Source organism: Mchenga conophoros, linkage group LG18 (assembly GCF_057382185.1).
Source record: "Mchenga conophoros isolate Kocher_MC1m ecotype Shallow Benthic linkage group LG18, M_conophoros_male_GT1.1, whole genome shotgun sequence".
Classification (NCBI taxonomy): domain Eukaryota; kingdom Metazoa; phylum Chordata; class Actinopteri; order Cichliformes; family Cichlidae; genus Mchenga; species Mchenga conophoros.
Window position 1 is genome coordinate 22,977,561 of NC_140543.1, and position 263,898 is coordinate 23,241,458.

Below are 263,898 nucleotides of genomic sequence, written 5' to 3' on the forward strand. Positions count from 1 at the left end.
AGAAAGAAAAATATCGCTTACTGTAATTGTGGAAATGTAACTAAAGACTGTTTACAGATCGACGTTAAGTGCCTTTTTCTGGTGAGATGAAATGAGATAAGCAGCTTAAATGTTCTACAGCTGCAAACCTGGAACAATTTAATCTGAAAATACAATAGTAGTAGATTTTAAGTCAGGAGTAACAACTGGCTGTTGGAAAGGAAAAGAGAAACAAATTGAACTGTGATTATTTTTAAATGATGAGTATGTTATGGATTATGTTCACATAAAGAAGGCACAGAGGACTCTGTAAGTGTTGTTGATGTAAAAGTTTCTAACAGAAGGATCTGAGAGCAACTTGAGGTGGGATACCTTGGCTACCTGATCTACCCCATTGTACTGTAGTACTTACACAGCATTGTTCAGTACTGTGTGGGGGATGAGCTGTTTTATAGCCTGGGCCATAGTGCAGTACCTCTATCAGAAGGTTTTTTTTTTGTTTTTTGTTCTTAACTATGAAATCTGTCTCTGTAGGTGAGCATGAAACATCTTGACAAATTTGTAATTAATTATACAATAAATGCAATTTTGAAGCAGAAAAACAACCCCCCCCCCCAAAAAAGCATCAATTGTAAAATAGTACAATGTACCATTTTACAATAAATAATTTTTCCGTATTCATTTTTATGGATGTTTTTTTTCCATATTTTTTAACCAGTCATTGAATTTTACCAATTACAGTTTAGCAATATATCCATAAACTTCCATTTAAAAAAAGAACATATACAAAAAACATATATAATATCACTATAATTTCTCCACAGCACTTTATACTTTCAATCAAATATCTGCAAAATTGATGCCCATCACACTCAGCTGCAGTTTTCTGCCTCATATACTTACACAATACTTTTAAAAGAAACACTGTTGGCATTTCCGTCAAAGCACAGCTGTGCACTCAAATCTGCTTTCAACTCTATAATTTGAATACTTCTTTTTGGTTTATATTTTTACACAGTTGATATTTTTTTTTTGTCTTTGTCGGTGGAGCTGCGTCGTGGAAATGTGGCTTTATCATCTCACTGTTTTTTTTAATCTCCTGGCAGCCGTGCATCGAGCCTTTCTCCCTGAGAGCTCTCGCTGAGCAGAGAATGTGGAATAACCGAAATAAATAAATAAATATTTCTGCAAACCAAGCTCAAAACTACGGGCTCACTATACGCACACAGCGGCTAGGAGTCGGAAATGAATAATTGATGAGGCAGGTTAGGCAGTGTGTTGTAATGATAGAGTTAAAGATGTAGGTGGAAATTCAATCAGGATCTCAGAGCTGAGCAGAGGTGCTGCTACCCGAGGGAGAAAAGAGGTTGCAGGAGGAGAAGATTGCTCAGATAATTTTAGAAGGTTAGGCTGTCCGGATGGGGCTTCATGAACATCTGAGCATAGCTGCAGAATAATTAACCTGCACTCACAAACATGAGCACATAATTCTGACTTAATGATGACAAACATGAAAGCAGATGAGGCTGATTTTGCTCAGCAGCCTGAGCTCCTTCACCCTTTTCAGTGAGTTTGTTCAGTGTCTTTTCTTTAATTCTTATCTCTGCACAACCTTACATACATTTACTGTTTAAACATTAACTGGCTAAATTCTTGGGGCATTTAATATATATTTGATTTTTCTCTCCTTTGAACTAAATTTAATTTAAATTTATTAGCATTTCTTCCACTGCCATCATATTCTTTGCATTGCAGCAGCTCTGAGGACGGCATTTAGAGCGTGAATTCAAATCATCTTCTCCACCAAAGAATGACATTGACGAAACGCCCTCGATCAGGCCAAGAATTTGTATTTGAATAACTGCATGTATTACTAAAGAAGAGCTCATTTTTATAACCGTGTCTGGGCACAAATTTACATTGTAATACAGTCAGTGTAAAGTATTTTCACCTTCGTCAGACAGAAATATTCACCCTTACACATTATCCCTACCAGTGTTGGTCAAGTTACTTGAAAAAAGTAATCAGTAACTAATTACTGATTACTTCCCCCAAAAAGTAATCCCGTTACTTTACTGATTACTTATTTTCAAAAGTAATTAATTACTTAGTTACTTTTAAAAAACATGATTTACAACCTGAATAGGTGATAAAGCGATAGATCGTTCAGCCCAATTCTACTTTTTCTGCATAATCCATCATACAAAATGTAATCAAATGGAAAAGTCTCTTTTTTTTAACTTGTTTTATTAGTTTTAATCTTTTAACTTCATGCATCAAGCAAAAATTTAATTATATGCAACATTCTCTGACTGGAAGAAATTTGTTTAATATTTAAACCTATTTTCTGCACATTCCAGCACATAATTATTTTTTTTGTGTGTGTTTACACTCACTCTTTCAAATAGATGCAAGTAAAACACAGCAGAAAATAAATAACATCAAAGACTCAGCGGTCCTTTTGCTCTATTTTCACCTGTAAAGCAGGAGTAGGGTAGACGGAGGTGTGCTCTGGTGCAGGTGTGCCGCAGCGGTCAGTGGAAGGATACGGCAGCTTCTCTGCGAATTTCCCATTACATGGTAGCACACTCGGTGCTTGTTTAGGGGTTTTTTTTTTCGCTGTAAAAAGAAGTTTTCTTCCCACACACAACGGACACCAATGTTTTTGTCACTTTTTATGGAATCAAACTCAAAATAAGGTCAGTGCTTCCACGCTTTAAACGCTGCACACTCATACTCTCTCCCACAATCGATATATGATCCACTGTTGATCTGCACACAGCTGTTGTCATGAACGTCACACTCACTTACGTCACTGTCATGAGACATTCTTGCAAAAAAATCACGGTTTTAGTAACGCAGTAACGCAGCATTCCTACAGGAAAGTAACAGTAATCTAATTACCGTTTTTGCAATAGTAATCCCTTACTTTACTCGTTACTTGAAAAAAGTAATCAGATTACAGTCTGCCCATCTCTGATCCCTACACACACAAACCAAAGTTTGCCTCAGCTTTACTTGCACTTATTTGGACTATAGTCGAAAACACAAAAGCCCAACAGAGTCAGAATCTCCCCATCCATTTATTTTTAAATGAAAGCTGAATTTTTAAGCATCTTCGAAAGCCTCAGCAGAATGACAACAAGCGGCTTCACGAGGGAGATTTGGTGGGTCAGACTTCAACCACATCTGCATTTCTTTCCATGTCAGCACTGTGTACAAAATATGATTTATTAACATCTGAATTTGTGATTAACTGCTTGTGAAAACAGGAAAAGAAACCAAAAGGAAAGGATACACTTTCTTCCAAATGTCCCAGCTGCTCTTATATTTGCCCCCTTTTACTAAGTTTTAGGAACAAGGATCAGTTATTTAATACCACTTGGAGCAAACTGGTTGAGGTTAAGATGTTGAGATCTCTTCTTTTTAAAGTTACAGACTGTTTTAATATGAAGGTGCTGGAGAAAATGTTTGCTGCACTATGTCTTTTCAAACGCACTCAGTTTAGATCCCAGCGACACACTGTGCGAATACCAACAGTGACCTATAAGACATGCAAATCGCAAGTGCACACACACACACATGCACGCACACAGCTCTTCCACTAACAGCATCAAAAAGACTGAAAGCTTTCTGATTTTCTAATGTTGAAATGAACACTGAAAAACCCTTGAAGGCAAGAAAATCTATAAAAATATGATCAATTTATCTTTAAAAATTAAAGTTAAATCTGGATTACATCAAAAAAGGGTGGGTGCGGGGGTATATGAATGAAGCTCAGCCAAGAGTACTGACATCTGAAACTTGGTTAGTGGGGCATCTGCTTTAATAACGACAATAATATATCAACACTGGGGAGTCCGTGTGTGCACCGACAGAGCGCCATCATGCGGTGAAACGAGAAGCTGGGCGAGTATAAAAGCCTCCAGTGCGAGGATGCTGACAGAAGAGGCAACTGCTTCATGTCAGACTTCGACCTGAACGCGCCAAAGTAGGTGGATGCGGATTAATCAGCTCTTTCTTTTGTTTTTTCAATATCTCAGACATTTCCGACTGGAAACCACAAACAAACAAAAGATTCAAGCAAAAGAAGAAGAAGAAGAAACGCGCATTTTGGAGCTCTGATCTCTTTTAATACTGAATGCATGAGGAGAAAGAGATGGGGATTTTTGAAGCCGCACCTGCGCACCTGCGATCTCGAAGTTATCCCGGTGGAAGAAGTGGATAGTTTTGCGAAGTAGCTCGCCCTCTTTTCCCTTCCCCGCCTGCAGCCGAGTCATGCAGGTCGACAACAGCAGCTCCTCTGGAGCTCTGACAGGGCTGTGCGGAGGGGAAGAGGATGAGCGCAAAATCTCCGAACTGGTCAGCCCTACGGGTGCAGCCTCCTCTTTTAACCTCTCATTAAACTGCTGGCTTCACATACTCTCTCAGGAGTCCTCGTTGGATCTGCACGGAGACAGCGCCAATCTGGCAGTAGGTTTGCTTACCTTCTTGTTTGTTTGTTTTTTGTTTTTTTTCTACAAGTCCAGTTGGATCAGATTAATAAAAAATGAAACGGTAATTGTGCATGAATCTTGGAGATAATGTTGTTTCTTTATTCTGACATTAAAGGTTATACCATTTTTTTAAACAAGTCCCACATCTTCAGAATATGTTTCAGCTTAAAATATCTTACCATTTATTATTGCAGCACTCTGTAGCATAACCTGTATATAAAAGATGACACTGCCACCATGCCACTCATTGGTTTGGTAAGTCTGGAGCCCAATGTTTTCACAAAGTGTCATCTGAGCTTTTTGAAAGGACACCCACCCTAAAGAATGGTGGGTGGACTTGAAATAATTATAAAATAAATATTATTTGCATATAGTGATCTTAAAACTAGCATTTGAGACAAAAAATAGACTCAATAGAAAAGCTTTGCCGAGGGTGTGACTTTCCCCCCATAGACCAGGCATTAGAACATTAGAAAGAATGCAGGTTGAATACACTTCCACGTTTTTTACTCCCAGAAGCTTTAAATTATCAGGTTGGAAAAGTCTCAGATTTTTGTTTTCAGTTATGTTTACTGAAAACACCCTTCAAGCACAAAACATGTATGTGTGTGTGTGTGTGTGTGTGTGACAGGTACGAGTTGTCATTTCCCTGGTTTATCTGGTTGTATGTGTTCTGGGGCTCGTGGGTAACCTCCTGGCACTCTTCTTGCTTCACTCCCGTCGCCGTGGATACCACCACTCCTCCATTGACTGCTTTGTGATGAGCTTGGCTCTCACAGACCTCCAGTTCGTCCTCACCTTGCCCTTCTGGGCCGTGGACACGCTGCTGGACTTCCGCTGGCCCTTTGGGCAGGTCATGTGCAAGATCGTGAGCTCGGTCACCACCATGAACATGTACGCCAGTGTCTTCTTTCTCACCGCCATGAGCGTGACACGCTACCGCTCCCTGGTTACTGCTCTGAAGATGGAGAGCCCAAGGAGCGCCACCGCTCGGGCCAAGTGGGCCAGCTCAGCCATTTGGGTGGTGTCTCTGGTGGCCACACTGCCTCATGCTTTCTACTCCACCACTGTCCAGGTTTGTTGAATCAGTACTCAACAACTAGTCTGCCTACAGTGCATGCTCTGTGTTTTGGATAAGGATCCTCTGATCTCCCTATTTATGTTTCCAGGTTTCTGCAGATGACGAGCTCTGCTTGGTTCGCTTCTCTGACTCCGACTCCGGTCACTGGGACCCCCAAGTCCTGCTGGGACTCTATCAAACACAGAAGGTCCTTCTGGGTTTTGTGGTTCCCCTTATTATCATCTCTGTGTGCTACCTCCTCCTGCTGAGGTTTATCCTGAGCCGGCGCATTGTGTGCAGCATGGTAACCGGGAGTGCCACCGAGAAATCTGAGTGTGAGAGAGGCCGCCACCGCCGCCGATCCAAAGTGACCCGCTCCGTCACTATCGTAGTTCTCTCCTTTTTCATCTGCTGGCTGCCCAACCAGGCCCTCACCTTGTGGGGGGTGCTGATCAAATTTGACTTGGTGCCCTTCAGCAAAGCCTTCTATAACACCCAGGCCTATGCGTTCCCCCTGACTGTGTGCCTGGCTCATGCTAACAGCTGTCTGAACCCAGTGCTTTACTGCCTGATCAGAAAAGAGTACAGAACTGGCCTAAAGGAACTTCTCCTGAGAATTTCTCATGCAGTGCAGCATGTTTTCTCTCTGTCCCTGAGGGGAAGGAGAGTGGAGGAAGCACCGCCCAGCATGGTTATGATACATAAAGACATTAATATGTGATTTATTCAGAGCAAGAGAATAGCCTGACATTTTTGCAAACACAGTTAAATGTATTTTGATTGTGTGTGCTTCAGGGGTGCTGGAAGTTGAATTTGGTCACTTTCTGTGCTAAACCAGTCTAGCTGTTTCCATCTCTCCCCAGTCTTTGTGCTAAGCTAGGCTAAATGGCCGCTGATTGTAGCCTCATAAATAGAACGCACATCATCTAAATGTTAGCAAGAAAGCCACTACGAATATTCTGCCAAATGTTGAATGTTTGCTTTGTAATTCAACTCTGTATGCCATATTTCTTTGGTGTCATGCGTGACATATTAAAAGAAGAAATAAAGTGTTTAAGTAAGGCATAAGGCCACTCTGTTCAAGCGGGAGCTTTGTCATTGATTCTCAAAGTCTCTGGAACATAATCATGAGTACCAACTAATAAATCAGTCTAAAATCTGACTCAAACAGAGACTTGTTAAGCAAATCTTGCAGCAAATTCTGCAACAGCAAAGATTGTAGAAGTATCATTTTTACGGGAAAAAAGGTCTTTAAAACTTTTATGAGCCAAAGTTAGTAAGCCTTTTAACTATTTTAAATAGGTTTCATACTGGTAATTCTATATATGTAGTTCCTGTGCACTGGTAACCATTCAAATTTGAGTTAATTAACTTAGGCTTTAAAAATTATTTCATAATCTTTCTTTGGAGTTGTCTGCTTGAGTCCTTGAACCTGACCATTTTCAGAGGAGTGTTTTTTTGTTTTCTTTAAGCCACTTAACACTGACCTGTGAATCACTCGAGTTTAAAACACATCTAACTCAAGGAATAAATCAATGTTGTGTCTACACCTAACAGACAATTAGCAAAGAACTAGTTTAAATTGTATCTTTAGCACTTTGTTACTAGCATCCTGTTGCAAAAACACATCATGTGTTCCCATTTCTTCAGCTGAAGCAAATAAGATATTCTTAAGAAAGGAAAGCAGCGAGGGAAGGCTGAGGTATGCCAAATTACACAACAAGTGCAACAGGTCTTATGGGGTGATGAATTAATTAATTTAGCCTGTGCTTTCTAATAACTCCCCCCGAAGTGTGTCCAGAGGTGCTTCAAGGTTACAGAGTAGTTAGGCTTGCTTCTCTGAGAGCTTTGGTTGAAATCTAGTGACTGGAAAATTCACAGTGCATGACTCACATCATTTTCATATTCATCTGCAATTTTGGTGGGGCCCTGTCAACCTTGAAGATAGCACAACCTTGTTTAACAAAAGAATAAAGGTGTATAATCCTTACTGGCTGCAAGTGGGAGCAGTGGGCCAAATTGCCCCCCATAGCATCACAGAGCCAACCAGTTCCTTTTACTGCAGGAGTGAAGGGCTCATGTCTTTCCTCTAATGCAGCACCCGTGTGTATGTTTTATTTTTGTTATGCACTTCTGTGAAAAAAACTATTTGCAAAAATACTACAAGAGACTTTGGGCGTTATGTCCATTGTTAAACTGTTCAATCAGCCTGTGGCCTGTTTCTTTTTCACTGCTGTTTGATGTTTGAATAGATGATCTGCAAAATGATTTGTTTGTAATTTGCGTCTTAATTCCCCACAGAGACCATTATGAGGACTTGTTACAGTTTCATCAGGATTAACGTGTGAAATATTTTCTTGTGTTATTGCTGCTAATTAATCCACCGCGCAGGAATCTGCCGGAGAAACTCGTCTCCAGGACATTTTGGCATTCACATTCAATGTTTGATGCTCGCCTCTGTGTCTGATTTCCTGTCCTGCTGTGAATTGTTTTGTGAATACACGTGTGTGCTGTGACATTAAATAAAACAGGAGAACAAGAGTTTGGTGACATCTCGGGAAAGTTAATCTCTCCTGCGGCATCACGAAGACAAGGTAAACGAGTCAGCCACACAAAGGCTCTTGCACGTTTTTGCCCTTTAGCAACCTTTAAATTTTGAACGGAAAACTATCTTCAGCCACTCGCAGACAGTTCCTGACATACAAATACCACACACACACACATACACATGAGCTCCACCACACCGTTTTCATTGTGCGCCACTGTGGTTGTAATTATTTCCCAGCCCTGCTTCTTACATCAATAATTACTTGCCTGATTCATTCAGCAGGCTCTCTGTGAGCTATGATGTTGCTGTCGGGTCACCAAGGGAGCCTGCATCTTCCAGCTGAGAACAGCAACAATCACAAGTGCTATCTACTCGAGATCCTTACTCAGACTATGCACTGTTATTAAGCACAAAAAAGTCTTCTGTTATTTGAAAGGCTCCTTTAGAAGAACTCACTTCACAACTCATCGAGAGCAAAACAACAGCCACAGCAGCTACAGTTCATCCACTCAGACCCTGGTGGGACTTTCTATTTCAGAGCCAGTTCACAGAAAAACATCTAAAACAACAGGGTACAAAGCACGCGTGCTCGGCTATTCATCTTCAAGTGCTGTACGGAGAGGAATTTCACAGTCCTGCTGATGAAAACCACTCGAGGAAGTGTCATCCGTAAGTGTCCACATATGGCCTTCTTGGATTACTGATTTATAACAAGTGACAAGTTTATTTCCCAGGTGGACACAAACATTAACACAGCTTATGTGCTGCAGAAGAAAGCTACAAGGATCGTAACACCATCAGATATGAAGCGAGCAGCATGCTTAAAAAAAAAGAGGATTTAGATAATGTCAAAAGAATAATGTGCAAAGTAGAAAATAATGGACTCCATAGCTGGATTCAGTGGTTGTTTGAAATCACAGAGACACAGTTTGAGCTCAGAGGAACCATAATGCTTAAAAATGCAAACGTAAGGACAAATATTAATCATAGATTTATATGTGTTGCATGGGAAACAGATTTCACCATCAATTTTTCAGAAATCTAAAGCTGATGTTAACTTAACCTGAAAATGTGTTCATCAACTTTTTATCATCATCATGATGAAGAATCTGATCCTGCTGAACGCTCCAGTTTCAAGGTCAAGTGCAGTACAGTGTAAAAGTCTTGAGCCACCTGATTTCTTTGTACTTCCAGACTTACTTAATTCTTTAAAGTGGTCTTGAGTAATAATTCTCCAAACTTTCCGAAGAGCTTTCAAAGCTGTTCCCATTTCTTTTCTCTGACGGGCATAAAATAATATTTTTGCGCCAACAAGGTGACTCCCAAAGACCATGGCACCATGGTGTGCACCGTATCCTTAAAACATTGGAGGAAATTGGACAAGACGAGGACAAAAGAAGAACTTGAAGATAGACTTCATCTACAGCAGATGATCAGTATCTGAAAGTCACCTCCTTAACAAATAGGGGGGGAAATCCAGCAAAGACCTGACACAGCACTGGAGAGACTCATCTGATGGAGATCTTGTCAAAATTAATGTAATTATGAATGCAGAAAAGCCTCCTCAGATTTTCATCAGTCTTGTAATACCATCTGGAAAGCTATGACTGGCAACAGCTTCAAAACACACACACAAAAGTGCAACATCAGTAATGGATTGGCTTCCCCAGATCCCAGAACATTAGAACTGTGCAAACTCTGTTTTTGCTTTATAAACTGTATTTCCAGGCATGTTTGCGTATATTCAAATAAATTGCTGCACATACTTCTCATGGGTGGCCCAAGACTTTTGCACAGTACCGTATATCTCACACAGTCAACCTCAGGGGACACGCAGTGGCCTTCTAGAGCTTTCAACCTCATGTCACAGGTATCACCATGTTTGAAAGTCCAGCTTCTAATCATGGTCCTCATCATGGAGAGATTTCATCACTGAAAGCTTTTGAAACACCATTAAGTGGAAACATTTCTTAAGTATCAGTTGTGGAGCTTGTTTACCTGTAAAAATTCTTAATTAATAACGTTATCTGATACATTATATCTACATGACCTTCAAAATCCTTCAACTAGAACATTTTATTCGTATCCAGGAATGATTCTCAAAAGAAATGGTGACTAACTGCCCAACAGAAGGCCACAAACATGGTTGGTTTACATGTTTTTCTCTTTTTCATGTCAATTCACCATCTGTTTATTTAACTCGTGCAGATTTTTTTGAAACTGATTTCACTAAATTCTGATCAGCCTCACTGTAAAAAAAAAGAAGAAGTACGTTTTTAATTTGTTACAGTTTGCTGGACAAAGACACATCTGTACATCACCACAATCACCTGATTTTAAATCCGACAAATGAATATATAACCTTTCAACTTTAACTCGAGGAGTTTTACAAAGAAAATTGCGTTAACATTTTAGAAATTACAGTTATTTTTATACAGAGCTCTCCATTTTCAGAGGCTTAAAAACAGTTGGAGAATTGGCTGATGAGCAGTTTCATGACCCGGTGAAGCCATGACAAAGAATTTGTATAGTTTTTCACTGTAATTCTAAATGTGAGGACCAAAGAGATGACAGTGCAAGTGAAGTTCATCATTAGGTTGAAAAACCCCAATAACATTTTCAGACAAACAGCAGAAACTTTTTGAGTGACCAAATCAACAGTGTGGTTCATCCTGAAAAAGGAGAAATGCACTGGTCAGCTGATCAGACAGAGCTTCACCGTGCAAAAGTATAATGACCAAAAACAAACTGCAAAAGCAATCAAAGAGTTTCTCAAAGCAATGGGATATTTCTCAATGGCCAAGCCGAGATCTCAGTCCAACAGAGTGACGTTTTCAGTTCCTGAAGAGGCAGAGAGAGACTCACAAACAAGCAAACTGAAAGTCTGGCAGGCAGAGAATCTCAAGGGAGGAAACAGAGCATTTGGTGACTTCCATGGATTTTAAATTTCAGAAAGTCATTGACTGCAAATTATTTTTCATCTAAGTATTAAAAACAATCCTTACGTTTAAAATTATCTTAGTTTATCTAGTTAATGCTAAGCCTCTGAAAATGGAGAACTGCAAATAAAAATGTCTGTAATTCCTGAACATTCAATTCCAAATTTGTGTTAAGCTCCTTGAATTAAAGATGAAAGTCTGCACTTCAATCACATCTTGATTGTTTGATGTAAACCCCACTGCAGTGGTGCACACAGGCAAAACTTCACAAACAGCTCGGGATTATGTTTGCACTGATTATTTAGCAATCTAATCTTCAGTGTTATTCTCTGTCTGCGAAAGCATCATCTGTAATAGCACTTTTAAGACCATAGTTATCTCCACCAATGTGCCGCTTTATGGGCCATGACGGTAAATTAAATTTGCAGTTATCTTTGATATTATGCGAGGAACACTGTGTTCCAGCGTAAGCAGGAAAAAACAAGAACAGCCCTCTCAGGGGAGTGATCCTCCAGGAGCCGTAATAACGAATCCGTATGCAGCAGTGAGAGACGTGACTCAATTATTTTATAATTAAAAGGCGACTTCCTAAAATGGTTTTCAACAAAGTCCTTTTCCTCTGTCTCCCACACAAGTGTCTGAAATTGTTTATGAAATAATGACATCAAATAAATCCAATGTGAGGATAAAAGGGTCATCAAGCCTTTAATTGGTGCCAACTGCAACTTCAATCAGGACACAGAACAAAAAAAAAAATCTCCACTGATGGACTGAAACATCAATTTAGTGCCTTATAAAATTCCCTATCCTTTTTCAGTTTGGCATAAGATAAATGTTTTTGTGAATTCATGGATAAATGCCTCCAACTGAGAAAAAGTTGATTAATTTCTTCATCGGAGAGGATGCCATGATGCAGAAAGAGGGAAGCTGGGCCTGAAAATGGATAAAAGGAAGCTTTATGACGCATGACGGTACGTTATCAGGCTTTGTCAACAGATAAAGCTTCTGATAAACTCGTGACTGTTGAGGCTCTGATGAAATAACATATTTGCAGTAGTGAAACCTGTCTAAGCACATCCTGCTCAAAGTCAGCGGTACTTCAGGCTTTAAAGAATTTCCAGTGTCTCAATCACATTTAGTTTCTGTCTTTCTTGATGTCATTCTCAGTAACAATGGTTACAGCTTCTCCGTTCTTCCTCTGAGACTCACCTGAGCTCGGTTATACTGAACGTGGAGCTTCTCTAAAGCAGCTGCAGACTCTGGTTCCACGATTTGCTTGCCTGCTTTTGTGTGACAAGCACAAGAGAGCATGAACTCCCTGACTGTATATATATTTTTGAAAGTCTGTAGCAGGGTTTTCTGACTTTTGCTGTCATTATTGGTTGCTCTCACTTTCCTTAAAAGCACTTTCCCAGTAACTACCAGTGAAATGCTTCCTCACAGCATGAAGCTACCACCCCTGATGGTGTGCCTGCTCTCTTCTAAATGAAGCACTTTGAATTACAATGGAAAAGTGTTCTTCAGACTTCATTATATCAACATTTTTAATGTGGTATTTTGCTGCCTTTGCCCTGGGTACAAATCGTCACATCAGGGCTCCGATTCTCTGACCAGCATCCCTGTCGCTGAAATCAAGAGGATGAAAAGCTGCTGCTGAAAAAACAACAACTTTCCACTTCCTACCAAACACCAAGGAAACTCTTCACAAGTTTTTTCCTGTTTTGAAGATAACTTCCTGTGTCCCTTCTGTCAGGTCTAACACACCTTCGAAAAGAGGTATCATCATGAAGTTCTGGGAATCCATAAATCAGACTCCACCTAGCTGAGCTCATCTAAGCAAGATCTGTTATTCCTGGTTTAGAAACGCAGGTTTTATTGAACATTAGACCACTTCAACTTGAGTGAAACCAAACTGTCAAGCAAGGTGTGGCTACAAGGTGGATTTGGGTAAATTTAAGTTTTATTGGATTGTATTACTGCCTCTCAGAATATTCCTATGCAAACCAGTGAAGTTCCTGACAAACTAAAAAACGTGTGATTAAATTCAGTCCCTTCATGGTTTCAACGTTTTGATTTTTAAGTGGAATCCTGGACCTTTTTGAATGCTTCTCGTTTGCTTTGGTTAAAAAGCTTTTTTAATGTATTTTTTTGCCCTTTGAACTATAAAAATTAAATTTCACTTTCACAGCAAAAAAGGATATTGATTTCATGACACAGGTTACACATGCTCACTAAATTGGACAATGAAAAATTGGAGAAATGTTGCCTGTTGCACTGGTCTCTTAAACATGAGTGAGTTTACTATACCTTGTTGAATCTAAGCCACAGGCAGTTCTGAAGGTAAAAAGAGGTCATGTGGACATCTCTCGAGTAGACATGATTAAAACACATTTAAATAGAGGTAGACAGTAAAGGCATTAGGTGTGTCTAATGATCCGTTCACATTCAGGCAGTTTAAGTGTATGCCATTGTGTCTGCAGCTGTTGTGTTTTTAGCTTTAACATTTGTTGCTTCTGTGTGTGTCAGATCAAGTGCCTTAATGGACTGAAACAGCCAAGCAGCCACGCGTCTGCCGCAGTAATTATCTACCTTTGCAAACACCTGTGACCCATTACACAAAATGGATATTCTGGCTTCATAAAATAGAGAAGGTAAGTGCAATCCAGATGCAGCACCAATTTGACTTAGGTGGGGGTGGGAAAAAAAAACAGATGTTCTTCTCTCCTTTCGTCACTGAGGTCATTTCTGCCATAGACCTTATAACAGCATTCATTCATAAAGCAGCGATACACAATTAGAGAGAATCTGAACATTACTAAAGTGTTGAAATGTTGACCTCAGAGGTGTAAAATCACAGCAAACACAATTAGTCACACACTATCCCAGCACAGCACAGCTTAGTCCAGGTTCTCTCAAATGCTGATCTCCACTAAGCAACACTGTATACAGATTGTTCCACAGATTTTTTGGTGTTTATTGTCAAAACATATACAAACTGTATGAAACAAACAAACAAACTGAGAGCACAGTACTTTTATCCTGAGTTATAAATATTTTCCTAAAAATATACAGCATGATTATGAATCAAAACTGAAATTTCCCTCAACTCAAAGTAGATACTTGTTATTCATATTTTCTAAATGCTTGCTTGCTTTCTCCTTTTCATTATCTACTGAACTAAAGAGTCTTTAGAGACAAGGTCTCCAGGGATGAGATCTGGAGCACATGGCTATGAATAAAGCTTTAATATGGTGCAGCTATCTTACAAACCTGATTAAAACTATATTTGTCATGAAGTGTTCCAGATCTCATCTCATTATCCCACCTGCAACAGCCCTGCTCTCCAACTAAAGCAAAACACCTTGTTGCCCGAGATGCCCCATACTGTGGCAGGAGGAACTTTTACATCCTCTCTATAACTCAAGAGTTCGTTCAGGCTCGAGCTGCATCAGTTTCACATCGCCGCTTAACATGACAGCAAGGGGAGTGTCAGAAATCTCTGATTAAAAAACCCACTACAGCACTAGAAAAGTCTTTGCTCCAGATGAGAAGAAGCTCTGACCTCCGTGAAACAGCTCAAATCACCTTCGGCTGTGAGGTTCTGTTGTGGACGGGTTTGTGGCGTGCTTTTCAGAAAGAGCACCTGAGGCTATTTCTCTTCATTTATCTCCACTGGGAGGTCCGCTCTCTCCCTCTTTACTGAAACTGTCTCCTCCTTAACGCTTCCATCGTCCGTTAGCTGTGAAGCTTCTCTTTTCCTCTCCTCCTTAACAAAGTTCTTTTCCACCTTTTCCTTCGCAGTAACTCCACGCGGTGGTTTGACATCGGCGGTGGTCTCAGTGGTAGCTGTGGAGCTCTCGCAGACAGTTGGTCCATCCCACTTTGGGATTTCCAGTCCCAGCAGCTCCATCAGCTGTTTCATGACGTCGTCCACATAACCATGGATACGCAGGTGTGCATGCTTGTCCTGCACTCACAGAAAATTGCAGCCATTGAGGTAATGGTTGATAATAATCAGTGTTTTTTCCAGCATTTACACAAATCACTCAACACTTCAAAGGTAAATAATTACACGTGCATGCGTTTGTATGTGTTGGTGTTGCATACATGACACTCACGTGTTTGGTCGGCTGCAGGTTGACAATAACCAGTTTGCCACCCTTGCGCTTGGTGAGGAGTGGGAGGTCTCCACTGGGTTTGATCTGCAGGGACGTGCCCAGAGTCAGAGCCAGGTCCGCTCGTCTAAAGAGGACGACGCCACACACAAACCAGTTCTTCATCATTCGTACATAATTGATGCAATCTATATATCCAATAGATTATCTTACAGTGTTAAATTGCATTATTCATTTATTTAGGTGTCATTTCTTGCAGTGGCACCACCTGACTTTTACTTTATGCTCTCCCTGTGCCGGGGCTAATTCTCTCCAACTACTCCAGATTCCTCCCACAGTCCACAGACATGCAAGTTAGTGGGGTTAGGTTACTGGTGATTCTAAATGGGCCATAAGTGTGAATACGAGTGTGAATAGTTGTCTGTATCTCCGTGTCAGCCTTGCAAACTGTCCAGGGTGTACCCCAGCTCGCAGCTGGGATAGGCTCCAGCTGTCCCGCAACCCCGAATTGGATAACCAGAAGAAGACGGATGGCTGAAAACCGCTCCACAGTTTTTTACTTTAAATTTATTATCATTTGAACAGCATTTTTAGTCGTCCAAATCTGTTCATTCAACAGGCAGCTAAGGCACCTGACATTGTTAAAGAATATATATTTGAATGCAATGAAAATCTATTCAATTAAAAATAAGTTTTATAGAATAAACTCCACAATGTCATAAAATGAATGAACAGAAACTATACACCTCGATAAAATGTCACGTCTTTGGCCCGTGTATATATACGTTTGTATCTGTCAGTAAAAAGGCAGTTAAAGCTCATTTATCCTGGCTGAAACTGAATGAATGGCAAGGTCAGCTTCAAGGCACTTTCTATGTCATCCAGTCAAGGTACAGCGCGTGAGTTACTCTTCAGACTACAGCTTTTGCAATTTGATTCTATAACATACTTGTGCTGTTTGTTGTTATGAATTCTAATCAGTTTGTTCTAACTTTGAAGAAATCCGCTCAAGGCTGTCAAGAGATATTGTGTTCATATGTGAGAAGCAGTCCAAACCAAACACACAGTCCCTCCCTCTGGCCTCGGCTGTTACAGTCACAAAGGCAAAAATGGCAAACAAATAAATAAAACAGATACTAAAACAGATACTTAGTGTATGCAGCTCCAATCCTAAACCACAAATAAAATAAACACAACTAAAGCCAGAAATCAAATTTCAGTATATACAGTCTGATCACACGCAACACTTCCAGCTGTGCAATGAACACATGCTGAACTCCTGCACTGTGCTGTCCCCTGCTCGCTTGAGCTCAGACAAATTTGGTCGTTTTCATCTTCAAACCGGTGCAACGGACGGATTCCCAGGTCTGCGCCCGGACAAATCCACTGCATGAACTGCAGCTAAACCTCACATTGATTACAGCTCGGTAATTTTTCACCTTTTTCCGCTGCCATGAACACATAATTCAGAGTTCAATGGTCAGAGCTCCAAATCTCCCCTTTGTACTTTAGTTAGTAATAATACATCCATTACAAACGGCGCATCAAGGTGACACATAAGCAATAAGAGGGTTTTTTTGTTGCAGAGGGAAAGAATGCAAATGTTCACACTCCAGAGGAAAATGGGGACATCAAAGCGCACTGCAATGCATATATAATCCCTAAAAAGGTTTTCAAATAAGGTCTTCTTTGCATGTCAGGAGCAATAGCAGAGCCACAGAAGGCTAAAGCAAATCATCAAACAGTTTCCACATTTTTCAGTTCACAGGATGTGTTTGAACTACTGCTTTCGCTTTATATTGAGAAAAAAAACCCAGACATGTCAGAGGAACTCTGACAGAAAAGAGCATACATTTTCTGTTTCCGCCTTATCAAAGCAGATGGTTAAACAAAGAACATCTACAATATAAAGTAAAAAAAGGAGTTTAAACTACTGCACCTCTCACCTGCTTGCGTCATCTGCTTTGTTCAGGTCTCTGTCAGGAAGAGCATCCTCCCAGTCAAGTATAGTGCTGATCAGCTTCCCTCTTTAGTATTAAGGAAACACAAAGGAAATAATAAATCAACAATGACTCACTTTTCGAGTCTTTAAAATGCACAAGCCTACGCATGTGTCACCTGCACGCTCTGAGCCCCCTGGATCGTACCACCTCACAGTAGCGTCCTGTCGGTTTCAGGCCCATCACACCGATCACCTTTTCTCGGACGTACTGCCTGGAAAACCAACAAGAATTCCATTTAATTCTCAGTGCGTCCACAGCAGCTTTACATGAATTACAAGAAAGAAGATCAAGCTGCTCCCAAGGCATCAAAGCAAGGTCTAATTTTACACAAAGCCTGACACTCAGTGGCTACTTCAAACCACACGTCTTTTAGACCTAAACGGTGGACTTTCCAAAAAGGTTCTCTAAAGATTTCAGGGATTTAACCACATCATGAAACTCTCGCAGACCTGTTTAAACATGCATTAATTCTCAAGCCCCTTTTTTTCCACCTAATCCCGGCGGTAATCTAACAACTTTGAAGGTCACTGGAACAAAGTAAAGTCACTGCAATGTTACTGAGAGCATTTGGAGATAGTGAGTGTGGATTAAGCTGCTGCGGTCCTGCTCTTTCCAGATTCATTTCACATTAGGATCCCTTACGTGTGCAGGGGGAACCACTCCTTACATTTACGTCTTTGAGTGTTGCCAGTTTTTGTTTTTACCTGCTGGAAGTGGAAACCAGCATGGGGTTTCTACTGCTGCGGGGCATCTGCTTCAGGGCTCTTCTGAGCAACTATCTGTGTACTTATGGAACTCCTCTGAATACATAAAGAGGAATACTACCACGGCATGTTTTGATCAACACATTACCCATGTAGATTGTGTGCAAATTCCAGGAGGGAGATGGTAGAAAGTCCATTGTGACCGTAGGAAATGTAAGGTGCAGGACTCCTTGGATACGTGCATTCTTAAGCAGTAAACATAAACAGATCCTCTTATTTGCATGCTTTACGCACTATGTGGCAGCCTTGTGCTTTGCTGCTGGTACTGCCAAACAAGCGCCTAATGAAATGTGAATTCAATGTAAGACAAGCTGTTTTTATCAAAATGTAACTTTTTGTGTTTGTGTGCATGCACATACCTGCCACACTTCTCACACTCCTCCACAAACATGTTCCCATGAAGCTCTGATAACAAATCCCTGACAGAGAGAGGCAGATGATATTCGTGTTATTCACCGTCGCCAACGCAGATATAACTTTTTGGTGCCAGAACTGAAACTAAATAACCACCAATGTTATAAAATACTTTTTAAAGTAGATTCGTTAACTGAGGTTTCACTGCCTCTACACCCATATGAACCTGAGCGACATCCTGGCTTCAACTCTTCCAGGAAGGCTTTCCACGAGGTTTAAGAGTGCTTATGGAAATTTTTTGGCATTTTTCCTAAAGTGCATTTGTGAGGTCAGACACTGATGTTGGAAGAGAAGGCCTGGCTTGCAGTCTCCGCTCTAATTCATCCAAGGGTGTCCTATTGGTTTGACGTCAGGACTCTGTGTAGGTGGGTCAAATTTTTCCACACCAAACTCGCTCATGTGGGCCCCCCCCACACCATGATGCATGCTGGGTGCTGTTTTTTTATACACCTGTGGCAATGGATTAAATGATTTGAATGGCTGAGTAAATGCTTCTGCCAATATAGTGTAATAAAAACCTGTGAATATTTCAGCCAAATACCACTGATTCATGGCCTGTTACCGTACATAACATCCAACAAAGGCTATTTCGACCCAGGAAAAACCCTGTAATGTGAGGACACTACAGCTCAACTTTTTCTCTATCCTTCTTTTCAACTTGGACTCTTATAAATATTCTGAGCACTCATATTAGTTTCTGAGCATCACCTGGCACCTGTGCCGATTAGGCCCAACTGGTTTCCTTCGCCAGCTTAATTATTTCCTCAGAGAACCACCGCTACGCTTCCTGGTCTCATTTAAAAAACCTGACCGAGGGTGGAGGAAGGCTTAGAAAAAACCCCCGAAAAAACCCCCCGGCTTCCAGGGAAAGCAACCCTTCCAATATGCATAAAGGCTGGATGTATGTGCTGAATTAAAAATAGGACTCCTGGCCTTGGGTTAGTCCAACATGGCTGTGTAACCCAGACTCAGACCAAACATTTTCCATTGCACTGAAAATTATTTCAAGCTATTCACCGCAGCTGTTATCACACAGCAGCAGCTTCAAAATTTACACAATGAGTCACATGTGGGAATGAATTGATATGATTGGGGGAAAACAACAGTAATGTGGTTGCTGCATGCATTTCATAAACAAGTCAGGCTGAAAGCTAAAGAGCTACTTTACACCTCCTCCATTCATTCTGCTTCAGCTCCAAAGCATTCATCGTGAAAGTTAGTGATATTCTTAAGATCTGACATATACTGTATAGTCGCATATAGAGAATAGCAATGTCTCTACGATTTAAATTACCTGGGGAAGCCTGATCGCACATGCAGGCCATCCACATTCTGGCTGATGAGATATTTGAGGTACCCTGCCCTCTGCAGTCCCAGGAGAGCCATGTGAGTGAAGCTTGGGCGAGCATCTTCAAATGTAGTATCAAAATGAGGTGACTCACCCTTTTCTTCAAGAGTCCACACACCCTTGGGACCCCTGAAAGAAAATAAAGATTAGAAATACATGGAGTGAGCATAAATGGGACTGGACAGGTTGTAATATAGTGGACTAGAGGCTTTACATCAGGTGTGTGTAACAATAAACCCATGGGAAAGGTTTCTGTAGAGAAGCTCCATAGAATATTTGTATGAAATTGACATTATTGTTAGTCCAAGACCAATAAAACCACTGCAAATATATATAAAGTAAGAAAAAAAAATCAGAGCGATCATTTTAAACAACAACAAAAATAAATCCTCACAGTCTAATGTGAGAGGAAAACTTTTGTTGACTATGTGGATGATGTTCAATGTGAAATTGTTCCGTTTCTGCTCCTGTGATTATCTGTCAGTTGTGGATGTCTGAATGGTTGGATGAACACAGTGGTACACTCGCTGCTGGAGCTGTCTAACACCGTGACAGTTGCCAAGTTACTCTGAGGGCATGCAACTTATCATTAAGCATCAGACGATAGAGCGCATCCTACAAATCCAAAAATACAACCACATGTCTCATCTTTTGCTCTCAGCTTGGACTTTAAAAACCCCGTCTTTCAGCCGACCGGCTCAAAGCCTCATCGGCAGTGAGGGAGTGATGCGTGCATCGCATACAACACCCTAATCACCCCGTGAACGATGCTGCGTGACATTAGTCTGTGAAGCTGTTACATTTACGTATTAAGGTGTCAGTAACAGTAACTTAATGAGCTGAATTTCTTCTGATCTGGAGTACGTGTGTTTATGTGTGTCTGAGCAGCAGAGGGAACACAGTTTGCATTTGTGAGCTTTATGTGTATGTTTTAATCTTGGCTCTAATGATAAACCCTCCAAGGTCAACTCCACCTGGCTGACAGGCGAAGCAATGAAATATTAATTTGCCTTCACATCCGAGTATTTATGCGTTTGTGTGAATTCACATAATCTATAGTACAACTGAATGACTACAATGAAGACCTCTATCCGCTCCACATCTCTGCATTCGGGAGGCAAACATTTGCCACAGTACCAAAGACAATCTAAGTAGACAATAGAAGTATTTTCCATTATATTTTCAGTGCGTGTTACACAGTGCTAGACCTTATGTGAAGTAAGCAAGCACCACCCTCCTCTGCTCAAATCACGGTACTACAAGAGAAACAGGAGAATAAGCCGAGAGGTGCTTGTTACATCTCCCAAAATACCAAAAAGATATCAGAAATGCTCAGCTCACAGTGAATAGATTGATTCTTATATAGCGCTTTCTATTCTCCCAACATGCCTCATTTACACAAGCACTTTTTTCCCCTTATGCTTAAGCGCTTACTTACATTGGAGACCAATTTGGGGTTAGGATCTTGCCAAAGAATATTTGGCATGCAGACTGGAGCGGCCACGGATCGAACCACCAACCTACTAATTGGTAGATGACCTTCTCTATCTCCTGACCTCTCCGACTTTCAAGAACAAGGTTCAAAGACAATCAAATATTGTCGTAGTCCTGACTTAATTGGACTCAACACAGGAAACCTCACCCGGCCCAGACATGGAAGGGATTGACAGCTTGATAGCTATTTCTGGATCCTGTGGGTGGTGGTGCATGGCTGTTCTTAGTTGGTGGAGCTCATGACTGCACAACACAGCTTTTCTGCACACAGTAACAATTTCTGTAGCTATGATATTTGATGATGCTAATATGTGCTAATCATAAGAGAACAATTAAACAAATTAAAAACAAACAAACAATCAGAATCATTCATTTGTGCTGCCTATTAAATTTCATGACTTCACTCTTTAAGGTCAATTAAAGCATAAAATTTCCATCTGAAAAATATTCAGTGCCAAAACCGTGAAGCAACACTGGCCAACTTCGGGCTCAAAGGATAAAACACACTTGGAAGATTTTATCATTAAGCAACAGTGAGGTTTTACTGCCAGTTTTAATCACTGCTGATCAAAACTCTAAATTAACAGCATTATAATAATCGGAATGAATCGGTAACACTGACTTTTTTTAAACTGATAAAATTTCTTAACTGCAACTCAGATTTCATAAAATCAAAACAATCAGATGCTACATATATTTTAATTAACAACTAGGCGGCATCTTCTGTGGATACTGCATCTATCACAATGGCATAGATTCACAGTAGAAGAGTCTTGGTGGAAAAACATCTGAAAAACATCTGGTGCATCATTAAAATCAAAGCATGTGACTGCAAATTTTTTGATTTGCTCTGCTGCCATTAAATTCAAAATTAGCTAATATTTTACACGAAGTAGTAAAATGTCTGAATTTAAACACTTTAACTGTTTCCTTTTCTGTTGTGAAAAAAATGTGGGTTTATGAGATTTGCAAATAATTAGACTGTGTTTTTAATTCACATTTTACTCAGTGTCCCAACTGTATCATCTGCCAAGGTGATGATGGTGATGATTTTGACCTGCTGTAAGAAAAGAACTTCCCAAATCTGAGATAAATTAAGTATGTCTTGTGTTTTCTTTTCTTAAGATTTGGGCTCCAGAAAACAAACATAATATTTGTTTTTGTTGGAACTGTATTTCCTTCTTTGCACTTCTAAAAGAAAATGTAACTTGGCCTAGAGGTGCACAATCTATGCAAAAAACTGCACGTCAACATAAAAAAACAACAACAAAAAAACACTTTTGTTCTTGTCTCACCTGAAGTCGGGGATACCTGCCGAGGTGCTGATCCCAGCTCCCGAGTGGACAACCAAGTACTGAGATTCTTTAATCAGCTGAGCTAGAGTTTCCACCTTGGCCTTCAGCTCCTCAGGATTATCAAAGTGCTGCAGCAGAAGAGAAAAACGCGACTTCAAGAGCTGACCGAGAGCCACATTCAAATCAAATTACAATGAATAAGTCTGTTTGACAAAAGGTACAAGCACACAGCTGTAACACAGTTTATTACAGCTCAGCACTGATTTAAAAGAAACACTGACAGTTTTGAAGTACTGGTATTTGTGACTCCTCTAACCCCCTCCCCTTGTAGCTTTCAGATCTATACGTGTGTGCTGAAGATAGTATCAGTATACGATCTGTGCACTTCCTAATAAAATACGTATAACTAATGTGATATTACTCGTGGATTATTATCCGATGCTTGGAGACAAACAGAAGCTCTTCGTGTTACTTTCGGATGTTGCCGTTTTTAAAGACCAAGCTCTCCAAACGTACTATGCGACAAACGTCCGCGGCTAACCTGCTAGCTACCTGCTCTTAAAGCTTCAATTACCTCAGGAAGTCCGCAGACACCTTTGTTTGCGTACGGCGTGAGTCCAGCTGCATAATTCACAGACATGGCTGCAGACGGTAGTGTACTTTTGTTTTTTTTCTTTAATAAAATTAGTCGTGTTTTGTCCGGGCGGCGAAAATTTACCAAGCGATAGTTACGATGACGACATCAAAAAGCGACTGGGTGATGCTGCATTCAAGGACTTTGGGAAATTAAGACTTCACCTCTGTGTTCAGAAGACGTTCCACATTGAACCTCCAAGTTGTTACATATATACCAACGGATGCTAAAGGTCTCTTAATAAATTAAAGTTAATAAACAAAATGATGGATATCTTAAGAAATAAACAAATTTTTTGTAATAAATTATCTTGAGTTAACATTATTATTTGAAAATCATTTTAATAGCACTACATTGTGAATGAAGACTGTTTTATAGATACAATTCCCCGTCACTTTATTAGGCGCGCCACAGAGCTCCTTAATGGAAAGATCTAAGCAGCCAATTATATGGCAGTAGCTCAGTCCATTTATTTGTGCAGACATGGTCAAGACAACCTCCTGAAGTTCATACTGAGGATCAGAATGAGAAAGAAAAGTGATTTAGGGACTCTGAACGTAACAGTTGTTGGTTCTAGATGAGCTGGTCCTGGGATTTTACCCCACAACCATCTCTACAGTTTATAGAGTATAGTCAGAAAAAGAGAAAATATCAAGTGAGGCAACAGTAACTAACTTTAAAAAAAAAAAAAAAAAAAAAAGCAATGTGAATGCAGAAAATGTGAAGATTTTGCCTGAAATGCTTAAAAATATTTGAAATATTCAAAGCAGTTTCTGATTGGTGTCAGCTTGTGTGCCTGCTTGTTTCTATACCACTCAGTCTGCTTATATCACTGTGTTTTACAGTCATGTCTAAATCTGCTGAGTTTGATTCCCACCAATCAGGCAAATAGATGAAAGTTACAAAAAAGAAAAGCATAAGCATACGTCTCCAGAAAAAGTTTTGGTACTATAACTGTTTCTGTAGCACAAAGTACGCAGAAGTGCACAAAATAAGAATAACATAATAAACTAGAAATAAATAAAAATATATCTTCACATTGAGAGCTGCTGCACACAGCTTGTGAAGCAAACGGTGCAGTTTATTGTGAAATCAGTGGATAATAATGGAAATAACATGACAGTCAGACCCACATGCTCCAACATGAAACCTGTAAATGGTAAATGGCCTGTATTTGTATAGCGCTTTACTAGTCCCTAAGGACCCCAAAGTGCTTTACACGTTCAGTAATCCACCCATTCACACACATTCACACACTGGTGATGGCAAGCTACATTGTAGCCACAGCCACCCTGGGGCGCACTGACAGAGGAGAGGTTGCCGGACACTGGCGCCACTGGGCCCTCTGACCACCACCAAGAGTCTTGCCCAAGGACACAACAACCGAGACTGTCCAAGCCGGGGCTCGAACCAGCAACCTTCTGATTACAAGGTGAACTCCCAACTCTTGAGCCACAATCGCCCCAATTATGTATTAAGGAATCAAGAAGAAAAAGCAGCCTTTACCTTATAGTAACCTTTTTTACAAATAGCTATGCAGCTTTGCTAATAATAAAACCAAAATATCAAAAATTCTTAAAATACAAAAAGTAACCCGCTTAAATGCAGGCATACAAATCAAGTGAAACAGAAGAAAAAGCTCTGTGGGTCTTTTTTTCTTCCAAATAAATCTTTATTTTTTCAGTTTTTAAATAGCTGAAAAATAAAAAAAAAATACACAGGTGAATAAAACAACATAGTAATCATTCATACAGCTATATGTGCATATCTGTCACGGTTCCTGTTAAAGATGCAAACCAACACTGAAGACCACCGAAAGAGGAAAATAGTTACTTTTTCTCAATTGTTGTGTCACATGTAATTCATTATCCTGAGAAATTCAGTATGACTTCCCAATTTAATTAAAACAATCAATATTGCTGATGAAAAGGTTCACACAGAGCACACCCACACACACACAGAAGAAAAAGAAAAAAGTCCAATCTCAACTAAGACAGAATAGCAATGGAAGAATAAAACATGATGGTCTTGTTCACTTCCAAGGACTGGCAGGAGAAAAAAAGAAAAGAAAAGAAAGAACCTTGTTGAGAAGTGTGGGATCATAGATTATGAGACAATACCTACAATTGTTTCTGTCAATCAAACCTAATAATCTCGTCATCACATAACTCATTCTCAAGCAAAAAACAAAAAAAAACAAAACACAGGCATAACATCTATCTGAAGAAAACAGTAAAATGAAAACAAGCTTGCAAGAGAGAACACAAAGAGCAAACAGAGTGCGACAAACAGTTACCAAATGTTTTGGGCTTTCTTTAAAACACACTTCTTTTGGTCTTTGGGTCAAGTGGGGCCCATCAGCGAGTGACCTCCCCCGAGGAGAAATGCAATTCTGATCAATAATTAGCTCCGCCCCAACAACTCCCTGGTGATCATCCTACACAACTCTTAATCTGAACTACTTCAAATAACACAACCCTACACTTAAAATGACAGGAGAAATACATCCAACAGTAACCAGAAGAAAACACGGCAAAGATCAACTTCATGTTAGGAAAAAAAAACAGAAAAAAAAAGTTCACGTGAGGATTTGACCTTCCGATTGAGCCAGCCGGTCCTCCGGGCAGAGAGTCCTTGTTGTTGAAGTCTTTGTCATCACACGGATCATGACGTAGATAAACGGTCCACCAGTAAAAGAGACAAAAAGCTTTGAAAAGAAGTTCCGGCATGCACAGGAACTTTGAAAACATCGTCATGTGACAATTAAGGTCTTGTCCTATCAAAGCGGATCAGACTGTGACACTTGGAGAGGGGAGAAAAAAGACAAACAAACCCAAAAACAAAACAAAAAACAGAATATTTGCAGCACACCAAACGTGCTGTTTGAAGTCCTCAATCTTCTGTTCATCACTGTGACCAACTAGCAGTGAGCAATAACCAGTTACAATTAGGGAAAGAAAGATATGCAAAAGACAGGCTGAGAAATGTTTGGAAGTGTTTGCACCAGTGCAAATGTTGCTATTGTTGACAGTTGGGTTTTTTGTTTGTTTTTTTTAACCCCACAACACCTTACACTATACATGGGACTGAGAAACTCGGCAGGGTATGTGAGAGTTATGTTTTTTTATTTTCTTTAAAGTAAGGATTTAGGTGATGATAAAAACTGAAGAAACTGGTGACTTTTGTGCTGGTGCAAATCTTACCAGGTCAGAGCCTTCCTCAGCAAGGCATCAATTTCAACCTCCAAGACGCATTCAGAGGCGAGAGGAAAAAAAGCTCTGTGTTGGTTTAGAGGAGGGAAGCTTCCAATCTTTCCTGGTTGTAAACCTAGAATATCTGGCAACCCGGGCAGAGAGAGGAAGGGTAGCACACGTCAGCTAAGATCGGGGTGCCGGAAAAAAGCGTGTCAGGACTCCTCATTGCCTGAGTCGTCTTCGTCATAGCAACAGTCGCCATCCTCGCCTTCCACGTCGTCTTCGTCGTAGCAATAGTCATAGAAGAGGTCGGAGCCTTCGTCGGGGGCTGGGGCGCGTGTGCGGACGCAGTACTCCGCCAGCGTAGTGGGCACTTTCACGCCATCGCGCTCAGCTTCAGCCTTGGTAGCCAACACTTGTTTTCTGAGGGGAGATCGAGTGGCGTCATTACAAACAGCTGGAGATTTACTATCATTTTCTGTCTTTCCATAAAAGATCAAAGAAATCTGAAGAAAAGTTCCCACCTTATCCGCCAACAGTCAGCTGATCTTTTGCTACATGAATGAAGCTGTGCAAAATTTTACCTTTATGCTATCAATATTTTACAAGTACAGAGTCCACACACCCACAACAGTCATCTGGTTAGGTCGCCTCCGAGGTACTTCCCTCTGGAGGTTTTTTTTTGGAGTGAACTCCAGCTTTGAACATTCAAGATTTTTATTTTCTGAACACATTTATTCCCAGAAGAATGGCGGTTCACCAAGTTTTAATAATGCACTGGACAGTTTTAGCTGTTTCAACAATCACTACATCTGTATTTCTCTGCTTGATGCAAGGCATTAGTTTGACCCTCTGAATCAGTAAAATCTTCTCTACAACTACAGGATACATCTGACATGAAATGACTTTTGTTTTGCACAGCGAGTGAGTTTACACCATTTCTTTTAACTGTGAATCATGCAAACTGTTTACCTGATGATCTCCACATACTCCCGGTCTTTGCCTTTGCTGTCTCTCCATTTGCGGTACATGACAGACGCGTCCACATTGGCAGGAGAAAAGGTGTTGGGTTCATTCAGCAGTGAGATCACACTCAGCAGAATGGTCCTGGAAGCAAACACAAAGGTGGCAGTCAGCGTGGCATCTACTGCAGGACACGAACACACAAGTTATGGGAATTAAAACAAAAAGAAAAAAAAAAAAGGAACTAATTTCTACTTTCTCCCTTATGTTAATTTTTTAAAACACATTTTATTTTAGAATTGGGTGAATTTAGAAATTTGGATAAAGAGTCTCCAATTATGGATATAATGCTAATTATTCTGGCAGATAGATTATTTTAAACTTTTCAAAAATGCTGTAAATGACAGTGAGGTAACTTGCACTGGATAAAACAATGAGCAACTAGAACACTGGACTGTTTTGATTAAAACAGACCTCTCTACGCCTTTGTAAATCTTATTAAAACAAGGTTGAGGAGGATTGTTGTCCTAAGACAGGGATCAGCAATCTTTAACACCAAAAGAGCCATTTGGACCCGGTTTCCACGCAAAAGAAAACACTGGGAGCCACAAATACTTTTTGACATCTAAAATGAAGATAACACTGTATATATTGTTTTTTACCTTTATACTTTGTGTGAACAACTAAGGTGTGTTGCTTATGAAATCCATGAAGTGCTACAGCAAAAACTAAATTTTATTTATGTAATTAACACATTTTGAACTCTTAAAGAAATATAACAAAAGGAAAGACACCCAGCTGAACTAAAATGATCCATGTAGCAAACAAAAACTGTAAGCCGCCACCCTTATATCGCCTTTGGGTTTTTTGAGCCTTGACCTGACTTTTAAAAAAAAATTATTGGGAAAAAAAGCACTATGTTGCTAAAAAAAAGAAAGAAATAGATATTTACAATATTCTGCCTAAATATGTATTTTACCTGGTTAATGTGTGTGGCGGGGCGTGGTCTGCAGCGCCGCTGCAGGGGAGGCGGACGCACCTGAGCGGCACCCGCAATCACGCCTCGCCGATTTAACGTCTGTGCTCTCTATGCTGTTGTTGGTGTGTGTCGAACTGTGAGCTGAAAAGCTGCAGCCATCTGTGTGCGTACAGCAACCATGTGTGAAAAGTGGTCAATAAAGAGATGCTGAAAAGCATGTTCATGCAAACATCGTCAGGTCTGTCGTGGTATGTTTACAATGGGACTTCTGCTCCTGAACCTCTGCGCACAGCGTCTGCAAATCGGGGCTGTACGAAGTCACTTTCATCTTTACGCAAGACTGTAAGCTGTCATCTGTGAGGCGTGAGCGGAGTTTGTTTTAACATAGTTCACGGTGGAGAATAGCTGCTGACATAATGTGGATCCGAAGATCCATAATTGGCCTATCTGGGGTTGAAAGTCTCGATAAATGCACGGCGTTTCTGCGGGTATACCGGCTTCCGCGAGTGTGACGCTTATTTTGAGCGATGAAGAAATAATAGAATATAATTTTATTTTTATATTTCAATATCACAATAATCTAACAATTTAGAACTACACGTTAAAAAAACAAAAAACAAAAAAACAAAAAAAAACTAACATAAATAAAATACACTTCAGCCAAATACTTCAAATTTATTTTCCCAAACCACGCAGTGCCGCACTATAAGGACTAAAGAACCGCATGTGGCTCCGGAGCCGCAGGTTGCCGACCCCTGTCCGAAGACAACAACGTAAAACAACACTAAGATTGTCACTGAATGTTCAGCATGTTCAGAAATGGTGACTTTTGTATTTTTGTGTAATAACTTGTGCTCTGAAAGCAATGCATGATAATGTACTTCTACTATAATAAAACAGTATAAAGGAGGATATCTTCCTCTTCCTACTGAATGATAATGCCTCCATACTGCAAAAAACAACAGGCGACTCAAACTGCTTTAACTAGCAAGGTGTATAATACATTGAATGCCCACATATGGATTCAGTTTCTAGATACAAGTAAAAAGAAGCCAATGAAGATGAATGTCATGTGATAAGACTCTGACTCAGGTAAATTATTGAAGTGGCTGACACAGAACAAAGACGGGAGGTACCCAAGAAAGGAGAGACATGAGAGATAATGAGGGAGTGCTAACCGGACGTTCTGGGTGGGATTCCATCTCTCTGAAGGCAGCTCTCCACTCTGTGGGTCGTCCACTGGAGGGTGCAGTATAGAAATACACACATCTCCATTCTAAACGACACAGAGGGGAAAGAAAGCTCCTTCAAATGTGATTAAGTCAAGTTTTAGTTATAGAGCACTTTTTTAAAAAACAAGAATCTGATAAAGTCCTGTATAAAAATACTAAACACACCACACAAAATATAAATAATTAAAAAAAAAAAAAAAAAAAGCCAATCCCCCGCTACGGAGAGATTATGGAGATTGACTGCCTGATGTTTTCAGCTGGGTTGAACACCTTAAGGTTGCTGGCAGTCAATCAATTAACTGCCAGCAACCTTAAGGGAACATGTGTCAGCAGCTCAGATATGTATGGTGGCGCTGATCCATTAAAGGCTTCAAAAACAAACAAACACATTTTTTTAATGGGTCTAATGGGCCCCATGATGCAAGTGGTATTTGATCATATGAATCATGAGGCAAGCCTAGGACAGCTGCTCCCATCACAAACAGCAGTGGGAGGGCATTCAAGTATGTCAAGTTGTTACCTCATAGATGTTGGGGTGCCACATCTTGGTGAGGAAGCGGAAAGCCGGAGGGGAGTAAGGGTAGTCTAGAGGAAACTTGATTCGAGCCTAGGACAAAAAGAGACCTTTGGGGCTTGAATTGTGTGGCAATCTTTATTCATTCAGTAAAGCCTGTGTATTGTATTACATTAAGTGAAGTAATCACACCACTTTGGCTTTCTTACCTTAAAATATCCCCCTTCATAGTGAGTGTTTGGTGGTCCAAAAATGGCCACTTCCCAGTTGTATAAATCAGCCTCGTCCACCAGTGTTATTTTGAATCCCTCCACGGGCTCCTCCTGAAGGCTCTTCAGTTCCAGCATGAGTGCTTTCTGTGAACTGGCTACATGAGGGGCGTCGGGTTGCGCCATAATGTTGTTGTTGGTGGTGGTCTGGGTGGCTGTCGGGATATTCTGGAGTGAACAGCGGACAGTTTCCTTCTGTCCACGCGAACACGGCAAAGTTAGCCTAATAAGCCAAGCAGCCTACCCTGAAAACAACAACAGTACCGAGACAATAAAACAGGCCAAACGTGTCAGGCTGTGCTCGAGCCAAACAAAGGTGGCGTTGATCTGTCCCCGAAACAGAGAAATTATTTACCAATGTCAACACTCAGAGAAATCTGCAACTGACCAACCATTGTGTCAGACCCGCGCCTCCAGCTTTAGCTGATCTACCTGGCAGAACAGCCGCGGATATAAGCCGTAAATCTACTGATAGCTGTAGGCTAATGGGAGCTAGCTAACAAGCCCTACCTCACCAACCAGATCGAACCGATCCTAGCACGGCGCGAATACTTCCTAACCGCATACAAGAGCCAGGCTAGGACAGAAAACACACCTATATACCCAAACCCATGAATTCTTTACGGCAACAGCCGGAAAATATAGCTCATACGGCCATAAGAGAAGACAGGATAGAGAAGAATGTTGCTGAAAGGAGTCCCCTTTCCTCTACAAACAGGCAATGGCGCCCTGTGATATGCGGGATTTGTAGTCCAATTTCCACCTGTCAACATTATTTTTCCCCTTTAGAGCAGCAAAGAAGGCGTGCCGTGACGCATTCAACTGTCTTATTACATAAGTTTATATAAAATTAAATTTACCCAGAAAAAATAATAGCTTTTAGAGCAATAATTCTTTAACATTTTATTTGAGAGGGAATTTAGGGAACTGCATTTGCCACTTTCTGACGTCACAAAAACGCCAAATATTGTTCGTGCTTCTGAGCTGTTTTCACCCTGAAATTATTTCAACACACTGACGGTTCTCAGTTGTATTCAGATGGTACTCCGAGGAGGGGTGCGGATTTCATAAATCAACAGTTAATAAACAGCGGGCCATTTGTTTCTAGTTTATTTTTCTCAAGGTTCTCGTGACGTAAATAATACGCGCCATTTCACAGAAAGCCCCTTCGAGGGGGGCTTTTTGCTGCCCCGTTAACTAGTTAAATATGTAACGGTTTTATTTTATTTATTTATTTTTTTAATATGACCTAAAAATGTGAAATATTGACATTATTTGCTTTTTAATCGTTCCAGTGCCGTTTAACCAGGTACGAACAGAATATGTCTTAAAAAGGCCCGTTTGTTACATCTTATTTATGCGACAAACTGGTGTTGGGACCCCCTATTGAGAGAAAGTTCGCAATGAGTTCCAAGTCTCGACGTCGGGCTCGCTCCAAGTCCAGAAGTCGGAGCCGAGATCGGCCGAACAAGTCTAGAGGAAACAAGTCTAGATCCCCAGATGAGAGGAGAGACCACAGTCGGTCTGCCGACGGGAAAACGGCCGCTCGTGGTAGGGGAAGATCCTGCAGTCAGGACTCCAGCGATGGCTCTACGGCCCGACGTCGGCCTCAGCACAGGGGCCGCTCTGGTTCCAGCAGCGGCTCGGAGAGCGACCGGAGGCGAGAGAGTCAGAGGAACAGGTCGAAGGGTCGGTCATCAAGGTAATCGCTTTGCGAAGCGGAGTTGGCTGCTTACTTGGGATTTTATATATTATGATGGTAGTAGCAGGCCTCATTTGAACACATCGAGTGACTCCGTAAACGTAACGTTTTTCTGTCCGAATTGCGACAGCGAAAGGACATCAACAAAAACTATTCTTTTTGGGGGGAATTCCAGGAATCAGCATGCATCTATGCTTTTGCTTAGGCGCTAAATATAATTTGATGTTGACTTGCAGAACTGAGCAAGGCCTTACATTTAAAAAAGGAAGAAAAAAGATGTGTCTGTTGTTTTATTATTTGAAGAACTCATACCACCAGTGCGTGTGGCGCAGTATTGCTTACTGCAACATGCCTTTGAGACCTTCGTAGATATTCTGTCTATCCATCAATCAATCATCCGAAGGTTGTAGTGGCAGCAGGCTAAGCAGGGTATTCCAGACACCCATCTCCCAAGCAACACTTTCCAGTCCTTGCTGGGAGATACTGAGGCATTTCCAGGCAAAGTGAGATGCATAATCTCTTCAGTGGGTTCTGGGTCTAGCTCGGGGTCCCCTCCCCAAGGAGAAGGCATCTTATTACCGTAGATCACCAGGGTTTTTTTCCCCCAATATCAGCTTTTTAAAAATGTATTGCCGGAATTAAATTTAAATTAACCCTTCTTTTTTGAAAAGCAAATTGCATTTCTGAATTGAATCTTTTGTTGTTCTGTATGGTTTTTAATTGGATGTAGGTAGGGTTTAAATCATTGTACAGCATAAGGTTTGTTGTCACTGCATAAAATATACATAAAAGAGATGTGTGCACAGTATATTGCTGTATCGATGTTTGTCCCATCCTTGGTTGAGTGCCAGGCTGCTGCACAGTAATCCAATCAACTGATAGCAATGCTGATTTTCAGTGACGTTAGTGTTAGTCTTTATGTGAATGAAAAGACCTTCTGTAGATATAATCCCTATATCAACTTGTTATGGTAACTCCATTGCATGTAATAATAATAATAATAATAATAATAATAATAATAATAATAATAATAATAATAATAATAAAAAATATGTTTTTAACTGTATTCAACGGGACCTCAGAGTTTCCTGTTATGTGGTTTTTCTGTAGTTAATATTGTATTCCTGCATTTACTGTATTAAATCACACTTTCTGTCTCAGTCCTGATTCAGATAATACAAAAATGAGGAGGAGAAAGGAACAGGAGAGTCATAGAACAACATCCCGAGAGAGGAGAAAGGGAAGATCCCAGTCCAGTTCTGACTCCCATGATGGAAGCGGCGACAGAGAAAGGAGAAGAAGAAGGAGTCCTGAGAGAGGGAGTCCACCGAGAGACAGACAGAGGAGGGAGTGGGACAGAGAGAAAGAGAGGTACAAGAACAGTGGCAGAGACAGCGACAAAAGTCGAGAGCGAAGGAAGAAAAGTGAAGACAGGGAGCGCGGGAGGAGTAACAGAAGCCAAGAGAAGTCTGACCGGGGCAGAGGCAAGCAGCGCTTCAGTTCGAGTGAGTCATCTGAGAGCTCAGAGTCTGATTGCGAGAGAGGCGCACTCAAGGAAAAGGAGGAGAGGAACAAACAGAAGGAGATGATGAAAGCTCTTGAGACACCAGAGGAGAAGAGGGCCAGAAGGTTGGCAAAGAAGGAAGCAAAGGAGAAGAAAAGGAGAGAGAAGATGGGCTGGAGTGAGGAGTACCTGGGATACACCAATGCAGACAATCCTTTTGGGGACAACAACTTATTGGGGACATTTAAATGGCAAAAGGTGAGTTCCTGACTGCAAAAGTTTGGATATTTGCCTGTCATAACCTGCTTTTGAGACCTTGTATCCCATCCACGGTTCTTTTTGCTTCCTCAGGCGTTGGATAAGAAAGGTATCGGTCATCTCGGAGAGAAAGAGCTCAAAGAAAGGAACAAGTGTATTCAGGAGGAGAACCGTAGAGAGCTGCAGAAGGTAAGAACTGTGGGATAAAAATCTTCCACATTAGTGCTCACACAGTGCCTGACTTTTTATACAAATGCTTAAAAAAAGGATGGGATTTCACTTCCCAGGCAAAACATGGAGGATCAGTTTTAAGTTTAGAGATTGGGAGCGACATATTTATACACCAACTTTATGTTGATGTAGGTGAAGCAGCTGCGTCTGGAGCGGGAGCGAGAGAAGGCCATGAGAGAGCAGGAGCTGGAAATGCTGCAGAGAGAGAAAGAGGCAGAATATTTCAAGACCTGGGCTGAACAGGAAGACAACTTCCATCTGCATCAGGCCAAACTAAGGTTAGTGTGGCTCTTACTCCACTATGATTGGATCAGTTTGTTTAAACCTCCACCTTCTACATCTGTTTATCTAATTAACCCTGCTTCACACCCTTGTTCTTTGTCTCTGCAGGTCTAAGATTAGAATCCGTGACGGCCGCGCGAAGCCGATCGACCTTTTGGCGAAGTACATCAGTGCAGAAGATGATGATTTGGCAGTGGAAATGCACGAACCATACACGTTCCTCAATGGGCTCACGGTCACTGACATGGACGACTTGCTAGAGGACATAAAGGTTTGTAGATGTGCTTAAATAAAGTGTAAAAGTTCTGTTTATGAAAGGACTGATTTTAATACAGTGTTTCATAATATGCCCATACAGATACAATATTAAAAACCCCGCTCAATTTGTTGTGTCAAGTTTAGACTGTATGTAAAACATAACATTACTCACTACGTTATGAGCTACTGCTATGAAATCTCATGTTATAGTACTGTGCAAAATTCTTAAACTATCCCGTTTCTTTATATTTTGCTTCCTGATGTTAGATGTTATTGACATTTTTTAAGTGCTCTTGAACAATAGTTCTCCTGGCTTCCTGAAGGCTCTTCTTTGATCACTGGCATCTATTTTGCTTATTTTCAGTCCAGTCCTTGTACCTGACCTTTCTCAGAGGAATCGTTGTTTGTTAAGCCACCATGAATCATTCGAGCATAAAAAGAGACCTTACCTTACGCAAGGGATGGATCTGTGCCATGTTTATCATCGACAGACAACTTGGCAAATAACCAATTTGAAATTGAATCTTCAGGCACTTTGTTACTCCACAGCATATTTCTTTACTTCAGTCAAGAACTGTCTCAGTGGAAGGGTGGCAGGAAGGAAGGAAGAAAGGGAAACAGGGAGGAGCGGGTTAGGTATACCAAATTACACAAGAGCTGGACTGAATCTGTTCAAAAGGTCTTGTAAAGTAATGAATCCAAATTTGAAGTTTTTCACTCAAATTGTCATTAACATGTACAGAGGAGGTCTAAAACTCAGTGTCCACAACATTCTGTAAAACATGGTGGGCTCGCTGTCATAGTTTGGGGCTGCTTTTCAACCAGTGGTGTTGGACAGGAAGTCAGAATTGACGGAATTATCAACACAGGAAAAGAAAATGCTGGAAGGCATCTGATTGGCAACGGCTTCATGACAGTGATCCCAAACACACTATCAATTGGCCTTCCCAGTTTAACATTATTGAAGCAGTGTGGGATCATCTTGATAGAGAATTGAACAAAAGGCAGCAAATATCCAAAGAAGGACTTTGAATTTCCTTCAAGAAGCCTCGAGAACTATTCCTGGAGACTACTTATTACAAGTCTTATTATTATGTATTATAAGAAAGCTGTCTAAGAGAGTTGGTCATACAAAATACTGACTTTCAAGCTTGCTGGAATTGTATATTTTTTGCCTTTTATATACTGAATTTCTATGTACGTTTGCACCAATCTTCCATTTCTAATAATGTCATTAATGATATAAAGATAAGGGGTGGGTCAAGACTTCTGCACAGCACTGTAGATAATATTAAGTCCTAACTTGAATATTGACTTTTACTTTGTAAAATACCTGAGCACAGATTAGTGTAAGTATCCACACAGCAGATGGTGTTAATTGGTAATTGCTTTAAAATTCTCCATTTGTCAGAATCACTTCAAACATGGTGGCGAAGTCCAATTCAGGGACTCAGATTAGCTGACCTCATGCTTAGCAGGCTACCACCTAGTATGGCCACCTAGGAAGCGACCATCTCTCACACTTCAAGTCTTAATAATATAAATGTCACAGAATAAAGGAGGCAAATCAGCTGTAGGTTGTTTAGTGTAAATCTATATTTATACATATTTACTGTAAAAATGTCAAAAGATGCATGTTAACATGTACTGATCTTAAAGTGCAGCATAATTAAAACATTACTGCATGCACAATGTTCTGGTAGGTGTACATGGAGTTGGAACAGGGCAAGAACGTGGACTTCTGGAGAGACATGACCACCATCACTGAGGATGAGATCAGCAAACTGAGAAAACTGGAGGCCTCTGGAAAAGGGCCTGGTAGGACACCCGTCACATTGTTCCTCTCTAATGGCTTTTCTCCTGATATGATTCTCTCTCTTTTTTTTTTTTTTTTTAAATTACTGTAATGAAAGTGGAACCCCGGCTTGCGAATACCCCGTTTCACAAAAAGTTCAAGTTACGAAGGCACTGAACGGCAATATTTTTGCCCGTGTTACGGCAAAATGCCCGCGTAACGAAATCCGCTAGCTCTGATTGGCTGAGCCTACAAACCCCACGACGCCTTCTGAATCATGTGACAACCCCTTGGCTTCCGTACTTGCGCTTCGCTGTTCCACTTGAACAACACAGCAATTAGCCTATAGCCTGTCATTCATCCAAAATGAGGCCTGCAAGTGATGCGAGTGAAAAGAGGAAGCGTAAAGTGCTCTCGATGAAAACAAAGAGAGAAATTATTGATAAATATGAGCGAGGTGTGAAACTTGGTGCTATTGCATGTGAGTATGGCCAAAATCCTTCGACCATAGGAACAATTCTAAAAACAAAAAGAAGTCCTCAAAGCAGGTAAACCTTCAATGGGCACCACCATCATGTCCAAAAGGAAGGACCCCCATACACGACAAGATGGAAAGTCTTCTCCTTGTTTGGATTAAAGACAAGGGAAAGACTGGCAATACCCTCACAGAGACGATCATTTGCGAGAAGGCGTCTTCAATTTATAATGATTCAGTAAGTAAGGCAGCTTCCAATGAGCAGCCAACGGCATCAAGGTCCTCGCAGGAGGCACCCCCAACCTCCCCAGAGTTCAGTGCATCGCATCGGTGGTTTGATCTGTTCAAGAAGAGGACTGGCATCCACTCCGTTGTGCATCACGGTGAGGCAGCAAGTTCCGATCACAAGGCTGTCGAAGAATTTGTTAAAAAATTTGAGGAACTTATCAATCAAGAAGGCTACATCCCCACAGGTATTCAACTGTGACGAGACCGGCCTCTTCTGGAAAAAAATGCCGCCGCGTACGTATATCATCGCGGAGGAAATAAAGATGCCAGGCCACAAGCCCATGAAGGACCGTCTTACCCTCGCCCTGTGTGCTAATGCCAGTGGGGACTGTAAGGTCAAGCCACTCCTAGTGTACCACTCACAAAATCTGTGTGCCTTCAAGAAACACAAAATTTTAAAGGATAGGGTCGAGGTTATGTGGAGGTCCAACCCCAAGGCCTGGGTGACCTGACAGTTCTTTGTCGAATGGGTCAACTTGGTCTTTGGCCCTGCTGTCAAGAAGTTCCTTGAGGAGGATGATCTCCCCATGAAGTGCCTGCTGATCATCAATAACGCCCACGCCCACCCCTCTGGCCTCGAGGATGACATCCTGGAGTTCTCGTTCATCAAGGTTCTCTTCCTCCCTCCTAACACGACCCTTCTCCTCCAGCCAATGGACCAGCAAGTGATCTCTAATTTTAAGAAACTGTACACGAAACACATGTTCAAACGGTGTTCTGACATAACAGACAGTACGCAGCTCACCCTCAGGGAGTTTTGGAAAAGTCATTTCGACATCGTTGCATGCCTCCAGTTGATTTCTTTGGCATGGCGGGAGGTGAGCCGTCGAACGCTGAATTCTGCCTGGAGGAAGCTGTGGCCTGATGCTGTTGCCCCTCGAGATTTTGAAGGCTTTGAGGGAGAGGAGGGGGAACCTCAACCTGATGTCGAGGTTGAGGAGATCGTAAATCTTGGCACCACCCTGGGACTGGAGGTTGACGAGGAGGATATAAACGGCCTTGTGCATAAACATCAAGAGGAGCTGTCAACGGCAGAGCTGCAAGAGTTAGAGGCGATGCAACACTCATCAGTACAGCAACAATTCAGCGAGGAGGAGGAGGAGGCCGTCATACCATCGGACGATATCAAGTGCAATCTCTGCACTTTTTAGAGGGTGGCCGATTTGTCAAAAAAAAAAAATCACCCTGAAAAGAACTTTACCGCTCGGGCTATTGAGCGTTTTGGTGACGTCTGACTGTCCCACTTCAGATCCATTTTGAAAAGTAGAGAGAAACAGATGTCGTTGGATAGATTTTTCACAAAGAGGCCGACAACAAGTCAACCTTCAGGTGCAAGTGTGCCTTAGAAGGCGAAAAGCGATGAAAGTGGCAGAAGTGATTAGTTAAAAAACATAAAAATGCACAAAAAATATAACATAAAAAAACAAAGGATAAAATAGAAAATTAGAATTTTTTTTTAAAAGTTTAAAAAATATGTAAATTTTAGTTTTAATGTTTAGAATGTTATGTACACACAGTATATGCATGCATATGCATATGCATATATATATATATATATATATATGTGTATATATGTGTATATATGTATATATATGTGTATATATGTATATATATGTGTATATATGTGTATATATGTGTATATATATATATATATATATGTATATATATATATATATATATATATATACATATATATATATATGTGTCCCGCTCAGGGACACGGGGGGGGACAGAGGAGGTGGCTGATATCCAGAAATCCTACCAGTGGCTGGACAAAGCTGGACTGAAAGACAGCACAGAGGCACTAATCATGGCAGCACAAGAACAAGCTCTGAGCACAAGATCCATAGAGGCTGGGGTCTATCACACCAGGCAAGACCCCAGGTGCAGGCTGTGTAAAGATGCCCCAGAGACAATCCAGCACATAACAGCAGGGTGCAAGATGCTAGCAGGCAAGGCATACATGGAACGCCATAACCAAGTGGCCGGCATAGTGTACAGGAACATCTGTGCGGAGTATAACCTGGAAGTCCCGAGGTCAAAATGGGAGATGCCCCCAAGGGTGGTGGAGAATGACCGAGCTAAGATCCTGTGGGACTTCCAGATACAGACGGACAAAATGGTGGTGGCTAACCAACCGGACATAGTGGTGGTAGACAAACAGAAGAAGACGGCCGTAGTGATCGATGTAGCGGTTCCGAATGACAGCAATATCAGGAAGAAGGAACACGAGAAGCTGGAGAAATACCAAGGGCTCAGAGAAGAGCTCGAGAGGATGTGGAGGGTGAAGGTAACGGTGGTCCCCGTGGTAATCGGAGCACTAGGTGCGGTGACTCCCAAGATAGGCGAGTGGCTCCAGCAGATCCCGGGAACAACATCGGAGATCTCTGTCCAGAAGAGCGCAGTCCTGGGAACAGCTAAGATACTGCGCAGGACCCTCAAGCTCCCAGGCCTCTGGTAGAGGATCCGAGCTTGAAGGATAAACCGCCCGCAGGGGCGTGCTGGGTGTTTTTTTGTTTTGTGTATATATGTATGTGTGTATATGTATATATATGTATATATGTGTATATATGTATGTGTGTATATGTATATATATGTATATATGTGTATATATGTATGTGTGTATATGTATATATATGTATATATGTGTATATATGTATGTGTGTATATGTATGTATGTGTGTGTGTGTGTGTGTGTGTGTGTGTGTGTGTGTGTGTGTGTGTGTGTATGTATATATACATATATACACACACACACACTTATTCCTCTAATTTTGATTTATTGGTAATATTTTTACCCAAATGCGATACTTCTTAAAATACAAGCAGACATTACAAAGAAAGTTGAAGTGTTAATAATTGTGTAAAAATGTCTGAATGAATACATTGTTTTTGTTGCCTTTTTTCTGTACTTGTAGTGTTTTTAGATGGCAGGGCTGTTGGTGGATTAAAACTTTTTGTTAATAAAATAGTTTTCTTTGGTCTTTAACGTGCACTTCAGTGTCTGTTGCACTACCTCCTTATGTTTAAAACCTGATTAATCTTTGAATTAAAAAAAATTAAGAACTTTACACCCTAATGTTATGCCAGTTTGCCCCGTGGTGGTGCTGTATGTATCCATGCATACGTATGCTTTCTTCAGCCTCCACTACCAAGAACTTCGTCTCCAGCCAGCATCGTCTCAGTCAAAAGGCACGATGGGTGCTTCGACTTATGAAAGACCGTCAGAAACGGATTAATTTCGTAAGTCGAGGTTCCACTGTATTAATTTATCAGTTTATTTCTCAGGTGATCGTCGTGAGGGCATCAATACAGCTGTGAGCACAGATGTTCAGTCTGTGTTCAAAGGAAAGACATACAGTCAGCTGCAAGCACTGCACCAAAACATTGAGGCAAAGATTCGGGCTGGAGGATCCAATCTTGATATCGGTTATTGGGAGAGTCTGTTGCAGCAGGTCAAAGTCTACATGGCCAGAGCAAGGTATGACAGTGATGTGGCAATGCCCACTGTTTTTGGCTGGCTTAATAAAGTTAAGTCCCATCTTTATGCAACTTAATATCACACTGCTGTCTTTTTTTGGCCAGGGCACTCTTATAGAAGAGATTTGTAATCTCAAGAGTCTGATTGTTTAAAACTAAATCTAACTTTTTATGCTGTAGGCTGAGAGAACGACACCAGGAGGTGTTGCGTCAGAAGTTGTTCAAACTGAAACAGGAACAGGGAGTAGAGAGTGAACCTTTGTTTCCCATCATCAAAGAGGAGCCTAGGAGTGAGGAAGATGAGTAAGTTAAAATGTACAGACCTGAGTTGCAAATTCCTCTTTGCACTATTGCAAGAGGTGCACTGTAAAATCTAAACCAACATTTCCTTATTCCAGTGAGAGAGGAGGGCAAACTAGAGAGAAAAAGAGAAACACTGAAACAGAGCCAGAGGAGGGTCCGTCCACATCTACAGCAGGAAACCAAGATGAGGAAGGTGGCGAAAAGGGTGACAAGAAGGATGGAGAGGAAAAGGATGAGGTTGTGGAGGCTGTTCTGACGGAGGAGGACCTGATCCAGCAGAGCCAAGCGGAGTATGACTCGGGTCGCTACAGCCCAACGTTGCTCATGCAGTCTGAGCTGCCGCTGGACACCCACACGATCACCCCAGAGGAAGACGCACACCGGCTGCAGTTAGCACGCAGACAGCTCCAAGTCACAGGTATGAGATGACAGCAAAGCATTCTCACTGCAGAAATGTATAACCATGCATATTGGGAACTGTAGCCTCACTGTTTTCCCACTTTCTGTCTGTCAGGTGATGCCAGCGAAAGTGCAGAGGACGCCTTTGTGCGACGGGCCAAGGAAGGCATGGGCAACGATGAGGCCCAGTTCAGCGTTGAGTTTCCGGTCACTGGGAAAATGTACCTGTGGGCAGACAAATACCGCCCCAGGAAACCACGCTTCTTCAACAGGGTCCACACAGGCTTCGAGTGGAACAAGTACAACCAGACACATTACGACTTCGACAACCCTCCCCCTAAGATAGTCCAAGGTTACAAGTTCAACATCTTCTATCCAGATTTGATTGACAAGCGATCCACGCCGCAGTACTTCCTCGAGCCCAGTCCCGACAACAAGGACTTTGGGATTTTAAGGTTCCACGCGGGCCCGCCATATGAGGACATTGCTTTTAAGATCGTAAACAGGGAGTGGGAGTACTCGCACCGACACGGCTTTCGCTGTCAGTTCGCCAATGGGATCTTCCAGCTTTGGTTCCACTTCAAGAGGTATCGCTACAGGAGATAAATGCCACAGATCAGTACGGACCAAAGCCGCCAGTGACTGGGTTTTACACATGCTGTACAGTAAAGGTGCTTTGTTGTTTTTGTTTTAGCTGCTCTCTTAGAAAAGCAGTATTAAAGCTTCAAATCACTGTACTGATGTCTAAGAAAGCAGAACTGTAATTTAGTCAAAAAGTTACACATTAAAGATTTTTTTTCCCCCATTCTCCTTTTGGCCACTGGTTAATGGGTTTCATACAAACTTCACGTTAGAGATGAAACAGTAAGCATTTTAAACTCGCTGAAACAACTTAAAGAACATATAGAAATTGTTTAATTACAATAAAACAAAGTCTTGGTAGCTAGTGGTTACAGAATAAGTGGCTCGATTTCAATTACTGTACATTCCCTGTTTAACAAAAAAAAAAAAAAAAATCAAACCAGTCATTGCAACATATTCCAATCTGTGGTACTTAAAACAATTAGTAGGAATTTGAGCACAAACCTGCATATAAAACAAAAAGGCAGGAATTCAAGTACATCATATTTGTACCAAAAATAACTTAGTTTTATCAGTTTTGTTTATCAAAACAAGCATTTGAAATGTTTTTACATCCAAGTTTCTATGCAAATATTACCGCTGAACCCCTATTCTCATTAGTTCAGGGCAGAAATGAAACTGTTTCTGTCCCCCCGCATTGATTTGACTCTAAAGTCTATCTTTGTTAATGTCATGCGCTTCAGCTTTGTGACTCTCAGTGTTGGTTGTTGTTACTGTTGCTGCTGATGACCACAGACTTTTCCTCTCTGGGTGCAGCTTGGTAGCTCACACCAGAGTGTAAAGCCTCCTGGTTCTGGCTCTCCTGAGATTGCTCTTCACTTTTACTCTTAAAGCAACTCCAAGGCATACACAGATGGCCTTTGTAAAAGTTCCAGGCCAAAAGGGCAAAAAAAGCAAGCCCCAAAAGAGCACATGCAACCTGCAGTCCTGTAACTGATGCACAATCAGTCTGAGCTTGGGTATCCAGTGTCCTATCACCTGAGTCTGATAGGTCAATTGTGACCAGATGCTCAATTACAGTTATGCTGTGCTTTTTAGCTCTGGAGTGCTCCACAGACAAGCAGCGGTAATGACCGGCATCGCTTAATGAAACATTCTGGATCAGAAGTCCGTCTTGTAGCTGAAGTGCAGCTGAAGGCGTCAGATCAATATTGTTCTTCTGCCACATGATTTTTCCCAAGCTGGAAAGGGGTAGACAGCTGAGCTTCAGGTCCTCACCTTCCCGGACGGACAAATTCAGAGGCTTGATAGGGTCTGAAATTTCAACAGACACCCATAAATCCATTTTCAGTTTGACAACTGCAACAGATCACATGCAGAAACGTGCAAACGCCAGAAGATTCAGTTTCATGAATAAACTCACCAGCATCAGGGCAGAGGGAAGCATCTCCAACTTTCAAACTTTGAATTATTTCACTACAAAAAAAAGAGCAAGTAAATGGAAAATTAGTTTGCATATACAACATCAATATCACTTGGTCCTTGTCTTTAAAGTGATGCCTACCGGTGTGATTTAGAAATGAAAACGCATTTCCCCAGAGCACTGTTCCAGCCACAGTACGGGTCTCTGGCTAGAACACAGTCCATACAGGATGAGGACCTCTCACAGGTGGCCAGTGGTATCTGGGCTACTCCAGTGTCTGAGCCTGCATAGAGCTGACCATGTACATCTTGGATCTATGACAGAAACACAGAGCACCGATGATGCTGATGTACATTGACACCAAACATATTGAACCTGTTTATTCTTTCTGAGAAGACTCTTTATAAATAACTTAAATATGTGTTTTTTCACATTCTTGATGAATCCCGTCTTGCTGAAGGATAAAAAATAAATAAATAAAAATGTAATGGAATTCCTGAAACAATATCACTACTGAGGCATCAGCTGTGATATAAACTTTTTTAAATGAATGGTTATCTCAAATTACCGTGATATTTGAGAATTTAAGAATCTTGATTGGCTGACGGGGGTGGAAGATTTGTACTTCCTCTATGATGAACATCTCTCCGTCGTAGTTCACAGCTTTCAGCACTGTGCCTTTGTCTTTTGTATAAAAACAAGAAAACATATTTACATGCATAAAGTCCAGTATGCTTACCACTGTTAAGTCATCAAAAACAGCAAAATGGACAATAAACAGGAAGTGACAGAATGATGTACTGATGCAAACCTGTGCCTATAAACATCACGGGGTACTTGTTGCCATCTGCAGCTTTCATTTGGTTTACTATGATTTGTGTGAATGTAGCTCCTCTGCGCACCAATAGAGGTTTATCTCCTATTGGCTGGATAACCTGGTCCATGAGGGGCTTGTCCTTGACAAACTGAAGGGTTCGGTCTGGTAGATCCAAAGTTTTATGTATGCCCGCTTTACGAGCTGCATTATTTATACACTAGCAAAGGATCAACAAAAAGGAAAGAGAGCAGGGTGCAAAAAGGAATCAGCTTCCTGCTAGGGTTTTCTTTAAAAAAATAAAATAAAATAAAATAAAATGCACAAGGGAATTTTGGGAAGACTTACAGCTCCAGGCCGAGGGATGGGCACTTCTCCGCTATACATCACCCACTTAACAAAGGAGGTTTCTACGGGGACTGGGGTCTTGTACTTCCCCTCTGCAAACACTCGGCTTATGTCTGACACGCGGTACGCACACACTGCAGACAAGTCTGATGTGTCCCTTAAATAAACACACACACCAAACATGCAGGACATCTTAGCCAACTGGTGTCCTAAAGACATAAAAGAGGAAGTTAGCCTTTTCCTTCTTACACAAACATGTCCAAACTTACAACTGTGCTGTGAAGACGGTGTAAAAAATACAGCTCTTCCAATCCTTCTCGGGGTCACACCAGCGGTATGCGTCCCGGATAATGTACGGCAGCTGGGACTCCAGCACCGGACAGTCTATTCTAGCTTTCAAGAAGGTTGTCCACTTTTTCTGCAAAGTCCTTAGACCGCCAAGATCCCCCTGTGAACACAGAAATTCATAACAGGAGGAAAAATACACATAGCAACGAAACAACAGAAAGGGCTGCAGGAGCACAAATGGAGGAAGTGCCATTTATGTGCCATTGTCATTGGAAGTGCATGCAATGTAAAACCTTTTATCACCTTGCAGACGCGGGCCACGCGGGACACCACCAGTTTGTTGTAGCAGTCACACTCCACAGCGGTCTCACTAAAGAACAGGTAAACTTTGTCGTCATCTCCGCTTTCACTTTCCTTGCTCTCTTGCATCTGAGCCATGGAAACAAAGGTGGGCTCTGGCACAAGAAGAAAAGAAATCTTTAACTTTGACTCAACTAATAGGTTTAAAAAAAAAATTTTTTTTAATATCTTACCATTAAGCCAGGAGCTTTTAAACTCAGTCCGTATGTTACCAGACGAGCGTATTAGGACGGGTTCAGAGCCGAGGAAGTTCATTGACGTGGCTGAGTAAAGATCATCACCTAACGAGACCAGAGAGCAAAAGAAAATCTGTTTGCTCTGCTAATCTTTTCAACAGGTTTCTTAGTGTAGTTGGCAAATTTCTACCTACCTGCCATGATTGAAGCGTATCTCTGGAAAGGATCAAATGGACACTTCCCTTTGCCATCCTCCATCTCCTTCTCAAAAGTCAATGCATCACCTGAAAAGGACTGCACCGGCAAACACCGTTTTATCTTTGGAATTATTCTGCACTTATTGTGAAGCTGATGAAAAGCCACAAAAACCATCTATTCAATCAGTTAGTGAATTTATCTCACCACGTATTTGCACTCGGGATCAAAAGCATTGGTTCCACACACATACATTCTGTCATCTCCCACCTCATGCAGGATCCTGATATAGTTCAAGCACTCCGTCTGTGAAAGGAATTCAAGAACCAGTGACTGCCTCTGCTTAATGTAAATTGACCTTTACAAAACTACAATTAACCAACCTCTGCATTTTTTCCTTTGTTTTTACATTCTGTCTTTTTTGCTGGAGTTGCTTCCCATGCAGCCTAAAAAATAAAAAACACAATTTTGGTCACACTTCAAAAAAATTAATAGAAGTTCTGTTGAATAGGGTAAAGTTTGGGCCTGTCATAATAACTGATTGATGACAAACGTTATGACAAGTCCACAACTCTGACATTGCTTTCATTACTGGTCACACTACTCTGTGTGGTAGGAGAACATGTTTCTCAGGGCTAACAGGTTTTCTGCTGTACAGAACAATACTTCCAACGTTTACATTTTTTTAAAGGAAGCACAGCTGCTGTTAAGATGGTTAAACTGTGAAGATGTGGCTAAAATTGTTGCTGAACAGGAAGTGTTGCGGCTCAAATGAGATGATCTGCTTTAGTATGTCTGCTAGCTTTGTTTACACTGTGTTAAGAATCAACGGTCAAATACGCCATGATACTTGCCATTTTTTGACTGTAGCTGATCATTAATAAGGTGCAATCTGAGGTGAAAACAGGATAAATTCATGTGAAGGAAGAGTAATTTAAGGACAAAGTTTTAAACAGGTTTTTTTCCCATCTTTGAAAAATGTGTCAAAACTCTGGTATTGAGACTTCCTGTTAAGCTGGTGGTATGGTATGGTATGGTATGGGAAATGGTCTTATCGGCTATGTTGGGCACTTGCCCTGGATTGGTGAAAGAGATTGCTTTAAAAGGAATAAAGTGGGTGCTGCCTGTTAAAAAAAAAAAAACAAACAAAAAAAACGGTGTTCTTACTGAAGCACGTTTCTGGGAGATGTTATAGAGGTCAAGTGCGTACACTTTTTCCCTAGCACCAAGCATGAGCACGCCTTTATCTTCTATCAACAGCATGGTGGAGTAGTTATAGACATCATTCTCACTAAAAAAACGAGCATTGTCCCCTAAGGGAAAAAAAAGAGACAGCAGACAAATGATTAACTCGGCAACCACCAGTGATTAAATCCCATTTCCTTTTGAGTCAGTCCAAATTATATGAGCTAACACAAGCTGACGCACTGTAAGTCAAGTTGCAAGTTACACAAGACAAAAGAGCAGCGCTTACTGTGATAAGGCACAGATCTGCGGGGGATGCAGTTCAGTGGTAAGTTTTCCTTGGCCATCAAGGCCAGAGGCAGCAGGCAGAAGACAGTGAGGGACAGCAGCAGATTCATGGCTCCTTTTGCTCAAGCTCAGAGGATTTTTGGCTTTATTGTTTCCTCAACAGTCAGTCATAGAGCGGTAAAGGCGGCAGGGTGGCATCTATGACGTGATGTGGTCTGTGGTGTTTGAAGGGTAGCAGCCCCTTTACTGGCCCCGCTCTGCAGGCTGTCCATGGGGAGATGGATGGCACGGACCAAAGACACAAAGGCGATGGGGGCTGAAAAATACAAGGGTGTACAAGATATTAAAAACGGTTCATGAGTAAAGAAGGAAAAGTATAGAACCTTAATGGATGTACAGCACAACACCAGGACAATAGCTGACAGGGGTAAACATTAAAGTGCATCAAAACAAAGTGTAAGAAACTTAGCCAAAAAAAAGGGGGGGGGGAAAGAAAGAAAAGAAAAAGTAAAGGAATCGCCAGAAAGGACAGAGTGAGCTAAAGTCAGCACTGCAGTAATTCTGTCAGTGCCATAGTGATGTTAATGCAGGGCCATGAAAAGCATTCAGCAGGGTGCAGGGATGTCAACCTCAGCTCTCCTGCAGCACCAAGCACCGAAACAATGAAAGATTCACACAGAGTGCCAAATTCTGGGCTCGATTAGAGACGAGCTCTTGCACAAAGTTGGCTGCAAGGAAGTTAGATGCAAGAGTGGTTTCACTGCACAGAGCAAGAAACTGAGGTGACCTTTAATTAGGTCGTTGTTACAAAAGGAGCATCTGTTTTCATTACTCTCACAGTAATCAAATTTGAAGTAATGATGTGTGTGTTACCTGATGAGCCACAACATGTCAGAGAATGCACCCCGATAAGATTATTTAGCCTTGAGGGCCAATCCCAGCTTCACTCTACACCCACACGCAGGCGCACACGCACACACTCACAGCACAATGCCTCTCATGTTTACGTTCAACTGAATCTGGACAGTAGAACAAACCCGATAAGTGTGTGAAAATCAATGTAGAAACAAAAATCCATAAAATAAATGAGAATTTAACAGTACGCTACTTAGCTAAACTAGTTATAATAATAGTAATAAAGTACGTTACCCCATGTAGTGAAGCTTTAACGTGAAATTCACCCTGAAGCTGTTAATAAAGTAGCTCTTGCAGGTTAGCTAAGAGTGAGCAAACACTCGAATCACAAGTTAATGTCTTACCTGCGCACGGACACACCCCAAGGTTTCCTCTAAGAAAAAAAAAATAGTCCCAGCACCTGTTTACGACATATTTCACCACCGCTTCACGGATAGTTTGATAGTTTAAAAAACAAAAACAAATAAACAAGGCAAAATCAAAAACTCCCACATACCTTTAGCAAACACTCAATAAAAGTGTGAACAACTGAGACTAACGTCTAACGTACCCCAGAGGTGTCAGACGTTGGCCGTAGCCAGCAGCTTCACTGAGATTTATTATCTGCAAGCTTGCGTCTAAAAATCAGCGACCGCACAAAAAATTAAAAAGGAAAGGCGCTCAAGCAACGGCTCAGCAGCCCGTCAGCCTCCAGTGAGTGTTTCTAAAGACACAGCGGTGCTTCGTTTCTGTCCACAGCCTCTCTCAGCGGTCATATCCCTCGGTCGGTGAAAGGATCTGAATGGCCGGGGCTCCTACTCCGGACAGCCGCGCAGGGTTTTTTTTTTTTTTTTTTTTAAACTAGTCCCCCACACCCCTTCAGAGTGTGGCGGAAGGCGCTGACCTCCGGTCTGATTAAGTGTTCGTTATAGTACTACTACTGTCGGTAGAAGGCACAGCTGACTCCAGCTGGGCGGATCAGGTAAACCGTAAAAACACCTGGCAGCGTGTCCAAACAGGAGTGATGAAGCAATGCAACATAGCAGGGCGGCGTGTTGTTATCTGCCCTCCACGATGGAAACGATGTATTTACATTAATGCCACCATCATCTCCCTGCATGTGCAATATTCTGGCACTATAATAATCCTGCACATGCACAGAAATATGAAAAGCGCAGAGAACTGATGCATATTTGTTATGATCTTATAGTTACATTTGATTGAGACGCCACAAATCAAGAGAAAGGTTGTAGAGAAAGGGGAGATAGAGGGTTAGCCACTTTGTTATTAAACAAAGAAGCATGTTTGACAAGGTAAATAGATTGATTTTTCTTCTAACTTAGCAAAACCTCAGACTTTAAAAATATTCTCCTTGCTTCCAATTGAAACCAAATGTCTAGCCGTATTTCTGGCAAGACATTTCTAACCGTTTAAATGTGTAGAAACTGTCGATTACATATTAACATTTATTTCTGATAGTTGTCGAGATCGTGGAAGGACTAAAATCGCAATAATCCCCATGTTAATACCTTAACTTTTAACCTAAAAGATTTTTTTAAAGGAAAAACAGGGCACCAATAGTCTTTCTAATCATCAACTGATAACAGTGGAATTTATCAATACTATCTCGATAACAAGAGGCCTTAACTCACAACGGATCCATGCAAAAACACATTTAATTCTTCAGATATCCAACTACCTTTGATAATAATAAAGTAGACGAGACAATCATGTACCAACATACAAGAAACTGTTCACTGCAAGACATTTAAGAGTCATTTGACACTGATCTGTAAACGTTTTTTACACGTAGAGTTACTTGTCGTTGTTTGAGCACCTTCAGACCTATAATCAGTTAACTGTAGTGCAGCTGGAAAAAAAAAACTATAACAAAAGTTTCAGGTTTACTCTGCAAAGTAAAGGGGTTGACCTATTGAAAGTGATTGTGCTCATTAGGGTTATGGGACAGACGTACCACAAGAGGGCGCCCTCACTTATGACTACACTAGACTGATTTTTTTTCTTTTTCCCTTTTTCTTACAGAGGAACAGAAATCATCTAGAGTTACATACAGTCTGTGGTTTCCAGGCAGGTCTGGTCAATCATAGCACCATACAATAGCACGTACACAAGAGAAGAGAATAAGGAAACACGCACAACACAGTTAAAGTTGAGCTGTAAATGAGCTACATTGTGTCAACAGCAGTGTTAATGGTTGCTTATCAGTCAGATGTAGGACTCGGAGCAGGCAGGCAGAGAGTGTGCAGCTAAGTTGTATTGTTATTATTCCAGTCATGCTACATGTAGTGATGTGAATGAGGTGACTCAAGGAGCTGAGCATGCCTGGATTTGTCTCATGTCAGAGTTTGTTGCATTGGAGTTGATCATGGCAGTCTACATGTTGTTTTTTAAGTGGTTTCCAGTGTTGTAGCAGCAGTTTAGCACCCAGTATTTTTTCATTTATTTGTTTGTTTTTTTGGCTCAAACAGGAAAACATGAGGCTCAACTGGAGGTCCGATATGTGCCAGTCCTTCTGTGAGTGATTCATAGTTCTTGTGGACTGTATTTTTGCTCGGAGGCAGGTTGTAAACAATATTATGCAACTGGACAACGCGCAAGTGGGTCATCAGCCAACCAGGGCGGGCAGCATTTTGAGAGATTGCATGAAAGTAATCTGTGATAACCAGTCGGTCTTGCTCTTAGGGAGCTAGCCAGAGTCAGTTAACTCATGTCAAATCTAACAACATAAATACTGAAACAAACATACACAGTTTTAAGGTTCCCCAAGAGAAAGTAGTGGTTCTGTAGTCCCTTGTCTTCCACATTGAAGGCACAGGATGAGCACGTAGCTGCAGTGAGAGTAGGTTTGGCACCGAAGATTGTGTATGCTGTGACAGGAAGTCCCTCCCAATCAGTAAAAGTCACTCCTGACTCGCTCGTCTCTTCTCCAGCTTCATTTTCAGCTCCTCATTGAGCGCTGTGGACAACCAGGGATAAACAATTTGGGATTAAAGGACTGCAGATAAACTGCCGCCAATGAAATCAGCACATCTTGTACTCACTCTGTGTGAGAGGTGAAGGGGAGAGGATGAGTCGTCTCATCGGGTTGCTGGGCGAGGCCGGGACTGGTGAGGTCAGAATGCGACGGTCTGGGGCGGGGGACCTGGACAGGGGACTGCTGGAGGACCAACGATCTGCACCAGAATGGGAGCAGTGATCACGATATACTCTCTGCCTCTCATTGCACATGGTTTATATGACCGGCACAAACCTTGTTTTGGAGGAAGGACAGGGGCCCTAGGCAGGGGGCTTGAGGGGGCAGTGTGGAGGATCCTCTCTCCATTCTCATCATTGGCAGAAACATATGCTGATGACATAAACTTAACAAAATTAGTATTAAGAATTTGTTTAAAAAGGTGGGTGAGAAATGTTTAGTAATGCCTCACTTATATTCTCCTCATAAGGCTCCTCGAGTAGGAAAGGCTGAAGAGTTCCTGCTGTTTTCTCTACTAGTGCATCAATGACCTCATGAAGAGTGGCACAGGGGATCTGCAAGAAGATACCTCTGTGTTATAATAATAATAACAATAAAAACAATAACATTAACTTAAAACACACAGCTACAGTGTGTTTCATAGTTTGGATAAGCTTTACATTAAAAATAAGTATACATAATCTAGCATACAGACAAATAGTCAATCATATGTTATTGACATACTCACCTCCATATACTCATTAGATCTAAACTACGGCTAAAAAAATAATGGGAGAAAGATGAAGGGAAAGATAATCTATAAAAAATTAGTTTTCAGCAGTTGTTAAAAACAAAACACAGATTCACCCGACCTGATAGGCTGAGGGAAGCTGTTCTAAAGTTTGGGCACTCCAACTTCAAAAGCATCTCAATATCAGCTCAGGCTTAAAAGTAAAAACGTGGAACAGTTCAAAGAACCTGTTCAGATAAACTGACAGGCTGAGCAGCAAGAATAGAGGTGCCTCATCAGGGCCAGTGACTTTTTAATAGCAATCTTAAAGTTGTAAATTATGAAATGACAGCGACCGATTTTTGCAGCGTTTTTTTAAATGAAAGAATCAAGTCTGGATTCCCTTGGAGGTGTATTTCAAATTTCAGTTGCAGGTCAAAAATAATACCAAGGTTTTTAGAAGATCTGATATTGGTGGAGATGGGGAACAATGTAATTGGCTGGCCTCCCTGGAGAAATTGTCAGGGCTGAACACAAGTGCCTCAGTTTTACCAGTGTTGAGATGGAGAAAATGTAAATGCATGCAAATATTAATGGCAGTGAAGCATTTGCTGAGGTAGGAGAGGGCCCTGAGGTTGTTGGGCCTAACAGAAAAGTATAGCCGTGTATCATCAGCATAGCAAAGTAGCTGTTAAGCAGAAGACCGAGGGGTACTGCATATAAACAAACAAAAACCGGTCCAAAGATTGAGCCTTGGGGACTCCACATACAAGAAGCACAAATGAGGACATATAAGTGTTAATATGAAGTATAGCCCTGATTCTCCTGCTTTCTTCAATCTCTCTACTCAAATTTAGAATTTATGTCTTACAGTTCTATTTTCAAATAATGTTTTTAAGGCCTGTGTGCCAAAATATCCACAAAAATCCTCAAAACCTGAAAACTCAAAAAGCTTTAAAGGATTAATGTGAGGACAGAGCTATATTTGATTTGGACCAGCTGTCAGTACAGAGAAAATAACAGCTCTGAAGAGATCTGAAACATCAAGTTTGTATCTGACATCCTGCATAAAAGCTCTTTATTTAAAAAAAAAATTTATCCAACATAGAGCATCATGGTTAAGTAGCTGTGATTCACAATAAAAGAGGTGAACTGAGACCCGTGTTTTTAATAATCTCATGCATCAGTCTGATCAGTTGGATTTAAGCGGTTTGATGTTTGCAAAAATAAACAAACAACAACACACATTTCTTCAATAAAAACACAGCCATGATGTAATGTTAAAATTCTGAATCTATAACAGTAAGGTCTATAAGTTTTTGATCAGGCCACAATTTTGTGAATTTTGGCTCTGTGCACCACCACGATTGATTTGAAATGATGCAAATAAACTCTTTGACTCTTAACTTTGATTCAAGACAAAAATAAATAGCATTGCCCATACAGAAACTACATCATTTTTTTATATAAAAACTTAAACATTGTTTTCAGAGGGATTATTTTCAGTGCTTGAATGCAATCCTTTGCATACAAGGATTCTCTGTTGTCTGGAACTCATGGATATCACCAAACAATGTGGTTCCTTCTCTGTGATGCTCTGCCAGGCCCTTATGTGCAGCTGCTTTTGGTTGCTGCTTGTTAGTGGATTTCTGGGTTTTTTTTCCCTTGCACAGGTGAAAAGCATGCTCATTTGAACGGAGATCCTGAGACTCACTCAACCACTTTCATTTCACTTCTCTGGCTTATCAAGCTCCTGGGTTACTTTTGCTATAACCTTTTCAAACTGTACCTTTTTTACTCAAAATGTATACATCCATTTCAAAGTTCACCCACTTACTTCTATGAGCAGTCATATCATCAGTAAACACTGGTGGACTTTGTTCCACTGGCAGCCATGCATGCACATGCTATAACGCTAATTCTGGTGTATTTTACAGCCGGTGTGATCTACTTTGGATCGTGTGCTGTTATTTTCCTTCTGCCCACTCTTCCCATTCTTGAGATAAAAGTTCATCTTGGTTTAATTTTAGCAAAGAATCTTATTGCACAATAATATATTGCTTTCTGTTTCCAAGCAAAGTCTAATCTGATCTTATTGTTCTTAAACGTAAACAGTGGTTTTTGTGTCTTGCCGTAAACCGTCTGCACATTCGTGAAGGCGTCTCTTGATTGCAGGCTTTGACAATGATACACTTACAGTGCCTCCTCGAGTGCTCTTAACTGGCTAGATGTTGTGAAGGGGTTTTTAATCAGTTAATTCCACAATCATCCACTTTACTTGTCTGTTATAGTCTTTAACATCTTTTAGTGTTGCTGAGCTGGAGAATGAAAGTATTTTTAGAAGCAGGTTTCGCCATTTGAAAGCCATAGTGATGACACTTGTGGCAGTTATTTATATGTGTCATCTGACCTAACTTTGATGGTCACTGAGATATAAAAGAATCCGCAGTCAAATCTGATAAACATTTTAAAAATGTGCTGACTTAACACCAAAATAAGATTTAAAATCACTGCTTTGTTACAAGTCTTGTATCTTGTGTCTCCTAAATGAAAAAAGGCACCCATGTCCACAATGTGTAATTACTTTTGAGCCTGTGAAAATGCTGTAGTTTCTAAATGGCTGATGCAATAATTGTTAAAATCCTTCCTTTTCTTTGTGTTTATGTCAGTCACACCATTCCTGATCCACTGTGGTGTACACTAGAAAAATTAAACCTCTTCTCCTTTTCCTAATACTCATGAATCTGAAAGTAGGTCAGTTATACTAACATGTTTTACATTCCTCTTATGAAATGTTGTAAAACTGTAACTGATGACACTTGTGCACTTACAGGATTTTCAACATCAATGACATAACCACCTTGGTCCCTCTGTGTGACTCTGTAATGTCTGAAAACTGACCTGGAGCCACAAAAAAGAAAAAGACAGCATGTAATGATATTCTAGTTAACCTTTGATGTTTGTGATTTTGTAACTGCGGTTTTCAGATATTCAGAATGTGTTTACCCGTTGAGATCCTGTCGAGTAGTAACGGCCAACGAGCATCCGTCTCTGCCTGGACGAAGCAACATGTTGCCACAGTCTGGGTGTCTCTCTAAAAGGACTTCAGCCTCCGTCCGGGACACAGGCCGAAAACATCTGCAGATGAAACACACAGTATTACAGGTAATGTGGTGATATACCAAAGCCACTTTAGCTGCAGTGCATCTTCTCTATGTAGCACAGAGGAGCGCTCACGGTGGGATCTCTCCTACTAAAGGAACGGAGAGAGGCGAAGGAGGAGCTCGTGCAGGATTGCGACTTCTCCGCCTGGCTCTTTCTTTGTCCACCACCTCCTGTAGCATTTGTAGCTGCCCCGGCAGCAGTGTGAGATAGGATGGTACATTCAGCTGTAATTGGACAGGAAAAACATGTGAGAGGCAGGCTGGTACAGGGATGCAGGTACAGCAGCTGTGTAAAAGATTACCACCTACATCTATAACAGAGTAGAGGAATCCTTTCCACAGCTCCCGTGATTCCAAGTTTGGTGCCTGGAAAAGACAGCAGCAGCATTTTCTGTCTCAGCAAAGATTTGTTAATTTTAGCATCTTTGCGTCTGAGTGTGTGAGCCAAGTGGCTTACTGTGAGTTTGGTCTCTCCATCCTTCATTTGGAGGATGAGCCTAGCTGCCTCTAGGTTTCTGTCCCGGCTGCAGTCGTCCTTCAGGGACACAAAGCCGCTGAGGTCCAGCTTCTCCACATACTGTTGCACACATAATTATATTTTAGTGCCAGCACACTATTATATGAAAAAAGACACACAAGATGCTATATAATCTGGAACTTACATGAGTGTCCTTGGCGTTGTTGAAGAAATACAAAGAATTCCCACACAGGCACGTCCACAGCCGCCTGGATGCCTGTCACATACAGATGGACACACAGACCTGAACTAAAAATGTTAAACCAAAAAGGGCCAGTGCTGTCTTCCCTGTCAGTGTAATGGATATTTTCCTTTTATCACCCCCACATTTCCTGTCCCTGGAGATGGCTGTAGTGAGTGAGCCTCAGCTGCTGTCAGTCTGTGGCAATGGATCACTGCGACACCCTGCACCTGAGCCATGCTCACATTACATGTCCACATTGCATTAAAAAGGAGCCTAATCAGAGAGGGGTAGGACACCTGGGGAGTGTCTTCTTTATCGTCTTCCCTATAAATAAAGCTAATACGTGAAAGTATCCTTGGGCAAAACTGCCAATTTCTCTGTGTAACTTTATTTGAAATCTAGGATATGTATTTCAGAGATCAGACTGGCGGATCAATAATTCAAAAGATTGAGTGTCTGTGAGTCAGCTAATGGATTCTGAGTGGAAACACTTGGCTGGGGTACCGTTTGTGACAATCAGATGCCCCGTTATCAATAAAATACAGTCCTGTTCGGTTCATGTGGCAATAACATGTAATGTTCGACAGCAGTCGTGATTTCTGTCATTCAGACGCTGTGATTAGATGCTACATCGTTGCATGCTTTGCCTCCAATATGCTTCACCGCTGTGTGAATTAAATAAATCCCCGCCAGCAGCAGCAGTGCAGTTTCGCCTCACCCATTCTCGCACAATAAGGAAGTTGACAGCTCTCTGGGAATGGTGGCTCAGCCGGTGTGCGGTCCATACACACATATACACACACACCGACTTCCAGCATCTACAGGACGCGCCGAAACCAAAATACGGCAATTGATGTGCACCGGGTGAGCCTACCTTTTCTTTCGGTCCTCGCTTCTCCAGGTACCCTTCGTAGTAACAGGGCGGGAGCTGTGCCCGCTGCCCCCCTGGTCCGGAGCGCTGCCTGACGGGTGCAGCCGCCATGAGTGTCGCTGGCTGGCCACCGAACGAGGACAAAGGGGCGCTGAGTAATTCGGGGACTGACACGCCTTCCCCGATGAGATAGTGCCGTGGCAATAATCCAACAGCTGGCTGATGCAGCCTGCTGTGTCTGGGGGTCATGCAGACGGGTGGTTATAGAGATTAAAAATAGGATGACTGGGGGATGAAGTCCCAAGTATTGAGATGAAAAAAAAGAGCATTTGTCGAAACGTCAAAATATGTATTGTGTGATAATCAACGAAAAAAAAAAAAAAAAAATCAAAACAAAAACTGTAGCAGTTTAGTTTTACACAGACACACGGGACAAATTACTTAACATTTATTTAAAGAAGCAAATGGACAGCATTCATTCATACACCACATTAATTATACAATACACAAGATTACATTTAGCATAGAGGTAATTCATACATCCTAAAGATAATCCAGGATAATCCCACTTTTAGTCTCAACATTTCTCCCTATTGTGTCACAGTTACAAAAAATGAGGCATTGCATATGGCAAAAGCTAGAATAAAAAAAACATACAAAAAGTTAGGCTACTTTCACAGAAAATTCAAAAGCGTGCATGATGGGGGGGAAAAGAAATAAAAGCTTTATTTCCACAGTAAGAGCAGCAGCTGACAAAAGCTGATCTTAGCCCTTTGTTCTTCATGAATATTATACAAGCTACAGAACAGCTCAACCTGAGCCCCTGAGTCCCTGACCCTCCTCCTCTCCTAAACTTGGGAAGGGGGCTTTTGATTAGGTGTAATGAGGCATGTAAACCCACACCTGAACCACAATTATTAGTCTGCTATGCCAAACCCCCGGTGCAATGCATACCACTAATAACAGAGCACAGATGCAAGCAAAACATTAAGAGGTATCTACTGTGATAGCAATGATGGTATTATGGACTGGGAGACTGAGCCTCAGAGGCACCGTGGGCTTGGGATGGGGTAGATAATGAGAAAGGGGGTAGGGGCACAGGGGCAGGTGGTGAATAACGCATAGTGGGGGAGGGCATAATCCAGTGCTGTGTGCCCTTGCCTGCTGAAAAGACCTGTCTGTTCCACTCTCAGTTTAAATGGAGATGGGAGAGATGAGTGGGGCAGGGGGCGGTCTAACAAGGGGATCATGACAAGAGGAGAAAGTTGGCATTCTAGTGAACAGCACAGACCATGACAGTTCATAGTTTGCTTGTAATAGGCTTAATTGGAACTGAAACCAGCCATTGTGCAAAGGTCCTTCCTTATTATTTGTAAATTCAGTACACAGTCACTGGAAGATAGTAACCCCCATCAGGTCTGATGCAGTTTCGGCCTGAAAACTGAGGCAGGTACAAAAAACACCAAACACACATCAGATTAAATTCCACGCATCAAATTGGAGGTTAGAATAATAAGGCCAAGCTCACCCGAGCACTGACGTGGAAAATGCACCAGTGACAGAAAGTTCATGAAACAAACAGCTGAATTAAAAAAAACAAAAAAAAAAAACAAAAAAAAAAAAAACACCCCACAGAACATTATGAGTGACACTGCCAGCAGTATCAATAGAGCCTGAGAAAACAGGAACTAAAAGAACATGGTTTTGGCTTTGGTGTAACGTTGCACAACATGAACGGTGGGATGCTGCATGTAATCATCTGAAATATCAACACAATTGTGCACACGAACAGCCCTTTGCATTTTGGAAATTAAAAAAAAATAAAAATTCTTTGGCATCCATGTTGAATAAAATGAGGGCAGTATGATCTAGGTTGTAAGTAACCTGCGTTACATAATGTTAAATTGTAATTTTTAGAGTTTAACTGCAATTCTTTTTGTTAATGCTAAAACTACCAATGTTTAGAAAAAAATACATCTATTGACTCACTCACGCTGTTTCAACATCTGCAAACTAAAACTTAGGACAAACTACCCAACATAGATTTGGTAAGAAACAGCCAACAAACATCACAGAATAGTGTTGCTGAATAAGGAGCTAAGAAGAAACTCTGTGACCACTAGAGGGCGGCAGAGACTAAACATTGATAAAGGGTAGCCAGTCCTCCATGTTGGCGCACAGTACTAAGGCCTTAAGGTACAGAGATTAAAAATGGGAGTGTATGAATAGTGTTTAGAGGAACGCATGCATGTGTGTAGTACCAATATGAACAATGCATAGAACGAAACGTAATATTCTGAGTATAAAAACAGGATAAGAAAAATAAAGTTGTTGCACTTAGGAGTTTGTAGACCATTTCTTCCCCAAACACCATTCTCTCTCAGCATTTCTTAATCAGTCCTGGTGATAGAGGTGTAGTGTAAAAAGTGCACAGGTGCATAGAGAATGGCTATAAAACTCAGGATATGACAGAAGCACCCAAATATTACGATATAATTTGGCTCATCGAACATTCCTCTGCCCTTGATGTTTTTACAAATCTGTGTGTACTCTTTAACCTTGAGATACAAAATAATATTGGTCATTGTCTTGATATTTACTCTTTATATAATCTTTGTTATCAAGAGATCTGGTAATCCTTTATCCTCCACTCTTCATAATCTTAACCCCTGCTGTTTTCAGTGTGGCAGAGGGACCATCACTTCAACATAGTTGGTGGGGAAGTATCCTGATTTTCCACGGAGGCTTCCTTCATACCAGTTCTCATCGATTTGAGAGACCAATTTAATGATGTCACCCTCCTGGAAGCCCAGCTCTCCGTCATTCTCTGGCTCAAAGTCATACATGGCCTTACAGCAAGGCTCAGCTGAAGAAAGAGACAGAGGCACAGAGATGGAGAAAGGGAGAAAAACAAAACAAAAAACAAATACAGTTATTCCATGGAAACAATTTCCCTTCAACGAGGTTAGTATATTCTCCTTTGAAAGGTTTTCATTATAGGGAATTTAACACCAATGTTTTCCAGTCCACTCTGTAGCCATGAAGTCCAAGTCATAAAAACTGGAAACATAAAGACTTTTAAGTTAGTCACCAGTGTGCTTAAGGAGAATCCTTCTGAACCTCAAGAAATCAATGCAGGAGTACAAATCAGGCTACATATTTTCCCCATTATTTTCTTCTCTTTTGTCTGAGAATTGATTCAGACTTTAAACTGCAAATTAAATATTTGGGTACATCACGATTGTTTTTTTTTCTTCTTGAGATTCAGAAGATTCAGTCATCAGTGCACTAAGCTGTCAGATACATACAACTTCATACATAATACCATACTCAATGGTTATTTAAGATGTGTTTTTGTTTGCCAATGAATGAATGTATGTATCTGCAGCCTTGGTTATTAATTGACCCACCAATCACAGTGTAGCAAAGCTAGTGAGACACTTCACACTAATGCATAAACTTTTCTGCTACAAAGATGTGCAACAGGCTGAGTAGTAGTAGTAGTAATAGTTTTAAGTTCAGTGCAAGTGACACATTTTCTTCCTCTGTCCACTCACGCCGTCTGTTCTTGATGGACGGTCTTTGGAAGGATGGCCCTTGATACTGTGCTGTGTTTGCTTAATGTTGCAGAAGGAAAGACACATCAGTCATATGAATGAGACGCACGCACGCACGCACGCACGCACGCACGCACGCACGCACGCACACAATATGAAGAGGGAAAAAACAGAATGAAAGAAGTGTACCAGAAGAGTAAGCTGGAGGGCTTGAAGCGGATGAAGAGCATCCTCCGTTTGAGTGTTCTACTTCTCCAAAATCAAAGGCTGGTTTGGGTTTGGGTGTGTACTCTTGTCTTGGGCGAGACTGAGCATCATTTACCCTGCAAACAATCAGAATCACAAACCATTACCTCTTTGAGCTCACAAGTAGAAGATGTGCCAATACAAATACAGACATGCTAACAAAGAGTTGGCCGATCTTATTTTGGGCTTTAATCCAATCACAAAAACTAGACACATTTTATTAAAAGAAAACAAAATGATCTAAAGTTCTAAACTAAACTGATATTTTGTTTCTCTAACAGAAAAACAAAAAACTAAACATATTTTGCAGCTTGGTATTCATTGGATGTAATCAGATGGATAAAAGATACGGCTGAATCATCCTGTCATGAGCCAGAGGACGAAGCCTCAACATACAAAAGGCATGCCACTTTCCAAAAATAGTCTGGTGCTGACCTTTCTCTCAGTTTGTCAGAAAGCTCCTCCATGATCTGTGTGGCCTGTCTGTGATACTGCAGCAGAGACTCCACAAAAGACGACAGCTGACTCACCTGCTCCACCTACAAAGGCAGAAACATGATGAGTATTTAAAAAACAGAAAAAAGAAACGAAACATGGTGACAGCAAATACCACACCAAACAGGTTTGACGGGTTTCGCGTAACTCCACAGCACATTGGAAAAAAAACAAGGCAAGTCAGGTGATACGTACTGCCCTTAAATACTTGTGTGTTTTGATGTTGGAGAACCTGTGAGCTGCCAACTACATGCATTTCCAAAACATGCAACAGTGAAACAGTTGGGCAATGTAATTTCACATGGTTCTCATGTTCGCTACGTAGTTTCTTATGTGACTTGCCACTCTTTTCTCAGTTTAGTGCTACTGTATTAATGCACCATTACAGACTTTAACAAGTAATCCATCAGCATACCTTGCATTATAATACATTTCCTCCTAGACTTAGATCTGCAAGTACTGGTACACAGATAGCTTGGCAGCCACAAAATCTGCCCTAAATCATTATTCTTGCTAAAATGATTAAAGATGACTATAGACTAAATAACCATGTTTGTTGACACTGAACTAGGTTAACAATTGGTCAAAATTAAAAGCTACTGCTGCTTTTAAACTCATTGGGGATCTCTTGTCACAATACATTCAGTCTCTATCAAAGTATTTTTCATTATGCATAATGCTGATAGTGCTGTAGAATAACAAAGAGTGTCTCACTGGCACTCCTGCAGATATATAATCTAAGTTTATACAGTCTTCCTACAAGTTAATCCTTTTGGTCTTACACAGAGCCACAAATGTGGCATTAATCACATCAATACTTTTGTTACATCAGACTCATTAAACAATGTCAGGTTTTCTTACAACTATCTGTTGAAGGAACTTGGCGCAGCAGTTCTAAAAGCCACATTGTACTACTTAATACTCACATCTGTCTCCAGGAGGTTGTGCATTGAGCGCTCAGCCAGTTCTTTGGACTCGTGGAACTTTTCCAGGGCCTGCCTGATCTCTTCATCTTGGATTTTACCTTGACGTTTCTTTTTATAGTCATAGTCTAGACGGCGGCCCTCCAACTTCTTCAGGTGGAACTGCAAAGTGGGGGTGGGAGATTAGTGTTACAATTAGGAGGATGAAATTTCACAGAATATATACTATCATACAAACATCAAAAGATTTTCACTTGTTCATAACTGCTTTGACAAATGTTCTTTGTCATTAGTGTAATTCAATGTCAGCTTGGATTCTGAATACTTTTTTATAACATTGTAACTCACATGCAGACTGTAGAGCTCATTAGTGAATGCCTAGGCCTGTATGCGCAAAATCTTTTGAGTCTACCTGAATGTCTTTGATGTCCTTTTCAGCGATTCCCTGCAGTGGGTCAATAAAGTTCTGCTTCACATCAATATCCAGCGCATCCTTGACCTCAGCCAACCTCTTCATTGACTCTCCTGCATCTATAAGAGCCCCACCTGTGGAAAATGCACACACAATTAGCATGAGCATGCCTAAGATAATATGAGTCATGTAATTAGCAACAATCAAACACAACAAAGCCCCCAAATTAACAATGTCTGTCGGCAACCCCCTCACAAATGCACACAACTCCCCTATCATACTGTCCACATTCTTGTGTCTTTTCCTAATTTAAAGCATATGCTATCAAGTATAACATGCCTCTTCTACCTTATATCTTTTCCTGCTATTAACTGCTGTTCTTACCAAAGTTGCTACTCTCGCCGATTTCATGTCCATATTTAGTCATACACTCCCCCAGCAGGCCCTCAGCCTGGGGGTAGCCTGGACTGTTGACCTGCCCACGGATTTTGGAAACAGTGGAGAGCATGCTAAGCTTAGCTCTCGTTGCTGGATTAGGCTGGATGTACTCTGTTGTTTTATTGAGGACTTCCACTACTGCTTTGCTAGTAATATCAGCTTTCTGGTGGCACACAAGAAATGAAAAAAATTTAATGCAAGTTGAATGCCATTAGGGCCACTTATGTAAATCAAAGGAAGCTGGAAGAAATTATTTCAACAAGCTAATACAACTTAAACACATGAGCTGTAAGTATTATGTGGAATGCAATAAATACCCTTTCAAGGTCCTTGAAGTCTTCATCCAGTTTGGTTCCCTCTGCACCTCCAACCTTCTCACTCATCAACTGTGAACCCAGAGCAAACAGAAAAATACAACTGACTGAAATTAACATTCTGACTGGCCTTCACGGAGGATTACGAAGACTGAAAAAGAAAAATATTTCATATAAAATTTCTATTGATATCCCTGTGAATGTTTCTGAAAACTGTAAGCCACTTTTTCTACAAATGTTGTAAACATTTGAGCTTGACAAATTCTGGCTTCTCTAAATAATCTCCAGAGAATCTAAAATGCTGGTTGTCTGCGCCAACACAAAATGCCTAACCCTTTGCATACAACTCTATCCACTTCCAGATCCAAGGACACCTGTGCTTTTAGAATAGAATAGAATTCAACTTTATTGTCATTGCACATGTCACAAGTACAAGGCAACAAAATGCAGTTTGTTTCCATCCAGAAGTGCTTTAGCCATGATACAGATATATTACAAATATATGTTAGCAATAATATAGATATGTGAGTATATTACAGAAATGGGTCTATTATGGTATGTTATAATGTACACGGTATGAAGTATGTTATGAATATGCTATAACTATAAGTATGTACAGGCTGTAGTGAGTACAGGCTATGAACAGGATATAAATATGAAAAACTATACAGAATATGAAATTTAAAAAAACTATACAGAAATATGAGATATACAGTTATACAGAAATGTGAACTATGCAGTTTATAAACAGTTGTAGAATTAAAAATTATCGAATTGTACAGAATGATTATTTACAGAGAATTATACATTAATGCAGTTAAGATAAGTGAAATATGTGGATAATTTCTACAGAGGCTATAGTGCTAGTGGTTGAGAGTGGTGGCTCAGTCCATGTTATTATTGTGTGTATGAGGGTACAGTTGTCCATTGTGTGTGTAGGTGGTTGTGGATGTGTGTATGTCCATGTGTTAACGTGGGTCAGATGTCAGGAGGCAGAGTTCAGGAGTCTGACAGCTGTGGGGAAGAAGCTGTTCCGGTACCTGATGGTCTTAGTCCGGAGGCTCCTGTAGCGCCTCCCAGAGGGCAGGAAGGTGAAGAGTCCATGTGATGGGTGACAGGGGTCTTTGATGATTTTCCCAGCCCTTTTCAGACACCGCTTCCTGTAGATGTCCTTTATGGCAGGAAGTGGTCCTCCGGCGATGCGTTGGGCAGTTTTCACAACCCTCTGCAACGCCTTTGCTTTTGTTGCTTTTAAAACTTTGTTGTTTATCTTTCAAGATTTTGTTTTAATTAACTCCCAAGTTCCAATACTTGTCCATTTTCCATGGGGGAAGCAACCTCCTCAGCTCTGTGTGAGGGACTGAGTTCTTTCCTCTTTACTTAGAACCATAATTCCATAAGGAATTATACTAGAAGTTTTCCTTTTTTCCATTAGGCCAGCACAGACTTTTAGCAGAGTTTCCTACACTACAGCCACATCCATGGATAATTTTAATAATCACAGATGCAGGCTTCATCTTTCTTCCACTAGGTCTCCTGGCAAGCCAAACAGAGGCTCATTGTGTGTGCGCGCTCTTATTTCAGTTCAGTTCAGTCCAGTGCAGCTGTCAGCAACACACTACACATAAAACTCTATGAACAGATGGATCGATCAATCTCTCCAGTTTATTGTACACAGGCCTGGCAATGTTTTTTTCTAACCTTCAATGACTCTGAAATTCGCCCTAAGCACCTATCACCAAAGGGTTCATGGGAAATAGATTAGCCCTGGATGTTTCCCTATTTAGAAACTGAAATCAAAGAATCTCTTTGTACCAGATGAGAAGTTGTTATGCACAGTGGGAAGTCAAAACTTAGCTCATTGCAGCTCTGTGGTTTTCTGCCCTTATAACAAATCTGATCTGATCTGAAACTAATCAAAGGCTTGAGTTAAAAATACAACTATTTTTCTGTGCTTTATTGAACACAGACAAACACACATTCCCATTGCAGGAGGGAAAACAGTGAGTGAACATTTGGCTTTAATAACTCACCAAACCTCCAGCAATGACCTCAAACAAGCAATTAGGTGCAGATCTGACCTTGCAATGTTAGCTTAGCCATCTTCTATTGAGCACCACACGAGACAGTGGCAGGTTTAATTCAGCTTAGTCCAAGAAATGTCTTTGGCCAACAAGAAAAGTAAAACCAATTCAGCTCCTGTGAAAGGGTTTGGCTTCAGTATACTAAGGAGCAGAAATTACCACTTTAAAATCAAATTCATTTCCAAGTTCAAAATGGGCTAATTATAATGAATTATAATGTCAAATGGGGCCCAGCAGGCCCCATTTGAGCTGACATATTTTCTGTAAAAATATGTTGGATGATCCATATGACACCATGACACAGTCTGACAAGATGACTGGCAGTCTCCAAAAACTGGCAAAAAGGGAATACTGTAGCCAAAAGATGCAAAGCACAATGCCAAAACACTACACACTTCCTCCCTTTCAGAATCAGAATCAGAATCAGAATACTTTATTCATCCCGAGGGAAATTAGGGGTTACAGCAGGCAGCACGCTAATGGCGCATGCGCACTCACAAAGGATGATCTCCCTCCATCTCACCCTATCCCTAACATTCTCTTTTTTCACACCAACACTGAGGATCTCTTCCACCACTAGCTCCATGAATCTCCTCTGTGGTCTTCCTCTGTTCCTCTGGCATGGCAGCTCTATATTATTGGTAAAAACACAAAACTCTGACCTGGGCCTGCACGTCTGGGGTAGGGCTGGGCCATATTATACCGTTCACGGTAATACCGGTATAATGTTAGGCAACGATAGGAAAATGAAATATCGCGATAGAATGGGAGTAAAACGCGCATGCGCAGTGCCTTTGTTTTCATACGCACATGGCCGATTGTTGAGTGAAACAGAATTGGTTTGTAAAAATGGTGCAACTTCCGTGATGTGGAACTGGTTTGGTGTTTGTCTGTCAGATACACAACAAAGCACATTTTTTTGCAGAACATGCAAGCGGCCGTTGTTATTGTCATATTTGTCGGACTAAGATGCTCTTAAATCTGGGAGTAATCTGGGTCCTAAACTCCGTATGCTTCAGGTCAAACAACACTGCAGCATCACTTAGAGTTAAAAACTGTCTAAATTCTTTCATCTTTAATAAAACGATCAGCATTGCTGCTTTACCAGGTGTAACTATAAAGTTTAACTTCCAGGCATCCATGAAAACAAAAGTTATTACATTTAACAGAGTTAGAAGTTAGCAGGAAGCTAGCGGAAGTTAGCTCGCTAGTTTCGCTAGTTACCTAAGCATGATATAGCATGTTCTGACTGAGAGATTTCTGAAAAAAATCAAAAGTACAGCTCTGCTATCACTTCCAACATAAATGAAGACAGGAAACTAAACAGCAGTGACGTTTGTAGGGTTACTGAAGTTGGGCTAGCTGGTATATAATGATGTGCTACGTGATCGCTAGCGACACAGCTATGTTAGCATAACATAAACAGTGAAGCTGGAGGACGAACACTAACACTTTTCCACTTATAAAAGTTAACGTGAAGGTTCTTCATGGTTAGCGACAAATGCAATCGCATGGCAGGGTGCTGTAAACGGACCAAACTTCAGTCAGGAGAACAACTGAGATAATCCATCCACAATACGAGGTTAGTCATTAATATACTGCAACAACATGGGAATAGAGAAGCTGCCAGAGAATTCAACATTAATGAATCAATGGTACAGAAGTGGAGGAAGCAAGAAGAATGAGTTTAATAAAGTTTGATTTATCTGACTGCTTTGTTTCGCTTAATGTGCCTTATAATCCCGTGCACCTTATGGTCCGAAAAATGCGTACTGCACACTGCAGTTTAATGTTGCAAAGCACCTCTTTTTAACTTCAGTGGATATTATATATGGTTATGCTCAGGATATGTCAGCCCATTTCTACTGGAAATGCCTTTTGGTTAAACTTTCAGCAAGGAATTTGCATTTGCACTGTTACATTTTTATAAAGCTTTAATGTACATAAAAACCAGCTTCTTGTTTAAGTGAAAATAAATGGAAGGTTGTCTTTTTGCGCTAGTAATGTTGTGGAGTTGTATTTTGTCTCGCATCAATTATATCGTCGGTTATATCATTATCACAAATTTTCAAATATATATCGTGATAAATATTTTTGGCCATATCGCCCTGCTCTAGTCTGGGGTATTTGTTTGGGATATTTTAATAAGATAAAGGGTAAAGCAACACAAAGTCCTTCTAATAAGGAGCAAATTAAAAATGGCCTCTGAAGAATGGCAGAAATTTGTGCAACACTGGTGGCCACATGCCGAGGAGAGATTAGTCTGTCAAACATAAAGGAAGTCTTAATAATCTGAGTAATTAAAGGTGCACTGATTTTTTTGATACGGTTATGAACCATTCAGCATTTATGTGATATTGCACAGGGATTTGGCACTTCACTTATAAACTGTAAAACATGCTGAAGGGCTTGTTTATTTAGTTGTTTCCTGCAACAGTGGCTATAGGAAATAAAAATTGTGGGGGGTTTTGTGTGGGCAAAGTACTAAAAACAGTAATTTGAAAAATCGCACATTTTATTTAAGATTTAACTTTAAAATGTAAATGTAGAATCTATATGTAATTAATATCTAGGCCATATGACGTAAGTCTGTTAGGCAATTACCTTACACAACTAATAATCTCCACCCCATTTTTTTCTTTTAAAACCTGAATGACTAGATGCTTAGCTGTGCTGGGCCAGGTAGTACAACTCAGATAAAAAAAACACTCAGTATAAATCTTGTGTGTTTGCAGCCATAGCATATTAAATAATTCTTGATTTTTCTATGACAGGAACTGGTCACTGTTCTGTATAGTTAGCAAACCACTTGTGCAGCTAGTTTAGCAAGAACTGGTTTCTGTGGATTCACCTATCCGTTGTTACAGTACTAACATAACAACTAGATCTGTGTTATTACCTGTGAGTTTGAAGCTGGCTTGGGCAGTATCCACATTACTAGGATTCCATTACTTACAATGGAGGACGCACACACCCACCGACGTAAGCGCAATCCCTTTTATATCACATGATGTTAGCAAAGCTGGTACAGGGACAACGCAGGTCATGGGCAGGTTTTGCATTTACATCAAAGGGCAGCTATTTATGTTTCTCTGATAACAAGCATTACTGTTAATGGATAAGTGGAAGCTGGAGACAAACCCAGTACAATAAATTCATGATGTAACAAGAATGCACAGACTTAAATTTGTGTAATCATCTGAATCTAAGCTTTCAAATCCCTCAGCTGTCTATGTTAACGTGTGCTGCTTCAGTTTTTACATGCTTGTTATGTGACATAGGAGATGCTCAGCAATGAGAAAAGCTAATGTTTAAAACACAGCACTGAACTCTTAAGCTTAGAGTTTTATACTTCCTTATTGAAGATGGAAAAAAAAAAAAAAAGAACATTACACCAGGTGACTGATGAACAGAATATCTAAGAAATAATGACAGATCATTTTACACAGCTGGGAAACATATGAAACTTAAACACTTAAAATTAGTTTACTTTTAACTGTTATCATCTTAACAGGACAGCTCATCTGTCTCGGGGTTGTTGCGATACACCAAGAAACAGATAAGGAACCTTAGTTTTGAACAAGACTGGCTAACTGCCCTGCTATGGAAAACAACAACAACAACAACAACAACAACAACAAAACACTGAAAAGATACGAAGAAACTCCACCCAACGTACGAGGTCTCTGTTTGGGAGACGGAAAAGAAACCTCCGATTGTCTGCTGCTCTTTTAACATCAATTTAACAAGAGCACAAGCCAAGTAGTACAAAACTTTGGTAGAAGCTCGGTACAAATACTGTTCCCAGGTCTCACTTTCTTAGGGGAAAAAGTAATTTATCAGAAAACAGTGGGTGCATAAATACAAATCGTTAGACTTGAGGAAAACAAAACTTTTATAGAAAGATTAACAGCTGGGTTAACCAGTGCTGTGTCAATGTTTCGCTAATTAGCATTAGCTAAGATAAAGTCAACTATTAACTTTTACGTTAGCCGTTACGTTAGCAACACATTTGTCATATTCTGAAATGTTTAACAAAAACATAGCCTATGGTATATGCAGCAAGCTGGAGGTGTTTAATTGTTTGTTGTTAAAGTTTTCCGTTGTGCTTAACCAGGTAGTCAGAATGCTACATGGCTAACTAAACGACAGGCTAATGTTTAACTGTCGCGCGCTTACCTGAGTGGCTTTGTAAATCTGTTTTTTAAATCCTGCGACGGACATCTTTGCAGGTTTCAGCGTTGCCACCTGGACCTCAAAGAAGGGGGGAAACGTAAGGAAAGCAGTTGCTCTGAGTTCACAGCACAAACAGCGACTGAGCAACACGTCTCCAAACTTTGGATCGTGGATGAGAAGTTTGCTAAGCAACCACAGTTTCCTGGCTTCAGGTTCGTGTGGGAGGCTCCATCCGGGTGGATAAAGTAGACCAAAGCACTTCGTGTAGACTAATAAATAAAAATACTAATAAACTGCCCACCTTAAGGTATCGTTACTCCATATTAAAACTGCAAGTACTGAAGCCTAAAGGTTGTTTCTCTATTCTAATAAGTAACTGGTCATTCGTTTTTCCACACGATTTCCACTACTGATTCACCTATTATATTTTCAAATAATATTTTATAGCTGAATATAAAAGATTAAAATGCATTTTAAAAAGTAAAAAAAAAATCTAAACCTTAATTTGAGGTGTTAAATTAATTTACTGAGGACAAAACGAGTTTGTAGGAAGAAAGTCACAGTCAGCTAAAGTGATTTCCTGAACTAATTCTAGCAAATCGATTTTTGTTGTAGATCTATGGTTAATGGCATGTGGAAACTTTAGAGTGTACAGTGTACAAGATCAAGTACAACAATGCACTTGGCTTTTCACGTTTGGTTTTAGCCCACACCGAACGGTAACCATATGCAAGAACTTTTTTCATGCAGCACTGTGAATTTTCTTTAGGTTCTAGTCAGAATGTATTTATCAATTATAGTGCATGAATTATTTTTTTTAAGTGGCAAATTACACTTTTTTTTATATACGCAAATTAACCTTACACCAGCACATTCTTGCATCTTGGTGAGCTCACCATGACTCTTCTGTGGATTTAGGCTGTCTGGATTGCTTCTTTACATTCACGTAATCCCAGTCTGTCTCCATTATATGGTGATCAAGGGTCTGTGGGGATCAGACCATCTGCTGCAACACTCCTAACTCTTCCAGCGGCTGAAGATAGCGCTTCACAACTCCCACTGTCTGGCATTGGGAGGGAAGGTTCACAGAAGCATGAATTTGGGACCAGTCTGAAGCCTCCCTGATAATGCTGTACAGTGGAAAACCGCCTATACATTTGCCTATATTCTTGTGCATTGACCTGTATAAATTGACACAAAAGCAAATAAATTACACAAACACTTCAAAAGAAAAAGAAACAATTTATTACATTCTTAAAACCACATATAATGTATCCCATTGGACAACAATATACTGTATATCGAGCTGTGTGACTCTTGGACTAGTAATATACCTCTTGTACATTTTGTCATACAGGGAAAGAGAAGGGAGACAAACATTTTTTTGTTTGAAGTTTTCCTTCTTCAATTAAAAAAAAATAGATCACTGACTTTACAAGACGAAAGTGGAGACACGTAAAGAAAAAAAAATGTGGAGAACAGACAAATAAATGAAAATCACAGCAAAAGAAACATTAAACCCAATAACGAAATTCATCCTGAACTCTAACTTATTTACTTTATTTATTTTTTGTAATCCTATGCATCTTAAATTTAAAGTTACAATATTAGGACAAACGGGAAGGGCTTTGACACTTTGTGAGTAACATTCACAAAAATAACTTACGTCCACAGTGATTATGGTTATGCGTTTCATCTTAGGTGCAAAGGTGTGAGGAGTACAAGGCTAAAAGACGACACTGGTAATAAAGGGACAGGAGATCACAGCTAGCTCCCTGAGCAGCAGGCAGCAGGTCCTTGGACTCTGCTCGACAACCATCGCCCATCGTAAGACATTTATCCCCATCTCTATGCTAAAATAGAACCTTTAGAACGTGTGTTATTTATGTACATCAAAAAATGTAAACAGTTATGGGTGACTTTTGTGTGACGGGCTTCTAACAAAAGATACAAATAGCTCAACAGATTAAATGAAGTCTTAACTGGCATTGAAGCCCAACTCAGGGGGGCAGCTGGTAGCTCTGTCTGGCCTTAGACTAGTGTCCAATGAGAACGAGGAAAAGTATAAGTGCTTCGTAATAAGACAAGTGTCGGGTTTGGGACTACAGGAGGAGAGAGGAACAGCAAATGTACAAAATAATACAGTTGCACCAACCAGCAAAGAAGGTTAATGATACATATTATGGACCATCGTTATCCCGGCCTTTAACCACCTGAAACACTGTGAGTGAAGACAGTTTAGCTGTGTACTGACTGCTGGTTAGAAACAGGTGGGCAGTCCTGGTCTGTCCGCTTGTGTTATGCAGTTCCTGAAGTCGTCAGTTGCCTTTTTGCATTCTCGTTTCCTTACTGTTTATCCTCTTGTCTTTTTAGGCAGAGGGGAGGGCGGAGGGACGGGACGCCACAGTGCAAACCGAAAGCTGACAGTTCAAATTCAAAACAATGTTTGTTTCGTTAAGTTCGAGAACACCGGCTCCGCTGCTGTGTTGCATCTGCAGCAAATGTCCAAACCGTCGCTTGGGGTGACGGCCGCGCCTTTGCCCGGTTGGGGTTGTTGGTTGCCGTGCAAACCTGAGAGTATTGTCAGGAGAGGAAAAATCATCCAGGCAAAAAAAATAAAATAAAAAAATTCCAGTCCAAATATCAGTTCTCCTCACGTATCCATCCGTTAAAAAAAAAAAAAAATCCTCCTCTCACGTCTTGCTATCCTCTTCTCTCTCCCTCTCATGCCAAACGGAACTCACACATTCTAACTCTCTCCATACACTTATATACTATTATCTATTTACATTCTTATTTAAAATATTTCTTTTATAAATGTGTATATAAATTAAAGATAATTTCATCATGTCCTGTCACTAAGTGGCATTTACAAGGAAGGGGGTGCGTGGGACTGAGGTTTGTCATTGCATTACAAGAGCCTACAAAAAGGCAGCACCAAACACTGTCTAAATAAGTGAGTGAAACTGGTACTTAGCTTTTTGAGTTCAGCCGAAGTTGTGAGTCATGGAGAAAAAACCCCACAAATTTTGACTCATGATCTTGGTCCCTAAGTGATGGTCAGTACAAGGATGCTGTCTGTATGAATACGCGGACGTACCATACTGAGATGCATGAATATCGACTAAGAGCTGCAAGAACAGGGAGACTTGTTACTTGATGCAACTTTATACAAACGCTATTTGTAAAACTCTGTCTCGAAAGTGGCAGGGTTGTACATTCTCTGTTGTTTGTTTCTCGCTTGTGCACTGGTGCTTATTGATTTTTTTTTTTTTTTTTTTTTTTTTTGTGCTTATTGATGAGGTACATTCATAAATGGTTGGGTGATCCGCAGTGGATCACATGCTGAACATGTGTTAGAGCTTGCAGCTGTTACATGCTTAGTGGGCTGCTGTGGTATTATTATCATTATTATTATTACTACTACACCCATATGTGTGTTGTCAATGCTACAATATGCAGAGGACCGTGAGCATGTGTGGTCTGTAGTGTAAGGTGCTTTTGCCTGCTGGGAAAGTGGAGGACTACTTTGGGATCATGGGAGACGGAAAATTTAAAGTCCTGGATTGTCTCTTAACTGCTGGTTGTGGATCTTAAAAATCCTTACCCTTCTCTGTCTCTCTCTCTTTTTTTTTTTTGCTACCCTACATCTTAATGCACTTTCTCTCTCTTTCTCTCTGTCTTTTGCCTAACTGCCTGTCTAGCTGTCAGTGGAGTCCGGCAGAGATATCTCGCTGCCAAACACTTCCCGGTACAGTGGTGGGAAACTGTAGGCTGTCTCTGGGTGGACCAAACGGAAAAACTCCAGTTTATCAATGTGGAGGTTACAGATGGACTTCATTACAGGCAGCCTGGACAGCATCTGTGGGGATGAAAAAAATACAAGGGTAAACATGTGAATGCGTAACTGTGCGTGTTTAAAAAGGGCAACGTTTGCTTAACCTTACATTGTCCAGTTTCTCGTCAGATGCGCCACTCTTTTGTAGACTGTGCTGCAGAGCCAGATAGACTTTCTCCTGGAGTTTCTGAACCTTCTGCCCTTCTGTCAGCCAGGGTCGGTCTACAGAGATGACATTTAGATATTAGCCACCTACAGTGTAGGTTCTAAAGATGAGATTTTAAACGAAAGCCTTGATAGAGATGTGAGGGCTAGCTGACACCATCCAATCGAATAGAAACATCAAGTGTCAGGATTTCTACACCTTCTCTCCCAGCCTGATACTGTATATATCCCCAGGAAACGATAAATAAGGTAGATTAAAGCTTCATTTATGCAATTATGTCATGAAACTGATCTACGCTTTTGTCATCCGAGCAACCCACAAATGTGATGCTGAAGCTGATACACGGATGCATGAAACCAAATTAAGGTTTTTTACTGCAAGTTAGCTTAATAATCAGTATTGCATTTAGAATAAACATCTAAAGCAAAACTAATACATGAATGTAAGTGTAACCTGTTTTCTGATTATCACTATTATTTTGCAGTCAAATGTGTAGCTCTTCTCAAGCTTGTTTGCTTTTATAAGTGTGTATGAGCGACAAGGAGATGTGCATGAAAGATAATCACCCGGCGTTAGAAGGACAGCAGCGCTAAAGAGAGCCATCTCGTCGTCGGACAGCTGTAGACGGCAGAGTCCTTTCCCCAGGTCAAACACTGCACTGACGAGATCATCACAGCCTGCACACATGCATTGTGTTTGATAAGTTAATTGTCAGAAATAATAATCATAAAGGTAGCACTGCTTAGAGAAACAGGACATGCATAGAGATTGAAGATCTCGGTCTCTCTTCCTGATTTGGAAATTTCATAACAGTTAAATGAGCTGCTTTCTTACTCAGATTACTGTGTATCTGATTTCTTAGAAGTATTTAAGAAAAGGGAAAATCCTTCCCCACTGACCAATCGGTCTTTTAAAATGAGACCTGAGCAGCATTCCTTTAAATGAGTTTAAATGTTTTTAAAGCTGATTTTTCTTCTGTTAGAGCGCACCGGTGATATCGCAGAGGCAAAAATGAGGCAAAAACTGGAAAATCCATCTGCAGGGTTTCAATTAGCCCTAATTAACGTTAATATCTGTTCTCGTTGTGACGAACTGCTGCTGATAAGAATAAAAGAGAAATAACTATCTTAGAGAAAAAGCATTACAGTGACATTTATGACTGTTATGTCATTTATAATAATGATTTGTGTTGATCAATGTAGGGTTTAGGTAACAGGTATAGAGGTGTTGGCTGTATTTCTTACAGTGGGATCACTGGCAGTTTTGAATGCACTAATGGTAGATTTGCATATTGCATTTAGAACAGATGTTTGATTATAAACCTTGCATAAAGAAAAAGAAATGTGATATTTACGACATTTATTGTATTGTTTTTAATGCTCTGATACTCACCTAGTGCTTTGAAGAACTGAGCTGAAGCAAATTTTCCATTGAAGAAAATGGTGTTGTTGCTGCTGTTGAACGCTTGGCACATACGTATAAGGAGGACCTCCAGGCAACCTAAAAACGGAGCCACAGATAGAGCAAAAAAGATGGAGACAGAAGAAAGAAGGAGGGGAGGATAGAAAAAGCCCAAGATACTCCAACACGTACAAAACAAACAACAAGATGTAAGCAATTTTGACCCAGATTGAAGGACGGCATATATAAGACATTTTTGAACAGTTTTAAAGTGTTTTAAAAAGTTCAAAACATTTACAGAAATGCATTGTCAGATATATGCAGGTATTCAGGTAACATAAAATTATGTTTTGGGTTTTTTTCCCACCAGGATTGCACAATTTGATGTGTCCGGTACAGTGTTCAGATCAGGAGCGTATAGTTTATTCAAACAAACGAACGGGTAGTTAAAACAAAAGGCAAAGGTAGAGTTGGAGACAAAAAAAAACAAAGCAGAAGGAATCACAGTTAGCAAGTTTCAGCCTTTGTTTACTTACGAAGAACAAACTCAGTGAACAGAGTATTTGCGCTTTCATAGACTGTGCACTAACCTGCTTTCAGCAAAATGATCTGATCGTTCTGACACAGATCCATGAAGCCTGCAATACGTTTGGCAAACTCCACAACGTATTGGATTGCGTTGGTAATGTGGTGTGCACACTGCTGCCACATCCACTCAGCAGACTGAAAAGCAAAGTGTGCAAGAAAGAAGAGATTTAAGTTCTAAAAGTTCATCAATGTCACAATGATAATGTGATGGACAGCATCCTGATGCCTAGCCTCCCATTAAAAAGAAATACGATCATTGATGCCCAAATATTAATATAGATGTAAATAGTTTTGTTTTTCTGTTAAGTATAGAAAAACTTGCATATTACAGTACATCTTATGGACACATGTGTCTTTCTAATTTTCCGACTGACTCAAAAAACCACAATATGGATGTTCATGGTTAAGAACATGCCAAGCAATAGTGTGGCTTACTGTGAGTTTTAGATGAGGACTGGAGGTGTATGCCACTGAAGAATAAGCTCCATCATGCTTTGACTATATAACCCATGCTCACTAATAGGATCAGTCTTTTTGGTTTAGGTCTTTTTTTCCTTTTCCTTATGATCCTCAGGAGGGCACGTGCGGATTATTTACCTTGTTCTGAAAAGTACGCATTTCTTCAGGTGTATATTGTACATAGTTGAATCTCTTCATATCTTCGGCGCTGTACTGACACGTTTCCAAGTGCGACTTAACAATACTCTGAGTGATGTGCTCTGTAAGACAAAACAGGTATATACACACACAATCAGTGCTGTTTATTTGCGGTAGCACCGATTTTGCGCTTTGGAAAGACAGCATTGAGCTCAGCAGAGTTACAGTGTAACACTGGTATTGTTTACACATCTACAGACCATGGCCATGTGACCTTGAATTACTAGATGCTTTGCACCACTCTGCTGTTACTGCTGACTGACCCTGACAGGAGTGTTAATGGCTCATTTCCTCACCTTATTTCCACAGCCGTTTGTCATTTTACCACCTCCTGCATTTATTATTCACAAGTGGTTTTTTTGGTTGATTTAAAAGTTCAAAAACCAAAACCCCATTCAATTCCTCACAGTCTGTTGTTGCAACACCTGTAAAGTGAAATGTGTTCACGCTCAAGATCTCCAGAGACCCGAAACACACCCATCCCTTCATCTGTTGCCGTTTTTGGAGAGATGATGTACTATATAGTTTGACTATTATTATTTTTTTGTGTTCTTTATAAAACTTGCCAACGTTCTTTGCTTTTAGATTTAGCATGTATGACTCAGATTCCTTTTATTAAATCAACCTTTTGATGAACCATGTCCTTGTCCTTGAATTGAATATGATTTCTTTTTTTGCTGTTAACTCTTTTTTCATGTAGTATATTATACTTATTGCTCAACCCTTTTGCTTGTTGACAAAGAAATACTTTTAGCATTTCACTGTAAATTCTCAAAGCAAAGCCTGCATATTTTACTTGAAATAATGATTCAGACTGACTCTGCTTTGCTTAACCAGAATCAGTCATAAGCTTCACGAACCATTAAGAGTGACTATGTCAAACAGCTGAAAGAAATATTAACGTTGCATGAAAAGCATGCACTAGGAAAATACGGACTTCTAAATCACTCTTCTCTTTTATTATATCCTGTCAAATAAAGTCCTGTTACACATCAGCCACCGCTATTTGACATTTTGAGGTACTCCTGTACACACGGGTTTACGGGTGAAGAACAAGAACTTTTTTTTTTGTTGTTTATTATATTAAGCACTCACCAAGGTCTGTTATTGAGCAGTCATCAGGCAGCTGGTCCAGCAGTGCATGTGTGTGTCCCAGAAGCGAATGTGTGTGAGAGTGCAGGAGCTGGATGCCATTACTGTCCGCGCCATCCAGCATGGTCTGCTGTGGGGAATTCTGATTGGACATAGACGAGGAAGTGGAAGAAGAAGACGATGAGTTAGAGGTGTTCCCGGCACTGGCTCCTCCGCCTCCGAGCAGCTCCAGGCTGCAGTATTCGCTGGCCTCCTCGGGTGTCAACGGCAGGTCAAACAGATCAGGCAGCGCGGCGATGTCATCCAGGTCACTGAGGGTGGAGCTGGAGCCGCCGCTGCTGTAGGACCTGCTCAAACCCTCTTCGCCATCTTCCCCACCGCTGCCACAGACTCCATCTTCCCTGGGTAAGGACAGAGTGGCAGAGCCCCCGCTTCCAGACCCCACACACTCTTGGGACTTCTGGTGCTTCTGAACCTCAGCGTAGAGGCTGTCGCGCTGCTTCTTTGACATACGGCCAAACTTCACCGCTGCAAAACAGAAATACTTTCATTATAGTAGACAAACAAATACATTTTATTTATTAAATGTACAGTATGTGATTGACTGTCACGTTTAAGCTAAGATACAGATAAAGATTATTTTATGTTGCTGCACAGTGAAAATGGAGTTCAACCCATTCATTCCACAGAATAAAATAAGTATAATATAAAATAGCAAATATAAAAGCTTAAATAAAGTTCTGCTGAAAAGATAAAAGGATATTGCACTTTCAAATTTTTTTTTAGGTTAATTCAAGAGCTTGTGTAAACATTTCTTCCTCAGTCTAATTGTAGGATATCTTACCTCACTTTGAATCCCCTATTTCTATATATGAGCACTGTATTACCCAGCCCTGGGTAGCAGACACATAATATTTGTCTTCTTTCTGCAGCCCACAGAACAGGTCTATATGTGACCAACCCTCTTACAACAGCTGATCTCGATCTTTACTGGTGAGGTCTTCAAATTCCTCTGGCATCAGCTTTGAAACCGATGACACCCACACGCCTTACGTGTCACTGAATACACACATATCTCTTTACTTCCCTTATTTAAGCAAGTCTCAGATTAACCAAATAGGTTGTGATAACTGTTAAAAGTTTAAAGACTGAGGAAGTTGGTAAGGTGGATAAAGTGCATGGTTTTTGCGTGTATTTTGTTTTTTACCATCTCGGCTCATGCCCAAAGCCAGACATTTCTGTAGGCGGCAGTGCTGGCAGCGGTTACGGTTGGTTCGGTCAATCAGGCAGTTCCTCTGACGGGAACAAGAGTACATGGCATTGTTCTGCTGGCTGCGACGGAAGAAACCCTAAACACACACAAGAAGACAAAATACAGACACTGCGAATGAGATGCAAACGTTCGATAAAACAGCTCGGTTAAAGTGAGATTTGATACCAAGGCGTTACTCTGGGCTCACCTTGCAGCCTTCACAGGTGATGACTCCGTAGTGGATTCCTGAGGACTTGTCCCCGCAGATCTTACAGGGGATGACCTCGATCTGAGCTGCATTGATGAAAAGAAACATGGAGGAGAGGTCAGAAAACTGCTCCTTAATGTGTCTCAAAATTAAGAGGAAAGCCGTGCTTCACATTAGGCTTTCAGACTACATATTCAGTCATACTTTGGCTTTAACATCCAAACACACAACACAAAAACAGGAAGAAAAATATTTAGTAAGACTTGCAAAAATAGTTTCATACAAGTCCATATTTGGCAAAGAAATGCTGTTTTGCGCTGGCTTTCCTTTCTCCTAAATAAGGAGTCCAACATCTGTTGTCCACACAGCCCTACAACTGTTCAAAATCTGGAAAAGTTTTAGTTTCACTCCCAAATTCAATCAGCTTAATACAATTAAAGCTATTCCTACATCTCTGTTCCCTGAGCCAGGCACAAATTTAGCCTTTAGACCACGCTATCCCGATTTCTCTCCCAAACGCACCACTTTTACGCCTTCTGATCTCTGAACTTCTTTGTGTTGTAAACTGCTCGGTACACCATATGATTAACTGAAAACAATGCACCTCAGGCCTTTTCATTGGTATTGGTAAGAAATTATTACCGTATTTTGACGTTGACCCAGACCACTCAAAAACACATCTTGTAATTAGTCCACTGAGTGATCTCCACTATGTAGCACTGGCATCGATTATTTGTTTAATGTCAACAACCCCATAAACAAACCGTCCCGCAATTAGCACACAGTGTATATGAGAACTTGCCATAAACTGTGTTTGTCTGCGCCCTGTAAATGGCCCCCATGAGGCAACAGAGTTCACAACCACATATGAAATCACATGACACTTGCACATATGACACATACACAAAGACTCGTTCTCTTTAGGTCGCGGTAGAGACGACAAGCTCTATATCATATGATAGTTACAGCAGAGGTTTTCTGCCTGTACTATCCTAGATTGATTTACAAAATCACCCTTTGTGCCGCGAGGATCACGTATGGAAAAGCACTTAGGGATTGAGAAGGAATTGTTGCACTCTTAGGTACTGGAAAACACAACTTTCCACTTCTTTTTCTAATGACACAGTCGGCTGTCTCTTCTCTAAAACTGTTGACTGAAATACTCCAACTGATCAAGGCAGCTGCAGACATGCAATGGAAAAATATCACCCTCCCTCCCTCCCTTCCTTCTTCTCTTTCTCTCAGGTTCCCCTCCACCCCTCCCTCATCTCACGATTATATAACTCCTGTCTGTGAGCATTCCTAACAACACTCATTCAGCACGCTCACTCTAGCAACACTGACAACCCGCCCTGCTCAGCCTCTCTTTCTCCCACTGGCTGAGCTGCATTAGCAGCTTCTTGGTATTGGCTGAGTCATACGTCACTCGGGCGATGTAGCCTGTCAGCCCATGTGGACGGTCTGTCCTACTGACACACTTTCCCACTGCAGGGGGAGAGGGAGGCGAGCGCGATCCCGGCGCTGCGGAGCAGTTTTAAGGTGGAGCTGAACAATGCTCAGACTTCACCATAAAACATTTCCCTGAAGGCTTGTGGCCTGCATTAGCAAACTGGCTTGGTTACATAACAGCCAAATTTAACAAGAAAGGCAACGATAGCAGGCCTAGACAAACTGCACATTACCTAATATCCAACACAGGCCTTCACAGTTTTCTCCTACTTCTGTATAGATTAATTAGGGCTTCACCTTGCTTTTATATTAAAGATAAACTACATTTGCTAGAACTGTGACTGCCCTCTCTTCCTGTCCCTGGCTGCTGTCCATGCAAACCATACCATTTCTGAACTTGAATGTCAGTTATTCAGCCCCCACTCCTCTCCCAGGTCTTTGACATTGAGCTTCTGCTTCTATTCCTGTCCTGTGCTGAGAGCCAGAATAACACAGATGCCCAGCCAGCCACCCCTGTTGCTACAACCACACATACATACTTTCATGGGCCTCTTTTCTGAATCTGTGCAGACATCCAAGAAAAACCAGAGACAGAAACAGATGCATCTACTCTGTTCCCCTGTTTTAAAGTCGCTCTGAATAAGGAACAGCCATGCAGTTAAACTGATTAGATAGAAAACAAAATCTATACAGAAAATTAAGAGGTATGCCTTAAAAAAGAAGCAGTCAGTGGCAAAATAGATTTTCAAATAGCAGCTATTTTAATTACCGGTTAACTTTCTTCTGATTGGCTGGTTAATGTTTGACGTAAAAACACCACTAGTGATAGGATGGTGAAAAATGCCCCTTCAAATTGACGCATTTAGATTTTGGACCAACACTGTAAAAGTATTATTTTAACCATTATTAAAGACTATGAAGCCCATGCATGTATTAGAAGCCATTTTGTCCTAATTTTTGCAGACTTTTGTGCCTTTAGTGATTAAGGGATATTCAGATGTCAGATATTTGGCTAATCTTTACAGAATTATTGCTGTTAGCTAACTACCTGATAAAAATTCAGCTGCTTGAAATGCTGATAGCGACACAGCAACAGTGGCCACACTAAACTGCAAAAAAACCCAAACATGTACCTTTAACCCTGAAAACTAGTCTGAAGTATGTGACCTTTAGCACTCTTCAGACAGCCAGCTCTCCAAAAGGATCAAGGTAGTTCTTCTTCTCGCTAACATAGCTCATATATCCTGTAGCTTTATTACTGGGTGACACATTAACTTAGTAACAAATGATGAGAAATGACGCAAATGGCAAACGCAGAGTATTGTTTGAGTACGGCAGGTGTTTCGTCTGTAGGACTTTGGCGCACCCAAACCTTTTGCACAAAATAAACAGGGAACAGGCTCTTTAACGGTTCAGGCAAACACGTTGGCCTCACAGTGTTTATCAGGCAGCTAAATGTGTAACCTTGTTATCTCTAAAGAGGCTAATTCACTAGGGGTGGGGTATGGAGAGGCAAAGACAGAAACAGGAAATAAAATCACTGACTTTGAGCTTCCAGCAGTTCACTTCTCTGCATCTAACGAGGAACAAACAGTCAGTAATTCACCCAGGAGCCACCTGCCTTATGGGTCAAATGGTCAGTATGTCAGTGTGTCAGTAGCTTAATAAAAGAGAAAGCTGAATTTTTACCTTCCACATGTTCCCTGAGACATACGTGCAAGAACACACGCACACATGCCACTTCTCGATGATATAATCATAAAAACTAAATTATAAGGAGGACAATTTGTTTGTGTCAGTTTATTAAAAGGGTTAAAATAACAAGTGATACACTAAGATTGATCCTAGTCTTTATAAAAGGCGGCGTGCCTTTAATTCTTTGCTACCTACTCATAATGACTGGCAGAAAATACCTTCAACAAAAGGTGGAGGCCTTGTGCTGGAGCTCTATACTGTACATACTGGAAACACTGAAGTGCTTGTTGTATCATGCTTTCTAATTGGGTGTAGGCTTACAGTGTTTCACAGAGCTGTATAACAACAGTCCACTGTGACTGTTCCTTGTTGCATTGGAACTACATTACATTGGAACCGTCTTAAACAACCTATGTGCTCAATTATATCTCTGATATATATTTATATTTATTAACTCTCTTAGAATAATACAACTTAAAACACAAGAACTTGAGACTGCAGCATGCATTAAATTAACATATACAATCTGGCCACCCGTGCATTTAGCTTACTTTATTTAAAAAGATGCAAAAACAAGCAAGTGGAGGCCCAAGTTGAGGCCCCACTTGGGAGAGATTAGAACAGAGCTAAGAAAGTCACGGACTTCCTACACTGGCTGTCAGCTTATGACACGAGTCTTGTGATCTTTCACTGTCTGCTAGGTTATAAATAAGTGGAACACATTTTGTAGAAGTGCTGTCTAGTGCAGCAAACGAGGGGAAGTGTCAGAAGCCCAGACATCACAACAGGCCAGAGCCCATCTGCATGCCTAAACATTTGGAATGACTCAACACTCTGAAATCAAAACGATTCAAGATGGGATAAAATAGCAAAAAATGCTGATGTGCTTTTCCAGTGAGGACACGACAGGTTGTGTGACTAAACTACATTTTGAGTGCAGCCAACTAAGAAAGGGCTGTGGATTGTTTACATTTGAATATCCTGCCAGAAAGGGAAACTCCCTCCACCAGATACCCCCCTTCCCTACCTCCCCACCTCTCTATCTTTTAAGTACAAGAGAAAAAAAAACGATCTTTCTTCCCCTGCCAAAAAACCCCCAAACTCCTTGCAGGTAATCTCCTTTCCTGTACATGATAGATAGTAATCCTTGCTCTGGCCAAAACTCCCAAATTGCCAAACAAACAGATCCAACCATCAGAACACTATCAGCCTCTTTAAAACCGCTGTAATTGGAGGGGGTTGTCTTATATGCTGCCTCTTTCCAACAAGTAAAAAGATTTCATATGAAAGTGATTTGCATTTTTTGCAAATCTGAGGACTAGTTTGATTTCATGTGAAATCGTATCTATCTTTAGTATTTCATTATAAAAGCCCCTTCCCTTTATCACTTGGAGCTGCCCTCTTCCCAGGCCAAGTTCAAGTTCAGCCTGTGTCAGGGAGCGACACCGTGAACATCGAGCCTGTAATCGCACATGAAGCCGCACGTCCGGGCGGCACGACGCTTCCCGGAGCCGCTTCCCCTCCTTCCGCTGTGTGTGCTGTATAACGTTGGGTGACATAACTAGGTCAGTGGAACAGCCAGGTCCGTCTCCCTCTGTAGACTCACACAGTCGGCCATGCTGACACAGCCACCGCATCACAACAATAACACAACTACACAAACTGCTGCTCAGATCCGTGTTGTAACATCAGCTGCAAAAAAAAAACAAAAAAAAACCCCCCACGAAAACACGCGCATTTGAAGGGCTCTTTTATTTTTCAAATATATGGAAATATTAACAAAATATATGGTTATAAGTTTACAAATTCAAGATTATGTCTTAATTTATAATTATTATGATGTTCGATTGCGTGATTATTGCTAAATGTGGCCTATTTAAGCTTTAGTTTAGCCGATTAGACACCTGATAAGGTCAAATAACATCTCGATTACATAATTCTAGTTTTGGTTAACAACATCCTCCTTCCACGCCCCTCCCTCTCCTCATTGCATAACCCCAACATGGACGCCCTGGCAAAATTTACAGGAGTCTCAGGTGAGATCGCGCTCACACTTCTAAGTTTTCTTATTTATTTATTTAAAAAGGTAGGTTTGTAAGGTCTGTCACTGCACAAGTTACAAAGCACAAATGCGCATGTGTGCATTTAGGACTTGGTCTGATGTTATCATAATAAGCAGATGCATAGGAAAAAAGAAAGAAAGAAAAGTAAACATGTATAACATTTAGCATTTGTCACGAGTGAACGCCATGCCTCCAGCGCTGCGTCCTTTAGCGTTTGGCGTGCAGCTCTGTGCGCCTATAATCCAGTCATGAGGGATTAACGCGAACTGAGAGGAAAACAGGCGCACTCCTAAATCCCTGTGTGCACACATGTGGCTGTTCCAGCCCGTACATAACCACAAAATACAAAGTTCACCCCCAAAAAACACACGCATTTATTGTGACATTTAAAAAAAAAAAGTAAACTTACCTCTCATTTTGGTGTTTTCTTATTTCTGGAAAGAACGACGAAGACTGGACTACATGGGTTTACTGTAAGTGACAGTGGGGAGAGAGGGGAATACGGCGCTGGAGCCAGAGTCAATTTACTCTGTAAATATTAACTTCGTCCCAGCTGCAGGCAGCTTTCGCAAACCACGGCAGGGGAAAGAAAAAAAAGCTATCCGAAACTCTTCTTTTTTATCGCTCGGTAAAGTCCGGGGAAAATAAAAGAGTGTACGAAGTCGCTTTGGTTCGCATCGTAACTGTCTCCGCGCACTGGTGAATAGATTTGGATCAACTTTTTTTTTTTTCCTCCTTCTTCTTGACAGAATAGTCCCACGGTGGAAGAGCGGTGCTCGGACCCCCCCTTTTTGCCTCTGTGACTTCTCCGCCTGCTTTCCTCTCAGTCTACCCTGCTAACCTACTTTCTCCAAGCGTGGACTCTCACATGATCTCACTGCCGACAGCTCCTCTCTCAGCTCTCGCGGGGACGCGCAGTCGGGAGCGCGTTTAAGGTGGCTTGGCGTTTGATTCACTAGTTGTTTCCCCCCCCCACCCCGACTCCTGACAGCACACAGTTATAGTGTGAGAAATAAATATTATTACCATCCAGCAGGGAAAAGGAAGGCAATTAAACCTGCAGTCAGTTCTGCTTTAACACACTGTTTCCCCTCATTTAAGACATAATTTACTGTAACAGCACAGGTTGGGACCTATAAATCAATGTAAATTTAATACCTGTCTAATCAGGCTCTTGCTGAAGATGTAAACAAGCGTCATGATGCTATCAAAAGGCTGTTGTTTACCAGAGAGTACTCCCCCCCTACACACACACACCATTTGTTGCATATTTTCCAGATTTGCATTAATGGTGTATGGAAATGTGGCCTCAATGAAATGCAAAAATGAAAGGCTCAAAATGAATATTTCTCCTGGAAACAAGCTTGACATTCAAGCTGATAAACTAATAATCAGTTGGGTGCTCATTGAAGAATAAAGTAAGTGACTCCAGCTCCTCAAATATTGGTTTCACGGTTTAAAGCATGAATAAAATCGCGCTATTTCTCCACTGACTCAACTTTTCCTAATTGTACAATGCCTCTTCTATTCAGCCTCTGTGCTTATGTCACCTTTTGCAGTTCTCGTCCCATTCCTGAACATTTATGAGCGACCTTTCTCCTCAAAGAGAGGGGGGGAGAGGGGGGGGGGGGGGGGACAGAGGGGTAAAGTGGATTTAGATTATTGTGACAAGGACTGATAGACTTTGTGGGTCTGTAAAGTATTTATTTCAGCTTGTGCACTCAGATGAGCTTTGTTCCTCAGTGGTGTTCATCTGGATTTGGAAGAATAGATGGGAAAATATTCCTGGCTGTTTTCCCGGTGATTGCTCACCATCTCTCAGTGTATTCTCGGTGGAACTGAGCAAAGTTTAGACTCAGTAACCTCAGGTTTGCTTTGCAAAAGTCTGGTTCCTGTTTCGTGTTCATATTTCTGCACTGCACATGCAAGGGCATGCAATAGAAACCCTGTTATCGCATTTGCGTCTCATTTATTTAATCTCACTATCATGTCTCAACATCGCAACAATTTTTGTTGCAGATGCATGTGTTATTCTGTTGCTCTTGTGAATTGTTTGTTTTCATGGATTCTTTGTGTGGTTGTTATAGCAAATCTCTGTCTTTAACTGATTAATAACAATAAAAGGGATTTGAACTCTGATGAATATGTGTGCTTGGGAAAGTATGAGCCTGTGGGTGTTAATGAGGATCTGGGAGGGTAGAGGGGCAGGAGGAGTGTGTGTGTGTTTTGCTGTAGCGGGTGGCCTTATGATGCAATGCGCTGGCATCACTGTTATGAAACAGCATGAAGGCAGAGATTACTCAAACTAGGTTAGTGGAGCAGCTGAGCACAGAACACCTACAGCAACAGATTTTTTTTATTTTGTTTCCTTGCTTTCCTCTATACACAGACACACACACACAAACACACACATACAGATGTCCAGAGTCATTTATTTTTTCCTCCAGAGATCCTTTTCCTCTTCCCCTTCCTTGTTTTTCGTATGTTATCTTTTTTATTTATACACTTCCTTGTACTCATCGGTATCAGCCAGCGTGAAATAAATTCAAACTCCTCAGTATTTTTAATCCTTCACTCACGATAAATATCCTCTTCTTTGTGGCACAGTTTTTCTTTTTTCGTGTTTTTCATCGTGCGTGCATCTCCTCCGAAGCCCCCCTGTTCTGTGTTTCCCTTGACAACCGCAGCAACACTTTGACCTTAGCTCTTACGTAACGGCTGTGCTGCTCAGTTAGACAGCAGAGGAAGCAGAAAGAGAGACAAAAAGAGGGAGAGAGAGGGAGTTAGTGGGAGGCGAAGGGGGGCTTCGGCATTGGCTCTTATGTGGCAGACATTTTGTTGATAAAGTAAGAGGTGAAGAGGGAAGAGGCACGGAAGAAGAAGAAGAGCTTAGAGCTGGAGAAGACTTTGGAAGGTTGCCAGGAGAAGCATAACAGGATGAGGGAGCAGATGGGGAGGCCGGCAGAAGTCATATATAAATGGATGGATATTTATATCAGAGAGGTATAGAAAGGAGGTATGCAGAAAAATTGGCTCTCTGAGATGAAACAGGCTGTGAAAGAGCCCTTTGAATAATGTGTATAAGAACGTGTAGGATGGGGAACTGTAGCTAAACACATGGAAAAGCACAGTGTAGCTGCTTTTAGTTCAGAATAATTGATTTTTCACATTTTTCCACCACCTACTGAATCTGCGCTTGCCACTGAATCTTTGAATCTCAGGCAAGCAAGCCTTTTTTGTCATACACAAGGTCTTGTTGTGAGGAATGGAATAAGGTTTCTCCTGACTGCCATCAAAGCCGGTATAACCTCGTGCCTGCCCAGGGTTGAATTTAAAGTCCTCTCACATCAAAGAGTCTTTGTAGGGACGAGGGACCAACTGTAACTGATTGGCTGCACATGGTTTCAATGGGGCCCCATGGGCGATCTCGCTCTCTTTCTCTCTCCTTGTGTTAGCGGCATCACCTCCCGTCGTTCGCGTCTAGCTCCTCATACACATTTATATGCAAACAGGGGTCAGTTTAACCAACATTTTTCATGCACCACATTCACCGTTTCATGCCCTTTCATTTCCTAATTTGTACAGAAATGCTTTCACCCTCAAGAAGGTTGAAATTTAAACACACACACATGCACACACTCAGTGTGTGCTGGGCTGTGCCAGTCAGTTGGCTGGGATTATTTCAGGTTCTGAGCTGTAATCCCTACTTCCCTCATTCAGTTAAGCTCCCTGTTTTCTTCTGTTTCGAGGCTCCGTTAATCCCCCCTCCCCTCCGCTCTAAAAAGCCACGGCTCTGTAATCTGGACTGTGAGCTTTGCTGCGTCACTAGGTCAATGTGTCAGAGAGAGTGCAAGCGCTGTTCTCTCCTGTCACAATCTACTTTTTTCTCCATGTTTCATACATATCATTCTCAGTTCTTTTTTTTCATCCTTTCAGCTCCTGTTACAGCTTTACACGTGTGCACCTGCTTCATTTCGCTCCTAGTTTCCCCTTATCGTTTTCATTTTTCATGTACTGCACAACTTCACAGTTTGATAAAGGCTGAGGGATGAATAGTGCGAGTTCAATCATGGGTCACAAGGTACAGATTATCTCACCGAGCACTTCCTCAGCACTCCCTGGACTTGCATGCATCGTAATAGGAGCTCAGGCATGCTGTTTATAGTAGTGTTTTTGGCCTGTATAATAATCAGTTACAATAAAAAAAAAATTCAGTATCTGATTTGAAGGTCTAGCATCAACGGCACAAGGCTTGTAGCATACAAAGCCGCATTTGAAAACCAAAACGTGACAACATATCTCCAGTGACATTTTGATGCATATTGATGCAGCAGAATGTTCGGTTTTGATCATATTGTCACGTTACGCTTGATAGACCAAGATAATGGATGGGTAGGCTGGTGGTCTGCTTTGGCGTAGCTTTCTCTTCATATCTGTCTGTGGCTGGTTCTAAGTAGAGGCCCTCTTCGCTGCACTTTCCTGTGGTGTGCTGCAAGGTTTACTGTTTCTGTTATGTCTGTCCCCCCTTCAAAACATTTTGAGCCCTTTTAATGCCATTTCATGCCATCTTATTTGCAGATGACATTCCGTTATATATATATATATATATATATATCTATCTATCTATCTATCTATCTATCTATCTATCTATCTATCTATCTATCTATCTATCTATCTATCTATCTATCTATCTATCTATCTATCTATCTATCTAGCTATCTATCTATCTATCTATCTATCTATCTATCTAGCTATGTATGTCTTGTAAGCTGTCTTGTAAGCATCAGGATGTTTCAGAGTTAAAGATCTTGTGTGTGTGAGACTCTAATAAACGTTAATAATGAAAACACAGAAGTCTTTGTTCATGCCCTCGATAAATTTGTCGCTTGCGTAATAGAAACTCGAGCCTTTTGCTAAATCCACCATCACCTCGGGGTAACTTTCGATTCAGCTTTTACTTTGGATGCTCATGGTTAATCTCTGGTTTATTCTTCTTTTTAATCATTTACGAAATATTGCCAAACTGAGTTTCACTGTGTCACATAGTGAAGTGGAAATTGTTATTCATGCTTCAAGCTTCTTCTTGCTGGTAATTTGATCAGTTGATGCTTTTTTTGTGTGCCTTCATAATTATTCATAAAATAAAGAAAAGACCAAGAAAAACCAAAGTGTTTTACTTGAAGCATTCATGCAACAAGTGTGGAGTAAGGGGGCACAGTGGTGCAGTGGTTAGCAGCACTGGTTTGAGTGCAGCAGCTGGGTGCGGCCTTTCTGTATGGAGTCTGTATCTATATCCATGTTGGTCCTTTCCAGGTACTCCGGCTTACGCCAGAGTCCAAAGGCCTGCGTGTTAGGTAAACTGGTGATTTGCTTGTGTAAATGGTTATCTGTCTATCTGTGTTAGGCCTGTAATAAACTGGAGACCTGAACAGGGTGAACCTAGCCCCTCACCAGATGACAGCTGTGATAGACTCCAGCCTATCCAAGAAAGGCTCCAAGAAAATCGATGGATGGATGAACAGACATTTGCAATACATTATGATCTCATTTGTTGGAACATTTGGTCACTTCCAATGAAACGTGCTGTCACCTAGAGGGGAAAAAAAGCAGACTTAATATAGAAGAGATTAGATGAGGTTATGCCGAGTATATTTCCTCAAGAAAAACAAACAAATAACAACAACATAATAGCCTAGCTTATTTAGTTGTAAATATCTTATGTTCTAATATTAAATTGCATTTCCTGGTGACTCTAAACAAGCAAATCCAAACTTGTTTACTGTACTTTCACAGGCATTTGTCTTATTTTCCACATATCTATTCAGTTACTGGATTTCTAGATATTGTCCCAGCAGTTTTCATCTTTCTAAAAAAAAACATCCTGAGATTTTCTCAGTGGATCAGAATTTCATTATTGACCCACATAAACACTCACCAGCAAACGTGGCATGTGCAGCATACCAGCGTGTTTGCTAAACAGGACGCGTCTTTCTTTCGTGTTGCTAAATTCAGACATGTCTTCATGGAGAGGTTCTCTATCGTTATTTGAGTTTGTAAACGATTTAACCACACACGCACACACACGCGCGCACAAGCCTATGTTTAAATTTCTCCAGTATGTCTGAACTTGTCTTGACAAACACAATCAGCAGCAAAGCTCTCGTTCTGTCACTCACTGCCTTTTCCTCCACCCTTCCACGTTTCTCTCCTCTTTGTTCTTCACGTCCACACCCACGAATGCTTGAATAGAGCGAGAACTCTGTGGTGTTGACGCACTCGGACTACTCATGGAACCTCTGATTTAGAGAAGACATCATCCAAACAGTCGACAGCCGTGATTGATTGCATTCGTTCAGAGCCACAACTGATAACAGTGGGATTTGGTGGGACGTCACACACTGTCCTGAATCTGTAGCTTGTGTATGTGTTAACAATACAGCTGAGATCTGATGCAAATACAAATGTATAGCATGCAAAGTTGTGGGAAGAGGGAAGACATGTTACTATGGCAACAAGGTTGTGTTTATCTCCAGCATGAAACAACGTGCTTTGCCATGTGAACTTGACCCAGTTACACCCAGCTCATTGTGACTGCGCACACACTGAGACACACACCAAATGCACCTGGATTAGCACATGTAATAGCACATGGACGCTGACAACAGTGTGATATTTCCACCCATGCTAATTAAGGCCAGGGAGTTCAGTGAATAGAAAGAAGCTACTTCTTTTCTCTTCTCTGTTTCCTTTTCCACCTCACAGTGATGTGTTTCCTCAATCACCGATGACCTAAATCTGCTGTGTGCCAACAGGCAGGGCACTACTGGACAACCGCACTCTGCTGCTTTATCTCAGTGTTGTCCTCCCATTTTCTTTCATCATCCCATACTCCCATCAGGTCCTTGCTTCCTTTTCTCTTAAATCCAGCTTCTCTAAGCGCCTCAAATGATCTAATCAGGGGAGAGCGATGCTTTTGTCACTCCATATTATGGCTAAAAAAAAATCTGTGAATTAATCTTTTTTTTTATTTTGCAGCTCATTTATGGTTGTTGGCTGGAGTTTGTGATATTTTCTTGCTTGTGAGATCAGCTCTACACCTACAGATAGCAGGATCTATTTCCTGGTTGTTGTTTACCAAAATACATTTAGGAATCAGGCATGAGTGACATTGATAATTCAGTTCATATATAACCTCCCAGATGACTCATCGCAGCACAGCAAGCAGAAACGGAGACATCCAGTGTCGGGATTGTGCCATAACAGGCTGGACTTATGTAACACATGGAGTTAGCACTTGTGCTTATTTTGTGATTTCCAGTCCAAACTGTTCGAAGAACGTGTCAGACACATCGCAAGTAACAGGCCGAATATGTTATGGGTTTCACAAGTTGCAGATAAATGCATTCATTTCTATCTGCTATATCACTGGTGTGCACCAGCTGACTTTCTATAAGAGGATGTTGTTCCCAAAGCAAACAACCCTTTATGGCGGCCGCACTGTTCCTCCAAATGTGCAAAAGGCTGATCACAGATTGACAACCCCCACAAACATTATGCAATGCCAGACCATTATGTAATCTGTAATCACAACAAGAAGCCGGGCGAAATCATTGAAACTTTGGCCGATTAGAAGGTCCACATGGTGCAGCTGATTCATCTTGCCCGGGTTGGCATCTATGAAAGTTGTTTTTTGCGTGGCTGTTTTGTTGGATGTGTCAGTCAGTTAATGAAATGGAAGACTGTGCTGTGTTTTTCAGCTTCGGGAGGTTTGCAGAAAGTCTGCATTGCGTCACAGCAGGGAACAGAGGAAAAAGGAAAGGAGACAAGCAGGAGGGGGAGAGGAACAGGGGCACAGCCAGGGTAGAAAGGGGTGTGTCTTCATTGACCTAGTTAGAGCTGTGGAAACCCCCACCTCCCTGCACCACCCGCCTCACTACTGACGTGTAAAGGGCACTTTCAAACAGTACCAGACAGACAGAAACGAATGCAGGGAGTCAGAGCGAGAGAGACAGGTAGGAGCGGATCAACAGACAGGCCCGTGTGAGTCAAGCAAAATGAGACTAGTGGAGCAAATATATCCACAAAATATATCAGATCAAAGTAGATCTGGGAAATATCTTTGTGAAAACAGGATAGGCCTTAAAGGGATTTCAAACGAATTAATGTGAACAACAGACAGCATCTGAAATATCAAACCCCTTCATATCCTGTGCAATATTAGATTTCTCCCGTTGTTCTAGAGAATAATATCTTTAAGGCATAAAGTAGCTTTTAATAAAATCACAAGATTGCCCCCTCCCCCCAAAAAATGTAATAACTGCAAAATGCATACTGTAATTACTGATAAACTACATCTAATCCGACATTTCCTCCGCTTTATAGAGTTCCTCATCTTGTTATGAATGTTAAAGGGTGTTATAATGGGAAATCGTGTGGCTGCACTACATTGATTTGCAGGTATTTTACTTACTTAAGCCACTCTATTTAAAAGAGAGGCCCACAGTCAATGCTCATTTAATTCTGACCTTCAGGCTTTCCCCTAGGATCACAGTTTAGTTCACAGAGGACCCAGACGGATGGAGCCGATTACTCTTTTTTTTTTTTAAAGCGACTGTAAAACTTTCCTGAAACCAAGCTGCAGGGCCTAAAATAGCTTTAACTAGTAAAAGGACAAGCTCACACTTTGAGCCTCTCTGCTCTGTCATCTGTTTTCTCATTATTTCCATTAAGCCCGTCAAAAAAACCCCTTTCCAGATTACATTTTCAGTCACTCCATATAAAATCAGTTGATCGCTTTCAGTAGTTTTCGTCAGTAATTCCCTTACGTTGGATGAACTTTCAGCCCGCTCCAACTTTTTTTTGTGGAAGTCCAAGTCTAACGCAAAAAATCTAACATTCTTCTAGTTCTAGTTTTTTAGTATTTCGTGCTTTGTCATCATAGTCCCTGAAAAATCATTGACAGGAAGTATAAGCTTAAAACCCACATTATGAATCAGTCACTCACACCATGACGGTTTTGTATAAAATGTTGCCAGGAGCCAGAATGACTAACATCCTGGCTCTTGCGTGTGTTGCCTGCTGCTAACTAGCACTTCACTGCCCATCGCTGTCTGGGCTTGTGCACTAAAACTTGAACTCACTGTGGGACCACAGCTGTATAAAGAATTATAATGATGATTATTACATGCATTATTATGGTTACGGTGACAAAAACACAAACACAAGCACACATATTCTGTGACCAATCTGTGGCCCTGTCTAGTTAAATTCCCATTGACTGTGCGGAGTCTGGCTTACATGAGTGTCACCCTCAGAAACATGTCCTCATCATAGAAACACTTTGATGAGGACGTGTTAACAAAATAACTCATGAGCCTGAAGCTGTTTCATCAGGCAGAATAAAGGTAGAAAAAGTCCCGCAGATGTCTTGGTGAGCTCTCAGTCTGTTTCAATGATCTGTGCATGCTCATAAACAGATGTTGAATCCTGGAGTCTTCGGCTGTTGTGCTGTGACTGTCTGCTTTTGACAGCATTTGGAGAAATCATAGGTGGTTTCTGGTTCATCTGCTGACAACAGAAAATGACTTAAACATTTTCACAATCAGGGCTGACACACTGACACATATTTTCCAAGGGTCGTCGCTTTCCTGTTTGCGCTTGGTGAAATTTGCTGCCTCCTCTGGTGCATTTTATCTTTACAATCTACTGTCAAGTGAAAAGGAAAGTTTACACCCCGTGATTCAATAGCTTGTAGAAACACTACTAGCAGCAATAATGGGAATTAACTTTTTTCTGTATGATTTCATCACTCTTCTCTAAAATGTTGCTACAGTTCATTGAGGTTTGTGGGTATTTGTTTATGCAGAGCTTTCTCAAGGTCTTGACACAGCATTTCGGCGGAGTTGAAGTCTTGACTTTTACCAGGTAATTGCAACACTCCAAGTTTTTTCTTTTTCAGGCATTCTTTGTTAAATTTGCTGCTGTGCTTTGGATATTTTTTGGGTTGCACAACCCAGTTTATCTGTCAGACAGATGGTCTCACATTTGACTCTAGAATACTTCAGTATACAGAGGATTTCACTACCAGTTCAATTACTGCAAAACAAGCCCAAATCATCAACCCTCCTGTCATGAACTTTTAACATGCTGACTGAGGCCTGGACAGTTCTCTTTGAGAAATGAGCGGTTTGACCTTGGGGTGAAATTGTTCACACGTCCACTTCTGGGAAGATTGGACACTGTTTTAAATGTTTTCAAGTTGTGATTAATTTCTCACGCTGCAGTCAAGAGAGTGGAATACTGAGTCGGGACTTTAAAGTAGGGAATATAACTGGCGAAGAGAGCGAGCTTTCTGAAATAATGCACAAAATGAAGGTAGATTTATCATTTTTGCAGGAGACAAGGTGGAAGGGGAGCAAGAGCTCAGCATTAGAGGGGGATTCAGTGTGTTCTACCATCGTGTAGATGGGGAGAGAAATGGAGTAAAGATAATTTTGAAGGAAAAGCATGTAAATAGTGTTGTGGAGGTGCAGAAAGTCTCATACCGTATCATGAGTTTGAAACTGGAAATTGAAGGGGTGATTTTAAATGTCTGTAGGGCATATACCCCACAGCCTGGATGTCAGGCAGAAGACAAAGAGGAATTTTGGAATAAACTGGAATAGAGTGTTCTCAGGGGAGAGCGACCAGTGATTGGAACATTTTGAGTTCAGTGGACACACTGGTGAAGCGAACAGAGGTCTTGAGGAGGTGTTGGTAGATGTGGTGTTAAGAAGGGAAATGCAGAAGGACAGATGGTAGTGGATTTGGGGGAAAAAAGGATGGAAGTAGCCATAGCCATCAAGATATATTTCACAAGGTGACATAGTATTGGGTGGACTACATCGTATCCAGGAAGTGCAACCGGAAAGAGAAAGGAGATGTCAGGGGAGAATGTAGTTAGGTAGCACTGGATGGTAGTATGTATGATTTTAGAAATCAAGAAGAGAAAGCCAGTGAAGTAGGCGCTAGGACAAAATGGTGGAAGTTGAAGTAGGACGAATGTTGCACAGAGTTCAGGGAGGGGTTGAGACAATCTCTGAAAGCTGAAGTGGAAAGGAAAACGGCCAAGAAGGTTTTTGGTTTATCCTCCAGACAGAGGAAAAAGGAGACTTGATGGCTAGGTGTACAGCTAGAAAGAGAGGTTACAAAAGCAAATGCAAAGGCTTATAGTGAGCTGTATGTGAGGCTAAACACTAAGGTGGAGAACAGGAGTTGTGTTGATTAGCTAGTTAAACAGACAAACTGAGGTGGAGTGGACGTGCAGTAGTGTGGGGTGATTAAGGATAGATATGAAAATGTGCTAATATGTAAAGAGAGTGAGTTGAGAAGTTGAAAGGAGCCCTTTAAGGAGCTCATGCTTAAAGAAAATGAGTGAGAGAGGAGGATGGGTGGAGGGCAGTTAGTGAATCAGGAAGTGGAGAGGAAGTGAGGGCAGCCAAGAAGAGAATGAAAGCATGCTGGTCCTTAGGCTGCTACCCCTGCGACCTGGCCCCACATAAGCAGAAGAGGATGGATGGATGGATGGATGTTTAACACAATCTTGTAGAGTGAGAGGATGCTTGAGGAATGATTAAGAAGCGTGTTGTTACAGAACAGAACTACGGAGGGATGAAGTTCATCAGCTATACCATGAAGATATGGAAAAGGGCTGTTAAAGCTAGGAGCCCTACAGATGCAATGTCTGTGTGAAGAGTGTTGATGGAGAAGGTCAGAAGAAGTTGACCTGTAGATGTAGAGAAAGCATATAAAGGTGGAACTATGGTGCTGTACGACAGGAGTGGCAGAGAAGTATGTGAAGGTGATGCAGAACATGCATGACAGGAAGACAGTGGTGAGGTTTGCAGTAGGAGTGACTGAGGATGGGGGTAGCATTACATCAGGGATCAGCTCTGAGCCTCTTCTTGTTTGCAATCATGATGAATGGGTTGATAGATGAGGTCTGGCAAGTCTCTGTGAAGTTTGCAGACGACATTGCTATCTGTAGTGAGAATAGGCAGCAAATGGAAAAGTGCTTGGAAAGGTGGAGGTATGCTCTGGAGAGAAACCTGTAGAAACAAGACAGAATATGTGTGTGGATGGATGGGAGGCAGGTGTAGCAGTGAAAGTGCAAGGTGTAGTGGCAGTTAAAGTAGATGATTTTGAATTCCTGTGGTCAACCATTTAAAGTAAAAGATGGCGCAAAAGAAAGTTGAAGAAGAGAGTGAAGAGAGGATAGCAGAAAGAGCCATGCAGGAGGAGAACAAAAGACCACAATGAGGGAGGAGATGCAGACGGTTGGTGTGACAGAGGATTATAGCAGAAATAGGATGAGACAGAAGCAAATGATCTACAACGGTGATCCCTAAAGAGAGCAGTTGAAAGAAGAAGACTGTGGAATAATGGACTTATAATCTTTGCCCAGACTGATCAGCAGCAATAATTGCTTAAGTAAGATCAGTGCCGATGTCTTTTATCCACTGCTTTGTGTTAACACACACCAGCAAACTGGAAAAACTTCTACATAACTAGAACTCCTGCACAAGGACAAAACTACACCTTTTTAAAAATGTCTTTGAAATGTTACTATACTGCCCTGACTTGGTTCTCTGGTTCCAACCTGTTTTAGATCTTTCTTGGATTGCAATGTATTGATTAAAAAATGTAAGAACTTTACAAACATTTTCTCGTATTGCATGCGAACAGCAAGTACTACAGATTCAAAGTGTAGTCATAAAAATCTGCACCAGTTTCATTTTCTCACCACACATCTTTCTGTGTGGCAGGTAGTCTGAAAATAGATACTGTTAGCCTGCCATGAAACCGCCATGATGTGGTGTATCACCATATAGCTCGTGGCTCGTGCTGCTGGACGTTTCTCGTGAAATTTATAAACCGAAATGAACAAAGAAGGAAATGAGGCAACCTAACAGCAGATTTGAATTCCGGGCGTTTGTTACTGACACAGAAACATGCTGGTGCAGCAGTACGATAAATCACTTCAGCGAGCTTTATGAAGAAGAGTGCATCTCAGCCGGTGAGTTTTGGTTTCTGATGGTTGACTTTAATCAGGAACTCAAAGTTTATCAGATTTTTCTTCTAGTTTTGACAAATTTCAGCGCTATCAGGAAGTCAGACACGTTACTTTGTTACAGTTACTGTTTCTCACAGTTTTTCTTAGCTGATACTTTACTGGCTGATGTCACTTGGCTGTGAATTGAGTTTCCCTCTTGGGGATGAAGAAGACAGACAGAAGCTCGTGTTGCATGTTTGGAAATGATTAGCTGAAAAGGCAGACTTAATTTCATTTTTTTGTTCTGTTGAACACAATATTGTGAGGCAGTCCTGTAGTTATTGGTGTGCAATAGTTGTCTTTGTTATGTATTGCCTGCTTGATAGTTTATACACTTGTTTCACTGTTTAAAAAGGGGAAGATTTTGAATAATGGTTACATCTGATTTTATTTATATACGACCATTTCACTGGAATTTATATTGCAAGGTATTTATATTTAGTCTTACCAGACAGTTATTTTCAAATAATGATGAAACTTGTTAACTGCTGCGCTAATATTTCTGAGTACATATGCAGAGGACATGACTGTAGCAACTCTAAGCAAAGTCAAGCGAGTGCCTTCTACGTTTTCACTTCTTCTAATCACTTCACTGTTTCCCACACTTGCTGAACTCCAGGGTAGATACAGTAACACGTGAGGACCTTTTGTGCTAAAAAGTAAGAGTTAACAGTTACTCCAAGGCAGCATTGTACACTTTAATGTACATATGTCATGAAAATATTCCCTGAAGAGTTGAAAATATATACAGTACACACGCTTTAATGAGTAACATGTGGATTATTATGACTGATTTGCTCGCTTATCTAGACAAGTAATTAACGTATTACTCTGTTTGATTCTAACGCAGGGCCGCAGATACTGAACAATATGTCTGCAAATGAGACCGTTTGCAACATTACCACCAACTGTGCCACGAATTGCACAGTGGATTATCTTCAGGGTCTGGGTTATGCAACTTTGTTTCTTCTGGGTTTCCTGATAAATGCTGCTGCTCTGTATGCCTTCATTACCGTACGGCGCTCGTGGACAGACACGCACATCTATATGTTGAACCTGAACATTTCAGATTTTTCCCTCATCCTTTTCCTGAGCTTCAGGATTTACGATGCCTTCTCCTGCCTGCCTGTAACTTACTTTTGTACCTTTCTCATGTATGTACATTATATCAACATGTATGCCAGCATCTTCACAACAGCAGCCATCAGTGTCCAACGCTACCTGAGTATAAGATTCCCACTGCGTGCCAGATCGTGGAGATGGAAGAAACAGATAGCTTTTGCAGTGTGTTTGGTCATTTGGGTAGTTGTGATAACAGCATGCATTATAGTCCGCAAGGACAACTATCCTGAAAAACTCTGGACATGTTTTGAACGATGTAAAAATATTCCACATCGTACATGGAGTATGACGTCAGTGATATTTATAGGTTTTCTCATCCCACTCCTGATCATCGTTTTCTGCTCCACTCGGATCATCCGTATGTTTTTAAAGGAGGCCGACAAGTCAGAGGAGAAGAAAAACATTGTTGGCATAGTCACAGCCAATATGATTGTGTTTATCGTCTGTTACACGCCGATCCATATCGCCTTTGTTGCTGGCCTCTTTGACGAGCCACAGGAAGACTGGATATGCAAAAGCACTACTGTGCACAAGTATTTACTCTGGTCTGAATGGATTGCTGGCACAAATTGCTGTTTCGATTCCATCAGCTATTGTTTTTTATTGAAAGGCTTTTATTCAAAAGCACGTAACTCTTAAGGCAGCATTTGAGTGTGTTATTTAAAGAGGCAAAATACCGTAAAGTTCAGTTATATTTGAAGTCAAAAGTTAAACTAGAAGAAGATCTTAAAGCCTGAGGCTTTGATAAATATGTAGAACACATGGGCAAAAATACAGGTCAAATGACCACAATGAGTCAGAGCTGCTGTTTAACTTAGGTAAATGTTTGTTCAGTCACAGATATCAGACAACAAGATGTATGCTAACTTAAATGTATTTCATTTAGGTGCTGTTTTGTCATCTCCACACACATTTTTAAGAAAATCTAATAGACCATAAAAACAAGAAAAGACAAATACTTTAGAAATCTGTCAAAAACATCCATCCCTCATGCATAATTTAAGTGAATAATCTGTGACTCGTATGGATGATTTTTTCTGACAGCTTAGATATATCTGACTGTTCCCTTGGTTGCCACGAACTGTTTGTAGTCTGCAACAGCAAAAGCTGATTACCATGCCTACCAATGCTTAACAAAACCAATCTAAGGACTTAAAGAATATTAACGTAAAACTCACATTTACTGCACATGTAGGCATGCTGGGAGTGGGTGTCCCATTCTCCACACTGATGGCACAATGCATGAAGGGGCTTTCTAGTAAATTTCACCTGCTCTGATTGACATTTGCTGAAGACAAGTACCTGAAATCTCTGAGAATTAAAGTGAAGAAGCTGTGGTACACTGTGAGAATCACAGGAATCCACTTGATACATTTGGTTTTCACAAAAAGTTGGAATACCGCTGCTACTCTTTGACCATTTTAAAAATGTCTCTTGCTCTCTCAAGACATTTTTTGACTTTTGAAACATTGGTTCCATTTGAGTTACTTAGCAATGGAGCAGCTGATTGACTTATTGCATTAAAATAAATATTTGACTGTTTTTTGTGATTTGTTCTTTTTTATGTATTATGACATATGATTCCTTTTTCGCAGAGGCAATTTTATAGTCTATGAAGTACACAAATATTCCTGGTTAGCTATGGAAATTTGTATTAGTTGCACAGCAAGATTAGTAGTGTTGACGCAAAGCAAGAAGGTCCTGGGTTTGAATCAACTGTCTGTGTGGAGTTTGCATGTTGTCTGTGGGTACTCTGGCTTCCTTCCTTCTAGTCCATGGTGATTTAAATTGCCCATAAGTGTGAATGGTTGTCTGTTTCTCTTTTAGGCCTGTGACAGGTTGTTGGCCTGTCCAGGCAGCTCATATGGTAAATGGCATCAACCCCTGTAAACCTGAATTGGATAAGTGGAAGAGAATGGATTTCTTTTTTTCCTTTTTTTTATTATCTGTGTTTATTTCCCAGTGACTCATTGGTATATATCAGTTGTCTTTAACACCTGGCTTGGACTGACTCAATAAATTGCTGTATTAAGTCTTAGTTAATGTGTGTTATGTATGTTTTATATTTGTCTTAAGCTATAAATATCTGTATTTTTTTAAAACCCATTATGTCTTCTGTGCTGTCTGTGTGATGTTCATAGCAAAACAGGAAAGGAGATAACAAAGGCTTTGCTTTGCCAGCTTTGCTACACACCTCTCATCAAAACATCAGTCTGTCTCAGGCGTATAGCAGCACAGACAGACAATGTGCACTTAACAGAAGCGGGCCCATGGGAGTTTGTGTCCTTCACTCCTTCCTGTGTGAAACCCAGGAGCACATGAATGCAGGCCAGTGTCCAGCTCCCTCTAGTGGCAAGAAAAGCACATGCTTGAAAGATTTTCCACTTCCTCTGCTCTGAATCTGTCTGCTCTGAAGCCTAAAGCTGCCAGTTTCGAGACAAATATGTCTCATTTAAAGAAAATAAACTGCGATAATGATATACACATCACTCTAGACGGCAGTGAAGCAATCATGCTGCATTAGTGACTGTGCATTTGTGTGTGCACTGTGTGCGTGGGCACGTGTATAATGACATGCATTTATTTTAATGAGTGCATTCAAAACCACACGCGACAACATTAGCAGTCAATTATATAATGCCATTTAATAGCAGTACTCCAAAGATTGATGATTATTATATCAGCAGTGGCTTAGCGACTGCAAAACTTGGCAGGCATCAGTCAAATGAGACGGCTCAGCTCAGACTGAGGTCAGGCCTGCGACTCTACTCTAACGACAGGAAGGAAACTGCTGAAGTCTGCGTTCAGCCAATAGTCACGTAAATACTGTACATACGTCTTATTCACAGTATCGTCACCGAAAAAATAGCCTCGCACTTCAGCAACCGCGCTGCCTTAGAAGAGCACGGATCCCCCCCTCCCAATTTCCACACCCCCATCCCTGAAACCACACAGGTACACAATACATTCAGGATGGTTATTTACATTATTCACAAATGTTATAGAGAACAGCTCCCTTTTAGAAAGAAAAGGAAAGAAACCCCCACACAGTTTGTGCTTTTCCTTATTTCTGCACATTGTAATGGTGCCAAACAAAAGTGATTACATTCATTCACTCGGGATGCTGACGAGCGGTTTTCAAGATCCTCCAGTATGGCAGTTGGTTGACGATGACAGACAGACAATCACCAGACTACAGACTACACAACGAAACGTCCATAATCAGGAAATGAGCTACACAGTGTTCCCTCAATGCACTTCAGTCCATTTGAGGGTTTGCTTATGAACTACTTATAAAACATTATTATTATTGTTAGATATCTGCTATTCAGTTCATGTCACGGCACCAGCGAAAACATTAATAGTGTTGAAAGGGCATGACAGAGTATGTAATGTATGCTTACATATGTACAGTATATGGCGTGATGTATTAAACCTAAGATCAGGGTTTTTTTTTTCCCGGTCTGCTGCGCTTTCTATCTAAAACGTGTTGGAGATACATCAGTTGTAGAAAAGTCAGCCTTCTCTTGAATATAATGGAAGCACATTGCAGTTGCCTTGTGGCGCACAAAGTGCTGAAACACTACATTTGAAAGATTCAGCTGCAATATTTCTACAAAAAGTGTTACTTGGATAAAAAAAAAAAACAGCCCACAAACCTTGATGTAGGCAGTTTCATGGAGGAACCAAACTACATCAGCCACATATGTCACTATGCAGAAGGAAGCATCAGGCTCCTTCTCACCAATGATTAAACGTTACGGAGAAAATAGTTCCAATGACAAGCTGCTTACAGCAAGCTTTGTTGTTTTTCCGGGTTTTTTTGAGCAACTGCATCATGATGTGTGGAAAGGGACAAAACTGCTGAGTTTTTATTTTTATTTTTGAAAAGCACAAGGAAATGGTCATCTCTTTCCATTATATTCAAGAGCGGACAAGTATTTCTACAGCTGATGTCTCTAAAGGAGCAACTCACACTATGGATAAAATAAAATAAAGCAAAGCAGACCAGAGGAAGAATACATACATTTCATTTCAGAGGTGAACCGTCCCTTTAAGTAAAAGTAATTTACAAACAGACCCTCAAATAGTGTTTTTAACATTCAGCATCAGGAGCGTCACATGAAGAGAGCTGAAAAAAGTGTATTTTAACAGCAGTACAAGTCGGCATCTCAATGAAAAAAAGAAGAAACATTCATCGCGTTACGTCAAAGGCAGAATTATAAGAAGTATACTGCAATAAGTGAGTTCTTCAACACCACAGTACGTGAGGAAGGTGCACTGCTGACCTAAACTATGTTTTCATGGCACTTTTAAAGTTTCTCCCACTCTTTTTTTTTTGCTTCATTAATCAGGCATCAGTAAATCATTCTTCATTTGGGTTTGGCACATTGAAGTAAAGAAAAGAAAAAAAAAGACACCGGCGATGCGTAGTGTCTTGGACATTTCCATCTTGGAGCAGGTCACTGTGAGAATTTTCCACGTTACTCTTATAATGAGACAGTAAAATGCATATTTTTGTTTCCAAGCTGATGCCTGTCTATATTTTTTCTAAGTTACTGTTTGTCTAACATTATGGTCTCACCTAAATTAAAGTTTACTATGTACATATAAACCATATATTGCTGCTCGCTTCGGATTCAGCGCAAACCAGCGTTCATTTGTCGTCTAGTAGACCGGAGGGTTGACCGTCAAGTCACCCAGTCAGCTGTAACAGATTCTCATTGTTTCCCACAGTAGTTTTAGTTCTTGCACCTTCATATGATCGTGTTTTTATTTCCTTTTTTCCATCTGCCCTCTTTATCTGGTCTCTGTTTTACTGCTGCAACACGTTTAAACCGTGTTGTGTTGATCTAAAGGCCGACCATTTCGTGGCACCGCGGACACTTTGATGGGCTGAATATATAGTCCCATTTGCCAGCTGAGAACATTTCCCCTCACCCCTGTTGGCTCTAAGATGAGCCAGAGGTTTCAATCATCCCCACTGTAACTGCCACTGTGCTCTGTATTACATCTGTGGGACCTTGACCCACTGTGAGCCTAAGGGGAAATCTTCCCCCGTAAAACTGGACTGCGTTCTATAATGCAGACCTAATGAATGTGTGTGTGTGTGTGTGTGTGTGTAAGCAGAAAAAACCATAAGGTGACAGTGAAGGACAAGGTGTTCTTACACTGCAGTTCTTGTACGTTATATTCTCCATAACGCCTCCTGCCTTTCTGTCTATCTTTCTGTCATTTGTGATTTTTCTGTCAGTCCAGTGCTGTGGTACAATCCCACCTGATGTCCTTGTGGAATTATTGGTTGTTAAAGAGTACATAGAGTGGAAGCAAGAAACGAATTGAGTGATGGACAGCTGAGATGCCGTCATTACAGAGAGCATGCATTTGGCAGGAATAGTGCTGACGTTCCAGTCCTGCGCCCTGCACTCCAAAGACGTGAGTTATGGTCCCATATCCCCACGAGACAGGTTAGAGGCATCTGGCACACAAGTCATGCTCCTTCGTATACACAGAATACTAAATACCCACCTGTACAAATACATGTACTTGTATGTGTGCAGCAAGGAGAAAGAGTGGGGAAAAAACTGAAGGACTTATAGGTTCAATATCTGTCTTGAGAGAATGACCATTTTTTTTTCACCTGGAGCTTCAGATACTTTAAAGATGTTCAGAATTTCCAATTTCACTTCAAGTACCCAGTTGGCAATCACACCAACAGGTAATGCAGTGGGGAACAGATGGCTAGCAGTCTTGTTAATGCTATCCATGAAGGGAAAAGCATCCCACTATTGCAGGAGCATTCGACTGGCTCTGCAGTCAATCTGCACAGTGAACGCAGTATCTAAGTGCCACGTCCATTTTCATCCTCGTCCTCTCTGCTGCCCCCCTTCTGCTCTCTTTCCATCTTCTTTGCTCCCCTCTAGTCTCTCTCTCTCTCCCTGCTGCCACTAAGATCAGGAGAGGGAGGCAACTCTGCAATGCAGACACAGCAACAACCTCAGTCCATCTGACCAATTAATGTGAGCCAGGATATGAGCGGCAGACCCAGCAGCCAGTCATAAGGAGAGGCTCATCACGGGGTGAAAGAGGGGTTGCCCGAGAGACTGACAGAGAAGATTATGGAGTGGGGTAGTGGGCCGAAATGACAATGAAATAAAGATGTGGGGAAAAGAGAAGGGAGAGAGTGACAGGCAGAATAAAGAGTAAGGACATTTATGTAAACAAAACAAAGAGCCCTGGAAACAGAATTGGTTTCCTCCACAGTCACTGGCCAGCCTGAGTCCTGTCACTGCAGTTCTTCTTACCCATCAGCTGGCTGAGATCCACCAGCTCACCCAGCTCCCCTCGCTCCAGGGCCCCTCTCAGGAGAGCCCTGCTCAGCCCGGGGGTGTGTTGCTGGGACACATAAGCTTGGCTGCTGGGAGCGGGCATTGATGGGGGAGGCAGGGGGACGGGAACCATCCCGTGGCTGCTGAGGATGTATCCTTCCTGGGCTGGCCAACGCAAAGGCAGTGGCTCGCTGTACTCCATTGGTGCGCTGGGTGCTGAGACCACCCTCCGACGCTCAGGTGAGTCCTGGGGGGTCATGGGGTAAACATATTCTACTGCAGACTTCCTGAGGGGGGCTTTGGGCGTCCCCTTCGCTTTTTCTTGCTTGCTCAGACAGACATAGTGCTGGCGTGGCGTGTCATTCCCTCGGCTGTCGCCGCTGTGTCTTCCACCTCCGCCTTGCTGGAAGAGTCTGGTGGTCAGGTAAACAGAGGGGGGCATGCGACAGGGTGAACCCAGACCTACAGAACCTCCCCCGAGGTAGGTCTGACTTGTGTCCCACCCTCCAGAGTTGGAGTCGGACAGCCGCAGGCCTCTGCGTTTCTGCTGGGGTGTGTGCTCCGGAGTGGGCAGGAAACCGGGGTCTAGCTCTCCCGACTTCACCCAGCCGTTGGGCATGACAAACAAGGTCTCCCCGCCCTGAGAGCAGGGGCGCTCCCCTCCTCCCTGCCGTGTCACGCTCAACACAGAGCCTTCCATCCCTCCGCCGCTACTCAGCAGGCCTCTTTCACGCCGCTGGATGGAGGCCTGGGAAGTGGTGCCATGGCGACGGTTTGCAGGCTTGTGGGCCATGATCCAACACACAGCAAGGCCCGAGAGCGCCGCCCCTATGGTGAATGCAGAGACTGCAGATGCCACGAGCAGGTTGAGCGAGACCAGGCTCTCCGGTTCAATGAGCAAACTCTGTTGGAGAATTCCTGAAGATTAAAAGACACAGTTACAAAGATGACATTCAGTAGAACTCTCCAATGACCGTCCTGTCTCAATGTGTGACCGGAGGCTGTAGTTTAAAATGATTATTATTACATATAGTCCTATTCTGTTACTTAGCACTTTCCCGTCTCGTATCATGATAGATCAAAAACTACAATACACTCCTAAGTGGTGATCATCATCTGCAGCATTATAGGATTTTCTTTCTGTGATGATTATGTTTCAGAGTAACTTCTCTCCAGTTTGGCCTTGAGGCTCCACGAGCTCTGTTTCAGAGAGGCCTGCACTTGTCATCAGCACAGCTAAGACTACAGCAGCTCCCTTTCTCCCTCTCCTCACACTTTCCATCCTGCTGCCTGGCCAGAGAGTTGCCCCTTTGCAGCAAGGCCTTACCTCAGTGTTTCCACCCAGCTCTAATAGCTCCCATCTGCAGACACAGCACCACATGCCTGTCTCTGGCTCAGCCTCTCCGACGTTTTCACCGCTTGGATTACAGTCTGACAGATGTGCAGCTGGGTATCACTGACTTCCGGTGCTATCTGTTGTCATATGTTATTTCAAGACAAATGAGTGTGGTGAGGGCTTGGAATGTGCTGCGTATCCCTTTTCTGTTGTTTTGTTGGAAATTCCGAACCAGCTAAATGGATTTTATGATGCTGAATCTGGGTTACAGCAAACGGAACACCTCGTAAAAAAAGAAAATGCTGTAGAGGAAATGCCTTTTTTTGGTGTTTTCCACTGACTCTGTGGATTTCAAAGCACGGTTCAAAGAGGGCCTCTGTGGTACTGCTGCAGTGACATCTGAGCCTCTCAACAGAAGCGGGATGTAGTGACATTATGCTCAGCCGTTTCCTGCTCGCGTACCAGCCGAACCCATTCCTCGCTATCAGATATATGACAAAACAAAACCTCATATGCTGAATGATAGTGCATTTCCAGTATTATCTACACACAGTTGCACAACTTTCACAACTTTCACAACCTCCCTAATTAAAATGTCACTCTGGGATATGTTTTGACCTGAAGGAAGTGAGACCGAAACCAGAATCTCACTTCTTCTTCTTCCAGCTCTCACAAAAATACTAAAGTATTCAGTTTCCATGCTGAATGGATCTTGCTGAGCTGCGGAGTAAATCACGTTACATCCTTGATAATTAAAATTATCTTAATTCCAGAAATGACTGTCTGTACTCTCTCACTTGGTACTATCAGAACATAATGTTCAGTGACAAATAGGCAGGTGTAATGAGCGATTGAGCCACTAGGTGGAGCCTGCCCTCACTCGACTGCACACAACCAGCAGCATCCATGTCATAGTGCTGCAACCTACCATCACAGTCTCCGAGGTGGGAGGTGGTGTTTCCATACTCCACATCTTGCTGAAAAGGGAGTCTACGAGACAGAGAGATCACAGACAAAATAATCAGAGATTTGTTTTTAATAAAGACAGCACACAGCAGGAAACATGTTTCCTTAATTGTTATATAGACATGAATACTCATGGAAGAGCGCATTGAATGAATTTTGATGCCTGACTTCACAAATAAATCATTTACAGCTAATCAATGAAAATCCGACCCTTTTCATGCTCACTTTTGTGCAGAAAGTTGTTTGTGAATGATGATGTTTGTTAGTGGGGATCAATAAAAACTGATATTGCACATATGGATCTAAGATTCGGTGTTATGACATTTTTGATCCCTTTATGGATTTTCTTTCTTTTTCTTTTCCACCCCTAAGAGGATCAAAGGGTGGGGAGCGTGTGTTGTGATTTACAAGCTGGTGGAAAAAGAGGGGAGAGGGGGAGGGGGGTCGTAACGTGTCCTAATAGCAGTGCTGGACCTCCATATGCTGTCAGAACAGCTTTGATGCCTCTTGGTATTGATTCTACTAGAGAAGACCATCATTCTCCCAAAAGATGCTCCCTAACTTAGTGTTTTGATTATGACGGTGGAGGCTGCTGCCTAACAGTATCTCCTATAGATATTTATTTAGGTCAGGCATACGATCTTCATCATCATCAAACTGTTCGGTGACCCCGGTTACCCTATGGATTGAGACATTGTTACGCTGGAAGTGGTCACTGACATCAGGATAGAAATGTTTCACCATATAATAAAGGTAATCGTACTTCGTATTGATTTGCTGGGTCCCATCCCTCTAGCGGGAGGAGTGGACCCAAACTATGTTGGCAAAATGACCCCCATAGTGTAATAAAGCCAATGGAGTCCCTCTGATCACGGGTTTCAAAGACTTCATCAGTCTGCAGGTTCTGCATTTGATTCAGACACCTGTATTTTTAGTAAGAAATAATAAAAAATAAGCACTGTCTACTGGTCATTACAAAGAAATAACAAAATTAACTTAAACATTTAGAAAGGAAAGCAAACTGTTCACTGGTTTTCCTTTATCAACATGTGTATTGGCACAAACTTGCTAAGGGGTGACAGCCCAGACTTGGAGGTGGGGACAGCGGTTAGCACTGCTGCCTCACAGGAAGTAGGTTTTGGGTTCAAATCTGGGCTGTGGGCCTCTTTCTGTGGAATTTGCATGTTTTCCCTTCCATTTGTGTTAATGGTTGCATCTCCTAGTTTCAGTTGTGTGACCCACTGGTGGTTTATTCATGCTAACATATATATACACACATACATATACATACATAGAGAGAGAGAGAGACCATTTAGGTCAAGTAGCCTGTGTAGCTCATACTGATTTTGCAATTACATCATCTTCATTTGGAGGAAGTAAACATTCAGTGTTGTGTGCATGTTTGTTGTCCTCACCGTGTACCGGGTCTTAGAAAGGAGCAAGTGCTGCCTCTGGTCCAGCCACAGTATGGATCCCTGGAGGCCAGACAGCTTCTACTCACACAACAAGCAAACAATCAAAACAACATCATTAAACATCATTAAAATCCTCAAATGTGAAACGTGTCTGTTTTGAAATATGCGGACAACTACTGAGATAATAAATCCTTGCGAGGGATTCATTTTTATACGCCGCAGACACACATATTCTATCAAATGGTTGCTTGTTCACACTATCTAAGTGTGATTTATCTGCTGTGGGAATCAGGTCCATGGCACAGTGTTCAAAACACCTTCCTCATATAGACAGATAAAATACAGGTGCCTCCTTTGTTTTCACAGTCAATCAGCCTCTTGTGTCAATGTAAATATCATTTGCTAGCAAAACAAATTTTCTCAAAATAAATATTAAACCAAAGTAGCCAGCTGTGACATGCATATCCAAAATACAAACATGCAAAAAATGAAAATAGAACTGTACATTTTAATTGGATGATAGCAGTACCAGGAAGTGAGAAAGCAGAGGAGAAATAAAAGTTGGCCAGAAAATAAAGCCTTGGCATATGGCAGCTGCTAAAGTGACCTAATTATTGGCCAAAGAAAGATTGAAGAAAAGGAAAATACTCTGAAAGGCAAAAGTGCCACTCACTTCATGCAGCGTGAGTGAAGGTGGCAGCGAGATGTGGGGACTCGGACCAGGCACGAGGGAAAGGCCAGCAGCAGAGTGTGGCTTGTTCGGTCCAGCGACAGAGACAGGAGCTGACGGGCCTGAGGAGAGTCCTCACCACATCTGGACACAGGGACAGAAAGTCAAGTCAGATGTAACACCTCTGCACTCCTCTTTTGGCTTCACATACAGTGGGATGCAAAAGTTTGGGCAACCTTGTTAATCGCCGTTATTTTCCTGTATAAATCGTTGGTTGTTACAATAAAAAATGTCAGTTAAAAATATCATATAGGAGACACACACAGTGTTATTTGAGAAGTGAAATGAAGTTTATTGGATTTACAGAAAGTGTGCAATAATTGTTTAAATAAAATCAGGCAGGTGCATAAATTTGGGCACCACAAAAAAAGAAATGAAATCAATATTTAGTAGATCCGCCTTTTGCAGAAATTACAGCCTCTAAACGCTTCCTGTAGGTTCCAATGAGAGTCTGGATTGTGGTTGAAGGTATTTTGGACCATTCCTCTTTACAAAACATCTCTAGTTCATTCAGGTTTGATGGCTTCCGAGCATGGACAGCTCTCTTTAACTCACACCACAGATTTCAATAATATTCAGGTCTGGGGACTGAGATGGCCGTTCCAGAACGTTGTACTTGTTCCTCTGCATGAATGCCTTAGTGGATTTTGAGCAGTGTTTCGGGCCGTTGTCTTGTTGAAAGATCCAGCACGGCGCAGCTTCAGCTTTGTCACTGATTCCTGGACATTGAGTGGAATCCATGTGTCCCTCAACTTTGACAAGATTCCCAGTCCCTGCACTGGCCACACAGCCCCACAGCATGATGGAACCACCATATTTTACTGTAGGTAGCAGGTGTTTTTCTTGGAATGCTGTGTTCTTTTTCCTCCATGCATAACGCCCCTTGTTATGCCCAAATAACTCAATTTTAGTTTCATCAGTCCACAGCACCTTATTCCAGAATGAAGCTGGCTTGTCCAAATGTGTTTTAGCAAACCTCAAGCAGCTCTGTTTGTGCTGTGGGCGGAGAAAAGGCTTCCTCTGCATCACTCTCACATACAGCATCTCCTTGTGTAAAGTGCACCGAATGGTTGAACAGTGACTCCATCTGCGGCAAGATGATGTTGTAGGTCTTTGGTGCTGGTCTGTGGGTTGACTCTGACTCTTCTCACCATTCGTCGCTTCTGTCTGTCTGAGATTATTGTTCGTCTGCCACTTCGAGCCTTAACTTGAACTGAGCCTGTGGTCTTCCATTTTCTCAATATGTTCCTAACTGTGGAAACAGACAGCTTAAATCTCTGAGACAGCTTTCTGTATCCTTCCCCTAAACAATGATGGTGAACAATCTTTGACTTCAGGTCATTTGAGAGTTGTTTTGAGACCCCCATGTTGCTACTCTTCAGAGAAATTTAAAAGAGGAGGGAAACTTACAATTGACCCCCTTAAATACTCTTTCTCATTATTGGATTCACCTGTGTATGTAGGTCAGGGGTCACTGAGCTTACCGAGCCAATTTGAGTTCCAATAATTAGTTCTAAAGGTTTTGGAATCAATAAAATGACAACAGTGCCCAAATTTATGCACCTGCCTGATTTTGTTTAAACAATTATTGCACACTTTCTGTAAATCCAATAAGCTTCATTTCACTTCTCAAATATCACTGTGTGTGTCTCCTATATGATATATTTAACTGACATTTTTTATTGTAACAGCCAACGATTTATACAGGAAAAACAAGGTTACCCAAACTTTTGCATCCCACTGTAAACACTTAACTATAAAGCTCTGTGCCCTTGCCATCATATAAAGGGTCTCAGCCGAATTTTGCTGTCAACATGAAACAATAGTTAATTTGATTATTTTGGTGCTTCCAAAACAGAACTGGCACATGCACTCACCTGCCACTTTGAGATTCTCATCACGGACCTGCAGCCAACATAACTGCAGCAACCGTGTGATACCATCATGTCAAAATGGACTGAAATCTCTGAGGAATGTCTCAGGCACCTTGTTGAATCTATGCCATGAGTAATTACTGCAGCCGTGAAGGCAAAAGTAGATCCACCCTGAGACCAGCAAGGTGTACCTAATAAAGTGGCCAGTGAGTGTACCTATAAATCACTGGTTCAGCAACGAAACATCATAACATCAAATATCCCTGATACGTTTGGCTGAATGATTTGTTGCTGTCAACCATTTCCATTGTTATTTTTTAATAATAATTTGAAGGTGCAAAAAAAATGTTTTTTTTAATTAACATGTCATATTGGGCATTTTACACAATGCACCAACATTTTTTGGGACAACTAAAACTTAACTGATTAATCGATTGAATAACCTGCAAATCACCTGAAGTCTGTCCTAAATAAACAAATAAACAAACAGTTGAATATTAGATACCTAGGCAATAAAAGTTTTGGCAGCTGAAAACATTTTCTAGTCACCAACTCCCTGTTGCAGCTACATTTTCACACGTAACTGCTGTTTTCAGTCACAGTAATCAGATTAACCAGGTGCTGAGTTGACATGCGTGGACAGTGAGATTATTGGTTTGTTGCATGAGAGATTGATAGGCTGTGTTCCAGTATCCTTCAGCCCAACCGAATTTAATGAGCTGGCGTTGTGAAAGTACCACGGCTAAGACTGCTGTCACTGCTGCTAAGAAAAAAAATGTCACCACACTGCTTTAATTATATAGTCTATATGACTATACCTGTGATAGATACGGTCAAAGGCATGAAAGAATAGGCTTTTACTGTGAAATGGACTTCAGAAATGTAGAAAATCTAATATTTAATTAAGTATAAATGATGAAAGTTATTGGGTGAAAAGCACTGCTGCTCTGCAGTTATCAGCCAGAAGCAGTTACAGTGACTCGATATATGCCAAGGACAAAGATATCCTGCCTCATACTCACTTATCTGGGTTGAATCCCTCCACCTCCTCCAGAAAGACGCTGCTATGAGAGACAGAATCTCCACTGGGAATCATTAGGAACTTGAGAATGGTCCCACGGGTTGAACCCAGGAACAAGACTGTACGGTTCTTATGGGGGCCAGCTTCTGTGTCCACCACCATAGACGTCAACTGGTACCTAGAAACAGAGATCATTAAAAAGAAAAAAGGTGAATCGACTACATTTCCTATCCTATCCTGGCTGTTATTTTTCAGTTTATCCTTCCCTTTTTTTTTTTTTTAGTTCTATAGAGCTACATGGATGCTGTTAAACAACTGAGTCACTCTGTGTACCGTCCCATAGTCTTGACCACCCAGGGTCTATGTCCCAGCAGCGGAACTGTCTCATCCATGAGCGGGTGGGTCTTGACAAAATTCAGCACCTCATCTGGCAGTGTGGTCGAGGAGCTAAATCTGGATCCCTGCACTGCACATCCTCCTGGCCTGCAGACAGAGGGAGAAGTTGAAAAGCAGTCCGAGAGAAAAGCCAGAGGAGATTCTTTTTTTTTCATTTTCTGGAGGCAGTATTAGAATATTTGGTGAATAGTTGTGAAATAGAAGTAAAACTGACAGTTGGAGCTTATAGGAGGACTTTACTGAATGTGAGACAGATGCTTAGACAGCAGCACTGCAGTACTCTGCTTACAAGTCCTGCTTACATACATTTTGCATAATAATACCTTGGTTTAGGCACTGCTTCATCTGGTACAGGTGTCCAAATAGACTCGGGGGATTTTTGCTCCTTAAAGCGTCCCTCAAAGACATGAGCGAGCTGCTGCATGTCAAACACACACACCGCAGATCCCGGGATGCTACCAAACACAGGGGGAGAGGACGGTGATGAGAAAACAAGAGCAACATTACATTTATTTGGGTATTATGTGTCCCGTGGTACCTGTTGGGTGGCGTGGAGAAGAGACCCAGAATGACATCTCGTCCCTGCATGCGGATGATGCCACTCGTGGCGTGCAGGAGGTTGAAGTAAAAGTGCGAGTCTCCGGGGACGGAGCAGTTGAGCCGCGCCTTTAGAAACGTGGTCCACTGTTTCTCCAGGACGCGCTGGGAGCCACCCAGGTCTGATTTACACACACGGGCCACGCGGGACACCATCACCTAGAATAAGAAGGGAAAGTTTAACAAAAACCCTTCAGACTAAGCAAGAAGAAGGAAGGAGAAAAAGGGAAGGAGAGCACCTTCTCCAGATGATGAAACTCCATGGCCATCTCTCTGAAGAAGAAGTAAATATGAGGCCCCCACTCCATGGCACTCACAAAGTAGGGCTCTGAGAAATTCAAATGAGAAAAACACCACAATCACAGTTACAGCACAGTCCCTGGAGTCAAACAAGGCTCCGCAACCCCTGATATGGGGCTGCAGTGAGAGTCGCATCAACATGGACCGCTGCTGTCCACCAGCCTCACTCATTAAATATACATGTCCTCTTTAATTTATCGTTGTGGGTTAAGATTATACACATTACCTATCATTTATTCATCCAGCACTGTGCCAGCTTTGACCTGCCCCGGCTTGTTTTCTTCTCCATGGAAAACAGGCGCTTCGCTGCTTGGTCCAAGGCTTGTTAAAACCTCGAATCTGTGGAGTCTGACTAACCTCAATACATCACTCTGCCCGGACATGTTCCACTTATGATAAAAATCGATAAAACGAGAGCCTAATCGTGTCTGGTTTTGCCAAATTTAGCTTGCTATTTAACTCGCCCAAACTGTCTTGTGCACCTGCGAGCCACTTACAAAAAGATAGCAATGACAGTTTTTCAATTCTCTCTTATTTGTTTTGTGATTGTCTCTTTGTCTGGCTCTGGAGGGACATTTTCAATATGTCTGTTTCTAAAAGTACCTCGGAACCATTTGGAGTCGTGCTTGACTGTGCGGAGGGCAGGGCTGTCGCCGAGGCTGCGATAGATCACTGCGTCGATGGCCAGGAAGTCTGTCACGGTGCCGGTAAAGAGACTTCCATCTGACGGAGAAACGCAGGGAGAGAGAGAAGGAGGAGAAGAAGAAAAGAAGGTGAAGATACAGATAGAGCGATAGCACAAGGTCGGGAAGATTAAAACCAAACAAGCAATGCAGCGAGAGGTCTGACTATAAATCATTTGCAAAGGTAAACACAAGGGCACAGACGTTTCACTGTCTGGAGCTGGAAACTGAGTCTGATGTCGGCAACAAAAGCGACATTTTTCATCTTTACAGAGCAAAGCCGAGATGCTACCTGCAAATAAAGCCACATTGGCATGTCGTGGATCATATGGGCACCGTGCCATCCCACTGATAGGCTCTCCCACCATTTCTAGACTGTCTCTCTGCAGGAGGAATAAAAAAAAAAAAGATAAACCAACTGGCAGATACACAAAGAAAGGGTGGATGACAGATAGACGGATACTAACAGTGTAGTTGGCACACAGAGGGTTGAAGGCATTTGTTCCGCATACAAACAGTCCACCGTCCTGCTTGAGTAAAACCTTGATGAAATTACGACACTCTCCCTGTAGAAAAAACAAACAGACCAAACAAAAGGAAATTATTATTACAGAAGGAAGGGGGGTAAACCTACAGGGCACTCAAGGTGACAAAGAGGGTTTTGAACAAAGCCGCTACAAGACTGTCAGCGTGAAGTATGAAGAATGCAGCTTAAAAACAGCCCTGAGAGGAAATAACACTCTCAACCCCACTCCATCTGGAAGAACAACAGGATGGGCACTTTATAGTAGTCTTCAAAGTGGAGGCTGCTGATTGAAGTTTAAAGATGCTACCAGAGAGTCGGAAACTTGATGATCCTTTCCTCCCTCTGTGATAGTATTTCACCACAATGTCTGATGGCGTGAACTTGAAAACACAGAAAAAATACCTGTGCAGGTAGATGATTAACACTTGTGCTTTTCGGCAGCTCCGTATTTATTCGTCAGATTGGAAATAATTGACAGGATCGCTTCCCTTGAAATCACTTTCTTGTCAAGAGTCTCATGCCAGCTACATTGGATTGGATTGGCTTAAAGACTGAGAACAGGAGAGCACAGCTATTCCAGCACTGTCCAAGATCAGTTGCATCCACCTACCACCACCACCTCTATAACACCGTTCATATACCTCATTTGCTTAATCTCAAAACTCAGAACTACCAGAGATAGATAGATAGATAGATAGATAGATAGATAGATAGATAGATAGATAGATAGATAGATAGATAGATAGATAGATAGATAGATAGATAGATAGATAGATAGATAGATAGATAGATAGATAGATAGATAGATAGATAGATAGATAGATAGATAGATGTTTCAGTGAATTGTTGAGGCTTTTACCCATTTTCCTAGAAAATACAAAGAAATGAAAGTTGGCACAAGAGTTTTACACAAGCCCGTAAAAAGAAAAAAAAGAAGCTTTATCCAGAAAATGATTTAATTCCTTCTTTTGTAATTACAAAAATATTACCAGGAGCAAACTACAGTAATTGCTGTTAAATTGTCCATAAAGATTATGTGTGTGTCACAAATTATAGCTAATCTGCAAGGATGCATTTGTGTGTAAGATAGGAAGAGGACAGATGGTAATGAATTATTTAAATTAAACTTCTAAAGGGAAAGGAGAGAAGTTTAATACTTATCAAGAGCTACCCCTTTATATAAATAGAAACAAAAAATACAACCTAAACTTTATACAGGCTGTCTACATTGGCATAGCTGTAGATATGTGTACAAAACAATGATAAAGGAAAATAGCTGCACCCAGACAACCCGAGTGAGTCAAGAAAACAGAAAAGCCTAAGCCACTTATTTACTGAGCCAATTTTTTCTCACATTCACATCGTTTCTTGTTTTTATACAGCCGTGTGAACTTCTGCAGTGACAAACAGGCTTTCATTGCCTCTGTGCAGTTATTCCACAGCGTTACTCCCTTGACTGTAATTCTGTGATATTTACTCTTGGTTCTTATTGCCGGTTTATTAAACATATAGCTCCTCTCAGTGCATGATGTTTTTGTCTTCCTTCAAACAAATATTCGAAAGACTTGGGGATAATGTATGTTGTCTTGCTTGCTTTGTACATAATTTGGACTCAAGCTTAAGCTCAGCTGGGCAATTACATTTCTGTGAAAACTGCTGGCATAATGCAAATGAATGTAAAGTCCAAAACGTCAAACTGGTTCTTTTAATACAGCTGCTTCATTAGTGCCTGCTTACTATTAATGTTCAAAGAGCATTGAAGGTTTTATTAAATGTAATGAAAGTGGGGCAATGCTGCACACTTACCTACTGCTTCAGTGTTGATGGGGGTTTAAAATCCAATCTTATAACATGAATTAAAGAATTTTAATTAACGCAGTTCACTTGTCTGTCCTTTGTCTCACATTCTCACCACTCTCCAGTGTTTATCCTCTTGACTTTCTTTGTTTCTCCTTTTATCACAGCGTTACTTCTTGTTTTTTTTTTCTCACTCCTACATCATCTCCTCTTTCATCTGTGGTGTTTGAAGCAACACCTTTTCCCTTTTCTCATCCCTCCACCTCATTCTTACTACCTGGTGGCTGCACTGTGCTCCTAATGTCTTTCCTCCTCAGTTCTCCTCCACCTACATGCGTCCCATTGCCATCTATACATGCCTTCCTCAACTCATTTCAATTACCGTTTCCTCCCTGAGGCTGTGTCACTCTCCCTGCTCACTTTGCTCACTGCCTTTTTGGCTTAGATTGTATTTTGCTGGTGGCATTGCTACATTTATACAGTGTACCCCCCCCCCCCCCCCCCCCCATCAGATACTTATCCTAAATTTGATCAGGTTCCCTTCATACTTCACAGAACTGTCACCTTTCACTTTATATATACACTTAAAATTGTCCCACTTTCTCTGTCTTACCCCACAGGCTGAAAATGATATATGACTAGAAAACTAGCACAATGCAGATGCTGAAGAAAAAAAAAACCCCAACAGCTTTGAAGCTCCATGAACATCTCTTGGCCCGGGTAATGTGTCACCGAGCTTGTGTGATTAAGCGATGTGCTGATTCTGTATCAACAAGATCAAATTTGTGTAAATACCGTATGCAGGTGCGCCCAAAGGGAATAAGGTTTCTGTAACAGCTGTTGTGTCTGTCCATGCGTGTGATGGTGTAGATAGCGCTGGTGCGTGCACTAGTGGATCTCAAAGTCAGTCAAAGTGCTGTGAGCGATTATTTTACCTCGTGCTTGCCCTTCATCCGACACACTCGAATATCGTTCTTATTGGATTCCCAAGTCCTTTTCTGGAAGGGGATAAACCACAGTCAGACCTCCCTGCACGCTTGTTATGTGTGTATGCGCACATGATTATGTTTTTTTGTTTTAGTGCATGTGTGAGTCTTACCTTGCTGTAAAACATCTCATCGCCTGCCATGTTATCCAGCTCCACTCTGTACAAGTCATCTCTGGAAACACACAGCAAGACAATCGAAAGCATCAGTTAAGCAATATGATGCAAATTGACACAGTGAACCCGCGTTTTTTTTTCTTCAACAGATTTGAAATCATTTTCAGTTCGCTTAGGAAACTGTGAGTCTTCCCGTGCTCCGTTGTCTCATGGAGTACCACAGGGTTCCATTCTGGGCCCTATCCTGTTTTCACTTTATTTACTTCCATTGGGCTCAATTCTTAGAAAGCACAGACTCTCTTTTCACTGTTATGCAAATGACTGCCAGATTTATGTTCCTCTTAAAAAGAAAGATGGGTCATCTGTAAATTGTTTGCAAACATGTCTGGAGGACGTCAAGTCGTGGTTGGCGCTAAACTTTCTTTGTTTTAATGATTCTAAAACTGAAATAATGGTGTTTAGACCTGCCTCCACTGCTGTTCCGTGTGTTGATCTGCAATCCCTGAAATCATTCTGTAAACCAGAGATTGTTAATCTGGGTTTTAAAATGGATCCTGAACTTAAGCTTGAAAGCCACATCGGGTTGGTTGTAAGGTCTAGTTTCTTTCATCTGAGGCAACTGGCCAAAATTAAGCACTTTCTTACGAGACAGCAATTTGAAACAGTAATCCACGCTTTTGTAACCGTTCGGCTGGATTACTGTAATTCTCTTTATTATGGGGTGAGTCGATCTTCTGTTTTTCGACTGCAGCTAGTCCAGAATGCTGCTGCACGCCTTTTAACTGGCACTCGTAGATACGAGCACATCACCCCAGTTTTATATTCACTTCATTGGCTGCCCGTGCATTTTAGGATCCATTTTAAACTGCTTTTATTTGTTTTTAAATGTTTGTCCAATGCTGCCCCTCTGTACCTCTCTGAGCTTCTTCATCCATACATACCTTCCTGGTCCCTCAGGTCGGCAGACCAGCTCCTCCTGAGTGTGCCCAGGACTAATCGTAAGCTCAGAGGGGATCAGGTGTTTGCTGTGGCAGCACCAAAATTGTGGAATGAGTTGCCTTTACATGTTAGACAGGCACCTTCCTTATCTGTTTTTAAATCGCGTCTTAAAACATATTTATTTACCTTGGCTTTTAGCACAGCAGGACTTGTTGATGTCTCTTAATATATTTTCTTATTAATTATATTATTTTTAATTTTAAGATATTTTATATGTAATTTAAACTGTTTCCTCTCTGTTTTATATTTGTAGCACTTTGGTCAACATTGTTGGATGTAAAGTGCGTTATAAATAAAGATGCTATGCTATGCTAATTCATGATTGTTAATCAATACGCCGATGGTGGGTCAAAGCACTGATGCATTCAGAGTGAGAAGTGTTTGGACTGCCGCTGGAATAAGGCGATTCATATTTTTCCATCTGTAAGTGTAATGTGAATGAGCAGCTTTTCACTTGACATTTAACAGCAAAGCTGAATACATCGCCACTCCAGCAAACTGCTGAAAACGTCCTCCACAAAGTGACAGCAGATGGAAGCCGTGGCATCAAAGCGAAAGCAGAAAAACATATCAGTGCGAACGCATCAGTAACGCACAGTCGGAGGTGGTTGCTGTTGGTTACCTGGCTCCTATGTACAGCGTGCGGTTGACTTGGAGGACCGTCTGGATGTGCAGCTCCTGTCTTTGTGCTGAACGATGAGCTCGGCCCAGGAACACTGGATACCTCCTCACCACTGGCGTGAACGCACAGACAAAAAGACACAGACTAAAAAACTGAGAATTAAAATCCTTGCTCAATGATTCTCTGACAGCTGAGGACAGAGTGGCTACTTTTCCCATCTATATATACCCAAAGTACTCAGGCAAGCCATCAAACAGCTTCTCTAACCTTCACTTTAATAGTGTCCTCACTCATTCTTGATGTTTTTGTTTCCAAAAACAAAGATAATGGGCAGAGACGAATTATGCAGCGGTTCAAGCGTGCTGAAACGCTGTTATCCTCTAAGTGGGGTTTTTTGTGCTTTTTTGCGCTGTTGTTGATGCGTGCAGCTCCACAATGAGAAAAACTGTGTTTAATCACTCTTGCTGTTATTTTATGATGATAAAAGGCGCTTCTTCCCTGTCTCCTCTTACCTTTGAGACAAATGAGGGAGTAAAAGATGAGGTTGAGAGAGAAGGTGGGAGTATCAGGCTACAAGAAAGTTTGGGAGAGGAGGTCTCCATAGGGAGCCCTCATCATCAGGAGACAGATTGGGAAAGCGCGTCTCTCGCTGTCCTTGACTGCAGGGGAGGGAAAGAGGACGTAGCGATCCATCTCCACCTGTCTCCTCCCCCTCTCTCCCATCTACATCACCTCATCCAATCCAACTACCCCCCCACCTTTTCATCTTTCTCCACCTTTCAAGCTCTATTATGATCATTTCTCACACGCCACTGTGTTTATTTCGTGCCCTCTCTCATGCTTATTAATCTATTGCTGCCATGGAAAGATGAGGTGAGGCTTCTTTGTATTTGTATGCCTGGGTAGTTCGAAAGTAGCTTCACGCCAAGGCTTTGACCCTTGACCTCCAATTTCCACATCCACCGCAGAGCCATTCATCAGTGCTGCACATATACTGGTGCACAACACGTACACAAAGGCGAAGGACACGTACCCTCCACAGGGACGTAGCTGAGTGGACTGGGTTCCTCTGGGAATGAGCCATCAGCCAGTTGAAGCAGCAGGAGAAGAAATGCGAGGGGTGGAGCCACAGTTGCCATGGCAGCAACACAGATGCACTGTTAACAAAGCGAAAAGGAGAGAGAAAAATTTCATTGCGCACTGTCTGTGTGTGTGTGTTCATGGCTGGGAGTGCACACGGGTATGCGTATTGGTATTCTGACAATATTTCTCAGTGCAGAGGAACAGGTGTGTGTGTGTGTGTGTGTGTGTGTGTGTGTGTGTGTGTGTGTGTGTGTGTGTGTGTGTGTGTGTGTGTGTGAGACAGGGTCAGAAGTGCAGCGGGGTGACTGCTGCTGCAAACCTGGATTCAGCAGGGAGCAAATGTGTTTCTATTGTCTGCCTTAGAGGTGTAACAGGGACCTATTGTCAGAAATGTCACTCCATTGTCGAAGAGTCTGAATGGAAGGGGATTCTCACAAAACGTTCACACAGAGACAAAACACTCTTGGGTGGCAATGCTTTTCTGACTAATTGTGTTTCTCTATGTACATATAAAGGCAATAAAATGGGTAATTAGCCACAAAACAGAAAAGACTAGATGGCCTTTAGAAGTAGAATGAAGAGAGCAGAAGGTAGCGACCAGGGTAAGCTGGACATTGTCTTTCTGGTTGAAAAGACGCCCTAAATCAAAGTGGAGGAAACAGATTTTGGCCTTTAAAAAGTTAAGAGGCCACATAAGGATCACACTGGTGCTAGATGCATGAAATACAGATGCAAAAATTAGTGACCAGCTTACTGCTTTAGCATGTTAGCTTTCAAACATTTGTTGATTTGCTGAGAAGAAAGTGCAGATCTTCTGCAGGAATTTGGTCACCAGATCATATAAACTCTGACCTGTTTATGTCTCTATAACATCTCGGGCTGTTCATCATCTGTGAATTAACCAGTTGGTTCATTAAATGTGAGCGTCTTCAGAACAGACCAGGACTTAAGGTACTAAAGGGAAAGAGGAATATTAAGAATTAAATTGTTTATCGTGCTATGGTTTTACTGGTCTGGCCCACTTAAGACCCACTTCAGAGTAATGTGGATGTCTCTAATCAGATTTCAGGACAATTCATTTATTATTATTGAGAGATTTCACATGCAACCATACCAGTAAATGCTAACCTCCCGGCACCCGAGGTAGCATCAGGAGATCACTAAAATTGTTAGCATTCATCCCTTTGGGTCCAGAAATGACTGCTTAAAGTTTAATTTCCATTAAATACTTGGATATTTTAATTTGAATGGCAACAATGGACCAACAGACACACTGGAATTTATACAGCCTGAAGGGTGGATTACAACAAAGAGTTCAAACTCTTGCAGAGACAGTGGAACAATACTGCTGCACATAAAATGTTAGGGATAAAATGTGGTAGCCAAACCATCCAGCACATGTTTGAATTCAAAAGCTTTATTAGTACGCCTTTACTCAAAATGTCTATGGCTCACACTGTTAAAAAAAACATCTTAAAAAAACGGTAATATTCCGGCAGCTTGGGCACCAACATACTACCTTAAAATAACAGAAAATAACTTCCTCATAAAAATACTGTTATTTCCAGTAATGACAATACAGTTTGTTGCGCTAATTTTACATGGGATTCTGCCTTTTCCAAGTGCTTTTAAACGTTAAATTAGAAACATTTTAACGTGATCAAACAATGAAATTAACGATAAACAAGGTGAATGTGGCAATATGAATCGTAATACGTAAATATGCAGTTAACAGTTGGTTAACAATCGATTGCATGCCCTGGGACAGACTGACAAAGGTGAGGCTGCCATATCGCACCATCGGCCCCTCTGGCCATCACTAGTAGCTGAAGACACGGACACAATACCGAGAGTGTCCGAGCCGGGGCTCGAACCGGCAACCCTCTGATCACAAGGCGAACTGCCAACTCTTGAGCCAAGATCGCCCTAAATAGCAATGATAATAATACTTATGTGATGTAACCAGAGATGGGCATCCGATTACTTTTTTCAAGTAACGAGTAAAGTAAGGGATTACTATTGCAAAAACGGTCATTAGATTACCGTTACTTTCCTGTAGGAATGCTGCGTTACTGCGTTACTAAAACCGTGATTTTTTTTGTGAGAATGTCTCATGACAGTGACGTTCGTGACAACAGCTGTCTGCAGATCAACAGTGCATCATATATCGAGTGTGGGAGAGAGTATGAGCGTGCAGCGTTTAAAGCGTGGAAGTACTGACCTTACTTTGAGTTTGATTCCATAAAAAGTGACAAAAACATTAGTGTCCGTTCTTACAGCGAAAACCCCCCCCCTAAACTTCCAAGCAAGCACCAAGTGCGCTATGACGTAATGGGAAACTCACAGAGAAACTCGCAGATTCTTCCACTGACCGCAGCGGCACATCTGCACCAGAGCAAACCTCCGCCTACCCCACTCCTGCTTTACAGGTGAAAATAGAGCAACAGGGCCGCTAGTCTTTGACTTTATTTATTTTCTGCTGTGTTTTACTTGCATCTATTTGAAAGAGTGAGTGTAAACACCCACAAAAAAAAAAAAAAAAAAAAAAGTGCTGGAATGTGCAGAAAATAGGTTTAAATATTAAACAAATTTCTTCCAGTCAGAGAATGTTGCATATAATAAAATTTTTGCTTGATGCATAAAGTTAAAAGATTAAAACTAATAAAACAAGTTTTAAAAAGGGATCTTTCCATTTGATTATATTTTGTATGATGGATTATGTAGAAAAAGTAGAATTGGGCTGAAAGATCTATCGCTTTATCACCTATTCGGGTTGTAAATCGTGTTTTTAAAAAGTAACTAAGTAATTAATTACTTTTGAAAATAAGTAATCAGTAAAGTAACGGGATTACTTTTTGGGGAAGTAATCAGTAACTAGTTACTGATTACTTTTTTCAAGTAACTTGACCAACACTAGACAAAGGAGCTTGCAAAGAAAACACTAGATGTAACACAAGCTTATAGAATAGAATAGAATAGAATAGAATAGAATTCAACTTTATTGTCATTGCACATGCACATGCACAGGGCAACGAAATGCAGTTTGCATCCATCCAGAATTGCTTTAGTGATATAGATATATTACAATAAATATTAGCAATAATATAGATATGTAAATATATTACAGAAATGGGTCTATTATGGTATGTTATAATGTACACGGTATGAAGTATGTTGTGAATATTCTATAACTATAGGTATGTACAGGCTGTAGTGAGTACAAGCTATGTACAGGCTATGAACAGGATATAAATATGAAAAACTATACAGAATATGAAATAAATAAATTTACAGAATCTGAGATATACAGCTATACAGAAATGGGAACTGTGCAAGTTGTAAACAGTTGTAGGGTTAAAAATTATCGTATGTACAGAATGATTATTACAGAGCTATACAGTAGTGCAGTTAAGATAAGTGAGATATGTGGATAATTCTACAGAGGCTATATAAAGTGCTGGTGGTTGTGGTGGTTATAGGAATCATGTTATATGCTTTTCCATAGCATTACATTTGAATTCAACAGTTTGATCTTTCAAATAACGGACAGATATTTGTGAAATCATGATGCATTTGTGAATGTATTTTAACAATCTAAATATGCATGTGTACAGACAGATACATTTAATAATCATGAAAATTATGTTTTATTACATTACAGTGATTTAACGTTCATTTACATTTGAAATGTCTATCACAGTCTATTTACGTAACGTTAATGATATTCTCGAAGAACAGAACAAAACTGTAAAATGCAGTAAAATACTTTTATATTAGGATTTTTTCCTACAGTGCAGCCATACCCGCAACCTTGTGGTTGTTAGTTCACATTCATTGGCCGATGCTTAGCGTCATGTTATTATGTCTCCCAACATCCAATGGCATGTCACATTGTTTTCATGGCCACACCCCAGGTGCAGAGACCTATTTCTGTTCAGGAATGTTGTGAATACTTCGAGATTTATATTAATTGCAATTCCTACCTCTACATTTATTTTTTAAAATATATAATTAGCACAACGTGGCCGTGCAATGTTTTATATGGGGTTTTTTTGTTTTTATTCCTATTAATTATATTTTTACTTGTTACCTCTGAATTATTGAGTCAGACCTAGATGACATGAAATTTTCAGCAAAATTATAATTCAAATACTCCTTTAATTATTGATTATTCTCATTAATTTTCAATCATTTTATATACTTTTCCATAGTATTACATTTAAATTTAACAGATCATTCTCTCACATAACAGACAAATATTTGTGAGATTATGATACATTTCTGAATGTATTTTTACAATCTAAATATGCACATGTACAAAAAAATATATTTAAAAAACAAGTAAATTGTGTTTTACTATATTTACAGTGATGTTATGTTATTTTACCTTTGACATGTAAAATCACAGTCTACTTATGTAAATGTAATGATATTCTAGAAAGACAGTACAAAACTGTAAAATATACAGTAAGATACTTTGACTTTACTATTTTTTGGAACAGTGCAGCTGTAGCCGCCTGCGAGGTAGCACAAACTGTCTTTGATGTGGAAAATACTTTGAAAGAGGAGAGGCGATATAACGAGGAGAGAAGAAAAAAGACAAACTGGGGAGAGCATAAAGGGCGGAGTACTTGGGCTTTGTCTTGGGTTTCTAACAGAGCTGCTGTAATACTGGGAAATGTGAAGAATGACACAATGTAAATGAAAAGAGAGGTTGGAAACGGAAGAAGAGATCTGAGCAATATCAATGCTGCTCCCATCAAATCAACCCGAATACCATGTTCCATGTTTCCCCAACCCCGAGCCGCTTATTTCCTTTCTTCCTCCATCTCTCTTCCTCCATTGCACACCACCTCCCTTCGTTTCTCTACCTCTCATCTAGTCTGTACCCACTTAAAAAAAACCTCTTACAGTTGTTTTCGGTGATAGAAAACCAGTTTGAGAGGTAAATGTGTTCGTTTCTAAGGAGATGACAACTGCTATTTGAGGCGCACAGATGTAGGGCACATATATTCGTACATACTTAAGTACACAGTAACCTGTGTTGCCAGTACTTCAGACTTTGTGTAAGATTGAGAGACATGCTGTTTGAAGACATCTGTGAGCTGATGTGGGCTAGAGGCTATACTCTGGGGCCACTTCAAATGTAATTCTAACCCAGAGATTGTAGGTTTGACATCTCTAAGCCTGCTGCTCATCAGATGCATTGGATGAGGCCTGGGGGGGAGTGGAGGGTTTGTTTCATCTGAAACTCCTTTGGGATACCCTAGACTAAAACAGATGGAGTCAGGTTTAGGGTCAGCCTCGTTTCATTATGACCACAACACGAGGAGGGTCCACACGTGATGCTTAAGTCTACGATGAAATTCTGTTGTTGTCCGTGGATTTGAAAGATGGATAGATGGAATTAAATGAAGTGTGTGTTCCAGTGAGATTAGCTATCATACGCCTGAACACACTGCCGCTAAACAATTGTGCTCCTTCTGTTTATCTTAAGTTTGGTGACTTACACTGCGTTTCTAAATAGACGTGCATAAATCGTAATATATATCACTGAAAGGACACGCTTTGTTTCACTCTGAGCCTGCTTGAGAATCGTCATGTTTTTTTCGCTGTGAATAAATTCACTTATAGGTTTTTGTATATTTATGAGCTCATTACGAACAGGAAGCAGTAACCACTCTCAAGTGTTAGATGTTGCTAAATATCCAAAAATAAAAACAAATACAAACTTGAACTACTCTAGTGGTGTTTGCTTTATGTGGTTATGATTCCTGTTTACATCAAAAGTTCAACTGGATTTGCGTTCAAGAAATACAAAATGAAACAAATAACTACGCGCGTCAAAATATCTTTTGCATAAAGAATTGACAAACACATTTGAATACTTTTAATAGTATTACAAATCTGAAAGCCCCATCGACAATGATCTTATATTTCTGAACCACAGGAGCTTTTTCCTTTCAAATACACCAGCAGTAGTGATTCCCAGTGGGGTAAAAAAAATACCCCAGGGGCTACTTCTGCAATTGCCAGGGGGTGCCATGACAGATCAGCTCAGTGACATCTAAGAACAGGTTTGTGCAGAAAAGTTAACAGTTCAGCAATAAACAGATACATAAATAAACTGATGATTCAAGCGGACAATTGATGATCGAGAGGTGAAAACAATAGTTACATCTATAATAAAAACTAAGACTACTAAGCAATGTGAGTCATCAAGTAAAATCAAACCAGCTAAACCCCGTATCTCTGGTGTACGGCGATGTTGGTTCAGCTGTGGCGCCTTTAAAATATCAGCCTATAAGACCATTTAACAATGTGACTGGGTGAGTTTCTGTTCTTTACAGATATGTTTCCAAACCATGACACAGAGAAAAAGGATACGAAAAGATTCAATCAAAGCATGATCAAATAAAATCACCCTGGTTTTATCACTATGGAAATGCGAGCATTTTAGACACCAATACCTTTTTTTTTTGCCTCACAGTTGCTTCTAAGTTCAGCTTTTAATCAGTAATTATTTCAAGACATTTATGAGACTGAAGATGCTCCACTGTCCGATCCTTAATGGACATGACCTCTTGTGTATGAATACATTTTCTAAAATCAATGATCATATCTTTTGTCTTAGACATGTTTAATGATGAATGCGGTTGTTGGTGCCAGACGGATAGCCTGGGTATTTCAGAAACTGCTGATCTACTGGGATTTTCCCACACAACCATCTCTAGTGTTTACAGAGAATACGCCAAAACAGAGAAAACATCACGTGAGCTGCAGTTCAAATGGCTTGTTTATGTTAGAGGAGAATGGCCAGACTGCTTTGAACTGATGAGAAGGAAACAGTAAGTCAAACAAATATTCATTTCAGCCAAAGTATGCAGAGGAGCCTCTCTGAACACACATATCAGACCTTGAAGCAGATGGGCTGCAGCAGCAGAAGACCACACTTGGACCCACTCCTGTCAGCTAAGAACAGGAAACTAAGGTAAAACAGCTAAAACAAAATTGGACAGAAGAAGATTTTGGCTGCATCATTCTAATGGTACAACAACGCAAATGCATGGATCCATCCTGCCTTATATTAACGACTCAGGCTTCTGGTAGTTGTGTTCTGGTTTGAAGGATATTCCCTTGACTCCATCTCTTTATAACCATTGTGTATCCATCATCTTATGGCTGCTTCCAGCAGGCTAACATACTCTGTCACAAAGCTCAGATCCTCTCAAACTGGTTTCTTGAACATGACAATAAGTTCATTGCACTCAAATGTCCTCCACAGTCACCAGATCTCAATCCAATAGAGCAGCTTTGCGGTGTGGTGGAATGGTAGAGTCATATCATTTATGTGCAGCTTACAGATCTGCAGCCATTGTGTGTTAATATAATCATGTCAATATGGACTAAAATCTCCCAGGAATGTTTCCAGCACCTTGTTGAATCACTGCCATGAAGAATTAAAGCAGCTCTGAAGGCAAAAACCAAAATAATTTTAACTTGCACAAAAATCTTGTGCTGCATAAAGGTGTTCTATATAATGATTGTTCTGAAAGCCTGTAAAGGCTAAAAACACACACTCCCAAACATACTAAAACCCTCTGGTAAAAGATTAATTAAGCCTGCTCATTAGAGAGTGTATTGATTACGGTTATTGATCCATAAGATAAGCAATACGATCTGGGCCAAGCCAACTTATTAAACCTTTGCCGCTATCCAGTGCAAAGACAAAGGTACTGTTTTTTTAATGATCTGAGTTATAAAAAAAAGAGGTTTGGGGCAACTCTTTGATTATCAAGGGCTCTGAGTTTTCCCAGCTGAGCCAAAATCCTGAATAAAGAAGTGAAAGATGAAAGACAAAAAGGGAGGAAGAGCGATGCCACTTGCGACTGCCTTCCAGCTCATCAAGCTATAAAAACCAGACTGGTGACAGGATGAGTATCAGGAAATCAGGAGAGGAGAGGTGAGCAAGTGGAGCAGAAGAAAGGATGTTATGCTATTTGTGTCAGATCATGTTGGTGTGATAGGATTAAATGGTGTGACACTGACACTCGTATCATGGGACGCATGTAATGACGACGACAGCCGCACGGTGCAATCTAGCCTCATCAGGCAGCTCATTAGCAAATCACCTGCTAACACCCACATAATTAGCAAATCAGCGGGTCATCTAAAGGAGCGCACACACCGGCTTTCACTTCTTATCAGTTTGACCATATGTTTGGTACTCGTCACTTGTGACTGAGCTTCATTTGACAGTGAGTCTTCTTCTCTGAGGTCTCGCCTGCCACAGCTGATCTGACAGGAACCAGAGGGGGTGAGCAGCATGCTGGGGACTTCTATACAACCTCCAGTATGTCAACAAGCTACGTGAAGGACATCTAGTTCGAGGATCAACTATTCAATATTTACCAATGATCCTGTCCCTAAATGCCTCATTGGCCTTGAATACACGCTGCACATGCTCATATTTGCATGACATCTCAGCTATTAAAGCTACCGAGTGAGATCAATACACTCTCATCCTGCTAAATAGGGAGTAAAGAGCACCATCCCTATTCACACTGATGAGCTTTGGCCATGAGCAAAGCCTGAGCAACACCCTCTAGCCCCCCCACCCAGGCACACGAGGCCGCCAACGCACACCCACACATCTACACATACAGGCAGACATCAACTCAATGCTATGACCTGTGCTGCACCCAGCTACACTACAGCCATTAATTAATCCTTTGACACACACACAGACACACACACACACAGACACACATATATATAAAGATATTATGGATGAATAAAATCCAAACCTATCTTTTCATGGTGTTGACATTTTACTCATGACTGTTACCAAGCTGTGTTTTATGGTGCGATGCACCGAATCTGTTGTTGTGATTAGGTCTTACAGGCAGAATCTTTTTTTTTTCCTCTCAGTCTCTCGCTCACTGTTTGGCTGCGGCAACCACTCCACTCTGTGCCTTTGTTACCGTAGCAACCAATAGCAAAGCTAGGGAGAGATGTTTTATTGCAGTAGATGTAAACGTGAGGAGGGCGGGTCTGTCCTCTAACTCATACGTTACCCACATATGTGTGCGCAGTCAAACAAACAACACACACTGATGCGTACACACTTAAGCAGGAACACAAGTACACGCGCAGTCGTGTACATGGACACAGATGTAAGGAGGTGTGGGTCCCCGCATGGAGGGGGATGGGAGACAAGCAATTTGGTCTCTAAATTTATATATATATATATATATATATATATATATATATATATATATATATATATATATATATATATATATATATATATATATATATATATATATATATATATATATATATATATATATATGCTGGACATAGTTTAAACTCTGAGTCCACAATTTTGGCCTTAAAGAACTATGTGTAGTGCTTTCAAAGCTTTTCCCCAGTGAGCTTCTGAGACCTCCTCTGCTGTATTATTATGACAGACTGACTTTTACTAATATGCGATATACAATATACTTACAAGGATAACTGGACTGTAGAGTTTTCATGCTGGCTATGGCAGTATTAAAGACTCAGCTGAGAGAGAATCCTTTAGACCTTGTTCTCATTTGTAACACACTTGCTCCTTGAGGACAGTATGCAGGTTAAAGCCCGGAATAAAGCAAGATGGCCTAAGGGTAGAAACACAGACACGGGCTAAAATGGGAGAAGTGGGTCACCTTCAGACTTCAGTTTTCCGCGCTACAATCAGTATCGTTTCATTAATAGGATTCAATCAGATACGAGCTGAAAATGAAAAGGGTGCACTGGAAGGGTAAAAAATAGTGAAAAAAATCCAGAATCCTTCTTTGGTATGTGCTGCTACTGTACAGTAGACTCAATTCAGGCAAAATGTGATGAGCTGTGTTTGTAGCTGACCAGGGTGTTTGTCATGATGAATTTTAATTTTGTCCATTAATAGAGTGATACCAGTTAAATAGTTAGATCAAACTGTGATGTGGTAGCCTTCATGCACAAATCTGTTTCGACACTAAAAACAGAATCAACATGAGCTTTATATTTCAAAAGAGAAGCTGAGAATTCTTGGAGTCATCGCTCCAAGATCCAAAGACTCTGAAGGTGGGTTACAGCTCCTGTCTTTATCGTACACGTTGAGGATGCCATCTCTGTTAATGGGCAGTTCAACATTTTGTTTCCTCTTTTCTGCTCTGGAAATTAAATGTAAAGAGCAGAAGGTTAGCTCTTTGCAGAGACTGGAAAAAGCAAAAACAAGGTGTTTTATCACTGTTTTACATGTGTTATGTACAAGACTCTTTCTATGGCTGGGAGCTTCATGGAGAAGTCTTTAAAAACTTCCTGTAAAAGTGTGAATGAATGTTTTTACACTTCGGTTATAAGGTGTAATATGGGATTTTTCTTTCAATTTTTTGACAGAGCTAAGTTTCACCTGCTTTCGGGTTTGGTATTTAGCTAAATGAACTTGTCTTTTAATCCCAGAAGGAAAGTAAATGAGCATGGATCCCTAAAATGTTAATTTGACATGGCTCATTGGGTAAATTCCCACACATTGCTCTATAGATAACTCGGATTTTATGAATGACATGTGTCTTTGTTGTAAATCCGGGACTGGGTCTGTGACGCAAGTTCAGAATGGTTAATGTGAAAATCTCTCAAAACAGGTGGCTAGACTACATGGTGTCAAAGGAAGCAGGTTGGGAAGAAGCTAAATTAAAACACAGATATTTGATGTGTTTACATGCGCTCATATTCAATGACAGGACAGAGCAAATGTCTATGACGGACACAGTCACGCGCTCCTCAGAAGTGGAAGTGTCGCGGTCTTTATCTTTATTGAGGTGGAGGCGATATTCCCTCAAGTGGCTGCTTGTCTCCTTAGAACGGGTCTAATCAGAGTTAAAGGAATCTGTCTCCTGCTGTTAAATATCCTAAAATACTATTCAATCTATAGGGTCATTTATATGCTAATGCAAAGGTTACCTCTGCGTATAGCTCTGACGCAGCTGTGTGCTGTTAGTTTATGGGTGAAAGCGGAAAAAGGTAAAAACTGCGAAAGAGATAATGAGGCTCAAGGAGATGAAAAGAGACGGTGCTAGCAAAAAAAGAAAAAAGAGACAGAAGGGAGATGAGGAAAAGGGTGGAGAAGACACAGAGAGGAAGTGATGTTCCCCTGGGTGAGTGCCATAGGTAATTAAAATAGGATGGACAGAGCTGGAGTCTAGCCAGAGAGGGTTTCATCTCCCCTCAGACATCTTCTCCAACAGGCCCTTTGCCTAAAGCTAAATTGCTGGTAGTGACAGACACACAGCATGCAGGGAGCTATCAGTGTCTGGGTGACAGGCAGGTTTGTGCAGAAAGTTGTGAGGATGCATCTAAATATGCAAATAACAACAATTTGTGGGCTAAAAAACAGGCAAATGTATGTACTTTTTATTGCTACTGTGGGATAGAAATGCATATGAAAACGTCTGAAACAGCACACGCACACACGCAGACAGACACACACATAGACTTGCACGCACAGAAAACATTTACCGTGCTGTACAAAGCTGCAGCAAGGGCAAACGTTGCTAACCAGAGTTTGACTGCAGTAAGCACATATACATTCACTGCACAGCTCCGAGCTGGAGGCAGGCACATGAGTATGCAGTGCACACACTCAGACACACACTATGAGCACAGAGTCAAGCGCACGCACACCCCTGTGCGTACGACGCCAGTGAAGATGCAGTCTAATTACACAACAGCGACAGGGGTTTTTCGCCTATGAATTTGACCTGGTTTTATACAGTCATTATCCTGTTTAGTCACACAGTCTTAATGGTGTCCATGACATCTGTCTCCAGGCAGAATCTTTTTTTTTACTCCCTTCTTATCAATTTCTGAAGCAAAGCCTCGTTATTTTTTAACATTCATTACAAGGAAAGAAATCATCTTACTGCTTGGTAACTGGTTCTCTTTTGACAAAAATAAACTGTGGATTTTGCAGCCAAAAATAATCGTTGCATTTGTTGTATTTTTTCTTTCTTTTTTTACCTTGTGTTTTTCACTGACCAGCACTCGTCATCCACCTGCCTATTCATTTTTCTACCTCAACAAAGACTATGCTAAATAGGCTGTGCTAATGTCCCTGCGCGGCATCCATTACCATACATCTCACACTCTGTTAGTGGCTTCTCTTATGCCGGTGTAGAAGGGGCTGAAAGGTAGCTCATTTTCATGACATGCTGTTCTTTGTGTGCTGTGATCACCGGCAGCAGTAAATATAGCTCTTTTGGCAGAGGCCTGCTAAGAGGATCATAGCCCACAATAGGTGGTCTTCTCACTGCAGATATCAAAAATGCCAAAGAATCTGCTTGTACACATGTACATGATGCATGCTTGCACAGACACACACTCCCACAGCAGCAGCAGCAGCAGCAGCAGCAGCAGCAGCAGCAGCAGCAGCGTATAAACACCCATACACTGACACCTCCCCTGAGAAAGTTCTCTCCTCCTCGCAGGTATAATTGTGTTTCTGCTATGCTTTGCTCCTCTCCGTTCAGTTGTGACTGGGTCCCCAGAAGAAAAGCCATAATTAAAAGAGAAAAGTTGTGTTTGCCGCGAAGATGGGATGGGTGCAGGCGAGGACAGAGAGGGGAGAGAAAGATTAGCCACAACAAAGCTTCACCAGGCCACAAAACAGTCTCAAGTAGCTGGAAAGACAAAGGACTCCAATGCTTTTATCTCCCAATAAAAAAAAAAAAAAAGTCCTCCAAATCCCTCCGGCTAAGCTGCCATAACTAAAGCTTGCTTTTTGGCATAGGTGCTCACTGAATGTGTTGGACAACAAAAGCAGCAAAATATGAGAAGATAGACCAAGCTCCCAAGAAATATATATATATATATAAAGCCCCATTCATTTTGTGCAGAGAAGTAAAAAGTCAAGTACCTTAGTGGTGGCATTTGAGAAAAGGTTACTGGTTATTTTCTTATCTTGTTTGTGTGCGCGCGTAGATGTGTGCGAGTGCTTCAGTGAAAGCATGGAGTGGATGGTCATTTTCTCCCTTTTGCAATTTTGCGATGTAAATGAGATCACAGAATGAAGGAGATTAGGCGGTCTCTATCTGTCTGAGTTGAAACAGCTGTGATAACGCTCCAAACCCAATTTCTAGCCACTTAAACGGGAATACGAGTTACGTGCAAAGGAGAGGGTTGATTTGCGAGACATACTTCCTTTTTTCAAGCTCATGTGCGACACACGCACGTGTAGTACGCGCACATGAAATATGTGCGTACACCTTCCCACTCCTCACCTCTGGGTGAGGGAGTAATGGGAGGTGCTGATGAGGTAAGACAGTGGATAGAACAATACAATAAGAACACATGTATTTGAGTAATCTAACATGCTCATGTATCAAGTTATCCAAAACTACTCAGATTATGTTTGATGTCATTTACTATTTCAAAAGCTTGCAGGTAGCTTGTATTTGGCAGCTGATTACATTTCATAATAGTATGATCCATCCCTGCATGCGAGGCCTTTATAGCGTGTGAAGAATGTGCACAGGCATACATAAAAAGAGCAGCACCCTCAGGGAGGAATCACTGAAAGAAGAGTCATAAAACTGAAGATGTATGGCCACTCTGAAGGGATTTTAACATGGAAATAACTGCACGGTATTATTACACGGCGCATGTGGCTGATGCAACAACTAAATCCACATGCTTCAGCCACCTTGGCCACCTGAACATCATTTATCTTGCAGTGTGCACTTTATGGTGTTGTGGACAATTTACAGCAGTTTTCCACAGGTAACGCTCCTCTGTTTGCAGGGGTACTTGCTATCTTGCTTCTTTCCGTCTAAAACATCTGGAGGGGCTTGCTGGGGGGGGGGGCAGTAAAACTCCTGAAAGCCTCTCACATCAACACAGAGAAGCTTTGCGTAAAGGAGTATATTTTAAACACCTATCTCAGCATAGGGAACAAAGTTCTGCCAAGGAAAGAAAGCACGCCTGCATGACTCCTGACCCTCTGGCCCCCTTTAATCCTGCAGAATGACTCCCTGAGGTCCATGCACCGAGGGCCCAGCGGGAATAGGTCACCCAGCAGATGCCTGCCTGCTTAAACTCTTCTGATTTCATTGCCCCGAGGTCTGAGAACTCCATCGCCCCTTTGAAGTGTCAATTTTGTTCTGAAGAATCCCACCAAACCCTGCCACCCGATAAATATGGCTCCCTGTATGAAACTGGAGCCTCGTAATATGCTGGCTCCTTTTGAGGAAAATAAGCATTTCTTCAAATCTCTTGATACTAGACGCAGCTTTGTTTTGTTTTACAATCAGATTAGTGGATAATCCTGTCTCCGCTTTGACACAGAAATTACTGTTAGGGCAGGTGGGAGTTCATTCATCAAGTCTGGAAAGTAAAGTTCATCCAAACACTGTAAGAGCGTATGTTACCATTACTTGAGTGGGTGGTAGGCATGTCCAGGCTGTGTGAGAACAAGGCAATCTACAGTGAGCAACTTACGGGTTAAATGTAATGAGAAAATTAGAAAAGGACAAAAAACAAACAAAAAACCCCCAGAAAGCATTAACTTATTTCACAAAAATCTGCTCACCCAACCGAGTTTATTGAGTATAAAAGATCTTCGGGGCTGGCAAATAAAGAAACAAGTAAATCTGATAAGAAAGCGACTGGTTTTGCAGCAGCTTGCAGCCTCCCAGTGTTAAACCAGGGGTGTCTGACTGTTCCTTTCTGTGTACCAGAGGTAAAGAGGAGCAATTTGTCGCCAATTGCTTGACGTATTCTCTTGGCAATAGGAACAGAGAAGCTGTTAGGTAACATCTCTTTCCTTCCAACATCTTCTGTCTGTTTCATCTCACTCTGCTTAACACACAGGATCTGAGACTGTCATTCTACACATTTTTAGAAATGTGGTACTTAACAACCCCATCACAGTAATCTGCCTTTGATTTACTCTCTTTGTGTTGGGCTGTATTACTCTGGAATCCAATCTCTTTCTCTGTTTTTTCCCTCCAAGACTGAATTTCTCCGTTTGTGGCTTAGCATATGTGATTGAATAGAGTCCTATGTGATCAATAGAGTTCATTAAATGTCCCTATGGGAAGCTATCTCAACCTGAAGCTTTCTACATTGTGTTTACCTGCAGCTCGCTTTGCTTTATCAATTCAAGTAGTTTCACTTTTGCTTATGGCATAATAGATTTTATAATTAAATTCCTCATTCCTGGCCATCCTCTGCTATTTTCCTAAATGTACACTGAAGTATCCATTTGGTTCCCTTCAGTATGGGCTGTGGGCTTTGGGGTGGGGATGTTAGAAAGGTTTGGTGTAGCTGTATGTTTTTGATGGGTAGGTGTTAGATGGATTTCCAAAGGAAGGCTGAAGGAAAGAGTGGCTGCACCTGTTGTTCCCTGCGGTTGCTGTGTGGTGGGGTTAGCACCTGCTCGCACGGCTGCTGTGTGGATGTCTGTGTGGGCAGCAGGGATAACAGGGAAACCATTCACACCCGCTCCAAGTGCTGTCTGCAGCCCCTCTCCCTCAACACTTGTGCTTTCTGCTCCATCATTTCTTTTTCTGTGTTTTTTTTTTACCCCCCCTGTAGTTTATGCCAGGACTGCTTCATCCTTTGCATTGTTAGCCTGTCTGTCTTTTTCTGTCTGTCACCAACCATCTCTTTTTGCCTTTCAGCTCGCACAGAAAAACAAACACAAATTACAGCAGCTGGAAGCTGTAATAGTCCTTCTGTGGAACTTGATAGCTTTTAGTATGAAGGGTGAAGTTGTAAACAGTGAACTACATGTAACTGTTAAATCACTTCAGTAGAAGCTGGGACAGCGGTGACTGAGCACTTAACTTTGGCTATAGAGGTTGTGAGTGCGCAGGCTGGTTATGGACTATTCGGGTGTCAGTTCTTGTAACTGTAAAAGGCACATTTAGGAGAAACGACATAAAGTGACTTCAGTTTGTGTCACTCTGTGACTGAACCTATGCGATGAAAATATTGAGGCACATGTGTCTATGTGTAAATTCACAACAATTTTCCATTTCTTCAATTTCATTTCATTTATCAACTGTTTTCTTTGCGCATTCACCCTGTAACCACACAAGTGAGTAATGACATAATCAATCGACTTTATGGCTTCTAAATGATCACATCTGACCTTTTCTCTTGTTAAAGAAATAAAAAAAAAAAACACTTGCAAACACTAAAGAAAACCATCATAAATGTACACAGAGGGGCAGTAAAATATGTCACCGGGGAGCAATGGGCACAAATCACGACCTATGATCCAATCCAAATGAAAATGTTAATTAAGCCGTATCCGTCGTTTTAATGTTACATGGTAATGTGCATTGTGAGTCTTTATTTATTTAAATATTTAGTTATTTTGCTGAGACATCACTCAAGCCTATAAAGAATAAGCATTTCAAAACCATATGCAACACGTGAAAGCAAAATGATGAAGATTTGCACGTCATACGCAAATAACACCAAACTTGCACAGCAGACACAAAGAGCAGCTCGTGCCCACAAAGGTCCAGACGGTACCACATCCAAGCCGGAGGACTGTAATAATGCAGCATGGCGTTTAGTGGCAGTAATAAAATTGCACACTTATACACTACCTGTTCACCCCAACCACCCTCCGTTTCCCTCAAAGCATCTGTTCATCTATCCATCTCCAAACCCCACCATCATTTGGCATACTCACCGCGCCAGATGGCCAGGTATTGGAGGGTGAGGCAGGTGCCAATCGCCAACTCGCCCTCGCCGGTCGATCTTCTTCTTTTCTATGATGAAACCGGGGTTGGGTAGCACAGCTCGGGGGTATTCAAAGCCTCTCTAAAATTGCGCTCCTCAGCCGCACCTCACCTGTCCCTTCCCTCTGTTGTGCGTCGCCGTAGCATCACTGCGCGTCCAAAACGCCCAGTCAACTAAACGTTTGGTTTTTTTTCTCCTCCCTGAAGGAAAAGAGTCCGTAGTGTAATTGCGTAAAATCTACTGAGGTTTCTGTGATCTCGAATGCGTTTTGCGTCCCGTTAGGTTTGTTCCGATCCTTGCAAATTCCCCAAATCCTGCAATTGCGGGGCAGTATGAAGTCTTCTTTCAAGAGGTACCGTGCAGTTTTCTGCACTTGGTCGAGCTGCGGCTTTGAAATCAGTTGTCAGCAAAATCTAATCCCCTTTTTAAATTTACAGTGGCGAGGTGAAACGTCCAACGCAGAGCAGGCACAGTGACAACAGGGGCCCATAATTCACACCCCCATGAAACACAGTCCTGCAGTGGATCAATGATGAATGGAGGACCTCTCTCTCTCTCTCTCTCTCTCTCTCTCACACACACACACACGCGCGCGCGCACAAACACATACAGGTCTATACGTACTGCATGTTGTGAGTTACAGAACATAAACATAAAGCTGCAGAGTGAACTAGCACATTAACAATATTTTGCCAAATAATAAAAATACCCGAATAAAGCTTATGACTAAATACATAACTGGCAGACGCCTTCACCTTAATGAATACAAAGAGGGTTTAAAGACAAAGACATGCACCTCTACTTCTCATTTAGGAAAATGGTGAAATAATAAGTAGACAGATGTAGGGCCGGATCTATACCAAAATATCACCAAATAACACTTGTTTTAATTGTAAACGACATCAGCAAAAAGACATGAAAATATATGGATATATATCTGTTATTCATTGCATAAAAGCAAACTCAAACAAACAAACACACAAACAAGCAAAAAGTGTTAATCAGATAAAATAAAATAATTAATAAAAATATCCTTGCTCTCAAATTCATTATAAGGTTAGTTTAGCATACTGTATTTATATTATTTCTTTTTCTTTTTCCTGCCATGTTCTTTTACTAACCTTATTTGAGGTATTGTATTATTACATTTATCTCTCTTTTATAGTTCTCTGTCTCATATTACCTACAGACATATGCATTTCATCACATGTAGGTATCAGGACATTGGTTGTCCACCCTGTTTCCCACCACATAGTTATACAAATAGTTTTACATATGCATATACACAGATATGTCTGGATCAATGCAAACTAAGTCAGTAAGGAATTTTGAAGGGCTGCTATGCCACATTGGTCTCTGTTTTTAAGTCCTTCATCACATAATTGGGCATAATGCGAAGAGTGGGTTGAGAGGGTTATTAGTGTGAGTGGTGAGTGCTAAGAATGCAGTGGATCTGAGAGCTTGGGATGGGGGTGCAAATAATTGTGGAGGCAGTAAACAAAGACAAGATTTTGCATTCAGAAAGCTAGGACTTCCTAAAAACTAAGAATAAATAAAATAACTGATATCTAGTTGGTCTCATTTTGTTTTGTTTTTACTCCATGTTATTGAAATAATAGAGCGTGCACACACACACGCACATAAATCCATTCTGCTGCATAATAAGCACCTTCAAGCTCTGAGGTCCTTACACTGGCTGCCTGTCCGTCAGAGGATAGACTTTAAAGTTCTGATGCTGGCCTATAAAGCTCTGAATGGTTTAGGACCAAAATAGGACCAAAATACATCAATGACCTCCTGACCCAGTATGAACCATCCAGATCCCTCAGGTCATCTGGATCCGGTCTTTTATCAGTTCCCAGAGTCAGAACCAGACACGGAGAAGCTGCATTCAGCTTTTATGCTCCTTATATCTGGAACAAACTCCCAGAAAGCCTCAGATCAGCTGAAACACTCAGTTTATTTAAATCCAGGTTGAAGACTCACCTGTTCTCAGCTGCATTTGAATAAAGCACCAAATCCACACTTTAAGCTTAAATTTCAAAACTTACATTTAACTACTGATTTTATCTACTGTTCTGATTTTATCTGTTTTGATTTTATATACTGTTGTTTGTTTGTTTGTTAATTAGTTAGTTAGTTTATTTGCTTGTTTTAATCAATTTTAAATCATGTTTTTATTTGTTCTTGTTTCTAATGTCTCTGTAAAGCACTTTGAATCACCTTGTTGTTGAATTGTGCTATACAAATAAACTTGCCTTGCCTTGCCTTGCCTTGCCTTCAAGCTCGACACAGCTGCATTTTGCAGTACTTCTGGGCTTATAATTAAGATTTTAAATGCAGCATATTTACTACTGATTGAGTATTTTCTGCACTGTGGCATTGGCTCATCCTCACTGCTGTTCCAACAAATAGCACATTTTCAAATACATTTTGTCTCCAGTGAATATGAAAAAAAAAACAAACCCTTACTTCTGTGACCTGCTGTTCGAGCTATTTTAATTTAATCTCCCAGATTCACGGATTTGATTAAATATGCTCTATTATTATTATTATTATTATTATTACTATTATTATTATTACTATTATTATTAGTAGTAGTATTAGCATTAGTACTAGTATTATTATTTTGTTAAAATTTTGAAGAACTTTGTAAACCCCTCCACCTATTTTGTCCTTTGTAATTACACTGGTGTTACCCATATAACTGACACTATATAGAAAAGATTGACAGTGTGCAATAATAAACAATGATAAATAAAATGATAACTGAATGTCACTGTTTAAATTTACTTGCGGACAATATCTATTAAAAAATAAATTTCAAGATAATAAATTATTGCTGTCACATTATAATAAAGCTTTAAAAGGGATTACGTTCTCACGTCACTTCCGGTTGTCGTAAGACAGTAGTAGAAAAAAAATCTGTTTGCCATGAATATCAGCTAGCTAGCCACCGACAGCTGTTAGTACACTTGAGTAAAATCATCCATGTCAAGGCAAAAGAGGGAATATCGAAGTCTTGTGCTGCTTCTGTGTACAAATAGGGGCACACCTTCCTGCCTCCAAGCCTACTGTGAATCGGTAAGCAGCTCGCATTTAGGATACCTTGCTAACGAGCTAGCCGCCGCTAGCTGCTTGCCTCGCTAACGCTAAGTGATGATCTATTCGACTCGGAGCTGATATTAACGTGTGCACCGGCTAGTGTGCAGCAGCAGCGTGGCCCTTATCTAGCTCATCGGTCGCATGCATTGCTATGCCAGCAGTCTGCTGCAGTTATACAGCCAACATCGATGGCTAACACTAGAGGTTATTATCGTTAACCATGTAGCTACCGTTAGCATATCGCTCTGTGTGACTGTCTGCTGAGGGGGTGTTGAATTTAAGCACTCTTGTCCACCCGTTTCAAGGGTATCTAAATAACCTTAATCTCCCCCTGAGAGGTTAGGAGCTACAGTCCACACCTGAAGTTAAATATTTCATATTTACTTAAGATTATGGGTCGTGTGCAATGATGTCAACAACAGCAGACAAATAATGGGTTGTCACATACTTTCCACAAAGCTGATCTCATCCTCATACGATTCCAGGATGCTATTGACTTTTATAATTGTATATGACCTAAATGTAATCCAAAGCAGCGGCGACTGTTTTAGACTGAGACTCATAAAGCGGCCACGCCTTTGTAACTGTATATTGCCATGTATAATTTTGTCGTGTTGCGCGACGCAAAACCATTTTAAACATTTCTTTCTTTCTTCATCTTCTTCTTTTTCTTCCTAAAAAAAAAAAAAAGATCCAGCTGGCTCAGTGACAAGACCAGAGGACGTTGGCACCATTGTGTGCCAGTAGATTTCAAGATACTGGGATTTTTGAATCCAGGTACGTCCATAACAGGACATAGCAGGGTTTCCCCAAGGCAGCTGGTTAGCAGAGGTGGTTAAACTATTTGTGTGTAGCCATCCACCCAAAACCGAATTTTTTATTCACTTTGAAAAACACTCTTCACCAATCAGTCTGTTTAAATTAACTTATAGTTCTTTTGGCATCACATCTCATCTTCAGTGTAGTTAGCAGATGGCAGTTTAAATCTTTGCCTCACTGATTAAATATTTTTCCTTTGCTGAATGATGTGATACCACTACTCTTCTCATAAGCTAAATCATCTTTCCATCCATCTTTTACTTATCCAAATTAAGGTTGGTGGGGTGTGGGTGGCTGGAGCTAGTCCAGATAAGAGGCAGGGTACACCCTGGACAGGTTACCAATTTTTGCAGGGTTATTGCATAGAGACAGAACAACCATTCGCTAATCACTAATTAATCTGACCCCATTCATGACTTTGGCATGTGGGAGGAAGCTGGAGTACCTGGAGAACCCACAAAGACATAGAAATAACATGTAAAGGAAAGACAACAGTTCTATCAACTGCACCATTGTAGCGTTGTAAGCTTAATCAGCCAAACAATAATAAATATGTAAAAAAAAAAAAAAAATTTTAAACAAAGAAAGAAACTGTGGGAAACCCTGTTGTGAACTAGTGGTTAAAGGCTTTGCTTGTAGCATGTTGTTTTTGTTCTGTTTTTCCTGACTCCTAATTATTCTGTCTGCTATATCTGTATTTCCACCAGAAGATGAACGGTCTGTCCATACGAGAGCTATGCTGCCTCTTCTGCTGCCCCCCATGCCCAAGCCGCATTGCAGCCAAACTGGCTTTCCTCCCCCCAGAGCCCACCTATGCTCTTCTCCCTGACCCAGATCCAGTTTCTGGGGCTGGAGCGGCATCTGGGTCCACGTCTGCGACTGGTCTCCCTTCTCTCGGAGCCCCTGGACTTCGCTCTCGACTCAGCACTGCTAGCGGAGGTGACAGAGGAGGCGGCGGCGGTGGTGTTGGAGGTGGTGGCGGTGGTGGAGGAGGAGGTGGTGGTAGCAGCAGTGGCAGTGGTGGTGGCAGCAGTGTTGGGAGTGAGGGCAGGTGGAAGCTGCATCTCACAGAGAGAGCAGAGTTCCAGTATTCACAGAGAGAGCTGGACGTGACGGATGTATTCCTGACCAGATCTAGCCGAGGAAACAGGGTTGGATGCATGTACATTCGCTGTGCCCCAAATGCCAGGTGAGAGGCACAGCAGCACCTGGAAACCATGAGACATTTTTTGGATAAGTGGATCACAACCTTGTGTGTCTGTATTTAGAATGCAGTTGTTTGTGGGATTTCACACCAACCCTGGGCCGCACAACTCGCTGCCTAACTTCCTTTTTTCCAATTTTTCTGCTTTGTCCCTCAGGTTCACTGTTCTGTTTTCCCACGGTAATGCAGTAGACCTGGGCCAGATGAGCAGTTTCTACATCGGATTAGGGACCCGCATCAACTGCAACATCTTCTCTTATGATTACTCAGGCTACGGCGTTAGCACTGGCAAGCCTTCTGAGAAGAACTTATATGCTGACATTGATGCTGCCTGGCACGCCCTGCGCTCAAGGTAAGAAGGCCCAAATTCAGTCCTTGGTGGGTCCAAACCTAATGGGCAGCAAGCATGAAATGCCATTTAAGTTTTTAAGGGCCACTTACATCACTGACTGGTAACTTTTTGAAAAAAACAAAACCCAAATAAACAAAAAAAACATTTGGTTGGCTCATGAAAGCTTTTTCCCTGCTGACCACAGTGGCTTCTCTCTGTCGTTCAGCCAGTATAGTCACAGCTAAACAGTGGCTCGCAGTCAAACAGTAGGATGACATACTGTGCTCTACGTGAAGTGGTGCATCTAATATTCTTCTTTCTTACTTGTCCCTCTTGTTTATCTGCTGCCATCATAGTTAATGAGCCTAATGTTGGTAGAAAATTAACATTTCCAGATGGCACCGCAGAGGACGCTGAACAAATAAAACAAGATTCTGGTTTATTTCAACATTTTATTTTTGTGCTTTTCATTGTGGCTTATGCCACGTATGTTTGTGCTTTTCAACAAGTTTTCCCCCAAACTTTTTTACATGCATGAATCCCTTTTATTTTTATTTATTTTTTTCTTGTTCACGCGAATCATTTTCTTTTCTTTCCCCATCCTGCCAGCTGGCCTAATCACCCTGCCAACTGTGCAAACTGTGAGTGTAACTAGCAATTACAGCAAACAGTAAACAGATTAACTACTGTAACTCAAGCTTATGTGTGCAAGCATAAAAAAAACGCTTTAACTTTGCACAGCGTGTTCTCTCTTTAATATTCAGGGGTGGAAGAAAACCGTTCAGAGCACGAGTCTGAAAATTAGCGTTTATCTGGACATGAGAAGTTTCACACTTGTACACTGTGCTCAACATATTTCTGTGTTCAGTGTTTGCACTTGCATAGCATTTGTTAACCTGAGGTAATGTGGTTCCTCTTCACCCACTCTCACACCTGATGGCGACTGTGCGGGATCAGGACAAACTTGCAGTCAGTGTTTTGTCTTGTGGAGGAGCTGGGAATAAAACCACCAACTCTCTGATTAGGGGACAGGCTGTGTCACTTATTGCCAAAATTTATTGTGAAACGTGAATTTTTGTGTCTCAGGTACGGCATCAGCCCTGAGAATATCATCCTGTACGGACAGAGCATCGGCACGGTGCCTACAGTCGATTTGGCATCGCGGTTTGAGTGTGCTGCTGTGGTCCTCCACTCTCCTCTCACCTCCGGCATGAGGGTTGCCTTCCCCGACACTAAGAAAACATATTGCTTTGATGCTTTTCCAAAGTAAGTTCACTTCCCAAGACTGCAAACCTGAAGACTGTCGATTTGATTACTTGGAAGTCATTTAGAATTAAGTGAATTATTACAGTTTAATTAAGTGAAAAGGAAACATGACTAGCGTCTCAGTTCTTTTCTGAAGCAGAATTAGTCCATCTGTATGTTCTAACTTCTTAACAGTGTTGATTGTTGCAATAGAGCGATAGTTTGAGACATCATATTTTAAATTCAGTTCATTTAAAAGGTACAGAGCATGTGTTAATGAACATATCGATATAAATATGCCTGGATTAGCCACAAAGCTACTTTTATATATAGTCCCTTGCAGGATATTAATACTTTATTTCTAAATGGTGATGTATAGCAGTGTGATGTGGTCTGTTGAAGATATTTTCATAGACTTGATAGGACTGCTTGGAAAAAGCAGATGCACAGGGGGTTTTATTTATTATTTTGTTAATGTTCATTTTAAATCCTCGTACTTGCTCATTGCTCTGTAAATGTTTTTTTTTAATGAAAGATTGGAAAATTGTACTGTTTTACAACCAAATCGAATGATACAGAGTTTAACCATGTTTCGATTGTTGCTGAAATTATTAGCATTTAGATAGATTGCAGAGAAACCTTCAGAATGACCACATGCTGTTCTTTGTTACAGAAGAAATTAAAAATCTTATAGAACCACCGGTTTCAAATGCAGATCCTCAAAAAAGAAAAAGAGATTAGATGTAAAATCAATCTGCATGCCATAAGACGTGCTGAGACAAATGCATTACAATGGGACAGAGAAATTGATTCCGTTCTCTGCATTTTCTGTAAATATTCTTCCAGCATCGAGAAGGTGTCAAAGATCCCATCTCCAGTGCTTATCATTCACGGTACAGAGGACGAGGTGATCGACTTCTCCCACGGCCTGGCTCTGTTCGAGCGCTGTCCCAAGGCCGTGGAGCCGCTCTGGGTGGAGGGAGCGGGCCACAACGACATTGAGCTTTACAGTCAGTACCTGGAGAGGCTACGACGCTTTATTAACCAGGACCTGGCTGCACAGCATGCCTGAGAAACACACAGCCTCTCTGTGTTTGTATGAATGAGACTGTGTGTGTGTATTTGTGAATACGTGGGGGGGTGGGTGGATATAGGCATGTTTGCATAGAAATATGGGTGAAGGGAGGGGGGGGCTCTAAAGGGGTTGTGTGATTTTTGGTCACATCTGTGTGTCTTGAAGCAGCACACCTTCAGGTTAAACACAAACACAAACTATGTTCTGTTTCCTGTTTTAAAGGTTAGAACATTTTTAATAAGGATAGATGACACTACAGTAGATAAAGAAACAACCTCACAGGTGCAGTTTTTAATGAGGGAAGAGTTTGATTTGCAGCTTTAAAATGTCTTCACCTGGTTCACGGTGTGCGTTGTCGCAAAAAAAAGGCATACAGATGTAATGGTGAAGTGTCTGGTGGTGAATGTGTGTGCTAACACTGTGAGTGTTGCTTGTATAGTCATACCCCCATGGACCTATGACACCTGAATAATGTGTTCACACGTTTGTGTGTGGGTGAGCGCTGATAGAAATGAAGGACATCCTGATGACTTGGACATCTGAGAGTGGAGGAGGCTTATGGAGATTTATCAGATATTGGTGTTTTTTTGTTTGTTTTGTTTTCTGTGTCTGTATGTATGAAGAATACCTCCACAGCTTGACCAGTTCTCTCTCCTGTGGACAAACACTGGTCAAGCACGTGCACCCTTCCTCCTCCCCTCCTTGTTTACTGTTAATGAACATCCATCTGACTGCCAGGGCATTTACCAAGTTGTCCAGCAAACACTACCCTCCTCCTTTTTTGTGTGGTTTTGGGGGTCCATCTCCTGTCCTTTGGTGTCAGTTATGGTGGAAATGCAAGGGACAAGCCTGGAGTACTGTCACAGTGTTATGGCTCTTAGGTGTCTCATACATTTCTTTTCTTATTTTGTCTCCAAAAAGATCAAAGAATGGTGAGCCTCCCTGTTATTTCCCGGCTGTTTTGACTGTCTGCAGAATTGCAGCTACATGCCACAGGGAACTATTTTAATTTCTTTTTTTTCATGTATAGTTTGACATTTTTCATACTCATTAATAAGTGGTTGAAATGGAAATAAGCCTGTCAGAAGGCACATTAACAATACTGCTATAGAAAAGCAGGTCTACTCAGTATTTCTCACCTCGCATTTTAACAGAAATCTGTTGCCCATCAGGTACTAATGAATGACGTTAAGAGGTTGGAGTGCATGGGTTTGGCAAGATTTAAGGAAAGGTTTGGCAATTTGGGACACACATACAATTGTCCCAGAAGGTGACTGCACCCAGAAAAGAAGTTGTCCAGCCTGTAACACCCCATAAAACAACTGCATGTCACATACAAAGGGTTATATAGTAAGGTTTATAGTGGCTGCTGAGTGGATTTTGTCACCTTTGCTTAGAGCCAGGCTGGCTTCCCCTCCACTTTTCCAGTCTTACTTGTAAGCTGGTAATTGCTGGTTGTCGCTTCACATATATATACACAGGTGTGTCATTCATCTCATGTGACTTCCAGCAACAACAACGACAAAAAAAGAAGCAAATATGCACATTTAGCAGATGTCAGATTGTACATTTTAAGCCTGGAGTGCAGCTGTTGAGAAGGTTGTGAATAATTGTAGTTTCTTCTGGTGAATTGTGGAGATTGATGCTCTGGTTGGATTCAGAGGCTCTAAAGGAATAAGGAGACAAAATAGCTGCTCATTTCCCCCTAAACCATAAGATGTTATGTTCATTTTATTCTGAATTACCGTGCTTCATTAGAAGTGTACTGAGAATTTGTAGTCTTACAGCACAAGTTGATTTCGATGTCTTGTTACCGTAGCACTCATCACCAGGGTTAGTCAGCCTCCGCACATTTTAAAAAAAAAATTTTGTAGCGTGTTTTTGTTGTTGTTTTATTTCTCGTCATGATTGTAATGTGTTTGTTTTAGAATGGGCCATGGGTTGTTTCAGAACCACGCATGTTAATGGTAAAGGCTAACAGTGCGATTCGGATCAGGTTGCCGTGAAGGGAGATCATGTCTACTAGCTCTGGTTTAACCTCCGTGGCCCTAAATGTACAGGAGCTCTTTTATGGGTGGCAGCACGCTTCATGTGTGACACAAGCCATATTTGAGCCTCTCACTGTTGGTGTGGTGCAGGTTCCACCACACACACAGACACACACACACATACACACACCTTTGCACATCATCACACACATACACACACCCGCACACACACACATACTGTCTCATACAGTATATTTACACATTTATATATCTATCAGATCAAGCATGACGAAAGCAGGTCTTAAGTTCAGCACTATTGTACAAAGTATCCAAAGTGTAATAAGGGTATAAAATGTAAGTTTCTGTGTCTTCTTCATTACTATAGAGTGTGTTCTAAAGGCCAGCATCAAAGATACAAGAGTCCTGTTTGGACTAACAGGCCCTGAAAAAAAAGCATGAGAAGGTGCCTACTGCACAGCAGACCCGCCGGTGTCAGTGATAGCAGCTGCGTTTTGTCAAAGGGAACATTTACTGAACTAGCACTGATCTGATTACTTCATTTTGGGAGTACCAGTGGGGCTTGGTAAGCAGCGGAGCAGAATTACTGAACACCACTCAACTTCCTGTTAATTGTTTTTAAACTGGGGAATATTCCCGGTTTCATCTTGTGGCTTTTTTTTTTTTTTTTTTTTTTCTGTCTGATATTTGAATAACGGAAAACTGCTACCTTCTCGAACCAGGGATCTGAACTGTCGGATGAATTTGAGAGTTATTTATTTCCTCTCTCTCTCTCTCTAGAAGTAAACAGTGTCTTTGAGTTTTTCGTTGACAGATCGAGTTATCAGGGAATCCTCTGTATCCACATCTCACTCATGGGGTCAAAGAAACTGTGTGGAAACCTACCGTTTTATTGATGCACCACTATAGTTGATGTACATTGTATCCTCTGGCCTTGAATGTTTATTGATGTGGTGGGGGTTCGCGGGTGGGGTGGGGCGGGGGTAACAGTGGGGAAAAAACCGAAACTGTATGCATGTCTGTTGTGTTTTGCGGAGCAAATGAGGGGGTGGTTCATTATCTATCGTGTAGTCTGCGGGAGGGTAAAGCTGAACTCACGGCATTGAAACATTGAAGCGCTTTTTAAAAATGAAAAAAAAAAATGGGACATTTGAATTTTTTTATCGCTGATACTAACTGATGTGTTGTTGAGTTTTGTGCTAGAGTGGGGCAGTGGCAGGCGGGCGGGCGGGTGGGGCTAGATAATATTAGTGGACTGTTTATATGGTTACTGTACTTACCTATTCTATTCTTTGTATTATGATTTGTAATTTTATGTTGCTTTTTTTGAACTGAGAATATGATGTAATGAAATTAATTCATGGGACTGAATCTTGACCTTTTTATGGACAACAAAATAAAATCACTTATTTACAAAAAGATACAATTGGTAGGGTTGATTTTAGACAGTCATTGCATTTTTCCAAAGTCAATAAGTTAATAGGTTGGAGTACAAGACCTGAGAGGCAGCGTTTGAAAAATTACAGTACATATTGACATAAAGATTTGAAAGACATGTAGAGCTTTAAATAAAAATAGCATGTAATATAATTTATATTGCATTTGCACTTTATCTAAAACTTATGTACCTAAATATAGTTTGACACATATAAGGTACTGCGCAAGAGTCTCGAGCTGTCCCTCAGTTCTTTATATTTTGCTTCCAAGCAGTCAGACTCTCATTGAACCTTTTCTTGAGAAATAATTCTCCAGGCTTTCTCAAAGTCTTTGGACGTTTTCAGTCTGGCCCTTGTCCCTGGCCATTTTCAATTTGTTCTTATCTCTAAGAAAATGCCAACAATAACACAGTTTAACTAGCATAAAATAGTTTTTTGGGGGGTACAAGGTGATTCTCAAAGAACTATTAGCCAAAAATCACAGCATATCTCTGCATGGTGTGCAGTGTGCTTTTAAAGATTTGTAGGAAACTGACAAGTGTCAGGCCTAAAAAAAAAACTATTGATGAGCAGTTGAAACTCTGCCCTTAATAAACAGCAGAGAGCTGACCTGGACCTGATCAGAAATGGTCTCAGTGGAAGGATGGCTGTCAAGAAGCTGTTCTTAATGAAGAGAAATGGAGAAAAGGCTGAGTTATGGCAAATTACATGCAGAAAAATGCATTTTAGAAAGTGTCTGATTGCTACAGCATCGTTTTTCAGCCCGACAATGATCCCAAACACACTACCATTGCAGGAAAAGCAAACCTGTACAGAAAAACTAACAATGAAACACTATCAGTCATGGATTGGCCTCAACATTATTGAAGCAGTGCAGGAACATCTTGACAGAACAAAACACAAGGCAGCCAATATCCAAAGAAGAGCTTTGAATGTCCTTCAAGAAGCCTGGAGAACTATTCCTGAAGACTACTTAAATTAATTACAAGAAAGCTGCCTGTGTTGAAGAATAAAGGTGATCATAACAAATATTGATTTTAACCCTTGTTAGAATTCTGTCGTTGCCTTTCCATTTATATTAGCAAATTCAAATAAATTGCATAAACTTTCCATTTTCCTGCCAAAATAGAAAGAAACAAAAGGTGGTTGGAGACTTTTGCACAGTACTGTTTACTACATACAATTTATGAAGGGTTGGGCATGAGTCATGGAGCAGTCAAGGAAAACACTGGCCAAAATGTGCACAAGCCCTGTATGAAATAAGTTTAATGATGGGACTAATGAACCACTCACTGACTGTGTTTAAATATCAGAGCCTCAAGTCGGTGTGAAAGTGCAGTGAGTGCAACTGAAACAAATCTCATCTCTCGTCTGCGTTTAATGGAAGCGACTGCCCTCTGCTGGCTAATTCTTGTCATTACCAGCCTTCTTCTAAAGCATGCCTACGGATTCCAGCAGTTCATGAGCGCAATATGGGGCCCTAAATTAATTCTTTAACATCAATTTAAATCAAGTAACAAATTGCTTCATTTATACTCTTCTTCATCTTCAGTTTGTTGTCAATGTTGCAGATTGTGTTGATTCCAGGAAAAAAAAAAGAAAAAAAGAAAAAGGACAGCCAACTACTGCTAGCTGAGCTCAGCCGTTTATCAGCCAGCAAATAAACATGGCTTCAGCAGACTGCCTCCATATGGCTCCATGCAGGAGAGCCTCCCCTCACTTTCTGATCAGTCAGCAGAGAATCAATGTGCTCCTAACAGAAAATATTGTCCTCCATCGGTCATCCACGTCGTTCACCACATGTGGCCTCGATTCAGACACACCAATGCTGACCTCCGCCCTCTGTAGAACATCGTGCTACCACAGGAGCTCCATGTCTACTCAGTGTGTGTGCAATACTGAACATTTCTTTGGACAAACAACAGCAGAACAATGGTACAGTATGTACAAAAAGGATCATAGCAGTCAAAGATCTCAGCCAACAGCTATGTTTCCTGGTACCTGGTTAAAATAAAACAAGGAGCAAGCATGAGACAGAGAGCAGTGGTGGGGCATGTACTAATCTTTTAATAAAGTAAAGTGGCAATCTTACTATATGAAAATGCAAATGAAACTCCCATGTGCTTGAAATGGTATGTAATAAAAAAATACTGAAAATGTAAAAAAGTCTTTAACTGCTTCAGGTTGACTCTAATTATAGATGCAAGCCGGTTAAAGTGGAGATAATTTGAACTTAAAATGCGAGGTAGCTCAGCATCTAATTATGCCTCGTATGGCGTAATGACATGTTTTCCATGAACAAATCGACATCTAAACACAGCCTCACAAAATCAGAGCAAAAATAAAAAAGCTGAATATTTTCCTCTAAAACTAGAGGACAGTATCGATACATTTTGAGTATTTTGCCCATGTAACTTATTACATCCATTCCCATTACTAAAACAATTTAACTACAATGAGATTCAGGCGTATTTTCCAGCCTGTTGCAAAGCATCATTTCACTGCCTACAGTTTAAAATGCATAATCCCGAGTGGGTGTGATTCTCCTTGGAAGCCTATTCTTTTCCTTGTGTTATTGTTAAGAACCAGTAAAACTGGTCTCCAAAAAAAAAGTCTCCAAAAACCGGTTTGAGACACCCCCCCCTTCCTCAACAGATTTCTTTTTGTGGCTTCCCCTTTGCGTGCATGTGTCAACTCACTCTCTGTGATGTGAAGACCAGTCAGTCAAAGCTCCCAAAGAGTTCAGCTGCTCCTGCAGCGCTAAAATCCTTAGCCCGATGTATCCGGACACCAACAGGAGCAACACCAGCCTACAAACACCCACAGTAAAGTCTTGAATGTGTGTTGTGCAGGAAGAACTACAGCCTGAGAGTCTAGGATGAGTACATGTTGTACAGGACTAACAGCAGGATATCAGAGACTTGGATCTGTGTGCAGCCTTGATAACATTTCCACAACCAAGGTTTAGATATTTGTCTTTCCTGGAGAGTTTGCAGCCATTCCAGTAAATCAGTATGAGAAAAAAAAGCATGCCAAGATCCAGTAGATGTGTGAGTGCTTTTGCAGTTTTATACCTCAAAAATATGAATTTTGGTCTGCTGAAAAATTCTACATAAAGCAATAGCTCATGGTCCTTTTTTCCCTTCAAACCTTCAGTGTTTTAGGATGTACAGTCAGTTTCAGTCAAACTCACAGCTGTGACTAGAATCGTGTTGTCATGGACCCTGGGTTTTGTGTTTTTATGTGATTTCTTCTGATTTGAGAAGTGATTCATGTTTAATTATTTATAGTTTCCTGCTTTTACCCCCTGAAAGTTGATTCTGTTTATCTGGACATAACGTTTTCAGTGGGAGAAACGTTTCATCACTCATCCAAGTGACGTCTACAGTCTCTGCTGACTGCAGGTTTCCCCAACCCCAACCACTGATCAAAGACCTTGAGCAGTGGTTGCTGATCAGTGGTCATGACAATTTGCATATTAATGATCAAGAAGCTGACCTCACAGCCTAATGTTCCTTCAGTGGTGCTAGTTTCAGTCATTGTGCAAATGTACTGTTTATAAGATTGGGGAAACCTGCTGAGAGTACAGAAGTCACTTGGATGAGCGACGAAATGTTTCTCCCACCAAAAATGTTACGTCCAGATGAACAGAATCAACTTTTTTTGGATTTCCTTACCTGGATGATTGAGCATGCATCAAGAAAACTTTTCCCTTTAGTTCCTAGTTAACCTAGATGACCTAGTTGACCTAGATGACCTAGATGACCTAGTTGACCTAGTTGACCTAGATGACCTCGGACTAATTAGTTCCTTTTTTGTGTTCCCATCATGTTCCTTCAGTCTTGTCTGTATGTTTGTCTTTTTGTTTCACTTTAATCTGATCTCCCTGTACAGTTTTGTCTCTTGTTTCCTGTTGTATTTTGCTCATCTTATTTCTCTGTGTCATGTTTCACGTTTTACTTCCTTTGTCTTGTTTTGTTGATTAGTTTCAGCTGCCCTCCCACCTGTTTCCGCTCCCCTCATTATTATAGTTAACTAAATATAGAGGAAATATCCTGGGTTTTATTATCTGTTAGTTCGGTAAAAATTTTAATACGGCTTTCCTGATGAGACGTTGATTGATGCCTTTATTGAGACAAGACCGTGAGGGAATTGCTTTTAAAACGTTCCGTGTCTTTATTGTAATACCTACACTGATTTTCCTAAATCTTGCCTCTGACATATGTCACTCATACAAGATAAAACTAAGACTGAAATGGATAAAAACTACACTAAGGGTAAACATTTAAAAAGAATAAAAGAAATAACTGAAAGGTGAAAATCTACGCTGGAAACTAAACTGAAATAAAAACAAAAAGTCAAAATCAAAGAAAAATAAAAGCTAATTAGAAAATGTGAACTTATAATAACTCTGGTCGGAGTCCCTGGATGTTGTGTTTCCTTACCCTGTGTTGTCCCTAAAGATCTTTTTGCACTCTTGTGTATTACCAGCGATAAAGCCGATTTTTGAATTTATTCCTGTTTCCCTGAGTCCTGCGTTCAGGTCCACAATCTGCCTTCCACATAGCTGGTCTATAACACAGAAGCTGGGTGAAGGCGCCGTCTTTAAATTTCTAATCTCCTTCCACATCGTTACTGTTGAGATGACCCTAATGGTACATCATGTTTTCTTCCTTCTACAAAGAAACTGCTCACTACAGATTTCAAGCAGTATTTATCTATGAATCTGAAAACTATACTCACAGCACCATGTAGATGTGGAAGACAACACTGAGAGTCTTAAGTTCTGGCAGTTGTGCAATGAACCTCCAAATCCACAGTCCAGCTGACATAGACCAAAAAAACAAATAAAAAAAATTAATACTTGTTCTACAATCACACGACTCTGTATGGCCGCAACATGTGTGTGTTTGTATTTGAATACACACCGCTGTCTTCTTCATCTATTATGCTGTTTTGACGAGTGGAGTTGGCTGTGCTGGGGCCTGAAAAGACATTAAGACAAGTAAGCTCAGCAATTAAACCCCTTAATGTAATTTTTTCAAATAGAAAAGTGAACTTTAACAGTTAAAGTCAAAACCATTAAGCGGTGATGATCACCCATCAGTGCTCTTTAGTGTCTTTCCTTTACCTTCACTGGACGTCTGAAGAAAGCTGGTATCAAGAGAGTCACTGCTCGGAAAATCTACACGGTCGTCCAAACTGGAAAAACTGGAGAATTGCTGACAAAGAGAGAGATGCCATAAGATAATTTATCACTACGCAGTATGGCAAGATAGTCGCTAAGCTGCTACAAGATTCCTGCAGCTGCTGAGCGTCAAACCTACCGGATTGTGAGCTTCGTTCTCTGCAACGGCCAGATGAGGGCTGCTGTTTACAGCCTCCGCCTGTTCGAAACAAATGAAAAACAAGTTCAGAAAAAAACAACAGCTCGTGTTAGCCTGAGAAATGATGCCTGCACCTGCATGTGTGTCCGGGGAGCAGCAGCAGTACCTGCGCATATGAGCACACACTTTGGAGGAGTTTGTAACACTTCTCACGGTTTCTCAAAGACACAAACGAGTACTGAGGGAGAGAAAACAAACAAGCAGAGGAAAGGCTTAAATCTCAGTGTTTCCCCAGAAAGTTAATCTGCAATGTTAGCTCGACAAGCTGTCAGGCTCACTGCAGGAGGCCCGATCACAGTTAACACACTGTCCATCATTTCCTTTTACCAGCTGCTAAACCAACCGGTACATTTGTGTCAAGTCAAGAATGAACACTTATTTTTGGAGATCTCGTCATTTGTAAATAAATGAATGCTACCAGATGCTACATTGTGCTGCTGGTTTCTAAATGAATTTTGCGCGTACACAGTAGACAAAGTAAAACACATATTAAGGAACACATAATACACAGTATAAAAGGTAAAAACTACACAACAAGCAGTCTGAGAAAACAAATGTCCACCAAGGCAGCTCACTCACTGAGCAGCGTTTACTTCTAAGGGAATAATATAGATTTTTCTGTACATTCATCTTGTTTTCTTTGTTCTTTTTAAACATACTTTAAGAATTTTGTAGTGCAGACTTCTGTTAATTGGCCTGTTTCAACCTATTTTAATTATTTTCATTGTTTTTTTTATTTATTTGGAAACACTACATGTGTAATATTTGTTTTATTGTTTAGTAAAAAAAAATTACCCATTAATTACCAAATATAAAGTGAAAAAAGTTTTGTATTTAAACGGTTATAACCTGTTATTCTAATGTACGTAAGAAAGTCATAATAAAATTATGTCCTTGGTGGATGTAAGCCAAATTTTAAATGACTGTTAGCATGACCTCAGTCTACACCTCTACAGAGTTTGATCAGAATTAATTCAGAATTTTTTGAGCTATCGTGTTTACAGACAGAATGACATGCACGCATGCAAAATGCTAACACAAGCATAACCTGTGTGGTGGAGGTAACCAAAACCTCCCGATCATCCATGCTTACACGAATCAACTTAGCTGAACTCAAAAGTATCCAGTTAAAAAATTATGTTTTCAGTTTTTTGAGGCCCTGCGATAAACTGGCGACCTGTTTGAGGTGTACCCCGCCTCTCGCCCTGTGGTAGCTGGGCGACCCTGATAAGGATAAGTGGAAGAAAAGTGCTGGATGGAGTTCTTTGAGTTGTAGGTAAGAAGTTCAACAATAAAGAAAGGTTTCTGCTTTCACAACTATAATTCCCTTTAGATGTAAACTTCGTCATTGAGGCCAGAAACCCTGACAGGGTTCCCCGTGATACTGAGCACCAAAGCAGCCAGCTTATTAGAGAGCAACTTAAGTTTCTGATAGCTTTTGATTTAAATACTTAACCGCAGAACTACACTTTACATCTGTAATGCAAAGACTCAACTGCTACTTTTAAAGGTGTGTGCTGACCTTCTCTTCAGCAGTCTGTATAGAAAGCATAGACAGGGCTGAGCCATGTTTCTTCACATCCTTTATGCTGGAAACAGGAATCACCACCTGCAATGTATGAATGGTAATGAGTATGGTTTTCTTTAGAAACTTACAGAGCTCATTACAGTAAAATGACATGCCAAACGTTCACAAAGTGAAACAAGCAGAAACAAACCCCAGAGCAAGTTGCTGTGTCGTTCTCTCTTCAGGTATGATAAATGCTAAAAATCCTAGTGAAATACCAGGATTTGGACTTGTAATGCTGACTGCTCCTCTGTATCTTTATCTAGAAAATCCAAATGATCTCCCTTTGATTGTAATTTTGCAGCTGGGAAAGTCCAAGTACTGCAGCTCCTGCCATCACATTTCAGTGTGTGGCGTAAGTTTGAGTTACCTTGGTGTCTTTGAGCAGCACAGATGAGTAGAAACACACATGGTTCTGAGAAACAAAGAGTTTTCCGTGATACAGCACTTCCTTCTGCAGGGAACACGTGAAAGCTGCAACAGATACACACAGTTCGAAGGCATTAGGTCACTGTTTCTAAGGTGATACCCACACAACACCAGAGCCATGACTGCTGAAACATTTACTGAAGCGTTTCGGCCGTGCAGTCACCCCAGACCGCTTGGAAAACAAAGCATTAAGTGGCACTTCATCTGGCAGCAAAGACATCGGGGACACTCTGCGAAGCCATTTCCATAATCAATATTCGCAAATGAGTTACAACCTCTGGACCTCAGCTCAGCTCACCGTGTGCCAGGCTGTCCCACACAGGAATCTCTGGAAACAGCTTGTTGAAGCTTTTATTGTGCTTGAAGTACTGCAGGGAATAAAGAAACAAAAGGTTTTCATTCAGACTTGTTTCAGATACAGAAGAAGAAGAATCAGGTTTGTTAACTGACTTCGAGACCTGCACTCAGCATCAGTATACAAACTTTTGAGCTGCCAAGCTTGTCATCAAACATTTACTTATTTAAACCCTCCAGCAGTTAGAATTTGCTTTGTCTCTGAATACCTGGTAAATGGCCAATAACCAGCCTGCATTGAACTCTAGTTTAGATCACTCGTGGCTCTAAATTGTCTACTTCCTCATTCATGTAGTTGATAACCATGTGTATCTGATGTTACATTGTAAAGCTTTCCCATCTGGGATGTCCGAAAATGCTACGAGAAACTAGCTTGAAACTCAGCCCTGAAGCAAGAAGATAAATAACAACCTAAAGGTAACCACAAAGCCCCTTAAATCCAAGTAGAGTGTCATATTCAGGTAGGTTTCTTGCATTCACTTTGTCACATTGCTTTCATGTTGGAACATAATGCATTGCCACTGTGAAAACATGATTCATGGCCGCCTCAGTTCCTGTGCTGTGAATAAAAGGGAACAAGAAGGAGCAGGGTAAAGGGAAGCAGGCTTACGTGATCATCTGATCGCTGAAGATTCTCCTCTGCTATGGTCTGCTCTCTGATGACACAAAGGCACAATAGTAACACAAATGAGATAAGGATGTTTTCAGGGAGATATCTGACAGTCTGTGCAGCTTTAACATTTTAAACCATCCAATACTTAGTAAATACCCCCCCAACCCTGTGTAGTGATGAAGGAAGACTCTACCTCAGGGCCATGTTGGAGTCAAGGCTGTGATTTAGTTGGCCCTCCAGTTGTACTGCGTCCAGCATCGTGCTCTGTTTATTTTTCTTTGTACTAGATCTAAAACTGCTTCTTCTCGTGCCAAAAATATCACTTCCTTCCACGATACTGTCCCAAGAGACCAGGATATAAATGTCAGACTGATGATCCAGCTTTTATATTACCCACAGACACACGCTATCAATATAGAACACCAAAAAGGTAATGAAATCACAGCAAAATAGAAATTAATGCATTTCTCCCTGATGGATGGGTGCCAGCTCCTGCGTGGCGATGGGGAAAATGTTACAATCTTCAGCTATTTTGTTTGCATCAGTCACAGAATGACTTTTCACAACGATGAATGGAGCTCATCAACAGGTACAAGAAAGATCTGTTCGCCATCAAAGCACTCTTGAACATTAACAAGGTACAAGAAAATAATATGCTGTTCCTACACTCTCTTCCAAGTCCTTGAGCAGCCTTTTAAGCACCAGCTGTGCCAACTTTCTGACTGTCTGCCTCGCAGACCGGTGGTTAGTCTGCTGTCTCCGGGCAACTGACTTGGCTCTCCGGAGGATGGTTTTACTTTTGCAAAAGCAGCCGCCACAAAGCCCGAGCACAATGAAAAACTGTACTCTACAGCTGGTATTTAGAGTGGCTTTTTGTTTTTACACTGCACGCTTAAAAAGTCAATATCACTGTCAACCGATAAAACATGTACATTAGGCACAAAGGAGGAAATGTGATAAGATAAACACTCACCCAGAGCTGTCCAGTGAGAATTTCCTGTTTTTCAGAGTCATGATGGAACATAAACAATTCCGGCTCACGCACACACAAAGTCATACACTCGAATACATAGTGTAACTGTATAACTTTATGTCTGTAATCCACGTTTACTGGCTCTGTGCAGGGCTTTGCTTCTCTTGTATTTCCTGGAAATGACTCTAAATCACCAAGGGCCAGGTGAACACAGATGAGAGAAAAAACAAAGGACAAAGACAGCCTCCTGACGGCTGCCTTTTAATGTTAACCAATTAGCTGTGAGAGGTGGAGCTTTGCATAACAAAACCAATCAGTGAAGGAAGGAGGAAAATCTACACTGATGCAGAGTTTGCTCCTCATAGGAAGATCTTTCTATGGGCGGCACTGTCTATGTTCACCCTTTGACTTAGAGACACACCTTCTAGACCCACACGCATCAGCACACACAATGAGAAGGTATGCAGAGACAACCGTCATGAGATTTAGATATGACAGTAACATTGTTGTCTGTCATGCAAAACCTTCAGCCTGCATAGATTAATATCACATGGAAAGAATGACGGACACACAGCAGAGGATAGCGTGACATGACATATTTTTATGTAAATATTGCATCACTGTACAGACAGTAGCTTAAAAAAGATACTGCCAACCGCCAGTGCTACCACTTTTGAAATCCTACGATGCTTACTTTTTGTGTTATTACATTTACAGGATTTTCCCAAAAAATGGACTTCTGAACTTTAGGACACTGAGATTCAAACTTGTCTGAGATTTTAGTAGATACGCCTATGGTATCAATTTGAAAATCTTACACCGCCACGTTCTCCAGTTATTGCATTCACAAGATTTTCTGAAAACCTGCCCTTTAACCTTAAGGCCAAGGTGTGCAAGGTGTCCAAAACTTGTCCAAGATTTTTGGTAAGAGAATTTTGAAAAATGTGAAAATCCTAGGTAACTTTCTTTTTAAATTATTGCATTCAGACGATTTTCAGAAAAGAGATTTGAAGATTTTTAGTCGATCCAGTCGATCCACCCATCGTATAAATACCGCAAAAAATTTCCAGGCCTATCTACATTAAAATGTTATTGGCCTTACTTTTTTGTTTTTCTTTCTCAAACTCGATTCAAACATAATCTTCAGAAAGTCATGTCTCCTTTCCTATAACATACCTGCAGCTTAGGCAAAGTTAAGGAAAATCCATAATATGATCCAAAAAGGCCCAAAAAGCACAGTGTACTATATGTAACATGAAGAAATACTGTTTGATTTTCCACAAAATTACACAGTGCTCAAAATGACTATATTACTTTGTATAATTAGTGTCTCCTTTCCTGTAAAATACCCAGTTTAGATACAACTTAAAATTAGTTATGCACAACTTAAATTTACTTACTGCATAATTATTTCCTTGTTTCTTGTAAAAATCTGACTTGTTCCAGTGTACCCACCTTTTAAATATAAGGCACATATAATTACCAGGGAGTTATACCAGGTAGTTAAATGGAAGACATGATTATAAAGTGTTACCAAATCATTTGGTCTTGAAGTAATGAAAAAGTAGAATTGCTGATGCTTGCTAACTTTTCCTTAAGAGTCTAAAAGAAAAAGCTCAACACTTTAATTAGTAATTTACAGCACAGGACTGTGGGTGATTTATGAATGTTGTTGCTGAAGGTGATTTAAAGACGGCAAAAGCTGAAGCTAGCGCCTTTTTCCTGATGTACATGATTCATTTGCTGTGTGTTTAATTTATATCGTTGTGTTTAGTTCATTAGTTACTGCACACTGTTCTTCCAATGGCACAGTTGATTTCACTGCACATTATCTAATAGGATGACAAATAATTTTTTGATAAAAGTCATTTTATACAGTTGTAAATAAAGTCCCTTTCTACCACCGTAACAGGTGACATTACACGTCTCCATTAATTTTCTTAATAGCATATCCAAGTTAGGGTGCAGGGGGTCCTGGGGCCAGAGGCAGACATATTGTATTTAAGTTGAATTTTCTTGAAATTAGCATTTATTTGAGTTTTATTTTATAATAAATTTGTAGTACTTTTACTCCCTACATTTTATCAGAAATGTCGGGTTCGTTTTTCCACAATAAATAAATAAATGCGAACAAATTATATATATGTATGTAAAAGAAGCAAGGTTGCAGGTAATTTTTCTAATAGCTCAGCAAATGTGGGCAAACACGCGACCTGTTTGTGTACAAAGGTGAAGTTAAAAGTAAAGGTTTCGCTCCTGTAGTTCCCAGACAGAGAAAAGAATGTGAGATAAAATCACTCCAAGATACAGAAAGATATCAGAAAGACAAAAGAGGAAGATACGAGATTATTTTTTAAACGTAAGCACTACTCATTTAGATTTGATAAACCAGTAATTTCAGTTGTTTTTTTTGTTTTTTTTGTACGGATATCGAAGCTACACAAGATTTGTTGCTGAAGTTATGTTGTTTATACAGTGAAACATCCTGCAAAACAAATTGAAGTATACTAACGTATTATTTTTTAAAGACTGCATGAAATTTCCAGGCAGTTTAACACAGGCGGAGGTATTGTGGCAAAGTTTACACTTATGCATTGTGTGAGACTTGTGCAGAGTGTCTGTGGTGTTCATGGTCAGAGTTAGGTTACGTTTAGATTCACTCACTGAATTCCACCTGTATATTAGCTTTATACTGTCTGGAGGCTAAAAATCAGCCGTGTTAGCTCATGCAACATCTTTCTTTCTTTTTTAAATGAATGTTATTCAAAAAGGGGCTGTCAGTATTGCCATTTGATGCATTGTACCAGAGTTAGCTGATAGCTAATTTCCATGCATGATTACACGTATAATAGATCACCATAATAAAATATCATAAAAAAAATCGGCTTTGTTCACATTGGAAATTACTGTAGCTGTTTCTAACTGTTTTTCTCCACCTGCCAAACCCCACTTTAACCTCTGGGTCTATTCATTTTTCTATTTTAGCTTTGAAGGGAAGGTCACCCATCTACAATGCAGGCAACAGCAAAAATAGTTCCTTTTTTAAGTTTCTCTGCTTGTGTTCTACGCAACAGATGTTCAAGCTGGGTGCATTCATTAGAATTGGATCTAAGTTGCATTAATATTAATGTGACATGAGGTTCAGATGGCTTGGCAAATAAATAAAGATCTACTTTTTCTTGTATACTTTCAGTACTTCTTTACTTTGACTCGAGTGAACAAGTCGAATCAGTTTGACCATTTTTTAGAATTTTTAAGTCCATCTCACAGGGCTAATACCACACACACCTAAAGCCAATTTAAAATACCAAATTAAAGCAGCATGTCTCTGGAATATGGGACAAAAGTGGTGCAGACACAAAGAGAACTCACACAGAGAGGAGCCAAGCAGGAGGCTCCAGCTGCTGTTGGGAAATCGCACTAACCTCTGCACCCCGGTGCCATCTGCAGACCACCTTGCAAATTAATGAAATATTAGATTGTCAAAACAACTGTGCTCTTCTGCATCGCGGCATATTTTGATATGCGAGAGGGGGAAAGCACAGGTGTAAATAATGAAGCAATGTTTTCTTAATGAGATGTTGTAATGAAACAGAGCCACAACCTCTGAGAACTGAAACAAAAGTGTCTGCTCTGACAGAGGATCTTAGGAAATCTCTTTGTTTTTGTATACAAGTTCAAGAATGAAAATAAAGTTTATACAGTTGCATTTTCTAGTAATATGCAACACACTTTAGTATTTATTTCGCCCACTTATGTACTGCATGTACATGCAGAGTAATACTGCGTATTATGGAAGCAGTGAAGAAGTTCTTGCGGTAGAAGACTGTTTCTGTTATGAAGTATAAAATCAACTCAGGTTAAGGATCTTTCTTTGGTTTTCTTTTCCTTCCTCCTCCACTGAGCAGCCAGTTTGTTTTTTTGATGATCAGATTTTCCTTAGTGATAACTGCTATAAAAAGAAAGGTAATCAAAGAAATTGTGTAAACATAAAAGTTTTAATTTAACTGAGTGTTTTTTTTTAACCTGTACAGTTTATGAGTTTTTAAAATGTACCGACAGAAAAACGCTATGTACAATTAATGTCAATCAGAGTGAAATTAAATTCAAGCATATGTGTTTAAATAATTCACATAATAGGAATTTTTCAGCCCTAACGCTGACACCATCACGGGTGCTTCACACTGACTGCTGTGACTTGTCTGTAGGTGTGGAACCAACTGGGGCACAAAACCGTGTACAGGCAAATAATGTTGATTTTGTAACATACCTGACGTGTTTTAACACATCTCATTAAGGACGTGCACCAGCATGGAGTCATGAAAGCGCATGTAAACGTGCCTTTCATGGACAGAACAATGCATTTCTTGACTTTCCCTTTCTGTTCCTCTGTGCAACATTTAACAGCAGTGAGGGGTTGGCTTTTAGAGAGATTTCAAAGAAATAGTAAGTTAACATTTGGCCCCGTCTGATAAGAAACAGTGTAAGATGCAGCAGATGTTCATATCAGACCGATAACAGTCAGGAACAATGAGGATGGCAGGCAGATTTTTCAGATTTAGTCCAGACGTCAGACACGTGTAGAGCTCTGCCTAGGACAGGCAAGTTCGTGAGCATTAGTGAACAGCAGTTGATAATCTCTTTGTGCATGGCATGTGCTTTGAAAACAGACCCTATCACTAATCCGAGGAGCAACATTCCTGATGAAAGGAAAGTAGTCTGTCCAGTCCTGGTTTCCGTCACTATCTGCCATAAATTCTGGTTTGTTCAATCCATATTTTTGACGGGTGGCTTTAAATGGATGGGGTGAGGGATGAAAGACATTTTTGTAATGTGAAATTTTTTTACTTTTGACTATTTAGAAGAAGTGGAGGTATCTTAAATATAATTTTTATGTTAAAAGTTTAATTTTAACTGAATAAAATTCCATTTAAAATACCTGAAATGGAGTTCTGTTCATTATTAGGCTGGTTTAAATTCCCAACAGACACATCAAAATCTCTATTTTTAACAATTTAATTGTTTGTGTTTAAATGGTCTTGTTACTGCACGTGACAGATTTGTGGCATCCATGTATTGTTTAAAATCATTAAGATCTGATTCTCAAACACTCCTGATCATCCTGAGGTCGGGGCTTGTGCCTTTGCAGTCGTTACACTGAAACTCTGGAAAAACAAACATTTCTGTCAAACTTTTAGAAACTGCTGATTTCTGGAATGGTGATTGGACGATTGGTTGTTGTTAAGTTATTCCATGTAAACATTGTGAATGTGTGTGGCATACATTTTTCACGAACCTGAATATTCTTTGTTATGTTAGTATAAGGCACTTTGGTTTTACATGTGCTATAGGAATAAAATTTACTTGCCTACTTAATTTTATCAAGTAAGGAACCTGTGATGTGACAACAGTTATAGATTTTTATAATGAACATCGTCACTACTGTGCTATAGAGATGATATATTAGATATAATGTATTAGAACTGTATAGAGTCAAAGCCTTATGGATACGTGAACTTGGGATTATAACATTTTAAACTTGTCGCTGAGCTTAAATAGTCAAAAGTCAAAGTTTAAAAAAAAATTATTGTTAATATTTAGAGTTAATCCTTTGAAAAAACTCATTAATAAACCTCGATACTGAAGATGTAGAGGTGGCCGAGGCTCAGGAACGAGGTAGGTAGACTAAAATTAAGAATATTGGTCAACGTCAAATTGTGCCTCATGCATTCATTATTATAGGTAAGATAAAGAGCTACATGAATATGTATCTGAATGCATGAATATTCTTTGTTTTGCTGAAAACCCTCTGAGTGGTTAGTAAGACTAGAAAGTGCATACACGTTCACCGGCCACTTTATTGGGTTTACCTGCTCTTTAACACAAACATCTAATCAGCCAATCACATGGCAGCAATTTGATGCATTTCGGTGTGCATACGGGATCATGAAGCTCAGACTGAGCAACAGAATGGGGAAGTGAGCTGATTTTAAGTGGCGGACCAGTCTGTCTGGCACCAGTGCAGAACAACTGTTGATCTGCTGGGATTTTCCCACAAAAACACCAAGAGTACCGAGTAAGGGAGCTCCAGTTCTCTGAGCCAAAATCCCTTGTTGATGTCAGAAGTCAGAGAAGAATCAGTACATTGTTTGGAGCTGATAGGAAGGCAACAGTACTTGAGCCCTTTGTACCAACTGATCATCGTTTAAACAACCACAAGGAAGGTGGAACTAATGAAGTGACCAATCAGTGTAAATGGTCGTCTCTTTCTCTCAGTTTGGATAGGGCAACATTTTCAGTCAACCATCTGCACTTTTTACATTCAGGCAGGGCTTTTTGCTTGATTAGCACAAGAAGTACCTGCAAGACCAAGAACTCACCTGCAATTTTTCAAGATTTTAGTAAAAGCTGAAGCTAAAGAATTTTGTACATTTTGAGTGGAAAAAGGAGGCTAAACCGAATCCAAACAGATTCTGTTTGTGTGCGCACTACTGAAGAGTAGGTGCAGCGACTTTGGCCCCATCTAGTGATCGAAGAGTGAATCACACCAAAGAGCTACCCCCCCCCCACAAGAATCAAGCAGCTCATTGTGCTGTATATCCAATCATCCTGCTTTTAATACAAAGTCGAGATACAATATCTACATCTATGGTTCGAAAGGAAAGAACAGGTACATAAGTGAGGGGTATGGCATCACCAGAGCTTTTCCCTCAACACATTTCATATAATGTTTCGCGTGTGCCTTTTATATTTCTCTTGACACAATAATCATTAGAAATCGAAGGAATAACATATTTCATATATGTCAAACATTGTCAAGACTTATGGACCACACATAGAGTTCATATGAGAATCATTTCAGGTTCAAACAATAACTTTTCAGGGTGTGTAAAGTGTGTAGCTAGGCAATTCTTATCCATTCTCTGTCAAAAATACACTTGCTACCATGTGCTTTCAAGCAAACTAAACACCAACAGCTTGCCAGGAGGTCTTCACCGATCTGCCCTGTAGTCTGCTCTATATATCTAATTTCTCTGATGCCCTTACACCTATCACGGTGGGGTGAAACGTACCTCCAGCTATGGAGGTTGAACGAGGGAGAGCATCGAAAGGGCATCTCTGTAAACTGAAGCTAGTCCTGCCTCTATTGTACGTACATCTCTAGCTGACTAGTTGGACATCAGTAATCAGTATCAAATAGCACCCTACACTGAGGGCATACGTTATAACAATAAAGCAATTTTCTTTTAAAAAAAAGGAGGAAAAAAAAGCACCAAAATGGACGGTTAAAGACAAAATAAAAAAAGTGACAATATCATACTTTAACAATGGCTCGCCAAAGAAGCAAATAAACATCGTCTTATTGGATAGAACTGCTAGAAATCCCAAATAAATAAAAACAAACTTAAAAAATAACAAAACAGTCATAATAAATATCCTTTAAAAAAAATCATACGAAATAAATATGACGAAGTGAACAATAACAATAAGGCTTTTTTCTTTTTTTTTTCTTTTTTCGCGACAATAAGTACTACATCACATCCAATCCCACGTTATATTTTGTGCTCAGACGTTATGCAACTGTACTGTATAGGACTCCAATGATAGACTGTATGTACACAATCGGTGATTTCGGTCGAGATGTCTGCTATATTGGAACATCGCTGTGCTGTTTAATCACCACGTGGGACCAATCATGACTACATTTCAAATTCAGAAAAAGATAAACAACCATATCGAGGAGTTGTGCAGTCATACTTAATTGGAAGGGGAGGGCGGGGATCTATCAGTCGGTAAAGCTGAGCATGTTCTGTACAACAAGGGTTTAAGGAAAAGAGAAACTTTTAATAGGGTTAACAGGAGGATGGGATAGAGGCAGAGGACTGTTGAAAGTGAGCGGTTCACTACTAGCTTTGAATGTAATTTGAATTTTTTCCTGTAATCGTTCACTGACGGTAGCCTTAGCAAGGAAAAGCAATTAACACAAGGGTTCAACTGCAGAAGCGGCAAAATTCAAGTAGGAGAACTTCAGTGGAGGAAGATGATCGGGACAAAACCAACCAAACAAAAAATTTTCATCCTCGAGTGAAGACAATGCACGGCAATAAAAGCTTTAACACGGTTTGCGCGAGCATGAAGCAGCATGTGAAGGACGCAAGAAAAAAAATAAAGTCAACGTAAGGCAAAGACATACAGTGAAAACAGAAAAATCTACAGAAAGATGGCTCTCTGAACTCAAGAGAGAGAAAGACACTGACTGGAGCTCAGTTCTTTCTTTCATTAAGCCTCTCTTCAGTAAGCCACTGCTGAACTGAACCGATAGGACTGACATCAAGAGGAGCCGAGCTGGAAGATGAACAAGGACTACAGCAAATAGCGAGCAAGCTTTGTTGAGTGAAGAAAGCAGTAGGTTTTAATCGCTGTTTCGAGGTCAGCTGTTTGGGGCTGCCAACTCATCCTTGTTATTGTGTTGTGTTTTTTTTTAAGGAGCGGTCTCTAGTCTGATTATGTTATGCTGGATGAAAGAAGGAGTCACCTCTCCTTTTAGGCCACAGTTTATGTTCACGCTGCATGGTTTCTCTTGGCACTGTGCATCAGGTAAATGATCATCCACATGCTTCTCCAACAGTCCTCGGGGTGGTGAGTCCATACTGAAGGCTTCTGCTGAGCCACGACCTAGTCAAACTACAGGCAGGACTACTGATGGTAGCAGTAGACACCTTAGAAATAGACTCACAGACACATAGAAATGTTCACCTTTGCACTTTGTAACCCCTTTAGTACATCAAACCAATAGATACAAAGTTGAGGATAAAAAGCCCATTTAGGGTGCAGCAAATATCCAGGCTCTTGTGTTTTTTTTGTTTAGTTTTTTTAAAATCTTTTTTTGTTTGTTTGTTTGTTTTATACACATAGAGTATCATAATTCCTGTTCAGAAGCCATTTGTATTTCACTGGTTCATATTGGAGATAGCTGACCACAACACACATGTATTATACGTCCTTCACACTGGAACACTGAGGTAAGTATATGGATTACACATGGATAGTCTCCACACCCAGCAGCTCCTCAGGGAAACTCCTGCTGAGACGCTGTTAGACAGAGATTTTCTTGTTGCTGTTTTTGTTGCTTTTTGTCCTCGTTGGTGCAGAATTTGAATCTCGCTCCCGGAAAAGGTTCAATGTTCACGTTTATCTCACGCCGTCTTTCTGTTGGCTCACTCGGTTGGTTTTGTTTGTGGACCTCAAAGCAGAAAGATGGATGGATGGTTGTCTGTTCTCTTACGTTGCATAGTGGTCAAAGCTACCCAGGTACTCGAGAGCAGCCTGGTAGCAGAACTGGTACTCGTCCTGTGTGAAAAACACAAGTACAAATAAGGGAAAAATATATTTCCCATAAACAGAGTGTCATATATTTGGAAGAAATGCAGTTCCAAACCAAGCCTGTGGCTTTACAACAAGCTGCTAGTAACAAAGTGCTTACAGATACTTTAAAACTGGCTCTTAGCTAAGGTTTCTGTTATGTATAGACACAACAGTGGCTTCTCCCTTGAGGTATATGCTTTTTTTCATTCATGTTTCTCAAATGATTCATAGGTCAGTGTTGAGTGGCTTAGGAACAAATGAAAAACACTGCTCAGTTCAGGTAAAAAGACTGGCCTGAAAATGAGTGAAAAAGCAGCAAATGTCCAAAGAAAATCTTTAAAAGATCAGCAGAAAGCCAGGAGAACTGTTGCTCATAGAGAAATCAGGTGGTTCAAGACCTTTGCACAATGCTGTATACTTATGAATATGCATTTAGCACTCGAGCACACTTAGAAATATATTTTCATTAATTCCTTACAATTAACATGAAAAAGTCAGATTTTTACTAGAGATAAACCGATCTGATATTACGTATCGGCATCGGTCCGATACTGACCTAAATTACTAGATCGGATATCGGAGAGAAATAAAAAAATGTAATCCGATCCATTAAATATCAAAAAAGCACCTCACAAAACGTAACTCGGCTCATAACCGTAGCACGTTGGAGCAGTATGCGTCAGGTGATAGAGTGGCTGTGGCGCGAGACCTGTCGACGGTCTGGTTGAGCATTTGGAGCCTCATCTCATCTCCGAGAGAAGTAAAGCAAGTGTGTAAGTTCATCTCTGAATGTTTGTAAAGCATTCCAGCGTTAAGCTTAACCACCGATATATGGAGCGACTGCCTCTCTCTCCCTCCCTCTCCTGTTGCTACTTCAATCCTGAAACTGATCAATGATCAGCTGATCGGCTTTTCTCACTTGTTTGTTTATTGCCCATTTTGCGCCAGAAAGAGGAAACCAGCGGCTGAACAACAGCAGCACGTTTAAGCTTGATAATCTGTTGTTAGAATGTATTTAATATTACTTTCTACACCAGGATCCTTTTCTACGCAGCTGACGGCTGGTAACTGTGCAGGGGCCCCCCTGGCAAAGTTTAGCCAGGGGCATGAACAGGGAAAAGGGAGCACAAAGACATACTTTTCTTTCTTATTCTCATTTAAAATGTCTCGCTTTTAATAAATAATTATCTGAATCTTACACCCAAAGTTTTAATCTGATGTGAAATATATAGAAGTCCATTACTGTATATAGTAACTATTAAGTCTAATATACCCTAGTAAGCTATACTACTTTTTCCTTTGGGAAGATACCATCTGTGCAGTCTGCAATTCTGTTGAAGAAAGATGTTGAATCTATTTAAATACTGTAGAAAAATAATTGATTTCTGTGCATTTTTCTTCACACTGCATCAAATTAAAGTTGATTATGCATCATTAAGCATCATGAGGTGGAGGGTGGAGGGTTCCCTTTCTCTTTTTCTTTTTTTTTTTTGCTGGGAGTTTTCAACCCTGTTAGTTAGGTTGCTTACTCTTTAAAATACCAGAATAGGAAGGATGGAGCAGGTTTAAGTTCATTAGATTGATCAGTTTTGCTGAACTATGAAATATTTTGGTTGCAGTGTATTTTTTGCATACAGGTATAACAGAATAGCTTCAGTCTCTTGTTTTTTAAAACTTGAGTATGAACTTATACAAAATGCAGCAAGATATAAAAAAAAACAGTTTTATTGATTAAAAACACTATATCGGATTCATATCATATCGGCAGATATCCAAATTTATGATATCGGTATCGGACATAAAAAAGTGGTATCGTGCCATCTCTAATTTTTACATATAGTAAAACAGTGCACTAGTGCATAGTGTAAAGCACAGCACTTTATCAAATATGCGTTCACATGTTTATGCAAATAAAACTATGAATTAAACCATGTGCATACCTTGCTTCTGTATACAGAATATAACATGACACTGTTACAAAGTGCTCCACCAGCTTGTGTGTGTTGCTGTTACAGTTTACAATGAAAAATTCACACTCTGGGGGCTATTTCCTCCTTTCAGTGTCCTACTTATGCTAATGCAAATGTATATTGATGTGGGTGGGACTGCTCATCAATAGCTAGCGCTGCCTAAATGACATTAAGGCTTTGCCTGTGTTATTGTAGCATGGATTAAAAATATGCAGTACAGTTCAGCATGCCAAGCTGCGAAGCACTTTAGCTTCTTGGGCAGATAATGAATATAATTCTAAACTCTTATGCTAGTGACATTTCTGTTCTTTTCCCAGATCTGACTGCAAATACATACACAACCAGTGGAATTATGATCTCGTTTATGTGGTTAACATTTCCATCTCTGATACTTTGGGTGAATTTTAAACGCTTGGTGATAATATGAATCTAATGGTTTCTTAATCCACATTATTCTTTACAAAAAGACTTTAATAGAGAGATTTTCCTTTAATCACCAAATAGTTAAAATAAACAATAAGCTAAATGTCAAATACCACCATTCTCATTAATGCAGCGCTCTACTTCACTGTCTCTGCCCTGGTTAATGAGTGTGTGTTTACCTCAGTCTGCACCATGGCTGGTCTCTGTGTCCGCAGCATTTTGACAGTTTGGAAGATGTCTACCGCCCCTTCGTAACGCATCCGCTCCAAGACAATGCTCAGAGTGATAAAGACACCTGTCCGCCCCACGCCGGCACTGCAGCCACAAAGGAAAACAATTTTACTAGAGTATGTAGTGTGTCAGATCAACAGTGTGCTGGATTCTCACACACACTACTGTTATTACAAAGGCGAGAGTCACATTAAACTGTGATTTAATTACCAATGACGAGTTGTCTAATATAAAGTCCGGTGCTTACCTGCAGTGAACGCAGATTGGTCCATCCTGGCCAAACTGCTCCTTGGTTTTGTGCACTTGGCCAATGAAATCGATGAAGCCCTCCCCAGATTTGGGCACACCTTGCTCTGGCCAATCAGTGAACTGGAACTGACGCACTGTTCGTGACTGGCCGTCCTGGGGGAGCGAAGAATCAGTTAAAACAATAACCTGCACACTATATGGATGTGAACATCTATCTGATGTCTTTCTCACATATTCAGACGCTTGTCCTTGAATGTGCAGTTGGTCTTCATGCAAGGTGATTATTTCGAAATGATTATTTACAAAGCTTCCTCTCGCTGTATTGACTGAGGAGTGAGACTGCCAGGCAATATCCTCTCTTCCTTCTAATGATTACTGTTATCTGATCCTGGATCAGTGGTTGTGGTTAACTTAAAGCTGTAACGTCAGTGCGTCTGCTATTGTCAGCCTCTCAGAAGGCAATTACATCTTTTCTCTTCTGCTCAGCCTTTCTGACTCCCCTTTAATGGAGATCAATAGAGCATCTGTCAATGTGGCGTCGGGGCAGGACAGGCTTAACTGGATTTATGTATGACTGACACGTGTGTGTGTGTGTGTGTGTGTGTGTGTGTGAATACACACACACACACACACACACACACACACACACACACACACACACACACACACACACACACACACACACAATGTCAAGGTAATCTGGAGACAGCATGGTTGAATGAGTGATCCATAGGAGTCTGTCAATATCTTGAACCTGCTGTGTTACACACATTCACATAGAAAACACACACTAACCAGCACACACTACAGGTCGATAGTGCGCCACTGCCTGCTAACAGCACTGACAAAATACTCCTGAATAACCTCAGAGTGTGATGTTACACCGTTTTCTGAATGCAACATGCAAGAGGACACTTTAAGCAAAGCATGAACCAACCCTGGCATCTGTAACTTTGAACTCTCGGAGGATGTACTGAGGCATGTTGTACTCCGCCATGGGGTCCACCACAAAGTACTGATACCTTGCTGAGCGCTCAGCGGGCCAGTACTGGTGACACTTCTCCTGTCAGAGCAGAACACATAAGAAGTCTTCAGTAATCATATGCAAGAGGGCTGCAATGTTACAAGACCTGTTGTTTATTTAGCTTTGTGTATTTTGTCCATACCCGTCCCATTTCTCTCAGCTTAGTGAGCATAACTACTATAGTGGAGTTGTGTTCCCACAGCATTCTCCAGAAGTCCTCTGTAGTCTCAGCCAGTGGACCCTGGGTGGCAATGTAGCCTCTCTGCTGCCTACACACAAACGCACACAAACACACATTATGTTGTCACCTCCTTTTCCCTCCTTGTTTCTTCATCTGTCAAGAATCAGACTTAAAAGGGGGTCAGGCTGCAGGCAAGAAAAGCAACAGTCACAACATGTGTGTACAATGACTCTGAATGCCTGAATCATCAGAAAGTCTTCACTGGACCAAAATGAGTGCCATGCAGCAAGACAAATAGTGGCAACATGTACACAGTAATGACAGATCTGACAGGAAGTGACAGGTGAGAGCAATGTGGTGAAAAGCTATCCAGTCCATTCACTCATCAAACCATCATAAGAGGACCGCAGCGGAGGGAGGAGGTCAGGTCATATTAGCGTTTGCAGGACGAAAACATACCTGTAACCGTCTATGTAGCTGGCGTTGATGTAGTCGGACCCCTCCAGTCCTCTGATGGGCTGGAGGCACACGCGAGTGGTTTCATAGGGCATGATGTTAACTAGTCGGTTCTTGAATTTGTTGCAAGGCAGGTTGGCTGTGACGAACCTGGACGTGTGGGCTTTGGTGTTAGCCAGGCGCTGGGTGGAGAGAAAATGAAGGAAAGTGTTTATATTCTTTTAAATGCGCAGTCAGTAATTTTTTTCCTACTGTGGGCATCATGGATAGAATCATGCACTTGAATTGAGAGGGGTAAGAAATCTACCCTCTACTGACATCTGCTGGTGACATTTTCCACACTGTATCTTTAAGTATATGAATCAAGTAAATGTTTTTCAAATCACTCTTAAATCATCTTTCTGATTATTTAATTGATTATTTAATCCAATAACTGTTTAACAACAGCCCAAACACACAAAACAATCAGTTTGCTGCCAAAAAGTAAAACAACAGCATAAATTCATGTAGTCATAGCTGAGAAACTGGAACAAGCCAAGAGTTATCTTAACTACTTAATAAATTGAAAATAGTACAGGCTCTAATTATCTTTTTTATTTTTATCACAAAGATATGGGTGTTATATCATCATTGGGCCTCTAACAATATTTTCTATACTAAACCAACCTGTGAGGCAAAGATCACGTCTAGCTTAAAGGTTTACAACTCACAGACACACTATCAAACCAATTATTTCAAATGGGCACTTCTTTTTTGAAATTTGGAGACAATGTTGCTAATATTTTCTACATCTCAAACAAATATCAGACGTCAAATCTGCTTGCCTTCCATTTCATTTAAATGGTTTCCAGCTCCACTGCCTCCACTCTCACCTTAAACTCCAGCTCCATGCCAATCACATGCTCTCCGCTCTCCACCTTGGACAGCTTCTGCATGTAGGAGTAGAGACTCCTGGCAGCCACTTCAGTGTTTCCGCATGCCACAGCCTCCAGAAGGGCCTCGTGGATGAAGCTGTACTGGTCCTCCGTTTGCACCATGTAGTTCCTCTGTGAGCGCATCAGGGTCACGTGACCGTAGATGTCCACAGTGCGCTCGTGTCGGATGCGCTCTAGCATGGCGTCGATGACAATGAAACAGCCAGTGCGACCAACACCGGCACTGACATAGGAGGAGGAAAGACGTCTTATATACTGATATTTTCTTCAGTAAGATTTCTTTAAAGATTACAATGTTTTTATGGGTCTTTTCAGAAGTTCAGGTCAAATGTAAAAATAGCTGATGCTTGGCCCAAAGACTGGGAATAAAAAATTAGCCGAAATGATATAATCTACTAAAAATATAAAGAATGAACAGGACAAACTGTATTTTTCCAGTGGCTACATTGCATCCTACGCAATGATAGCAAGTCCTCTCACACTATTTCTGTTGACCACTGGAGAGTTAAGGAATTTTCTGTACTCAGCCAAGAAACAGTTCCCAGCATAACCAACCAGTGAAAATGCAATTTTCAATCTCTTCAGTTTTTTGCAGATCAAACAGCTGTGAAATTTAGTGAGCTCCGCAAGGGTCGGATATTGTTACCTTCAGATGAAATTAGCGTAGCAAATCAGCCACTTTCCCAGTCATTTTTCCAAGTTAAACGCTCCCTCAATAAAGCTTCACAGTCATGATGAAAGCCGCATTGATCCTATTTATCTCCAAGATAGATTAAATGTGGGTGTGAGCATACCTGCAGTGAGCAATGATAGGTCCAGCATCAGGGGGGTTGCAGGCTTTGACTCTGCGTAGGAAGTTGAGGAAGGGGGTGGGATACTCTGGCACGCCGTGATCGGGCCAGGCTGTGAACTGGAACTGACGCACCTCTCGCCTTTCGCTGCTTCCACTCTGATGTGAGAAACATGTGAGAAAAACTGAGGTTAGTGTCACTTAAGCCAAAACAACTTGTATGGCGACATTTGTAAGCTTCATTAGCACAGACTCTTATAAAAAAAGTTGATTAAACAAAAGAGGTGGAAGTTGTTAAATTTAACCATCTTTGACAAGATTAATTATCTATTATTGCAAGTGTGTGTTCCAAAAACCATCTTGAGCTTAGGAATGAAATGGTTCAATAATTTCCTTTGGGAATAAAATGAGTGTGTCAATAGTACAGTTAAAACCTGGAGGAGGATTTGTAGAGCAATGCAGAAAGAAAAGTGGAATGATTTTATTTGAGAGAAATCTCACAGGATACAGAATTTAAACCAAATAGGAAAGATAATGTTTTTAACTTAGTGGCTATAACGGGACTAGTCAGACTTTTAGCAAATATACCAAATAATCAGTTTTAAGACAGATAGAATATATGATGTGTTAGAAAAAGTGGAAACTGAGTAAGGTGTGTACACACATTAAACTATGACTATAATAAGATGCAATAGATACAAAGCCGAATGCAAATGAAGCAAAGAAATCAGATGCTTAATAAAATTCATAAACCTACCAGTTTCTTATTTTGGTAGGAATGTAATTTAAAAACAAACACGGATTAAATCTTGATCCCAGAAATTTCCTCTAAAATTAATGTAAATTTATACATGTTTTTATTCATGCAAATTATTTAATGCGTAATCAAAGTTCACAGGGATCTGCATTTAAAAACACAAAACTGACCACTGGTCTTAAGACGAAAAGAATTTACTCAAAATAATTGAACTGAAAACAAGAAACAAAGGGTTATTTTGATATGTAGGAGTTAGCATGTTTGCTAACTTTTTTATGTATGGATAGCTACAAAACATCACAAAATGTCTTTAGCTCACAGGGGAAAGAGAAAAGCACAACCCCAATATCAAAAAGAGGACTGCTAGTGTACACACAATCTGATAACCCAGTATTGGTGTTATTCCTACATCATCACAACAATATTGTATGAGTATTCAGTTAGCATTAGCCAAGACATTAGCTAATGCTATTAAAAACTATCACTACCAAACCAAGATTAGTAAGCTAAATGTGGCTAACAACAAACCTCAGTTTAATCATACGTTTACCATGTTGTATAGAAAGCTATTGAAATACCGACTATTTGATCTAAAAGAGTTTTATATTAAGAGAGTGGGGTTTTTTCGACTCCACATTGCAAAGCTATGACATCACAACAATGCGATTTGTCAGCTGCAATGCTGATGCTGGACCATCATTATTATGATGATGCAGGATACACATCTATTGCTCCCACTGTTGGTCCCCAGCCTAACATAAGGGGGCTGGCTGGGTAAGGACATCCGCTGTAAAAAAGGTGAGCAGCTGAAAGAAGCTATTCGTACATAAAAGTACTTCAGCCTACTATTATTATTCTCTTCGTCATTTGTTAATCTAACGCAACATTTTACAACACATAAACAAATATTTCGAGAGGTGGAGTATTACTTGGAAACTACAGCTGGCCTAGTTTCTGTTTGTAAGTAGGCCAGAGAGAGACGCGCCAGTCTGACGGTCCTAGATTAGCCCTGTGCCACAAGAAATTGCTCTGCCTCCAACAGAGATCAAATCACAGTCCCTGACACAGGGAGGCTGGCCTGGTTTGAACACTCCACGAAGCCCAGACTAATCTATTATCCTCTGTGTCCACACGCGCTGCTTGCTCATGATTACTTCAGTTGCTCCTGCTTCCAAATTGTAAGTTCAAGAGATCAAAGCTGTTCTCTGTGGATATGTCCGTAAACTTAAGGGAGGTGAGGGCAGAGAAGTGAATCGAGGGGCACACAGGTGGAACAGGAGGCGTGAAATAATGTACCTTATGCAGGGAGAAGGTGCGAACACAGAAAGTGGCCAGCTCCATTGTGTCCAGCAGCGTGGCCTGGATCATCCCGTATGTCTCCGTGCCACGACTCGGCCAGTACTGATCGCACTTGATCTGCGAGGATCGAAGAAAAGCATTAGCCTCATCGGTACTGCAGTTCTCAGAAGAAAAGCGACGTTCTTCTTCAGTTTCATGTATGCAGTATGACTCTGGATAATTGAAATTGCAGATGTGGGTCAGTGGGTAAGGTCTTGCTTTCTTACCCGTGACTTCTCCTCCAGGCGTGTCATCATGACGACAGAAGCAGCCCGTTGCTCCCACACCATCCTCCAAAAGTCCCCGAACGTCTCTGGCAGCGGCCCCTGCGTCGCGATGTAGGCATTCTGCTTCCTGTAGCCATCAATGTAGTTGGCGTTGATGTAGTCGCTCCCCAGGATACCTGCAAGCGAGACACTTCTGAGTCTCTTGCTAAACTGCAATCTGCGCAAGTGGCACAATAAATTAACCCCCGTGTATGACATCCAACAGCCTAACGAACTGTTTGTTTCTGACAGCCGTGGCTTCCAGCAGACAGGCTGCTGGATGACTAGTGGACGACAGCAAACAAACAAGAATCTGTCGGTGTAAATTCATGAGCTCCAGATCAAAACCATTCCCCTCCTCCTTGTTCTGGAGGAGAGCGGGCTGCACTTGGATGCACTCACGCTGTTTGTCAGTCTCATGCCACCGCACACAGTTGGTCTCAGCACTGTTCGCAAATTCAGATTTCATCTATCATGTAGCTCTCGCATCACTCTCCCCATACCAACTCTTTGTGTGCTATGCACCCACCCGTCAGCTCAAACATGCCCCGCCCCCTCCATTAGGAACTCTCACAATCTTCTTTAATTGACATTCATTTCCAGCAAATCCTCACCATCTATGGGAGACAGGATGACTCTGGTGTGGTCGTACGCTATGACGTTGGCGTAGCGGTTTTTGGGCTTGTTAACTTCCAGATTGGAGTGTTCCCAGGTGAACTGCTGACTCGGGTCGATTGACTGCGAGAGAGCAACAAAATACGTGCATTAATAGCGTGTGCTGGCATATTTAGTGGTGCATTTGAGGATAATGGAAAGAGAGCACTCTGTAATGTAGACGAGTTACAGCAATAAATTGCGCTGCTGAATAAATCATGAACAAGCAGCCTGCACGCAGGTAAACAAATGTTAAGTAACACTTGTTTTATGAAGGCTTAACAGGCTTAACATCGCCAAATAACAGGATGGTATCTATTTATTATATGGAATGATAATATACAGTATTTCTCACCTCGTACTCCTGGGAGAGTCTCAGGTTGTCGTTGGCTTTCAGCAGCTCTATGTGCTCAGCCAGCTCGCTGATGGGGATGGGAGGATGGCTCATCATTCCTGCGTTACAATGAGGGTCAGAGGTCACGCAGACTTCAGCTCAGCGACCTAAATTGCCGCCGCTCGACATCACTCATATGCAAAGATGCGACGATAATTATACAATCAGACAACATCACATATCATTAAGGAACACGCTGAGGCAGAAAATCAATTTTGATCCATGTGCGCGGACAAAGTGAGGCGAGGTTTGTTTGTTTGTAAATTGTTTTTCTTTGATAAATTGCTTTCTCTGTGATCAGAGGAGCAGCGACTCAGAGAAAACAAACACAGACAGAACACTAATTAGGAGGGCGGTGCACGCACGCACACACACACACACACACACACACACACGCGCACGGATGCACACAAAGGAAGCAACCTCTGCCTCGTACAGTCGTTAGAGAAGCTATAGCAATCTATTCCCCATTCAAAAGGCAAACACTTTCAACAATAAATCAAACTAACACAAACTCTGTGTGCAATAAACAGATTTCACAATGCCAGATTCCAGAACGCATTTTCGATGTTTGGGTGATTTATAATGCACGCAGATGCACTATGAAAAGCATTTGACACGCTGTGCTGCTACAGCCGTCAAACACGTGCTCACATCAACGCTGATTTTTCTCTAAAGGCAGGCACTGCAGCACCCGCAGGTAAACACGACAAAACGTTCAAGTCGGGACCGGAATGACCTCAGATAGGATCGGCCGGTTTTGTTGGAAACAAATTTCAGCGTCTCAAAAGCACAAATCTCAGGGGAGAAGAAGTGGGCGAGGAGGGAGCGTCAAGGTTGCTGCCACGCGAGCATGAAAAATTCTCATGATGAAAGAAGCTCTGAAGTGCTTTCTTCTGTATGTGTGAGAGTGTGTGTGTGTGGGGAGGGGGATTCTTTGCTTCCCAGGAACATGTGGGGAAAAAAAGAAACTTTAGACCTTTATCTATTGATTAAATAAAAATCTTTCTCATTTGCCCTTTAATATCCTGGCAGGTGACCTTTCTCTGTGGTGACACATCTCGCCACCTTTTTCAACAAGGACCCCGAAACGCTTCTATAAATTGCAACCACAAAAAATACACAGAGAGCGGTGATTAAATTCCTTCAGGTCATGTGTTATTAGGATGGTGCTAACTGAACGGGAAGAAGTGAAAGCGAAGCCTCAGTGGCCCGTTGCCTCGACCGAAGCAGCTGTGTTGTTAGATCTCGCTCGGTAGGGGGTGGGAAGCAGCAAAATCTGTGTATTTACTTCAAAGTGAGGCTTTGGTTGGTTATGCTGGCGAGAAGAGAGCCAATTGCTTTACAAATGATCACTGTTAACCCACAGCATAACTTCTGAGAATCCGCTCTGAGCTCTAAACATTCAAGATTGATAAGGCAGATTTCTGTCATTTCTGTTTGTTCTGATGCTACTTTCTGCAGCTTGGCATGTGGATTGTGGGCGAGCGGAGATAATCAGATTTTGTCACACCGTGATGACTCAGCCGTGACTAAGCAGTGACTGTACTACCTGGGTAGAAGCCATTTTGATCTCAGAAACGACTAGAAGCTGCCAGGTATGTGTTGGCTGTGATGAGGAGGAAAACTTTCTCAATCTCGTCTGTGGGTTTCTACCAGGAATAAAACTGCCGGCATGAATATTTCATTTTCAAACGATGAGCAATCAAAAGTAGATTTTATCGTTCAGAACAAAAAGTGTTTCTTCAGGTGCCCGTGGAGGCGCACGCTGCCTACCGGGAGTCTGGAAGTTGATGCGTCTCATCTCCACGGGATCGGTCGGGTGATGGGCCATCATCTCGGCGTTGCTCAAAAGGCTCTTGGTTCCAGGTTCAGAGTCTTTGCGCTTACTGCTGAAACACCAGTGAGTCAAAAGAGCAATTAGCACATGCAAACAAACCGGGGACAGGAAAGCAGGCTCGGTACTGACACGTCATTAGCATGGCCGCTTGATTTGCGTAAACACAGCATTAACAGATACAGTGTTTAAGTCCTTGTACAAGTTCTTTGTACAGCATCTGGTATCTTGTAATTACTGTGGGTTAAAATGTACAAAGAGCTTGACATTGGTTTAATCTTACCTGTCAGGTTTGCTGCTTCCAGTGAAACGGGAGCATGGGCAGGAATAATTAGAGGAAGAAAGGGAAGGAAATGGACAGATTGTTAGAGAGGAAAATCAATATTTTGCATTAGCATTCAAATGCTTGAAGGCTTGCAGCAGATATCACAGGCTTACAGCAGGGTCAGACTGCTTGATGGCTGTCTGAGGAATGAACAAAATTTCCAAATTCATAGAGAATTTGGTGAATGTTGAGCTGTCGTGGAAGAGTATAACAGCAGGAGGTGCAACAAGGATATAAGCATAGTACCTGAGTGTGTATGCTTAATGTTGCTGCACTGTCTAAAACCCATCAGTGAGCCACACGGGCGCAGCTGGAACATGGATGATAAGTAATGGCACCGTCGTTTATCTTGACTCGAGTTTTGACACATAATCGCGCTGCTGTAAATACTCACTAGCAACCACAAATGTATTTTACTCTAGTTGCTGTAAATAGTCGCTGACACATATTTGTTTGCCAAAAAATACAGTCCCTAAATATTAGGGGTGCAATGATATTCGTATCGATATTGAACCGTTCGATACAGTGCTTTCGGTTCGGTACGCATATGTATCGAACAATACAACATTTGTAATTTATTTTATCAACTTTCCTTCTGACGATGCTGTCTGTGTGGAGCGCTCAGTGAATCTGCGTTCGACTACTCCGCCTAGGCTGCACTGTCAAGCGCAGATCCACTGAGCGCTCCACACAGACAGCATAGTCAGAAGGAAGAGCGCAGGGCAAGCTAGCGAGACAGAAGTTAAGCTCTCCTTGCAACAGGCAAATTGAACGTCATTCAGATCTGGCGTTTGGAATTATTTTGGTTTTCATGTGATGTATGACCCTGAAGGTAAGCGAGTCATGGACTAAAACAGTATGTTGGATGTGCCATGCAATGCTCAATTACATTGGTGTGAACTAGTGTGTTAGCGCAGTTAGCTCGTTAACGTGTTGGCCGTCTAGCCCCATGCACGGGCTATCAGGGGTAGCTCGTTAACGGAGATTTGCCGTGTTGTGGCGTTAAGGTCATTTTAACGAGGTTAACCTGAAAGCACTAGTGGGAACACAACGAATATGACTGCACATTTATGCCAACATCATCCTAGTGCAAAGACAAAAACAACAAGCATGCATGCTACAAACTTTACCCGAGTCATTTAGACAGCTGTTAGCACATGATTCTCCTTATGGGGACCTGATATGTTTAATATGCTGCTGAGAATATAGCCCAGAAGAAGCGGATAGTATAGCTGTTATTTTGGAAAGAGCCATTTCTCTGTAATAAACTCTCTTTTCCAAAGATGAGTGATTCCTCAATCAGATACAGGGCTTGCAATATCGCTAGCCTGACGTCCTGGGGCTAGAGATTTTTCCAGTCGGGCTACCAAAATCTATCTCTGCCCTGCCCGTCGGGCTATTGTAGGAAAAATATATGTCAATGCTTTTGCATTCTTTCAGAAATGTAGCTGGGTAATTATGTCATTGGCATCGGTGAGCCACTGTCAATATGTGACATATTGAAATCGCATTTGAATTTGCGCTTGTTTTTTGCTTTCACTTTGCAATCGCGTGAACTGTGTATAGAGAGCGACAGCACTGATCTGTGAGTGATGATAATTTGTGCACCAATTCCTCTGACATTGTCTTATTAATCGTTAGCTTACTATGCAAACATGACAAGTGAAATCTCCCGCAGCAAGCTTAAACATGTGAGAGGTTGATCGTGCAGAGAATCGCTGAGCTTATGTGAGTGCGTGTGTAAAAGCAGCAGGATATATATTTTAGTTCTGCTGAGCCAAATAAGACAGGTCAGGGTGAAGAAGTGACAGCCAAAGAAAAGCTTACCACAAAACGGAGAAGTTATGACAAATGAGACTATAAGGCAAAAAGAAAGTGCAGCTTTATGGTTTCATGGACAAAATAATTTCTGTGGCTGCGATATGATGAGCTAAATAACCAGGGCTGCACATAAGTGGTCCACAGGTACGCATTCGCTGTCAAAATAAAAAACACGCACAAGGGTTAGGGTTAAATTTAAAAACTTACTTTTGAGTTAAAATATATATTTATAATTTTAATAAATGACAAATTAAAAATGCATGAACATTTTATTTTGTATCGAGAAAATATCGAACCATGACACCAAAGTATCGAACCGAACCGAACCGTGAATTTTGTGTATCGTTGCACCCCTACTAAATATATAATGTATTATATGTGTGGGACATCTTCAAAGATTGACATATTCAGTTAGAATGAATATTCACAAACAGCGAGGCTGAAACACATGAAAAGATTTCTGCGCATTTCATGGAGTTTGATGTCATTGTGAAAAGTTTTGACTAAAGTCAGTCTTATCCTTGAAGAGTCATAATCAAAGCTGCTGTGGCATTTACCCAGTGTGACCAAGAGTGTGAGTTAGCGTCATGGTTGGAAAATTTGACATTTTATTTTTATGAAGTCCATCCCACTCACTTTTTGTACAGGAGGATGGCGATAACGATGCAGATGATGAAGACTACAGCCAGGACTGGTCCAACCACCCAGATCAGACCGTCACCTGCATCGAATGGCTGCGGGTCTGAGTCCGGGGCAATCACGCGGTCTGTGTACGGGCTGGCCACGTACATCTTCTGTAAAAAAAAACGTAAACGAAAAAACACCACAGAAGAAGATGATCACAAAATTGTGGACAGGCAGTGACAAAAAAGGGCATTTTATTTTTTTGTGTTTTACTTTGGTCTACCGTGAACACCTGAGACTAAATTCCAATTTGATGCACTCTCTATCTCTGTGGATTACTGCAGCAGGTGTGGATTAGGATCACCAGGAAAACTGGAGAGAACCTGAAAACCTGAGCCTGGTGTTTCCTCACAACAAATCCCCACATTCTTCAGGCTGAGTGAGATCTTCACTCCAATGCATCTCTGTTTGATTTGTGCCATTCAAAATACTGCTTCTCATCCATCCTGCTCCCGTAGTGAAAATACCGATGATAAGACTGGTTATTTTTAAAATTTATTTAACACTCTTTTGATGTATTTTGGCAAATATTTATTTATCAGCCTTCATTCTCTTGCTCTTTTTGTCATGTCATTCTAAAGACTATGACACAGAGAAGTAAGTGTAGAGTCGAATCGTTTGTTTTCTCCCTCAGGTTTTTCATTTTTTTTTGCAAAAGTAAAACAGGGTCAGTGTTTGCATTATTGCTGAGCTGTTGCAGTGGATTGCATTAGACTGAAAACATGTCCGTATAATTGTGATCAGTCATATAATGTGCAGGCATTTGTGCCTTTATTTTTCCTCAGCATTTTAGACAGTAGCTCAAAAAAATGTACCTAACCTTACTGTTGCTCGAACTGTTGCTTTTTATTAGTTCTGCAGAAGTTTGGAAGAGCATCCCCTGAGCTAGAAGGGATCCAATAATGAAAAAAATCTAATATAAAGACCCTAGTCTAATTTTAAGTTGTATATTTATGTCTATTCCAGTTTGAATGCACATACATAGCAGGGGTGCATGAGGCAATATTTCTTCCACTGCCACAGCGGGTACACTCACTCTTTATTAGCAGTGGTGATGGAAGTATGTGAGGGTTATTGCCTTTTGCTTACAACACTTTGACTGATGGGCATTTTATTGTTTTAGCAGCTCGGCCGTATTGATTACAATGTATAGTGACAGCCTGCAGGAGAGAAACGTGGACAGCCTGGAATGTGGGAGCAGTTTAAAAAAAACAAACAGGGAAAAGACATGTAAAGTAGTGTCTTTCATACCCCGGATGTGGAGTTCAGCTCAGCCAGAATGAAGAAGACGTACTCCTGCCCTGGCTCTAGAGCTCGGTTCTCAAAGCCGCCATAGTCCAGCTGGTCCCCCAGGGTGAAGAAAGCCGGCAGGATGGCAGGTGTGAAACGGGCTGTGATGTAAGCCCGGCGCAAGTCCACCTGCTTCTGCTGTCGAGTATCCTTCTGCCTTTGACTGATGTCTTTTAACAGCTAAAAGAAAGAAAGAGAAAGAGAGAAAAGACACAGACAAGCAAAATAAGCCTCTCCAATAACTGTGACTAATGTTTAAAGACTGATATTGAATTAAAAAGGGTAAGCGTTGCCAGGAGTTCTCAGAGATAGGATTGTGTGTGTTTATAGGTCTTTTCCTCCTCGCAGGCTCAGACATCAGTGGGTGCTGTTATTGTTGTGGTTCTCACCTCCTCTAGGTCCATTTCGTCTGGACTCTTGAGGTGTCTGATGACGCCGCGGGGCCTTCGCAGCGGAACCACAACAACATAAATATTCCTGTAGGAGTGCAAGAGGACAAACAACATAACAACAGCTGCAGTTGCACAATAGCAAACTGTCTGTAACTATTTTCACTTTAGAGCAGTCATGTACTGTTATCATCAGTGCCCCATACTGTTACCGTGACTGTAATCACCAGACTTGAACACAGCAAGTCAGATGACTGTCACCCCTATATGACATGACAACGTTTTCAAGGCCTGTAAGAGCATCTAAGGCTCAGTCTTTCAGCCTTACTTGATGGGACTGCGATTCTCCAGTGATGGCAAGATAAGCGTCACGGTGGTCTCGGAGTCACGAGTGCGGTCGATCTCAGGGCGGCGGATGGTGATCGTTGGGGATGTCTTAGCAGAGATGCGATGGCGAAGGCCTCCAGGGTTCCCCTCAGGAGCAGTGATTTTAAAGTCGTAGCTCGTGTTAGGCTGAAGGTTTGGGATGACTGCCTTTCTCAAGCGAGCGTCCACCTCCATTTTCTGACGGTTATATTCAACCTGAAGGGTGGGAAAGAGTTGGTGAAGCTAATCTTTATGTTGTGTGCTGTTTAAATAGTCATTTAATGCTATAGAACTAAATTAAGGAACATTTGTAAAATGCCCTGAATAAAGTTTTTTGATGGGTTTGTTTGAGAGTTTGAACTAAAATTCCGTTCAGCTGCTCCCAAGGGGTCATCACAGCGGGGGGCTCTGCACATTCACTTCGGCAGATTTAGTTTTTTTTTTTTTTTTTTATACCAGATGCCCTTTCTGACGTTTTATTGGAGGAATGTGTGCTAAACTATTCTTAGCCAGGACCAGTGTAAACTAGGAGTTAGTAAACCTAGTCAGTTATTAGCAAGGGATATAATCCCAGTAAACCTCTTTTCTGGATTCAATAAATGAGATAATAAGTGCACTTTAAAGTGCTGGTAGATGGATTTTGCTATATTCAGTAAATGCTCAGTTTAATTGAACTTCTCATAGTCCAGAGAAATTCCACATGAATGCCTGTGGGTAGATCTGTGGGTGTATTATTGTGTCGGGGTCATGCATGCTAAAAATATTTTAAAAATGAGTCAGCAGCTCATAAGTGTTTTTAAATTTCACATTTTTTATTTGATCAATCTTGGATTTAAAAAAATATTGCCTGTTTTGCTTTTTATTTGTGTTCTTTTTATATATTAATTTTATACATTTTTATTAGATCTGTCTTACTCAGTATTTCACGCTTTATTTAAATAGTTTCTATCCTCTTTCCTGTCATACATTTTTTCTGCATGTCTGAGATGTTGTTTGTCCTACAATGTGCTGATCTGTAATTAACTCTTGCTATTTAAAATGCACTCTATAATTTCCAAAAACTTGACCCAAATAAAGCTGAGTATTATAATCTTAAGGATCCCACAGATGTTAAAACATTAGAGTTTTACGTAACACAATGAGGCACTGCACGTGCCATTCAACATACAGTAAAGCGATAGGGGTTGCTAGTCTCTGGAAACTCCCAGGTAAGAAGAACGCTGGTCTCAGTGGCCAGATTGACCGAAAAATTCCTCGGCACATCTGGGAAGTGAAGAAACAAACAGGCAGAGAGTCACTCGTGATGAAGCGTTTTATTAAAATCGCGGCATCCTCTGCTTTTCTCGACCTGTAAAAATGGAGAACAGCCCGGTCAGTTGATGAGGAGGGGGAAAGACATGATGGTTAGGAGGATAGGCAGGTGATGAGGAAAGTGGATGGCAAGAGTAATAAGTACAAGTAAGAGACAGACTGGCTGCAGAAATGTGACATGCCACGTTGTTAGAGTGTAAGGTTGTGTTTGTTAGACTCAGACTTCAGCAAAGCCTTTGGAAAAGGTGGTAGTGAAGGTCTATCAGATAAAAAAAGCTTACCTGCAGATACAGCGCCAGATGCCGGTTTTCGCTTCAAATCAGACCGAACACTTACCTTCGCTATTAGATACTGTATATCCGAGCCCTGTATTGACTTTTACCTGAGGGTTTGTGATAAGCAGTGCTCTTGAAGCAAACATCCATTAACATTCAGCCTGCTTCCATTGGTGGTGAAGGGTAGGTGATGAAGGTATAAGTGAGTGAGTGGAGGAGATTGGGGAGAGTAGTTGTGTCCTGCACTTTGCAGTTCTCATCCTCTCTGAGGTGCACTGGTGAGAGGCAGACCTGTAAGAACTGGCCCAGACTTCATTAAGTTTAGTGTTTTTGGAGTGAAATCCACAGTAAGGGGAGATGTGAAGTTGAACCAGCGCTTAGAAAGGTGTTCCTGAGGCCGGAGGCCAGCCCTACCTGTTTCCAAGGACAGGGTGAGGTGCACCAGTAGTGGGCTGAAGGGGCCCGGCCCTGCCTTGTTGTGGGCTCTGAGCTGCACCTCGTAAGCTTTGCTGTGATTGAGGCCCAGGATGGTGTAGCTCGACTCACTTGCTGGTAGCGCTATCAGCCGTGGACGAGCAAAGGGGGTTGGAAAAGCGGAGGGGCCAGGGTCAGCAGAGGGTTGGGTGTGTGCAGCCTCTTTGTAGGCTAGAGTGTACTCTGTAATCACACCGTTGCTCTCCTCTGGGGTTGGGGGCAGCCAGGACAACTGCAGGGAGCAGCAAGTGACATTAACAAAGTCAGATATTTTGGGGTATCCCACGGGAGGAAAAATAGGGACTGTTATTTCCTGCTGGACTACATCTCCATAGCCTGCTCGGCTCTTTGCGGCGAGCACAAAGATGTAGGAGGAGCCTGGGGAGAGGTCTCTCGCAGTGAAGTTTCTCTCACGATTTGTGAAATCCACCGTGGTGTCTAAAGAGCTATTCTTCAGGCCAAACTGTAGGCGGTAGCCCTGGATTTCCACCGGGGCCCCCCGGCTATCAGAGCATTCCAGCGGAGGAGCCCACCGCACCACAACTGACGGGCTCGATCCCAGACGCACCCAAAGGGAGGGGGGACCAGGCACTGCAGACAACAGCGTAGGCAGCAGAAAAAAAGAAAATGAATAGAGATAAACATATATCACGCAAATACAGAAGAATTAGAATTGATTGTCGGCTTATTTATTGCCATCTCCTGGCGCAGCTTACTGTACGATCAATTCTTGAGTATGCTACTAAATCTGGGGCACTGAAATGTATACTTGACATATGCTTACCAATCCCCGGGGTCTGCACCAGCTTGGCTTTGCTGTGTGCTCCATCCCCTTTGGTGGTGTATGCTGCCACAGAGACAGAGTACAAAGTCTCTGCTTTCAGATCTCCTAAAATCAGCTCCTGCGGGAGAAAACACAAAATACCACCATCAAATACTGCAAACTCACTCCTTTCAATCTTAGAAAAAAAAAGACACTATTTATTGATTTATTCCCCTTTTTTGGGGAAGAACTGTGCATCAGCAAAAAAAAAAAAAGAAAAGAAGAAAACTTACATAAGAGTTGATAATTAAATCTGTGGTCTATTAGCAGCATAGCGCTGTATGCATTAATAATTGGTTCATTTATAATGAGAAGAGGACGGGTAGTCTGCACTCACATATTGAGTCGCGTCATCCTCCTCCATCTTATCCCACAGACGAGACACACCCCACAGGCAGCCGAGACGGATGAGAGAAGGAGTGAGTCAAAGGAGCGGAGGAGAAAGGGAGGATGAATATAACAAATGAACACCATTTAATCATTTATATATTTAGCTATGCTGTCACCTGAGACTCGTCCAATAAGAGGTCTTTGATCCGGGGAAGGTTGCGTGATTCACCGCTCTCTGCCTGGCTGAAATGCACCTGGTAGCCACGGATCTGGCCTTGCCGTAACCGTGGCAACACTGGGCGCCACGTGACTCGGAGAGCCGAGGAGTTCAGCGGCTGGACATCCACCTGACGAGGGGCTGCGCCGGGAACTGAGCACACGTGTGGAATTAATTAAGTGACCAAAGTTCTAGCCAGTAAATAATCAACTTAGCAGTCAATAACGTTTAGGTCTGATCTGCGGCTCTCACGCTCACCGTCCTCGTCTGTTCTGCAGAGCACAGCAGGGCTGCTGGGTCCAGTCCCCTCTGCGGTGGAGGCTGCAATAGTGATGTTGTACCAACTCCATTTCTCCAGCCCCTCTACCACTGTCTGCCCCTGCTGGGCCGGGATAGGAAGGTCTTTCACCTCCGGACCCAGACCTCCACCTCCTGCCCCAGAAACTTTCTGGTATCTCAGCTCATAACCTGCCAACTCGCCATTCTGGCCCTCCATTGGAGGAGGCCCCCAACTTACTCTCAGCGAGGTGGAGCTGGCACTCTCGCAGGACACACCCTCTGGTGCGGCTGAGGGCTCTGATTGGACAAAGGGCAAGCAGGGCAATTGGCAAAGAGTTTAGGAGAGATGACCCGGGAGAAGGGAAAATACAAGCAAAAGGACAGGAGATAAGGATAAAAAAGGAAACAATGAGAAACTAAGGTAAACTGAACTGAAAGAGATAACACTGGGACAAACCTGAATTGGGCAAAAAAAGGGGGAGCAACCACATAATGTAAAAGCATAATGTTAGCCTGAGAGCCTAATGAAATAAACCAAAGACAAGAGTATCGACCCTAAGTGGACAACTTAATTATACCCAAGGAGAATGTGCATCCAGCAGTCAATGATTATATCTTATCCCCTGGCTATAGGTAGTGCCAAAAAAGGCTCGAGATTTATGAATGAAAAACAGATAAATGTCTGTTCTCTTTCAAAAAAATGGGGATGCACAGCTAGCTGCACGACAGCACAGACACATGTATACATTTCACATGACCAGCCGGCTAATCCTCGAGTCCTCAAGACGGTAGGGTGGTGTGAGATTTTTCACTGTGGCTGACTAGAGAAAGGTCTTACACATCGCAGCAGGAGATAAAAAAAAAAAACAAACAAACCACTAAACCAGATCTCATACGGTGCTGAAAGGATTTAGGAGGCAGGTAAAGGAGAAAAAAACAAAAGAAAAAAAAAACACAAAACAAAATCTGAGATCCCGGAGGGGAAAAAAGGAGCTAAGACAGGAAATTGAAAGTCAAGCTAGAATGATGAATTGCAGACACTGAATCAGACAGAGGCTTGGATATTTACTGTCACAGACATGAGTGCAGAAACAGAAATCACGAAAAGACACCACAGATTTACGAATCACAGATATAGCTCAACCAATATAATGTCATTTAAGTAAGACACACACACACAAACAAAGGCGGGCATGTCCGAGGTCCAGGCTTGTGCGTGTGTGTGTGGGAGTGTAATAGTCATGGCTGACAGGTTCAAGTATCTATCCACTCAGCCATACAGCCACTGTTCTGTTGGCCTCGGGGGACAATCTAGATGTGCACCAAAGCTTGGCGATAAGAAAGCGCACATAACCTCCCTGGGAAATTAATGCATGAAATAGTCTGCTTATCTAGCACCTTCCCTTTTTCCAAATATCACCCCCCCCCAACATCCTCTGGTACACAACCTTGGTTACTCTTTCCGTTTGGGAGTAAAGAGAGAAGAGAACCCCACTAAACGCAGTCTGATGGGTGACTGCAAGTACTTACCACTTAAAGGAAAACGGCGCGGTGAACTGCGGGGCTTTTCATATCGACTTTATAAATTCTTTTCCTTGTACCATTTTTCTGTTATCCTTTCTTGAGAGCAGATATGAAATAACTTGGTGTCAGAACAAAATGGTGGAACTCATTTAACTCTTATTGGCTAAGAGTGATTGCACAAAAATAGAAAAAAACCCAAAGAAATCAGAGAAAAGGAGACAAGGGAGAGAATCTAAGCTCAGCGTGGGTAAAATACAGACTGGCCAGCACTTACCTGTCAACATAGCAGGCTACCCGCCATCCTTTAATGCTCCTGACCACTGGCTGCTAGCCAATAAGTGGCAGACAGTTGCACCCTTTCAAAGACATTAGACACTGATAGAGTGGAAAGAGTGAAAAGAGGGCAAAGGAAAGGAAGAGTGAAACATTAATCGGTGCTCCATCTCCATCTGTCATGATGTTTTGGCTGTGCGAGAAAGAGAGAGGCTGAGGGGTGGAAGAAAGGCACGGTCAAACAGAGATGGATGGGTTGGAGGAGGGGGTGGGGCTGGACGTATGGGTTGATAAACGAGACACATGGAGAGATGCAGAGACGGCTTCCAGGTTTTACCAGGCCGGGAGCTGAGGGAAATGTACCGCTACGAGCTGTGTGTGAGAGCGTTTGGAGGACAACATGTTTCCAAGATATTCGCGGCACAATACATTAAATAAATAAACACAATAGAATTTGAATTTGTGGGATATGCGTTGGTGTGTGCAGGAACACTGTGTGAATCCGGCTCAGTCGAGACGTACTGGCTTGTGATGTCCTCTGCACCAGTTCGTTAGTGAAAGCGCCGATGCCTTTGCTTGAGATGGCAGCCAGGGAGAAGGAGTACTCGGTGTTCGCTTTGAGACCCTCCACAGTGTAAGAATTCCTGGGCCCGAAGGTCAGCTTCTCCTGTGAGAGAGAAGAGAGGGGAGCAGAGAGGTGCGACGATGAGGGAGGGGGGGAGATGAGAAGAGTAAAAAGAGAGACATTAGAGAAGAGCTGGAGAAGAGAAGTTGACCGAGAGTGCGACCACTAGACACAAGGGTGCAGGACTTTGGGGTTAATCTTTTAAAAAATCTTCTTTTATCTCCCTTTCAAGCCTTTGTCTTGATAAGAAATCCACTCAGCAGGTGGATTTATTAAAAAAACAGACTAAGAGGTCTTACCAAGCTGCCAAACTTGACAGGTTTGTAGAGGAGCTCATAGTTGACGATTTTCTCTTTGTTGTGGACAGGCTCCCAGGTCAGCTCTATGCTCGTGTCTGTCACTTTACCCACTTTAAACTTGCTTGGCTGGCCAGGGACTGCAAGGAACAGGACAAAACACACTCAAATAAGACCTTGGCTTACAGCAGTACTAATACTTGGTTTTGCACTATTCATAAAGATTATTTATTATATGTATAACTCTGTTTCATTGAGTCATTCAAATGCAATGAATATTTTTTTGATAATGTATTCATCATTATTATTGGTAATTGTGCTAGAAAGACTTCAATTTAGACAAAGGTTTTAAAAAATGTACTTAAACCCAACCTAATTACTAATCATTTAAGTACTAACCCTTAAACATCTAATCATAAATCAGATTCTTACATATACTTTCATTTCTTTATGTGTCAGAAACTGTTAGAGACTAAAAGTGGAGCAGAAGTAAAAGTGCCACAGAAATTTAACCAGCAATACCGTCGCAGTTTTTTTTATTTTGTCATCTCTTTTCACCTCCCATCATATAAACCTAGCAGCTTCTCAGGAGCTGTCACGGTGACACAATCAGCACCGGGGCATGAGGGATATTTCTCGCTGTTAATCCCTGTTTCCTTCACATAAATCTCCACACTTCGGTCCCGGCTGGTAGAATTTATTCACTTTGAAGAAGTCATATGTTCTGACAGGTCAAACTTTCACAGTGGCTTGCTACTCAAACTTTACATAAGCTCCTCGAATAAGCTCCTGAGCGGTTTGTATACTTGCACATAATCACGAGTACTTACTCATTTGTGCTCTGCTGCACATGCTCGTCTGAAAAAATAACCATTACTCATCCACACATAAGTAAATGCAAATGGCTACTTAGCCGTTATCAATGCACTAGCATGCGGGCTAAATTTATTCTCTTTCACGAACGTCTACCGATGATTATGTCGATGCACGGTCGCGCACTAACCTCCACGCAAGACTTTAACGTGGACGGGGTCTGAGAAGGGTCCGTCCCCAACGGAGGTGAAGGCGAGGACCTGGATGGTGTAGGTCTCTGAGGTTACCAGGTTCTGAATGGTAGTGAGCACACTATCCTGGACGTTATGAATCTGCCACTCGTTTATAGGCCGGGACGGATCCATGGTGTAGTACACACGATAGCCTTTCACCTACAAAACATAGCAAAAGGAAAGCCACCCAGTGAATCGTGCGGACAAGTTTGTTTTGATTGGGACTGGATTTTAAGGTAATCGGGGACTGGGATGCATTACGTGACTTTCACCTAATCCCACTGTCCTACAACCGGGGTAATCCATAATGCCATCTTTTAACACAACAAGAATTTACGGCAGCCAAGGTCATCGTGTCTGAATTATTGTTTGACTTCAGGCCAGATGGTCCAACAGATTACTGTTTCCTAGAGGTCACTGTCATAAGGTGCAGTTTTACATTTCGTCCTGATAAAGCTTCAATAAAATAAATAAATAATACTGTGGATGCCATCAGATTGTAGCATTTAAAATGTGATCACGATATTCCTCGTCTGTGGGATTAGTTTATGGGTAGTACAAAGTATAGCTCTCCTGTTATTACTCTTTAATATCCATAATCCTCATATGCACTCAGTTTCAGTCTTGTACTTTTATGGACCTACGGTGCAGGTTGGTAGGCTTGAAAAAGGAAACAGGCCTCTGGAGGGAGCGCTCTGTACTTAGAGAGGACTGTCCAATTACCCTTTCCTTCTTTAGAGAGAAGAGCACAGGGAGACATCTATCTATCTATCTATCTATCTATCTATCTATCTATCTATCTATCTATCTGTCCATCGGTCCGTCCTCTCTGTTACAGAACACAAAGCACAAAAATGAAGGACTTTTTCTGCTGGGTATCTGAGGTCTCGGTGCAGGCATTCACCACCCTTTTGAGAACATTTTTCAGGTTGACAGCTGGAGAAGCATGCCAGCAGATAAAAGGAAATGTAAAAATGTGTGTTTTCCTCTACTGATAACAGATCAAACAGGGCTGTTCCAATCCTCATCTCACCTGTCCATTGGGCTCTTCCGGTTCTTCCCAGCGGACCATCACAGTGTTCTCAGAGATAATGTGAGCTTGGACGTTTCGCGGCGGGCTGGCGGGGGCTTGCTCTCCCGTACGAGCCTCCACGCGAGCGGACGGGGGCCCCTGGCCGATGGTATTATAGGCTGAAACTCTGATTTCGTACTCTGTGTTGGGGTAGAGCCCCCCGATGCTGTAGCGGGTGGTGGTGATGCTGTCCACTGTCTCATACTTGCTGTCGGGCCCTTTGGCTCGGTACTGAATGATGTAGTAGGAGACGGGGTCGGGGTTGCCAGAGTCCCATGTGATGGTCACACTGGTGGCTGTGGTCTCGGTGACAATGGGCGTGCCGGGAGGCTTTGGTAAAGCTGGGGATTAGAGTGGCAGCAGGTGATTTAAACGTTTGAAAAAAGAAAAATACTCTCTTGGTCTCAGTGTTGAAATTACATTTTATATTTAGTGGAAATACTTGATTCTTTTACAGTATAAATGTTGCTTTGTTTAACATATATTACATTTAGATTCAACCTGCTAAACTGCATTTCTTTAGTGGTACTTGCAGTGTCCAGTGACAGTAACATTTAACCTGAAATACACTGATTAATAAATTAAGGATGCTACGTTATACTATTTAAATTGCTACACTTTCACCTACAAGGGATGCCAGAACCCTGCTGAGTACATATGAGAAGACAGCTGAACTTTTCTACTTTCTCAGGCTAAAATTAAAAACATTCTTAGGCATCTAAAGGTTGCCGGGGCCCTTACTCTTCACTAAGACCTGAGCGCTGGCCTCAATGATACCCAGGCTACTCATTGCCACACAGGTGTAGTTTGCAGACTCGCGGACACTATTGAGCTCCAGCACGTTCCGTCCAATCGGCATTTCATCCTCGGGAGTCAGGTCCTCGTTACCCAGCATCCACTTGACATAAGGCATGGGTGAACCCACAGCCACGCAGGTGATGTTGATGCTCCCTCCTGGCATGATCTCGTGGTTGGAAGGGAGGATGGAGAAACGAGGGGGCACGCGGCGCACTGGGAAAGGAGGAGAGTCGGGAGGGGAGAAAGGAAGTGGGACGGGGGTGGGGGAGAGGGGTTAAGGAAAGGGAAGGAGAAAAGTGGGGAAGGGAGTGAGAAGGAGAAAGGTGGAGAGAAAGAAGGAGGAGGGGGCAAGGGAGTAAAGGGGGGAGAGAATGAGAAGAAAAAGAGCGAGGCAGAGAGCGAGATAGAGATTGAGAGAGAGAAAGAGAGAGAGAGGGCGAGAAAGATAAAAAAGAAAGAGAGAGAGAAGGAGAGGAGAGGTAACAGGAAAGGGGAGAATGAACTTCAGGGTTTTTACAGAAAATTACATAGGGATATTTCAAGTTTAGTCCCAATTACTTTATGGCACTGATGAATCCAACAAAAAGACACAAATCTTGTGCTGAGCTCAACCACTCAGAGTGAGCTGCCTTCTCAAAATAATAACGTGACAAACTCTTGAGTATCATTTCATCCAGGACATGACACCTATAGTCAGTTTCTCTTTCGTAAAAAACCAAAACCCAAAAAACGACAACAGCGGGTTTTTTTTTTTTTTTACGGGTTATCAATTTATGCAGGAAGCAGATTTATGCAGAATTATTAATAAAACACCACCTCGAAGCAGTGACTAAGCAGGCTAAACTTTAGCAGTAACTTATGAGGGAAAAAACTTTTCTTCATTCAGATTGCCGTGCCTTGAGGTGCCTGTGCGGTAGATGGGCTCCTTTTAGAGAGTATATGCATCATGGGGGCCAATCAATAGGCCCTGCCTGCTATTTGTGTCCCCATGAGAAGAACAAGCAAAGTGGCAAGTTATATCCAATACTGCATCTGTCAGAGCTCGGTTGACTACACATTAGGGGAGAGATGCATCGAGAGACTGAACTCATAGGTCACTTGCATGCCTGGGCGACTCAAGAGGGATAAAATGGTGGAGAAACACAAAGAAGAGAACGAAGAACTGTGGACTGAGAGGGGGGACAGAGAGAAGCAAGATAAGAGCAGAGACACGGGAGGGACAGATCGAAGGACAGAAAAGAAAAAGACAGAGAGACAAAGAAAAAGAGCGAGAGGGAGGGAGAGAGAGAGAGAGAGAGAGAGGCAGCTCTGCTTCTCTTCCAGACAATGAAACGCAATGTAGCAAAGGACAGCCACATTGTACAACAACATACTGTACAATACATAGGATTCAAAACTGATACAGTGTGTAGTCAAATGAATAGGAAATGTGGACAGGAGTGGATCAAGGGTTCTAAAAAGGTGTTGTGGCATTTACAAAGTGATCATCGGACACATTTAAGTAAAGAACACCAAGACAGCATGAGAGAACGAGGCAGAACGGGAAAGAACGAGTGCGAGCAAAAAGAGAGATATGTGAGGTAGTATGTGCATGTTTATAAGTTAATAAACTTATGTACATGTGTCTGTCGCTCCTACACATCAGGGTGCAGACAGAATGCAGAAGGAGAAGAAGGAGAAGAGAAAAAAGGAGGGGGTGGGAAAGGAGGGGAAAAGACAGGGGAGAGAGGATTAGAAGAGGGTTCGTGGGGAAGGAGGGAAAAGGGGGAAGAAAAGAGGAGCGAGGAAGAAGAAAACACATGGATCTATTTTAAAACACGGCTGTATACCAGAGTCAGGCCCATTCAGAAAGAAGGTGCTTCAAAAGTAAGAGAAGAGGGAGAGAGAGAGAAAGAGAGAGAGAGACAGAGAGAAAAGGGCTTGAAGAGAACGGATGTTGAAAGAACAGAGAAGAAGAGGATACCCGTGGGTCAAAAACACAGGAAACAGAAAGAGACAAAAAGAGTAACGGACAAACATCTCTGGATGAAAGGAGAGAATGAAAGGGAAGGCAGACAAAGAGCAGAAACATTGTTGAAACTAAACTCAAAACTAGAAAGCTTATATGTGCGATAAACAACACAAGCCCTAAAAATAGACAGTTTAAAAAAGATTACGAATAAAAGAAGATATCCCTACAGTAGCAAAACAATAAGAGTCTAGTCTTTTTTTTCTCAATTACTTGCAAATCCAGCAATAAATCTAACGCTATATGAAAGAAAATGTCAAATTAAATACTTGAATGAATACATAAATATTGATAAATTTGCTGCATAACCTCCACTCCTTAATGAGTGACATCATTACTGGGAATCTTCGTGGGCCACATCCCCCCTACTCAAAGCATCTAGAGACAATTGGATAGAAGTTAACATTTTTGCATGATTTCAAGAAATTAAAAAAAAAAGTAAATAGTTGTGGTCATTTCACGAATAACAAAGTTCAAAGCAACTTGGAAAAACAAACCAAAGCAATAAAAAAAAATCAAACTTAAAAATATACCCAGAATTGGATACAGAAGTTAAAGACAAGAAAGAGACAAAGAGACAAAAACAGGTAGATCTGTTAGAAAACAGACATGATTGGGCAGGCATCTCCTCATCTGAGCATGCTGGAGAGACACGCACACAGACTGCATCCATGACAGCTCCATGCACAAGACAAAGCAGGTGCAATGCAGCAGGACCAAAACGTCAGTTTAAGCCACACGGGCATGTATCTGTCAACACAGCAAGAATAAATAAAAGATGTCAATGTAAGCATGTGGGCTAATTTGATAATGCTTTAAGTTTAAGGATGAAAGTAAAGACTCAAGATGACTTTTCGGTAATCTCCTACATCAAGCGGTGGAGTAGTTCTAAAAATACCGGTCGTGAACACAGACGACGACTGAAGAATCCACTGGGGAGCCAAAGGTGAGTACTTTACAATAAAGTGAGCTCATAACAAGGGATAATCCTTTTTGTGCTCACAGAGCCTCTAGCTTAAAGTTAATCGAGCCAGGACGCATGATTCCCCACCATTTTCTATACAGTTTGTACGAGCCAGGAGCTTCGCTCTTTATTAGTGGAGCTATCATTAGTCCTGTTCTCTGCAGGGAGTCTGGAGGCTACGGGCTGGGGAGACCTTGGCACAGCCATAAGGATTACCGCTGAATCTCAGCATCGCTATATAGCTGACATTTACTCAGCACCATCTTGTCTGTCTCAAGGACACAGCTTTCATTAACCACTGTAATAAGAGAGAATCATTAATACCCCTCTCAATATCTAAGATTGAGAATGGATATAATTAATTTCAAATGTCAGTCAACAAAGACGTATCACAGTGTTTGGTGGGGAGTCAAGCAAGGTAAGACATGGCCTAGACTGTATAACAGTCCATTAAAGAGAGCTTATTTTACTTATTACTGTATAATAAACCTTCAGAGGCTACCTGTAGAAAATGTGCAGCATTAGTATGAATATTTAAAGCACACAGGTGGAAAAGGGGAAAAAATAAACAAATAAACAAATAAATAAAACCTGTAACCTTGTAAACTTTATGTCTTTTGTCTCATAGCTGTGGAAAATACAAATCAAATGAACTTGGTTGAGGTGTAGCTAATTTAAGTATTCTATAATGTCTAAAGCAAGGCATCCTATTTTTCATATTATGCTTGAGTATGTAACACAAGCAGCAATGCTGGGTGTTATTATTAGGAGTGGGGCAGACAGACGTGTGTGCCAGCAGAGGAGGCTCTGCGGCTAGCTGTCTTGAAGTGTCTCTAATGTTATGGCTTATGGACATGATATTAATGCAATTGTCTGACAAATAAAATGGCTTTCTGAATGGTTAACACAGTATCCTAAAGAGATGCATCTCTGTGGATGCATCTTGCTAATCGGTCTTGCTAATGCGCATCCACCTTTTCATCTAAACATGGTAACTTCTGGCTCCAAAGAAAAAAAAAGAAAGCAAACAAAAAATTATTGCTCACAATCCATCTTTTATGTACAGTCTATGATGCTCCATCGTAACACGTGTATTCTGAACTGTAGTGCAGTGGTTCCGGATAATTTAGCCAACGTAATGTTAGTTTCAACACTAGTGTCCATCATCAGTCACGTGACCCGTCCTCTTGCCATTTTGAGTTTGCGTCATGAATTTATACCAGCGAGTGATTCTCGTCTGACAAACCGAATGTAAAACTGCAGAACAAGGGGGCATACACAAGCAAGTGCAAGACTTCCACTCAACAAGTGCAGCACTGGAGCAGATGTGATGACATGGGAACAAAGACAAACCGCCAAACAAGATGGTACAAAGGGGAAAAGAATTAAAAAAAAACATACACACACAAAAAAACAGTAGCAAGACATGACAAGACAGCAAGTTCAATCAGATCACAATCTGAGCATATCAATAAGCGTGATAACACACTGTGCCATGCTCTGGTGTCAGTCCGTCAGTCAACACACATGCAAGCGGTGCTCCTTTCTCTTTCTCTCTCACTCCTTCCATGCAAACATTGCCTCTTTTTAATCTTCCAATTCTTGGGTCTCCATGACAACAAGATCATACCATGCAGAAAACATTGATCGGGGAGTGAAGGCAATACCAAGGGTTCTGCACACAAGGCCTCACAATGCAGTCAATGCACTCTGCTGCGTAGGCAGACCGCTTCATCATCGCAGCAGCTTTACTCTCATCATTTTGGATACAGGTTTGAATCATTTCACTTCAAATCTACTCCGCTGTCCTTTAACTCATACTGTGGTTTGTTTGTTTTTTGTCGTCTTTTTTTGTTTCCCTCTGTTTCAATAAGTGAAGCTTTCTGAAACAAAGGAGTAACAAAAGAAAAGAAAGAGCGCACCAACCTTCTCGAAGCTCTGAGGGATGGAAGGGGGTTGATGCAGAACACAATGACGTGAGAGGGGAGAGAGAGAACGGGGAAACACAGAGAGAATAAAAACGGCCAGCGCAAAGCCACTCGCTTCACTGCACCACACACACACGCACGCACACACACACGCGCGCGCGCACACACACGCACGCACCAGTCAAACTGCATTCACGCTTCTCTGTTATCCCACGTAAAATAGAAACTAGAACTTGCAATACTGGACATTGGTTGTGGCCTTTGAGCCATAAGCCAGTGTTACAACAGCACCCACAGATTTATTTAAGCATGTGGGGTCCACAGTGATCCCATTAATGTGAAACACTGTAAAGCCAAAATTACATCTTGACTCTCACTCCCAATTTTGTTCAAATCTCTCAACCAATTAATCTGCCTCTAGTACAGAAACCACTTTAGCAGACAGATCAGTGATGTTTCCATGCAGTTAAACCAAGGTGTGGTCCCCACTTTATCCTTGCTTTGATTCAACTGTCGGAGCTCGCACCAAGGTTTAAGGTGGACTTGTTAAAGGTGGTTGTGAGAAATACCAAACAACAGAGTCAACATATATTGTAGACAATGGATGGGTTAGTAATACTTGTTAAAGAGCACAGTAATACAGAAGAGGTAGTTTTACTAGTAATACCTAAGGCACCTTCGTCACAGTGATTTTTCGGTGTCTGTGTCTTGTTCGTGCGTGTACGTGCATGTGTGTTCTGCGTTTCAGGTCCTACCTCGCACGTATAAGTTGGCGGGAGAAGAGTAGCGCACGCCTTGGGAGTTGGTGGCCACACACTCGTACTTCCCTTGGTCTGTTTCCTCGCTGTTCTCAATCTGTAACGCTCCTGCAAGAGAAAAAAAAGAAAACCCCAGATAAATATGTTTGCAGAAAATGCTTCTGCCACTGTCCGCCATCCTTTTGCATCCTCTCCTTTTCATCCTGCAATATCTGCTATAGTTTGACCCTGGGGTATCTCTTTGTCTGTTGCTTCAACATCCAATAAAGTCAGCTCAGTTGTTATTTCTGCAAGGCAGAAATGAATGGTCCGCACAACACTCTCTCTGTATCAGGAGTTGGATTTTCCACAAAGAACTGCGTCTCCTCTAACCATCCCCGTCTCCCATCCTGCTACCGAAAGGGGGAAAGGAAGCGGCAACATATTCACAAATTCAGAATTCCCTTTCGAAAAGTTTGGAAGTCAAAAACAAGTCTCAAACTCACTTTTTACAAACTTAGATGACACTTAAAGCGCCTTTAGTTTATACTTCTGTACTAGCTGGTGATTCCTCTCCAGCAGCAGGCACACTGCTGAATGAAGAAAGCCTGTTTCTATCTTTGCAGTTAACTGGCAGCAGCTACACAGCTTTACCCCAGGGCAATGACCCAGCGATGCTCTTCGGCTCTTTCGCTTCCTCAGTTTTTATCCTAGTCTCCCTAAACGTGCTATAATTACACACGGCACTCGTCAGGTGTTCTTTTGCTTCACGTGGTACTATTCTTATTGCTGTGTTTCTTAGCTAACGGCCTTTTGAATTACCAGCAGAGATGTTCTTTCTCTGGTTTTGTTTTTTCCCCCCCCTCTTTCAGTCTGCTCTGTCACATCCGTCTCATTTGAAACTGACTTTGACACGGAGCCCGAGGAGGAGGCACAAAACCATGCATCACTCTCTGCTGCACTGCACAGAGTAGAAAGTGACACAAATCTAAATGCACATGGCACACACACACACTTTTTAAGGAAAGGATGGAAACACATACGGGAGTGTGTAGATAAACAGCCACACAAAAAGAGCAAGTTTTAGTCTCATACAAAGCACTGTGTTTTATATCAGATCTTCTGTGAGACTGATAAAAGGCATCTGGCTTTTAAGAGAAGCACAGGGATATTTAGAGAAAAGCAAGATATACTGTGCATCGCTCTGCACAGATTTTTTATTTTCCATACACAATACACAAGATAAAATACAAAAATAAAAGCCAAAATACTTAAAAACAATCCCTCCGTTTATATTGATATTAAAAGGAAGTAATAGCGAAATAACCCCTGTGCATTACACCAATATGCACAACCATTCAATCTAAATATTATTTAATTTTAAAAGATAAGTAACAGAGTACTACTTACAAGTACTTTGTTCATTTGTCTCTTTTAATTCTATTTTTTTTTATTTTTATTTTTTATACTTTTTCAACATGTTCAAAATAAAGATTCAATCAATCAATCAAAACCGTAACCCTGTAAAAGTGATGTAAACCTAAAGGAGGAAACCATATAACATAAACGCTAATCCTGTTGGTCTATCTATCACCAGTGCTTATCACACAAAGATAAGAAAGAGGCAAAGAGAAGCATATAACTAATGCATCAGCTCTATAGTCAGAGGTTAAAGTGAGCCGAATCAGTTAAACACAACGACTTCTTTTTAAGGAACAAATGTGTGTACTTTTGCCATCTCTGAAGATAACTGCACATGTCATTGTTGTATGTTGTAACTCTTGAGCTGCTAAATTTAGTGGGTTTATTAATTCATGTGGACCAGAAACAAATTATTTATAGACATTTTCTTTTCACTTTAAGTAAGCTGACCTTAAGGAAAGACTCTGTAAAAGATCTTTAATGGGGAAAACTGAGGTCACCTTGGGAAGAGCAGCAGATGTGGAATACCTCTTCCACGAGAGATAGACATTGTCATTGATATAATAGGCAGAGGTGCACGGCAGTGACAGACAATATGAGCCAAAAGATGGCACATGTTAAATACCTCAACCATCTGCTCCAGTGCTGGATGGTTGACTGATGCCTTTTACTGTATTCATCATTATGTACAAATGTTGTTTTGAATATTATCTGTTGTATATCTTAAAAATGGTAAAGAAAATAAAATGCACAGTAATAATATTTAGAAAGAATACACTAAATAGATGCTTCATTAGGTGCATTGGTTAATTGGACCCTTATTTGGCATAAACTGCTTTAATAAAAAAAAGAGAGATTTTGGTTCATATTGACATGATAGCATCACACAATTGCTGCAGCTTTGTTGGCTGCACATCCCAAAGGTGCTCTACTGGGTTTAGACATATTGGCTGTGGAGGTCACTTGAGTACAGTGAATTCATTGTCATATTAAAGAAACCAGTATGAGGTGATCTGATTTTTGTGACATGGTACGTTTTCCTGCTGGAAAGAGCCATCAGAAGATGGATACACTGAACTCATACTAAAGTCATTTCCCATTACACCATTATTACTGATACTAGGCAGGATGGATCCATGTTTTCATGATCCTTACACTAAATCCCAACCATAACGTTGTCACAGCAGGCAGAATCTTCTGTTGTCCATGAAGATAGGAAAAAACTGCAGAAGAGCTTTCAGAGATGCTCTTAATAATAATAATAATAATAATAATAATAATAATAAATTTTATTTATGAGCGCCTTTCAAGTCACCCAAGGACACTTTACAATAAGATAAAACACTTAGTAAAACAATGGCAGAATAAGAACAATAAAAGCAGAGTTCTGAACCAGTTGAAGCTTATGGAGGGATTTTTGGGGGAGACCATGCAAAAGAGAATTGCATTAGTCAATACGGGAGGTAACAAGACTATGTACAAGAATGGACGTAGACTGGGTGGAAAGAGAAGGAAGCAATCTGTTAATGTTACGTAGATGGAAGTAGGCAGAACGGGTGAGATTATTGATGTGAGATTTATAGGAAAGTGAACTGTCTAGGATGACACCAAGGCTCTTAACCTGAGGAGAGGGGAAAACTGTGGAGTTATCGATGGTGAGTGAGAAATGGTTCGCCTTCAAAAGGTTGGATTTGGTGCCAATAAGGAGGATCTCAGTTTTATCCTCATTGAGCTTTAGAAAATTAGAGGCAAACCAGGATTTTAACTCAGATAGACATTCTGTAAGGGAAGAAGGTGGGAGGGAGGAATCAGGTTTGCAAGAGAGATATAACTGGGTGTCATCAGCAAAACAGTGAAACTGAAGATCAAATTTGCGGAAGATGGTACCTAGAGGGAGGATGTATATTATAAAGAGAAGAGGGCCTAAAACTGAGCCTTGGGGTACACCAGAGGTGACGGGGAATAGACGAGAGCGGAATGATCTTAGTTGAATAAACTGGGAACGGTCGAGGAGATATGATTGAAACCAGGCGAGGGGTGTGTCAGAGATGCCGAGAGAGGAAAGTCTGCTTAGAAGGACAGAGTGAGAAATGGTGTCAAAGGCTGAGCTCAGATCTTCTGCATGGCTTGGTAAGAATGAGTGGTTATTTGAGTTACTGTTGCTTTCCTCTCAGCTCAAAGCAGCCTTGCCATTCTCCGTTCACCTCTGACATCGACAAGGCATTTGAACCGCTGCTCACTGGATATTTTTTCTTTTTTCTACCATTCTTCCTGGAGACAGCGGTGTGGGAAAATCCCAGTGGATCAACACCAAACACTTAATAAGGTGGTTGTTACACCAAAATAAAACCTCATATTTAAGGTTATGTACACACATACAGACAGATTTTGTGTGTCTTAGTATACGTAGATTTTGCACACGCACACATACACAGACACACTTGCAGGTCAGCTTATGAAGAAGTTTGAATGCTGTGATTTCAGAGGGTTAAAGGAGGGAACGTGTTAGGTGAGCTGAGACGCTGCTCGCTGAAGCTGTCATCCATTTATTTCTGTCTTCTGCAGTTACATGACAGCAGAACAGCTCGTGCCCTGCTCTTTCTCCCTATTTTCCATCTCTCATTTCCCTGTGGTTCAGGGCAGAGTTGGGAAACAAACAGGAATAAATTATCCGCTCTACAAGAAGAGCCTTCTTCTCAACCAGAAAGCAGAGGAAGAAAGGAGCAGTGGGAGGAAAGATGGCGAGGAGGTGGAGAGGTAGAAATGGACCGGTTTAGATCTGCAAACGAGAACTTGTGCGACAGCTGGAAGCAGCTCGTGTGGCTAACAAGCAGCGAAAATTTGAAATTGCCAGTTGTAATCTACTGCTGTAAAACATGACATTACATTACACTGGGGTGGACAGGTGTTCTGAATATATACATAGAAAGGTCAGCAGGTCAAAACTTATGTATACAAGCACATAGCGCAGACAGAAAACGGGCGTCAAAACGACGTGATGATGGTTTGTGGGACGGCAAAGCAAAAGGTCGAAAAAGTAAAAGAAGAGAGACGAGGAGAGAGAGCAGTTTTGGGATGCTGACAGGCCCAGAATAAGATGTGACTTAAGTAAATTGAGCTACTGTGAAATCGTGGATGGTGTATTATTTCTGTGGGCTGAGACTCAGCTGATCAGATGACAGCGGATACTGTTAATCTGATAGCTCTGATGGGACACTGAGGTAAAACAGATCACTTGGGCTCCAGTCTCCCACAAGTTGAGACATTAAATTAACCGGAGGCACATGTTAACAAGCGTCGACACAAAGGACAGTTACTACGAACGCAACACAGTTACGAATAAACTGCTGGTAATTTTTAAAACCGAAACTGTTGTTTCCAAACCATTATCAACCTGCTCTTTAATTTCACATTTCACTAAAACATGAACAGAAAAGCCTCAAAGCAAAGTGTTACGCAGCAATTTAGGTATGGTTTAACGCAGCAGTTACTTAATAAATCGATAATGAATATAGACGCAAAAACGCTCAAAATTTCCAGGTTCTGACTTAGTTCTGGTTTTTATTCTCGCACACAGAGACAGAAACGATTCCTAATTGTCAGTCTGCAGATTTATCCGTGTCACAAGTTCCACTTTTTCTGTCAGCCTGAAAGCACGTTCTGTCAAAGGATTTGTACTGCTCACCATTTTTAGATTTTTCTTTTCTTAGAAACAGACTGTTACCAAAAATGAATGATTTACTTTGGCTAAAGTCCCAATTTCAAATTCTCTTAAAATCTGGTTGTGAAATATTCTGCTGAGTAACAGCCAACCAAATATAAACTCTGTGAATACATTGTGAATAGCATTTCACGATGATGCGCGATTTTGGGTCAGTCTCTTTGACGCAACCCTATATAGGTGTTAAAAATGAATAACCAATTTTGTTTGGTGCATGCAAAAATTTACTTTAAAAAAGTGTTCTGTATTGACGTCAACAGATAAACTGACATACACCATTAACCTTCATCACGTCTTAGTCCTTACCAAAGAGTCTGCATATGTAATCCTGGAGTCAACCTCAGGGTCCGTACTGAATGCCATCTGTTAAGAGTGTGGGTCTACATAAGCTGTTAAGTGCTTAGGTTAACTTTCCAGCTCTAAGTCCCAAATGTCAGGGGCAGACAGATAGCTTGTCATGGTTCTCCTCATGCACATACAAACTGGTGCAGCAGATGGCATGGAAAAAAGATAGATACCTGATCGAGGCATACAGATGCCAGCAAAAGTTCATCTCTATACCACCCCATATGTTTCTGTCACCGAGGACTGATGGGGTGAGTATGTGTGCATTTGAGGTGGGTAAACACAGAGTTCACGGCTGTCAAAGGCCACCGTGGACAGTTATCTGCAGTGATAAGCCCCCACACATGATGGATACTTATGAGCTATGAAATGGCTAAGATGAGACATCCTTTGTGGGATTCTACTGCAGTCATTCTCTATCTCATTTTTCTTCCTGACCCATATGGCTCATAAAAGTATTTCCAAGAGCCAACAGAAGAAGAAAAGAGACAGAGAGAACAGAATGACTGTGGCCAAAACACATTCCTGGCTGCAGTCCAATAAGAGCTGGCAGCTATCCACTAAATCAGAAGTATTGCTCGGAAAGTGCCTCCATTAAACAAATCTTAAAGGAGTGTTTTATCCATAACGCATTTCTTGCCCAGCTCAGGTGTAATTGATTTCCTCCAAGTCATTTCGCTGCACTGTTCGGTTCATTATACAGCACATTTTGTTGTTTGGCTTTGTGATGGTTTTGGTGATTTCAAATCCTATTAAAGCCTGGGGTGAATCTCAGTAGGCCATTCGTCTTGCTACTGTTTCATTGATGTGATATGTGTCCTAACATACTGTACCACTGAATCATTGTCATGTCTGCATGACACACAAGCAGGGAGCAAACGTCTCAGAGCAGATCAAGTAAATGTACAATTTTAGGTGGCTACAATTTAGCAGTTGTTATAGTTTAGTTAAAAAAAGGACAACTAAAATAAAAAAAAATAAAAATAAAAGCATGGCCAGTGATGATCAGGTGTGGTATAAGCTGCAACCATTACCGAGGTGGCACAGATACTGATGTTTTGTAATTTTTTATTTCTGCACATTCTGATGTAATAACAGTGATAGTCTTTGTTTTCTGGTCACTCACTCTTATTGTGTGCTTTGTGTGGATTTTGAGGTTCAAATTCTTAGTCTATACATGTACGTTTGGTACTTTGATTTTTGTTAGGTGGAGTTTTAGATTCCTACCTTGACTTCATTATCATTCTAGTAATTTTCAGCATTAGTTCTTTTTGTTTTATTTGATTTTCGGTGTTTCATTTCTGGGGAGGTTTGGGTACCAGTTTAGACTGCCTTACTGTTCTTAAATTTGAATTATTTGTTTGTGTTAAGCCTCAGGTCCTATTTTGAGTTTGTTATTTTTTGACTGTGTTCGGTTGCTTCAGCGTTTCATTATCTATTCCTTCCTCGACTTTGTCTTTTTGTGTTTATGCATTTGCCCCTCAGTACTCCCCGTCTCTGTTTTCATGTTTATTGGGAGTCTTCTTGCCTCCATGTTTTGCATTGGTACTTTGGTTGCTTCCTGTTTTACTTTGAAGTAAATGTCTTCTAAGTCTTCTTACTTGGTTGACTCATTCTATCTTTCTATCTATCTTTCTATGTATATCCCCACTGCCATGTAGAAGTACACAATGTGAAAAGGAAACAGTAAATAACAACATTTGTTGTTTTTTTATTGTTCATGAAGGTCATAAGATAATTGCAATTGCAGTTCTAGTATATGTGCAGCTCCCCTAATGGGCTTCCCCACTGGTTGTATGTGCCAGACTAGTCAGTAGTGGTCGTGGCCGTCCTTTGCCATCCCTTTGCTCTGCGTGCGTGACCAGGGGAGGCTCTGTACTTGGTGTTGCACCAAGGGGACCAAAATGAATAAAAAGAAATGAATATAATTTATTGTGAATAATAAAATACTGTTCTGCTGAATATGCAGGTTTAAAAGTCCTATTTTTCTTTAGAGAACTCAATTTAGGGTTTCTCTTCATAATTATGGCTACTTGAAACAGCCGGTGTATTTCTGCAGGTGCTGGAGCAGCGTGCACTGGACGATAAGCTGTGTTTGAAGAATACGAATGAGCGAGGAAAAAAGAAACGAAACTGGCTGGATTACACATGCGTTTATTTATCTTTCAATAAGCCGCAATCATTAGCTTTCCTGCTAGCTGGTTCACTACCTATAGGAAACTAAACTCATCTTTAGTTAATATTCATCTATTTCCAGGATTCAAGGTGTATCAAAGTGTTGTACTAACACATCTTAGCTGGTTGTGCATGCCATCTAAGATTAGGCAGACATTATGGCTTTGTCCAGTGGTTTATTGCAGTTCCACTCCAGTCCAGTCTTAGCCAAACATGGTAGCCAAATGAGAAGTACAACTGCCAGACCTACTAATTAGTCTTCAACTAAAAAGCCTTGTCTTAAAATTTGAAATACAAAGAAACTGTATAATTCTGTAGTTTAACTACAGTTGTCTGTGTAAAGTATCCACACTGTCAAGCTCCTGGGTTTTTTCTGAGAATCATGTCTGTTTTAAATTTTGTTCCGTGTTTCATAGGTAAATGGGGTTGTCAGCACTGCTTATATTCTTTACTGCTGCACATATTCAGCTCTTGACGAGCTGAATCAGGAACCACGCTTCCACCCTAGAAGAGAAAGCGTGGTTCCTGATGCCGGAATTGGCAGCCCCAGCCCTCTGATGCTGTGTGCCCTGCAGAGCCGCAGTTTGAGCCTGCATTTCCGCCACACCTGCCAATGCCCGGTCCCTGCCAGAGCCTGTTTCTCCGGCCACATCTACTGATGCTGGGTTTCCTGAAGCTGTGAGTAAAACATATTTATTTCCTTGTGTGCTCTTCAAATGTCCAAATATAGTAAGAGCACACAAGGGAACAAAGAGACTGTAACTCCAGAATGTTTCCCATGCCCTAAAGCATGGTTTGTTTTATTGCTGTTAACCAGTCCTAAACAGTGATATAAAACACTGTATAGGAGCTCTCATTAGGATTTCTTTGACATGGATCACAAGCCATTAAGAAAGGTAACTTGTTGCTTGGGACAACATGGTAAATGTATTTAAACATTATAAATTCGGCAAATGGAAATGCAAAGACACAGCTAACGGAGGGCACTGGTGATCAGTAAAGGATATTGGCTGACAGGAGGGATATATCAGAGCTGGCAGGCCGGAGCAGCACAGAGAATATGGATGAAACAACAACAAAATGGTTTCGCTTCACCATCACTTTCATTCCCCCTGAGGACAGCTGAGTGGGAAAGGCTGAGAAAAAAAATGTTTCTGCCTTCTCCTGGAGACACTGTACTCATCTATACAGAAGAGCATAAACAAAGCTGAATAAACTGTCTTAAGCGCACAATGTGATTCTTTGGTATGCAGACACATCGTCTTTGCTCTCTTTTTGTGTCTCTGGTAAAGTGAGCTTACCTTCACATTTTGGGACACTGAGCTATGTCGCGCACATTTAGGCAGTGGGTCAAAATAAAAGCATCACCAGTTAAATGCTTAATTTTAAGAAGCGCCAAACACATTTGACATCAGAAAAGAGGATATTGTGGTTGCTTTGGGATAAATTGAGGAAGACAGTTTCATTCTATGTGAAATTTCTGAACCCATTTGAAATGACTATACAATTATATGCTGCTATTTTTTTCTTATAATTATGATACTTAATGGAAAGCAAATTTTGCCTTTTAAGTGATATATATTTTTTATAATCCGTTCTCCCAAATGCTAATAAACAGCACATTTTTTTCATGGCTTAAGGATGGCACAATTATCCTTTTTTATGAAATTGGCTTTAAAAAGGTTTTATACCCCCAAAGGAGAGAGATAAACTTAGAGAACAGCATGTAATCCCTCAATCATAATTAAAATAATCACCAAATTTAGAGCAACAGGGATTTACCTGATCGCAAAAAAGTGCAAAGCTGTAAATGCACTGTTGGTTCCGTTGGTGGAAAATACAAACAGTCTGACTAAAAGTCACCTGTCTCACCTGATCTGAGCTGTTTGATGCGACCCTGGCTGGTGCTGGGGTCGACAGGCAGGAAGTCTTTGAACCAGGAGATCTCGGGGTCCGGGATGCCACTGGCAGCGCACAGCATGGTGGCCGTCCTTGTCCGCTCCACCACTTTCAACTGAGGGCCCATGTCTATACTAGGGAAGCCAAATGGCAACAGGTCCTCTGAAAGCATCAAGAGAAAGAAAAGAGTATGAAATGTGCAGCATTTAAAACATGAAATATAAATGTCTAATTGCACTACTTGCGCATGTCTGTTGGTAACATATGATAACAGGAGCTAACATGTATATTTAGCACATATAATGACTTGTGTTTTGACCATTAGTTTAGCATGTAAGCATGCTACGATCTGCTAATTAGTGCTAGAGGCAAACAGGAAGACGTCATACACTGAACAGTGATCATCCCCATATAGTACAGTGCAGTGCTAGGAAACATGACAACACATGTGCATGCTGTTTTCACACATACCACCCTTCAACACTGTTGCTAACCAATCACATCAACCCATAGCAACAGGAGCACCAGCCTCCCCTAGCAAGACGCCTCACCATGTTGCAAAAATCTTTTCCTAAACAACCCAAGGTACAAGACAAAGAGCCTATGGTGCTAACCACGTCTCCAAATTCCTCAGAAATCCTTTAGTATGCCTGAAAAACACGATTCTACTGAAGCCCCACCGGCAACCACCACAGCACCCAAAGGATTTGCTGCCAAAGTCCCAAAGTCCCTGTGCCAGACACCATAGGACATCCTCTGAGGTCCATGACTTTGTAAGTGCGCATGCGCCATTAGCGTGCTGCCTGCTGTAACCCTAATTTCCTTCGGGATTAATAAAGTATTCTGATTCTGAATCTGTGTAAATCAAAGTACAGGGTTAGAGTGGGGCGAAGTGCAGTATGTGTACTTATTTCATGAGGACAGTGAAGGCTCAGTTTTTCTAAAACAAATAACGGATGTATCAGCTTCTACTGCCATGCATTCAGTCCTTCCTTTCCCACACATGCAGTGATGTGAAAGCTCCCCCCTCATAGCTGCTTAAACATTAGTAGGCTTATGAAAGCAAAGATATCAGCAAAGACAGCAGAGCCACTATAGCCTTGGTGATCAAAGTTGTGTGTTCATTCCTACAGCTAGCTAGTCATTAGGTGATATAGCAGGCGGGCAGAAACACAGCTAGGATTTTTCTGTGTGTTTGACAGGCCATTTCTGGAAGAGTATAAACATACCGCCCAGTCAGCAGGAGTTACTTAAGTGCCTACACACACGCACACACACACACACAAATACACACACACAGGCTTTGCAGTACATTACTAACCTAGAATTACAGGTGTTTGGTGGCAGTGGCGATGAACTACGAGTTTTCAAAGGTGTGGTTCTGTGTTATGTGGTGCTAACGATTCCTGTCTAATAACTATTCAGAAAGCTGCTCAGAAACAGCAGCGGCAATTAGAAGCTGGGACCAGAGGAGGGGCAGGGCACTGGGGGTAATAAGGACTTGTTAGCAGTAATTGTTAAAATGTACCAACGATTAGAAAGGCCGATCTGGGATGTGTCTGAATGCGTCTGGATATGTCTTATTACGTTGTAGGAGCTGAGGACAAGTGTGTGTGTGTGTTTGTGTGTTGGCTGTGTGTACATATTTGCTTCTATGGCTATGTTCTCATTAGCATCTTCACAGATTTCTGCAAAGTGTCGAATAATGTTGAGCGGCACGATCGCACATATCCAGGAAAATAAGTGTGTGCACGCAAAAAAGCAGTTGCTTTCTATTTCGCACACACACATACACAAACACGTTCACATACACTTTCTCTGGTGAATGGGATTAAGAGTCTCAGTGACAACAGTCCAGATGGCCAGACACGTAATCAAGCATCCATCAGCCCTCCTGCTTCCTTTCCTCCTTACCCTTTAAACCACTCTCTCTTTCTCACACATGCACACAGACACCTCCTCCATACCTGGAACTATAATTATAAATCCACATTCCCGCAGCAGCGAAGCAACGAGATGGCAATTTCCTTGGCTAATAAATCAAACCCATCGGAACATCTTGATTGTCAGACAAAACAAAACCTGCTAAAGTTTGCTTTGCTTGAGCCCAGAATCACAGACATATCTGGAGCTGAACGCAGTCCAAGATGCAGACCGTGGCCACGTCAACTGTCTGTGTGTTTTTCCTCTCCTCCACTCCTCCTCCGGGCCCCCTGCTACCTAACCACATGACAGACATATACCATCTGTTCCCACACACTCTGTGATGGGGATGAGAGGCTGAGTTGAGATAGGATCTATCGCTCTCTTTCTCTCTTTCTACAGTCATCAGCGCTAGAGAGACCTCGTCAGATAGGAATGTCAAGCTGTTGCTGATGCTGCGCCTGAGAAGAGAAAGTGGAGAAATGCCACAAAAAAGCAAGAGAGGAATCAAAACTTGATGATCAAGATGTTTAGTGCAACAATTAGGCCTCGTGAAGACAGGAGAGACTGGAGTGGGCAGAGTGGACCACGCTAACACTTCTGAGACCCCCCCCCACCCCAACCCTTCAGCATCCCTGACAGATCAATACTAATGATCTACCTGAATGGAGGCTAGTGGTATGGCCACTGATGAAATAGACAGGAAGAGAAAGGAAAGAGAAGAGGGAGATCGATGGGCAGGTCAGAAGGTGAACTCCCAAAGGCGAGGAATATGCTAGGCCTACATTTGCTCCCCTCTACCCTCCCCGAATCCTACCCCTCTCTTGAGAGGGTTCAGATGGTCTTTTTATCACTCTGCCAGCTACCACAACATGGACTCCCTGGCTGTTAATTAGAGCACACCACAGCACTGGGCTCAAGGCATGTGCATATACAATGCATGCGTGTGTGTGTCTGTAGGGCGTGTGGCTCTATATTCCACTCAGGTCTTTATTAATGCTGCAAATACATGGTGTGGGTGGACCTTGGACTGAACACTTGGAGAGAATTAGAAGAAATGGAGAGAGTCGGACAGATAAACAGAGAGAGTGATAGAGAGAGGGATTAAAGACACTTACTGCCGTGCTGTAAAATACCACAAAAAGAGGAAAAATAGTAGTGAATCTTTGCAAGCATCCAGAACCCAACGATGCTTTTCAGATAGCTAAGGATATTCAGCAGTGTAGAAAACAAACAAGGGTTAAGTTAGTCATTTTAACTTTAAAATTCTGCTCATTTCAAGCTTGAGTAGAATTGTTTTGCATCATTAACTGTTTAAAATAATCCGAGTTTATCTTCTACTGCAGCACCCAGTTCATCCAATTCATCCTCTGTATAAAATGAACATTTTTAACTCCATTCCCTTTAAAGCTAGCTCCCCATTTAAGTTAAATCCATACTGTCTGTGAAGGTTCTCAGTCATCCAGGTCATCGTAGTCAAAGGAGCTTGCAAAGAAAAGCGTCTGGACTTCTTTAAGTTACTTGAAGACGTTTCACCTCTCATCCGAGAAGCCATTTGACCTTAGAACTGAAGAAGCTTCTCGGATGAGAGGTGAAACGTCTTCAAGTAACTTAAAGAAGTCCAGACGCTTTTCTTTGCAAGCTCCTTTAAATCCATACTGATTTGTTGTCCTTTGTAAAAAGAACATCATACCAACAGTCAAACATAGTGGTGGTAGTGTGATGGTCTGGGGCTGCTTTGATGCTTCAGGGCGACACTGTGATTGATGGAACCATGAATTCTGCTCTCCACCAGAAAATCCTGGAGGAGTATGTGTGGGCAACAGTTTGTGTCCGGAAGCTCAAGTAGCAGGACAATGATCCGAAACACACCAGCAAGTCCACCTCTGAATAGCTCAAAAAAAGAAAAAGAAGCTTTGGAGACACCTAATCAAAACCTGGCCTTCAATCAGATTGAGATGTTTTGGCGTAACCTTTTTCACGCTCAGAAACCCTCCACTGTGGCTGCATTAAAATAATTCTGAGGAGTGGGCCAAATCTCCTCCACAGCGAAATGAAAGACTCGTTGCACAAATGCTTGATTGCAGTTCCTTGGGCTAAGGGTAGCACTATCAGGTATTAGGTTCAGAGACAATGAATTTTTTCCTTTTTTTTTTTTTTACACAGGATTTGTGTTAGGGGTTAGGGGGTTTGGAAATGAAATGAAAAGATTTTCTCTTTACATTTTCTCAGGTTATCTTTGTGTAATATTACAATTTGACAAAGATGTTTGATGATCTAAAACCTCAAAAGGATGGCACAATCCTTATGATGTTATGATATATACAAAGCTGTGTTAGAAAAACAGCTTTAATTATCTAAAATATCCTGCTTGCCCTTACCTGGGCTCTCATATTTCTTAGATACAGACGGAAAGTGAGTGCCTGTTAAAGAATGGCCTTTTTAACCCTCATCTGTTGCTTTATTTGATTAACATTTCATGATAGTTAATGTTTCATGGTTGTTTTAAACGTCTATGAATTATCTTATATTAAATCCTCGTGTTTAATACCCTAACACTAATGCCAAGATGGTAGCTGCATTAATGAGGTAAGTTAAAAAAATGTCCTAATTTCTTTAATTCATTCAGTTTGTTAACACTGACATTTTCATTTGTAATTGTAATTAATTTAACTTTTTTATATCATCACTCATAAATAAGAAAATTATCCGTCTATGGACCTGATCATTATCAATGTATAATATAATATAATATAATATAATATAATATAATATAATATAATATAATATAATATAATATAATATAATATAATAGTAATTAGAAGGCATCAGTTTGCAAGGTCTCTAATGCCTTTTCCACTGAACTGTAGAGCAACATAAGATAACAAAACCCTTCTTTAAAGGGCAAAATGTAGGAAACAGCTTTGTTAAAACCAAAGCCAGCTGTTTTAATAGACTGGCTCAATTAAAAGGACACAAACACAGCAGCAACAGCACTGCCCCGCAGATGCAGATAACCCATTCCACAGTACAGGACACTAAAGTACAGTTCACCAGAGAGGAGAATATGGAGCTACAGGTATTCAGCCAGGCTCCTGGATGAGTCAGCGACCGCTTGAAATAGATACTGCGGGCATGGCCTTGATCACACTTTCCTCTAAAATGAATCATTTATCAAGAGCAAACACTGCTGCACAAAAGTGCCGCTTATTTTTCATCTCCTGGTTAAATTGATAAGATAGCCTATGGAAAAATGTGGCATGTGTATACAAACACTCTGTGTGTCAACAGCGTTTGGGGGAACATTGGCAAGGGTCGAGCAGCATTGTTCCCCGGAGCTTTGTATTTGTGTGTATCAAGAGGTTGAGCGCGTACATTTTGGCCTGGTTATGTTTGCAGAAGGGCAATCAGGCCTAGTGCCCAAAACCAGTCAGTAGAGCCAACCAGTTCTGGGCAAATATGCAATTTGTGTGTCCGTGCATGCACACACGCATGCGGCAGTAGAACGGAAAGACACAAACACCCAAAGGGTCAAACACATAATGCATATGATGCAAACAAACAAACATGAATCCAGGTTTTCTTTCCCCGTGCCTCTTTGTATTTCCGTCTCACGCGCACAGAAACCCAAACAGATACTCTTTCTCTCTCCCACATTCACACACAAACACGCCCGCTTCCCCGCGGAAAAAAATCATTATTTCTCCCAGTTAAGAAACAGGTTGCCTATTCATCTCTCAGTTCATTTCAGTGGGAAATGGCCATGTGCATGAATGAAGTCTGAATAAAAGCCGATCTCGGGGAGCCTGATTCAGGATTAATCTGCTCGCACTCAGCAGTCTTCAGAGGCTCTAATGCTTTGACTCCTATTGACTGCAGGAGGGCTGAAGGGGAGCACTTTAAATGCTAATAGACCTTTATGATAATAGATCACAATGCAATGCAAATGCAGACTTTGTAGACCAATCACATGAAAAACCCATGTGTCTTCACCATTGTGTGCCCTACTTTAGGGGGCCAGGACTAAACAGGATCCCACATGTAAGGCTGATTCCCGAACCACATATAAACATTCAAGAAGAATTTAAAAAATGAAAGAAGGACCAAATATAAACAGCAAAGACGAGGGGTTAAAAATGATGAAACAGCCAGTTCTCCACTCGAGGAGTGTAATCCTCCTGCAGGCTGAGTAGATACTCTTAGTTGTTTCCAGACCGAAATGCTGCTTGAGCCGCCGGCCTGCCAATGCAGCAGACGCCTAGGGGGAATCACTGATCTGACTCTGTTGTTCATATGAAGGGTGTTTGCCGTGGTGGCAGAACATCTCTCTTCCCTCTTCTCTCTCTCTCTCACCCTGTTTCTCCCCCATCCCCCGCCTGCCTTTCTCCTAAAATGGGACACTGGGAGGTGAGTATAATCAGGATTACTTTGCACAAAACCAGACATACACACGCACACAAATGTATGCACTCACGCACACACCCGTGCGCACGCTTACCAGCGCACACACATACAGCGCTGCGGTGATGAGAATCTCTCGCCCACAGGAGGCTTTCAAACATGCAGAGCTGCAGATATTCATGTCTCCTGAAGGGAGAGCAACACAACTGCAGTGTCCATAGAAAAGAGCAGCTGGGATGGAAAGGGGAAGGGGTGGAGCAGCGGAGGGCATGTAGCAATGCAACGAGTTAAAAACAGAGTCAGACAGACAGAATAGATGGCTAAGAAAATGAAAGCATGAATAAAACAGAAGAGAAGAAATTAGAAACGGATATTGCTGTAGGGCCAAAGTACGGCTCCTGGAGTTAAAGAAAGAAAGATATAAGGAGGAAAAAAGGTCATTTTACAGGTAATGTGTGAGGATGATAAAGATGATGATGATGTTGGTGAAAGCCCATAACCTACCACATCTCCACCCATTAGGCAGCCAACAGTGCAGCAGTAAATATCCTGTGGCCAACTGCAAGCCCCTCACTCTGTACGAAACTGCTATTAGTCTTAGTCCACCATTATACAGAACGATGAGATAAAGCACATCAGTGGATGAAAAAGACTTTTCAGTGGAAGTGGAAGGGTTTTGGCCAATAATGGAAAGCCTTTTTTCTACTTCAGTGGTGGACCTTTTCTACGATGGACTGGTTCTTTTTTAAAGACTGACCCAAGCACAATTTCTGCAGACATTTGTGCACTTAACAGCATTCTTGGATGGCATGATCTATTCTGCAGAATATCACTGAGCCTACAGTAGGCTGCATGGGTGCAAGACACTGGGAGTATCCTGTCATGTTTGAAGTAGGAGGAGGTGCCGTCACTGTGTAAAGTTGAAGTAAAACTGCGCAGTAACTTGCAGGTAATTTAAATCCCTCTCCTCGTGTTTATGTATATATAGAGCAAAGAAGCTTTAGATTTACTTTTGAATATAAATTTAAAAACACTTAGAAACATCTTGGCAACAAACTTTTATTTTATTTTATATCTTTACTTTAAAATTTTCTGAAAAGTTTGATTTAAAATACACAGGCATTAATCATCTAAAAATAAATTGTTCATCATGTTAAAATTTTAACCTCAGCTCACGCAAATCAAGGTTTTCAACAGGAATCACTAGCAACTGTGGGTTTAGTGTATTGTCCGAGGGTAATGGCCAGGGATTAAAACACCAACCCCGGGATTAGTGGACAACCTTGACAACCAGCCTACACCGTTGTTTGATGTGCAGCACTTTCCAGAATGACTTCATGGGCCCTGATACGTTAAAGGGACAGCTTACAAAAAATGGCTGATGTGCAACAAATTTCTAAGCAGCATAAAACTCTCAAAAAAAATAATATATACACAAAATTATTGCCTTTATTGCCAACTGAATGCCAGAGACGTGCCTGTGCATGATCATTCAGGCCAAATCTAACTATTACAGCTACAGTCAGCTCTGATTCTGATTGGTACTCTCGGTGAAATATTATCTTATTCATTGCTACCCTTCACTCTGCTCTCAAAGACTGAAGATTGTAATGTCACTGAAGGGATGGGGACATCACCGCACACAGAACGGGTTGAGAGAATAGGTTATGGCACCAGGAACACACTACCACCCACACACGAACACGACCACACACATACACACACACACTGGGAAGCTCGCCCTCGAGGTGTAGTTTATGTGGTAATGTGCTTTAGATTGGGGCTGTGTGTGCAGAGAGGATGGGCTGGGTAACAGATGGACAGGAGTCTATTCCCTGGGCTACCAGCCTTCTGCTTACCACACCGCCCTGCCAGCTCCACAATCCTCATCCATCTCCTTCACTCCTACACCCCCACCTCCCACCAAACCCCATCTCCTATGACATCCCATTCAATCTCTTTTGTTTCACAGCATCCTGCTGTGTTACGCAACTTACTGCCATCTTTTCATCTTCCATCATCTCCATTTGACCTCTTCCATCCCCCCTTTCCCTTTTTCCTCCTTATTTACTCCTAGCGAGCAAAGGTTCTTTGCCAAACCAGGGCGTAATCCCTTGATTTTCCTTCATGTATTAACAGCCTGAGCAGTCATGCCTCTGTTTCTTCTTTCATTCCTGCTGTGCTGGGTAGATGGTAGGTGCTCTCATGCCAAGCTATCAGCCACATGCTGCAATTTTAGTCCATAACATGTTGGAGCTCCACATTAGATAAGTTTTCCTTCAAGGGGCCAGTGTACATTCGATTAACACCCTCGCTCTGGACGGGAAGTGCAACGTTTAGAGCAAGCCGGTACAGTTTGCTAAAATGCCCCTTAGCTAGCATGCTAGCTGGCCCTCTCTGTGGCCAGATCACGCTCGCTGCACTCAGAGGGACTATAAAAAGAGCAGCTCCCTGCAGCCTCCTGTGCTGGCAGGGTGCGGCCCTGCTTCGCTGTTACATCTACGACTGACAGCTCAGTGAAGCAGGGATGCCGGTTGAAGGCGAGCGTGCAAAAGAAAGCACCTCTTGAGTAGACACAGTGTGTGTGCGTGTGTGTGTACAGTATATGTGAGGGTTTTTTGTTTGTCTTACCTCTGATAATGGACAGCTTTGCAGTGACAGACTTCTCGTCTACGCTGTTACGTGCCACACACTCGTAGGTGTTCTCATCTCGGGGACCTCTAAGTGGTTGGATCCTCAGCACAGCACCTGCACCATCATCAAACTCTATGGTCTGGACAGCCACAGAACAAGACATATTAGTCACAGCAGAGGAGGCACATAAACCCTACTATTAGAGCAGCTGACTATAATGTTGCATGTCAGCACCTCGGCCCAGTGTGTGTTGTGTTAATATCACAACAATTACAGCTAAGCACTTCATCATGCCCCACCAGAAAAAAAGAAATACAAATAATAATAATAAATACAAATAATGATTTTGTTTGCTCTTCTCTACGGAAATGCTAGAGGTCAGGCACAGATACAAAACATTTACCTGTGCTCACACATTTACCTGGAGCGGGTAAAGAAGGAGGCAGTTTCTTGCACAAATACACTTCATCTGGGTTGATACTTACTGAGATGGGGGGGTTGAATGAGGTCCTCTGGTAGAAACTGAGTATTTCTAACCATTAGGTCACAGGATCAATACACAGTCAGGCCTCTACTGAGCCACAAGAATTTACTCTCTGGACTAGGCTGCTGTATAGCTCCATGACAGCAATATGTGAATTCAATAGGAAGTAAAGTCAGTAATACTTAAGGGTCCATTGATTAGTTTTATTTTAGGTTTGTAAAATGATCGGCCGTTTAATGGAACCTTGTGATCTACTGTATATTGGAAACATGTATTTTTAAACAATTATTTTTCACTAATAGTTTAAATGTTGGGTCTCTTTATCTTCTTGATAATACTGATACCGCCTGTTTAACTTTGGAGCTGCAGCCAAGAGGTCAGTTAACTTAGATCAGCATTAAAGAAGGTGTGCGCTACACTTAGCTTCAGCATAGACAAGCTAGCTGGCTAATTGCATGCGTAGAGTACTGATTTAGCATGTAAAAACAATAATAATAAACCCTTTAATACGTTTGGCATATTATACTTATTGTACAGATTAAACAAACAATGAATTACCTTTATATTTTTATTTTCAGAGACTTAAAAAGAACGAATAGCTGCTTCACCCAGCTACCATTCTGTATGCTAAGCTAAGCTAATCAGCGCACTGGTGTAGCCTCTTATTTAATCAGACACATCAAAGATACCAGTCTGTGTATTTCAAAAATTTGTGAACATACCTTGATTCCAAAACATATTTTTAGTATTTTATATTAAAATTTAAAAAAAAATAACTGGAAAAAAAACTATTTCTCACATACATAACAAAGTTTTATCTTAACAGTTTTTCGCCTATCCACTCTCTGTATAAATTTATTTACAGTGTAACGTCAAGGTTGTAATTAATGTATACATTCAAATAATATGCATGTTTTTTAAATGGATTTGCATATTCATATCTGTCATGCAGTTACAGTAGGAGTTGAACATTGAGCACTGTGACAACCACCTCGATACGCTGGGAGTTGACCTTCTTGCCCTTCTTGTTCCAGTAGACAGAGGGCTTGGGATTGCCTGTGGCTTGGCACACAAATGATGCTACACCTCCTGATACTCCGATCTGGTCTGTGGGAGTCTTGGTGAATTTTGGGGGAGCTAAGAGAGAGAGAGAAAAGGAGGGAGAAAAGTGAGTGAGGGATGGGGGAAAATTAAAACAAGACACCAGAGGGCTACAAATGAACTCCACAACCAGCAACAACCGTCCCCGCTGACCACGCCCCATTTCACTGTCAGTGACTGGTCAGGCCGACTTGTGTTCTGATGGCTATGTGTTGTGCTTACTTCCTGGGTATCATCTAGAGGACAAACTGAAGGACTTCCTGTGGGCCATAAATAAAAGATGGGGCTGGGCTTCACAGGAACATCTCTTTCTCTCTCTCCGTCTCTCTGCTTTCTCGAGGGCAGGCTGCCATTGTATTTCATGCAGCACAGGCTGTCATGACACATGAGTGTTTCACAGGTAGGTGAAGTGTTGGCTGCAAATTCACAGCATATAATTGGTTTAAATGTATTAATATCAGAGGTGTCATTTTATGCCTGTGCATGCCAAAGAACTGCACAGAGATCCTGATGATGTTAGCAAACACAATGAACACAGCAGCACAGGCTTTTGTTAATTTTCAGAGTCGACTCAAAGAGACAATTTCATCTTGGAGGCCGAAAGCATCTTAGGTGGGACGTATGAGCGCTGCGGTCGCCCTCTAAGACGAAAACAGCAATTTCCAAGTGTGATATTGAGCCAGGCGTAGCGAACCTACACTTCTCACAGCGGCTGAGTCAGATCAGTCAAACAACCTCATGCATCCACCCTTTGCTATCTGTCTGTGGCCTGTTTCCATGGTGCCCAGCTTAACTCCTCCTCAGCTACAGAAACACCGCTATCCATCAGGGTGAAATCAGGATGACCCTTACCATGGCAACCTGGATGCCTCCTCCCCTACATCTGGGTGGGTGAGGTCTGCCTGTGTTGATTCACTTCTGCTCTGAAGACCACACAGGAGCAAAAAAAAAAGAAGCCATGCCTATCAAGAAATCACCAGCAGATTCTAAAGCCTTTTTGCACGTCTTCCCACTCCTACTCACTTCGTTGGTTAACAGCCATGCAGAACACTTCCCAGTGCCTTGACAGTAACTGGAATAACATTATGTCAAAAGACTGCTCCTGTCCCGACTGCCCCGTGTTGTCTCTTAAAGACCCACTCTGAATGTCAGAAATAAAGTGGTTTGCCATAATCCGCACAGGAAGAAGCAAAAAGCTGGTACAGTAGAGTCAATCAGAACAAATTTATGCCCACCATTTTGGGATTCAAGAGCAGGGTAGTTTTTTCTGAGGACTCTTAGAAAAGCACAGACTATTGAGCAGGCTGCTGGTTTTTTCTGACAACAATATAAGAACTATCAAAAAAAAAAAAAAAAATCAAAAAAGACTAAATGCCATGGCTGAAACTGCTTTCTCCATCCTATAGGGTTATGAATGAATTTCATGTTCTTCTTAGGGATTGAACATGGTTTTCGGTGGCTTTACTTTGAGTCCAAAACGTTTTCTATGTTCTTTTTAATGTACTTCAACACCAATCCGCGTGCAAAACCTACCCCACTGGCAGTGTTACCACTTAAGCCTCTTCTGAAAGCCAGAGAAAAGCCCTACAAGCTACTGGCTCTGGATGGATGTGGACTGAACAGCAACTAGTTATGAGAGGAAGATTCCAGAAAGCTGCCCCGAAAAAAGAGGCACTAATGAGAAACCGTGGCTCTTTAATACCAAGTCCCACTCTGTTTCCACGGAACAGGATGGTCTACCACTGAAATACCTATTGTCTGTTTTTAAGGGAGCACCTTTGTAACCGGTAATCATTTGACTGAAAGACTGACTGCTGCTGAGCTGAGATACAGCTGGCACCTGCAGGCGTAGTGCCATGAGTTCGGAGCTTGTTTCAAGTAACGCTGTGGGCTAAAGAGGAATAAGTTTGGGTTGGAAATTTTCTTTTGGGGGAATTAGAGTAACCTCTTGTGAAATGTACAGCTCTAAAAGACGCTACTTATGGCAAAGGTATTAGTGCAACCAGCTGTGGTCTGACAAGCCCTTAAGCCACTTTAATAATGCATCTCTTCCTGATTGTGTGTTTTTTGTTGTCAACTTTGTTTGCATTTCCTGGCTAAATGCGTGACAAAAATGAAAGGAAATTTAAAAATAAAACCTCCTGTGATACAAAGATGATGACTGCAGAGTACGATGTGTTGCTGGGCACATAAGAGACGAAAATAAAAGGAACACTGTCTCGGAAGAGGATCGCTGTCAGGGAAACGCTAACCATGTTTTGCATAAAATTCGACAAAGTGATGGTGAAGCATAATATCTGAAATTAATTTTCAATAATTTGGAAAAGAGCTGAGTTGAACCAGTAAATACTCAGAGGCACTGAGGGCCTACTAGCAAATCTCTCGTTTTTAGAAGTACTTATTGTCCATTATATGGTGTAATCTGTTTACCTAGGCTAATTTGGTCATTGTTCTGCTATACATATTGTTAATGGAAGAATTCCAGTTATGATTTTATCTCCTTCGTTACTCAGAAAGCTAGAGAGATTTGGATCTACAGGGAAAGAAAGATTATTTTCCCCTCCACAATACTATCTGCTCTGCTGAGCAACACTGTAGGTGGTCAAAAAGCAGCAATATTCAGTCCCACAACATTTCAGCTGAAAGTTGGCTGGTGTGTAATTTTTTTTCTCTTCACTGAATATAAAAAGATTTCAGATATGATGTCAGTCTTATAAAAGAACCGTGGACGCAAATTGGTTACGCAAATGGGAGATGAAAAAAAAAATGCACGAGGCAACTGCCGTATCTAATGGTGAGAGGTGCCATCTCTGTCTTTAACCTATCTTACCTTCTTATCCAAGAAAATCTAAATATATCAGTTTAGTAACATTTTCAGAGCTCTGACAGCTGTGTGTGTGTGTGCATTTGTGTATCTTATGTGTGTGGCCAACTGAGGCAGGAAATTTGTGGAAATGTTGTAATCAAGGAGATGATGAGGAACATGCTGATGGAACCTCCTGGCTTATCACAACACATTAACAACGCTACAGCCCTAAGATGATGTGCTGACGGGCCTGGATCCACTCCTCTCATACACACACACACACACACACACACACACACACACACACACACACACACACACACACACACACACACACACATATACAACACACACCGCACACATAGACTCACATACACACACACACAGAATCAAAGACGCACACACACACACAGCCACATATATATACACGTCTGTGCCTCGCATTCATTGCTGACAATATACCAGCTGCCATTCAACTGAGAAAAAGACAAAAAGACAAAAAAAGACTACCAACACATAAATAGACACAGACAGACAGACAGACAGACAGACAGACAGACAGATAGATAGATAGATGTACCTAGTGCTTCACCCACGCTGCTCAAAGGTCTGGTTAGCAGGATAATCAAAGGCAACAGCAGACACAGGGGAGATAGGCTAATCCACAGCCCCAGGATTGGCCTTCTGGCCTGGGCCAGGACTCCACCAGTCTTGGGCCGAGGCATGGCACCACCGTGGATTGGTTAGAGATGACGGAGATTTGAGTAGGGCTTCACTCAACAGGGATAGGCACTCTGCAGACACAAGAGAAAAAAAAAGAAGGAAGGTCAGGCATATTTCCGTCACCTCTGATTCATCATTCTGCTTTTAGAGCAGCATCTGAAATGTCAACGCACCATGAAGGAAGAGGGAAAACATACAATACTTTATACTAATGTAGAAAAAATAATAAAAACACGAAGAAAATTAAAGACATATTCATGCTAATGCAGGATTAGGTCTTTTGATTTAGTCAGAGCACTTCTGACTTGGGATTAACAGCTCAAGCAGGCCAGCTCTGGCTGAACTAATACCAGAACAATAGAGCCACTGCTCAATAACTATGACAAGAAACAGACCGAAATAGTTTCCAGCATACTGCTTCTGTATTAATAAGTCTTCTTTTCTAGTGAGCCGTGAAATGAGCTGCAATGATACAGTTTTAAGTTCTTTTTTTTTCTAAGACGTCCTAATAATTTCATTTTGCTCTGGCCTAATTCCTTCTTAGCGTTCAGTATTTTAGTTTTCTGGTGCCACATAAAAGTGTTAATGGAATAATACATCCAGAGTGTACCACCGTAATGGAAAACACTCAAACAAAGAAGAGTGGGGGGGGGGGGTCAGTAGGAATGCGGCAAAATTCAATAACGGCAAACGTATCAGAAGCTGCTGCTTTAATAGATGTACCCCCTTCTTGTTAATCCCTAGCCTTGGGGGGGGATCTCCATCAGCATCTCTTTTTTTTCTTTTTTCCACTCTCTTTCTTCACACAAACACAAGCGCACATGGGCACACAAATCTGTAAGACTGAACATAATTCAGCTCTGTCTGCTTACAGAGATTTAGACAAGCTGTGCAGAAGCTCCCCGTCTGGGAGTCAATAACTCCTCAGTCCTATCGAGCTCTTCCGACCCCCACCCCTCTCACCCGATGTGTCAGAACGCAGGTGGGGAGGCCAAATGAGAAAGGAGCCTTTGTTAACCTGTCATAAATCACGCACATACATGTTCTCCTTTCAAGCAGCAGTACGGGATAACATATACGCTCCCAGGGAGACATAATAAGCATTAACAGGTGACAGGGCAGGCTGTGATTGGCACATAAATATGCGCAAACACCCATAAGCACACTTTCACCCTGACATCCGCCGATACGCTGCCAGAAATGGAGGAGCAGCGATCAGGCCGACACTTAGTCGCCTTTCCTAAGCGAAAGCGGCATTTCTGGTGAGTTACATATTCAAAGTCTCCTCCAACCACTTATTGAGCTAATGACCTGCTCATAAACATTACTGTCTGCCAGTTCCTACACTAAAAATAGCTCGACTGAAAACATGGCCGTCTATCTGATAGAGACTCTTCTCGCCGCTCTGCCCTCGCCTTATCTAACGCCGTGTAATAGCCGCTGAATAGAAAAGCTTTCAGCGTCCCCTTTTCAATTGAACAATGTGATAAGAAAAATCAGATCAGAGCTCATTCGAGCACCATTGGTAGTATGTTAAGTAAATTCCCCTCTTACGGAAACTCAATTTGCCAGCGTTAATCTAACCAGGGTTACCGTTCTGCGTAGAGCCACATGGCCACTGAAACATTAGGCACTCCTTGCATGATGCAGCGTCTGCTACCACTGTCCTGTGTGCTGGATTTGCTGTGGCACTAATATCTCTCTGTGACCTCAGTCCAACCCTTTCTATCATTTCGTTTATCCCCTCCTCCCTGTTGTCTTTTCACCTACTGACAAAAACCCCTCTCTACCTCTACCTTCACTATAGACGCACAGCCTCTAATCCTTAATCTTACTCTCGTCACACTCCTGCATTAGTCTCAGTATTCCAGAAATCTCCTCTTCTCCCATTTCCTTTCATCCGCTTCCGCCCCTCTCCTCCCCGTTTTTCTCTTTTCCTTCCTCGATGCCATCTTCTCTGTGATACCCGATCATTCATCTCCTTTACTCGTTTTTGTTTTTTTTATACGCACTCTAACCCCTGCTTGTATACAAATCCTCTTCCTCCGCCCCAGCTGCCCTGCACCGGCTGCTCCAGCTGTTGTTGGTCCATTGACACAGTTCAAACAAAAGAGCTTAGAGCATCCTACAGCTGTGAAAGTTGAGGGAAGAAGCCAAAACAGATACACAGAAGCCCCAGCAGGAGCAGACCCAGCAGACCAGGCCCATCTAAGCATATCTGAGCTCGTGCTTATGGTAACTAACAATCATCTTCACCTCTCAGCATACAAACAGTCAACAACCAGGCACGTTGCTCATTGCCGAAGCAGAATTAAAAGGTGCGAGCACAAAAATTCTCATGACTCAGGCCAATAACCCCTCAGAGATACTGCAACTCCCCCCACCCCGATCATCCGAGCTCAGCATCCGGAAAGAGAGAGGACAGCAGGGGTTGTGCTTATTACCTTTTCAGTGTGACAACACAGATGGTCAGCCAGACAGATAGATTGATGGGGATGCGTGTGCTATTTATTGCGGGGAAGCCGATAATGACACCAAAGCTCAGGTGGTGAAACGTACACCGGTTATTGTGCCCCATCAGGCTGATGAAATAACATTGTTTAGGTGGCATCCAACCTGGCCCTGCTCCGCTGGGGCCCCTCGGAAAGATGACATGTTTTGTTTTCCTCACCTTCCTTCCCTCCACCCTCCTCACTCCCTCCCTTCCCACCGTACCCGCGATGCCTTGCACCACAAGTGGGTTGAGATGGTCTCCCAAGGCCCGTCTCCATGACAACGAGCCACGAGCACTCATGGAAGGACCAGATCTGTTTCCTGCTGCACCACGTTAGCTGTGAGTGAGCACACCTGATAAGGAGGCTCGTGTTGATTCCTTTTACCTTTAATTTGGATCCAGTTCTGGGAGTAAGCATCAAAGGAGTCTTGTAGAGGAGGAATCAGTCCAACTATACATATGTATATACGTAGTCTGGCATTTATAATTACAGGGAACACAACTGAAATAAACAGAAATAAACACATGGCTGTGCACCACTGAGTTATTTTTGGATTTTAATGAGAATGCATGCACTGCAGTTAGCCTTCTCTCACATTTTTATCAGTGATTCTGAAATCATGTACACAAATATGGGCCCTTAAACTTTTTCGGCACAAATATAACCATGTCTTGAATTATGCCCGTTTTAGTGCCAGCTTGGAGTGGAGGCATTTGGAGTAGAAATCCTGTATCACTAACATACATGGCCAGACTAGAAGCGATATTACTTCATGTTTCTACGACCCTGGACCCTGTAGGCAAACGACACTCGCAAATGCTTGCACACCCACAGGGCCGTGCGCACACAACACGAACGCACACACATAAACATGGCAGATGGCAAAGCATCATGGGGGAGATTGGCACTCGCTCGCTCACACTTCCCTTCACTTTCTCTCTTAAACACACAGCCCACAGACACACACACGTTTATGAACACACACACATGCTCACACGCTGAGGATCAGAAGCACAGGATGAAGTACGGCTTACTGCAGGCATGAGCTACACCGCCCTGGTTACATTTTTAGCAGTGGAAATAAAATATCTGAGGCTCCTCTCTAACAAGAAAAAAAACAGCTGTCACTCAAACACGGAGATGCCCCCCACCCCCTACCCCTCCCTGGAATTTAAATGCATATGTAGACCTGCGTACTCCAACTAAACCTCCATCGGTCTTGCTTAATGCTGCAGGATGCTGAAGCAGGGGCTGCCTCATACAACGCGCATCCAAACAGCGTTATCAGGGGACATTTTGACAAACACCAATAAAATTCCCAACCCGCAGCTACCATTTTCATCACGGGTCTGAGCCTATAAACAAGGCTGCTGCTGGAGTTTCAAATCACACCTCTGAGAGCAAACATGACTCACAGAAATAGCCTAAGAAACATGTAGGCATGGAAGGAAAACCCATATATGTCGCGTGCGCTGCCTTCTTTTCTAATCGTCACGTAGCACATAACCGAGGGGAAATGCGGATCATCAATTCATTGATGAGATTGTGACTTTTCTGTCATCCATTCATTTAAGCCTTATCCCAATTACTGTTATTCTCTATCTTCACTAAGTGACTATTTTGCTTTAAATCATGTCACACTGACCTGAGTAATTAGGGGGCTTGATGGTTGGTCAGGGGAAAAAAGGCAATTTAAAGGCACCACTCTGGTCTCAGTTAAATTGTGACTTGCATTTTTCTTCGACTTAGTTAATAATTACTAAAGTGAACTATGAATGAAAGCACTAATTGCACACAAAATGATTACTTGTCCAAGAGAGAATAACAGCTTTGCTCATAAAGAAAATAAGATTGGAGGATTAGAGTGGTAGTACTTAGTAGTGGTAGTACCGCAGTACGGTTTACACATTTGCTTAGCAAGTGAAAGCTCCCAGGTTCAATCCTAGGAGAAAACACAAACCTGTTTGGGTTACGTCAGGAAGGGCATCTGGTATTTAAAAAAAAACATCTGCCAAATTAAGCACGGAGCGCTACCTGCTGTGGCGAGCCCGTGTGAAAAAGGGAGCAGCTCAAAGTATCTTGTTGTAAAATTATAAATAACTATCCTTAACTCTGCCAGATCTGACTTACAACATCTCAACAATTTTAAAAAGTACATTTAAAAACAAATCACTAGAAATTATCTGTCGTCTTTTTTTATTTGAAAATTATGCATTTTCATTTTCCTATTTGGATTAGTAGACGGAGAACAGCATACATTATTAACACATGTGTCTTTGTTCATCAGTTCTTCTGTTTGTTTAATTTGTTTCTGGGTCATACTGTGTGACAGGTGAGTGCTGACTTTAATTCCTCATTTGTTTCGACACCTTGATGTAGCTGACGGTTTGCTTTACTTGAATGTTTTAGAGAGATTTCTGTTTGCACAGTTTTGATGTGAACATACACAGGTATTCAGGGGTGGGTTTGGTGTGGGTGCTACTGTGGGTGCTTTCAAATCTTTCTGTCTCCAGCAGGAAGTTTCCTTTTATACCTTATTATAAGCTCTTCAGAAAGAAAAAGCAGCATGGCTTTCTCATTATGATGAAATAAGCTTTTACAGATTAAATACACTTTCTCGGGATGATAACAAAACAAAATTCAAAACTGAATCTACCCACATACTCTCTCAGGCTTTCTCTGGTGGGGAGCGTGAATTTAGCTTTAGGTCACAGTTTAATTAACTGATCACCCACAGCTAAAAAGAGAAGAGCTTTCCTGGACTCTACGCTTTGACTTTCCTCATTTTAGCCAGATTTGCAGCAACGTCCTGGGTGTCTGACCCCTCTTTCTAATCCCAGCATTAAGAGAAGATGCCAGTACAGCCTTTCTCTCTGCACATCAGCACATCAATAAAATTATAGAGCAGCACGAGCATCATGTGACTATTTAAGCATTAAAATCGCTGTTCCCCATTATAAAGAAAAATCTGGACGCGATTCAGTTTTTCCCCATCAAAACTACGTTTCCGAGCCAAGGCGACACACTGATTCGTGATGATGAACAAAGGGAGGGGTGGAGAGGAGAGACAGAAGCGTGACTAACCAAACTAACTTTCACTTTGACCTCAATCGCTGCATACCCGGGACGGACTAAAGCTGCCGTATCCCAACAATGGTGAGGCAAATGTACACCCACGCGTCTTAAAAGGGGCTCCAAGGTCAGACTGACCAACACAACTAGAAAGAGGCATCTCTTTCTGATGGATAAAACAGCCTCAGATAAGCCTAGCAACAGATGGACTAGATCCTGCTAAGCAGGAAATGCCTGTAAAATGCTATAAAAGTGTACACAGGCCTGATTATCTTACGGGAGGTCAGAGGGTTGACACGCATTTACTGGCTAAGGAAGTCCTTGTCGCCTCCTCGCAAGAAGTTAGATTTGATCCTTCTGGTGTCCTTAACATTTCAATGAGAAAAAGATCCTTTCCTAATGTCACACATCTGTTAAACACATTCATTGCACTGGTATTAGATTACATTTAATTAAAAAAATTAAATTACTCTCTGACCTTTATTTTAACAGCTAAGGGTTCTTTAATACCCTGCCACCTGTTTTCTGAGGTGGTAGTTTTACCCATTAGCTGCTTACACCGAGTTTAAGTATGTTACTGTCTGACAAGGCTCCAAGTCGAATGAGTGATTTTGAAAAAATATGATAGTAATATAATTATGAAGCCAGTACACACAAGGGCCAGATGGATCTGATTCTCAGCTGAACGTTGTGTGTAATCTTTATACTTGTTAAGATTGGTAGGAAAGCCAGGATATTTAAGAGTCAGCCCAGAATCCATAGGCCCTGACAACAGGTCCCATATTCATGATCTATGCATCACGGAACTGTGTGAAAACCTTGCAGCTTCAATTTGACAATTTTTCACGCTTTCAAATAAGTTCAAGGATTATTTGCTCCTCCGTGAGCTCAGTCAATTTTTCAACCCCTTAGGCTCATAAACCTCTTTCAAATCCCTTAGGGTAATGCCAAAATGCATTGTCATCCAGCTAAAACATGGCTCTTTCCTCCCTAAAAAAAAAAGAAAAGAAAAGAAAAAAAAAACAATTGACATTTTAGCAGATGCGTTTTCACCTGACAGATGAAGGTTTTTATCTGACAAAAGCAGAGGAAGAGGATGCGCGCGTGTCCACATGCAGACACCTACGCAATGCTCACTCAGCTGAAACGGCAACACTGAGCTCGCAAACATCCAAACATAATTCGTAATTTTCTTTCAGCGACCCAATCCCCCCCCCCGCACCCCCTTGTTTTTTTGCCTCCTCTGTTGCCGCTTCTTCAGAGGCAGCCGATCTTCTGTGCAGCGGCTCATTACGCAGGCTGATGGTTGAGCCCTTGTCAACTCACTGTCCAATTAGCATATCCAAGGCTGGCACAGACTCTTATCCCAGCGGGAGAAAGAACTGTATATACATACTGATGTCCACATAGTTATGCACTTGCATGTACGTCCCTAATTGTTAAACAGCTCTGACATATGAGAAAAGATGCAGAGTGTAAATTGTCCGCTCCTGATTCAGATGTAAGCAGGGCGATTGCTTCTTTACATAAATCCAAAACACTGGTAATAAATGTGTTTTAGATGAATTATCAAGCCCATCAAGCAAAACACACAGGACTGAGGCTCCCTGACAACACAGAGCACCTTCATCTTCCTGGACGTCATTGTCATCGTCCTGACCATCATCATATTTCACTTGCGCTTCATTAATGGGACATGCCACACATTTTTACCTCCACGTTTCAGCTCTTTCTCGAAACCTACACATCAGCTAGGAGACAAAGCCACGCTGTGTGAAGCGGATTTCAGAGCCCGTTAAAAGCCTCGAGAGTAATAACAGCAGCCTTGAGAAAGACAGCGCCTTTCTGATTTACCATTCATACATAACCCAACAACGAGGATGTCATTAATGTAAGCTTCACGGAGAGTCTTCAAACCGATTCATCTTCTTATTGATTTATAAAAATGAAAATCACTGTCTGCAAACACACAGCAGATGGTTTAAAGTCCAACACGCCCCGGGCATAACCTTACAAGTGTTTAAAGGCAGCTTTTGTGCTGCGATTTTGAAGCGACCCTCCTTTTAATATTTGCTCAGGTAAACGATGTGCAACCGCTTCGGCAGGTCCTTATTCATTTCCTGTCGACACATTGTTTGTTTGCCCAAGAAGCCACTCTCTCCAGAGTATTTTCGCTGCCATGGTATCACCTGTCTCCTGTGGTCACATGACACGCCGTCCACTGAGAGCTCATTAACTCACAACTGCAGCACTTTTCTCCAGCAACACTGAGATCATCTGTAGAGCATCAGCATTCATTTCACACGCCACACTGTTTGGTATGCAGTTAAGGTCAATGTAAAACATAAAATAAGGCAAAACACTGAAAACTTGCAATGTTTTTGCCGCATACGCCGGTGAACGAATCCTATTTACGTGCTACACAGGCACTACTCTTAAAAGGTCTGTCACTAACCAGCCATTGCATGACTTCCTGATGGAGATGAGATTTGTGACGCCAAATGAATTTCTCCTTGAGGGACAATAAAGTTGTGAATAGAATTGAAAAGCGAAGTAATGGGGTAGAAAAACTGCATTTGTCCTCTGCCTCAGAACTGAAATCAGTCGGGGAGTCTGTCTCGGTAAGTAAAGAGATGAAATGCTTGTCAAGGGTAACAGACTTGTGCACGGACGCCTTTCACCAATGACTAGCCATTACTCTCACCCCTGTCAAGCAAACACTTCATCCAAACTGGCATCCTTCAGTGCTGCGGAGACAGAGTAATCATGAAATGCCACAGACAAATGTGGAGGTGCATTCAAGAGCCATGTCAACCAGGCAGGCCCGGCACCTGCACACACACACACATTAAAGACTGCAGAATGCTCCTGCTGAATCAGGCCTAATCCTCCGGCTTTTAAATTTCCCCTCTGTGATTTGTGACGATGGAATAGAGCCACAAGTTTCCTGGACATCGTCCCTTTACCATCCTGCATGGTAAAGGTCTTCATAGCAAAGCTGTTTCACTAAAGCAATAAAGATGTTCTTTCAAAGGCAACTGGCATATGGAGGCACGCCAAAACCTTTTCTTTTATTGGACGACTAGCGCTGACAGCAGGGTTTAAATAGGTGGCACAAGCACCGGGCTTATTTGCAGGGAAATTTAAAATCATTAAGTCTGCTGTAATGCGGAATTACTCACATAAAGACTATTTTAAGTTTACTAGCTGCCGGTGAGGTTGTAATTAACAGCAGTGCTTGGAGTTGAACACACAAGAACGCAGGGGTAATGTTTGCATTGTGAACCTAGTTTGTTGTTTAGTTTTAAACACAGTGTATCCAAATAAAGCCTTGGGGGGTTGGGACTGCTATTAGCGTTGTGGGTATTTGATCAGCAATCATGCTGCTGAACAGTAGGATTCATCCTCTATGCAACATGAACTAAAGTGTATGAGTTTACATCTAATAGCTATAGACTGACAGTGCTATCCTTAAAGCCACAATCGGCTAAGAAACCTGAGCTAACTTTATCAAATCCAGTCTTCTGCCACACAGCGTGTACCATAATGACATAATGGTACTAAAAAAGGGATTGCAGTATATGACAGCTATACAGATGCAATTTTTCTGCCTCCATGAGCATTCGCATTGGCTTTATTACACCAATTAAACCAAAGCCATATGATTTTATGCTTTACAAGACCTCCAATCAGAATGATTTTGGCATCACTTCATCCAAAATTAACTGATGGAAACCTACACTTTCTTCAAAGAGAAGGGTTTTTTGTTTGCTTGTTTTACTCCACGAGTTGAAAATACCTCAGAGAGCAGCCAAGTGCTGCTGTGGAGGAGCATGGATTATTCTGTCAAACATTTAATGACATCTAACTGGACGCTTCAAAACAAATGGTATCCCCTCTTTCACCAAGTCCTGATTAGTCAGTTTGTCTCCTGCTTTATCAGCCCTCTTGTCAGTCAACCTTATCCTCCTAATGACTCCTGTCAGTCAGGGATGTAACTGTCAACCCGTGTCAATGGCTGCACGTCGTCCTCCCGTGACTTGATAACGAGCTGTGCACGTCAAAGCACTTGGCCATTTTCAGCGCAAATGTTTGCACGCGCCTCATCTTGAAATGCGCCGAAATTTCAACAGGAGAAACTTCTGCAACGCCCGATGATAAGAACGAGTTAGCTGTTCGGAAGGAGAACAGGGCTGACCCAGGGGAGAGCGAGGTGGCGGCGGCGGCGGCAGCAAAACCTCGTTTGCATAAGGGAGGAGGCCGGGGGGGGAGGGCTGAAAATGAAGGTGAAGATCTCTTCAGATGTGGCAGTTGTGATGAAAAGAGAAGCAAATGACTGAAGACAAGAGGTGGAGAAGAGAGGTAGTGGAGCAGCGTGCATTATTCATCCCTGCTGACACATCAGAATCTCTGATTCATCTGGAGAAGGGCATCAGTCAAGTCAAAACCTATCTCTGAGCCTTCACTCATGTGTACGCACGGGAACACAGACCCATGAAGAAAAGACACACTCACATAACCGCAAGTGACCCTTGTGGTCGAAGAAAGGATCATAATGGGTCTGGTTTAAGAGACGCATCTTTACATAACTAGATTATAGTGCAGGTTTCAACTGTTAAAGCAGCTACCTAATACTTTTTTGTGTACTTTAATTATTTGTACACATCATCAATTTTAAAGTAGGGCAGCTGTGGCTCAGGAGGTACAGCAGGTCATGTACTGACTGGAAGGTTGGTGGTTTAATCCCTGGGTCCTCCAGTCTGCAAGATGCTGTTTGAAGTGTGAATGCTACATAAAAAAAGGTCCTGATGTATAAAGAGCTCTGAATGTTTGACTCGAGTAGAAAAGCACTATATAAGAACCAGTCCATTACACAATAAGCATGTCTCGACGCACTCTTGGAGCCAGTTTTGAACTTTTATCATTAGATGTGGTGATGAAGCCATAAAGTGGTCATTTAGTATGTGATTGTTGATAATTGTGTGTGTGTTTCTTTGCAACTAATGTCGTCATATGAATAATCTGATGGCTGGACGATTACCAAAATGAACATATAAAATACCACAGAATATACTTCCTACATGCTATAGAAAGGCTCAGCCACCTCATTTAACCATTTATGAATTAGATTAGCTCAGAAATACTAATTCGACCACCAGAATTTTGAAAAGCATTAATGCTATGCTACGATGATATGATAATAAGGAAAGCTGGTTTAATGCCCAGCCATACTAAAGATAAGGGTTAGATTTGGATATAAAACAATATAGTTTTAGTGTGCATCCTGATAGTCCCTCATTCAAGTTTCATTCCAGTTATTAGGTCAAAAAATAGATGTTTTGATTTTTAAAGGGTATTGTTTTGAGTAATGCGGTGCCTCCAACCACATTACACAGGCGTATCGGCTTCATTCTGCATGCTGTATATGAATTGCTTTCAGGAGCATATAAATAAACAGAGGCAAAGCAGACAAAAGCTCACTGTTTGGAAGGCTTTGAAAAGGTCAATTAATATCTATTCCTAGACAACAACAAGTTGTTTTTTCCCTCCTTCTTGTAATACAGGTGGCTACGCTCCCAGCATCAAAGTCGCACGCCTTTATGTTCTCCTTCCTTCCTTCCTTCCTGGTAATGGAGGGTAGGCACAGAGCCTGGCAAAATCCAAAGATGGGCATAGCATGTAACACAGGGGAAGAACGTAAGAGAGCAGAGCAGTTAGGGTGACGCTGCAGCGAGAATGTGGGATTGAGACTTCAATGAAGCCTTTGACTTGGAAACCAAAGCTGCTCCAGTGGGAGCACACGTCACCCGGCATATTAAAGTCTGGATGGATCTTACAGTGGTATCTGTTCAGAGGGAGCAGAAAACCATTGAGGCCCATGGTTGAACCCTTAGAAATGCTATTTAAAGAGTACATGCCATCACTGATTTCATAAGCTACCGCTCCTAACAGCGCGTAGATATGGGGCCAAGAATCTCTTGACTCTTGGAAGAGAAAATCTGATCTATTTCCAGCACACAGAGGTAATCAACCAGTCCAGTTATTCTGCTTCCACCATAATGACTTCCTTGTCATAATGATGCAAATATACACATTGCTTGCCATCTTATGAAGGTGCATAGTGTAGCCTTCTGTTAAACACAGAGTGGAGCTGAAAAGACGAGGGGGAAAAAATCGGGAGGGGATCTGCTAAAGAGAGGAATCCATGCATAAAAACGACTGATTAAAATAATTAGGGATGTGGAAATGGTCTGGAACAATAACCAGCAAACACAAGGTGCCCCAGGGAACATTTCCCATCTGTGTGTGAGGAGGAAGACCTCCCTCAAATTCACCACGACAGCGTGATTTTCTAGTTTACAGAGGCCACACAACGGAAACCCAGAAAAACTAAACAGGCCCTTGAAGTTTACATGATTAAATCCCAAACGGGCAATAGCCATCGGAAAATGTGTCAGGATGAATCGACGTATCATTAAATTACATTCTGCCTGCACGCGTGACTGGCTGTGTTAACAGTCAAAACCTTGTGTTTATAATTATAGACATCTGAGAGGTCTATGGACTAGAAACACTGCCTATATGTGCAGATGGGCTTGTTTTAAGTAATGTTGGAGAGTAGCAGATGCAGCAGCAGCAGAACCACTCTATTGTCTAGGAACCAGTCCTGCTAAATAAGTCCATCCGCTTTGCCACCTGGTGCCTTCCATACCATAAATGATTCACAAATACTGGTATAATAGCCTGTATGGATTCATAATGTGTCTGCGAGGGCCCCTTTGAGCATGCTGACATAATGACATTATCATAGTGTTATATTTACTTTGGCGTGGCATCAGTGAAATTTAGACACAATAGAAACAGAACTAAGAGTTTTCTTCCTTTTTTCTTTCTTTTAAAAAATATCCTTGGCAGATATACAAGATGCCTGTGTTACATAGATTTGATCATAAAGATGAGCTCTTTCTTGTCTGAGTCTACTGTTTATATTTTTCTTTCTTTTTCTTTTCTTCTTCTTTTTTTTAATAGTCTTTAAAAAAAACGGACTCAACATAGACTCGTCGCGCCTGGAGAGCGCTTTAAAGGGCCATCAAAATAAAAGCCACTTTTAATGACAGTTGATGAGGAACAAAGGCTTTGCCAGTCTGCCCGGGTCCCTCATGCTGCCCAGCCAACAATAAGGAGGAGGGGGTGATGAAGAGGGACGCGCACTCACAGCGTTGTTGCCAACCAGCCTGATCTGCACAACCTCGTTTTTTTGTGTGTGTGTTTTTTTTTTTTTGTTTTGTTTTTTTTTTTACCCAAACGCTTGAAACAAAATCTGAAGTGATGCTGCAGCTGCTGAGTAAAAGAGAAACACCACAAAGAAACACCCCGGGAAAGACTGAGCGGTGAAATTCCATCCGGGCTGGGATCTACTCTTGCCGCTTTAGTTTCCAAAAGGCTAATCGACAAGTAAAAATGTAACCAGCCTGGGTGGGGTGCACGACTGCAAACATTAATTGTTAAAATAAATATACATATGTATAAATGGATGGTGCGGGTTACCTCGGTAGGAAGTGCTCCGTCTTCCTTACTGTCTGGTAGATTCATGTGGGTGGATTTGCAGCTGGAAGCTTCCTTAGAAACAGCAAGGATAAATGTAATCCAGTGGCAGCTCCACTCAGATGAAGGTCTTCCTTTGTGGAGGGTGCATGCACACATCGCCGGCGTTTCCCCCCCCACACACCGTCCTGGCTGTCCACCGACCTCTCGGAGCGCAGCGGGTCACGGCTGCTCCTCAGCCCTTTTGTCGGGAGAGCATTGCTGATCGGGCGGCCTCAGATACTGCTGGTTGATGTCATTGATACTCCCTGCCTTCTTCCTTAATGCCCTCCTCCTTCCCTCTCCTCGCCTACCCCTCCCAGCTCTCTCTCTCTCTCTCTCTTTCATGCACACACCGGAGCACTCCCCCCACCCCTCCCTCTTACACATGACGTGATGCAGGCAAGATCTCCAATAGCAACCGTATCCCCCATCACCTCTATTACCCCCATTACTTCCCCACTTCAACCCCCACCTCCTCCAGCTCTCTCTGGTATCGCTGACTGGTGCAAAAGAGGCAGCAGCTGTGGCAGGTTGGTCTTGTGTATTAGTGACTGATTTATTTATTTATTTATTTGCCCCCACTTTGCTCCCCAAGGAGCTAAAATGAAGAGAAGCACCCTAGACCTCTTAGATTCCCATAACATAGCATCTAATTATAGCTGCTTGCAGGAATAAAGAGTGAGAGGCTCATAACAGCTCCCACTGAGCAGAACTCCCACACTAAATTACAGCTGGACTCTAAAATATTGTAGGGAAATACAAGTCCTGGTGAGATGTTATGGAAATGCATTAATAATTCCACAGGAGGTAAATAACGCAGTAGCATCTGAGGACAACAGATGGAAGGAGTTTAAAAGTATTATTTATTGTTCTGGAGACAGACTCAGTAGCAAGTTTATAGGTTCACTTGCCTAAAATGAACAACTATTAAAGCCAACAACAGTGCAACAAATCCACGTTCATCAAGGTTATGGTCAGCTTTCATTTAAGCTGCTGATTTAGTTTTACCTTTACTTTAGGGTTACATCACTGGCTGAGCATCAGTATCAACCAATATTAATGAGAAGGAGTGTTCTGGTAGCAGCGGCTGATGTTTATCTCTTGATGCATACGTATACATCATATATACCAGTACTGATATTCTTGGCTATTTTAGGCTGGAGTTAGCAGTAGTCTATTATAAATGAGCTGTTCCTTATAATTTATTCAGTCCTGTTATATTAACAAAGGTGGATTCATTGATCATTTATATCAGTGGGGTCAAATGTGTGCACTTTTATCATTGGTTTTCTTAATCTACAGTACATATATATCAAAAATGGTTTTCAGGGGATTTAATCAATATCACAGTAGCAAAGGGTCGGTAAAAATATATGGAAGTGACTGCCGAACAGGTTAATGTAAGAAATGAATCAAATGAAATATAATTATCAGGATAAATGCCTGCAGTTAAACAATGTGTGTGTGTAATGTAACCAATTTGGTGTATTAGCTTATCTTCGTTTCTGGCGTTGCCCACAAATTTGATTTAAAATATCAATAAAAAAAAAAAAAAAAAGAAAAACAGGGCAACAAAGCACTATTCTTTAACCTGAAGCAAATTGAAATAGTTCAACATAGGACTTTGTTATATCTAGTTTAATGATCTGGTGCTATTTGGGTCACGCAGCATGACAAAAGCAACAGCCACAAGGGCAGATCGTGAGGTGTTGGAGTGTGGTGCTGGACGTTGGCATGGCACCTGAGGATGTCACGAAGGAGGTTTTATATTAACCTTTCTGCTGACCCCCATAGAAAACCCTGCAAAAAGACTCAGCGCCTCCCATCTACCAAGATTTCTTTTCCTCTTTACCTAAAAATGCACATTTAGTGCTTACATTTTCTTTCTTTTTTTTTTCAAATAAATGCCATCCTCAACAGCTCATTCTGTTTCTCTATCGGTACAAAGACTTCTTTGTCAGAGTCAGACTCTCTGCTGAAAGAGACACAAAGAAAAAGAAAATCAACCCACCACCACCATTTCTGCCTGAGAGCTACATTTCTGAGCATTTCACATGATCTTAAAGGAACAAAAGACTTCTTGTCTGATTGATTTTCTTTGTTGCTAGTGACATCTAGTGGGAAGTTACTATTATATGATGTTACATTTACTTGAGGATGGAAATATGAACAAAGAAAATTCATGACTCCAGGTTTAGGTATGTCAGTATTTCTATGCCAAGTCTCTTCAGTTTGCAGAAGATAAGTTCCTAAAAGGAAGCCGAGCTTTGGGATTTCCTTTTTTTTTTGCCTTCAAGTACCAAAAATACACTTTCCTCTTCTATTTATCCCAATATTACCACTTGTAAATATCTTATATGAAGAAGGGCTACTTCCACAGTTATTATCTAACACAATAAGTTAATGACCATTTTTCCCTTTAACAGAGGGGTCAGGTCAGCCATGGGAGACCATGTGGATTACGTCAGTGTTCACAGTTTCTTATTTCATGACTGTTATGCAGGGTAGACGCTACATTTACCACCTGGTGTTTCTCGACTAGCTGCCACCACACTGCCTGACTTAATGTAGTTAGGTTAAGCTTTTATCGATGGATAGCTAATATTGTGTCTGTTACTATAAGAATAATGCCGTCTCTGTTGTCCGTGCGCCGTCTCTGCCAGTCACTCTGTGACCTGCCTGTCTGACTGTATAGCATTACAGTATTCCCATTTTCAGAGTGGAAGCTAGGGCAAAAGATCCCTAAAATTAGCAGAGTAAGTGGCCTGTCTCTAGCACTACCCTGCAGCAGTGACGTTAATTGCACTCTATTTATATTTTAAGAGTGCAGGACTCTGAAAGATCAAGTTTCTGTTATGCTTTATTTCAGGGTGCTGGAGTTTATGTGAGCTGTGGAAAGCCTGCGTAATGAGAGCTCGCAGATTTTGTTTTTGATACGTGTGCACTCCAAGATAATGTCACTTCCAGTGTCCAAATTAGATCATTTCATGGACCTGGCTGTCACAATGGCATGGTAAGGCTGTTATGTCCTGCTGCTATCACAATGCAAACGCTGCTGCCATGTGAGCAACAGCGCTCAGACTGAATAATTAAAATCAAGACATCGAAAACTGGGATTCATTTCCAGCTTTCCAGCCTAAGTCAAGAACAACTCTCATTCACATTTTTGCACACAGACAAGAGCCACAGGAACGCTGAGCCGACATACAGGGATTCTGTTGTGATACTGAATTTTATTCAGGCATCTCCAACACACTTTTAATCTTGAGTTATCGCAAATCTGCTGGGAAAGACAAAGGCAGCGACAGTTTAGAGCCTGAATATAAGGTGTTTAGGATCTTCCAGAGCCTCTTCAGTGTGTATTTCAACTTTTTAGTGGTGCTTAACACAGACTGACAAATAAAATATTGCTGAAAACACAAGAAAAACAACTAAATATAAGACTGAGATGCAGGAATGGCCAAAGAGCCATCTGTTCCTTTTTGTTTTCTGTGAACTGCATCTGATGTTAAAGGGAAAATTCACTGCAAGGCAAAAACCAACACATGATCCTCGACAGTTGATTTGTGCCTTTTTTTATAGCGACGAGAGCACGCTCAAAGGTCCGTCGTTGTCCCCGCAAACGTCATGAGGCTGCTTCTTTTGCATTAACTTGGATGTCTTTCTTGTGGATTTCATAATCCTGGGAGGAGGCACGCAGGTACGCGTCAGGCTCTGTTAGAAACTGTTCATTCAGAAATAAGTAGAAATTAACAAAACATTCTTAGATTTAAATATTCAGAAGATACCAAATTATTGTTAAAGAAGCAGCCCCAATCATTTAAGTCATCATATTAGGATGAACATGTACAACAGAGGGGAAAAAACCCCAAAAAACAAAAACAACATGTAAATCGTGTTCATGCAGCGACTTTTAGCTTCACAATTTTTGGAATAATATTAACAACTGCATAGGTTATCTTGTTTGGAGACTGGGGAGTGTTAAATAATGGCACCTGTCTCTTTTTTTTTTTTTTTACTAAGTCAGACGGTGCAGCAGGCTGACAAAATACTGTCACAGTCCAGTCAATGTTCTCCTCAAGCTCAGAGGTTCATGTCTGTAACTTCATATTATTACTTTTGCTTGTAATCAGGAAGAAAACATTCATTGCTTTTGCCATTTTGCCACCGGTTTACAGTTTGTAACGGAACATTTGGCACAGTACTTTCAACACCTTCCCAGCGTCAGAGAAACATAACAGATGGTACACCGAATGCGAACAAGTAGAACCAGGCACAAAGAAAAGAAAAAAAAATGCCAGCGACTCGTTGAGTTTGTTCAAATATTTCCTTTCTGAATGAATCTGCTAAACAACAAGTGAGCTACCACAGTCACACTTCATTTTCATGCATGTTATCTGGCTACTTTGATCAGATGCTTTGTGTCAGTAAAAACGAGCCCATTTCTCATACACTTCAGCCACTAGCAAACCCACACAAACCCCCATCAGCTTGTACCGCTCCCTTTTTGCTTGTTTGTTTTAGAAGGAGACACTGAGAGGAGACGCAATAGAGTCTATATGATGTTAACGTTTCACCCGGCATTAAGTAGCAGTGGAAACCAACAATCACCTTAAAAGTCTGTGTTAGAATAAAGCAACAACTGACCAGACCTCTGGCAGACACTTAAGCCCAGAGGTTGGATGTTTATTGCTATTGGTTTGGTCTGATAAAAACGTTGGTTACAGTCAGCAGTGGAGCAGAAGTCAAGAGGAGACTTGTGTCGAGCAAAAAAAACCCCAAAAGAATAGTTTGTGTCAGGTCACAGTAAAGAATAGGCGAGAACGGGAAGAGTAGTTGCTGGGATGCCTCTTCATTAGAAGGGGGCGGTTGATGCAGAAGTGGAAGTCAGTGCAGCTCAATGAAAGCCTCCATCTCTTCAGAGATGAGTCCCCTGTAGGGCAGTCTGTGCTTTTCGATTGCACGTGCTGCCAGGCACTGAAGGGTGACGTAGTTTAGCGGGTAGAGGGCCGGGTGCCCGCTGCTGTGCTCATCCAACAGCTCGTAGGCCGTCTTCCTCTGTGCATTTGTGGCATCGAAGTGAGCTCCAGCCTTCATGAGGAGCGCTATAATCTCCGGACAACCGTTGTTAGCAGCAATGTGCAGCGGTGTGTTGTTCTCACAGTCCCGCGAATCAACGTCCGCGCCGCACTCTAGGAGCAGTGCAGCCACCGCCTGGGAGGGGAAGCGGCCTACCGGGTAGCGGCCGACAGATGTCGTTTCCTTGTCTACGGCCATGTGCAGGGGGGTGAAGCCGCTCCGCCCTCGGGGGTTCAGCTTTAGAAGTCGGTACACCGTGTGCTTCTTCTGGTGCTCCTGCTCTGGGCTGCACTCGAGCTTCTCCAGTAGAAAGATGAGGTGGAGGATGATGGAGAGGGCTTTGGTGAACTGAGGAGCTTCTGGGGGATTATCCCTCTGTGCCACAGCTCTCTCTACCTCCCTCACGCTTTTGCCCAACACAGTCATGAGATCATGGAAGGTGATGCGTGTTGACAGCGAGCCTTTTGCCCGGTCTTGAAGAACAAACGAGAAGAGCTCTGCAAAAGACAGGAAACTTGAGGCTGTCATGGGACTGAGAGGGTCCAGGTTGCTTTGCTGCATGTCTAAAGCGTACTTCCACAGACTTATGCAGCGCTCAAAGTTGCCCGAGTCAGCGTACACAGCTCCCCTATAGCGGATGTAATAAGACGTGTCTGGATGGGACGGGCCCAGGATGCGCTCGCGAATCAACAGGGCCTGCATCCTCATTTCGTCCGGGTCGGTGATCAAAGCCTCGAGTTCCTCTGCAGTGCACACCTCCTGTGCGCAGCCATAGGCGGGGATCGGGGGACCGGGTGGGGGCTTGGCAAGAGAACCGGTCTTTTCCCCTGGCTGCCTCAGCTCCATCGCCCTCCTCCAGTACCTCATGGCGCCCAACAGATCACGCTTTTTGTCCACAAAAGTAGCCCCTAGGAGTTCAAGTGCATCAATGCGCTCCTCTCTGGAGGTACGAGGCTGGTGGGCGAGGTACTCCACTATGTTGGTGTGACCCGTCACGCTTGCGGCCAGGAGCGGGGTCATCCCGTATCCGTCTCTCTCCATGCGGGCACTGCACTTCAGCAGCATCTTCATGATGTCCAGACTACCTGACTCGGCACAGTCGTGTAGGGCAGTGTTTCCTTTCACACTCTTGCGGTTAACATCCGCACCGCGATCCAGGAGGAACTTGGCTATCTCCTTGTGGCCCTTATAGCAGGAGATCATGAGGCAGGTGTGGCCGTGGCGGTTGGCGACCTCCATGTCGGCTCTGTGCTCCACCAGGTAGCGGACGATCTCCAGGTGACCGTCGAAGCAGGCAGCTCGGAGCGGCGTTGAGTTAGTTAGTGTTGCATTGTTTACTGAGGCACCGTGTTTCAGTAGCGTCTTCACCACAAGGAGGTGACCGGCTGCCGAAGCCGCCCAGAGCGGCGGAGCCCCCTCGATGGTCTCGCCGTCAAAGTTCACCGAACCCCCGAGTTCAACATTCGCTTTACAATGTTCAAGGAGGTAGTCCACCACCTCTAAATGTCCGTATCGAGAGGCTATCAGCAAAGGGGTTCCCCCCTGTGTTTTCTCCTCAGCCAAAGCCTCCAGCTCCTCTGGACTTTTGTTGCTCAGCAACTTCTGGATAAGTTTCAGCTTACCATCTCTGGCCGCGTTGAAAACCGCCGTCGATATATCCATGTTACAGGCTCTGTGCTGCCTCGCTGGGCTCCAACTCCATAACCACCCGCGGTTGGGGAAAAACGGCGCCGACTGGTTTTAAATAGCAGAGCGCTGAGATCTTAGTTTGGACTCGGTTTCTAGCTCACATCTTTCTGCCATTTTGAGGGTGCTGTCAAGATGGCGTCTATGTTGTTTGACAGGTCTATGTTTACGATGACGGTGAGGCATTGTGGGTGATGTAGTGTTGGGGGAATTTCCAGTTCTCAAGAGCAGGAGGCGTTTCCTGGAAGATAAACTACATTTCCCGTGATGTGTGTCAGTTAAAGAGCTGCCAGCTGATGGGTTCGTTTGTTGTGGCGATCGCACCAACAAAGCGCAGTGTTTCCAGCTGATTCCGCGCTTACAAAGCAAGTATACCCGAAAAGAGTTGTAATGAAAACGGTAGCGGCTACTTATAATAAAAGTCGGTGTAATCCACCCGCTGGTAGAACATATGCTGTGTTTGATATATAGTTTAGTCTCACAAAACTGTACACCGTTATTATACAGTACTGTGCAGAAGCCTCGAGCCGCCCTTCATTTCTTTATATTTTGCGAGGAAAAAGTATATATACAAAAACAAACAAAACTTCGAACAGAATCAATATTTGTTTTGCTTTTCAACTCAGCCTTAATTGAGCTTTCTTTCAATTTCTTTAAGTAGTATTCAGGAATAGGACAATCAAAGCTCTTATCCGGATGTTTTGGTTCGTTGTCACGCTAAAAAATAAAATTGGCACCAATCAGTTTCTTTCCATGTGGTATTACATGGTGGATGAAAATCGTTCTCCATGTTTTATTGATGTCTTCTTCATACATATTAATGATGATTTGAACAAAAAAAAATAAAGAAGGGAAATTTGGATGCAAATATGCATTCATCACTCCATCAGACCTGTTGCCACTGATTTTCAGTCCAGGTGCGATCTGGCGTACGTCAGCCTTCCCCCTGTTTCCCTTCCTTAAGAATGGCTTCTTGACAGCCAACCACTGAGTCCTCGTGATGATGTGTCATTGAACAGCAGGTGGATGAACCAAAGGATCAGACGCATCTCTCAGGTTCTGTGTCAGGTCATTGCTGGATTTTCTTTCTGCTTCTTAAGAATATGACTTTCAGATACTGTTCATTTGCTGTAAATAGTTCTTTCGTCCTCCACTTGGTCTGGTTTCCTCAAACATTTTAAGGACACCCTGCACATCCTGCCCAGATGTCACATTTGTGCCTGAAAGTTCCCTGGGGCTCACCTTGTTACCTCTGTGAGATCTTCTTATGCATTTTTCATAGAGTCAGTCAAAGTAGTTGTTGTTTTTGTGACAGTCTGAGAGCAACAAAGCACCAAAAGAGACCATTTAAAATTTGTTCTCTAGTTCATCCCTTAAGATATGTATCTTAGGTCAGTTTTGAGAAAAAACGATGAAAAATAAATAAATAACAATAAAAATAAACAAAACAGATAAACAAAAAACTCCTGTTGCAGGCAGCTGAAATGTTGGATTCTCCTCCTTTAGACAGCTGCGTCGTGCCAAACTGTGACTGTCTGCATGCACATTTTGAATGTGCATGAAATCCTACCAGCTCTTAATTCAAATCAGGAGTTTCAGTCAGTCTGAATTAAATAGCATAATATTCTAAATCTAATGATTATCACAGAATAATCAAATGACAGAATCCTATCTCACAGGCAGCGAGGCCTCCTGCACTGTGAGCAAACAGTCACCATCATCCCCTACTTGCCATATGACTACATATTACTTTGGAAGATTATTACTTAGGTTAATGTTATGGGGATAACACAGTTTTAAATTTGACAGCAGGGATGAGATTCATTTTTAGTTAAAAAAAAAAATCCAAATGAAAACAGTAAGGAGCTGGAAACCTACACCACTGATCCCAACAGTTGTTAGGTCACATCACTCTGTCCTCCTACTCAACGCCAGGGGCCAGAATATTGACTTAAATGTTCAGTGCCAAAATCTGTAGCCTACGTGCTTCATATGACTTTATCTTATTTGTAAAGTGGAAACTGGAAACATATAACATATGTATAAATACACTGTGGCATGGAGAGTTGCTATAGCTGATGGTTAAAACATTAAATGAATTCAGAGGATAAATGCTGCTACACGGCAGTCATTTTCAGTCCTTGCATACAGTAAAACATGAAGAGGAAACACAGTCTGAATGCAAATAAAAGCTTCCACTGTGCTTCTCTTTTAAAGCCTCTTAAAAATATCATTTCCAGTCTGTCTCATGAAATCATAAAAGTAAAATTTGGGGGGGGGGGAGACATTATTTGGTCAAATTAATTAAAGCTTTTATGCTTTGTTTGTTTGTTTTTTAAGTCGTCAGAGCTGAATATTTTTTTTAAAAACCATCTGACTGTGCTGCAAACAGTCTGTTAATGAATAAGGAGATTTTTGATGGACCCTGGTTGCCGTGTGGAAATGTCTTTATGCATGTGTGAGAAGATTTTCCAGCGAGACCCGCAAACCTCAAACCAACAACTGCACTCACAGAAACAATCAGGACTTTTAATTTCTGCTTTTGATTACCTCAAGTTAAAAACAAAAAAACTCTTCATCTTCATTTGATTGTGTAGGCTGTTGTTGAGCTCTGGATTTTTTTTTCCAGTTAGGAGGTTATTAGATGGTTCAAGTTTCATAATTTCCCTTCTTGAGTATTACCACTACGGCAGCTAACACACTTAATTTTCTTTCAGTTTTATCGCTCTGCTCTTGAGTTTGTAGGAAATGCATCTCCTTTTAGCTTACAGATGAATGTTTCCCACAGGCTTATATCAGTGAAGAAATAGGGGTCATCACTCTTGTGCACAAACTTGTGCGTCGTCTCCCAAGTTTTTACATTTTTAATGAAATCCTGGATTATTTTCTGCTCTGGGTCACCAAACTGTCTGCCTGATATATCGGGGGGCAGGTGGTGATTGAAACAAAGGCTGTCTCAGCACTTATTTTATAAAAATGAAGTGACGTTTTGATGATTTAGCTCACTTGCATGTCATTCTGCTGTTGCACCAGCAGAGGAGGCAAAAGTCCACGTTTAATATTTTTTCTTTTTCTTTTTTAGTAGTGGGACTTCTGCCATGTATGTCTGCCAAATGTACAAGTGTGGATTGCAGTGTGTCTTCTACATTTTTTTTTTATTATCCTATAGTAGCACAAATACATTTCCACTTGTCAACCCAAATGTTGAACTCATAAATCGAGACCTAACCTCCCTGTGCAGACGGATTATTTCCAGAGAAAGACAGTGTGTGCCAGTAACTGTGATTAACACCAGCCTTCTTAATAACTATTTGAAACTCACTGGAGGACTGAATAGGAAACATGCTTTTAAAATTAAACAGGGATTTTGAATGCACACAGAAACAATATTGGGGTTGGGGGGGTATTTGGAATCAAAAGGCTCACAAATGACACCCAGCTTGTGCCTGGCTCAGAAGACCCCACCTGAGGGTTGTTTGCAATAATTTAAAACTCGAGTGAGAAAATGAGAGGTTTATTATCATTTCTGGGGATTTCATGTGATCCTGGGGATTAATTCAAAGACAAAAACCACAGACAAAAAGTGCAAGGCGAGACAAAAGCCCTAGCATGGTTTTTATTCGTGAGTTCAAAAGCATATCACAAAACAACACTCATATCAACATTACATTTACTAGCAATTAAAATCGAATATCTTCCCTATATATAAATTCTCTCAAGCACACAGAGCCATTATTAATTTCCACAGTGACGTGCAAATGCTTACAGATAATATCACCGCATTCATTACGAAACAATAAGCAGCTCCAACTTAAACAAGATTGCATACCAACTGATATGACACTGAGCCACAATACAACGCTCATCGGTGAGAGTAAAACTGTTTGTAACTCAATACTCAAAGAGAAATACGCACAAACGAGGATCACAGCCCCACTGTTCACATAGTCACTTCACTGATAAGCCTATAGGTTATTGTGGGCTGCCCCTAATTTTGAATTTGAAGAATTGGCAAAGCGAGACTTTAACAGAGACCTTCATTTTTTTCTGTGCGCATATATAACCCAGTGTGGAAGAAACATCTTCCTTGTCATCTGTGTGCTTGCTCCTGTCCAGTATTTGTCAGAAGGGCGAGGTGGGATAAAAAGACTGGGGGCCCTCAAGGTGTGGACCAGCTCGTGTCCGCCAGTCTTGACAGGGGCTCCCTAGAGGCCTGCGAGCAGCTCACTGAGCAGCACTTCTCTTTCTCCAAGAAGCACATCTCTCTTCAGGCTGGTTCCTTTGTTCACTACCTTTACTTTCAAGGCCAGAGTCTTTACCTGTGCCTGAGGCAGAGCATCGAAAAAAAAGTCTTCATTGAACACCGGATTCCTGCTGTTCTTAATGATGGTGCTCCTTTGTTTCTGCTTCTTACCAGGATTCAGGTAGAGTGCTACGCAGCAGTTGATGCTTTTAAGGTCTGTCTGCCTGTCGTAAAGGGCCTCAGCTGCGAGCACGCGCACCCTCAGCCGGGCTGCCTCCCTGTCATAGTGAGTGCTCAGCCTCAGTTTCCCCCCCTTGTTGAGGTTTATAGTGTGCTCGCGCTGACAGAGGTCCGATGCCGCTGCTCCCCTCAAGCCACCGCTTTTACATCCACGGAAGGCGGGAGAGGGAGGGCAGCGCATTCGGCGGCGCTGCATGTTGGGGCTGTTGTCTGCTGAGCTGCATTCATCAGTGGAGAGGGAACTGTGGCGTGCCAGGGAGCGTTTGGCACGAGACACCTTGGGGGAGAGAGGAAAAGCAACTGTAAACATACAGAAATAAGCCACTAGCTGAATCAAACTAGGAGGAAAAAACTGTTACACACTCACTGATGATTTTGAATTATACATCGTGGCCATACATGAGCATATAGAGCACAAGTCCTCACCTTGGCTTGTGTCTCCTGTGTAATAGAGCGCAGGAGAGAGGCAGATCGGGAAAGGAGAGGTGAGTTAAAGGGAGATGACTCGGCTGAGGAGCAGGTGTCACTCTCACCACCGCTGAAATAGCGGTAGGGGTTGGGGTCAGCCGGGGCCAGTAGGGTTCCCCCTTGGGAGCGCCTCTGGGAGTTTGGGGAGGTGAGAGGGCTGCTGGGGTCGCTGTGGAAAAGGCTCTCCTTGCGTCGGGTATGAGGAGACTCCATCAGGGTGGAAAAGCCATAGGAGGTCTGAGCCTTTGGGACATATGGCAGAGACATTGCAGTCTGTGACTGTGGGTCAGCATTAGTGTTTACATCAATACCGACCCTGTCCATAGATCCAGCACCAGGCTCATCAGCGCTCTCTATCTGGATGATGTGCCGGTTGGCTGATTTCTGGAGATTGCGGGAAAAGAGGCGAGGGCTGCAGGGGTTCTTGCCGCTCCTAGCTCTGGGGCTCTGGCTGCAGATGGCATGGTCAGAGGCTGACGGTCTGATTTTGGAGCAGTGCTGAGTTTCTGGGGTGACAGATTCTTCTGGGGGGCAGCAGATAAGTTTGGGTGGGATGAAGAAATCGGGAATCTTCTCTGGAGTGAGTACATTGGCATACACAGAAACAGGAATGGCCTCTATTGTCTGCGGAGGCTGGGATTGAGTCCCACTGCGGAGCTTCTCCAGTAGCCACATGCCTACTCAGACGCCCCAGCTAACAGTTTTTCTATTAAGAGAAGAGTGATGCACAGAAAAGGCAGATAGAATCAAAAGAAACGCATCCATTGATCGGAGTTCAAACGTGGGTTCCCAGAAGACATTAACCCTAGATCAAATTTGTTTTGCCCTTTACACCTCAGTAGAAAAATACGCTTCAGATTCAGCGGGTGAGTGAAATGATGACTAAACCTTTAAACCAGAAGTAGCATTAAAACAAAACAATTAAAAAAAAAAACGCTTATCTAACCAGCTACAAAGAAGACTTTAATGAATGTGGAATTAGTGAGAACACGAGCTAAAATTAAATTTCATCTAGATAATTTAAACGAACAATGCGAAAAAAAACGTTTTCATTAAGTTTAACTATTTTTTCATCACTCCGCAGTCATTTAAATCACCGAAAACGCAAATATTCAAAGTAATATTAAAAATGCATGCGCAAAGACGAGTCTAAATAACTTTTCTCCACCAGATAAAGCCAAGTTAAGTCCCGCTGCGCTGCACAGCTGCAGCCGAGTAAACCCACCTGTTGGCTGTATGACTCTTTCGCTTCAAAAATTCTGATCGCTGGCGCGCGGACTCGCTCAACCTTTCCAGACACTCTGTGCGTAAAAGGTATTTTCCCGACAGTTGGAGCCCAAGTGTGATCCACTACCCTCGCCAGTGGGAAAGGGCTGTTAGACCAGTCGCTCTCGTTTTATATGATGGGGTCTCTGACTTCTGAGCCAATGAGATGATCGTGAAGCCTTCCCATGATATTTACCATGAAACTGTTCCCAGCGCAGGCATGGAAGGGGAGGGTGGCGGTGGGGGGTACTCATTTTGAAAGCTGTTGCTTCATCACCCACAAAGTGTTGCAAATTATGTGGGTTTTATATCTCACTGCTTCGTTGGATTTTAGAGAGAACACTGTGATTGCATTTGGCACTCACGTGAGAGCTAGTCTCTAATGGACTGTGAGATAGTGCACCGTGTATTACATGGGTCTAATGCATGCAAACAGGGGACCTTAATTGGACTTCCTGATGGCAAACTGAGCGTTATATGGTCTGACAATATGCTGCATTTATACCAACCATCTGAAACTCATTTCCCAGTGATGATGCAGGGGAAAGCTCGCGCAGAGAAACTGAAGTAATATATATTTTAAAAAGAGAGAAAGAAAACATAATGAAAAACAATTTTAATGACCATCAGAAAGCAAGTTAAACTGAGGCAAATGACCACTTAGCTCCTCCTTTCTATGCATCACATTCAACTAATGAAAAAGACCTCACAGTATTACATTTTGAAGCTTAGGCATTGAATATTTCTCTAAAATCCCACTGTTTAACCATGGACTGAGTCTGATATACTGCCAGAGAACAAGAGCTCGGATCCAATGACTCTCTGCTCTCTGTACCAAAAACTCTGACATAGACCTGTGACAAAGCTGTCTTCTGTTTCTCTCGAGATGGAACTCCTGTTGATCTGAGGAAGGCAAATCAAAGGAGAACATCAGATGAATGAAGCACAGGATACTTAGAGCTGAAACAACATGTTGAAAATATTGGCTGACAAAACCCCCAAAAAGAAAATAACAAAACAAACAAGCTTTATTATTAATAATAATAATAATAATAATAATAAACGTACAGGTACAAATATTCACTGCTTTACTTTCTAACCTGCCAAGATGTTTGGCCTCTCTTCATCTCCTCTAATAGCAGCATCTTCACTTTGTTGGACTTAAGTTGTAGAAATTTTCAAACCAATTAACCAATCACCAAATCAGGAACGAATCAGGAATCAAGGACGATCATCAAATTACTTTAGTATGTTTGAGTTAAGTAAAATTTTATTTCGATTTTATTTCTTATTTCTGTAGCACTTTTAAAGACAAATATCACAAAGTGCTTCATAACAAAATACCAGACCTTTAAAAAAAAACACTGTAAAAACAGTATTGCTAGTAGTACTTTTCAACATTCATCCCCCCAGTTTTTTTGACTGTGTCAGTTCACGATTTTCTCTATTTTTTCTCACTGTTTTGGATTTTATTTATATTTTCAAATTGCCACAGTTTATAAAGCTTTCAAATAACTCACAGTCTCTTCTTTTCTTAATGTAGTTGATTTAAATTTTCATTATTGAATGGCAAAAATATCTCCTCTGCTATGTGTGAGCTGGGGTATGAATGCAAATGAATGGACTATAGTAAAACAACAACCGAATTATACATTTATTTCGTGCTCTTGAAAGCTAAAAATAAAGGCATCTCCTGTGTGAAACAGAGCCAGTCACTTGCTGAGTTTTCCAAACAACATAAGGCATCTGAAATATGCCAAGCCTGGATAGTAGATCTGATCACAAAACTACAAAATTACATAATTTGAAATAGGGGAAGTCTAAGAAAACAAAACAAAAAAGAAAGACAACTCTGAAAGCCTGAAAGTGGTCAAGACACTTTTCCTGAAAACATTGCATTTGTTCAATTGTAACCATGTACTGCTCAATAGATCTACAATATTTAATGGTAAAACAAATAAATAAATAAAAAAAAACCCTGAACAATGCAAAAGTAACATTAATTGACAATTTGCCTTTGTCTTCTATCTGGGCCTGTTTTTGTTTGGAGACAGCCAAATAAAAAAAATAAAAAAATAATAACTCAACCCACAGTGTCTTTTGCCAGGTGTTAAACATGGAGGTGGATCTGTCATGGTATGAGCAGCCATCTCGTAGGAGTCATTTGGACCAGTCGGTGTTCTGCAGGGTTTTAAAAACGGCCAATAAATACAAAGCCATTTTAGAGAATCAGCTGAATACCTTGGAGATATAAATATTAAAGCAAAAATCCACAATCTAGCCAGACCTTGCCAAACATTTCTAATGTGTGTATGACTTGTTGTTTTCACTATTTGGAAAGTCTGCCCATCATTATACATTAAGTCTATCAGCAAAAGCAGATATAAGACTATATGTGTGTTTGTGGCCTTACGTGACTGGATCATTAAACTACTGTTGCAGTTAAAGGCGCCGTAGGGTCTGATACATGCATCCTTAAATCTTCTTGTGGTCAGAATCGGATCTGCTTGGCTTGATTCACAGTGAAAGTGGGCAATCCTGTCTCCAACAGCAAACCTTTGTCTTTACGTCATTAAACCACTGAATTTATTTCCATGTCATTTGCCTTTAAAAGACTATTTCTTTTCATCACAGTTTAGTCAAAACCTCAATCTGCACAATTGTGAACAACAGGTCTTACCAGTTGGACACATGAGCGCTGTTCCTGGGAGATAAAAGCCAATTAGTTTTTAACATTTATTTCAATGTATATACTTTCAAGTCATTTGATTTTTATAGTTATTAACCATTTTTCTCATAAAAAACTGCATTCAGAAAACGTGAATTAGCAGAGTAGAGAGTAGGAGAAGACATTTGAGCCTTGGTATAAGTTTTGACCTGATCTAATTATGATGAAACTCAATAAGTATTTTCAGACATATATTAATAGATGATATTTGATATTTTTACTGCCTGACAGCAGACAGAGGGGGTTCACACGGAAAGCAGAGGAAGAAGGCGTGTGAGAACAATCTGCATTCACCATTTTTCTGGATGTACAGCAAGAACATTTTTACTTTAATGCTTAAAAAAAAGGAAAATATAGTCTCACATGACCCACCAATGCAGATGTGTGAACTTACTCAACAATACTCAAGAGTCTCAGCTGTAATTTGTGCCAATGGGACAAAGAACTAAATATAGGTCTGAAATAATTATGTAAATGAGAGCCATTCATGCTATTTTTTTTTCTGAAAGTAGACCGTTGTCAATTATAGATAAATGATGAGCCATTAGATTTGTATGAATTATCCACTGGTCTAGCTGTGAACGCAGACATTAAGCCAAGCAACTATTTACTGATCCCATTTGGAAATGCATGTTTTATCCCTGCACGGAGTACACACATGTACTGCAATCGAGCAGTCCAGTGAGGTTTTCAATTTATTGCATAAAAAACACAAAATAATAATAAGAACAAAAAAAAATATGATGATAGTGGATAAAAAGCATTGCAACTGTTTAACCATACATTCAATTCAATTCAATTCAATTCAATTCAATTCAATTCAACTTTATTTATATATCACCAAATCACAAGAATCTTTATATTGTATGGTAAAGACAGTACAATAATACAGGTAAACCCCAGCAAACAGATGATCCCCTATGAGCAATAACTTGGCAGCAGTGGGAAGGAAAACCTCCCTTTTAACAGGAAGAAACCTCCAGCACAGCCAGCTTCACAGAGGAGCAGCCGTCTGCCGTGACTGGTTAGGGATGAAGGGACAAAGAAGCACTGTGGAAGAGTGTATCTCAGAGAATAGCAGAGCGAACACCTCTAAATGAACTACTACTATTATTTTGAAAATTTTAAACTTGTACAGTATCACTGCAGTCATGATATTCTCAAAGTATGTCAAAGTGAACATGATTTAACTGGGTTGTGTGATATTATATGATTTTATTTCTAAAAAGTTTATAAATAATAAAACTATAGAAACCATTAAAACTAGCACAAACGTTAGAAAATAAAGATACCTCAGAAGCAGTCAGACAAACACATTCAATCCAGCTCTGAACTATGTGTAATGCAGAGGAATAAAGATTCAATCTGCACTGTTATGTTGTTTAAAAGGAAAACATGTGCGTTACCTCACATTATTTATATAAATACATATTGAATAAAAACATTAGATTAGCTGCAGTTTAAAATTATTCACAACTGTCAAAATACAGTATTTGATATAGGTTGATAAATACTGGCACTGTTGCACACACACACACACACACACACACACACACACACACACGAATTTAGAATAAAGTGAGAAAAGATAAATGCTGGGCTCTTTTGATTTCTAATATTGGCAGTTAAAATATACGAAACTCGACCTACTTTATAATCCTCTCTCTCTCTCTCTCTCTCTCTCTCTCTCTGTCTCTCTCTCTCCATATATACATATTATTCTCTACACAAACAAGCGAGCAGGATCGTGTACCTCTGTCAGTTTTAATTGGACCGATGCTTTTGTGCTTCTGTTTATAACGAACCCTTCCTCACTTAACCGATTCTTCCTTGCCTCTGCAACCAACCTACAGGATCGAACTCAGCATTGTTTTTTTTTTTTTGCTCCAATTAAGCGTCAGCTGTTGACTGTCTTCAGCTACTCATGTCACTTCAGCTAAGCATGAGCTCATCCAGATAATCACCAATCATGTTTCAGAGTGGAATCAATGTGGGCTTTTTCTTTACTGTCAATGTATTGTTATTGTGAGCCGTTCTTATGAGCAGTGGGATTTTGTTTATCTGTTTTGGCTTTTAGTTCTACCTATTGCAACATTTGTTTGATGTGTCCTCCATCATTTCGGCTTTTTTCTTTTATTATTTTTTTGTTCTGTTATTATTTTTCTTTCACATTAGCACTTATGGATGTCAGTGCTTGTATAACAATCCACCAATTAGGTCCAGACTGGACTATCTCTACAACCATTGTATGATCAAGACATTTAGTATGCGTACCTGCAGGAGGAATCCAGCTGATTTTAGTGACCTTTCACTAAAAGCAGCTTTCTTTTGGGTCAGACTCTTCATTTATCCTGTTATAGAGGCTATTTTAACAACTATTGAATAAAATTGTTTAAAATTTGCTGCAAAAACCCTCTAGAGCAGGGTTTGTCAAACTCTATTGGCCCTGATGTAAAACTGTGTTTTATACTATATTACATCAGACTCTCTTTGAGCAAACCTTTGGCCATGGTGTGAAGGAAAAGGTGATTTTTAACTGGAAGAGAAATCCATCAGAACCATCCGTCCATCATGGAGTGTGTAACCAAGTGGGGAGTAAAAGGAATGAGGAGACTGAAAAGAGGAGCACGGAGAGAGTACGAAACACAAACTATGGGAGCGAGAAGGCAACACGCAGTAGAACAACACGCGGCATATAAACACATGGGAAATGAAAGTAGGGGAGTGAAATAGAGCTCTGCATCACTGGAAATCCCCCAGCAGCCAGAAGGCTTTTTCATGCTTTTACATTGGTCTTACGCAGCGCTGACAGATAGCTTTGTAGACTGATATCTACATGTCACTAACAAGAGCCTGTGGGCCACACTTTCTAGTTTATTTCTTGGCCTTCCAGCTAATGTAAACAGAGCTGAAATGAAGTCTTAAAAGCAAACAAAGAAAACTGTCGACTTCAGCCTGTCTGTGCTTCTCAAGCAGTTTTTGATGATTTTGAGCAGTTTTTGATTTTCTTTGATGCCTTTTGTCATGTTTCTCCCATTCATGCTGAACTCCACTGTTCCAACACAATTCAAACCAGTCAGCATCTGACTTACACATAACATTACCTATGCTGAGGTACCTGCTATTCATTTTTTGGAGGGCTGAATGTTAGCACATATCCAGTTTTACAATAAAAACAGACTTGAGCCTTAAGCAGCACAACTAATAGATGGTTTAGGGTGATCTGATCCAGCCCTAAATATAAAACCTTTCACCAAAAAATGAAACTTTTAAGCCCTTAGAGCCTTTAGGTAGAGCAGATTCTGTCTCCTGAATCCAAACGTCCACCGGAGAGCAGCCTGACAGCTAAAAGCCCTGCCTCTCTTTCTATTTTTGGAACCACAAGTAAGGCTGCACTTTGAGAGCAAAGTACTCCAATAGGTTAATATGGTACTGTGAGGACTTTGCCATATGATGAGGCCTGCTCATTCATGACTGTGTGTTAAAAGATTTTGAAATAAATTCTTCATTTAAGAGGAAATTATTAAAAATGCAAAATATGACCTCTCTTTCCAGTCTCACCTGGTCCAAAGATGAGGATGGAAGACACAGTAACAGAGTCATTATGCTATTTTATTTGCATAATGGTCCCCATGTGTACAAATTCACTTTTAATGGATATTGAATTATTTTGTGATTTTATTGTACATTATTTTCAGAAGACTTTGGCTTTGGATGCTGTACAGAAATGTGATTCTGACTTGGGGATCATGTATATGTATGATCCATTATAATCCCTTTTAGTAGACTCTTTTATTTTGCATCACAATCAGATATTTCATGTTCAGTCTACCAGGATTCTAACACACTAAAGTGACCTTGTGAACATGGTAAACATGCTTCCTAATTATTACCACATACCATGGTTGTGAGTAAGATGTCAATGTTAACATTTAACTCAAAGCACTATTTGCCCAATATTAAAATGCTTTATAGTATTTTTATGCATAACTTTTTTCAAACTATTGATTTTGGATGCTTTACACAGGCTGAACGCAGTTACTATGATCTCTGATGTGTTATACATCTAAAAAAATATCGCCCCAATAACTTTATAAAGCTGTCAGTGGATTTTCATAAGGTGATTCTTTTACAATACAGGTTGATGAATGAAATCCAATGATTTAAAAAGAAAAAGAAAAAGAAAAAGAGAGCACCTATCTCAGAACAAATGTGGTCTAAAAACAGGAGACCGTAGACAATAGCTGAAATGCAAAAGTCCACCCACACGTTTTGGCAGCATTACCTTCATTAGGGTATATTCACCACTGGATGTTATTTGGCTGTCATTATTATTGGCCTGATAGGCAAAAATTGGTCCCCCATCAGAGGGAAAATAGCATCTCCGTCTCTTCCTTTTCATTCATCTTTGCACAAGATGTGCCAGAAGTATAACGGGAACGGAAGATTGATTTCTCATTACTGGCGTAGTCAATGTTGAGGGTTGAATTTTTCTCAGAGAAACAGTACTGAAAACTTAAAGTAAATGTCAAAGTAAATGTCACAGGGATTATTGCTGCATGCATTACTATGTTTCTGTAAGGCATTTTAAAACATTTCTATTTCAGAATTTCACGAGATGAATAAATACTTTTGCTTTTGCATTTTCCACTCTTTCTTGTCCCAGAACAACTTATAATTGCATTTTATTCATTCAGAGCAATGATTCCAAGCATTTTCCTCCACACTAAATTTGTCCCAAATCAAACTCTAGCTTGTTTAGTCTATTTTCTAAGCCTATTTTGAATAATTATAGTTTCATTAAATGAACATTTCTGTGTTTCTGGCAGGTGGATGCACGTACATGTACAGTATAAGGAACAAAATAAAATGATCTGGTCCTTTAAAGATTAGAAAATTGCAGGTGCCACTGGGTGATTGACAGCTGATGTGAATGTTTTCTACTTAAGATTGAAATTGTTTTTGGGAATGGCTTGGTGACCCTTCTTTAACGTCACTGCAGATGACCCCTAAAAGGAACAGCCGAAACAAGAGGAAGATTTAAGATTTAATTTTCGCTGAAGTTATGTTTGCAAGTTAAAAACTTTTTTCAGATACTTTTACTGTACTTTGTGCTAATCTCTTTTTATTCCTATATTTGTTCATCATTGTTCCAAGTATATTTTTAGTGACTCAGTATTAAAAAAGTTAACAAAAACCTGTCACGTCTTCCATCTTGATTTTGCTTCGCTGGATGGAAGCTGCAGATGCCTCAGTGCTAGACTATAGTAATTATGGCCTGTAATATAGAATATTGAATTATATATAATGTGAGCACATAAGATAATAGCCCTTAATAAAGTCAGAAGCTTTCAGTGTGAGTCATGGCCCCACTGAGGCTGAGATGAGAGGATGGTAGTGAGCTGAGTCATGTTCATATAGTAGGATTTTACTTTGTTTGGAAAGAATCCAAACATTTATTGTTACACAGCGATATTCAACATATTTATTAAAATCAAGGATACAGTGATTGATATTACTTTGTATCTAAACTATCCAAACATAAAAAAATAATCATTTTCACAGTGATTTGCAGTGCAGACAAAATATGATAACTGACAGGAGATGTTGAGAATCTAACATTTCTTTAACAAAAATATCCGCTGTCATTAATGCGATATCTCTGTCATCACATGTAAAAGATCCCAGTGTAAACTACTACTACCACGTCGTAAGTTACTGTGTCACTGAGCAGAAAATACACATTATTAGATAACAGCATGTTGGCTGGCGCAAGACTCGTTCCGTTGCTGTACTGATATCTTCTTCATGGCTTGGAGACAAACAGCCCATCTGGTTAGGGGCTGCACGGAGGTAAACAAACACCAAGCGCAGGCAGCTGAAGACAGAGTGGATCTGGAGCTGCTTAGTGTTGGTATTCGAAGTTATGATGATAAATTTGTTAGAGGATTATCACATATACAGACCAACCGACCAGAAGCCATGAGTGTGCACAACAAGTAAACAAGAAGGAAAAAAAAGGAAAGGAAGAAGACGGGAAAAAAGAGAAGACAGATGGAGAGGGGGTGAAGACAGTACAAGCATGTAAAAAGTGAAAAGTGGACCAACACCATCTGTAAAACATTTGGGAGAAATAGAGTGCACAAGAAAGGAATAAGAAAACCAGAATGCTTCAATGTTTCACAAGTAGCACACGAGCATAAAAGCACACGAGAAATAAGGCGTCCTTAGTTCTTAAAGCAGCGATAGACACAAATTATTCTCAGTTTAAAATCATTTGAACAGCAAAGGTTTATTTACTGCTCATAGAACAGAACAGAAAGAAAAAAAATGGTCAGAACATGTCTGAAGTGCAAATTCCCACCCTTTTAATGAGGCTTCACACAAATAAGGAGCATGTCCACAATCTGCACACACACACACATTCTGACACTAATTAATACACCCAAACACAAACAGCTCATCCATGAACACAACTTTTCACACAATTTGGTAGTTAATGAATTACATCATCATTCATTTTTTTAGTGAGATGCTTGGTTATCTACTAAAGTTTTAAATGGAAGGATACATTTCCAACTTTTCTTCTGTAGATGTTTTGAGTCCATCCATCCATCCATCCATCCATCCACTTCTGTTTGTAGAACTCTTTCCTCACTTCCCTCATCCTTAACCACAGTCTGTAATATGGATGCATCGTGGTTATAATGACCACAAATTATGAACAATCCAAAGTTTTAATTTGAAAGAAAAGTTTCAAAACACACACACACATGTAACTCCTGAGAGCACTCTTGATAAAAAAGTGCCATGACCACTGTTTAGTCACATCAAATTCTCTACCACTGCACAGGAAATAGGAACCAACAGCTATAACATACCTCCTGTTTCTATTTTTACAGCATACATTTTCTCTGCTACATAAAAAGCCCACACCTACATATAACCTACACAAGTAACGCTCCCATGTTAATGCATCGGTGCATGTTCCACCTTTAAATGTGATACCGCAGACAGTTACATGCTTATTTGTACTTACTTACTGATTACTCAATAAAATGCATCATTAATGCGGCATGTGTGTAAAATTCTTCAGATGTCTTTATATTGTTTCTTCTGCATTCTCCAGCTGCTTTATAGGCACTAAAGAAAGGCCAGTAGAGCGATGAGGACATGCAGCACGTCAACCTCTGAGTGTGCAGCAAAGATATTATCAGCGCCATACATATCCGAGTCTCCTGAGCACTCTAGCTCGTAAAAGAAACAAAGAAGGTACTTTTTCTTACAATATCTGTCCTTTTCAAGTCACATCTGAATTCTTGTGCGGCTCTGACATTTACCAACATGTATCAGTACAGGTATTGACAATTCATCAACAGGCAAAAGAAGATCAAATACATTCATATAAGGCTATCAAATTACCCCTGAAGGCAACATGACTTCAACTGTTTGTGCAGTTTGTGCATCAAATTTCTGCCACGTTTAAGTCAAGACTTGTTGACAATTTTACACGTGGTTTGACTTTTCAAATAAAGTACAATGTATCTTACAGGTCTAGCCCAATACCATTTAAGTGTACTATAATGTACTTTTAAATGTCAAAAGGTATTTTTGTCTATTTGAGCTTTCTCCCCTTTCCCTCCACCCCCCAACTCCTCTTTGAAAGACAGCATGAACTCCTTCAGTTACTTGGCTACTTTTGGATCTCCTCCTCTTTGCATTTATACTTTTGTGTTTATGTGTGAGCTCTCTCCATCCCTTGCAACTGCTTGGCATTTTGACAAGTGTGTGACAGTTAAATCTGTTGACAACGACAGCATGATGAATCCTTACACAATATGCTGGCAACGAACAGTGTCTCTCAAACAGACAGAGAGAAAAGAAGATCGACCAAATGGTACACTGCATATTTTTGACAAGAAGATAAACACAACAGCCTGGGTTCATCACCAGTATAAATAAATCGATGAATGAATCATGGCAGACGCCGACTGGCCGAGGGACAAGAGAAGCTTGATTTTGTTCCACCATCAACAGTTGTCAATACTTCTCGAAACTACTGATCGATGTCCACGACGCTCGTTTCTTCCAGGAGTTAATCATCTAATTCGAGTCAAAGGAGATAAGCAGGATTTGTTTTCTTGCTCAGTTTTTTTTAGAAGACTGCATAAGTGTAAGACATGTTCGCAATCACCCAGAGCATCGTTAGGACTTTGGCAAAGTGAAAAATAAAAATAGTGGCACTTTAACATGATTCTCACACTTCCAGCACATTGCCATTGAACACGAGGTGATCACAGGTCTGCTGTGTCTCTGCACACTTTATTTCCTGTTGCTTTTCACAGGGAAAAAATGTTTCCATTTATAATGCCTATTTTTAATTAATTCACAGTCTGCAGAAGCAAAAAAAAACAGAAAAAACTTCCCGCTGTCTTCGAATTAACTACTCAGCATCAACTCAGAGCTTGAGGGGAACAAAAGGAAATGGCAAGGACTGAAGTACATTTCTGATAGGAAGAATTAAATGAATCGTGGACCCTTAAGGCTCCTTTAGTATATAACATCCTGAACAGTGCTTTTGCCGACCTTTTATAAAGGCAACATGTGGATGACTCATTGCCTTACTTCACAGAGTAAATGTGAATGATTGCTGGTATTTATTGTATAGGGCGAAGCAGCAGCAGGAAAAGGGGAAAGGTAACAGCAGGGCAGTGAGACTGGAGATGTTCAGCGTGACTCTCAGGAGCACTTCGCAATCCATAATTGGGATCGCAGTAAAGAGTCATAGCTGTTTCACAGTTTCAGTCTGTCTTTTTAGTACACCTTATAAGTACTGGATTAGACCTCCTTTTATGCCTTCAGAGTTCCTTTAATTCTTCATGGCACAGATTCAACAAAATGCCAGCATCACAGAGTTGCTGCAGATTTTTCAGCTGCTCTATTAGAGGCTATTTGCCTATGGTGAACTCATTCTCATGTTAAAAAAAACAAGTTGGTGTGATCTGAGCTTTGTGACATGGTGCGTTATGCTCCTGGAAGAAGTCATCTGATGACTGGTACTCTGTGGTCAAAAAGAGAGGGAGATGGTGAGCAACAATAGTCAGGTAGGCTGTGACATTTAAACAATGATCAGTTGTAACTAAGGGACCCAAAGTGTGCCAAGAAAATATCTCCCACACCATTACCAAAGAACCTGATCTGGTGATACAAGGCAGGATAGATTCATGCTTTCATGTTATTTATAACAGTCTGACTCAACCATCTGACTGTAACAGGAGAAATTAAAACTCATCAGACCAGGCAGTGTTTTTCCAGTTCACTGTTGTCCAATTTTGGTGAGCCCAGTTTCCTTTTCTTAACTGACAGGCATGACCTCCCCCTCCAGTGTGGTCTTCTGCTCCAGGTTTTACATCTTGAGCTCTTCTGTATACCTTGGACGTAATGAGTGGTTATTTGAGTTACTGCTGCCTTCCTCTGACTGCTGGCATCAACAAGGAATTGTTACCCAGAGATTTGCCACCCACTGGATATTTTCTCCTGTTCAGATCATTCTCTGTAAACCCTAGAGATGACAGTGTGGGAAAATCCCAGCAGATCAACAGTTTTTGAAATATACAGTCCCATCAGGCACCAACAAACATGTCACATTTAACATTCACTTAAATCACTTTTTGTCTAAATCCTGATTCTCTGGTTTTACTTCGGCAAGTCTTTTTGATCATGTCTACATAGTTTAATCCACCGAGTTGCTGCCATGTGTTTAGATGTTTTTGTTATCAAGTGCTGAACACAGGTACTTTATAAAGTGGGTGGTTAATGTACATACGACAAATTCGCCCAACTTGCTCAACCAAATGTCCTCAAGATCAGTGCCGAGAAGACCAAAGTCCTTACTACTGACAGGTGACCAGCTACTGTGCATCTCAAAGGCGTGCTAATTGAACTAGTGTGGGAATTCAAATACCTCAGTATCTGGTGCAAGAAAAGAAAGTGGCATCAATGGCAGAAATACACTCAAGAATCGGTCAAGCGGTGGCAGCTTTCGCCTCTCTCCAGTGGTGCATCTGAAAGCAGACAAACGTTACCCTCTTCACCAAAATCCGCCTGTACGGCACACTGGTATTGCCCATTCTTCTCTATGGATCTGAAACCTGGGTCATCCTCAAGCACGACCTCAACAAGCTTGAGGTCTTCCAAATGTGCTGTTCGCGTCAGATTCTCCAAGTATCCCTCCGTGTCTCAGCAACAGCGCGATACGTAGTCAACGTCACCATCAACCCTCGATGGAAGAGCTGATCCAGAAGTGACGACTGCAATGGTTTGGTCACATTTGCCGCATGAACAAACATCCCCTGCCGCATCACCTTCTGCTGCAGCAGCACCCCGCCCACTGGACAATCAAGGGTCACGCACCCAAGAAGACTTTGATAAAGCAAACTGAAGACTATCTTAAGCAACAACGTCTAACCCTCAAGCAAGTGTATTGGCTTTGTGGACGACCTCCCCTGCCCACCGCCAGCTAGGGACAAAAGAAAGAAAGAAGAATGCACATACTGTGATCCACTGCACACTTCACATGCAACACACCAATGGACAAAATTCTGTAAAAGACTGTTTAATGAGGTTTTATTTAGTTGAAAATATCCTAAATCGATTGATCTTAACATTAAAATATCACAAAATGTACAATATGTTACGAAGTAGTAAAATGAACTATATTAATTAGATGGCACTCGACGTGTGGGACTAAAAATTTATCAGGAATGTCAGACTAATCAGATTGTTCCAAAATTTGCTTTTTTCTCTCTTTGTTTTCAAAATTACGACAAAACAAGAGGTAAATCTTTCACAATTAACTGTATAAAATGTTTTGAAGAGCTTGAGAACGGAAACTAGGAGGACTTGGTCAGTTGTTGAAGCGTGACCATCGCTCCATCATTTCACCACTTGGAACATCCAACATGAATTTCCAGTTTCAGGTGATGTGGGGAAGCCTGCTTGTCAGAATCCTTTAAATCATCTCTCTCGACAGGCCCTGTCAAAACCCTCAGAAGTCGTCTTGTTACAGTGTGCGTGATGTAACCGTGAGAAATGCGGCACCTGTCATATTATAAGATAAGCTTGAAGAATCAACAAAGGTAAAAAGCTTTACAGAGGGATGATTTTTTTTAAAAAGCCTACACACACTTGAATAAATTCAACCCAAATGTCTTTCTTTGGTTTTTATATTTTATTTCTAGCTGTCTGGCTTGTTATACGCACTGACTCATTCATGTGCAGAGCTGTTATTTGTGACTTAAGACAAGCCTACACGTTTGGTGAATGTGACCAGCAGGGCTTTTGCTATCTTATTAACAATCTTTCGTGTAAAGGTTCAGTGTCCTTGCTGTCGCCTTTTCTCTGTTAAGGTGCTCACACTGCCGGCCTGGCTTTAAGAGTGTTGGAAATGGAGGTGGTGAGACAATAACAGGCCACACTTAGCACAACAGACCCTGTGTTTATTTATATTGTTCGCACTCCCACAAACTACAGTTGGAGACTTATCAGGTGCCAGCTAACTTGGATGTCATCAGTATTATGATTTTAATGGATTACATTTTCCCCTGCCAAAATTTGACCAAAAGCAGCATCTGTAACTCGGTTGCCTTTATACAGGTTCATTACTGGGATTTCAAAAACCGTGGAAAACCATGGAAAAATTATTGCGGCTGTTATGCAAGCGACTGTTGATACAGGATGGACATGCCTACACATCTCCCTCCGTGGGTTGTGTGCACAGACAGATGACAACCTGAAAGATAAATATGAATAAATGAGTGAGGGAATGCAGTGAATGCAGATGTTTCGGCACAAGTACAGATGTTTCCACACAGCAATTAGCAACCAGTCATGCTCTGTGGAACACATGACACGTGCTCTGTGGCTGAGCTCAGATTACTCTGATTGAGGATGAAAGGGGAAAAGAGCTAAGTGACTTTAAAAGATGGTTATTGTTGAGGAGCCACAGTCAGAAAGACTGTTTACTCGTGCATTTCTGAACACTGATAAAAATGACATCAGTCAATAGGGTAGGAATTTGTAGTCAGTAGCCCAACATTTAATGATTGTGGTTCATTTGTGTGACTAATCCAATATATTAGGAAAATGTGACAAACCAATCTTCGGTGACTGAGGATTTCATTTCAGACATAATCAGGCTGCTGATGATACCATGCCATATGAGTGAAACGGTAAGGTTACGATACAAAGCTGCATGGACATTGAAAGGTTAGTAATGCAAAAAACACTGATGTGTGAAGAAAACTGGGGGAGGGGGGGGGGGGGTGTATATTTTGTACTGTACATGTTTAGGTGACTCATTGATCACAGTTTAATTAAAAAGAAATTGAGATGTGATTGAAGTGCAAACTTTCAGCTTTAATTCAGGAGTTTAAGCTACTAAAGTTCAAACCAAGGATCAGAACGGGGAAAAAGCTGTTTTTAAGCCTTGTTGTTGCCTAATGTCAGAGGTCAAAGGCTGTAATAACACAATAGCCACTTGTTGCAGCCAAGGTATGTAGAAGGACATCTTTGAATACACAATATGGTGAACCTTGAAGCAGTTGGGCTACAGCAGCCCAACCACACCAGGTACCCTCCTGTCAGCTGGCAACAGGAAACTAACTGAGGCTAAACTGTATAATTTACAGGGGCTCACTATGATTGGGCAACAGGAAATAGGACAACAGTTAGTGACTGTGGTGGTGTGGGGGATATTTTCTTGGCACACTTTTGGCTCTATACAGCTAACTGAGAATTGGTTAAATGCCACAGCCTTCTTGAGTTGCCGATCATGTCACAGTCACAGTATACTCATCCTCTGATGGTAACTCGCCATGTCAGAAAGCTCAAACTGGTTTCTTAAACATCCCGCTGAGTTCACTGTGTATAAATGGACTCCACAGTCACCAGAACTCCATCAAATAAAGCAAATCTGGGATGTAGTGGAACAAGGGATTTGCATCGTGCATGTGCAGCTGATAAATCTGCAGCAGCTCCATGATGCTATTGTGTCAAAATCTCAGAGAATTGTTTCCAGTATGTCCATGTGTGTGTTTGAGAAAGAGGGAAATAACATTTCCTGAAATTGTATGCACTGCGTCTGTGTCAAGTCCACCAGACCATCCCCACCTGTCAAAGCCTTCCATCGTCCACTCTTTAAACCATGTCAGCTGTGGACAATTACAGAGAAGAGGGTGGTAAAAAAAAGAAATCATTTTGACTAGTACCCTTCAAGCATTTGAAAGTGTGACAATACAAGGGAGGGTCTGTTTTAATCCATGTTCTGTCTTCCAAATAATTATCCTTTCAATCAAGTTTTATTTATAGCATGGCAAATATATGCCTCCTCACTAGGTTATGCTTCATAACCACAGGAGTGTGTAATTACTCATGTCTCTGGTGGTATGGGTCTAACAGCTTCTGCAGAATTCCTCGCTGCAATCCAACCCATGCTGATGACAGCTCCCACAAACAGCTATTTAATTCCATATGTAGAAGCAGAAAACAGACAATAAAACTTAGAGCCTGAGTAATGGCAGTGATGCTCTGTGCTGCATATGTAATAACATCTTCGATGTACTTAAGTACCTCGTAAAGACGCATCTGTTCTGCGGTTAAGTTATATATAAGCATATAAGATTTTAAATAAACTCAGTGGCTTGTGTAATTATTATATTAACAAAAACTATTGCACAGTGAAAAGGCCCTACAGCTTACTTGTTCCCCCCTCCTTTGTCCTCCTGTTTCCCTTCCAGCGAGGAGTTAAACAGTTTGATGGCGTGTGGGACAAAGGAGTTTTTAAGTCTGCTGGTCCTTGACTTTGGGAGAAGCAACCTGTCACTGAACAGACTCCTCTGGTTGTTTATGGCCGTGTGCAGAGGATGCCCAGCATGGTCCATAATGTCCATATTGCACCTTAATTTGTTTTTACATAAGTGTGTGGAATGAGTCTTCAGTTTAATGTTTTTTAATAGGCAAAAAATACTTAAATAAGTAAATGGCGAGTCGAATTTTTGTCTTTTTTTTTCTATTTTTGCTGATCCGAAAATTGATCTGATCC

General features: G+C 41.4%; 15 protein-coding genes across 30 annotated transcripts; 4 read left to right on the forward strand and 11 right to left on the reverse strand.

The window, feature by feature from the left end:
• Positions 1 to 3,929: 3,929 nt before the first annotated feature.
• LOC146553773 (relaxin-3 receptor 1-like) lies at positions 3,930 to 6,618 on the forward strand. Its single transcript, XM_085255246.1, has 3 exons — positions 3,930 to 4,452; positions 5,107 to 5,550; positions 5,645 to 6,618. Exons 1-3 carry the CDS (start codon positions 4,258 to 4,260, stop codon positions 6,254 to 6,256), a joined length of 1,251 nt encoding a protein of 416 aa, XP_085111372.1. The 5' UTR covers positions 3,930 to 4,257; the 3' UTR covers positions 6,257 to 6,618.
• A 7,363-nt stretch (positions 6,619 to 13,981) lies between these two features.
• On the reverse strand, positions 13,982 to 23,262 carry sirt6 (sirtuin 6). The gene is made up of 8 exons (XM_085255110.1): positions 23,030 to 23,262; positions 22,456 to 22,583; positions 19,613 to 19,795; positions 18,264 to 18,323; positions 17,256 to 17,351; positions 17,084 to 17,164; positions 15,141 to 15,264; positions 13,982 to 14,989 (listed from the first exon to the last, which is right to left on the reverse strand). The coding sequence occupies exons 1-8, from the start codon at positions 23,093 to 23,095 to the stop codon at positions 14,672 to 14,674; spliced, it is 1,056 nt and encodes a 351-aa protein (XP_085111236.1). The 5' UTR covers positions 23,096 to 23,262; the 3' UTR covers positions 13,982 to 14,671.
• Positions 23,263 to 24,739: 1,477 nt separating this feature from the next.
• LOC146553775 (ubiquitin-conjugating enzyme E2 R1-like) lies at positions 24,740 to 30,974 on the reverse strand. 3 transcript variants are annotated; one of them, XR_014889499.1, is made up of 6 exons: positions 30,181 to 30,974; positions 29,978 to 30,064; positions 29,404 to 29,501; positions 27,256 to 27,390; positions 26,293 to 26,706; positions 24,740 to 25,736 (listed from the first exon to the last, which is right to left on the reverse strand). XR_014889499.1 is itself a non-coding variant. In XM_085254504.1 (6 exons), the coding sequence occupies exons 2-6, from the start codon at positions 30,364 to 30,366 to the stop codon at positions 26,496 to 26,498; spliced, it is 717 nt and encodes a 238-aa protein (XP_085110630.1). In that variant the 5' UTR covers positions 30,367 to 30,485; positions 30,596 to 30,974; the 3' UTR covers positions 24,740 to 26,495. The 3 variants fall into 3 exon arrangements, 2 of the variants coding, with proteins under 2 accessions (XP_085110630.1, XP_085110629.1); XM_085254504.1 differs by having other exon boundaries at positions 24,740 to 26,706; positions 30,181 to 30,485; positions 30,596 to 30,974; XM_085254503.1 differs by having other exon boundaries at positions 24,740 to 26,706.
• Positions 30,975 to 31,467: 493 nt separating this feature from the next.
• On the forward strand, positions 31,468 to 42,020 carry cactin. The gene is made up of 10 exons (XM_085253542.1): positions 31,468 to 31,942; positions 33,104 to 33,704; positions 33,798 to 33,893; positions 34,068 to 34,213; positions 34,326 to 34,488; positions 36,179 to 36,293; positions 40,322 to 40,514; positions 40,694 to 40,816; positions 40,912 to 41,234; positions 41,331 to 42,020. Exons 1-10 carry the CDS (start codon positions 31,644 to 31,646, stop codon positions 41,819 to 41,821), a joined length of 2,550 nt encoding a protein of 849 aa, XP_085109668.1. The 5' UTR covers positions 31,468 to 31,643; the 3' UTR covers positions 41,822 to 42,020.
• An 87-nt stretch (positions 42,021 to 42,107) lies between these two features.
• sema4e (semaphorin 4e) lies at positions 42,108 to 48,747 on the reverse strand. 9 transcript variants are annotated; one of them, XM_085253551.1, is made up of 16 exons: positions 48,340 to 48,747; positions 48,134 to 48,162; positions 46,876 to 47,190; positions 46,569 to 46,714; positions 45,785 to 45,847; positions 45,609 to 45,707; positions 45,401 to 45,500; positions 45,204 to 45,311; positions 44,974 to 45,125; positions 44,652 to 44,830; positions 44,383 to 44,539; positions 44,032 to 44,254; positions 43,789 to 43,904; positions 43,362 to 43,534; positions 43,221 to 43,273; positions 42,108 to 43,111 (listed from the first exon to the last, which is right to left on the reverse strand). In XM_085253551.1, the coding sequence occupies exons 3-16, from the start codon at positions 46,982 to 46,984 to the stop codon at positions 42,552 to 42,554; spliced, it is 2,238 nt and encodes a 745-aa protein (XP_085109677.1). In that variant the 5' UTR covers positions 46,985 to 47,190; positions 48,134 to 48,162; positions 48,340 to 48,747; the 3' UTR covers positions 42,108 to 42,551. The 9 variants fall into 9 exon arrangements, with proteins under 9 accessions (XP_085109677.1, XP_085109675.1, XP_085109674.1 ...); XM_085253549.1 differs by having other exon boundaries at positions 48,134 to 48,214; XM_085253548.1 differs by having other exon boundaries at positions 48,286 to 48,747.
• Positions 48,748 to 49,426: 679 nt separating this feature from the next.
• On the reverse strand, positions 49,427 to 56,588 carry stap2a (signal transducing adaptor family member 2a). Of its 2 annotated transcripts, none has more exons than XM_085253555.1 (11): positions 56,212 to 56,588; positions 55,299 to 55,370; positions 55,094 to 55,213; positions 54,946 to 55,002; positions 54,710 to 54,861; positions 54,479 to 54,610; positions 54,304 to 54,373; positions 51,215 to 51,317; positions 51,040 to 51,135; positions 50,831 to 50,962; positions 49,427 to 50,745 (listed from the first exon to the last, which is right to left on the reverse strand). In XM_085253555.1, exons 1-11 carry the CDS (start codon positions 56,455 to 56,457, stop codon positions 50,690 to 50,692), a joined length of 1,236 nt encoding a protein of 411 aa, XP_085109681.1. In that variant the 5' UTR covers positions 56,458 to 56,588; the 3' UTR covers positions 49,427 to 50,689. The 2 variants fall into 2 exon arrangements, with proteins under 2 accessions (XP_085109681.1, XP_085109682.1); XM_085253556.1 differs by lacking the exon at positions 56,212 to 56,588 and adding an exon at positions 55,481 to 55,609.
• A 52-nt stretch (positions 56,589 to 56,640) lies between these two features.
• LOC146553779 (endophilin-A2-like) lies at positions 56,641 to 69,093 on the reverse strand. 2 transcript variants are annotated; one of them, XM_085253558.1, is made up of 9 exons: positions 68,857 to 69,085; positions 62,597 to 62,665; positions 62,226 to 62,442; positions 61,842 to 61,975; positions 61,433 to 61,591; positions 60,447 to 60,550; positions 59,955 to 60,088; positions 59,766 to 59,825; positions 56,641 to 59,074 (listed from the first exon to the last, which is right to left on the reverse strand). In XM_085253558.1, the coding sequence occupies exons 1-9, from the start codon at positions 68,899 to 68,901 to the stop codon at positions 58,887 to 58,889; spliced, it is 1,110 nt and encodes a 369-aa protein (XP_085109684.1). In that variant the 5' UTR covers positions 68,902 to 69,085; the 3' UTR covers positions 56,641 to 58,886. The 2 variants fall into 2 exon arrangements, with proteins under 2 accessions (XP_085109684.1, XP_085109683.1); XM_085253557.1 differs by lacking the exon at positions 59,766 to 59,825 and having other exon boundaries at positions 68,857 to 69,093.
• A 982-nt stretch (positions 69,094 to 70,075) lies between these two features.
• LOC146553780 (nuclear receptor ROR-beta-like) lies at positions 70,076 to 84,203 on the reverse strand. Of its 2 annotated transcripts, XM_085253554.1 has the most exons (10): positions 83,672 to 84,203; positions 78,056 to 78,141; positions 77,803 to 77,944; positions 76,599 to 77,123; positions 75,444 to 75,565; positions 74,849 to 74,981; positions 74,250 to 74,357; positions 73,424 to 73,534; positions 72,801 to 72,913; positions 70,076 to 72,715 (listed from the first exon to the last, which is right to left on the reverse strand). In XM_085253554.1, exons 1-10 carry the CDS (start codon positions 83,676 to 83,678, stop codon positions 72,554 to 72,556), a joined length of 1,509 nt encoding a protein of 502 aa, XP_085109680.1. In that variant the 5' UTR covers positions 83,679 to 84,203; the 3' UTR covers positions 70,076 to 72,553. The 2 variants fall into 2 exon arrangements, with proteins under 2 accessions (XP_085109680.1, XP_085109678.1); XM_085253552.1 differs by lacking the exon at positions 83,672 to 84,203 and having other exon boundaries at positions 78,056 to 78,163.
• Positions 84,204 to 96,148: 11,945 nt separating this feature from the next.
• Positions 96,149 to 99,579, forward strand: LOC146553781 (G protein-coupled receptor 35). Its single transcript, XM_085254105.1, has 2 exons — positions 96,149 to 96,316; positions 97,203 to 99,579. Exons 1-2 carry the CDS (start codon positions 96,196 to 96,198, stop codon positions 98,111 to 98,113), a joined length of 1,032 nt encoding a protein of 343 aa, XP_085110231.1. The 5' UTR covers positions 96,149 to 96,195; the 3' UTR covers positions 98,114 to 99,579.
• A 514-nt stretch (positions 99,580 to 100,093) lies between these two features.
• Positions 100,094 to 136,545, reverse strand: LOC146553782 (semaphorin-6B-like). The gene is made up of 17 exons (XM_085253921.1): positions 135,980 to 136,545; positions 119,201 to 119,324; positions 118,168 to 118,279; positions 116,544 to 116,604; positions 116,380 to 116,442; positions 113,589 to 113,687; positions 113,414 to 113,504; positions 113,042 to 113,161; positions 112,378 to 112,466; positions 112,080 to 112,297; positions 111,865 to 111,996; positions 111,479 to 111,628; positions 111,147 to 111,323; positions 108,194 to 108,334; positions 107,521 to 107,598; positions 106,068 to 106,129; positions 100,094 to 104,721 (listed from the first exon to the last, which is right to left on the reverse strand). The coding sequence occupies exons 2-17, from the start codon at positions 119,304 to 119,306 to the stop codon at positions 103,739 to 103,741; spliced, it is 2,682 nt and encodes an 893-aa protein (XP_085110047.1). The 5' UTR covers positions 119,307 to 119,324; positions 135,980 to 136,545; the 3' UTR covers positions 100,094 to 103,738.
• A 2,391-nt stretch (positions 136,546 to 138,936) lies between these two features.
• Positions 138,937 to 143,870, forward strand: LOC146553783 (alpha/beta hydrolase domain-containing protein 17A-like). Of its 2 annotated transcripts, XM_085255259.1 has the most exons (6): positions 138,955 to 139,113; positions 139,826 to 139,911; positions 140,661 to 141,142; positions 141,315 to 141,509; positions 142,575 to 142,754; positions 143,580 to 143,870. In XM_085255259.1, the coding sequence occupies exons 3-6, from the start codon at positions 140,664 to 140,666 to the stop codon at positions 143,803 to 143,805; spliced, it is 1,080 nt and encodes a 359-aa protein (XP_085111385.1). In that variant the 5' UTR covers positions 138,955 to 139,113; positions 139,826 to 139,911; positions 140,661 to 140,663; the 3' UTR covers positions 143,806 to 143,870. The 2 variants fall into 2 exon arrangements, with proteins under 2 accessions (XP_085111386.1, XP_085111385.1); XM_085255260.1 differs by lacking the exon at positions 139,826 to 139,911 and having other exon boundaries at positions 138,937 to 139,113.
• Positions 143,871 to 147,076: 3,206 nt separating this feature from the next.
• Positions 147,077 to 156,791, reverse strand: LOC146553784 (GRAM domain-containing protein 2A-like). 2 transcript variants are annotated; one of them, XM_085254911.1, is made up of 13 exons: positions 156,574 to 156,791; positions 155,794 to 155,937; positions 155,598 to 155,643; positions 154,932 to 155,001; positions 154,575 to 154,678; positions 154,160 to 154,246; positions 152,744 to 152,815; positions 152,578 to 152,637; positions 152,382 to 152,472; positions 152,179 to 152,235; positions 151,994 to 152,075; positions 149,950 to 150,060; positions 147,077 to 149,251 (listed from the first exon to the last, which is right to left on the reverse strand). In XM_085254911.1, exons 1-13 carry the CDS (start codon positions 156,612 to 156,614, stop codon positions 149,236 to 149,238), a joined length of 981 nt encoding a protein of 326 aa, XP_085111037.1. In that variant the 5' UTR covers positions 156,615 to 156,791; the 3' UTR covers positions 147,077 to 149,235. The 2 variants fall into 2 exon arrangements, with proteins under 2 accessions (XP_085111037.1, XP_085111038.1); XM_085254912.1 differs by lacking the exon at positions 147,077 to 149,251 and having other exon boundaries at positions 149,946 to 150,060.
• Positions 156,792 to 163,172: 6,381 nt separating this feature from the next.
• On the reverse strand, positions 163,173 to 234,379 carry LOC146553785 (receptor-type tyrosine-protein phosphatase S-like). Its single transcript, XM_085254620.1, has 36 exons — positions 234,049 to 234,379; positions 220,791 to 221,004; positions 217,295 to 217,440; positions 215,817 to 215,958; positions 206,835 to 207,023; positions 197,318 to 197,428; positions 193,282 to 193,296; positions 191,606 to 191,875; positions 190,826 to 191,205; positions 189,750 to 189,951; positions 188,750 to 188,886; positions 188,348 to 188,492; positions 186,008 to 186,325; positions 185,709 to 185,902; positions 185,540 to 185,566; positions 185,164 to 185,281; positions 184,320 to 184,970; positions 183,488 to 183,582; positions 182,282 to 182,535; positions 181,954 to 182,041; positions 181,526 to 181,744; positions 180,227 to 180,384; positions 177,728 to 177,742; positions 177,384 to 177,496; positions 175,569 to 175,666; positions 175,174 to 175,297; positions 174,521 to 174,696; positions 174,252 to 174,371; positions 172,203 to 172,357; positions 171,346 to 171,631; positions 170,477 to 170,655; positions 169,979 to 170,105; positions 169,750 to 169,875; positions 168,811 to 168,965; positions 168,512 to 168,647; positions 163,173 to 165,924 (listed from the first exon to the last, which is right to left on the reverse strand). Exons 2-36 carry the CDS (start codon positions 220,933 to 220,935, stop codon positions 165,856 to 165,858), a joined length of 5,883 nt encoding a protein of 1,960 aa, XP_085110746.1. The 5' UTR covers positions 220,936 to 221,004; positions 234,049 to 234,379; the 3' UTR covers positions 163,173 to 165,855.
• Positions 234,380 to 237,300: 2,921 nt separating this feature from the next.
• Positions 237,301 to 241,105, reverse strand: fem1a (fem-1 homolog a). Its single transcript, XM_085254795.1, has one exon. The coding sequence runs from the start codon at positions 240,826 to 240,828 to the stop codon at positions 238,975 to 238,977; it is 1,854 nt and encodes a 617-aa protein (XP_085110921.1). The 5' UTR covers positions 240,829 to 241,105; the 3' UTR covers positions 237,301 to 238,974.
• Positions 241,106 to 244,436: 3,331 nt separating this feature from the next.
• Positions 244,437 to 247,366, reverse strand: LOC146553787 (C2 calcium-dependent domain-containing protein 4C-like). The gene is made up of 3 exons (XM_085253963.1): positions 247,029 to 247,366; positions 245,762 to 246,509; positions 244,437 to 245,612 (listed from the first exon to the last, which is right to left on the reverse strand). Exons 2-3 carry the CDS (start codon positions 246,476 to 246,478, stop codon positions 245,058 to 245,060), a joined length of 1,272 nt encoding a protein of 423 aa, XP_085110089.1. The 5' UTR covers positions 246,479 to 246,509; positions 247,029 to 247,366; the 3' UTR covers positions 244,437 to 245,057.
• Between the last annotated feature and the right edge of the window lie 16,532 nt (positions 247,367 to 263,898).

Coding starts and splice junctions, on each gene's coding strand:
- LOC146553773 (XM_085255246.1), top strand. CDS start 4,258: ATGCAGGTCGACAACAGCAGCTCCTCTGGAGCTCTGACAGGGCTGTGC. Junction 4,453..5,106: donor GAGACAGCGCCAATCTGGCA/GTAGGTTTGCTT, acceptor TGTGTGTGACAG/GTACGAGTTGTCATTTCCCT. Junction 5,551..5,644: donor TCTACTCCACCACTGTCCAG/GTTTGTTGAATC, acceptor TTATGTTTCCAG/GTTTCTGCAGATGACGAGCT.
- sirt6 (XM_085255110.1), bottom strand. CDS start 23,095: ATGTCTGTGAATTATGCAGCTGGACTCACGCCGTACGCAAACAAAGGT. Junction 22,584..23,029: donor GTGTCTGCGGACTTCCTGAG/GTAATTGAAGCT, acceptor CTTCTGCTGCAG/CACTTTGATAATCCTGAGGA. Junction 15,265..17,083: donor AAAGCAGATGACGCAAGCAG/GTGAGAGGTGCA, acceptor CGTCCTCTTTAG/ACGAGCGGACCTGGCTCTGA.
- LOC146553775 (XM_085254504.1), bottom strand. CDS start 30,366: ATGGCGCAACCCGACGCCCCTCATGTAGCCAGTTCACAGAAAGCACTC. Junction 29,502..29,977: donor GGCACCCCAACATCTATGAG/GTAACAACTTGA, acceptor TGTGTCGTTTAG/AATGGAGATGTGTGTATTTC. Junction 27,391..29,403: donor AATCCCACCCAGAACGTCCG/GTTAGCACTCCC, acceptor GTTTGCTTCCAG/GACCATTCTGCTGAGTGTGA.
- cactin (XM_085253542.1), top strand. CDS start 31,644: ATGAGTTCCAAGTCTCGACGTCGGGCTCGCTCCAAGTCCAGAAGTCGG. Junction 33,705..33,797: donor GGACATTTAAATGGCAAAAG/GTGAGTTCCTGA, acceptor TTGCTTCCTCAG/GCGTTGGATAAGAAAGGTAT. Junction 40,515..40,693: donor GTCTACATGGCCAGAGCAAG/GTATGACAGTGA, acceptor TTTATGCTGTAG/GCTGAGAGAACGACACCAGG.
- sema4e (XM_085253550.1), bottom strand. CDS start 46,984: ATGAATCTGCTGCTGTCCCTCACTGTCTTCTGCCTGCTGCCTCTGGCC. Junction 45,708..45,784: donor ACAAAGGAAAAAATGCAGAG/GTTGGTTAATTG, acceptor TTCCTTTCACAG/ACGGAGTGCTTGAACTATAT. Junction 45,312..45,400: donor ATACGCTTCAATCATGGCAG/GTAGGTAGAAAT, acceptor TGGTCTCGTTAG/GTGATGATCTTTACTCAGCC.
- stap2a (XM_085253555.1), bottom strand. CDS start 56,457: ATGACCCCCAGACACAGCAGGCTGCATCAGCCAGCTGTTGGATTATTG. Junction 54,862..54,945: donor TCCTCTACTCTGTTATAGAT/GTAGGTGGTAAT, acceptor GTCCAATTACAG/CTGAATGTACCATCCTATCT. Junction 50,746..50,830: donor CCCTTCACCTCTCACACAGA/GTGAGTACAAGA, acceptor GGTTGTCCACAG/CGCTCAATGAGGAGCTGAAA.
- LOC146553779 (XM_085253558.1), bottom strand. CDS start 68,901: ATGTCCGTCGCAGGATTTAAAAAACAGATTTACAAAGCCACTCAG. Junction 60,551..61,432: donor ACAACCTCCTGGAGACAGAT/GTGAGTATTAAG, acceptor CTGCCTTTGTAG/GTGGAGCAGGTGAGTCAGCT. Junction 59,075..59,765: donor GTCCATCAAGAACAGACGGC/GTGAGTGGACAG, acceptor CTCTTTCTTCAG/CTGAGCCTTGCTGTAAGGCC.
- LOC146553780 (XM_085253552.1), bottom strand. CDS start 78,163: ATGTTTCTTTTCATCAATGCAGCTCAGATCGAGGTCATCCCCTGTAAG. Junction 77,124..77,802: donor TTTGGGCATGAGCCGAGATG/GTAAAAAACAAA, acceptor TCTGTTTTGCAG/CGGTGAAGTTTGGCCGTATG. Junction 72,716..72,800: donor CTGACGAGAAACTGGACAAT/GTAAGGTTAAGC, acceptor TCATCCCCACAG/ATGCTGTCCAGGCTGCCTGT.
- LOC146553781 (XM_085254105.1), top strand. CDS start 96,196: ATGAGGCAACCTAACAGCAGATTTGAATTCCGGGCGTTTGTTACTGAC. Junction 96,317..97,202: donor AGAAGAGTGCATCTCAGCCG/GTGAGTTTTGGT, acceptor ATTCTAACGCAG/GGCCGCAGATACTGAACAAT.
- LOC146553782 (XM_085253921.1), bottom strand. CDS start 119,306: ATGGCAACTGTGGCTCCACCCCTCGCATTTCTTCTCCTGCTGCTTCAA. Junction 113,162..113,413: donor CAATGTGGCTTTATTTGCAG/GTAGCATCTCGG, acceptor TTTCTCCGTCAG/ATGGAAGTCTCTTTACCGGC. Junction 112,298..112,377: donor AGTTTCATCATCTGGAGAAG/GTGCTCTCCTTC, acceptor TTCTTATTCTAG/GTGATGGTGTCCCGCGTGGC.
- LOC146553783 (XM_085255260.1), top strand. CDS start 139,021: ATGTCAAGGCAAAAGAGGGAATATCGAAGTCTTGTGCTGCTTCTGTGT. Junction 141,143..141,314: donor CGCTGTGCCCCAAATGCCAG/GTGAGAGGCACA, acceptor TTTGTCCCTCAG/GTTCACTGTTCTGTTTTCCC. Junction 142,755..143,579: donor TGCTTTGATGCTTTTCCAAA/GTAAGTTCACTT, acceptor ATATTCTTCCAG/CATCGAGAAGGTGTCAAAGA.
- LOC146553784 (XM_085254911.1), bottom strand. CDS start 156,614: ATGACTCTGAAAAACAGGAAATTCTCACTGGACAGCTCTGG. Junction 155,002..155,597: donor TTCAGCGATCAGATGATCAC/GTAAGCCTGCTT, acceptor TATTCCCTGCAG/TACTTCAAGCACAATAAAAG. Junction 152,473..152,577: donor AGAACGAAGCTCACAATCCG/GTAGGTTTGACG, acceptor TCTCTTTGTCAG/CAATTCTCCAGTTTTTCCAG.
- LOC146553785 (XM_085254620.1), bottom strand. CDS start 220,935: ATGCCTCGGCCCAAGACTGGTGGAGTCCTGGCCCAGGCCAGAAGGCCA. Junction 188,887..189,749: donor CGTTAAAGTCTTGCGTGGAG/GTTAGTGCGCGA, acceptor TGTTCCTTGCAG/TCCCTGGCCAGCCAAGCAAG. Junction 174,372..174,520: donor GCCTGGAGGAGAAGTCACGG/GTAAGAAAGCAA, acceptor CGATCCTCGCAG/ATCAAGTGCGATCAGTACTG.
- fem1a (XM_085254795.1), bottom strand. CDS start 240,828: ATGGATATATCGACGGCGGTTTTCAACGCGGCCAGAGATGGTAAGCTG.
- LOC146553787 (XM_085253963.1), bottom strand. CDS start 246,478: ATGTGGCTACTGGAGAAGCTCCGCAGTGGGACTCAATCCCAGCCTCCG. Junction 245,613..245,761: donor CACAGGAGACACAAGCCAAG/GTGAGGACTTGT, acceptor CTCTCCCCCAAG/GTGTCTCGTGCCAAACGCTC.